This window comes from Centruroides vittatus, unplaced genomic scaffold (assembly GCF_030686945.1).
Source record: "Centruroides vittatus isolate TY-2023 unplaced genomic scaffold, ASM3068694v2 scaffold_490, whole genome shotgun sequence".
Lineage (NCBI taxonomy): Eukaryota > Metazoa > Arthropoda > Arachnida > Scorpiones > Buthidae > Centruroides > Centruroides vittatus.
In genome coordinates, this window is record NW_027122711.1 from 1,085,721 (window position 1) to 1,351,006 (window position 265,286).

General features: G+C 24.3%; 1 protein-coding gene across 1 annotated transcript; it reads right to left on the bottom strand.

Annotated features, from left to right (window-relative positions):
* Positions 1–4,518: 4,518 nt before the first annotated feature.
* On the bottom strand, positions 4,519–133,182 carry LOC136989350 (peroxidasin homolog). The gene is made up of 5 exons (XM_067287471.1): positions 132,757–133,182; positions 34,643–34,863; positions 10,263–10,473; positions 9,277–9,573; positions 4,519–5,985 (listed from the first exon to the last, which is right to left on the bottom strand). The coding sequence occupies exons 1-5, from the start codon at positions 132,851–132,853 to the stop codon at positions 5,873–5,875; spliced, it is 939 nt and encodes a 312-aa protein (XP_067143572.1). The 5' UTR covers positions 132,854–133,182; the 3' UTR covers positions 4,519–5,872.
* Between the last annotated feature and the right edge of the window lie 132,104 nt (positions 133,183–265,286).

The window sequence follows — 265,286 nt, forward strand, 5'->3', positions numbered from 1 at the left end:
TACGTAACTCTAAAAGTTCAATATATTGTTACGCAACCTAAAATTTTCAATTTATTGTTACGTCAGTTCGACATGTTTTAATGCATGTTTACGTCATAATTTGAATTTTTTAATTCATTTTTACGTCAATTCGAAATTTTTAAATGTATTGCTACGTAATGATAATTTTTAATTCATTATTAAGTAAATTTGAAAATTTTTAATGCATTGTTACGTCATAATTTTTAACTGTAAAATCGATTATTCAAGATATTGTGTATTTTAGTAACGATTTCTATATTTATTTTATAAAATTCTTTACTTCAATTATCTAAACTATTGTTAAAAATTTCTAAATTATTGTTACGTCGTAATTACTGAGTAAAATTCATTATTTTGAAAGATATTCTTAAGAATTTTAGTTTCAGATTTCTAATTAAAAGAATTAAATCTGTTTACTCGATTCAAATTATCTTTATCCCTGTATAAAATGTTATTAATCTTATAATCATAACAAGGAAAAAAAAAAAATTTGAGTTTGGAATTAATTCTTCTAATTTTCCTCCATGTTGTTGTTATTATTTCTTAAATATTCTTCTAATATTTTAAAAATATTTTTAATAATAATAGCGTGCTTATTAAATTTCATCGTTATTAAAAAATTATTTTTGGTATTTATTAGCAATTTTAGCTGATTAAAGGCGTGGCATAATAATCAAGTAAATTACCATAAAATTACTTATCATGATTTAAGTATATGAGAAATTATTTTGAAAATTTTCTATTATTTTAAAACATTTTTCTTTAATTTTATCTTAAATTTATTTATTTTTTCCTCTTGTATCTGACTTTGTTTTATTTATTTAAAAAAAATGAAAGGGTATCTGGAATATGTTACATTTTTTAAATAAGATCTAACAAGATATTTCAAGTAGATATGTACAGTACATACATATAAACGTTTTTTTTTATTATTAAATTTTACTGAAATTATAAAACACTTAATTTTATTATAATTTAAAAGTTCTTAAATGTCTGCTATCAAAAGGAAGGAAAATATATATATATTTTCCTTATATATATATATATATATATATCAGAAGAAAAGACTCCATTATAATTATCCTTGTCACAATTTAATGGAAATATTAACATTTTTAATATAAAAAAAACCTCTTCTTATAATATATTTATTAAATTAGAACTTATTATTATGACTTTTTTTAAATATAATTTTTAAAATAAAAAATTATTATTATTATTATTTTTTTAATCTTAAGTGATTACTTTCTTTTCATTGTAAAAAGTTTCTTGTAAAATGTCAGTTTAAAGAAAGGAAGAAAAGAAAAAAAATACAATGACACTTAGAAAATGATAGTTTCTTTCTTCTACATCAAATTTAATTTTTACGAAACAATCCATTTATGGTTCAATTTCTAAAAATGTTCTAAAATTATCTACTAAACGTAATGAAATTTATTTACACGTGATGTCAATTCTTATTTATTCATATGTTTAGATCTTTAATTTTGAAGTTACAGCTGATTAAAACATATAATTTTCAAATTAACATAATTAAACATTTTGTTTAATTATCATTAACATCATTATCGTAGCATGTATAATGTACACACAATAATCGAATTTATCCACCTCTATATTTTTATCGATCACTTTACTGTTTCAAATATAATATAAACCTTCCTCGCCAGATGGCAACACATTTCTAATAATATAATTATATAATATATATATATATATATATATATATATATATATATATATATAATTATTTAATTTTTAAGGAATATTTTAAAACAAGCGATCCGATTGAATGTATAAAAGAAGACTTTTAAGAGAAACAATCATTAAAATTTTTTTAAATGCCATTTATCAATGGAAACAACAACGAATTTTTCAATTCTAATTATAAATGTCTTCTTTAAGTAAAATTGTTTTTTTTTTCGTATTAGTTTTCAGTTAAAAAATAAAAAAAAATTAAGTATCTTTCTGCCAAATTTGTTACACTTCGTTTGCAAACGATTCACCAAATTGACTTCATTCATTAGCAATAGCACAGAAAGTTTCAAACCCGCTTTACATACATTAACTTAATTTTATTTTATTTTTTTCCTTAATTTTTTTTCTATCTTTTCAGGTAATTCTACTGAAAATTTTTTCTTTTCATTTGTACTCGAGAAGATAAACTTCTTTAATTTGACTTCTTATTCCAACAAGAATGATTAAGGTATACAATCACTAAGAAAACATTACTTAGATGGCATATCACTTCACTGTACAAACTTTAACTCGTTAAACTCAAAAACCAAAGTTAAATAAATGTTTTCTTTTCGGATATAAATGTAATTTTTCTTCTTTTCCCCCCTTGCAAATTATTATTCTATTAAGATATTTTTTTCATTTGAAAAAAAATATATATAGTCATTTAGATAGGTTCATTATTATTATTTATTATTATATTAAAGGTGTAATCATCTTTATCAATAACAAATTGCTTAAATATTTAGACATCTAATAAAGGGCTATGTGTAATAAGTTAACAGTAGATAGAATAATTTACTTATGATCATTGCATGGATCACGCTGTCTTAATGATAAATAGGCAATACTAAATAGCAGTAGATAAGGATACACTTACAGATAACCTTACTAAATTGCTGGTTTATTGGATAGGCAAATTAAATGGTAGATTTAATAGCAACAATAAATCTTTATGCACCTTGAAAAGAATTCTCCATTAATGTATTGTATAATTTCCGATAACTAAAGTGATTCTTTCTATATATATATATATATATATATATATATATATATATATATATATATTCATATATTTAAATTATTTTTTAAATAATTTTCCACGAATTTATTAAATATTTACGTTAAAATTCAATTTTACAGTCGAGTAGATTTTTTAAATTAATTTAATAATATTAAAGAATTGTTTTTAAAGTTATCAGAATTATTTCCTAAAATTTTATATAAGTTTATATTTAAATTAAAGTTTTATTTTTAAAAATTGATAATTATTTTACAATTTTTAAATGTAATAAAAACATTGAAAAATATTTAAAGAGGAAACATATAACTCACATACACATACGTATATATATATATATATATATATATATACACATACACGTATATACAGGATGGAAATAGCAGATACTCTGATGAGTAGGATGATGGATGATTGTTCAGGAAAAAGTTTGTATCATCCATCAAACTGAAGTGAAGTTTGTTTTGAAATATATTACGTTATATGACAACATTTTGGATTTCATAAAACACTCATAAATTTGTTTCAATACATATATATATATATACTTTATTTATTTATTTATTATAAAAAAATTATTGTGTAATATAGTAAACGCTCTGAAAACATTTTACGATGCATTATATAAGAATGTAAAGAGATACTTTGTGCAATTTAGATCATCTAAAATGCATTTTCATGTTGTGCCATCTGTGGAGGGAAAGGGAGAGAGAGAAGCGAGGTGTAATAAATATATATCTACTGCTTCTTTACTGTTACAATGCATTATGCACAGTTTCTTATAAACAAATTCCTTAGATACTGATTCTTTAAACATAAACATTTTCTGCTCTACTTCACTGAATTGGATTAAGAAATATATAATTCAAACTGATGCATTTTAATTAGTATTTTATTTTTTAATTTTTTTTTTAAATTTTGGTAAGTAAAATTATAATTAAAATTTTTATTTTTATTTAAAATCGTATAAACTACACGAGGAATTTTTTTTTAACTTTAAATTTAATTAGGCATTTAATAATTATTATTTTTAATTTCCGCTTCTTAGTTTTACGTTTTTTTTTAAATTAAATTCGAAATGTAAAATTTAATTTTACATAACAATGAAATTATTACGATTCATGTATAAGAATTGTTTTCGTTTCTTTATTGTCTAAGAATGAATTATTATTGCAGTGAAACCTGTTTAGAACGGATGTCAAGATACCAACCAGAATATTATGTTTTGGCAGGTTTTCATTTTATAGAGGGTATTATTTAATTAATGATCTCCTTTATCAAATTGGAGAGAAACGGTAATGTTATACCTGTCACAGATACTTTCTAGATAATGAAAGTACAATCCTAAAAAAAAAACAATAAAATGAGAGACTAACTTGTCACTCAGAAGTTAACCACGATCCAAGCCTCAAAGTCAGCAACAATTATTTACGATTTAAAATTTAGTTCGCTTTACCCAGGTTATTTTGGTTCCCAAAAACTCATTTCCGCGTTAGACAGGTTTCTGGTTTATAACAGTATATTATACAGAAAATTGTCCGTTCATAGATTTTCCATTTAAGCATGTTTTTATCTTGTAGCAGGGCAGTCTTAGACAGATTTTACTGCAATAATAAATACATTTTTCTGCGAGTTTAGCTGTTTTTACTACTTTACTACTTAATTGATTGTAATTCGACAAATATACAGAATTAAGGTGTAAAAATTAGAAAAATATATTTAAAAAGAACAACAAGGCATGTTTCTTATGTTTTTATTTATTTTCAACAGCATATCTTTAACAGTGAATATCACCACGATGTTAATATCTCCAGTACATAAATCCTTCAGTTCTGATGCTAATCTAATGCTTATGCTAATACCCTTTACTAAATTTGCATCATTCTCCTTTCGCTTTGATATTAACTTATTGTCTCCGTTTTTTTTTCTTTAAATCCGATTAATTATCACCGAATTTTTTTTTTTTTTTTAATATTCTACTTACTCTTCATGCACATTTCCTCATTTTATGGCTATATACAAAGCTACATATAAGTAGAAACTTTCTCCATCAGTAATATTTTTTTTTCTTGTAAATTTTTTTTTCATAAAGAATTATTTACTTTTCAAAGGCCACAATGAGAGCACTTACCATGAGTCCAAATTCTTCAAAATATATATGTATATATGTATATATATTATTATTATTATTATTACTATAATATTATAATAAATTAAAAATAAAATATAAATCACTCAACAAAAATAATAATAATAATAAGTAAAAATTAATATAAACGTATTTCTTTTGTTTATAACAAGAAGTACTTTTTCTCATTTAATCTTCTGAAAAATCACAAAACTTCATTTTTTTTTCTTTTGATAGTTCTTGTGTTTACACTTATGCAGAACTGACGGAATTCTGGCTGGATCTAATTCTTCATTTACTCACATCTGATATATATATATATATTTTTTATGTGTTGTATATATAATATATATATATATATATATATATTAACATCTATAGAGTTTTGTGAATGTTTTTCCTTTGTAGGCTTTTACGGTACTCATGCAGAAATGACAAACCCACAGAGGCTTACATAGAAAAAAATCGTTTTAAGGAAATGTGTTTTAACATCGAAGCATCACTACACGATATAAATTCATAAAAATGACTGCAGTCAGCATCACATTCACGCACATACATGCATACACACATATACACACGCACGTACTAAAGGATGGAAATCTTCGAAGACGTGGTTTATAGTACAACAGGTTTTTTTTTTTTGGTTATTTTTTCTTAAATGTTTGTCGTAGTTCGGTCGAATTTCACTTTTATACTTTTTCTTAACGTAGACATTTGGATTCTTGTCCGGTTTTTACCCGCTTCCACAGCGACGTTGTCAAAAGAGGAAGCACCATAGAGAACAATCATAAGGACAACATATGCCAAGAACCATCTGGGCAGTGTTTGTCGTAATGTTTGACTCGAAGTTATATTGTTTTATTGTTGTTGTTGTTGTTGTTGTTGTTATTTTATTATTATTATATTATTATTTTTCCCCTCTTCTTCCATCAGTGTTGACGGAATTCCGATATTGTTTCACGTCACCTGTAGAATAAGGCTAGAAGCAAGAATGTTGCAGGTGACAACGTCACTCGAGCTGGTGATGTTGATTTGGAAGCATTGGCATCGTGTTGCATGGCTGCAGGTTGTTCACCTGTAAAGTAAACTAAACTTTAGTACCGAAATCTTAACAAGTATCTAATCAATTTTGACAATTAAATTTAATTAAAATACTCGACATTTTTTAATTGAGAATTAAACAACGATACATACAAAAATGAAGAATGAAGATTTTCGTGTAATATTCGTGTAAATATTTTAACGGAGATAAAATAAGTTTTTAGTTGTATATAATTATATAAATCATGTGATTTTTTGATTAAACTGATTTTTTTAAACAATGTAAATAACATAAAATGCCATTTCCCGCAGGATAATGAAATAATTATTCTGCTTAAGACATTATTCTTGTAAACTTGCGAGTATTTGTACAAACAAAATGCACGTTTTGTAAATGAGATGTATCGATACCTCATGGGAAATTTACTCCTAATTGCTTGACGGAAGTACTGCTGTTTTCTTACAATTACCATTGCTACCGCAACAAGAAAAATTACAATTTTGTAATTTTCTTACTGCTGTAGCAATGGTAACAGTCTAAATAATTTTGTTGCTACGGTAAAAATATATAGAATTTTATATTTTTATAAAAAATATATAAAACTAAAAATTATTATTAGCAATCGAATATTTAAAATTATCCATTGTGCATATAAATTTTTAATTGTTTTTTTTAATATATACATATTTTAAATCGATTTTATTATTTTGTAAAAATATTTTTAATATATTTCTTTAAAACTGTGAAAATTTTAAAGTAATAAATGATGTTAAAAATTGATTTTACTATATATATTATATATACACACAGGCAACACATACAGTCTCACATAGGCAAGACACACAGGCAACAAACAAACGCACACAGGCACAAAGACACAATAACATTATGGTTTTATACACTATAAATTTAATAAATTCGGCATTTAATATATATGTATTATATATTTGAAGCCAATAAATTAAAATATTAACAAATGAAATAAAATTTTCTTTAAAAAGATTGATATATATTTCATCGATGGTGACATTTTCGATAAAAGACTTATTAATTTCTTTGCCACTTTTGGTTTGAAGAAAAGTGAAGTCATTTTAACAAATGCCTTACTCATAATAAATGACTTCATTATTTACTAAATCCATTTCAGACTTATTAAACTTTGCGAAAAATTGATTAAAGTTATCCATTGAAGAATAGAAAGGAAAAAAAAGAGGAAGAAGAAGAGGAGGAGGAGGAGGAGCAGGAGGATGCATTGATAACTCTTCAAATAAATTGCAAATTTCTTTAAGTATTTATCAATATTTTTAATTATGAAAATTTGAAAATCTTATGTATTATACACATAAAAATAACAATAAAATCATATTTACATCAATATAAAAAGTGATTTAATATATTATAAGAGTATTAATACGCAGGGTGGCCAAAAGTCAGTTAATCACTTTCAATTCTGTCTTTTAATTGTATTTTTATTAATTTTATTGTAAATTCAGTTTACGATTCGTATTTGTGAATGTGTTGAAGGTACAAAAAGCACGGTTAATTTATTTTTTGGGCCACCCTGTACAGTTATTTCATATAAAACAGTTTCATTTAAAAAAATAATGATAGTAATCAAATGTAGATATAAAGCATTAAAAATTGATTAGAAATTAAACATTTAAAAATAAGTAAAGTTTCATAATTATATAGAATATATAATTCTATTTACTGATAGTTTATAATAGACTCTCGATATAGTAAACTCTCAAAAGAACTGATCTAAATCATTCATTATATGGAGGTTCACTACATACATAAAATATATCAAGGATCAAATGTGCTTACTGTATCGAAAATTCACTATATTGGGTGGTTGCTTTATTAACACAGAAGTTTTTGTTTTGTATTAATACAACTGCATTCAAACCTCAATGTAGAGTCACCATTTGTTCCCTTCTAAAATTATACTTACGTGTGTGACGCTAAATCGAAGAATCTTAATGAGAATTATATAGAATAATGAGGCCTACACACACGTTTAAATTTGATACTGATTTGGTAATAACACTGTTTCATAATGCGATATTGATCCATTTAGTGTTGATGATTTACGAGGGTTGCACATTTATCATATTGAGATTCGACTGTATAATACAGTCCACACTCCTTATAACGATCCACATCGATACTGGACTAGAATAATTCGAAAGTCACCACTATACTACACCATTTTAAGAATTCAAGCAATTCTGCAGTATTTTTACGGTAAGAACAGTAAATATTTTGTCGTTTATTTATTATTTTTCTGTTTTAATTTAGGGATTTATCTCATATACTAACATGCACTTCGATATAACGGATATTCGCCACTAATAGATGGCACTTCACCCATAAATAGAACGTTATATCGAGGATTGACTGTATATATATACAGTCGAGCCCCAATATAACGGCATACAAGAAATTAATACGATACTTCATCCTTTTTTCTGATGCTAAAAGTAGAATTTAATCGTTTTACATTTATTAATGGCTCTTATGCAAAATTTACTGTAAAAATTATACGTTATACACGTTAATTTTTTTATTTTTATTACTTTTTTCTTTTACAAAAATATATTTAAAAATCTGCGATAAAAATAAAAGTCGTTTAGGAATTAGAATTAATGTAAAATGCTGTTCATCCGTAAAAAATGAATGATGCAAAAATAGACATTTATCAAGATAAAGAAGAATTATGATTTTCTGTAATGACTAAACGAGAAAAAAATATATTATCAAGAAAAAAATAGATAATTTCAATATTAAAAAAATTAAAAAATTTACTGTAGAAATTTTATATATTAAAAATAAATACATTAATTAACATTACAGTTTTAAGGGGGTGTGTTTCTAGCCTTCACTTTTGTGGTGACATTGGTGAAAGTTCGATTTAAAAAAAAATATATTACAGCATTTAAAATGAATAAAAAATACATGTTAAATCTCTAAATAATTAGAATATTCTAAGATTAAGATGTAAAATTAATTATTATAAAAATTTTAACGTAAAAAACTCAATAATTGTCGTTCAAAATCTAGAGTACAATGACCCATAAAATGTCATTAAACCTTTGATTTTTTTAAAAAAAATTATTATTATTAAACAGAACCGAATTACATTATAATTTTAATTATCATAAAATAAAATAAAATAATAATAAAAGTAAAATAAAACAAGGAATCGATAATATTAATATTCTTTTCTTAGTGATTTAGATAATAGAAAATTCATATTTTTGGTATTGATTCACTTACAGAATAACCGAAATCGAATGAATGATTTGAATTTCATCAACTTACCATTAAGTATATATACTGAGATACTTATAGAATCAGCATTTGAAGGACCGCAGGTGTAATTTCCGGAGTAGTCTGCTTGTGCATCCTTTATATATAATTTACTGACAACTGTATCGTTTCCAGCTTTTTGTAATGATATTTCTCCTCTCGAAGAATCGTAATTGATCATTCTTTCGTTATGAAACCAAAAAACGAAAACTGGAGGTACTGGACTTTGAGTTATGACACAAGTCAAGTTAATAGAACTTCCTGTTTTGATATAAAGTGGATGAGGTCCTAGTATCGATGCTTTTGCCTCTGAAATATGAGGAAGAATATTAATGTTCCTGATAAATTATGTATCGGTGTATCATTTTTTAACGTTTAATTTAACTTATTTTTGATTTTTAATTTTTTAAATGCTTTATTGCGTGTCAGACTGGTCTATTTTTAGCTAAATGGTATAAGGAGAAAGGGTATAAAAAATGTGACGTGTGGAAAAGAACTGTGAATGAAGATGGAAGGAAAGAAAACCGCTACAATACTTTGTAAGAAATAAAAAAAAAAGTACATAGAAAAGAACGAGCAATCGTCACAATGCCAGGCTGCAATTTCTAGTCATATTTTTAATTTATTTAATTTAAAATATATGCTCTCTATCTCAAATTAATACTGTCTTGCTCCCGCCCCTGTACATCATACTTTTCCTGATAACAACAGAGTCATGCCGGTCATCTATATAAGTCTGTATGGGGGAATTTTTGAATTGAAATTACGTGATTTCCGGTATAGACCGGAAGTTAGTATATAGTTAATCGGGGCCCTTTAGTCCTAAGGTTTCCATATCTGTTCTTGAGATTAAGGAAGGACAGACAGTGGGAATTTACAAGTCTACAATTTTTTTTTTTCAAATTGAAGCCCAGCAATTATATTTAAGAAGATGAATTTGGGAAAAATGAGCTTTCAGAAATGAGCTGTAAACACATGTAAAAACATATTAAACTTACCTACAACGTTGAGATTGACAAAAAAGCTAATTTTTGGATCCGAACCAACTTGGCATTCGTATAAACCAGCATCATTTAATTGAGGATATCTTATTTGTAAAGACCAATCATTCGTTCTTTCCATATGAATAGCTTGAAACCTAGCATCTGTCGTATAAGTCTCTAATCCAACAGTTAGAACATGAAAATCCTTTCTTCTTATCCACGATACCTGAAATATAATAAAAGTTAATAAGAGTGAGTACGGAGAAAGGAATAATAATAATAATAATATTCGTTTAACGATGATATAAAAGATAAATCTAAAATTATGTAGGTGATAACTGGTAAAAGTTACGCTTACACGAGTTAAGTGTAACTAACATAAGGTAGGCGACAAGCAATGGTGACGAAGTACCTAAAGACACATAACTACATAGGCACTTGACGTTATCACAGCGGGACAACGATGTTTAAAGAGGCCATTTCATAAACACAGGCAAGAAGACTTGCTTAGAAGAATGAAATGACACCGAAACAACGACAACAATTTGCTAGATTTATGAACCAATCGTTATAAGTAATGTTTCCGGAATGGTGTCGTCTATCACTCTGTAACTTGCCACAAGAACTAGTGTAAGTTCTTGCATGGTTTTTATAACACGTAAGACGGAAGAAGGAAGGAAAAAAAATGTAATCAAAGGATGAAGTAAGTCTTTGATGTGATGTATGTTATGTTAAAATCGCTTTAAAAATTTTGTTATGGTCGATATTGACCATCTGCTAGGGTTATGGAGAAATTTTTATGTTAGTCGGGTGATTTTTATCAATCATCTAAGCTTTATGGTGTTGTTTTTTCCCCTTTTTCCTTTCATTTACCGTGTTGTAAACTTTGTACTTTTGATAATCATCACTTACTTCACCTAAATAAACAAGAATTTTATACATTTTTAGTTTTTATATCATAACAAACAAAGTTTAAATTTGATTTTTTTAAAAAAACGACACAAATAAATCAATTATTTATTAAATATTTAACTTATAAACAAGCGTTTAAACTAGGTGAAAAAAATGTCTTGTAAATCGGACAGACAAACAGACAATCACACAGAAGAATGCTCACGTAATTTACATAAATGAAGAAAGGAAAAAAAGAAAAAAAAAACAAGTAATTTACAATAAACGTTACACAGAAAATCGTTTATTTACAAAGTTTGAACTCATTAATTTAAATTAGTACAGCTACACGTGACTGAAATTGATTAATAAACTTGTTTAATTTATAATAATCAAAATAACTATAACAAAATTAGTTAAGTTGTTGCTAAATAAACAGATTTAACGAGTACAATAGCAGATTTATCTGTGCATTTCTATATACAATATTTACTTTTGAACAGCTACCTGACCCTAGAAGATAGTAGTGACAATCGATAACACTAAAACTCTATCGCATGCTGCCATCTATTGTTAAAAGAAAGAACTATTTAATTAGCATTATCATCTAATTTAATCCCCCCCCAAAATACAATAAAATTATAATTTTTTTAAATAAAATATTTAATTAAAATTTTTAAATCTAATTTCATACCTTCGCTTAAATTTATGTAAATACAATTATTACTACTTTTAATATAAAATTTAACAAACACTCTCAGAAAAAAAAAAACTGTCATTTATTCAATAAACACATTGCAAATTAATTATATAAATTTAAATAAAATTATTATTATTATTATTATTGTTTTTTTAAAGGAAATGAAAATTTTGACTGGCAGATTTTCAATAATTATGTAAATCTTTCAGTAATGTAATAAATTTTCCACTTGAATAAACTTTTCCACTTAATGGAAAGATACAAATTTCAACAAATATGCAAATAATCATAATTTGAAACCTTATATATATATATATATATATATATATTTCATTATAACAAATTTAATAAAGTTATAATATATTTTGTAATATTTGCTACAGTAAATACTTCTCACGGATGCTGGAGTGCTGCTCTGATATTAAACCATGTACTAATTCGTGTTTGTGTAGCAATTTAATGCATACAATTCGAATTTAATGTATGAAAACATGATAAATTATCGATTTTTACCTCTTAATTTTCGATTAATATACAAATTTAACTGGTATTTTGCTTCATTTTTAAGAAATTTAAGTCACTTTCTACGTCTCTTGCTTCGTTTACAGCTGTTTAATATATACTAAAATAAAAAAAATTCTCTTTTTTAAACCTGTAATTTGTATTTTAGATGTAAATTTAATTGATATTTTGCTTCATTTCAACGAAATTTAATCGAGTTTCTAGGCATTTAGCTTCTTAAATTTCTAGCCAAACATTAATCTAATAATTATCTGTAACTCAGATCTACAATAATTACCGAAAATAATTTATTTACTACAAATTCGAGAAGTAATAATTTAACAATTTGTAAAGTCTAGCGAAAAGAATCTAACGATTTAGACGTTAATTATTGCTTTTTAATTAATTGAAAAAAAAATATTTTCTAAAAGTTATTAAAAATACATTTAGTAAGAACTAGGAGCGACGTAAAAATTAATAAATAATAATTTTTAAAAAAAAATATATATATATATATATATATATATTACATGAAAAATTCCAGAGACAAAAATCAACTGACGTCTTCATCACTTTCGAATTTGCAAAATGTAACAATAAATAAAAATCAAATATCCATTTGGCATTTGTTTCTACGCGAAATGAAAATTTTTCCAAGGAGTAAAATAAAGAAAAATAAATAAATAAATAAAAGTAAAAAAAAATTATCACATACTCTTCTTATGTTGAATGAATTTTTCATTTTGAATATTCCCACAGGAGTGTGTTCTTTCATCCGTTTCTAACATCCTTTTCTTGAAGAAGGATGCAGATCCTTCATCAAGCATAAAGATTGGATTGAGTCAAAGAACTTTGTCCGCTCTTTGATAACGTATTTAAGCTGACGAGGTGAATGACCTTTGCAACTATTCACTCTTGCTGACGATAGTTGAAGATGGCATTTCAACTGTTCACTTATATCCTTCAATCGTCCCTCTCTTAAACTTAACTACATCGTTCGTCTCTTTACATTTAACTATTTTTCATTGATTTGTAATAATGTTCTAAAGTCTACAAAATTGATAAATATCCTCTTCAAAAATTTAATCATCAAATTTACTTATAATAGGGGGGAAGAATACAATTAATCTTCAATTACGAATGAAATTCATTATGTTTTAACTAGTTATTATTTTATTTTCGCGTGTAAAAATAATTAAATTTTTAAGCGTAATATTTAAAAAAATTTATTTTATAATTGCTTAATAATTAATAATTTTCTTTAAGATTTAAAAATTGAATTAAATCTAATTATCATAAAAATGATAATTAGATTTAATTGAGTTTTGTGATACTAGATGACGCCACCGTTAGTGATATGTACCGAGAAAATTCAATCAATAGTTCAGCAAATGCGACATTTTGCAGATACAACAGATGGTGTGAGACCAATAATAGAATTCCCTTTTATAAATTAATTATTGGAAGTTGAATTATTTTATTTTAAAGCGTTTGCATGTTTTCGTATATAACGGTAAATTATTTTTTTGTTTCGCTGTTTTAATTACGTGTAATGCATATGCCCCTGTTAGAAGATAAACTTGAAATAACATAAATAAAAGATAAAAATATAATAAGAAAAATTATGTTTTGATTCCTTGTGAAGTAAACGTGATTTATCGTGGCTTTTAAACACTAGAAATTACATAATGTTGTCGATTTTAAGCACGTGATAAATGACAGACCAGATAACTTTCCAACATAACAAACACGCGACGAGTATTGTCTAATTTTCAACACTATAAACACGTATAAAAGATTTTTTTCTTAAATAAAAGCGGGTAGATAAATATTTTATAATAGAAGCACGTGGTATATTAATTTAGAACAATGTATATATTGATTTTTTTAACTCTTAAAATCGCGAAAAATATGTAAAAATTAGCTTAAAATAAGAAAAATTTCACGAGAAACACAAGATTAAACACTTAAATACGTGCTTAGAATCACATAATTGTTTAAATATCATGTATTGAGGAATTATTGCAATTACTACACCTTAAAATGTATTACTAGAAGAATAAAATTGAAATAATAAAAGAGAATATATTAATTTAAAACACTTATACGTTGATTTTAATACTTAAAATCACAGAAATGTGTAAAAATTGACGTAAAATAAGACAAAAAAATATTGTACTGTACATAGATACAATAGAAACAGAACATTAAACACTTGAAATATGAGTTTAACACAGCTCAAGATACTAAAACCCTATAGAGACAGATTATAATAGTTTAAACACAGAACTTAAGGATTTTATTGCTAAAAAAAAACCGGAATTATCTCAACCATTACACCTTAAAACTATTATTAATAGTTTCTGAAACAATAAAATCGAATGATATATTAATAAAAGGTAAAAAAACAACTTTTTCACCTTTAAAATTCGTGTTACTGACTCGATATTTCTTATTAAAACGAAATAATTTAAGGTTATAAAAAAAAGGCAAATTTCACAGAAAAACAATTATTTAAGGATTAAAACAGGATATTAACTAAAAATTTATTAAAATATTCTGAAAATAATCATTTAAAAAAAGAATTTCTATTATCAATTGAAACAATAATAATTCCTAATTGAAATATGGAGGCAATAAAAGAAATAATAGAAATTTAGGAAATAAAATGAAATTAATTTAAGGATAAATCAAGAAAAATTTACGATTATTTCCGCGTTAAGAGAATAATTACAATTATTTTTCTAGACGAAATCGACAAGAAATTCACTAAAATGGTTCTAAAACAAATAAAATAAAGTAATTTAAAATACAGGAAATAATACTTAAAGCAATTAGTAATAAATTTTAAAGTTAATTTTAATAAAAATGTAAAAAGTTTTATAACAAAAAAAATAGTAAAACTTGTTGAACATAATTCACATTTTTTTCTGTAAAAAATTTATAATCTTCACAAAGAATAAAGGGGAAAAAATTAATATGCACAACTTGTTACTTCACTAATATGACTATTAAAATTTCAATTTAAAAATTAAAAAAGGAAAAAAAAGGAAAGAGCAACTTTAACAATAAATTGAGTTATAATAATACATAAAAAAGTAACAGCTTTATTGTTTATATAGATTGAAAAACTTTCAGAATTGTTATAAAAGCGTGACGATGTAGGAGACTCAATTAAGACACTTCAATGTTGATATTGGCTCCATTGGCAGTATATTGCTGCGTGAAGACGTGAGATGGCATCCTTATGTCTAATCTGACAGCAGAGTAAAACATACGCTGCTTATTCGACAAACCGTTCTATAATTCAGGTCACGTAGTGAACTGACATCACATATATCAGAAAGGATCACTGAGTTGATATACCTAACTAACTGTTTATTAATTTATTAATTTTGAATATTTTGCATTTATATTCATTAATTATAATAATTTAATTTCCTTTCCAATTTTTATTCGTTAATTCACTTTCGCTTTTTTTTTTATTTTTCTAAATTTTATTATGAATTATCTATTTCATCCATTTTCCTTCCTCCTTCATCGTCGTTATCACTGTGGGATTCCCTTGATTAGAAAATTCAAAAATTAAGTAGAAAATTGAAAAATTAAGTTGAAATGCAAAAAGTAAGTAGAAAATTCAAAATAAAACAAGTGGTTGGATGATTTTTATTAAGAATTTATTCATTTCATCCATTTTTCCTCTTCATCTCCCTTATCATTGAGAGATGCTTTGATTAGAAAATACAAAAATTAAATAGAATATCCATAAATAAAAGTAGAAAATTCGAAAACAAAGCAACTGGTTTAAAGATTTTCATATTTTTTTTAAGTAAAAAATTTTATTTAAAAAAATAATAATAAATATAGTTTATGTTTTGAAGACCTGTAGACGTAAATTGTTTCCAACAGTTAAAATAAAAATTTACTGTGTTAAATTTATGTTATTTTAAACTTATAACACTAAAAAAAATTTCGAAATTTTTGAAAAAAAATAAAAGAATTTTTTTTATATAAAATCAAATAAAATTTCTAAAATTTTTTTCCTCTGTAAAGATACCTATCGACGTTTCTGTTACTGGAAACAAAAAAGTGATACAGAAAACTTCAATTTGGAACAGAAAGGAAACCATAACCTTCCGATACAGGAAAATAATTTTTTTCTTTTTTATTTCCTATATTTTATTGCATGAAATTTTAAAACTTTTTTTAAAAAGTCTTTTTTAAGGTATAAAGAATAGAAAAAAAATATGGTTGGGTGAATGATAGATATATCGTATGATTATAAATTAATATAGTGTCTTGTTATCTAACAGTTAGTTCGTTGGAAAAATTGATTTTTTTCTGATGCCATCTGTACCAAGACATTTCCTTTAATGATATTTCTGTGTTATTGACAGCTATCCAGTGATAACATTATTGGTAGAAAAAGCATCTAGGTCGCCAAAAAATTATATCATCAATGTAGGAAATGAATCATTTCCGAAGAATCTAACTAGAAATTAAAACTAAATAGGAGAATTTTCTCCTAAAATTTAAACTTTGTTATATAAATTAACGTGGTTAAATCATATAATAACTTATAAATATTAATATTATGTCCGTTGATATATTTTATCCATTAAATTATTCACTTTTTCTCTTTATCTTCGTTATCACTGTGGGATGCTCTGATTCGAAAATACAAAAATCAAGTAGAAAATCTATATTTTCCTAGCACGAAACCCTAAACTGTAACGTGTAATAGGTTCTTCTTTCACAACTAAAATAATAAATTTAAAAGCGTAGGCCCTAATCTTTCTAGCATAAGGCCCTAAACTGTAACTCGTTTAGTCTATGTGTAAATCTGTCCTTGCTTAGATTTGACATTCTAAAACATAAATTAACATTATTAACTCATATTTTATAGATTAATTATTGTTGTCAGAGGTAGAGCCTACCTATGTATGTAAGCTGAAGAGAGGAAGCGAATGAGGGGATGAGGAAGAGGATAATAAAATGGAGAAAAGATCCAAGTAGAGGGAATCAGAAGGTATGCAAATAAATACGAAATTTGTTTATAATGTTTATATAATAATTGTAATTACATAAAACAATAGCTTCAATATAAGGATGCATTGGAAGAGTATAGTAAGGTACTGTACGTATCGTAATTTTGTTTTCCTTTTCTATTCATATATATATATATTTCTCTGAACTATTCTCATCCATAAAGTTTATATTTTATATATTCAAAACTTCAAAAATTTAGATTTATTTCTACTGTCTAAAACAATGCAAATTTATAACTTGCATGTATATATTTTTTGTTTTCCTTTATTTTATATTCTGCATTATTTGTTCCGATGCAATAAATCAGTAAAAATAAATAAATAATTAACTTAACAGTTAATATTTATAATTATATATATATATATATATATTTATTTATTTATTTTAAAAAAAAATAAAATAATGACGTTATTGAGTAATAAAGTATGGGAGATTACAGTAAGTAGATAGAGTAATTACAAATATTCTAAAAATAAAAATAATGAATAGTTATTTGTCATATATTATTTCGTTGTGTTCAAATCCCAAGATTATAATCATTAATTTAAAGATTACAATTTTTTAGCATTAGTAAGGCTATATCTCACGACTCGATATCTACTTCAAACTACACGCGAGAATATTTGTAAAAATCTGTTCACGCAAAACATTCATTTTCTTAAGTATTTTTTTTTATAATTGTGATGAAATTTGAAAAAAAAATGTAGACCTACAAATTCCCACTATCTGTGGTTAAATGTCATTAAACTCCAGAACGGTGGCAGATAGATAAAAGTCGAGACCAAATATGGAAACCTTAGGGGCAGGAGGCTACGATTAACTATATACGAACTTCCAGTATAAATCAGAAGTCACGTGATTTCAATTCAAATATCTCCCCAGAACACTGTTATATAGATGACCGGCATGACTCTTCTGTTATCAGGAAAAGTATGATGTACAGGGGCAAGAGATTAATTTGAGATCGAGAGCATATATTTTAAATCAAATAAATAATTTGTGACAAATAAATTATTGGGACACCTTCACAATAAATAATTGCTCGTTTTTTTATTTTTTTAAATTAGTTTTTTTTTGTTAGAATAGTTCGAAGAGGAGAATTCGAACTCGTCGTTTCGGATGACGATTCTTTGAGAAGAAGATTGTTGTTGAACTGTTGACAAGAACTCCCATGGGGCAAAATTCCCTCCCTTATGGCTCAGTAAGCCGTCAGTACAATCGCTTCACTTCATCCTTATCCCATCCTTGGGGTGTTAGGAAGAAGCTGAAGCATTCAGTCCATCTACAGACTAGTCTAATGGATGTCAGTTCTCATTTTATATCCTTTCTAAAAAGTTATGTACGGTAGCAAACCCGTATCTTTGATTGGTTTCCTTCCTTACTACCCTTTTAAAATATGTAGGATGTCATATAAATGATCATCTGGATGAAATTAGCTTTACCTTTCTTTTTTCTCCCCCTCGATATAACGTTATTATCGGTTTTGTTTCGGTAATAGCGTAAAATAATTTATCGCTTCTCTAATGTAAGCAGAGGTGTTTCGAACGAAATGATAAATCTGATGTGTGCCCTCTTGGAAAATTGCATTCGCTCTACGTTCTACTGTTGAAAATCTTTAATCTTTGAGGCAAATATGCAATGCTCCGCTATAAAATTAGATATATGTGTTTGTTTTCTACAGGGCTGACGTGATATGTTACGTCCAATATCACTGATTTAGAAAATATGTCATAGTGCAATACGATCGTAAATTTTTACCCTTAAATTACGTTTTTTAAAACCCGTTTTCAACGTTGTATATTATAAATTATGTAATATTTACAGTATAGTGTATAATTATCTAACCTTAAAAAATTTTATACGATTTTTTTTATAACTTGTACAAGCAAACTTTTATCGGCGCGACGTACAACTCCTTTGAGAATATAGGCTGCTATAGAATGACCATTGTCATTTTTTCCCTATTTTTTTCTATTTTTTTAAGAAGAAAAAATATAGCAATTTTTCTTTACTCTCCCTCAAGTGTATTTCTTGTTTGCTCACAAAGATTTAAAGAAATTAATCATAGAAAATGGTAAAAAAATTAAATAAGTTAAATGTTTATTTTGAAAGTAGAAGTATGACTCTTCTAACAAAGTGTGTATAATCAATTATTTTTGTTATATAAACGTAGCGATATATATATTTATTTTAAAAATTTAATATTTCTTTTAAAATTAATGTTTAGTAATAAAATAAAAAATAACTCATTTTATACGTTTTTTTTCGTATTAATTTTAAATTTTTGTTTATGAAATAATAGTAAAAAATTCGGTTAAGTGTTTTAACGTACAAATTTACAATTTTATACATAAAAAAACGTAAAATTATTTTATAAATAGGGCCTGCAATAGGTGAAATGGAGCTCGGAACGTCGTAAATATAGGGACTCATTTTTCTTCGAAAACCATAAAACATATGATAAATAAAACAAATTTAACTTGTTTATTAAAAAGATTAATTTATATCTCTTTCGAATTATTATTATTTTTTACATAAATAGTAAATTTTAAGGCCCTTCTGTATGCTGTGCATGTACTGTACAGAGAAATGATCTCGCTGGCTTCCTAGATGTGGGGCGTTTTTATTTGGATACATTTTTTATAAGCGATAAAATATATTTTAAAACATTAAAAAATAGCTGTTCTAATTTAATGTTAACTGCTATGATAAATAACAGTAATGAATTCACTTATATAGGAAAAATATGTTTAAAAAACATAAAACTGTACACATAATTAATTTGAAAAAATTGTAGACATAAATTTCCGCTGTTGTGCACCTGTCGGTTTGTCCTTCCTTAATCTCGAGAATAGTGTCAGATAAATGAAAGTAGGGACCAGATTCGGAAATCTTAGGGGCAAGAGGTCCAGAGTAACCATATAAGAACTTCACGTCATTTCAATTCAAAAATTTTCCCCTGAAGGGAGTTAGGTAGATGACGCCCACGACTCTATTGCTAGCAGGAAAGTATGATATACAGGGGCAAGCCAGTACTTATTTGAGGTGGAGAGCATATATTTTAAATTAAATAAATTAAAAATATGATTAGAAATTGTAGCCTGACGTCACAATAAATAATTTCTCGTTATATATATTATATTGTTTTAATATATAATACATAAGCATTGGTAGAAAGCTCTCAATCACACTTCATTCTCATTAGTAAAGGTTATTATCTAATATTAATTAAATATTTATTTGACTATTATTACTAATACGGTATTTTCTAAGATTATATATTTATTTATTTATAGAAAAATTCAATTAAATTTTTAGGAATTATTTTGATAAAATTGGTAGTACAACTACGATTCATTTTTAAGTACAGTACATCCATAGACAATACATCACATTGCTCTGTGAAAACGAACAAAATTTAAGAAATCAATAAGCAAAATAAATTAAAATTGTGAAGAAAAAAGAATAAAAAAACCTTATTTTCAATTTTTTTTACAATTGCTACCATTACTTCTTTTATATATTTCAATTCAGGATAAAAATAAAACTTTTTTTTCCTCTAGGTTTCTTATTATCAAAGTACTCTAGAAAAGGGATGCTAGTCTGGAAGAGGAGTTCTTTATCTAGTCACTAATCGTTGGAGGAAGAATATGGCCTTAAATTTCTTTCTATTATAGGAGAATAAGATAAAAATTCGTTTCACTCTACCAATACCGATATTGATCAAGTCGTACCGCTTCTGGATTCAATCGAGAACAACGAAGTAAGCAAATATCTAGAAGATTTGAAAGTGCTCCTTTTCTATACTTTTTGAATATTGTGATTTATTCCAAGAGGAAAATGTGCATTTAGAGTTATAATATCAACCTATAAAATACTTATTATTATCGTAAATTTTTCGATTCCTCTACTCTTTAGTGTGATAAAAATCATTGATTTCTGAAGTAGCTTGTTCACCTCTTATTTCAATAAAATATGCAGAAGAAGGAAGAATAAGGAAATCGCCATATACTGTTTATGTATGAATACATATACACTAAAATCTAACAAAATTAAATAGAAAATAAATTTATATTAAGAAGTATTAGAATTGGAAGGAAAAATAATCAAAGGTTTATTACTCGAGAGATTGACTTTAGATAAGTTTTTAATTAAAATATATTATAGGGGATACAAAACCTTATTAACAAGCTTTAATAAACTCTTTATAAATGTTAAGTTAACTAATTGTAAACAATCGGAGAAAAGCTTTTAGAAATCTTTTAAATTCTTAATTACTATTTTCATTCTCTAAATAAATCATTAACTAGAGTATTACAATTGTGTCATTTAAAGTAATTTTAAAAGTTTTAAGATATTTAAAAGTTCGAATTTCTCAAATTAGTTTCGAATTTAAACGTTTTTCTACTCCTTATATATATATATTTACTTTCCTACTTTCCCCCTTTTCCTAAATCTTGATCGAGTTGTAAGACGAGAATCTCAGAATTACTCAGTGAAATATTGTAAGAATTTCTTCCCTATTTTTTCCCTATTTTTACCCCTAAGCTTATCGTATTTCTACTATATGTATTAGTCTGATGATTACTGAAGATTGGGCGGAGTTCACAGGATTTATAAGTAAATTGAGCCAAAATATAAACCGTTACTTCTACCGTCTTTTTAACAATATAGATTATTTTTAAAACTGTCGTAACTTGTTTCACCTGCCAGAATATAAAGTCATACACCAATTTCTATCATTATCATGTTGATTAGCTAAAGATAATTTCGTGTGGAGTTAATAGAATAATCACATAATAACCATGAGAAATGAAAAATGGTTACTAATGATAGGGTAAAGTTTCAAAGAGAATTCGATATCTTTAATTTTTCTTCGGATGATTTATTGTTTTCCATAACTGTATGAATCTTATATAAAGCATTTTAAAAAAATCTAGAATCGTATCTAGTTATGTAGGGAATAATTACATTTTCTTATTTTGTGTACGGGAATATTGTTAAATGGTTCTAAAAAATAGCGAATTTATGATAAATAATCCATAATTCAGAGTTTATAGCATGGATATATATGTATATTTGCTTGTAAAGAATGTAATAAAACCTATAAAAATATTTCTGCTAATGGAATACAGCTGGAAAGAGCAATTTTCACAAGCCATTTAGTACAATGAACCTTACTGTATGTTTTGTAATAACTGGGATAAAAATAATTTATAAATAGATCTCTAAATGCGCTTTCATTATGCAATTTTTATACATTTATTGATTTACCAATAAAATGAGAAAAATTTTTAAAGTATACAGTTAAAAAATAGTTTTATAAATATATATATACATACATATATTTTTTATGTAGAGAAGAAACAAATCTTGAAGGAGAAAAAAAATCGATTGTACGCTCCACTGTATCCTTTGTAAGTAGTCTTTTTAAGTAAAAAAATCAAGTAAATTTAAGAGAGAAATATATAAAAAAGCAAATAAATAAAATGTATTAAATGGGATTGATCAAAAGCTTTTTGATCAAGTTATAATCAACAAAATCTCGATCAGAAAGAAATAAAATGGATACGTGTGAAAGCAATATAAAATGTACTAGAAAATACCATTTATATTGGTTTTTTTTTAAGGTTGTAAAGGAATTATCTAGCATAAAACAACGTTCGAAAATAGCAGGAAAATATTACACATTAGTTAAAAAAAATAAATTTTGTACTTTATATAACAAGGAGCAAAAAATAGTAACAAGTTCATCATTATTTTCTTGCAGACTCTTTAATTTTTAAAAATTTAATTTATTTTATTATAATTTTTATAAAATTTTTTAAAAAATTGCTACTTAAATATTAAAAAGTAATTAATTTTGAGAGGAAGAAATTGGGAATTTTTTTATTTTTATAAGCATAAAATATATCTATATATAAAGTATAAATACTAAGTGTATGAGATACATTTTTTTTATTGGAAAACAGTTTAGAAACGTTACGACAGATGGAAGCAATCTATCATGAAATAGTCAATATATTTTTATATAGGCGACTTTATAATACTTATAAAAATTTAAATCGTACTATTTACTTGTATAAGATATACATATTTTCTTTCAGAAATATTCAGTGAAATCACCGATTATTAGGAAAGAAAATAAAGTATTATAAATATGAAATTATTAAAGTATGCTATAAGAATAAATAAAATATTTTTTAAAAAAATGAGGAGGAGGAAGAGGAGGAGGAAAAAGTATTAGAAGGAAGAATGGCATTTAAGATTTGAAGATCCGTATGTTTTTATTCTCTAAGGCATTTTTATGGGTTTTCTTGTAAGTTTCGTACTTGGGTATATAAAGATCTATCCATTCATCGATTTTTGTCAAAGACGATATTCTTTTGTTGTTCGTGATTTTTTTTTTTTTTTTTTGTTGTTGTTTTATTCCTTGGCATTGATTAGTTTTTATTTGGATTGTCTATAGTTTCGATCCTGATTTACATTGAAATAATGTTCCTTTTTTTCTACTTTATACTATAGAAAAGTTGGCTTTAGATAGGGGGTACAGTAAGAATTAATATTTAAAGTGTAGGAAGAGACATCGTAAAACTTGGCAATAAAATTACTCTACCGAATACTGCAATAGTTACTTTATAACTAGAACACAGTAATTGCCAGAGTGAATTCTTTCAAGCAAACTTTGAATGTTTGCAATTATAATGTCGATAGGGAAATTTCTTATTGTGTTTTCTTAGAATACATCACCTCTATTGTATAACGTCCTTTGATGATATATACTCAGCTTCGTCTTTGATTTTTTTAAAACATATTGTTGAAAACTTTCAATGAAAACTGTATCAACAATCATAAACGTTAAGTTAGAATGTTATTAAATTTTTTATTTATTATCTTCAGTAAAATTTTATTTTATTCTGGATATAGAATCACAAATTAAATAGAAGTTTCTTTAATATATATATATATATATATATATATATATATATATATATATTAGTTTAAAAGATAACTTGTGTTTGAGTTAGGGGAAATTTAAAAATCTAAAAGTAAAATAAGACACTGGTAAATTAATCAAATTGATTAATCATACGATAATAATTACTGAAACAACTTAAATTTCTAGAAACAATGACTTTTATTCAATTAACAATTCATTATTTACTCCTGTAACGAAGATAGCATAACAATGGTTAAATATTGCATTAGTCATTAACAGACCCTCTTTGGTAGATAACAAACGAAACTATTATATTTGCAACTGATACAATTGTCAATGTAGTTTGCTTCCTGATCTAGTCTCGAATCGCATACTATCTACTAAAGAAAATGTTCTGCAGTTAATTAATTAATGGTAAGTACCGTTGCACTTATAAATTATCTCAATCAACAATTCTGCTGTAGTATAATAATAATGTTTCTATTCATTATAATTAATTATTAAGAAATTCATTATAGCACTTGGATTCATTGAAAGTGATAGTCTCTTATAACACTAGACTAAGTACTCTTACAGGAGAATATCTTTTTGATTTATAAAGAATTTTATTAATTTAAAGCAATTAAATTCGTTTCTAATTTAAGAAATCAATTTAAAAAATTCTAAACTTATTTATAAATAAGTTTAATTATTTTATTTGAATTTAAACTTTATGTGTTTAATTATATAAGTTTCTAAATATACTTCATGATGACAAATGTATTAAATTCGATTTAATAATGACATGTATCGAATTTTTATACGTGAATATTTCGTGCAATAAGACACGAAAAGGAGAATATTATAAAAATATATATATAGATTTTTTATAAACATTACTTATATAACTTTTAAAAATAAAACTTGAAATAATTTTTAATCTACTATTGTTTTGATCAGAAACACTGAAATATTTGCTTCATTGCTAAAACTCGTGGAGCAGAATAAAATCGACATAAGGGAAAAAAAACTACTTTTAAATCGATTATTATTGTTTTATTTACATAAACTTTAAGGTCGATATGTAACAATCTTATTTATATAAAATGGTAAATCATTCTTAAGTTTTTAACAATATGATTTGGTTCCACATTCAACCAAGCAAAGCATCATTACTGTTTAGTTTCGTGAATATATCCTAGTGAGTAAAGGTTTCCCCCCTTCTTCCTCCTCTTTTTTTTATTTCTTTCTTCCTTTTTTTAAAAAGAAGGATAAAATAACACAGTTCTGTCAGATGAAATAATGTGTATTTTTCTTCTCGAAGTATGAGCATAGATCAAGTTTTTCTTATTTTGGATGGGTAAAGAATCTTAAGACGATGTGTCAAATATGGTGACATTTCTATCCACTTATGTTGGACACAATGATACTAGAACAGAATTTTGTTATATTTTTTCTTATATTCAACCTAATTTTTATATAGATAAGACAATGGTAGATGAGAATTCGAATTTTTTCCTTTCTTTCTTTAGTTACCAGACGGAAAAATATTTATCCGTAATGCCAAATTTTAACTTTTGCAATGGCAATGTGTCCCTTTCTCTCTAACTTTATAGCCATGGAATTCTCTTTACGATGTTATAACAGACAAGTTTATATTCTGTCCACTCCTCGTGGACTATATGGAGAAAGTAGTTTCATCTCTTTTTTTACGAACGACAGGTTGTAATATGATGATTTCAAACAAACTCAAAGATGAACAAAGCAACAACTAACAAAAGAAACAGTGACATAAACTAAGATTTTTTTTCCCTTTCTCATACTAGAATATAACATACCTTTTATTTGTTGGAAAATTCGACAATGTATTAAGGAAAGGACAATAACTGTTGTTAAAATAAAAATGAGATTTTTTGTGTGAATACAACTAAAAGAATTCTTCAAATAAAAACTGATTTAGTATCATAATAAAAACGATTACAAATATTATATTTTTCGACACAAACTCCAAATATATAAATATTAATTTAATATATTTATTCTTTTAAAATATATTAAAAAAATTACCAAAAAAAATTTTTTTTCAACTAGAAAAGTTATAAATATTATTCTTCCCAGTAACTTAATCACTTTAAAAACAGATGGTCGCATTCTAAAAATAAATAAATAAGTTTTTTTGAAGTGTTTTCTTAGTTTTTAACTGTAAAAAAACATATTTACTATTGAGATAATGCATTTTTATCAAGGAAGAAGAAAGAAAATGGTGATCATGAGAAGCGATGTAAAATGCGAGGAATAGAAAATGGTTAACAATAAAAATAAAATTTTCCAAGTTGCTTGAATTGTAAAAATTCAGAAACAAGATACATCGAAATCTCGATAATGGAGAACTTATGACAGGTTGGAGTGTTTGACTTTTTATTTATATCCTATATAAGGCAATGCCTTTAAGGGGAAAATATATATATATGAAAAATAAGTTGAATGGGTGTTACTGTTCCTATCTTCTACCGGATTTATCGGATTCACGATAGTTAATGTACTTTTTTAACCTAACTAAATGGCACAGGGAAAGCAATTTGCTATATGTTTTCGTCTTCGATATCATTATTTCCTTCGCGAATATCTAAAAATAAAAAAAAAGGTGAAATAAATCCGTACGAATCCCTCGTTTACCGGATGAGAATATTTAATTTGTAAAATATAATCAAGTTGAGTTGAGAATTAAGGAATTATTAATCATATGTAAATTATTAGTGTATATGCATATATTTATAAGGTTTAATTTGATACAGAAACACGCAAAGGGAAACTAAAAATAATGATTTAGAATAAGGGTGGATTAATTTTTCACATAAGTCAACATGTAAAATGTTTCTTTACTACTAACTTTCACACCACGCCAAGTAATGAAAACATAATTCAGTTATTTCCTCATTGAATAAATAATATTACTGTTAAGAGTTGTAATGTTAAGAATTTTAATTAAAAAATAATAAAATATTTAATTTTTTTCTTATTTTATTAATTGTTTAAATACTAAAATGCGTTGTTAACAGCAGTTTTATTATCCTGTAATAATATTTTTAAGCTGTTAAAAATGCATTAAAATTAAGTGTTTCAATTGAAATTTGAAGTTTATTCGTTTAAAGTAAGCTTTAAATTATGGGAAATTTTTACATACAACACTTTAATGCAATTTTATAAAAGGATATAAATCTCAATAATAAAAAAGTGATATTTTGGCAGTATACCTTTTGGCATTCTTTCATACGAACAGTTTTATTTGCGAAATATTTTCTGGCATATCTGTAAGCCTCTAATAGAAAACTTGAGGCGTAGAAAGAACGATAAGACCACAACACATCACTCCAGCGACATTAAACCTCACGAAGCGAAGCAAATATTTGTTTGTTGTGAGAATCCATCAATCTCAATGGCAAGCAGGCATTAGGCAAAAAGCTATGCGATACTATCCACCCCAACACCATGTTGGATGAAGGTGGATCTAAGAAAACCCTGTTTTCGAATCCCAACCGTTTTTTCATTCGGCCACAGATGAAGAAAAACTGTTCTGACAACCGATTTGTCAGTCTGTGAGGTTGGGTGGAGTGCACAAGTCTATAGTTTTAGCTTGGTTACATTAACTAAAAAATCCAACGGCGTAAAGTCTTGCTTATGTTTGGTGGTAAGTCGAAAAATCATTGAAAAAAATGGTGCAAAAAAAATAATAAAAAAGATTCTGTTGATCAAACTGGATGACTTTTTCGTTTAAATATATATTTATAAAACAGTTTTTACCATTCACATAAAATATATATATTTTTTCATCAGATTTAAAGTAAAATAAATATATTTTTTACAATTACAACCAGACTCAGCAAATGAGAAATAGTTAGCAAAGTTTTTAATCATCTTATGCTTGCTGAGGAATGTTTATTTAAAATTTCACAAACATTTTTAACTTAATTTTTATAAGCCACCATTTAGGCTTTACATTATTCGAATTTTTATTAATGGAACGTTTTCTGATATGTTCGAACACAAATAATTTAACGCATATAAATTTAAAATAAACAGTACAAAAATGTACAATAAAATAAAAGCATAAAAATAGTAACTATAATAAATAAATAATACTAATATAAATTAATATAACGTAAATAAATCAACGAGTAATTATTTATTTTGACATCGTCACATTTTCAGGCTGCAATTTTTAAGTATATTTTCAATTTATTTAATTTAAAATATATGCTCTCCATCTCAAATTAGCAGTGGCTTGCCCCTGTTAATCATACTTTTCCTGCTAACAATACAGTCGTGTCGTTCATCTAACTTTTTTCATGAGAAAGTTTTTGAATTGCATCCGTTGAAAACTGAAATTTCTTGTATAGTTAATCGGGTCCTCCTACTCTTAAGCCTTCCATACCTTGTTTCATCCTTTCTACTCCTAACACTGTTCTCGAGATTAATGGAGGACAGATAGGCAGACCGACAACAGTGGGAATTTATAGATCTATAATTTTTTTCAAATTGCAGCCCAATAAACGATATCTATTGTATATAGAAGAAGGTATTCGAACTAGGAGTTTCTATATTGCAAATCCTTTTTTTTATCAAAAACTTTGTCAACTATATTTTTTCCTTTCATTTGCTGTTAATAACTTAATTTTTCTATATTTTTGCTTGTGAAATTTCAATAAACTAAGGCACCATCTCTTTAATCAATATATACATATATATCATATATAGTAATTATATATCCAAATTAATAATTTCTGTTATTGATAGTGATTATGTGATGTAAACTCGTATTAATTTACATTATATACACTACAAGTATATATATATATATATATTTATTAATTTTCCTTTCTGGTAAGACAATACAATTGCAAACAATCGATTAACATTTCCATATTGAAACACGATCAAGTTAGATTTATTAATTTTATAAAATTAAGACATAAAAATGTTAAATGTTTCGACAGCAGAATCGTTTCAGTTTGTTGACATCATTTACTAAAAATTTAATATGATCTAACATTAAACATTAGTTTAAATTCCTTGTTTAAAAAAAAAGGAAACTAAGTTAATAAGTGTCAAGTACATTTGGTTACCATTTCATAAATTATTATTATTTTAATTTTTTATTATTTTTTTAAGTAAAATAATTTCCTTGTTGCCAATAAAACTAACTGAAACATAATAATAATTTAAAATATTTTCTCTTAGTTAGCAGAAAGTTTTGGAAATTTCCAAGCAAAATTTAATATATTTTCTTAAAATTGATTGACATCACTCTTAACTTCATTTCATAATCCTGCTCTGGGCAATTAAACAAAATAAAGTTTATGTCAATTTTAAAAGTAATTTATTTTGTATATCTAAGAATAGTTAATATACTAAGATAAATATAATTAACCTGATGATAATTTTTATATTTTTCTGTTTATATACATGATACTTTACATATATTTTATATAATTTTCTATTTAAATAATAAATAATTTCATAATTTTAACAATTGTTCTTCCTGTTTGTCTGTCAGTTTTATTAGTTTAATAACGTTTTAATTTTTTTTTTATAATTTAAATATGTTTTGGCGATTTAAAAATGGATTAAAAATTAAAATTTATCGAAATTATTTTAATGTTTTTACGTTAATTAAAATTAAAGTAAAAAATTTGATTTTTTAATCCTAAAATTATAGTTTAAAATAATAATTTCGAGCTACTGTTTACGTTTAAAAATATTAAAACTATATTTAGATACAAGTTTCTAAATATAGTATTTTTTTAAAATAAATTCTCTTCTCTTCACTACAAAATAATCATTAAATTTATATATATATACATATATATAATAAGTTATTATATTTAAAAAATAAGTATGCACTCACCTTGCAATATATACCTCATAAATATAATTTAAAGAAGGAAGAAGAAGGGGAAAAACATCATTGTATAAATAATTTAGATAGCGGTTCTTTATTCCTTAACGAGCAATTATCTAGCTTTTTGGACGATCATAGAAAAAAGTAAAATTGTTCTGTTAACAAATGCGAAGAAAATCCAATTTAGAAAACCAGATTATCTTATTGATCTTAAATGATAAATGAATTAGAATGTGGATATCTAATAAATGTGTTTCTTCTCCCTTTTTTCTGTAAACTAAAATAAACAAGAAGAAGAAGAGGAGGAGGAGGGAAAAAACCTGTCTCCCTTGAAAGGTTTGTTGGTTTGTAATTTCCGTTTCTAAGAAATGTTGTTTGCTCGAAGAGAAAAGGTCTGAGATAAAGACAGGCAACATTATATGTTGTACAAATAACAATCCTAATCAATATTTATCGATCAGTACATAAAGCCTTAGAAAATAATGTTATGAGTAAATAGCCTAATTATTATTTAAATATAAAATGAATTATTGAAGAATACATTAGATTTTTCTCCTGTTGGTGTTTTTTTTTCTTGCACATTCTAAAGTGTTTTAAAAATTAATGATCTTGTTAAGTAACTTGGCTTAAAAATATACATATTTTTTCTTATAGAATATCTTTTATCCTTACTTTATTACTAGTTGTGTACTTTAGTTACGTCTATCTTACTCTTCCATTAATGGTAATGCTGTACGTGATGTTGCATTCAGAGAGTTTATAATTAGATTCATTTTGGTTATTCTTTTGTGTTACTTTCGTACCAAGACTCGATGAAAAATTAATAATAATAAAAAGAATATATTACTCGTTAGAAAAAAAAAGATATTAAGATTTTAAATTAATCTTTTAAAATATTATTTAAGATTAATTAGCGATCATTTTATAATGAAAGTTCTATCTGCAAATTGTATATTAAGCGATTTTAACTATCGAATTTTAAATATTCTGCATAAAATTTAATGTTATTTAAGTGTAAAACTGAAAATATAATAAATTTAGATTCAAATATTACATTTATATGCAAAATAATACGTTAATAAATACTTTGTATGCAGATTATCTCGTAAGTTTGATGATTTTAGAATTTGGCTTAAAAAGCGAATTCTATAAAATCTTCACAAGACACAATTCGAAAAGCTATTTTTTTTAAAAAAGAAAAAAAGTAACGACGATTTCTAATGGTTGAAAAGTCAAACGGCAAGTAAAACCGCCACCAATCACCGATTAGTAAAGATAAGTAAGCATAAATAATATATATCTAATCCAGATTTGTCTAGAAAGGCGTCAAACCTTATCTCCGTAACGGAAGTTGTACAACATGTGCTGGAGGGCGAATCAGAAAAACGACAGCTATCCGACCTCGATACGGTCACCTCCCATTATGGCTGTCTCCAGCAGTGACAAAAGACAAGGACTTGCAAGAGAATTCTAGTGGTTGAGTAGACTCGTGCGATACCACAAAAGAGGTTACAACATTTATCGTAATGGTCCAAGAAGTGGCTCGTGCTTTTCTTTATATTCTTCCACTACAATTTTACCAGTTGTTGAATGAGTACTTCTCGATTAGATAAACTTTGACACGGTTGATGATTACTAAGAAAGATTTACTAGTATCTAACATTGATGATGAATAAAACATTTTCATCTTCTTCGCCCTAGTTTCTCAGGAAATAAATTAATGACTCGGTTTATATATATGAAAATCACGAATGTTTTGTCATATATAGCTGAAAAATGAGCTTTAATAAATAAATAAATAAATAAACCACAGTTTTTTTCGATAAATAAAGGAGATTTGTAAACGTTGATAGTAAAGAAAATTGATGAAAATGAGGAAACGTATTATAAACATTAAAAATGATAAACACACACATACACACACACAAAATAAAAATAAATAAATTATTCACGTAAAATTTAATCGAATTTATAATATATTATCATTAAATTTAGTGTATAATATATTTAAATTTATAAAAATTGTCAAAAAAGTGGTAAAGAGTTTTGCAGATTTTACATAAATCCTAAGAAAATAAAAATATTGAATTTTCAGAAATTCTTGCATTATAGACGATCAATTGTTTTCATAATCTAATATTATATTCAAAACTTACGTATTTCACAGTATTTCTAATACAATATTCATGATATTCATGATTATTCTTCGTCAGTAGTAGCACTATAAGTTTGTGAATTCTTAAGGGAATTTATATATATATATATATATATATCAATGGTGGTGTCATCTTGAAAGGAAATGCTAATATAGACATTAAACAAACTATTTAAAATGTGAAAAATCAGTAGAATTAAATTTAGATAAGTCATTACTATCACGTAACTGAATGAAATTCTTTATAACTCAATAAATGAGACGAACTGATTGATTCATGAACACTTTTACTCACTTACATAATTGAATTTGATACATATTTTCAAGTTTAAATTAGTTGCTTGCTTGTAAGAGAAGAGAACCACTTACATCTGAAAGTCTTAACTGTCAACTGAATTGATAAATATGTAGAAAGTTAAACATATTAAAACAGTAAATTTGAATATGAAACGAATTAATAATTAATTTTTGAAAAATTTTCTAACGTAAAGTTTAAAGAATTTAAAAGGTATATAAATTTTATTTAACTGCTGGATAGATATAAATTTATTAAAGAAATAAAATAAATTTTAAGTGAAAATTTCAAAATAAATAAATAAATAAATAAAAGACCATTTATCCTTTAAAAAATCTTTCTATTTAGTTTTGAACTTGATAAAATATTTAAACAAAATATCTATAATTCATATTTAGGATATCATATCATATAAAATATACATTCAGAAAAACATAAAATGAAATATTCTAAGAATTGAAAAATCAATATACCTTGCTTATATATATATACACCATAACTTTTATATTGATTTATATAAGATTATATATCATTTTTATATTTTACTTTTACACACTTTTCTGCTTACTAATATTTAGAATGGAAGTAAAAGTTTATCTTATTGAAAGAACATTTTGTGAACATTTTTATGCAGATGACTAGTGAATTTCGAAAAGAAACTGAAGTAAACTCTTGTAGTTTCGATGCAGATAACATTCTTCTTATGGGAATTTTTAGAAAACAGTAAGACAGAACGATAGTAAAACCTAAAGGTGGTCATGGCTGGTAAGGGAGGCATTGACAAAGAAACTACCTCACGTATATCCAACTATACCCACTTTTACAACTGCAGAATGTTTTCTACATATCATTTTCTTCTGACTATTGCAGAATTCTATGCTTTTAAATTACAATTTTTTCCCTCCCTTGTTCCTACTTTAATCTATTACCGAAAATTATTTACATTTTATTGTATTAAAGTAAACAACATATAAAACTTTTAACGCAGATAAAAAAAAAAGAACGATTTATGATTTAATAAAATTAAAACATATTTTTATAAGATTTACGATACGTTTATTAATTTATCTCTTTAAAATTTATATCAATTTTTGCTTTTTTTTAAACGCTAAAATACATAAATTAGTCCTGTAAATAAATTAAATTTCTATAGTAATTGCGTTATGTTTTAATTGAAAATAATTAATTAATAAATTACATCAACCTCGTTAAAATATTTTTTAAATGAATAATGTATGTGACTAATGGCTCAATTTAAAGTATCAAAGGACGTATCAAAACTGCGACTACATCTATATCCCATTATTATATTGACACATTTCAGCTATTTTGTAATTGGTGAGCCACAATTCTAATATAGTTAATTCTGCTTCGTGATAATTACATCTACAACAATTCAGATTAGTTACAGCAGAATAGTTGTTTAAACGCATATAACAGTTACAAATTTACGTATGGACCGTTTCATTTTACGTGTTAATTTACCATTTTTTAATTTAAATTTAATAAAATAAAAATTTACGCTATTTATTGTATATTTTTTGCATTAAAAATTTATTTTAAACATTTAAAAATAATTTAATTAAGATAGAATGTAGACGGACAAACCTGTAAACAACGGCCATTGAAGGAAGCATTAAAAATGTCCGTTGTTCGGAGGTTGTCGTATTTTTTTAAAAAAAATTATAATTATATAATCCGAGTTAATTAGGTTATTACTTACTTAATTTTAAATAAATTAATTTTAATATTTAATCTTTATTAAAGAATTATTAATTAATATAACATTTTAAAATAGCTTAAAGTATATATTTTTTTTGTTATTTATTTTACATTGAACAAGATTTTTAAATATTTATCTAAAGTGAAATTTAATTAGTGACAATTTTTATAAAATTATATTATTATATTTCTTATCTAAAAATGATTATTATTATTTTTTTCTTCTTTTGTTATAATAAAATAAGAAAATTAAATATTTCTTACCGTTTTATCTCCGAGGTTGTGTACAATACAATGAAGATAAACAGTTTGTCCTATCTGTGTAGTGACGTTTCTTGAAGAACTATTATCAAAAGATGGAGTTACACGTCCTAAAAAACTCCAATAATCGCTGATGCGAGAATTTTGGCCAAACCTTTTAATTCTTCCATTCCAGTTAAAGCCCTTTCTATGAGCTACGTAGTCCCATATATACATTCGAGAGCCTGTAAAATTATGTTTAATTATTATTAATTTCAATGTTAAATTTTATAATTTAGCATTTATTTTTTTAGAGTATTTATTGAATAGAATGTCTGTCTATCTGTTCTCTATATACTCCCAAACTCTAGCTGTTATGGACCAAGTTTTTTAGAGTTACTCGCTAGGTCTATGTGGAAAGTATAGTCTACCATGAAACCTAGACACCCCATAACTCCCTTTGAGACTTCGTGATAAACGTAACAATAGTAGGTTATATTTTCATTTTAATGCTTGTCCTTATTACTTTTTAGCCCTGATAGCATCTGGCATATTTGCAAGTTTTATGTATTTTTAATATATTATTTTTTCTAATTTTTATCTATACTTAGTGTATATTAATAATGTGAATTTTCGTGAATTTATTTACATTTTTTCCTGTATAGAATACTAAATAATTGAAAATTAAAACAGAATTTAAACTGAAAAAAATGAGTAATTCATAAGAAAGATTTAATAAGGTAAATTAAACGTTAACTTTTTCCCTGTATTATTCCCTACATTATTTAACTTTTTCCCTGTATTATTCCCTACATTATTTATCCTTTTCCCTATATTATTCCCTACATTATTTATCTTTTCCCTATATTATTCCCTACATTATTTAACTTTTTCCTTATGTTATTCCCTACATTATTTAACTTTTTCCCTGTATTATTCCCTACATTATTTATCCTTTTCCCTATATTATTCCCTACATTATTTATCTTTTCCCTATATTATTCCCTACATTATTTAACTTTTCCCCTATGTTATTCCCTACATTATTTAACTTTTTCCCTATATTATTCCCTACATGATTTAACTTTTTCCCTATATTATTACATAATTAAATCATTTAAATGTACAACAGAAAATTTTTAAAAATTCAATTTAACATTTTAAAAATGAATAAAATTCAGGAAAAGATTATATTATCGTAATATCTAAATTATATATATTTTTTTCTTCTTACTGTAAAAGAGAAATTTTATAATTGAACATTATTTTAAGTAATAAGATTCTACTGAATGTATTTATAAATAAAAAAAAACAACAAATATATGTATGCATTTTATTTTAAATTATTTTTTTTAATATATATATATTTTATTTTCGATTTGAGAATGCATAAAGTCTAATTGATGTATAAATTTTTAAACAATTACCAAGAACCATTTTGGCAAAAATTTCGCCACTTAATATACTTTTAGAGAAAAGATTTATTGAATGTGATGTTGCATAATATGCAAAGGAAGTAAAGTTGATTGTCTAATGAACAAAACAGAAACATGAAATGAGAAAAAACTGAAAGGAGAAGGAAAAAAAAAATTTAAATAGAAAGAAGTTTTATGACATTCATGAGAAAATTGCATTTTGTTAATTAAATTTCCTTAAAAAATCACAAATCAGAAGTTACTCAAAAAGTAAAAAAAAAAAAAAAGTACATATATAAATTTTAATTCGCATTATTTTCGAGTTGTATAAGTTTACATTAAACAGTAATAATAATAATGAATAGTTAGTTATGTTTATTTTAATAAATATTTAATTAATATTTACGAAATTGCGTATAAAAAATTATTCTAGAAGAAGACAAAAGAATGATTTTTTATGTTGTTTATTTTAAAATTTATTTATAATTTTTTATACTTATATAAATATCAATTAAAGTCATATTTTTTTAAATAGAAATATCTAAAAATTTTTATTAACTTTAAAGTAATAAATGATAAATTGCTTTTTATAAGCTATTTATGAAGATAAACTTTACGTTTTTCTCCACCCTTTCGTATAGACTAATCTTCTTTTATTAGTGGATTCGATGGTTTTTTTTAAAAGAAAAATAAAAAGAGGAATAAAAAGAATAAAACCACTTGATTAAAATCTCTCCAAAGCAATATATAAATATTCAGCATGTGCATTATCCTAAAATTTTTTTAAAGAGAGTATCAATTGAGAAAATATGGAAATGAGTAGGATAATGAATAAGATATGTAAATTTTATTTTAATATGATCAAATCTGTATAAATCTTCTTATGAATATTTAAATCAGGTTTATGTATTATCTAATAATAATTAAGTATATATGAAAAATTTTGAAATTTTGTAAAAATTCTGATGACGTGTTAAATATAAACAAAATTAAAATTTTATGAAAATTGCTTAGAAACATCCCACCTAAAAAGTAAAAAAATAAAAACTGAATTTAATTTTATAATTTTTTAAACAAAATATATGACGTTAAATTGATAAAACTTTTTATTATTATTTAATACATTTTTATTAAGAAAATTAAATATATTTTTTTCTTTTAATTACTATATTAAAAAATATTTTTATCACGTGAAAAAAGAATATCAAATTTAAAATATTTAGCGATTAAATATCTTTTTTTTTTCTAATTTTTTAAATGTTTATAAATATATATACGAGTATATAAATTGCAATATAAATAAGGATATCATTATGTAAAATGATCTTTTTTTTGCAACAAAAATATTATTTTTAGAAAATTTATAATGAATTTTAATTAAATAATAATTTTTAATGATATTTTAAGTTATAAAAATAAAATATTTTATCAAATTTTGCAATTGTAAACTACATATTCGAGACTGAAAGACAGAAAAAATTCTACGTAATAACTTTATAAAACAAATGGATTAAACGATTTTTTTTAATAATTTCGAGATAGAAATAACATATATAAGAATTTTTTCACGATTTAGGTTAAAGAAATGACATATATTTAATGAACTAATAAATAATATGTCACAAGAAACACCGTTCAATGCAGCAAACTTTCTATAAGTACCATGAAACGTCGAAATTTCTTACATCGAATCGAAGAAATTCCTTTTTATGTCTGTTCTAGCATTGTACTTTTTTCTATCCAACGAAATACTTCTGTGTCAAAGTATAAGGTGCAGCAAAACGTTCTTTTTTCTCCTCTTCAATCAAAGGACGTTATATGGTGCGCTTGCGCCAACGATTACTTGAAGTGGAGAAGAAGAAGAAGAAGAAGAGGAAGAAGAAGAGAAAAAATATATAAAGAAAAAAAAGAGGAAAAAATATTAAGCAAATGGACATGCGTCACTGATAGGAAACGATTGGAAAAAGGAAGTAGAATATTGATTTTTATACTTGCCCGTTATATATATCTTTCTATTAAGTTACCATGTCATGTACAGTAATTGAAACTTAAATCTATCTACCATTTTTTTTTTCTGTTGGCAAAGAAGAGATTTAAATAATTTCTGTAGTTGGAATTAATTAATAAATCATTTTTAATGAGCTTTTTACATTCTTTTTCTCTGTCGAAAATAATCTTCCTTAAATCCTAATAAAATTAATATGCTTTCTCTTAGTGATCCTATGCCAATTTTTCAATACCTAGTTATTCTTTTACGAAAGGGTCATTCGAAGTGTGGCATTTCACGAAAGAATTATAATGTCATATATTTTGATTAAAATTTAATTGAGTATTTTATAAACGGCTCTAAAACATAATTAAATTAGTCTTTTTTTTTCTTTCACTGTACATTTATTATATTCTTGCTTCTTTTTTTTATTGAATGTATTCGTTTTAGAATTACTTGTTGAAAGGTTTGATGTATTAATATATTGTTCATTCTTCTGTTGAATATATATGTAAAAAAAAAATTTTAATTTTTCGAATTTTTTTTTTTTAAGTTACCGTTTCTATGTTAATAAAACATTTTTAAAGAGCGAAACTTTTATTCTATGGAAAAATTCTAAAGAGAATTCTTCTCTTGAATCATTCATATGTGAATTCTTAAAAGAGAAATAAAAAAAGAATTAGTTTTCAAGACATTTTGCTTCTATTTCTGTAAATACATTTTTAAAAATACTTTCATTTTCGCTTAGATAATGCTTCATAATTTACATGAAAAATTTTTTCCTTTTCTGCTTGTTCTTCCCTTTTTACTATTTCTAATTTATCTTAAGGGATATTCAATACGGAAATTACACATTAATGAAATCGGTAATGCGAATATAGTTGCTGAAGTAACCGAGCTGTTCTTGTTGACATTCAGCTCTATGGAGTCCTGTAATTAACGAAAATAATGGAGTCTTCAGGGGGTAGATCTGCTTCTGGGAACTAACGACTAGAAATCTCCTCTCTTTAATCTTTTCTCTGGTAATGACTTTTATGTGTTTCGTTCTAGAGATTTCCGTTCTTATATGTAACATAAACTACACGAGATTGGTGAAGCAGTGAATGCTTTCCTATGAACTGCTGGATGAACAATCGGTTAGTTTTTTTTATATATTTTTTTTAAGAGGAATGTGTATCGTTTTACACTTTTCAATTTTGATTAACAGCACCGATCCTCTTACACTACTCGAAATCAAGGTTTCAAAATACACGCAACAATCTGAAATTCCACATGATGTGAGTGAAGATAATAAATAGCAAATACAATTCTAAACATTTCATATTTATAGAAATTCTATAGAATAATGTCAAAAAGTTAAAAATAAATGATGATAAATATCTATAGAATCTAAATGAGTTTTATCGTTATGTAATTTTGCAATTTTATTTTTATTTATATGAGAGATTCAAAAATGATATTTAAAATTAATTTGTATAATTATTTAGTATAAGAAATTAGATTATTTTTCGCATTATGTAAGCTGTAAACATGAATATTTTACATAAAAATTTATTTAGAATTATAGATGTTGTTACTAATTTTTATCTTTGTAGTCATTGTTATTAAATAAATAATTTAAACTTATAAATTAGTTTCCCGTAGAAGGGAGGGTTACATTGAATGGATTCAATCTTATGAAAATTCTTAATATATTACCTTTAACGAAGAGAAAATACAATTATGTTACGTTACTTATGTGTAGCAATAAGTCTACAAGCTTAAGAAGTGACCTGTATATTTAATGAATCATATATATATATTTAAAAATACATTTTTCAATTTTATATATTTGTATCCACTTTTATCGCTCGTCAGTTAACATTTCTAACTCATAAAAATTGTAAGTAAATAAATATTTAATCAAAATTTTTATAACCATTGAGTATTTACAAGTTATTTTCTTTCCAAATTACTTTTTTAAATAGAATTTCATTAAAAATTTATTTTTATTTTGATTATTCTATAATCAATTCATTTACCCACGAGGATGGTTGGATGACAAGTAAAGAAAGAAAAAAAAACCGTAAAATTTCTCTGAAAAATATGTTTAACTTGAATATTTTAGGGAAAAAAATATAATTGTTTGCTTAATCTTTAATTAAATAATTATTTTAAAGGTTTTTGTCGTACTTTTTGAAAGGGAATAAGTCGAGGGGAAAAAAAGAAGCGAGTAGTAAAGTAGAGAGGAGAACATAAAGCAAAAATGTTAATAAAAACGTCACAATCTTCTCTGGTATAAATTTTATTATCTTTAATAACATTTTTCTCACACTTTGAAATTTCAGAACTCTATTAGATTTTTCAGTCTCTAGTGTTTTATTTTGAAATCTCCTGTACACAACAAAGATTGCCGATATGTCAAATGAATGATCCCAGCAGCCATTTTTCTATCATTTTCTGTAAGTCGTGTCGTTTCTTTCTACAAAAACTAAATTGACTGGAAATATCACAATTTCCGCTGGGTATGCACATCGATTTTTAATCCCACAGATATTACCAATCTGGAAAGTATTTTCCTATCTAAGATGATCCTCTTCTCATCCTGTTAAATTCTCTTGTCTTACTGAGTCATTAATTACACTAAGAGCTGAGGGAATTAAGGTTTCCTATTACGTTAATTGTGATGATTATGGAGGAGAATGACACATAAAATGTCATTCTTGTTCACTGAAATATACTTGGTTACGTGTCTGCTTATTTTCGTTTAAGTTGTAAATTTTCATGCTTTATGTTGTGTAATTTCTGCGCTATAGAATTCTCTATCGAGGAAAGCATTGATTTATGTTAAAAGTTGCTTAACTAAGCTTAAATCTTCTAAAGATTATGTATATTAAGAATGGTATTATTTTAAACGTGCTGAATTATTATTTAATAAATATTTATAAAGGTAATTATTAAACTACAAGTATTTTGTTTTACAAATGTTTACTGAATTTCAAATGTTAAGTAATTCATTCATGTAATAGTACAAAATTTATTTTTAAAAGTATACTTTACTAAACTTATAATTCTTTGTGAAAACTAATTATTATTCAGAAAATGCCTTTACAAGAAAATAGCAAAACATTTTAGTATTCATAAAATGTATTCTTTCTTAATTTTAATTCATTTAATTTTAAGAATAAAGAGGTTAGAAAAATAAATGAATAAATAAATTTAATCAAAAAATTTGATAAATTTGCATATTTAATTTATTTATTTTACCTTATCAACTTTTTTAAGTATAAAATTAGTAATGAAAACAAATGAGATCTACATTATAATATAATATAAATTTTATACAAAATTAGTTTATAAAATTTTATTTTAAATTAAATTTGTAGAAAAGAATGATTAATCTTATTTATTTATTTATTCATTTATTTATTTTTTGTTTATAACGTTTAAAGTAGATTTTGTTTCCATGTTTATTAAATGCAATTTATCTCTTAAAAGAATAATTCTTCTTTTGTTAAATGTGTATAATATAATAAAATATTTAATAATGAATATTTGTTAAATTTAATCATATTATAAGATATATGTACAATTAATTTAAAGCAAAAAAAAATAATAATAATTAATGAAAATACAAGAGAGGAGGGAACTGATGGGTTGTAGCACATTGCAACATTGAGTTTTACAATATTTCACTCAATCCAATTACTGTAGAATGTTTAAGTTAAAAAAAAAAGACAGAAAAACTGGAACAGTAGAATAGAACATCTTTAAAGTATCATGTGAAGAAAGAATTTTTAAAGAAATCATTTGTTAGATAACAAGAGGAAGGAGGGACTGATGATAAAATGTACCAATGATATATAGCAAAATGTGTTTTTTATAAGTAACCCTCTATATCTCTTCCACTTACTTTTCTAACGATTCAGCTGTATATATTGAAACAATTGGAGCTAAGAAATACATTTTGTTTCTTGACACCATATAATTCATCTTGATAAATTCAATTTTCTATATTCAGCATCAAAAAGGGCACTTTTGTTTAAAAAAAAAAATAGAAAAAAATTGAATTTACGTATGTATCATCTGTAAATCTAATTAATTAACTAGAGTGGTCTTCTTTATATAATTAATAATAATATTTTATATTGAACGTTAAGATAAGAAAGACAAGGATGATTAAATTAAGACAATATCTAGTCATTAACAAAAATAGTTTCACAACTTCCATCAAAAATCTATGGCTACTTAAGCGTACTTTTTATGATAACTACTGCTCGTCATTTTATTTTCTGGTGGTTTTATGCGTTTAAAATTAAATTTTTTTAAAAGTTAAAAAAATGAATGAATATTTTAATTTTACAACAAAATAATATTGCTATCAGACTATAGAACATCATCAATCTAACAATAATGATATGAAATTTGCATTCTGATACTATAAGCAGCATAAGTATTGTTAAAAAGTTTGATTTAATTAATTGTTAATTAATAACAAAAATTCTTGTATATTAAATATTAATAACTCAAATATCCTTACTTATAAATCTATTTTCTATTAAAAAAAAATAATAATAATAAAATTTTAAGAAATTAAAACGAATAATTTTCCACTTTTATTAACTAAAATAATTAAATTTAAGTGGACACGTAATTATGAAATAATTAAAAAAAAATTGTAATTAATATTTATTAAATACATTTGCCATTTAAAATAAATGCTTATGCATCTCGAATTTTGTGTATCCTTCAGTGATTTGTAATTCTTTAAATATCTTCAAAATTTCTTTGCTTTTTCCAAATATATTTATGTATATATATATTCAACGATGCTTTATTATGTCCAGTTAAATTCACTACTTAATTAAACTTAGTGTTTGGCAGAATAATATTTATTTAATCTTGTCAAAAATCCGTAATTAATTCCTTTAAAAGAAACATTTGTTTTCATATCAGAAATATTGATTTTATCTTTACTCCTGATGTTTTGAAAACAAACAAAAAAGCTATTTTGATTATTATCGTATATAAATAAAAAATATTTAATTTAAAATTCTATTATTTTTTAATTCTTAAGTAGCATCCAATTCTAATTATTTTAAAGTGAAGTATATACATGTATAAATAATTTCTTTTCGTATTTTTAATATAAATATAAGATTTAAAATAAATTTAAAAATATTAAAAAATTTAAGAAATCTTATAAACACTAAATTTTAAAAATGAATTTTTTTTACTGCAATTTATAACGATATTCTGCATTAACTAGTATATAATTCTCTTTAAGCATTTATATATATTTTAGTATACATTTCAATGCGATTTACTTATGTATTAATATTCATAAACATATATTCTACATGATTTTACAGTCAATAAATATTAAAATGTAATTTTATGTAATTTAAACATAGTTCTTTCTATGATAAAATACCACAGCAGATAAGGAATGAAGCTACATAATAAAACATAAAAACAAGTTTAAAATGTGTACATAATTGTTCACAGAGTATATTGTCCTTATATCAATATCGAAACGTAGTAAAATTTATCATATATGCTGTTTATAATTGCTGGATATAATTACAAATCATCATTGATTTATCACAACATAATTTTATAATTACAACTCAGAGAAATGGGATGAATGCTGTACATAGGGATATGTAGTAATTAGCGAACATAAACATTGGATAAGTCATCTTGTTAGGTGATAGAGTAAATTTCATTTCTAAGTTCGACTTTACAGGTGTAATAAACGAAGTTTAGGCATGTGTTCAACCAAGATAGTATAAAGCTTTCAGAAACGTTAAAATTTTCGGTGTTTTGGTCAAACTTATCGTTGGACTAAAATCCAAGGTTTAACAACTTCAAACTAAACTTGGTAAAATCATGATTTATTACAGTCGTCATAGCTGTTATAGTTACAGTCAATGGAATGTTTAAAATTCATATAAGGTCATTTCAAGTAGTAGTTTCTACATTAATAGCAACTAACATGCCATGAAGACGTGAAACGATGCTATATAAGTAACGCACCTGGATATAAGCAGAATATTAGTGCTTAATATGGTTATATAATATGATTTTATTCCTAAAAGATTTTAAAATTAGATTATAGTAAAAGTATAAATTGTTAAAAGTTTAAACATAATATATTAAATGTTAATTTAATTAGTAATATTAACAAGTAATTCGACACATAAGTTGAATGATTTAGTAGTGAATTTGTTTAAAAAATTTAAAAAAAAATATGTTGATTCTTCTTCCAGCAATTGTGTTTTTGTCTGTTAATGAGAGATTAAGACGTATACCTTGTAAAAGAATTAATCACCCTGTCAAAGAAGTGGCAAAAAAGAGTACAAAGAAGCATCTTAGCAAGTGACTTGAAAATGACTAATGATCGAATTACGATTGATTGATTGCAATAAACGTCAAACACAGAACAGAGTTTTGTAATTTGTTAAGAATGCTTTAATCTATTAAAGCGGTTTACCCCTAAAGCTGAAAAATTGTATTTTTTTATTTTTTTATTTTCCCCCCTCTTTCCTCTCAGGTTCTTAATGATTAGGTTAATCATCTTTCACGCAAACATGATCATGATTGAATTTAACAAAATACTTTTTCGCCATCTCAAAACCTGTTAAATATTAAAATATTTTGTTTTAATTGATAATAACTTTAAATATTTATAATTACAATTATTGTAGAAAATTAATATTTATATCTAGATTAAGTTAATCGTTGAGGTTACGCATTAAAAAAAAAATGGTTTGAAATGAAGGATCAATTTTGGAAAATTTAAAATGCAAAAATGAAACGTTAATCTGTGTGTGTGTTTTTTATTTATTCATAAATAAAATTTTATTTTATTTTTAGTTTTAATAATAAACTAGTTTAATTTAGTGGAATTTTGATACTTTTTTACGCGATTTCAACTTTAATTTATTGTCATAACATACTGACATAGGAATAATTTAGGATACTTTTATCTAATTTTTCATATTTTTTTTGACAGTTATTTACCTGAAATATTAACTTAATTGAATTTTTCTATCACTAAATTTATATTTAAGTTTAAATATAAGCGAAATCTATAAATTTATTTTTGAATATTTACTTCACAAGTACACACACACATAATGTTACTAATATATACTACGAATAGAACAGAAAACTAGTTATTTTACAAAATAATTTTAAAAATTCAATTATTTCATCTTATATAAAATGTTTTCTATTTAATTTTATCTTTTATAAATATATAATAATGTACGAAATTGAAGAAATATAAAATGTAAACTTAACTGAAATATTTATATACATATTTTACTATGTTTATTTAATCAATGTAAAATGTTTTAACCCAGCTAGGAGAATTTATGCTGATTGAATTCACACTATTGGAAGAAAAGAATAAGTGAAAAAAAATAGAAGAGTTTCTTTGTCCTAAATCAAAGGTTCAAGCAAAACGATACGTTATCGAAAGTGATGAACAGAAAGTTAAGTGTTTCTAATTCTGGATGTAAGAACTCTGACCAAGCTTTAACTCTACTATCTCTGTCGGTGTCCGGTGATCTTTCACTTCACTTTGGCAGATAGGTTAGGTAGAATTGTGTGACCACTCAAACTACAACGGTGTTCTTTATCAGCACATCCTTGCTGTCTTTCTTTGTCTTGTCCTCTAGCATCATTTATCTAGAATAGCTTTCTGTTCTCAATCATTTCGATAAAAAATAAATTATATCATACATCAAACTTTACAACATTACATACCTTAAAAATTTATCTATACTTTAATAAATAAATATATATATATAATGATTTATTAATATTATTAATTCACTTAAAAAATTCTCCAATTACGTCTTCATATTTAATACGACTTAATATTTTATAAGTAGGAAGAAGAGGAGGAGGAGGAGGAGGGGGAGGAGGGGGAAAAAATCAACACGACATAAAGAAGATAAAGTAATATACTGAATAAACTTGTAGAAAAATTAATGATGTTTTTAGAAAAGTAAATATTTACTAAGATTTTAAGGTATCTTATATATTGAAACTTATATAAAATATCAAATCATTTGTTTACATTATATCCATTATTTTTATATCCCTAAAGTATACTTCGCAATATTGTTAAGTTAATCTGTGTTCTAGAAGTATAAACTCCTCCTTGTGACATGTTTTATATCTCGGTTAGTATAAGAAGTAATTTTACATATTTATACATAAGAGTAAAGTTTGCTTTAAAAGTTACATATAAAAATTATATATTTAACATTCTTTCATTTGTATTATTTTTAATTCTATAAATAATTCGGAAAAAATAAATTTAATTTAATTTTTTATTTTAAAAACATTGATTTTTATTTTTAAAATTGAATTAATCACTAATTAAATTCGGAAAATTTTAAAATACATTCGTTAAAATATGAATTTTTTTTTGTGTGTAAGGTAAAAATTTATTCCTATGATAAAAATTGACGATCATTAGTTAAAAATGTAATATTATGGTTACAAATTACATCTCTAAGTGATTAGTTTAAATATTTTATTTCAAATTTTATCTATTTTTTTCCATTATTATTATTATTATAAAAAAAAGTATACGTGACAAAAATCGATTAGCTTACATCTAAGATTATCTAGATTCATTATCGTTAAAAATAGGAATTTTGAAGTAATTTTCAAAAAATATTTATATAAAAAGAAATTTAATTATTATAAATTAATCGAGTCAACGAACTCTAAAATAATAATAATAAGAATAAAAAACATTTAATCTTTTCACGTTATTAACACATTAATTTATAATTATCAATCGATTTTTTTTAATGATAATCGATAGAAAAATTATCGTTATTATTATTACATTGGTAACGTAATTAATCAAAGGTAAATATAATTAACTGTACACATTTAAATAAGAAATCATCAATTAGGAAATCGAGCACGAAGATCAAACGTAATCGTTTTGTAATAAGGAGAAAGTATAGGAAATTTGAAAGCTGAAGCACGTACCAATTCAATGTTTTGCAGCGATATACCTTTAGAATATAAAGGATATATATTTTTCCAAAAAGTTACCTTATGTCTTGTACTTGACATCTTGTAAATGTAATTAACTCGTGATAAAAATAAGTAATTTATTAAATTTATACTTTACCAGAAAGAAGAAGAAGAAGAAGAAGAAGGGGGAATCATGACATTTTAACCTTTTAAACTATGAAAATGTTAAAGGAAATTTCAAAAATAGTTAATCCAATCTAAGTCAAAAAACAAGATAAAATTCATTTATTAGTTAAACCATTAGTTATCTGAATCTTTTAAAAAAATTATATACTATTTTCTGACTTTTTTCTGAAGAAATAAAGAAGAAAAATAGGTCATAATCTAGGAAGATAAAATGTCACTTTTATTGATTATTCTCCACTCAAATTTACATTTAATGAACCTCAATTTTAATACTGAATCTCGAATCTTTTTCTTTCTAGTGCATAGAATTTTTATATATTTAAAAAAAACCCCTACAATATAAATTTATGTTATAAAAGCAATATAAATTATTCTTTAAATGATTATTAAATATTCATTTTTTAATTTAAACGAATTAATTATTTTAATGTATATATTTATAGATTAATAATTTTGTTTTAAATAATCAGATTATATATATATTATATATATTTATATATATTTACATTTAACTGCTTTATTAAAATTGTAATAAATTGTATATTATTGGATTTATAAATTACTTAAAAGATTACCTTTAAATTTAATAATAATATTAATTGCTAATTTAATTTTTGTTTTAGTTTAATTAAATTCATTTAGGATAAACCATAATTTATTCAGATAACATTAAATTGTATTGACAATATAAAACACAATTTTAATTAACATTAAACCACATTAAATGTGGTTTAATGTTGATTAAACCGCGTTAAACTTTAAAAAACTCAAACTTAATGTTGTTTTATTTTAAACATGTTTTTCAATATAAAATTTTTAACCGCATTATTTTTTTTTTAAATTTTTAATATATACTTGAATTAAATTTAAATTTTTAAATGAATAATTTAATTTTTAACCACGTTAAATTTGTTTATAAAATATTATTTAATATTTAAATTTTTATTCAATTTACTAAATATAATTACTCTTTTAAAGTACTTATTATCAATAGATTATAAAAATAAATATATTTTCTTCATTTATTGATTCATTCGTAAAATATATTTATATATTTAAAAGAAAACAAATCAAAGAGAAAAATAGTCTAGAAAAAAAATAATAAAATGGAATAAAGCAGAAATAATAGTAAAAAAATAAAATAAAATACTAAAAGTGTAAACATTAAAAGATAAAAGATCTGTTGCTCAAATAATAAAAATAAATAATAAAAAATTGATATAATTTTTTTTAATTTAAAATTAAAAAAATGAAAGTGTTGATGACGTATCTGAATTTATTTTTTTTCTAAATTAAAACAGAAAATTAGAAAAAAAATACAGAAAAGTCATTAACACTTTTCAATTAATATACACCAGTACTTAAATACAAACATGGAGAAGTTAAATGCTAGCAGAGAGAAAGAATTTAAAATAATGGTAGAGTTTTAAAATACTAAAAATAACTTTTCTACGTTGTTTAACAAGTTGAAGTAAACAGACATTTATAGAGAAAATCTCAAAATTATGTATCGTCCAATTCCATTACAAACTGGTTATAAAAGTGATAAATAATAAAGTAACGTGACTTGTTTAAAGTTACCTTTTGCGCTTTATAAAATGTTAAAAATTAGTAAAATTAAATAACCTTTTTACAGTTATATTAATTTTATAATTTAAATTCGATGCTACCAACGTTATTTTTTATTTTATTTGTTTTCGTTCGTCGATTCCCTTTTGAGAATTAAATTGAATTCGTCCAACCCCTTCTTATTCTGTTGTAAAATAAGAATAAATTTCAATTGGGATGTAATTAAATAAATTAAATTAAATTAACGATACAGGAATTCTCGACTTTCGGAGGTAATTGGTTCCTAAAAATGCATACGAAAGCCGAACAATAGAGTTGCATGTTATAATGGGTGTTACCTCATAGAAAGTAAAAAAAAAAAAAAAAATTACGAAAATTATTATTAAGGTAGTAAAGTTTTAGGTTTTTAGTAAAGTTTTTAGGTAAAGAGAATATGTTATAATGCATAAAAATATTATTTAAAGCGTTAAAACTGTATATCAAAAAGATAAGAAGTAGGGAAATAACCCGAAATTTTTGTCTGTCGACTGAGAAATGTACGAAAATTCATTTAAAAGGTATCAAAAGTATTGCGAATTTGTCCTAAAGTCAAGGAATGTCTTCATTTTTTAATTAAACATAAATCAAAATTCAAAATTTGCGTGTTTTATTTTAATAAAATATTTATTATTATTATTTTTTTATTTAAAAAGCTGGTCAAACCTGTGAAAAACGGACACTGACGGAAAAAATGGCTGCCGTTTGGAGGTTATTTTCTATACATTTCTGAAACAATGGCTACTGTTTAGAGGTTCCGCTGTATTTTAATACTTTAAGAGATGTTTTATCTTTTTGCATAATAATTAACATTTTTTTAAAATTGTATGCTGATCGTTTTTTATACTTAAGAAACTAAGTACATAAAAGAAAACGTTTTTCTACGTGTATAAAAGAGGAAAAATTAATAATTGAAAGCTTCTTAAACAGTAAGTTCTATACAAATTATTAAATGGAATCAGATTCTGTACTTAACAATAAAGACATGACAGAGCCTGATGGATTGGTAAACAGAATTTTAATATAAATTACTGCATATATTTATATGCACACAATAATATGTTTACAAAAAACTTCACTTTATCAAATTTTTTAACGTTAACTTTAACATTCTAATAAATTCTTATTAACGCTAAAGTAACGTTTTAATTAATTTTATTAAATTATATTAGTGTACGGTCTCCATTTATTTTTTAAGTAATTTTTTTCATATCCTTCTATTGATTAAAGAATAATAACTGTAATATTAAAATGACATTTTTTGACAAAAATTAAAAATTTAAATCCATTAATTCACTTAATATATAATAATATTTAAAAGGAAGAATGTCAATTTTTTTTTAATATTTAAAAGTAGATAAATAAAGGAAAATTTTGGAAAGTTTTTACTAATTTTAAGTAATTTAAATTAAGGGGAAAAAATTAGATAGATGTTGTTTACATTAAAAGAATTTTTCAGAAATTAAAACTTCATTATAAACAAGAAAACATTAATTTTAAGGCATTTTTTAATTTCTTTATACAAATTACTTTAAATTTTTTGTAATATTTAAATTAATTTTATAACACGAAATTTTTCATTTTTAAAAAATAAAATTTAATAAATTAAAGTAATATAATAAGACATTTTACTTTTATAAACGTGTAATGTTTTTAAGGCATTTAAATCTTAAATTTCAACAAAATACATGAGATTTGTTGTTTTAATTATAATATTTTCTATAAAATTTTAATTATTTTTAATTAATTTTTAGTAAATTTGTAAGAAGTAACATTAACATATTATACAGTAAAAACTGTCCAAAACGGAACCTGCCTAAGAGGAAAAAATTCTTCAGAACGTAGTCATTTTCTAAAACCTTTTCAAAACGGAAATTTGCAAACCGGAAAATAAATTGGGTACAGTGCAATTCCGGTTTACACAGGTTTCACCGTATATTTTTACAGTTTTGTAGCTTTTTATAATATATTCAACTCAACAAGTGCCATTTTATGCAAGAGAATACTCGATATATTTTACGTGAAATTATTATATATTTATACTATAAATTCTCGAATTAATTCGAAATTTGTAAGTAAAAATTTACATTTCATTATTTTAAATGTAAGCGAAGACAGATTTTGTTAAATAGGGAAAAATGGTGTCTGACTTTGTGATGTATTGTAGTGTTTTTCTGTGTGGATGTAAGAAGCTGAGGTCAGTTTCATAAAATTAGCTCAATGACTGTACGCGCTTATTCACTGTAGGAGTCTGACAAGATGCATGATTACTCAGAAAATCCCTGCGGAGTCTGAGTTGGCAGTACAATTCCTACAGTGACGCTCTTGTCAAGCCTATGAACATTTAGAATGGATGAAATAAAATTAGACATTATAGTGGCCAGCTGAGCCCAACATAAACCACATCATTTAGGTTTCCCAAATAGGAACCATCGTCATACTATTATCGAAAGTTTTAAGAAGGAATAAAACATAGAATTATCTGAATGATTTAATGCAAAGAAATATTTAGCATTTATAATCTTATATGAATGTACAGTACAACGTAAATATTAACACATGAATTCAAGATTATATAGTAAAACCTGTCTAAAACGGACTGTGCCATTCCGGTTTATACAGGTTTTAATTGTTTCTAAAGTTATTCAGATAAAAATATTCCAGTTCTTTTGTCATTTTGTTTACGTAATTGGATAGAAATCCTTAATCAGATTTAATAAAAAAATAATGTAAAGTTTTATGTCGAGATTTTCAGTAAATTTATTAAATAATATAAAATGTAAATTGTTTATTTTAGTGAATGTACTTTTTCGGGTTATATTTAACATTAATAAATTGAAACACATATAAAATTCGGCACGTTTGTTTGTCAGTATCAAATGCGACAAGGGAATAGCTTCACTATAATTTGATTTTTAAACGTTTTATTTAATTTATTATAAATTTCGTGTAAATTTAAGAATTTTTTTGATACTTTAACGATTAATAATTTTAACAAAATATTTTTATTTGATTAATTGAAGCGTTTATAAGCGTGATATAAATTTATGAAATGAGTAAAGAAAATAATATATTTAATTAAAATTAAATTGCTTTTCTTCAGATTAAGAGTAAATAAAAATTAAATTAATACAGATTTTTTAGTTTATTATTATTATTTAGAATTATTTTAAATTATTTCTAGACTTCTCTTGGGAATTTTAAAATATTTAAAGAAAGAAAATGACTTTATTATAATAAAATTCGTGTTATAATCTCAATTAATTCTGTAAATAATTCAGGATTAAATTAGATATACAAACAGAAATTTTTCATGCAATAAGCATTGTTAAACACGAAAACATGTTATAACTTTCCTCGTATTAAAATTATTATATTAAATATTTAATTTATGGAATTTTACAACACTCAATTCCACTGTTTAAATATGAGCATATATTATAATTTTATATGTCTGTTTATTAAAAAAAAAGTCTTTTAAAACTTGATATTTATCTTTACAATATACAGTATATTGTACTGTACATTAATATGATATACATCAAAGCAAATGCGTACCCATTTTAATTTTTTTCATAATGCTGACAGCTTTTATAATGTTAATAAGATTTATTCCATTGTCAGGCATTAAAGATAGGATTCATGACTACAGAAATATAGAATATATATATATATATATATATATATATATATATATATATATATATATATTATGGCGAATATTTTGTATCGATGCAAAGAATATTCTTTTATACAAAATTTTCAAAGAAATATTTGCAAATATATAAGTTATATTTGCAAATGTATTTTCAATAAATTCATGGATAGAAGTTATATATATACAATGGGGGTTACGACATGTTACATTTAAATAGTCAATATTTTATGACAAATATTTGTAGAATCAGTTTGTAGTCCATGTATAAGGGTTTAGAATATAAAATAATTGCAACCGATCGTACTAATTAGTGTAATTTTATTATATATATCTTTAAATTTATCTAATTAATTTTTTGTAATCATTTTTTTGTTCATTAATTAATAGTTTATAAAATTACAAGCATCAGTTCATGAACAAGTGTTAATTATGCTTCTTTTAAGGAAAAATTCTAATTTCTTAATAAATATTTGTGTATGCCTTCTCTAAAAATAAAGGTACTGAATCTGCTATTTTTATTCTACTAATGATAATTCAGCTTTATCTCACAAAAAAACATAGGAAAGTTTACGCTGCATTCGTCGATATAAAAAAGGCCTTCGACTCAGTCTATACTCCATTACTAATAAATAACTTAAAAGCTTGTGGTGCTAGCACTAAATTTACATCTGCCATAAATAAGCTTTACTCAAATTACTCTGTTAAAATTAAACAAGGCAATATGATTTTTCCTCCATTAATTCTTTCTCGTGGAGTGCTCCAGGGTGACCCCCTGTCACCGTACCTATTTAATTTTTATTTATTGGGCATCGACCATCTTTTTAACAATTCTTCCGAAGGCATTGATATAAATAATCGATTATTTTATTATATCCTCTTCGCCGACGATCTAGTCATATTAGCCCCAAATAAAATATCACTTCAACGCAAGATTAATCAACTCAACCGTTATCTTAATTCAATCTACTTGGAAATAAACCCAACTAAAACTAATATAGTAATTTTTCGTAAGAACAATAAACTATCTAATAAAGACACACAAATTTATCATGAAAATACTCCACTGCAAATAGTCAACGATGTTACTTACCTAGGAGTTGTATTTAACTGGAACTTGACTTTCAAAACCCAAATTTCAAAATTAAGCATCAAAGCTAAACATGCAATTGATAATCTATTATTTCTATGTGCAACAATGAAAACATCAAATTTGAATATTCATTTTAAACTCTACAACACCATTGTAAATCCTATCATTTATTACGCAAGCCCAATATGGGGACTGGATTATCTATACAACCTTGAAACTCTACATATCTACTTCCTTCGAAAGTTATTTCATCTTGAAAACACAATACCTGGATATGCCATCCGACATGAGACTAGTCGTACTTGGGTTTTTCCCCATATATTAAAACGCATTATAAAATTTTACTACAGACTTAAATACAAAAGTGATGATAACACCGAGTTTTTATATCAAGAAATGGTAAAGCAGTGCAATAATGAGAAAAACAACCACCTTTGGCATTATAAATTTCGAAGAATCTTAAATACATTTGGAATATCAGAATTACTGTTCACCGACACGATTCAAGACTGGAAATTCGCTTATACTCTCCTACTAAATTCGGCTATATCCCAATCAATTAATAAAGACCAGCTCTCTTTAAACCAAAGCAACTACCATCCTTGGTACATTAACATACTCAATATTCCCTTTTTTCAACCCTATACGTGGCAACCAATCGACCTAAACGTAAAACGTCTAATAATTCAGCTACGTCTCAACAAATACTCTCTCTTTGTTAATAGAACATATATAAATTTTTCGACCAATTACTGCCAATTATGCCAATCTGATGGCTTTTCTATGATCCACCTACTCCAAAACTGTAAAGCACTAACTAAATTGCGTGAACAATATGACATAATAAGAATATGCAACGTTGGATCACTTCTCGACCTTCAAATTAACTTAAATTTCATCAGTAGAAATGACGCCTATAAAATGTATAACTACTTTGTTAAAATCACTGAAAAAATTCTTGGTAATAACTAATTATTTGTTGTTGTTTATTTAGGCAAATTCTTTATAACAATACAACCTAAAGGTATTAACAGTGCCTCGTAATAAATTATGTTAATTAATAATTGTTACAAAAGTATGTTTTATGTATTTTTATCATGTAAACTAATTCTTTGTGTAATACTTGTATTTGTACTACCCCCTTAGAGGGAAATTTTCCCTTTGCAAATAAATGATGATGATAAATATTTGTGTATGTACGAAAATGCATATATATAACTATAAATTTGGTTATAAAGTCAGATCCAGTTATTTAAATGTATTGTTTATGTTTAAAATAGAAAGTCTGTCTGTCTGTTCTCTATACACTTCTAAATCCTTTAACAGGTCTCACTAGATTTTTCATAGTTAATCTCTAGGACCATGCGGAAAATATAGGATATGTCCAGATGGTAGGAAGCTGAGTAAGCAAACCAATGACATAGTTCCTTTCATTTAAAACAGACTCTGTCATTGGCTTGTTTATTTAGCTGCTTGCCCTAGGCTACTATAAAAGTTCAACCCCCATTCTTTCCCCTGATTTTATCCCCTTATTAACTTCTAAACTGGACTGAACTGGACAAAATTTTTAATAGTTAAATTTAGTCCAGGTGGTCAAATAGTTTAGAAGTTGATAAAGGTATAAAATCAGGGGGGAAAGAGTGTCGAACTTTTATAGTAGTAATCTACGGATGCAGCGAAAAACATAGACTAACTCCCACTCGTCCCCAGATTTCATTCTCTTGAAACTTCATGATAAACGTAACAATGATAGGTTAAAATAACCAGTTTTAATATGTACACTAGATGTTATGATAAATATATTTATAGTAGAAGATATTTATCATAATATCCGTACAAAGTTTTAAATATTAAAAATCGAACACTTGACTTCTTTACTTAGAAATGATACGTATAAAATAATTAAAGTAACATTTCTGAAAATTAATTGCATGATACATTTGATTCAAAATTCTAATTGAAATGAATTTTTTTTCCTGGAATAGAGTTGGTAAAATTTTTGAATATTTCATTTATATTTAAGAAGAGGGAGGAAAAAAAATTGAGAAGAACTGAATGAAATGAAATCTGTATAACTTAAGTGTACTTCAGAATCTGGATATTGAAATTCTTTGACAATTCTTATGAATAGTTAAAATTTATTTTCCTTCGCATGAAGTATAAATAAATTGCAGCTACTATTTAGAAAACCAAAGGTTGCTTGAATTTTTTCTTTATTTTTTAATAAATATATACTACAAATTTGTTTAGCTAGAAGGTTCTTAACCTAGATAACTTTAGTCAAATTTTTATCAAACTTTGAATTTCTCTACTTTATTTACACTCGAAGAAGCATGAAAATTATCAATTGAAACTGCAACAGAATAAAATACGTTTAGTTTTGTAACGTTAATTTATTTTTTGCATATTTGTTTAATAAAAATACAATTTTTTATTTCCATTTAAAAATGAATTTTTAATCTCCAAATTATACTTTTAAACAGAAATTAAATTTTATTTGATTACTTTTCTTTATACAGAATATTATTTATTTATTCTTTATATTTGTAAATAATCTGAATTTAAATCAATATAAGTTATTTAAATCATTATTTTCTATCTTTCTTATACATATTCTATATTCTAGTGCATAACATTTACTTTTGATAACATTTATTGATTCAATAGCCTATAACTTTACGGTGAAAACTCTTTGTCTTCTACCAAACATTACAAATAGATTTAAATTTTATATAAAAATAATATTCTCATGATTTATTAAATAATAAAGTAATGTTAAGAACTTAGAAAAATTAATATTCTGTATGTAAATTACGCTCGTGAAATATTTTTTTTAAATAAAAAACTTATATATATATGTTTATAATAAGAAAAACAGAATATTTTTATTAAAATTTAATGCTCTTGTAGATATTAAATAATATGGAAAAATCTTATTTAAATGCTTGAAAAATTCATAATAAAAATTTTACAAGGAACTTTTTTTATTAAATTAAAATACATATATATATATATATAAACATAATAATAATAAAAATATCTAGAAAACACAAAAATTCAAGCACGTTAATTATAAAATATTCATAATATTTTATTATTATCATTATTATTAAATTATTCATGAGAGAAAAATCAGTACAAGAAAGCAATTAAGTAATATAAATATTTATTTGTGTTAATTTTCCGAATGTAAATTAAAAACAAACAAATTTTTCTAGAATTGTTTGTACTTTTGTATCGAATGTGAATTTGTTTTCTCAATTTTTTTTTCTTTTATAATTTTGTATTTTTTTTATTTTTATTTTTATTTTTTATTATTATTTTTTTTTAGTAATTTACTTTATTTTTTCCCTTCTTTCGGGAAACGTTTTTATATACTGGAGATTGATAGCTCGAACTATTCTTAAACAAACATGTTACAAAAGGGAAAAAAATATATCTAGCATTATTAAAATTGAAGCAACTCACAACATGCATCCTTCTATAAATTTAATGCTACAGGAAAATCCCTAGCCTTGAGGGATTTGCAATGGTATTGTTTCAGTTAAAGTTGGTTTACTCGTTTGTCTTTCTTAAATGGTAAAAACTTTCCTTTTAAATAATTATCTAAGATTAAAGAGTTTTAATATTTTATTTTAGATTACTTTTTCTTTCAAACTTTACTTGCAAAATTTTAAAAGATTAATATTCTACGAGCAGTGGTGTTGTTTTTTTTTAAATTATTATTTTCCTTCTGATTATTATTCGATAAATTAAACCGATTATTTAGGAATTATTGTTATTATTATTATCATTATTATTGTTATTTTACCCTCTAACTACTTATAACTTTACGTCGTTGTGACTTTAATAATTAGTTTTATGGTATTAAATAAATTTAGATGGAAAGTAACTTTTTAATTTTTAAATTGAATTTTGATTAGTTAGAAGATTTATTAAATCCTACTTTTTCAAATTCGAAATTAAAATTGTTTTTTTTTTTTTAATTTTATTTTTTCTTTCTTCTTTACTTTCTTGATTTATTAGCTGTTAAGATGGAATTTTTAAAATTATTTTTAAATACCTTTTTCTTACTGTCGATCGCATTAAATGATTTATTAAAATACTTTATAAATATTTATATCTTTTGTTTTTTTCTCCCTGTATTAAATGGATTTTAATAAGAGAGATTCTTACCAAGAATATAAGGTTCTTGAATCGTTACGTTAAATTATTTTGTTAAGCAGGGAAAAAAATATAATAATAAATTAATTTTTTCGTTTTTAATAATTTAAAAAAAACTATCGAAATTGTTTATATTACGGAGAAAAATGATTATAAAAAAATACTTGAAAATTTTCGCCTCATTTCTCGTATAAACTGATCATGATATTTAAATTTTTTATTAAAAATTTATTTATGTTAACGTTACTTAAGCTGTAGACCGCGATCCATTAGAGTTATGACGCTCAAACTAACATGGTCCATACTAACGTGTCTGACACACCACCTATAAATGATATAAATAGGCCTACTTTTTATATATTAGGAACGTACGAAATATTTGTGGTCCACCTATCTATGACTTGCGAGCAATTTGGCCCGCCAATCGAAAAAGTTTAGGCATTATTGCATTAGAGGATCAAGAATATATATAATTAGGAAGCACGATCATTTATAACATTTATAATTTTTGATGCGAGAAATCTTTCACATAAATATTCTTAAATATATAAAATAATTAGCCACCATGTAGATATTCCCTCAAGAAAATTGTCTATACGATGAAAGCATCGAAATGAATTTTCTGATAGATCTACTACAATTTCTTATTCTTTGCTTATGAATTTACACACTATTTCCCTTTTTAGTATATCGAAAAACTATGAAATTATTCAGGAATATAGTTCACGACCGACCAGTTGAGATCTAGCTTACTGTAATTCTTGTAACATTTATCCTAGAATGAATTATTATACAATTTTATTCGAAGTATGATTTAGAAGAATTATTAGAAATGATCTACATTTATTTTACAATATTTCAAATAACAAATATAGATAAATATATCAAATTTTTTTTTATTCGTATATCCTATTTCATCCAATGTATTTCCTATCACATCGTGTATCTTTTATCAGCATTAGAAAAATTTATAACATAAACACAAAAACACATGGCTTATTCTTTTATATAATATTACATTTTAGAAATGGCTAAATATTTTTTACATAAACAATTTTCATCGGATCTATAAGTAATATATATATATAAACAAACACACACCATAACGAAAATTGTAATTTATAAAAATAAAAAGTAAATTTTAAAAGTTATATTTCTTTTAAAAGTAAAGTAGAGACAAAAATAATATTAAATTTTTAACAAAATTCTACTTTAATATTCGTATTATTTGTTGAAAAATTAATGAAGTTATTTTTAATGTAAAAAGTGCTTTAAAAGGTAGTACAAGAATGGAGTCTTTGAAGATAGTATTATGTTTAATTTATTAAAAAGAAAACTAAAGAATTCTTTATAGATTTTTTTCTCTATAAAAATAAAACTTTAAATATTTTAATAAATCGGCAGTTAAGTCAATATACTTATCCTTGACTTTCATTTCGATACATCTGTTTTCATTAATAATCCATTACTCAATCGTTTAATACATCCAACATGTTGAACACAATCTTGTCAATGCTGTCAATTATATATTGCTGGCCACCAATTTCTAATAAATCATCATCCTTCATGTACTAAAATCCGTTCTTATCTGAAACTCTCTTATGATAAGGTATCAATACAACATATACATTATATATATCTTATCTTCGGCGGTCTTTCCATTCGTCTAGAGTTGTAAAATATATCTACTGCATATTATTAACTATAAAGCATATTTATCAATGAGTTACTCTTAATATTCTACTAGATATATTAAGTTTATGATAGAGCTTAGTATCTTAATGGGAATTGAAATAAATTTGATCATGTGATGCGTGAATTTAATTTTACTTTTCGGTTAGTTTATCTTTAAATTATCGATTTAATTATCTATTTTAAAATTTATTTTATAGAGAAATAAGCGATAAAAGTGGGTAAAAATGTCTTTAAATGTTAAATAAAATTGTAATTTTTATTAATTAATTTCTCTCGTTTCGTAAGTGTAATGTAGACTAAACTCTATTCTTAACTTAAACATATTTAATTGAAAGGATATAATTAATTATGTTTATACTTATTAATCACAATTTATCTCTCCGAATGCAAACAGGCATCAAGAATCTAGAGCGAACAATGATAATTTAATTTAAACAAGCAATTTGATTATTTAACAAAGTAAAGAGAATGTTCATTGAACGTTATTCAGTAAAATTAGGCCTAAAAGTTTTGTGTTATTAATTTCGTTTGCTGTGTATTTAAATAATATTTTCAATTATAATGTACAGGAAGTAATTATTTTAATTTATTAATTAAATATTCTTCACTGTAATTTTTTTTCTTTCTTAATAAATGTATTTATATTTAAGGAGTTAATTTATTAATAATTTTCTGAATAAAATACTCGATGTAGAATGAAAAATTAACATTTATATGGATTAAAATTGATCAGAAATGATAAATTATCGTTAGATATGGATATTTTTCTACACTTTAACACATAAATAACACGAATAAAATAAAATATAAGCTGAATTTACTCTTGTTGTGTGTTATAATATAATAAATGTGCTTTATTCTTAAATAACACATCAAAAAGTATTAAAAAATAAACTAGTTATGTAGAATTTTTATTTAATATTGATTGTGAACGATATTTGGCAGATATACCTTACTACAGCTTAATAATTTATCGTCTTATTCGGGATTTATCAACTTCCAAGCAATATCAAATGAAATAATTTCGATTGCTCTTAGTAAAACATAATTTTTAATATATTCCCTACTCAATAATGTTTTTTAAAAGTATATTTAATATTATTTATATCAGTAGCATACAATTTCTCAATTGATAGTGTTTTATTCTATTAGAAAGCAGTGACATTATCCAGACTTATCATTAGTGACAGATTGAGAATGGCAATTCACGTAACATGTTTGTGATAAAAAAAAGCAATTTTATCATATAAAATTATGTTTAAAATAAAGAAAACTTTATATTTTATGTATTGTAAACATAATTTATGATATTAGCGATTGAAAGTTTCCTTTAAAACGTGCTACGAGCTATTCATTTGTAAAGATTAAGTGTTATAGCACTGTGATAGTTAATTATAACTGTAATTATCTTGATTATCTTATCATTAAATCGCAATATATTATATATTTTTAAATATTTTCTCACGCAAGATCATTAATTCTGTCAATATTGTATTAACTAAATCAAAGTATAAATAGTGTAACCAGAAAGATAAAAAAAATCGATCCTTGTAGTATAAAATTATAAAATATTATCTTAATTTTTACATTTATTAAATATTAATAATGCATTCTCTATATAAACAGATATAACATAAAGAAATCCATGTTCATGGTAAGATATTTTACTTATTTAAACAAATATCAACACGTATTTACATAATAAAATAATGTAAATAAAATAAAATATTTTAATCTTATTTTTGTTATTAATATATAAATTTTTAAAGAGAATTGTGTACTTAATAAATTATTAAGTTTATTTTTCTATTGTAAACAAATATTCTAATTTGAAAATTGACAAATGATACTGCATCTTCTCACAACAGAATGATGCTGATACATGTTTATTTTATTGTTATTTTCATTAATTTTATAAGGTTATTAAGGTAATTTTGTTTATATCAAATATAAAGCATAGTTGAATTTATCTACTAAACAACAGCCTCCTCATACTACAAAGAGCCTTATCATCCATCCTCAGAAAGCTTTATATACATATAACTTTATTGTTAAATGTGAAGGAAAGGCTTCATACATAACACTTTAAGGCTATAATATCCCTTGTATGAAGTGTTAAATTTCAATAAAAATCATGAATATTTTTATTAATAATATATAACTTTCTAGAATATTATTTACGTTATATAACGATAAGTAATAAGTAAAAAAATAAATGTATTTTTTTCTATTTGTTATTGCAAAAATTTAAATTCTAAGCACTAAATAACTAATTATTTATATGTAAGTTTATAATGGTTTTTAAATTCCATTTATTTGTTAATTTGCATATTTGTTAGATTTAATGCTTGCACATGGATCGTTTAATTATTGTATTTTGTAATGAAAATGAGAAACGTATTTAATTACAAAAGCAACTAGTTAAAGGAAGTTTCGACGTTCATGTGGGAATATCGCAAAGTAGAAACTAGTTGCACCAATGTTTTGGTCTGGGAGAATATAGACTATTAAAATAATAGAAAGTAAATTTAAAATTAAATATAGAATCCATTTTCAATTGCTAAATTAAAATCCTTATCTCTAATCAATGCACGAATTAGTTTTAAAGTATCAGTTCAAATAGTCAGATGTACTGTACGTGATTTAATGCTGCTGTAAATCAATAAAAAAAATAATTTATATCACTATTTTCTCAGTATTCTACAGATTTTTTATGAGATAAAGGTAAAAGAATTGCCAATTTTTCTTAAATATAATTAGTAAAAGTAAGAACTTCGCTTTGGTAATGACGAAGGGAGTTCATTTATTAAAATTAGAGTAATTTTAATTTATCTGACACGAAATATTAACCAATATAAATCAAATTTATACTCTCATTTAAGGCGATAAATGTCTATTATCTAGAAGAATTTTTTTTCCAAGATATGATCTGTACATCTTCCAACACCATTATTCCTTTTGTCAGATCGGAGAAGAGCAGATGGACAAGCTTAATGACATCTATGGGTGGTACTAAAGGTCAAGTACTAGGCCGTTTGAAGCTTATGTTCAATTCCTTATGACTTGACCACCCATTTTTCGTTGGCCCTGTGAAAAATGATTCAACATCATTGCCAGCATATATGGTTGGTCCAATCCCAGACTATTTACTTTCTATTTTAGGACATCACAGCCATTTCCTGTGACCTCATACCTTATCATGTTGGATATCATTTACTCGAGTCGTTTGTTTTTTTTTCTTTTTTGCTTTTTTCTTTCACTGTTCGTAGATATTCTTGACCTACTTCTCTAAAACAAATGGCTTACTTGCATCTTACAATTGGTAATTTATCATATAAATAGTAAAAGTTATGCTAATTAGACTTTTTTCTTTACTTTTGAATCATAAAAATACGATAATGTTTGTATCATCAATAATTCTTAAAGGAGATTGCAAAAGTTAAATGTTACAACTGAAGAATATTTGTTTTATTCATGAATATTTATTCAGTTCAAAGAAGAAATTGGAATGATATTTAATTCCGAGAATAATCAAGTTTACGAAAAAAAAGAGGAGAGAAGGCTTTTTATTTAACAATTAATGCATTTTTTATAGCGAAATAAAGCGGAAATTCAATTTAATAAATAAAATTTAAAAATAGCAAGATTTGGAATTTATAAAAATTAAAATAATTTTAAAAATTCTAGAAATTAATTCATAATTCTTTTAATTTTATTAATTTAACTTCATTCATCACCTTTTTTTTTCCGGTAATAAATATTATTAATGTCTACAGTTTATTAATAAACTTAATTGTTCTACCTTTAAAACAGCATTAAATAATAATAATTTAAAAAAAAAACAAAAATGATTATTCATTTTATTACTTTATATTATTAAAAATATTTAAGATAAGTTAATTAAAACTGTAATGAGGAAATTTTTCCAAACTTTCAATAGCTCTTTATTTTTATTCATAAAGAAAAATCATAAGAATTAAATATAAAGGGGACAAAAAAAAATACTTTCCCGGTCACTTAATTTATAGATAGCTGACCTTTTTTTTCATGAGGTATATTAAAAGATCATTTCCTATCCTTTTTTCCCCCATCCTCCTCTTCTTATATATGAATTAAATACTATTTTTTCCGTTTTATTGTGGCTTATATATATGGCATAAATAATTAAATACTTCCTAAAGATTCTTGCAACCAAAGCGAATTTTTCCCCCTCCTCCTTTCCTTCATATAAAGTGCTAACATCATCATAGTTTCCGTCTGTATGCTTAAGAACTTTGAATATACTTTTCGTATTGAATTAAATTATGTTTGCATGCTATGGATATTTTTGAATATTTGTGTGTATATATATATATTTTTATTCTTAAAAATGGGAATATTTTCTACCTCGAAGCTACTTTAGATACTTTTATTCAGGTAGCTGCTTTTGACTATTTTATGTGAAAGCTTTGAAGAGTACTTTCCCAAATGTATCAGAGTTTATATACCTTTAAGAGATGTGATGCAAATTTGAATTTCTAAGGTACTCATTTTAACGATTTATAAAGGAAAAAATTACTTAATAAATAAAAATATTTACAAGTTTCGATTATTTTTTTTACTTAAAAAATTAAATTTTATTCCCTTTCACAATATAAAATAATATATTAAAGTTTTAATAATTAAAATTTACATATTTTTATTATTTGATGAATTTATTTACGTTTTAGAAAGAAATATTCGGTTTTAAAATTTGAATGATTTGTCGAAAAGTAATTTAAAAATATGGCAATAATTTAGGAAAAGAAATAATAATAATAAGAAGAAAAAATTCCAAATGTGCATTTGTACTTCTTTAAAAGTAATAAATTCTAAATTCATATCTTGAGGAATTTTTTGAAAGAATTCAAATAACTTTTTTTCAGTACAATAATCTGAATCAGGTTTTGAATAGGCAAAATAAAATAATAATAATAATAATAATAATATAACAAAATTATTAAAATATACACGAATAATTTTTCAGGAAGAAAAATATTCAAAATATACATTTTTAAAATTCTTTATAACGATAAAAAAAGTATTTTTTATTCTATTTTATTTTAATTTTTTTATATATTTTTTGCCTGTTTTGTGACTCTTCAGTGATTCTTTTATATTTTCTCATTTCTTTTGTTTATAAAATAAAATTTTCTGTATTGTGAATTTTATAAAAATAATAATAATAAAAGAATTACCTTTGCTAGTCTTTTATTTCGATTTTTTAAGAAGTAAAAAAAATGCAATTTTTAATGGTTTAATAAATAAATATATACGTTGTTTAAGTAACATACAGATAGCAATTAAAGTAGAAATATATATAAAAGTAATATGCAAGAAAATATTTTTATTTGTTGGTAATAAAAGAAAATACATTAAGAAAGTTTTTTTTAAAAAATTTACATAAGAAGAAAGTAAATTGTAAAAAGTATATAATCGATAATTCTTCTTATGAGGAATAGTTCGTTATATAAAACCGATTAAGGCTTTCGTTTTATTGACATATATTTAAAAAGGAAAGGAAAATGAGAGAGAGAGAGAGAGGAGGGAGAGTAAGAAGAAAAGCCAACTACTTTAGAAAGATTTCAACGACGTACAATCCACTTTCTTTAAAGAAGAGCAAGAAGAAAATTGCAAATTGATTAGTTATCGTATAGAATCTAGATCAACTAACACATCCCGGATATTGTATGTAATTCCGAGCACATCACCAATGATCGATCGCTCCCTAGAGCTGGCATGTTACACGCTTGCTGAAAACGAAAGTAGGAGGTCTTGTTGACGACGTCTTGAATAATGGAAGTCATGAATAACACGGTGAGTTTAACAGGTAGGTGTCCCCTAAACATGCGTGAAGTTGAAGAATAATGAAAACTACTATGTCATTTCTAGTAACACACCGCCCATATGTATCTATATAATTACTATACTTTTCTACGTTTACTTTATCAAAAAGTATTTTTTCCCCTCCTCCTTCTCCTCCCTGCTTCTGTTTCTAGAAAAATATAAAACATCTTGAAGTTGTTTACTTTTAAAATGTTTATGAATCACATCAATACAGTGTGTCACTTTACTTTCTTCTGTTTATTTTATTTTATTTTTTCTTTCTTTATCGAACAATACCGATTTGTCTTCAAAGATTGCTCTGTTTCTGGAATGTTTTATTTTAAAAATTTAAGTATTTTCTGTGCTTATATATATATTTATATATAAATTACTTAAATTATATAGAAATTAAATGTTTAATTTATTCCAAAAGTAGCTTTAAAGTCTAGTTATTTCTAAAGAGTTTATGTGGTAGCCATAGTTACGAAAATTTATTACTGTAATATTTTTTAGAATACTCATATATGTCATACAATACATTTTTTAAACATTAACAAATTATTTTGAAAGGTAGGAAAGTAATTTTTGTCGACAAGCGAACACAACAACAGTAACTGAATTACTGTATGAGAAGAGGAGCCATTTTGGCTATGGGAAGCTAGAAGAGTAATCCCAAAGGGATGTTCTCTTGCGGGAAGAAATTCCCTGAACTGTACACTAATCATCCATCTCTATAATTGCCTGTAATTACTGCGAAACTAGAACGATGCGTTTGAGTCGAGACAGTATCAACGTTAGAGTATTAGGAAATATAATTAATTTCCCACTTTCAAACGTAATTTGCAATACGTTGGTGATAAACAGCATTCTCAGGGTACCTGAGCGAATTAAATATGCCTTTACCTGTGAAACCCTACAATAGTTAGTCCAATTTAGATTATACAAACAATAGACGTGTAGGAAGCTTAAGTAAGGATAGAGGATAATGCTTATATAACTGGACGATAAGTCACTTTAGCTTTGCCTTAAAGAATTAACTGCAGTAATGAAATGATACTAAAGATTTATAAAACGATTAATGGTAATACCTTCGTTTAGGTGTCGTAATGAATATCATTAAGTTTATGTCCAATTCGGAAATTCGTCTATATTGTTTCGTGGATAATACTGATTTTATGGCACAATCAATTGCAGGGTCCTCTTGTGTTCTTAACTAACATCTCTACCAATACTTGGATTTGTTACTATTTAAAATTTTAGCTTTTGTTTTATTGCTGTTTGGGATAAAGATTCTTCTTGATTCATATACGAAAACCGTAATCCATCTTGAAGTTATCTTGGATAGTTTTGTTTTATACAATGATTTACGAACTTGATAAATGTGAGAGGATTTAGTAAAACTTCTTTTCTTTTTTAAGAAAGTTTAGAGAAAAGATTCGAGGGAAAATGGAGGTTAGAGATAAATTTAACAAAAAATAATATCAAATGTTACAAGCATCCGAAGAAAGAAACTCAATTAAATATTTATAATTAAGTTAGAATTGTATTAATCAACATTATTCTTCTACACTTCACAATCTTTTTTTATATATATGGAAACTTTCGTGTGTTTGATATTAATGCTTAGTTTTGTGAAATGTTGTTTTAATTACATTATCAAAAAACTCATTAATCAATTAATTAACTGTTTGTTAAAGTAAGTATGAGATAAAAAGAAATTTTCCAGCTAAAATAATGTTTAAAATTAAATCAATATCACGAATAATCGAGGCAATACACTATGTAATTTATTCAAAATAATATATCAAAAATTTGACATAATCTATTGAATTTTTATAAAAGTAAAGCTTGGAAACTCACTGAAAATTCTCGTATCGTAGTGATTTGCGATAAACATAAGCCTGTTTTTTTAAAATGACTGTTGAAAAATAAGGTTATAATTCTTTATTGGTAAAATATATCAACATGTGAGAAAGTTAGATAACAAACAAAACCCTTATTTTATTACATAGCTAGATGTATCCAATATAGAGTTGCCTTTTGACCTTCTAAGATCAATTGACAGTAGAAATCCCCTACTTGGCTTACCGTCCTAGCAATAAAGAGGCGTTAAGGCTAAGGTGGATTCACTCGTTGACTGAGCCTCAAGGTATCACCTCCTAAAACTTCTTGGTGACAATTTATGTGGGCAATTTCGCCATGACCGTAGTGTGAAAATATATCCCGAAAACGGTCGACACTTCATTTATGTCAAACTATACCGGTAGAATTGTGTGTTTTAGAAGCATGGACCCTTCATTCTTGGTTAAAGATCTATGTCCTCAGGCAAAAGATGCCCACCTGAAGGGTTTAATGGTTCTCCATTTTTATAGTTTTGGCTCTGGGCTTACGACAAGTACTTTAAGTTTATTTTTACCCCCCTCTCTTTTGATATAACGGTGACATTGTTTACTATCTTTAAGGCGAAACATTTCGTTTATATTGTTCTCTTTTTTCTTAGAAAATTGTTTTTGTGGAAAACTGATTAGGGATTTCATTTTTCAACATTATAAAACTGTCTAATAAGTTAAACGATACTAGAAAGATAACAATATAGTAAGAGCTATTGCAACTTTCATTTTAAAGCAGAACAATATATTCTAAGAAAATTGAAACAAGTATTTTTATACACACACACACACAAAAAAAATCTAATGGCATCGATTATTAAAAAAGCAGAAAGAAACATTCATCTACTTCAAATATATTTAATAAAGTAAACAATAATAGTGCAAATTCTCCATTAAATTGCTATATTCATATTTTATAAGGGCATAAAATAATCATTATATATTGAAATAATTAGAAGATAAATTCTTTAAAATATTTCAATTTACTTCAATTGATCTTACAGTATAACACAATCTGTATAATTTATAATATTAATTACTCATTTATATATTGTTACGCTTGCATATATAAATATTTGAATAATTGCCTGCTACTCATTTAATTTAATACATTTCTATATAAGTTGAAGGAATCGTATACTAAATAAATATTGAATTATTTGTAGAAAGATTTATGATTTATTATCTTATTAATTTTAAAATTGTAAATTTAAAATATTTTCAATTTTTATTGTTATTTATTATATATTAGGCAGAGCAATTTTTGAAGTAACGAGCACAAAAATGTATATATTTTATAAACAAAAATAATAAGAAACAAGTTTAATTTAATAATATAAGAAGAAAAACTTTTTTAAAAAAATTCCTTAACTTATAACAAGTGTCATATAATTCGAAAAATATTAAATATAAATCTATAATAAAGAATAAAAAAAATAATAAATTATATATTATTTTCTATTTAAATTTCTTTAAAATAAATTGAACAAATGGATAAAATTTCAAAAAATAATGATGTTCTTATACACGAACAATCATATTTTACATTATAAAATTGCTAATTAACGCAAGTACTGTACATTTTGTTATATTATAAAGAAAAATATTTTTTAAAAAAAGTTTAAAATTATATTTGTTATTTATTTATTTATTAAATATAATTTATACTTTTATTATATTTTATTAGAAAATTTATTTTTTTCTGATCTATTTTTCGCTATTGATTTTAGAGCTCTTTCTCATTCTATCCATTTGGAGATTACTCAGCTTCATAAAGTAAATGGAGGCATATTTAATGGATTATTTCTAAAGATAATGCAATTTATTCAGTAATGCTGGCTGGATATCTGATTTTTCGAACATATATGTTTAAAATATTCTACATGGTTGTATGCTCATTAAAAATTGAATAGGGTTATTAAGAATCAAACCAAAAATCCATCTAATATGTTTATTAGATACATCTATCTCAAATGCAGTGGAAAATATCTAATCTTTTACAGATTATCTTATATACTTATCGAGAAAAATTCATATTTGATGTATATTTAATCATTAGTTAGCGTTATAATGTGCTACAGCTGATCATTTTAAGTTTAAGCATCTCACGTTTTTCTGCATACATTATATATATTTTGTACAGATTCTCTGTACTATAATGTATACGTACAGTTATATTTACATATCCTATATGTTGTAGTATATTTAAATTATTCATATATTTTCTGAATCACTCTGTAAACTATGCATTTTTTATCTCTGCCTTCACGTAAGTATGAATTGTCAGTATTTATATAGATATCTCTTATATATAATTATGTGGATATACAATATTTGTCTTATTTACATATAAATTATTTATATTTATACATTTTATATCGTCTAAATAATGTATATTTATTTAAATTTATATATTTCTTAGCTTCTTTAACGTATGTATTATTTATAATGCTGTTTGTAATCTCTTAAAATTATTATGTAGATATATGGAGACGTATTTCTTGTATATTTTAAGGGAAAAATATAAATTATTTATTCTTAATTACTTCTGATTTTAAAAAAAAATAAATAAATTTCTGCATTACTTAATGAGTAAATATTATCCTGTTAATGTATTGTTATATTTAGCGAACTCATCAGAAAAATTATTTATAATCTTCTTTACTAAAAGAAATGTATTTTAGTAAAATAATTTATTGATTTAATGTATTTAATATTCTAGAATATTTTAAGTATAAAAATATTCTTTAACTTTACTGAATAAATTTTTTTTATCAGTTTCATTCAGATTATTTTTTTAGTATAATGAAAAATATAGAATTTTTAAGGAGAAAAACAGATTAAGAATATATAAAGTTAGTATTTTTATATAACAAATTAAATTTTTATTTTCATTACAGTAATGGTTTTTATTTGATAAATGTATCTATATTTAATGTCTTCACTTTTTATAAAGAAAAAAAAAATATATATATATATATATAGAGTGGATTGGATCGGCATTTTTTCAATAGTAGAAAAGAAAATCCTCTATGCATCTTACCAAATGTTATTTTACCTACAAAAGAGTCAGCTTATAGAATTATAAACCACATTTTTCCGGAGGCAAAAGCATGATATCCCTATTTAACAGCGACTGATCTTCACCTATAGGAATATTGTAGCGTGACGATCTCCATACGCCCTGACAGATTTCTAAGATGACATTGGATGTTCATGTGCAAGTGCTTTCTGTCAAGCAGCTGCATTCGACTGTGTACCATGTTCTCCGGAGAGTCAGTCGATAATCGACACGGATGGGGGCCATATTGAACGACAGTATTATTTGTTCCGGTCCATGTGTTCTGGAAATCTGGAATATGCAAATGTAACAACACAGTCCCGAGTGACAATGTTTTACAATGACTTTCTTTCTCCCACATTTTCTCTTTGTCTGCTTTTCAGATCTGGGGGATTTATGTTCGATTTTTTGATACGTACACCAGATCCCGACATTATCTCTTATATTATTCTGCTTTTATTACTTAATATTTGATAAGAATAGTGCAATTTAATTCCTGATAATTATCAAATTAATTTTTGATCGTTTTTAAAGATAAAACAAAGCTTCTAACTTTAATTCCATATATATATATAAACTTTAATTGAGTTTATGAAGTCTACATTATATATTTTTTCTGACATACATATTTTTTTCCCCTTCTCTTCTTGTGATATTCATCCTGTATTAATCACATAAATCTTTTATATTATTGGATTCGGTAGAATTTCTTTTACTAGATACAACCTTATATTTAATATTTATACAACATTTATCATGATATTTTTTCCTTTGAAAATATAAAATCACTAATTAATATTTACAAAGTTGCTCTTTTATAATTTATATGCCCTACTTACAAATTACATGTTTAATGGATGTTTATTATCCTGCTGCATATTAAAATCAAGTTTTGATATTTGTAAAATTAACATCTTTAATATTATTAGCCATCTTTCTAGTACATAGGAATTTTATCGCGTGTTTAGTCTCATAAACCGCATATATGTGTACTCTCATTTATAGAAATATTGCGTGTTTCCTTCAATTCTTTCATCCAAATGACCTAAATATTATAAAACTCTATAATCATATATATACGTCAACCTATATTTTAAATACAAAACTGTACAAAAAAATAATAATAATATATTATTAAACATAATAATTTTCTTTCGTTCCACAATTTAAAATTATTAAAAAGTATTTTTTTTGGTTAATTATTTTGTGTTTAATCAATTGTAAAAACATTTTTAAGTTGCTCGTCTTATACTAGCATTAATTAATCATAGAATTTTATATGTTATATTTTAATTTATTTTATAGTAATTTTACTTACGACGGTTCTAATCTTTTCTAAATAATCACTGTCTACAATAATCAATGGTTGTTGGTTAATACCAGAGACGACATTTGATCCTTAACAAAGTACATTTTTACGTAATTGGTCGTTAGTCTATAATGATTAACGAGTTTTTTATGAAACTGTTACATAAACAAGGGTGGTCCTTCAGAAGAGTAATTAAGACTTAAATTTCGATCTTGATTATTTTTTTTAAACTTTCAGTTTCCTTTTTTTTATATGTACACAAGCGTACAGTACACAGATATACTTTTTCTTTCTTTGTTCAACGAGTTGCTATTTTCATACTAAAGTTAATGAGTTTTTGCTTATGTTTCATGTCCTATTTTGAATTTTTACTTATTTTTTCTCCCCCTGCCAGAGTTATATGAATAGCTACAATACACACGCTTATACTACATAAACACACAATGTATAACGTGTAAAATATATAAAATTTAATACAAACTATGTAAAAATAATATACAGTGCGTAAAATCAAACTCATTCCTATGTATACAGTATATATGACTGAACTCATGTGTGTATGTGTTGCGTTTTAATTTGTATTCATATCTTATATTTTGTGTATTCTGCATTGTATATTCACATATTTATGTCGTACACTATGTTCTGTTTATATTATATTCTTCATTATTATGTTCTTTCTTTTTTTAATTATTGTAAATATTATATTATGTATCATACAATATTTAAAAAGAGGAAGCGCAGAATCTACATAATTTATTAAAAAACATATATGTATATATATATATTTTTTTCTATTATATTTTTAATAATTTTTAAAGAAAATTTTTTGTAGTAAACATATTTATTATTCAAAGAAATTTTTCATTATTAAATAAACCTTCCTAACTATATTTTGAAGTTAGTTATATTTTTATACATAAAACTTATATAGAAAATCGATGAATAGTATATAATAATAATAATCAAGTTAATATTAACAAAAATCATTATAATCTAGAGTAAAAGCAACCATATTTTTATATTTAATTTGACATTATATTGCTTTTAGTAAAATTAAATGAAAGTAAATGTCATTTTATCATTATTTTTTTAATGCATATATTTATATTTACTTTCAGAGGAATAAAATCGAATATACAAAATAATTTGTTGTACAGTACAGTTGACTTAAGTTAGGTTTAGAAGGTAATAACCTAAGTAAAAATAGTGTAGATATAAAACGAGAAGAAAATTATTAAATCATTAACATTACTTAAAACTTTAATTAAATTAAAATTTATAAACTTAGTTAATTAAAGGAATTTAACAAACTTTCTTTTTTTATTTTTGGCTATAAGTTTAATTATCGCGTATTTTTACAGTTTTAACTTATACAAATTTATATTATAAGAGAAAGGTGCAGTACAGTACATAAATATATTTAGTTTTTACGCATAGATGTGTATTTCTGCCTATTTAAATGATATAAGAAAAGGAATAGGAGTAAAATAAAGTATAAAAAGGATAAAAAAAACACTTTACAATTCTCCATATTTTACCAGTCTCAACAGCATTCTTCTTGAATTACAATCACGAGAATTGTGAAGATGCGGCTGTGGGAAAGCATCTATATTTGATTTACTTCAGAAAAACAACGACATTATTTGAAATATTCGATTCTGTTTGTACCGCAACCTTTATTAATGACGGGACATAAAATCTGTCTAAGGAAGCACATTTCCGCATGATGAAAGATGCACTTCATCACACCAACAGCATCTCGCATGCCTGAGAGAAGCGGAGGAGTAAAAGATCATATTATCATATTTCTGTTTGTGACTGTCAAGAATGCTATAGCTTCTGCTTACCAAACAATGAAACGTTGAGAATAATGATGGTGTTAATGAGGTGCAGCTTGTCTTAATAATAAATGATTGCTAAGAACTATAACGTATCTTCAAACTAACTTATTTTAAATTTTCCATTTAAAAAAATAAATAATAATAATGGCCATTCGTGTTTTTGATTTTAAAATATTTAATTTGCATATTTACTTATTTTATTTCCAATTTAAAAACGATATTTTAATTATTTTTTGAAATATTCTTTAAATTTTATTTTTATTTTTTAAATTGAAATAAAATTTTTAAAAATTTTTATTTAATTTTTCCTTCAAAATCTAACGAATTTTTGTGTTAAAAATAAACAAATAAATTGATATATATTAACATTATATAACATGTAAATGAATTTTTTCTTCTTTTTACAATTGATATATTTATTTTTAGTGAAAAAAAAATAATAATAATAATTTGTGACGAGTCAAAATTAAAATTATGTAAGAAAAATATTCTTAATAATTATATAAAAGTTGTTTTATTAGAAAAGAACTAAAGTTTATGCACTCTTTCAAGAGTTAATGATGAGGATGCAAGCTGTTACATGGTTCTTATTGTACATGATCAACAAAAGAGAATCGTTCAAGCGAAAAACGAAGATCCTGTTTAAGTAAAGATAGGAAGTTGTTCAATGACGTACAAATGACAAACACTGATTAACTGCAACAAGTTATTATAAACGCCTTATTTGATTAAAGATGAAGGAAAATTAAAATTATCTTTTATTACAGTATTATTTTCTAATTATTTCGTTACTCCACTTCTTTATCTTGAATAATTAAAATCTTCCTCATTTCGTTAAGCTTCACTTTTCATTTTTTAAACATTTAAAACATTTTAAAATTCTCTTTTAATGTCCAAAATTCTAAAGCATTATCATTTTATATACTCGATAAAGCGTTTTCCTTTATCCTTTTGTGAGAAGTTTTAATAATTAAAGAGGAAGAAGAACACGTTAGAAGATGGGTAGAATGTTATGATTATCGTTATAGAAAACGGTGTTAAAATAAATTTAATTATCACCGAAAACGTGATATAGAAACGAAGGAAATATTCTCGAGATTAATGGTAAGAATATTTGAAAAAAATGGAGAGGAAAATCTGACACAGATAGCAATAAAATGCATCTTTTAAGAGTAACCTCTCACGCTTGAGTGAAGTTGGCAAATACAGACAAATGACGCGAGTAAAAATGAGACAGCTAAATGGTAGTGGTAAATGCATGGAACAGATCTGTAGACCACGGTAAGTGCTCAAGAGTGCTATATATCCTAACGTGTAACTAGTCTGATACCAATTCTGTAAGAGGAAAGCTGCCTCCGAGACTTCCTGATTAAAATGTCATTCGATCACATTCGATAACATTAATTTTCACAATAAAAATCGATCACTTGTAAGGAATTTTCGTGTAATTTCGTGACTAAACATTCTATAAATCATGTAAAAATCTAATTTTCCTAATTAGCAATTACAAAAGTTACTATAAATATTAAAGAAAAGTAACCACTCGATCAGTGAGAAGTGAAAAAAAAAATTTATATTCTTAATTGGTATTTTAAAGGTTATTTTAAATTTAAAAATTATTAAATATGTATTTTAAAAAGTTATTTATACACAAATAAAAATTTTATTTATTAGAAAAATTATATTAAATATAAAAAATAAAGAAATTATATTCCTCAATAATATGCATTTTTTCATATTGGTGTCATATAAATTATTTATTATAATAAATAATTAATATTTAAATACATTTTTTATAATATTTTAAATAATTATTTTATTAAAATTTCTCTTATTTCCGTATAAAATTGGTGATAGATAAATATTTTATTAAATGTTTAAAAAATAATTAAAAGAATATTTAATTTTCGTAAACAAAATAAGCATTTAATTTAATATTTAAGTAAATATTTAATTAAACGTTTTAATAGATATTTAATTTTAAAAAGGTATTAATAAAAATAATAAATATGCTTTAATTTTTATCTAAAAAAATAAAACGAATTTATTATTTATTTATAACTTAACATCTACTTTTTTTATAAAATAAACTTAATGTTAAAGAATTTTCTGCACGCTTTTAAAAATATTAATCAAGACAAATTACTTATAAATCAATTTATATCCAAGAAAATATATTTTTTATTATTATTAAAATATTAAATATTTATAAATTATTGATTTAATCATATAATCTTTAAAAATTTATTTTTTATTTTTTATATATAAAGTGATACTCGATAGAATTATTCATCAACTCATCAATAACGTGTACGTAAGGGGGAAAATATATATATTTAATCTATAAATAAATACTTTATAAAGTTTATTTTCGTGTTATTCACATTTTACTTTAAGAAAATGAAGCTTAAAAGAAAAGCATTAGCATGAAAGGTAATTAAATTTTGCAAGACTCTTCTATGATGGATGTAGCTTCATATCACAGACAAAGTCATTTTGTTCGTTGTTAACGATGTCCATGAAAAATTCAGATCCTGCGACTAGGGCAGATAGCAATTCAAATATTTAGTGACATCCTTCATACACGAGCTGTCAAACAAGATCATGTTGTCCTTTCGAAAAAGGGAATCATGAGATATCAAGATATTTCAGATATGTGACAGTGTAAGAGAGTGCAAAATGAAAAACAAAAATAAATAAAATATATATATATATATATATTTTTATATTTAAGTATTATCAGCATTTAAAAAATATATATATATATATATATTTTTTAAAGTTATAAATTTATTCTTTTTCTCTCACTCTCTTGTTTTTAAAGTTCTTTAAAGATTCTCAATTTTCTGAAGATCACTTTAACAGTTTTAAAAAGAAATGTTACAAAAGTGCAAATCGTAAAAGGATAGTTTTTAAATGTTTCAAACAAAGTTTTTGAATATAAAAATATTTCGTTTACCTGCCAAAATTTGTTACTAAAATTAGAATCTTAAATAAATATAAAAATATATCATTAAATTTAAATTTTTAACTCTTGTAAGAGGGTAATGAAGCTGTTAAATTTCTATTTTATAATGAAAGATACGGTAAAACTTTGTCCTGCAACCTGAATATATAGGAAACTTGCCTAAAGGAAGCGATTTTCTATGTTAAAAAAAAAAAACCTGTTCAAAACGGAAACTCGGTACTCAAGTGATGCCTGTTTACACAGGTTTTACTGTATATTAGCTGATTTTGTTAAGGAAATTGATAATATTTAAGGAGTATTTGTAGAAATTAAAATAGAATTGACGTAGAGGATATCCTTTACGTTAATTCTACTCAAATTCCTATATGTTTAATTTAATATTTTTGTTACGTAGTTTTTAATATTATAACGAGTAAACCCACAAATTTTGAGGAAAAATTCCTAAAATTTTTGATGATAAACTAAGATGCATTTTGTTTAGAAATTATAAGAAGTAAATTGTGATACAAACCTAAATTTTTTTGTTTTTTTTTAAGATAAAATTTTTTAAATTTTAAATTATATAAAACCCAAAAATAAAGAAGTGACAGTGCTTTAGTGATTAAATTATAATATCGAGTCATAATGAGAAAAATTTGTAAGGAAAATGTCATTATTCCTCAAGACATTTAATATCGACAATCCTAATTCGTCATTGGAATTAAATGTACGCTACTTATTATAATTTATCTCATTTCTAAAGGTGAATAAAGAGCTTGAATTGGATCGATCATTATTGGATAACAAGCGATAGAGAAAATTTAACAAGTGTTTAATTTTCTGAATGTAAGGTTTGCAACTGAGCATTTCTGTTGATGTATTATAGAAAAGAATTGTTAAATTAATTTAATTTATGCATAAAAATAAATTATATAAGAAAAATTCCGAGCATAGAAAGTAAAATTTCTAAAATTCTTATTATTTTTTTAAAAATATATTAAACGTGTAATTTTTTTTTCGTCCTACTTCAGTAAAATATTCAAATATTCATCTACATTACCCTAATTAATTTTTATTTAAATATTAAAAAGGAGAAAAATAATAATAAAAAATTTTACACTAATTAATTTAAATAACATTATACATATATATATATTTCCTTCACTTAACTGTGATTTTATTTAAATATTTTAAGAGAAAATATTCATTTCTTTATTATATTTAGAAAATATATGGAATAATAATAAATTAATAAAGAAATGGTCTAATATTAATGATTAAGTGTAAAGAATTGTCACAAAGATGACAGAAATGACAAAATAATTGTGACCAATAACATTCTTGGATGGTGTGCATTACTTGGTAAGAGTAGCAAAGACGGGAAAATTACTTCTTGTCAAACATAGATTAAGAATGATTAATGACTTTAGATATTCTCCTAAGCCAACATCTAATACACAGAACACAGATTTCTATAATTGAATTGATATTCAAAAACGATTATTGTCTTTTCTTATGTATTTTTCGTTGTATGTAAATTGATAAAAATGATTCGATTTTTATTAAATTACAGGAAAAAGAATGAAATTTTATAAACATAATCCAAAGAAATGCATGAAAGTAATCATTTAAAAGATAAAAATGAATATATAAATTGTTTTTATTTAATTATTAAAAAGAAATATTAATTTAAACTGTATTTTTTATTTACTAAAACTTCCCAATTAATAAATATAAAAAGTAATTCGAAATTTTTATTTAATTACACTAAAAAAATAACGAGATTTTACGAATTAATTTAATAAAAATTAAAAGAAATAACATTTTATTTAAGTAAAAAAAAGGATTAATTATTAATATTTTTATCAAAGGTTAAAGCATTAATCCTGTTTCATCTTCTTCCTTGAAGAATCCGAAATAAAATATTTAAAACGATTTTAAAAATGTTTTTACTGACATTTTTATGTATTTTTTTCTTCATTCTAGCAATTTTAAAGCCGCTTTATCATGTTATATAACTTTAATTTGTATGTTTTCACGTGTTAAATGGATTTTTAAGTAAATAAATACATCTATTTATGTAATTATTAATGTTGATTTATTTTTATTTTCTTTATTTAATTTCTAATAAAAAATGACCTTTCGATAAAATTTAATAAGAATGTAATGCGTGATTAAAGTATACTTAAGAAAGGAAAACGAAAAAAGTTAAAGGAAAAAGAGGAAAAAAAAAGTCATTAGGAAACAAATTACTTAATTGAGTAGTTTATCCTGAAAGAGAAAAACAATTATCTAATTTACTTGACTCAATAATTATTAGTGTTACGTCTTTTTGTAATTGGATAAAAATTACAGTTTTATTTAGTGTTAAAAAAATCTAATTTAACAATTAAAAAATTAAAAAATAATTATTTTTCTAACGATTTTTAGATATAGTTAATACACGCTTATCGTTCATTAACATCAAATGATATTTGAAGAGTCGAAAAACTGTACTTTAAATGACTTAAAAGTATACAAAAATGAAAAAAATATACTCTTTAATAAGTGATTTTCACTTCGTTGTCGCACTTTTTTCATTATAAAAATATCATTTTACTACAGGAGCGATAATGGCTTACACTTCAGAAGTTGTGAAAACTCTTCTATAAGTTAATTTAATTAATTAAAATTTTATTTACGAAATTATAAGATTATACATTCTTTTTTTTGTAATATACAAATTAATATTTGATAGCGTTAATTTTCTGATATAATTTACATCAAGGCAACCTCTCTCTTGGATGAATGAGATGAGCGATGTTATGTTATAATTTACTATATTAAACAGTATATTTCATCAAGCACACCGATCCAGAATACCTATACTTCATTTGTAGTGAAAGGGCAGGTGTATTTCAGGAAATTAGCATCAGTTTTCCCGGAACGTACTTCAGGAAAACTGAATGTGTCATAACTACTTAAATCAATCAATGAGTCATACAGGTTCTCTTAAATAATTTGCATATAATTTAATATTCTAATTTACACGAAAGCCTAGTTTTGTAGGTTAAACCATCCTGTTACATTGAACAATTAGATAATAAGGCCATTTATAATGTTTTAATTTATCTTAGAGCATTTAGATTTCTCTCACTTGAACAGCCAATTGGCACACGAAGAAGCGTAAATTGGCACACGAAAATATGTTTATTAATAGTAAATAAAATATATAAAAATATAGATTATTATTATTATTTATTTTCTTTTTCTTTTTTTCTGTACGAGACGTATGTCGTGCAAGTTTCCGCTCGACTTATTATCTACATACAAAATTGCCATGAAAGTACTTGATAGGCGTTTACCTTTTTCCTAGCATTATTTCATTACACTTAATATCCTCCATGCGATAAAACTTATTCCCTATAGACTTATACATATATATATACATATAACTACTGAATGGATAAAGTAGGAGGATAAGAGAGGGGGAGAAAAGCCACAATAACTTAACAAAAGTTACTTTTAAGTATCAGGATTGAATAATATATGGACTATAATTACGCTTACGACGAAGAAAAGATAAAAGTATAACATAAAAAAAGGAGAATATAGTTAAAAAACAATGAAATTTGTCAAACAATAATAGATAATATTAATCAACTTTTATTACTCTTTGTAACGGATGGTTTGGAAAGTTCACTAGACCTAAACTACAGTCATTGCTATAAATCATATAGGTAATTCAACAGAATGGTCAATACCTCAAACTATTTATTGATTACTAAGTTACATTTTCTCATTTTTATCATAAAAAAACAAATTGTTTTTCAATATATACCTGTTGAAAAATTATTGTGGATGTGTTTTATCTATTAATCTTAAGTATTAAGTGAAATATATGTCAGTGTGCAGTATATCAATAAAATTGATTTTACTTATTTTATTTTTATTTTATTTCAATAAAAACTATTTTTTACAGCAATAAAATTCCTCTTAAATAATAAAGAAAATATTTTTTTATCCAGTTAAAAAATAAATATGTTTAAATCATATTTTAATTATGTATTATTAAGTATAATTTCATACAGCAATTTCTTTTTGCTGTATGATAACATTACCCGTTACTATTTACGTTTAATGAAGATTACTTTCTCGTTCGTGACATATTTAGATTAATTTTAATAACATTTTTATATTAAAATAGTTATTAATAGTATATAAAACATCATTAAATGCTTGTTTTTCTCTTTCGAGAGATTAAAAATATTTAATTAATCCTTTAATAATTATTATTATATTAACTCGCTTCTACATCATTCGTATAGAGACTATCACTTTAAAAAATTGTAGGAGAGAATAATATAAACTACGAAATAAACAAACCTAAAAAACCCAGGCCTACACTCATCAAGAGTATTGCAGAGAATTATTAATGATCCATAAATGGAAGAATCGTGCTGTGGCTTTAGTCGAACGTCCATAGACACTTTATATAAGTTTCTATCAACCGTTGACATGACGTTAAGTGACAGCTTTTAGTTCTCTAATTGTTTCTTTTTTTTCCTTTTATCTGGTAGCATGATGTACTTTAACACACATCGTATTTTCTTATAGAAAAAAATCACACACAAGCTTAATTTACGTCAAATAGTTTTCGATTTTTGAATTAATTTTGATATAAACACAGAAAAAGTTTTACAATTTTTAATTTACTATATCAATAAATAATACAGATAAAATATTATGCTAATATATTTATCATATTGATATAAATTAATAAGTACTTACAGCATCTAATTACTATGCTGTAAATTTATATTAATTTATTATCATATGTAAACAGTTACATGATAAAGATTTTAAACTGAATATTTTTTAAATATATCTACTTAAAATTCGTAATTTATAAACTATATTTAAAATATTATTCTCATTTTTTGTACGATTACTTTCAACTTCTCCTCGCAACTTATTGATCATTTTTCTTCTATTTTCTACTACAAAATTATTATTATTATAATTGTATAATGTAGTTCTATATCTTACTCAATATAACATGTAGAACACATGTTCAGTTCTATGTTTATTTACTATATACTATGTGTATGTTCACAGTATATGTATATATAATTCACTGCATTAAACTAATCGACAGATGGTGTACAATTGACTACGTCGCTCACTCTTCATGTATTGAATAATTGAAAAGACGTCCAGATTATCGATTTATTTCTTGTTCGACGGCTTAACAAATAATATATTTTCTGGGAAATTTATGGATGAAATTCTAAACTTAGATTTCAGTTTACAATCCAAATGAATATAACCTACGATATATTTTTAAACTTTATGGAATTTATGCAGTTGTTTGCATAATTCTGGTAAGTTATTTTTTTAAAATTCGTACTTTATATGTGTAAAATATTTAAATATTTATGTAAAATACAATTTGTTATTATAATAATAAATTTTATAGCAATCTTTCCGCTTCTGTACGAAATGTCAGCTTTCTGCTTAACAAGTAAATACTGCAGTGAAGTATCATTTACAGGAAACTGTACTGGATATAATTTAGCGAAAAGTTCAACAATAAATTCCTTTTTTGTTATTGTACAAATTTCTTATTTTTGGAAACATGCTTGGATAATGGTACTAATTATCGGTACATGTCTCATGCATGATCTCTCACAGTTACACATCATTACTCATGCGACTTGACGTAGTTTTAGTTTTCTTCAGTCCAGACCTGGTCGATGATATCACGTGATGTAAGCCGAATAACATGGATAGAACATCCAGACCGAGCGACATGAATGAAATAGGTGTCTTAAGTACCAGCAATATTTCATCGTCTCCATTATAAGAGGAAAAACTTCTCATGTGCAATAAGCTAGCAATTAGTCATAGAAGATTGGCAAAGTTTTTAAGATTTTTCTATCTTTAAAATGGCAGTGATTCAGCCTTTGATAGCGCCATACAAACGATAAGAATAAAGTTTATCATTATAATAGCATTTCCTCTATTAGTTTCATTGTTTTTGTGTGCAAATATGTAAAAGAATTATGACCGTAATTTCGACTAACGTGTATTTTTCTAGATTACAGTTTTGTTAACGCTTTTCTAGTTTGAAAGTTCATTGTAATTTTTATTAAAACTTGCGTGTTAAATGCGATAATACTTAATGATATTACATTCTAAAAAGGTTAAGTGAAAATTAGTTTCTTCCGTGAAATCTTTCCAAAGGAAAACATAAAATTTTAATGGTTATTAAAACTGATGAATAATAATATTGTATAGCCTATCGAGTTAAGTATAGCTTTAAAAGTTTTACATTATATAATTTTTCCTCATAGATGTTGGCCTAAATTTACTAAAAAATGCACTTCGTTTCTACTGTTATCCCCATTCATTACAATAAGAATTTTCTCGAAACTTTCTAACCCCATCCTTTTCCTATTTTTATAATGAAAGAATTTTTTAAACTGTAATTTTTACAGGCAATTTAATTTAAATTGAATATTTCAAATATTTAAATTATTTTTTAGTATATATTTTATTTACCAAAAATAATAATAAATTGTGCACCAATTCTTAAAAAAGAATAATTTCGGTAACAAGAATATAACAAAACTTTTAGTATTTATCTAAAATAAAAAATAAATATTCTTCTAATCTTTTTACAAAAATGGTTGAAAGGAGTTCATCCCAATGGACTCCTTTCAAAAGACAGGAAAAAGTAGAAAAAAATAAAAAAAAGAAGAGAAAAAAAATATTTTATTGATTTTAGATAAATAGACAGATATAACAAATTCTAAAGCGCTTTTCAAATTTTCGAAAAGCTTCCTTTTATCTCGAATTAACAATAAACAGGAAAGCATAACAAATTAGCAGATAATTACTTTACTGCAGTTTATTCCATTTTTGGCTTTATTATAAATGTAAACAATGGCTTAAAATTAATTTCCATCGACACTTTATTAATAGTATCACATGAAAAATGTTTAGAAAAAAATTAAAATTTAATATCTTCGAATGTTTTGTTTGTTATATATAAATTAGTTATTCGATATTAATCACCTGTTTTCGTTGTGTAATTAAAAGATAAATTCATCTTCGTGTGATTTTAAAAGTAAGATAACTTCTCTAATATTTAATTTTTACATTAGAAAATTCTTTTGTGAATATGAAATTCGAAGTAAGTCGTACTTAACTTATACTTACATATATATATATATATATGAAATGAGAAAAAAGATAGAGTAGATTGTAACAGTTTAGATTGAAGGATTTTCGAGAATATAGCCAATTAATGGAAAAAGTTGGGAAAAAACATAGATGATCATTTAAAGAAACCGGCCGACCAATCTAAGGCGGAAGTGAGGATAAAGGAAAAAGATAAAAAAGAATGGAAGTTAAATTTTTAAAGACCATTCAGACTAGAGTAAAGTCGTACTTCTGCTAGATACGAAATTGCTAGACCATCTTTCTCAGATGGCCAATCTTTTCGGAATATTGGATAGATCTACTTCATCATGATCTTGTAAGATACTGCTATCTTCTTTTCTTTTATTATCGAAAAAATAATTTTAAGCAAAAAACAAATATACTACAAAATATTTGATAACGTGGATAGGAAAACTGGTTTTTTGAGTAATTCTTTTGGTTTGTTTAACAAGACATTGATTTCGAATAAACAATATAAAATTATATTTGAAGTATTAAAAAATTCTTTTGTTCCTTGTAAATGATTTTTATTGTTGATTTTTATTAAAAATCAAGATCAGTTTTATGTTTTACTCCTTGAAATTACTTAAGAAATTTAATATTTTGGGATATGCTTTTTAAGCTTACTCTAGAATATTTTCTTTTCTTAGCATCAAAGAAACTGTAAGTAACTTATATAGAAAACATTTTGAATAATACTATTCATAGAACAGACTTTTTTATTGGAATGACTATCTTATAGGTTTGTAGAAATATTGACTACGAAGACAGAAAAATCCTTTTTTTTCCTCATCTAAAGTAGTTGATGGTGGATCGAACTTACCAAGAAAGAAATCATAGAAAACACCGAAATAATTCAAATTTCAGAAAACTAGAATGATTTTCCATTGTATTTTAAATATATTTTCCAATTTAATTTCGTTAATATTAACTTTGCTAACCTTTCCAAGAAAAAGTTGTGAGAATTATAATTTTGAATTGTCTAGACTCGCTTAACTTCCACTTGGTTTCAAATTCCTTTAGTGATATCAATCGATATGATTTTACACTTTTTACAATCATCAAAAATTCCCTTTCTATCTGTCGACCTATATATTTATGTCCTTTTTTACGTGGAGACAGAAAGTGAATATCTTTATCGCGCAACATAAAATACCAGACATCATATTACAAAGTAACTATCTTTAAGGAAGTATTGAGGAAATATCGGTTAAATAGGCAGTTAGAATGACACCGAGATCAAAACTCATAACTAAGTCGATCATCATCAACAACATTTCCGAAAGTGACTCAAGAAGAATAAGATCATGTCACTTTGCATCTATTCAGATAAAAGTGTAAATTGGGAAAATTACTCTCTCTTTTTTTTAATACTATTCTTAAATGATCTTCCTGGTTTGAAACGTAAGTAGAATGTACAAAATTCGAGTTTCTCTTGTATTGAATTAATAATTTGAATAATATGCATAGGAATTTTTAAATACAATAATAATAAGATAAATGCCACTATATATTTATCATTCGTCATCTACTTAATTCACGTTTTAATACAGGTCAGCAGACGTTGAACTAACAATATAAAGATGGGTTAAGTAAAAGTTTTACATTTATACGTCGATAAATTCTAAAACATTAAAGAAAACGACATTAAAATATAGAAATAAAACTTTTAAAATTGTCTTTAATTGTACGTAATTAAATTATCTGACATAAATATAAATTAGAAGCATGTGATTAATTTTGATTGATGCATAGTTGAGAGATCTTTTGGAAACTTTCTTGGAGTCTCGTTTAACTATTCATGTCATTGTTTTAATGAAGTCGGACGAAGAGAGGTATCGAGAAACTTTTGTGTATTCAACAGTTTCTACAGTTAATTAACTTCTTGTTTTCGCTAGGAGATCGTATTAAGCAGCAACTGAATTTATTTATGAATAATGTTATAATATCATCAGTTCGTGTCTAATTATTTTATAACATCAGCTCCTATACATATCTGATAATGTAGAAACATTATCCAGATTCTTTCTCTATAATTAGATTATCTATGAGAGTTTCTAGCTCACTGCTTTCTTAAGATAAACCATTATTCATTCTTTCTTCTACAACACTTTATTATTTTATTATATAAATAATAGATGATTTATAAGAGTAATTAAGATATTAATTTATCCTCATATTTATCATTCACTTCTCAGTTAATTTATTCATTTTCAGTAGATAAGAGTCATAAAACATTATATATTTAAAAAAATAATAATAATAATTTATATGTTTAATCTTAATAAAAAATATTATTAAAATTCTATATTAAATTATATTTATTTTTATTATTTCGAATTATTTAAAGCTTTAAAATTAAAAATAATGTTTTAAATGTGTACTACTAGGTTTCAGTCACGTTCAAAAGATATTACTTGGAATATTTAAACTGAAAAATACTTTATATATGATGTGTAAAGTTATGTAACACGTACAAGAGCTACAAATTACCTCGGGATGTTTTCTATTCGAAATATTTTATTCTTCAAGAAAAGCACCTTAGTACCTACATTGTGGTATTTCCTGTTTCTTATAGTCACATACCAGAAATGGTTTAGCGTGAGTCAAGTGGTCCATGTGTCTAGCTATTTGCAGCAATACAGTCACCTCAGAGATTAATACTCGAGGACCACATCTAGCAGCTACTGCCTTCTTTATTTCACCAAAGTCATTCAATGTAGCGAAAGTAGGTAACCACACTGTTAGGTATGTCTGCAAAAGATTTCGAGGGGCCTGGCTATCACAAAAGCGTGTGATATGTCCTTTTATCATCGGATGAATGAAGTCTGATAATCCAAAATGTGTTCAGAAACAATAAAAAACGAAGAGGAATTAATATTTTGTCAACACGTTTAGATCATTATAACCCACGAAAATCTAATTAGTTCGAACCAAAATAATTTATTTAATTATTAAAAAGTCATTTCGAACGTTTACATATCATTATAATAGCGCCTGTAAATGATACTTTCCAGCGTTACTTGGCGATACCGAGACGAAGTTTACATTAATTAAATTAACTTTAATGATATTTCTTCGTGGAATGAAACGTTACTTTAAAAAATATTCTTAAAATCTGTTCAATTTTACCATAAAAACATTAAATAATTCTTAATTTTTCTATATTTTTAGATATACGAATATCAAATAGAAATATAAAACGGTAAGTTATCAGAGAACGAAAAAATTACTTTATTCCTTTCGTGATAAAAACCGACTTTGATAAAATAATAATAATAATAATAATAATATATATATATATATCAAAACTATTCAGCATTGATTATTCAGACCGGCACCAACTAAACTAGTTCTGTTAAAAGTAACGTCAAGAACCAAGCGGAATGACGCAGTTTCGAGACGACAAATCAACACAGTGACAGGCGATGCTACAAACGAGGGGAGATATGCAGACATTTGGCTAGGAAGCGAGAAAATTGAATCAGGCAGTTACAAAGCCATTGGAAGTCAAAGCACACGTGCAACGAAAATCAATCGTCCAAGAGAAAGAGAGAGAGAGAAAAAGTAAAATAGAGGTAAGAATAAAGTAGACAGAAAAAGCATGAGAATAGAATGCATACCACGCTACCTATTGCGTGAGGAAGGAGGATGGGCAGATGTTTTCGAAACGTGCTCAGTCAGAATTAAATATATCTCAATAGAATCGAACTAAGTTGGTGAAGAACATTTACTCGGGGTTGACAGAATAAAAGTAAAAAAAAATATATATATATAGACTATATAGAGGGTAAGGTTTGTAATCTATAAATATATGTACGATAGAAAAAAAACCCTGTAAGAAAGTTTATTTGGACGACCAAGAAAACTGTTAATGAGTTTTGCACCGGACACTGTGCTGTTTGAAGGTAACAGCTGCGTATAAAATGCCATCCAGTCGTACTCAGTTCTACGCAACTTGCATGGAAGCAGATTTTGCTGCGGTCTTTATACGGGTTCTGGCTTACTTTACGACTTTACTGTAAATTCCGCCGACAGCTGTCGGTCGGAAAATAAAGCATCTCTAACTTCTTCTTAGTATTATAAGTAGATTCTAGAATTTAAAAAGAAAAAAAATTCAAACTTGAATAGAAAAGTGAGTTATTTATCGTTCTATATTTTTATCAGTTTTGCTTGAAAAGGTCGGAAATGTTTCATAAAAACATTTGCAATAAAATTTATGTATATATTTTTTTAAAATAAATAAATATATATATATTTATGTACACGTATACATTGCTTAGTCTTGATAATATTCTAAAGTATTTTTTTATAAATTACAGAGAATTGGATTATGTAATATCTCTAGAAGAGTCATCTTAACAATTTTCCCAGAGGCTATAATCATTACGTAAATCTCGGGTCTCAGCAGTTCTCAAATTTTCTTTTAATCGTTGTAACAATGATAAAATTATTTTTCGAAAAACTAACAAGGAGATTTTTAATAACTAACCGTTCATAAAAAGAAACTATATTATTTTAATTCATTCAGAAACGAGTGCAATTTATCTCAAAGGTACACAGATAATTTTAAATGCAACACAAACATTTTTACATAACTTTTTTACGCTAAATAAGCTTAATCACTAGAGAGAAAAAAAAGACATTTTATTTAATTTTCAAGTAAGAAAAACTTTACAATTTCATTATAATTTAATTAATTAGCCATAATTACCAATTGATAAATGAATAAATAACCATTTACATATTTTTCAGTTTACTGTTTAATTTGTTTTTCTTAATAAAGTAACACGTGTTTGTCCTTAAAATATTTATAGGTAACTACAGAAGATAATAAAATTCACTGTGAGAAAGCTAATATTTTATAAATACCTTCCATTAGACTGCTATTGCTAACATTAAATCTAAAGAATAGATCCATGTAGACTATCGAACGTAAACACAGGTGTTAAGGTTAAGATGTCTAGCGTTAAATTAGTTAAATGTTTGGCAGTGCATGCTAACTCTCAGGGGAAGAAAGAAGAAAGATTGAAACTGTGATTTAAGTACCAGGCACTAACAGATATTTTCATAATACCACTACCTAAACGATGTATCCTCAGTATTAAACTCTATAAGCTTTCAAAGTCTGAAAGTGGAAGAGAAGGAAGGAAAAAAAATCGATTTTCTATTAGAGAATGAACCGATCATAACAGGTTCTCTAATGTCCATTAAGAAAATCGGTTAATATAATTGGATAAAGTTTTATTTGTCATACTGGGTCAATAGTTGGCAGAGGAGCAAGTCTAACGCCTGGAGTTAAGATGGGTTGCGCTAAAGAGAAGTTGATGTTTGTCTTGCCTAACTAAAATGGAATTAAATCCTTCTTCTATCGATTTTTCTCCTGTAAACGAAACAATGTAAACATTATCAGTTATTTTGCTAACTTACTCTCCTCTAATTTCATAATTCATGACTTTAAAATAATGTGCTTTAACTCTTGTAAATGGTGATAACCTTGCTTAAGGCTTTCGATACGTTCACCCATACTAATTATACAGATGGTAATGGAAAAGAATAAATTCTCTAGAGATTTTTATTGTCTTTTCGACTATTTGCTTTGATTTTCTACTTAAGAGAAAGTCTCATTTGGAGATTAAACGATTTAAATAAATAACGGGATAAATTTAAAACGCCTTTTCATTGGTATATTTTTCATTTAGATGCTTTATTAATTTTGTCAAATCTTTTAATTAAATTCCTTAAATTCAATTAGATTAAAATTACTTTTTAATTAAAAACTTTCAACAAAAATTTATAAAAACAATATGTATATATATATATATATATATATATACACACATATACACTGATATAAAATTCAAATAATAATGGCAAGTTCAAAATTAGAATAATAAATTGAATTTAGTTATGAATTTTAATCTGTTTCCTCTTAGGAAAATGGCTTATGACATCTCTCTTTCGGTCCCCTGTTGTTTGTTGAAACTAGTTTAATAATAATAATATTAATAAATTTTAGTACGATTTAATTAAATATGACAAGAAGATAATGGCCCCTATTCTCTTTAGTTATTTACTTGTCTTAAAATTGCCCAAAAATACAAAAATGCAAAAAAATATCTTATGTTAATTATCAAATTTGAACTTAAAAGACACAGTATATTTTTTCTAATTTTTTATTTTATGATAAGCTAATTATTTATTTCGAGTTAAATAGGATTGTCTGCCTCTGACAGCTTTAACCATATTCTGTAGCCAAAAACACTTTTGGGTAGGGAATGTACAGACAGCTGCTATCTTCTAAATGATGATGACTGAAGATTGTCTACAACATTACTAGATTCAACATCGTATAAAAAGAATCAAATGTTTTTTATATGTTCTGGAAATGAATTTCTAGATTTTTTAGATACTCAAATATCTGCAGAATTTTTTTTTAAAGTAATGGAGAATATTTTATTGACATTTAATATATTTATAAATTCTTTTTAAGAATGTAAAATTGTTTAAATCGAAAAAGTTATGCGCTTATTTTTTTCAGATTTATGTAAATTTTTAAGTCGTTTTTTGTAAACAATTTCTAACATTTTAAGCGTATAAATACTTGAATTCTTATTTAATAAACAGTTTTATTTTTTAACTTTTTAATATGTAAATACTCGATAAAGTATACACTTTCATACAAAGGAAAATCGTATTAAAAATAATAAAATCATCTATAAAAAGAAATAAACTTTTGTCGAAACGTAGCTTATATATTATTTAATAACTTTAAAAAAAAGATATTTTGTATATAAAAGATTAAATTTATTTTTTTAACTATAATGTTTGACGGATTCACTTAATTATTCTACACACGTATCAGTCGTAGAGATTTTTATTTAAGTATAAAATTTTAAAACATTACGAATTACTGTCTTAAAATTTATATATACATAAATAAAAATAAAAATAGAAAAAAATAGGAGGCAAATATTCTTAACTTTGTTGAGGAGGCAACAAAATTGCAATTCTTCATTGCATCCAAGAAGGAAAAAAAGGGGGCAAATAAAATTCCACAAGAAACTCTTCGGAAAAAAATGAGTTTCTCTTAAGATAAATGGGATTCTGTATGTTGACTTTGATGAAATTTCTTCCCTTTGGATAACTGTGAAATTTTTCAGATAGGAAAACACAGTTAAACCGATTATTTCTAGCCATCATTCTTTAAACTTCAGGATATTTCAATAGATTTGATCGATTAGAAAACAATTTCTGAATATGAAACTATCCTTGTTATTTTTGAACTGAAGAATTTTCAGATTGAATAGTTCATGAAATTCATAGCTAAAGTTTTATTGTTTGATGCTAAAAAAGAAGTGAAAGATTAAGAATACTTTTCTCTTCTCAATAATGGTCCCTTTATTACTTCAGGAATTGAATAGACGTAATGCTAGAAAGTTTTCCATTCTATGAGTTTATAAAAAAGATATTTTATGGTAGAATTATCTATTTTTTTAAATATTTGATTATATTTTCGATTGAAGAATTTCATTTTAATAATTCCTACTCCGTTAAACATTTATATATATATTATATATATATTGTTTACAGAATAAATTCTTGTTTAATTACAGTTTACAATAAAATATATATTATTACTATTAAATTATTCTAATTAATTAAATAAGAAATTTACATTTGCCTAAGCATCTACCTGAATGAAACATGTATAATAAATATGAATGCAGATTAATTTAATTAACTAAATTTATCTTATCATCTGTTAAATTCTATTATAACTGGCTATTCTATTATATTCTATTTATGAGTACTAATAAAGAGGAAGATAATTCTAATATACCGTATAAAATATCTATTATCAAAGAATAACTTCGAAATTTTCAATTTACATCCTATATCCTTATAATTTCTATCTTCACATTGATACTTTTTGGATAAGAAGATGAACAATTATACATGAATTATATCTTCTCATGTTATAACTCAATGTATGAAAGGTTTATGCTATAACTCAATCTATGTGATGATGATGATGATAGGGAAGATGATTATCTACTTTTATAATAAATTCATTTTTATCTTAAAATATTATCCTTAAAACATTTCAAAAATTTAGACGAAAATTTCATTATATTTTTCTAAATTATATAACAATTTGTATATAAAAGATTTAGTGAGAAAATAATTAATAATTCCCTTTTATCATTTATAATTTGAAGCTGTTTATTTATTATTAAAAGATTATATTATAACAAAATTAAACATTTTTTAAATTAAAGAATGGAATAATAATATTTGAATTATCTCTAAAATAATTAGTTAATTTTATTTAACTAATTTTTACTTTATCTTCCGAATGATTAATAAAAATAAGATACTTTTAAGTGTATTCTGTAACTCAACATTAGTATATTCACTAGATAAATAATTTCTAATTATCTATTCTTAAAATTAAAAAAAAAATTATAACGAATTTTATTATATAATTTTAATATATATTAATGAAGAATTGTTAATTAATTTTTATTTTTATATAATTATAATTTTTTCTTAATATAAAGAAAATTTTATTAAGTTTATAATGAAGAAATTCGTAGAATTATTGAAAAAAGTACTTCAAGTGGCAAATTAAAATTCTGTAAGCTTTAGTATTATATATTTTATAATCTAAAGACAAAGTTAAGAATAAATTTTAATATATAAATTTATAATTAGCCCTCCATAATGCAAAAGTCAACTGTCCTTAGATAAACACGTGTTTAAAAAACTGAAAAAAAATTGTCGATTTCAGACACGTGTTTAACATTTAAAAACATCTTGAAATCTCGAAATCTACCAATTCCAATAAGACTTAAACAAAATAAAATTGAAATTAGAAACAAAAATTCCATTATAGTAAACAAGAAACAAAACTAATTTTTGAAAATAGAGCAATATAAAAAGAAAATACTTTTCATTTTATATATTATTAAAATAGTCTTTTTAATAATTTAGATTTTTAATCTAAACTTATTTGAAACCAAATTTTTACAATACTTATATATATATATATAAACATATAAAATAAAGTTTTATCAGATATAAAGTTAAATCTACTTATTTCGTGTATAGCATAGTTTATAAATCAATAATCAGATTTTTGTGGATCAAAAAAATAGAGTATTAAAGAAAAACAAAAAGTAAATAAATGGGGGGAAGGGGAAGAAGGGAAAAAAGAGATTTTCAACACTAAAATAGAGGAAAGACCACTATTACTTTAGAAATGATCCGGGCTTACTCGACGATACATTAAACAATTTTGTTTTTGTCACCATCTTAACTTCTCAAACTTGGTCTATATATTTCTTCATCGATCATTTTTGTCTAAAGAAAGTGCCGATTGAACGGTTAAGAGAAATGAAATTGTTCATTGTGTGGTTAACATAAAAGCATCGATGTCTAAGTAAAAAAAATATATATATAAAAATAAAAATAAAAAAAAATATATATATATATATATTTTATTACAATGTTTCAAGTGAAGCCATCTACTAGAGTGTATCAAAAATAGATTTACTCAACTTAAAACTTAAAAGTCTAAATTGACAGATCAGATTATTGAATTATTGACATGTACCCGACTTACAATTGCTTTATTCACTTCGTAAAATGCAATATATTGTTGCATTTACTTGAATTTTATCGATATAAACATCCATTTTTGAAAGTAACTTTGAGAATTTCAATCACTTTTATTGCTTTAATTTACCTTTTTCTTTTTTTTTCTTTTGCTATTTCGTTGTTTACTTCCATTTGAATTATCTTTTTTTTTCGTGAAGTTAAATTTTTGGTGTTTAATTAAACACTTTATAATACTAACTGTTTAATTATCAATTTAAATTATATCATTTAAAAAAACTAAAACAATAAAATTACATTTTGTTTATTTTTAATACCTTCTCTCATGTAATTTCTTTAATTTAGTATTTTTAAATTAATTTTGATGTCGTCTAAACTTATAGTTTGATCGCCTTAACGATTAAATATATAAATATAAAGTTTAATTATTATTTATTTCTAAAGGTTAAATTAGAACTTTATTTACTTTTTTGTTAGTTGTCCGATTTATTTTTTTTCCTAGTTATATTCTATCAACGCCGATTTAAACTTTTTCAATTTAAGCTTCTCTTTTATCTCTCTAGTTTATCCTTTTGATTTTCTATCCAATTTACAATTTTCTTAGGCTTTATTTTTCCTCCTTTACTTCCTTTCACCTCCTGCATCCTCTTATATAAACTGTTTATTTCTAATACAGAAATTTACTTTTACTATTATATATATATATATATATATATATATATATATATATTAATTAAATATTATCTATATATATTTTGATTTTAATTTAAAGTACACTTTTCCCTGTAGAATTTAACACGCTTATATTTTAAATTCGAATATTTTCATTAAAATTTTAAATATTTATATAAATATATGTATTTCTCTATAAGTCAATCATATGATTTATTTTAAAATAAATTATAATATAATTTATATATTTTATATTTTTATTCATAGAAAAATTTATTAAATTTTATATTTAAAGATTATAAAATTATCATTTTGTTTTTTAATTTTGAATTATGGTTTCTATCTCTTAGAAATTTTATTAAAAATCGAAAATAAAAAAAAGATATAATATAATTTAAACTTACGTAAAATATAATTTATACGTTATATAATGTAAAAAATGCATTTTTACACGATAATAATTAATAAATTATTTTAAAATTTACAGTTTTCTCTTCAGAGTATCGGATTTCGATATTGTAGAAAGCAGCTGTGCATCATCTGCATGGTTAGTAAATGTCGGTTATTACAAGAAAAATAAAAGAATACAATTGAGAAATTTTAATAATTCAATTGAAAGTGGTTTATATTCCTTTCATTTATAAAAATTAAAAACACACATATATATAAAGAAAACCATTTGAAATGTACCATTTTCAAAATTCAAAATAGGAATTAAAAAAAATGAAGAAGAAGAAGAAGAGGAAAAGGAGGAGGAGGAGGAGAAGGAAGAGGAAAGTAACGATATATCAGAGTAGAATTGAATCAATGATATTAATATCTTATATTAAAAATAAAATTTTCTTATATTTTAAAGTCGAATCTTTTAAAGAATTGCGAAATTCTATCAAAAGTCGGATAGAAATGATTAATGAGAGAAATGTCAAAATATATCCTCTTTAAAAATTGGAACATAAAAATAAAAATCAATTTTGTTCAGTTGAAGATGATTATGGAGTAAGTTCAATCTGTTTTTCTACAAAAAAATATATATATATATTTATTTATTTATTTTATACTTTATTGTTTTTAATGAATAACTTTGATTTTTTTATATAAACGAAGCATAGTACAATGCATATACATGTATAAGAGTATAAAGTAATATTCATTATAATCCGCAAAAAATTAAAAATAGAAAAAAAACGCAATATTTTATAACGTTATATAGAATATATTATTATTATTTATTTGTATAAGAATCTAATATTTCAAAAGTTAGAGTGGTATAAACGTATTTGCTTCGGTTGTTATTGCATAAAGAAATTTAATTTATAAGATTGATACCGAGATTAGTATTTATGGAAGCGAATGTAAATTACAGAATTTTTTTTTTACTTTAAATTTTTACTGAAATTACGCAAGAAGTGTTAAATTATTCAAGGAATTTTTTCTCTTTATATATTTATCCTTTGAATTCTGAGAAATGCGTGTAAAAATTTTTTCAACTCTAAGAAATGTGAAAAATGAAGATAACAACACTACACGTGTTCTTATCCTCGTTTTTGCCAATATGAAATATTACACTTATACAATTTGCTAACTACTATTTTTTTTCGTGTATGAATGCAATCTACTTAAATATATCATTGTTTATAACACCATTTTTCAATCTTTATTATTGTTTTTTTAAATTAAGGTGCGCTGTTCTTGCATGTGTAAGTAATTGTATTACTAAAGTATAAAAAAAAACTTTGCTATTTTATAACAAATTCCGATGTTTTAGAAGAAAATTGAGATAAATAGCATTGAATAATCTAAGATATTTGATATTTTAAATCGATATTTTATGATATACTACTTGGTTTTTGTAGAGAAGAAAAGAAATCATAAATTTACTTTTAAAATATAAAATATAGGTCTATAAACGAATCAATAAAAGATTTTATAATAATATTATATTTATTAAACCCGTCTAAGATGGATACTATCGGTTACACCCTTGTGTCAAGTTTACAGAGGTGTAGGATGGAGGGAAAAAGCAACTCTTCCGTAGACGATTCTAATTACTTATTAATGATAAATATGCTTAAAATAATTTACTGAAAGCGTAAATAAACGTGTAAAATGTAAATATTCATGGTAATTTTTTTTTAAATTATATTTCTTTGTAGATTTTAAAAGCCGATTTAAAGGAGATATCTTGGTAAGGGAGTGTGACCAACTCGAGATATTTTATTCTATAAAATATTAAAAATAATTCTTAACTTTAATCACAATTAACCTAAGAAAAAAATAAATAAATATTTACATTTTTAAGTTTATTGTATTACGCATAATGTAAGACTTCTTGAATAATTTAATAATTTAAAAACGATGATGATTGACTACTAAAGTGATACAAGGAACTCTAATCAATCTTTTAATAATGAAAAATAAGAATAAACAGAATAATAATAATACGATAACTGTTAATTGAAAGATAAAGAAAAATATGTTGATGAAGTTGAAAGAATTTAAAGAAAATAAATAACTTAAAGTAATAACTGAATTTATGAATATTGAATACTTTCTTAACATTTATTCAAGAAGAGAATTGGTTATATATTTTATTATTATACATTAAAATCTTCCCTTTCATAAAGTAAACTTGATAAAATTTCTAATGTAATGTTTACATAACTAAGAATAACAAATTTACTACAATAAACTTTTCTACTCAAACTATAAATTATATTGATCCATAATTCGTATTCCTCTATAGAAGCTTTTGTAAAATTTATCATGTAGTTAAATGGATTACATATATAACAGAATTACCCACAAAATTTATCATTTGCATACATTATAATATTATACCGTAATAATTTTACGTAAATTATGAATCAATGATGTTTGACACTGAGTCATATACACGAAAAGTTGGAAGAGGGAAAAAAATCATTCACACATGTTCCTGTTAGTAATATTCATAACTCAAACGTTATCATATTTTTAGCCACGTGAGAGGATGATTTCGTGACTTTGTCACGCTGCATCAAACTAAAATACTCTATGGCGACACGTCATTGCAATTTGGGTGTGGTCCATGACGTATCGCTGATTGAAGTTTCTTCATAGCATTTTCAGTAAAATTATGATAACATTTCATGATTACTATTCACTCCTGATACTTTATTTTTTATCATATAATTTAATAATGTATAAAAAAATAATTCAATAAAATTTTCTAATAATTTTTAAAAATTTTAACGGTAAAAATATATTTTTAATTATAAAAAAGCGAAATTAAAGTAAGAAAAAAAAACACATTTCGTTCTCCTCCTTCTTCTCCTCTTCATCATCCTCCTCCTAATCTACGTAGTTTTTTGGTTCTGTATCCCACTCCTAGTTTTATTTAGCAAAAAATAATGCCAATTAAGAAGTTAATTAAGTAATTTAATTGAGAAATACTTAATAAATTTCCCTCTTTCAAAGATTCTAAAACATTATTTCTACTCCAACAACACACATTTACTGAATCGTATTCCATTAACGCAATCATTAATTTCTATTAAAGATTAACAGTATTTAACCGAATCTAACATTCCGAACAATATCTAATTATTTCCAACATTGTTCAAAATGCTTAAAAGATTTATTTAATCAGTATCAAACTCATTATGCGAATCTTTTATGTACGTGTATAACATCTTATAATTATAAATCATGACAAGTTTGAATTGATTTAACACATTGATATCCTTTAATAAACTCCATTGACACGTGCTATAGGGCTTTCTCATCGTATATTGATCGTATTTTTTTACTTTAATGGCTTATATATAATGTTATCAGAAATATAAAAGAAAACAAAGCAGGTAAATCGGTACTCAGATGTGTTTAGAAAAGTAAAGAACTTATATTTCCAAGAAAATACTTCAATTTAAAGTCGATGCCGTTTTCTTTTGCAATCATACTATTGTTGAGAATAATATATATATAGCTGGCTAGATATATATATATAAAGTTATAGAAACTATCAGTGGATCTGTTTTACATTGGATTCATGTCTAGAAGGAAGAAGCTAAGTTTGTGTGATCGAATCGTCTAGCAAACCACCTGCGCGTCGAATAGTACTTCCAAGAAAAAACCACCCTTTTACCAGATGGTATATTGTACTGTACAACTGCACGCATTTACAAAGTTTTCTGACGTCATTTACGTGTAAAACATCTATTGCTGCGTTAAATATAAGAATGTAGGGTCAGGAATTGGGATGGTTCATTCACGCCCTTCACGTGTGAGAAAAAAAACGTTGCACGCAGATAATAATATTTTTCCCTTCCTTTTTTTATTTCCCTAATTTTTAGGGAAAAAAGGAAAATATATATATATATATATATATATATTTTCTTCTTCTTCTTCTTCTTTGGCAATATTCCCAAGGATATTTTAATGCAGTAATTTAAGCAAATACATTTTCTTCTTCTCCTTCTTAGTTTATTTTTTTTATTTTAAATGGTTTTTTATTAGTTAAAAATTCAAAATGGCACACAGAGATTTTGTTTCATTCTAGTTTTTTACACGAAAAATATTCAGTAAAAGTAGGAGAAATAAGGGATAAAAAATTGTATATATTTTTAAAAGTTATTTCGTGATAAAATAAATAACATAAAATGTTCTACTACATCGACTCTATTCCTGTCAAGTGCAGGATTAAGTTTGAAAGATAGATATTAATATTAATGAACATTAATTTGTGCAAAATTATCGCATTCATAACGTTTAAATAATTAATACACATAACAATTGTGCCATAATTATTGTTATTAAGAATGTTTTGATGTTTTATCATTCGTTTATAAATTACTTTATTAGCGAAATCTCATGAAAATTTTATAAAATAAATACATATTTCTATATATAAACTGTTACTTCAAGACATATCAATATTAATTCGTTCGTAAATAAATATAAACATTAATAAATATAACAAAATATCTTTATATAATAATAAAAAATCACACTTTAAAATAAATTTTTAAACATTTTATTTATATAGTAATTATTTTATATTTAAATAAGTAGGAAAAAAATAACTATAAAAAAAACTTTCTGAATCTGCAATTACCATTAAGAAAATCATAATCCCGTGCATCGGGGATGAGGAATGATAATTATAATTATAATCCTAATACTTAAAATATTAAAATTTTTCATCAATAAAAAAGCCATAAAACACCAGTTAATTCCATTCTGCACCATTGTTCCTGTAATAGCACTTAGCTTGGAAATTTAATGTCTTCTTTTCTTAAATCGATTGTGTATGTTCTTAAATATTCAATTAAAAGATTGCCTCTTCTTCCTCTTCTTCTTCTTCTTGTTTATTTTTAAACAAATGATATGATTTTAATATGAATCATTTTTATTAATAAATAAATTTAATGGTTGATAAAATTTGAGAAAATGAATCCTTTACAAATTGAAATCCTCTCGTTATACGTCAGAATAGGTAAGAAGTTAATAAAGATTAAAGGAAAATAAAGAAAATGATGCAATGAAGTTAGATAGATAGGAAGAATTAGAGAAAATATCCGATTTTCTGTATTTTGCTGATTCAAGTACATGCTGAATAGAGAAAATAATATATATATATATGCCAACGTAAGCTCTCTACCATTATTTCTCTTCTTACTTCTACATTTTAGCAATAATTTTACTTTTAAACTGATTATTTAATTAATATCAAGTTTTATAACGTGTTAAATTACGTTACTAACGAGATAATTTTGATTTAATTTGTTTAAAATCGAACTACAGTCTAGAAATGTATAAATTTCAAATTTAATAATTTAAGTAGTGAAAGTTTTAAATGTAAATATATGTATATGTATATTCATTTATAAATTGGAGAATAAATAAATTTTAAGAGATAAACCATAATTTAGAATCTACGTGAAGTAGTTAATAATAAAATAGATGATAAGTACAGGTAAACATGTATATTTTTGCTTTATTTTAATTTAAATTTTGCATGGTGTTTCTCGTTAAGTGTACCAGGAAATAGAAAATTATAGATTTGAAGTTACCATGCTGAAATGTGTCATTAATGTGGGTATCTCTTATGCACATATATTATAAAACAGTAGAAGGAAAATTGATGAGGGTGAGGAATATTCCAAGCCTTAATTTTATCCTCTTCTTTAAATAAATGAAAAGAATTAAGCTAATTTATCCAATGATTATTTCTCAGTGGATTAGCGTGATCATCATATGGCACCTCAACTGAGCCAATTTAGCCACATCAAAACGTAGATCGTACATCATCGTAATGATGACCGGACTACTAATCACTTAGTCTAGTAGTTTATCGTGCACCCAAGCGGGTAATTTAGGTCCAGGTGCTTTCCTGTCACATATAGCTATAGGAATAGACTTGATATAACATGCATAAACCATTGCACCACAGTATCATTTCGTAATAAATTATAAGATTAATGTAATTTCCGAATTATAGTTATGTCATTAGATAATTTCGCTTTCGTATGTGTGAAAGAACATACAGTAATAACCGATTTATCAGTTTAGTAGTGAAAATAAAGCTGAAGATGTAGAAAAATACATATTACAAACGGTTATTCTTCTTCTGAAATACTCTTGTTTTATATGGTACATAGCTGTTTTAATAGGTTTATAATTGCTCTTAGACGATTAATATGTGTAATAAAAGCATTTTAATTATTAACAAATATATTAAAATACGAAAAATATCCATCTAAGAAATGTATTTTTAACGTAAATATACATTAATCACGTGTTGCTGAAATTGATATATTATAAATAAATTGATAAATTTCACGTAATTACAATTAATTTTTATCAGTTAATTCGTTAAAAACATTTTAATTGTAATTAAATTTGAAAATGAGCATTTATTCTGCAATAAAAAAATGATACATTTCATTATGAATCAAATGAAATGTATCAATTTTTTTATTGCAGAATAAATGCTCATTTTCAAGTTTAATTACAATTAAAATGTTTTAGCGAATTAACTAATAAAAATTAATTGTAATTACGTGAAATATATCATCCGATTCATATGAAATGTATTAATTTTATTTAAAAATGTGATTAATTTTTATAAATTAACTCTCTAATTAAGTTGCATAATATAATATTAAATAAATAAAAAAAATATAGAAAAAAGAGATAAATTTCACAATAAAAAATTTCTTTGAAACTAAATCTACTTTCGAGCGATTTAAACGAAATGGATCAATTTTAATTGCAACGTGATTAATTTTTACAGATTAACACTTTAATTAAAACGCATTTAAATGATATAAAAGAATTAAAAATGCTTTAGTTGACAATAAAATATATTTCATTTGAATAATAAGTAAATTTAAGAATCGATAAAAATTAATCACGCTTAAATTATAATTGATTCATTTCGAGTTAAAGTGTATCAATTTTAATTTAAGCCTGATTAATTTTTACCAATTAAAATCTTTTAATGGGGACAAACATTTCAATTGTCATTAAATAAAATTCTAGCAGAAATATCGTACACTTAAAAATATAATTAAAGTTTAAAATAGTTCAATCAATAACATTTTTATTTTATTTAAAAAAAAGTAAATAAATATATATATATATATATAAAAGTTAAATAATACGTTCCATTGTCTTTCATTATTGAGAAATTCAAATTTTATATTTCTCCTGGTAACTTTATTTGAATAATCGATTTTTGTATCATTTCTAGTTTTCTTTCTTAGACAAACAACGTAATATTGTCGATCTGACATTTTAAATATAAATTGTCTTATATTTATTTACATCAAATTTGCATTCAATGTTTATTTTACTTAACAGTTTTATACATGTTGTATTGTAATTTATGTTTTTTTTTCTTCTGTCTTTGGTTAGTTTTATAGATATTTGTTTACAAATATTTAGACTTTACAAAGATTGGTGTATGATGTAGTTTGTTAAATTTAACTTTTTCTTGGGTATTCTTAAGCGTACACGTGTTAAGTTATAGAAGAAAAGCTAAATAACTGACAAGAAATTCTTGGTATTCAGTTGTCAATTTTATATCTAGACGTGATTTCTTGAATTCTTTTTTTGTTTGTTATTTTGTTTAGAAAGCGACTGATTAGATTCTTTTCTATCGTCAACAGTCGCTAGAATAATAGTCAAAAGGTTTTTTTTTTCCTCTTCTCCCCTTTCCCTCTTACTAATGTTTGTTCAGCTTAACAATGTTTCCAACAGTACTATGCATCTTATCAATGCAAAAAAATACTGAAAAAATATAAATTTTTTTCAAATATTTTTAAAAAAAACAACTACTTGTGTATATTTTCTAAAGTTACAATCAATAAAACAGAAATAAACGTGTATAAATACGAAAGAAAATCCTAATTTTTATACACCAGAAAAGAGCATCACTTATAACCACCGATTAAATATATTCAATCTAACGAATAAACTAGAGAATATTTTATTAATAAAGTAAGATAATAGGAGGAATATATTTGGGATAGAAGTAAATCGTTTTCTTCTATGGGGAATACAATCACAGCTCAAGAGATACTGCAAAGTTGTTTTCCAAGAGATTTCCAGTTTCACCAACCACAGCCTTGTATAACATTGTTGCGTGCTGTGGAGAATCTGAAAGAAAGAGAAAAATCTTCGACCGGAAAAGGATCAGGCAGACTAGTTGATTCAGTTACGAGTGTGAAGGAGGCAGGTGTGTTCGCCTACTTTATTGCACATCCATATTATAGCACTAGCTAGACAAGTTAGTGAATTGTGAGGCAGTTGTGCAAGATTTTCATATTATATGAAACTCGAAGTTTTTGTACAAAATCTTATCCTTTTTCATCTTCTTTTTATCTATATTTTTAACTAACTCAGCGGAATACCATTTGTAAATTTTTCTAAGTTTAAAAAATGTTTTTCCCTCCGTTTTAACTTTTATAAACTTAAATAAAGTTCATAAAAAAAGGATAAAATATCATTTTATTTACACAAAAATTAATTAATTTGTTGAAGATTTTATTAATTTTTTTAGTATTTATTTTACTAACTTGTAAATTGATTTTCCTGTTTGTTTTTGATATTTATTAATTTATATTTAAATATTAATTTTTTATATTAATTTAATTAAATATATATATTCCTTATAAATCTTTAAATATTATGTTTATTATACGTAAACGATATGATTAAAAGGTGAAGTTTATAGGCTAAAAATAATTTTTTTTTTTAATTATACAAATATTTTCACAGCTCTAAGCATTGATTTTACAGAATTAAATAATTTTTACATTTAATTTGTTTAGCAAATATTTGAAAAATTTGGTTATTGTCTTCATTATTAATGAATGTAATTCTTCTTCTTTCAAATATCTCAGCTGAAATATGAAGAGAAATTTATATTTTAAGATATCTGAAGGAAAATTTCTGAACTTTTACATCAGATTTTTTAAGTAAAAAGCTTTTTGACTAAAAAATAATATTTTTTTATGCTGAAGAACCCGCCTGTTTGATTGTTAACATCGAAGAGTAGATAATGTTTTTTTTTTTCCTTCTCCTTCTCGTATAGTTACTTCCTCCAAAATGAGATTGAATAAAATTTTACATATACTATTCATTCCACATATTATAATATTAAAATACAGACTATTTTCTAATATAAACACATTCTTTCTTCCTATATTTTCTCTACAGTAAACAAGGAAGAAAATACATATAAACTTTACACATGTAAGAATAATAAAATTCATTTTAAGTATATTTTAGTTCACTTCCTAGAATTTTGATTGAACTTTCTATTGAATGAAAGTTTAAACTTTTGAATAAACCCAATAAATTGGATCAAAAATATTCTAAATTTAATTTAAATAAATTTTTTATCAAAGTTAAAAGAATCAAAAGTTGAACAATTTTCTAAACCCCCATATGAGATGAATAGAGAATTGATCCATATTATCTTTAAAGGAAAAAAAAGAAAGGAAATATATATATGTTTATAAGAAAATAATGAAGTTAATCTTTGAATTATTTATAAATTAATCAAATAAAATCTTTCTGTGCATTGTTTAGTACATAAAATAAAGAAAGAAATGGCAGATAGGAACATATTTTTCTTTATTTTCTTGTAATAAGCTTTGCGTGTGGATTTTATATTGTGTTGTGACAGACGAAATGTTAAACTAACTCTGAATTTGCACGCATTTTACTCAATAAAACTTGTTAAATAAGAACGACAAAAACGATAAATAAAGAAAACTGTATATGTAAGAGCTTTGTAAAGAAAACTTTGTAAAGAAAATTCGAGATTTACATTTTTTTAAAAAAAAGCATTCGAGCCATATAAATTTAATTAGTTAACAACTTAAAATTCTCTTAATTACCGAAAAGAAAGGAGTAAGAGAAGATTAAGTTACATTAAGTGGTCAATTATATGAATTTAAATCGTTGAAACATTCAACTCATTGAATTAAAAGGTGCGTATATATATATATATATATATATAAAGAAAGAAGAAACCTCAAAATCAATGTCCTGAAACTGTTTCCAATTTCCACACCACGTATTGGAAAACTCCCCTGGGAGAAGATAAAATTCCCTGGGTTCTGACTTGATAAAGTAGTCTTTAGTACTACTGAAGTTGGATATAGGCAATCCAGCAGGTGCCAAAAGATAGGAAGTTGTGTAAGTTGATCTGAGGTCGTTTCTAATCAAGTGGTCTACAGTAAGGTCAAAAAACGGTGTTAAAGAAGTTAAGCTTTTATGTCGCTGAACGTTAAAGAAGTTAAATTTGTAAGATGGTCGTTGTATACAAAGTTATTCTCTTGAGATCCATTTATATTGATTTGTTTCAAGGGCTGCACACCATCTGTCTGATACAATTACGAGTCCCTTTAGAGTGAAACCGTGACAATGCACGTCCGGAAATTACACCAACCACTACAGGTTTTTCACTTCTGTAAACCTTAAAAAAATTTTCTACGACCATTTGATATGTAAAATAAAATTTCAAAACAAATTATGTATAAATTTTGCAATGGATTCAATTTTCCCTATTTAAATTTTAATTATATATATATATATATTTTACTTTATACGTTATTACATCAGCATTTATACATAATATTTTGCATCGGTTAGCATGTATGAATATTTTCAAGATTAAAGAAAAGAGAGTATACAAGATAAGAATAATATGCATTATAAATAGTTTGTAAAAGTGTTGAGAGAAAGGTGGCTTTTGATGCAACTCGTGTTAGTTTTATCGTTGAAATTCCTCAGTTTGTTGAAAATTTCTCAACATAACAGTAAGAGAAATTCCTTCACTTTACCCATATCAAGAAATGTACTATGTAGCCAGCGAGAGTCATATCGGAATTTCAAGCACTTTACAAAAAAGCAACAGGCAATTGCAGAAACTATTTCAAACACATATCAACTTAGAAATATCCAATTCCTCTCAGGATGAAGGGGATAATATTTCTAACACTATTTGTTTCATTTTAGGGAAAGTATTTCTCTTTGTGTACAGAAAATGATGAGTTGTACAGTTTTTGGCTATTTGGTAAATGTAAGAAAATGTATTACTTGTGTTGAAAACTTGTTTACGGATACTTTTCATCATCAAAGATAGAAAGAACAAAGGGAATGAGTAAGTAAAATATAAATGTATAATGAAATATCATTCTATCTCTTTTTTTGTATCTGTTTCCATTGTAAGTTTTCTTTCCGCAAGCAGAATCTTTTGAAAGGTATTAGATATATATATATACATACACATGTTACGTAACACCTTTTATAGTGTGACTACACGTTCTAAGAAAAAGTACAGTATGTACTAACATATACACTGTACGTTCTCTTATAACATACAGTGTAATTTCTCAATTATTATAGCTTCTACAGGTTGTGTATCTTATACTACACAACCGATGGATGCTATAATAGCAGATACAACACACACATACATACAGAATACGTGTTTGTGTATGTTATGTGTGTGTATGTATGGGGTAAAAGAATATTTATGTATGAAATTCTTTTACCATATATATTTGTGTGTATAAAAGAATTGCTTATTGTTAAAATGCCAAGATGCAAAAAGGAAAAAAATAATACAAAAATATTATCTTTTGATCGTGACACGTTCTATTTACTGTTAATTTACAGAAAGTGAATAATTGTGTTATTTAATTAGATTTAAAATTTTACGTGTAACAATTAAACGTCTAATGAAACAATTATCTTTTTTTTCCTTTTTCTTTTTCTGATTATAAAGGAAATTATCAGCAGGTGAAAGAATCCCTTGCTGTGCCTCTTTCCATTAAGAAACTCATCATATGAAAATCATTTAAAAGACACACTCAAATACACAACCGACGTTTGAATTCCTTAACTAGAATTTTCCCTTTTTATAGTAAATTTTTCAACATTCAAAGTAAAAAAAAAAACAGGAGGAAAGAATTCGGAATACTCATTACGAAGAATGGGGCCAATAGTAAAATGCTAGTGTTCAATTGTAAGCCATTTGGAACAAAAGAAATAGGAAGAAGTCAGACCTAATGTTCCACGTTTCTCGAGACCATTACTGAGTTCTGGTTCCTTCTTGAACGATTTCTCGACTCAGTTTATCGACTTTGCTCGAGTGACAAGAATTTGCTTCCAATCGATGCCAAACATGACAGTTAGTTCTAAGTAAATCGGACTATCTAGTTTTGTTAAGGCTACTAAGCTAAAATTCTATTTGTTCCTATACTTAACGTTTCGTAAATCCTATACTTCTCAATTATTAAATTTTAAATTCGATTTTTCTACTGCATTATACTTACAATCTGATCCTATTTTTCATCATTTTAAAACTTACAAAACATGACACTTTCTATTGTAGAGATTTCAAAGAGAAAATTGTGATTTTTCTCAATTTTTTCCGTATCCAAGAGGATTAAAAGATTAAATGTTTTCTTTCTTTTTTTAACCTTTTGTTTAGAAAATTTTCAACATTTTTTCAAATTTATATTTGACAATTCTTCATTATTTTTAATACTCAAAAGTATGGTAATTTAAGTATAAAATTTAGAAAATAAGAATTAAAAATTAACTTAGAAAAGACACAACATTAATTGAATGAGATGCTGTGTATAACCTACAAATTTTAGCAATAAAATATGTTGATTGCGAATAAAATATTGATTAAATGGATGAATAAAACATAATGACTAGATTATATAGTGAATAAAGACAAAATATTTGATTAGTAAGAAAGCACTAGTTGCCTGATGAATGATTTATGATTAGGAAGGAACAAACAAAAAATCATTCTTTGACAACATCCACTTTGTTTATTTGCTTAGAAAATAAATTAAAAAATTCAGAAAACATAATTTACTTAGTTCCTCATTTAACTTTAAAATTAACATTAAGAAAAATACTTTACTAATATTGTATAACGATCCGGAAAGCTTGACTATAATTACTACTGTCAACTATAATTTTTGTCTGTCAATGTTTGAAGGACTATTGAATTAAAATTGTATAATTTTAGCTACATTTTAACAATATTAAAAGCAAACATTTTTCTGAAAAGTTAATTTATATTCAACTGATGTATGAGAGTTTTATGTATAAAGAAAATTCTCTTTTCTTTAAAGTATATCGATTAAGTTCTGTAACAAGCAAATTTTATATATATATAAAAGAGTTCAATGTTCGTTAATTTTAATAAGAACAATTGAATGCTGAAACAATTGAATGTAACATCACGCTATAAATTGTATAAAGGAAATTAGATAGGCTGCTGCAGTTCCATTCCTGTCAGTGACTAGCTTAACATACTTTGTATGTAATCAGAAGAAATAGGATTTTTGTCGTAGTCTGATCGTTATTCCATCCACATTAGTCGGTTACCAAGGTGATAGTGTCATTTTATCGTACCCAAGATGAAAACAAAGCCACCAAGAGGGAATCCTATTAACGCCTTTAAACGAGAACATTTGACATCTTGAGGTTTATAAACTACCACTTATTATTATCTTATGTGTAAATCATGAGGTATAAAATTGTTTATAATGTTAATTTTACTTTCAATACTACTATATACGACTATAGTTAATTCTAAAGTAATTTTACTTGGGCGAGATGTTAAGTGTTATCATTAAAGAATGATAGTAAGACACGTTTAGTGAATAAAATAGAGGACTTTTTACAACTTTCTAAACAATTAATTTCCTATTTTTTCCATATAAAACTAATTTAGAAGAAGTGTTGTAAAGTGCAACGACTTCAATGACATTTATGACAAATGTGAGACTGATTTTTTAGTGGAGAAAACTCAGAAGAATAAAATAATATAAAGGATGTAGCATCACATATCTTCATTTTCCATTGTAAAATGGCAAAACGAAACACATTTTCATTTTTTAAATTCCTAAGAGGTGATATAAAAATGTATATAAAAATAAATTTTTCAAATTGGGGAAGAGATTCTTACACACAATTTTTCATATTTTCTGATTAAAGGAAAAAGTTAATGAATAAATTATAATTGCATGTGAAGTAAAAATACAATAAGTAGAGATGCATTTTTGTTGGAAATTGTTTAACCTTAAAAAGAAATTGCGGATGGTTGTAAGAACACCGATCGCTCAATAGCTTCTTCTAATGGAATGGCAATGCTACCTCGTTTCTTTATGATGCTCTTGAGCATAGAAAACAATGTTTAGTAAAGTCTTGCCAGCTATAAAGGAAACTTAAGCTGCAATCTTCTTCACCATTGTAATACGGTGCTTGTATCACATTTATCTTGGAAAATCTTCAATAAAATACACTGAGTGTACGGCTTAGAATGCAAATGACATTGCACGTTGCTTCCAACATTAAACACAAAAGAATAAATGAGGAAATGGTATCCAGCAAACACCTTCCATATTCCAATAATTTAACACATACTAGATATTTAATATGTTAAAAAAGAAAAAAAAAGATTAGCAACTGGAAACAAGAGAATTACATTATGCAATTTAAAAATTAATAATACAACATTTGCATTGTTACGTAGTAATTGAAAGCACGAATTTAATATTATTACGTATAATTTACATATTTGTATTGTTACGTAATACATAAAAAGCTACGTTTTGTATAATTACGCGACGCATTTGCGTAATAATTAAAAAAAAATTCTTTATTACTACGTCAAAAGTTTAACTACGTAATAAACAAATATACGTATTTATGACGTATGAGTTAGAACTTTTCTTTTTTTACTCAAATAGCAACAATTAGACGAGGTGTTTAATTACTTATCATCATTAAAAATTTCGATATTAAATGGTTATTTACGTAGGCACTTCTAACTAATTATCTCCGTTCTAATTACGTTAAATTTATTTATTATAAAGCCAATAAAATCGGTAAATAATTAATAAGTTTGAAGGAGAAGGAAAATAAGTTTAATAATTAGAAAATGATGAGATTTCAACGTATTCGTCAAAAGAAGAATTTTTCAAACAGCAATCGAAGTGGTAGTACTGCAGGCTACATTTCTAATGAGAAACAATGATAGTTCTTTACATCTGTCGTTAAGTTGCAAAGCCACTAGCAATCTTTCTTTCTTTCGTGTTTTTCTTCTCTTAATGAATTTCGATACAGCAAGACCCTTCCAACAATAATGAATATAATGATGCATGTAGTCGCTACAAGTCAAAACAAATTCGTGGATATTTAGTACTTTGTATGAGTGGGCTTACATATTTTACATGCAAGCTTTTATAGTTAAAAGTGTAGTCATTTCCTAGAGATATTATGATAGACGATGGATAATATTTTACAACTTTTGTCATAAACATTAATCATATCCTGGCACCTGTTTCCATTCAGCATTATTACTTTCATTGTCGTCGTAAAAATTATTATTTGTTGTATTAAAAACCATTATTAAACAACGAGTTGCCTGTAATTTTATGGATACGATTCCTATTTTATAAATTGCCCTATCTTCAATACTTAAAACAGTATATAGTTTTTTTCTTTTTCCAAAATTTAATGATGTGTACCACACGTTTATTTATTAACAAGTAATATAAATATATAGCTTCATTATATAAGTAGCATACCGCATATTTAAAATTTAATACTTTTTTTTTAAAGTTTACAAAGTTATCATAATTTTAAGATCATTTCAGCCGAAGATAAAACTATCTTTATATTAAATTTTAATAAAGAAAGTCATTAAAAAATTTGCTTATTCTTTAATTTGGTAATGGATAATGATTTAATGAAGCTTATGAAAATAGTTTAGTATTGATAAAAGCTTATTATTTTCTTATTTATTATCTAATTATCTGTGCTATAAACTGTTTTCAACGTTAAAGGATTGAGAATAATTATTTTTACAACGTTAAATACATATTACTTTGTAGTACAGTTGAACCTGTAAATGACGGCCACCGAGGGAAAACATCAAAAATGGCCGTTTTTTGAGGTAAGCCGTTGTTTCAAGGTTACACACTTTTGCTAAAAAAATGGCCGCTATTGGAGGTTCGACTGTATTTACAAAAATACACCTAATATAAATCAGTATTGTAATTAATGTACACAATTAATCACGTAATAAATTTATTGTTACATAATTCTATATTATTATTATTATTATTGTTATAAACAGATATATCTTACACACATTATACTATTACACGTGAATATAAATATATATACATACATATACATTACAACCGAAATTACTAGACATCATTAAACTACAGCGTAATAAAGGAAAAGCTGATTATAGTTTCGAACAGCTTTACGACTTCCGTTGTGATCAGTATTACATTGATTTTGCTTAACGAATTTACAAGAGGACTTTTCCATGTTTTATAAAATTAATCAATATTTAACATTTAAATATATTTATATAAAAATATATTCCGAAAAGTATCATTTTATCTCGTTACTCGCCCTCATTTCTTTTAAAAAATTACACTTTCATTCTTAATGTGATGTCTTTCTTTCTTACAAAAGAGTCGACATCAAAGAAACAGGATGTCCACTGTGAATCGTCATTTGTCACATTAAATACAACTCCCATCTTCCACACTCTGTTACATAAAGGAAAGAAACAATGTATAGTGTTCTTTTTTTCTTTTTATCTTTTCTACATAAAATATTTATTTGTAGGGGGTGTTTTTTATAATACGATGTCATTTACTTAAACATTTTATTGAGAACAAGATACAACATCTCTATCGTTTCTTAATATTTTAACAACTCGATGATGATTTTAAAAAATTTGTTTTAAAACCCATTAAAACACTTCCTTATTGTGTCATCCATTGTTTATAATGGATAAGGGTTTTCTTTCGGTATGACAAGATTGTCTAGGAAGAACAACGACAGCAAATTAGCTGCAATTTCATAAGGTATCCAGTTAGAACAGCTGACACCAGATAGCATTGCAACATGAACCCTAGGAGCTGGTTAAATCCTCGATGCCTTGATGATACTGACAAACCCATCATTAACAAGAAATAACGGCTTCCGTCGGACATGGAAGCAGCCCGACACCATGCCATCTATCATAGCTGTCCACAGGCCGATAGCCAATAGTTGACCGATGGTGGCTAAAGAATCATTAGTCGCAAGTGAGTTGGGGTCGTCGCTCTTATAGAAACGTGGCTTATCGATAAGTTAAAAGTACATCCGATGCTCGTTTCGCCATCGTATGATATATAACAATTACATGTGATGCTTACTTCGACACCCCATTAAACAAACTCCCTTCTGTTACGTAAATGTTTCCGTATTAGACAACTTTTCTTTTATATTACGGAGATCAGATTCAATACTTTACATCCAAGATGATAAATTCTTCAAGTATCTTCTCGGTTTAACTGAAATTTCTAACGCGACTGGTGATTTATAATATACGTAATGCGAATTTTTGAAACAATATACTGGCAATTTCGTTATATATATATATTAAAAAAGATATAATAAAGTAAATAATATAAATCTAATTATATTTTATCACTAAATTACAAAGTATGAAGAATATATAAAATTGCATTTGCATAAATGCAGGTGGAAAACAGCAATAATTTTTACGAAAAATGCCACTAAAATAATTTAACAAAACAGTTAAAACTCATAAAAGATAATTATATAAATATTTAATTATTTTAAAATTCGAAATAGTTTACTAAAATTGTCATAGAAACGTGTAATAAATATATTTATGTATGTTAAATACTTGTAATAATAATAATAATAATAATAAATAAAATAAAATTTAATGTACCGTAAAATATATTGCATTCAAGAAAAATACAATTTAATTATTATCAAAAATTTCCTAATAAAAACGAATGAGTAATATTCTAAAGTGACTCAAATGCATCCATAGAATAAAAATGTTATTGAATAATATATATGCGACATAGTATACTACATTTTCTAACCAATCAGGAAGAAGAAATGTTCGATCCTGTTTTCATGTCTTAACTCCTTGAGGATGCAGAAAATTCGAGAAGCTAGGCAAACCAAACATCATGTTTATCTGTTCTTATCGTCCCCAGATTGTATAGCTGGGGGTATTGGTTGCGATCGTCCCCTTATCACTTTACAACTCGTCTGATAATCCACTGACATTCAGACTAAATGTTTGTTTGTGTAGATCAGACTGGATTCCCTTAGGATATTGAGTAAACAAGTGGAGCACCACAGTTTTGAATTTCTGCATAATCTGTAATGTTGTATATGCAATTCACATAGTAGTTCTTTTATGTTTTATTATGTTTTGAGTTTTTACTACTACTCTCTCTCCCCTTTTATATATATATACATGTATGCGTGTGTTATTTTAGGATATTTTTATACATATTTAATTATTAAAAAAATAGTAATAAAATAAAGCGAAGTAGGACATTTCTATTTTATTTTGATTGATTTTGATTTTTAAAATTACATTATTAATAAATAATTTAAAACTATTTAAATTTATTTTTTAAAAATGGATTAAACTTAAACAAATTTTAATAAATTAAATTACAATTTAATGTATTTTCTTCATTTAGATAGACGAAGAGAGGGAGAGAGAGAGAGAGAATTTTTTTTATAAATTAAAAATTCGTTTTTTAAAAGAAAATATTATTTAAATAAGCAGAAAAATAGACAAAGTTTTCCTTTTTTAAGTTTGTTTAGTTTAATTCTCAGTGAGTAAAGTAGAAATATATGTAGAAATGTATATCATATGTAAATCCTTACTTTCCTTTATAAACAAAAATACAACTATGCTTGATGAAACTTCAAAAAAAAGTAAAGAAAAAAAGTAGAAAAAAATAGAGTTACTATAAAAACTCCTGTTTAATAAATTTTTATGCGGTTTGAATAAGAATTATTCATCTCTTGTGGAGTTGCATAGGACCTCAGGTAGTATTTTAAATTGAATCTCTCTACTCTTTTGAAAAATTCATTTGTGTATGTGTATCAAAATATACATTTTAAAATAGTTGTAGAACCAACATTTATATATATTAGTTTTCTTTTTGTTTAAATTTTTTCCTAAACGTTTATATTTTTAATTTCTTAATATAAAATTTATATTTTAATAATTTTAAAGATTTCATCTAAGCTCAGATAATGAAAGCATTTAATATCGCATATTAAATATATTTATTTATTTATATACGAATAATAAATGATTGAAAAAACAAAATTTATATTATAATATATTAATATTTTTCTTAAATTGTATACTCTTATGACAAGATAACATTAATGCTTAATAATGTAATGCTAGATTAAATTTATAATAAAATACCAACTGTTTAAAAGTCTTCTAGTGTTCATGAATAAAGAAAAAATGTTAATTTAAATCGAAGAAACGTTATATTTACATGATTTAAATAATATTAATTCACTATTCAAATGAATTTAAAGTATTAAGTTTAATTAAGTAAATATACTAAAAATTATATTTATTAATCATCATTTAAAATTCGATCAAAGAAAAATATATTTTATAACTTTTAAATTCATTCATGCATCTTAATTACATGTTTTAAAAGTTTTATTTGCTAAAATGCTTACATTAGGAGGAGAAAGACAAGTTGCTATGTATTTTGCTTCGGGCATGAAGATGAGATGTCCTTTATATCGATTTATGGACATCTAAACTTACACAAGTTCTATATCTTTTAGTATAAAGCGAGGTAATTATCCTCCTTTTGAACATTTACAACAGTGTGTTCATTATATAAAGAGTTAAAATAGAAATACTTGATTTGATTCAAACTTTTATTTATTACTTGTACTCTTAAACACAATTTAAACGAAAATATTCTACTCCTTACGATTTAATGATTTTTCTAAATAATTGCTTTCGGTTTTTAATGGTTTATCTATAACACAAATGTTAATTTAAATAATATTAAACGTACCAAAAAAATCTATAAAAAATGTATTTTTTTTAAATTTTTTCCGTAAATTCTTCTTATCAATAAATTCTGAAGGCATTCATCGGAATAATTACATTAATTACTTATTTTGTAAAATAATTTACTAAACTTTAAACTAATATTGATCTTTATATAATCCCAATAATAAACATAAGCCTGTGATAAGAGGACTTTAGTTTATATCTACACTTAGGTTAGAAATTATAATAGAACAAAGTTGTAGTTGAGTTTTGGTGACATTTCAGCCTAGACATTGACAGTATCAGTAGGATGCACCTTGCCCACACTAACAATAGTTCTATGTGCTAAACGCCCCATTAAATGAAGAGAAGCTAATCATCTATTAGTCTTCCAGAGTGGACTGTACTCGAGCAACAGTTCTAGTGTTAATAGTTCAACAATAATATACGAAAGCAAGATAATTTCAACGTTATTCTGTTGAGAAAGAGATGAACTTAATTATTCCGAATGTGTACAATACTATTTTTCATTACTTCCGTTGAAACGTAAATTAGAAAATATAATTTTTCTGTCATTTTTGATGGTCTATTTACCATATCGATTATTCTTTCTGTATAAATTATGTTAATTTTTTACGTTTTGTATAACGAAATATATATAATGTTTATTTATTTATTTTTTATTTTTACGTGTATTATTATTATTATTACTATTATTATTATACTTTAAAATTTAAATATTTCTTTAATTTATTTCTCTTAATTAATATATTTAAATTTAATTTTTTAAGTTAAAATAATTGTATATAAATTACTAAGTATATATGTAGATATTTTTATAATTAAATTTTATAAATGTTTACAACGATTTGATAATTTTTGTTAATAAAAATAGAGGGTTTTAGATATTTAATCTCTTTCCCATTTTCATTTAAAATTAAATATTTAATTTGTACTGTTTGATTAAACAAAATAACCCGTCTAGACGAGGCCAACGTATGTATTTTATTTATTATTCCTAAAAGGTGTTGTAGCAGTTAGAGGGTTTTATAGCTTTCCGGAACAGTTATATTGGAAGTATTCAACATAATTTTTACTGTCTTTTGTCTCTTATGAAATTTACTATGACCCTTTTTAGAAAAAAAGAAAGATGAGCCAGTAAACGTTCATCAAATTGAGAACAGATGATACAAACTAGGTTGTCGACAGCTCACTGCCCAGTGTGGTATCGATGTATACATACAAAGGGCATGGCTGTAATTACGGATAATGGCCTGGAAAAGCACTCGCATTATGAATTCAGTAGGCCTATAGGATAATGGGTGGAGACCAATGATGGAGAAGATATTTGATCAATGAAACGTATACTGAAGAGTTTCAGAAGACGGAAATACTCTAGAGAACTGAAAAAGAAACGGAAGGTGGTTCTTAGATGGGTGGGAAAAAAAAAGAACTGTAATTATTTAACTTGGTTGCTCACTTGTTTCTAACAGTACCGCCTTGATAATTTAATTTACTATTATAATTATCATCATTTACGTGATTTAAAAAAAGAATTGTTTCTTGCGAGATGTTTGACTTACAAACTTTATTTCAGATAGTTTTTTAAATAAAATTTTAAGTACAAGTCGATGTATTTCTTGGGAAAAAAAAGCATATAAAAGTCTTGCAAAACGTCTTAAATCGAATCAAACGTCTATTTAATGAAGTTAAGTATATTCCTTTTGGTTAAAGTATTTTAAAAAACGAATATTTCTATTAACAGTGAAGCGTAATCAAATATTACGTAAAGAATGACCCTGTTCAATTTTATTTTTTTGATCGGTGATGCAGAGAAATTCTATATTTTTGTATTAACTTAAAAGTACAGTAAGACGTTAATGAAAAATTAAAAAAAATAAAATAAAAATATATCTACATGTACTTTAACAATTGAAAGAAATGGTGATTTTCGATTTTTTCTTTTGACTCCAAACACTATCTCTATCCCTGACCCTTTTCAAACACAGAAGACATCGATCAAGAGAGAGAAAGAGGAAGTGGTATAAACCAGTTTGGAACTACTCGTTATCTGTATTGTACGGCTAGTTGCCACACACCCCAAGCGACTGAGGTTTGCTGCATCAACGACAAGCCTTGACGAAACAAGCAGGTCAGAATTGTGACACGGAGATATATCTTCTTTCCAACTTAGAGAAGAAAAGTAAATCCGCATCAAGAAAACTACTGAAAGCGAACGAAGTGGAAGCTAAAGTCGATCGATTTCTATATTTCTTTGGTCAGATCGTCTTTAAAGTGTAAATACCTTTTTTCCTATAGTTCACGTTATTGAGTACTTCGTTCACCTATCCACACCCTCGGACAGGTCGGCAACTGGGCGACTTTGTAGGGAGGAGACGGCGTCTATAGATTGGCATCATGCCAGAGTGTTGGCCATGTATCTCCGTCTTGTAAGCCACCCACAGTAATTTCCCTTCGGTATTAGTCCGTGTTTTCCATCCCGAATGCAAGGTGTCCATCTACTTCGTTTAACTACCCTAAGGCCACATTGGGAGGAGGGAAAGATTAATTAGCAAAGGGCGCTCATTGCGTCTTCTAACTCATCCTAATCATCTCTTCACCGTTCTGTCAACATAATCCTAATACAAAATGAAAGAAGGGAAAAGAAAAAAAAATTTTTCTATTGTGTCAACACGGGCACTTTTCCGCTTGGTCGACTTATATAATATCGTATTTTAATTTTTAGATTTAAAATGAAACGAAGGCCTGTATATATACTACTGTACTCGACTTTATTTTTTAAATGATTCATTTTCAAGATGAGTCACAAGTACGGATAAGAGAATATTTAATTTGAGTTTATTACATCAAGATAGATTGCATCTAATTACTCCGTTTTAGTTATTCCTTTAGTAAAAGTAATTTATTTTTGTACAAATATTAGCAAATCAAACATGGTCTATTCATGAAACATCAATTCAATGCATCATTTTCCAAATAAATATTATTCTCTAGAGTGATATATTACTTTCATAAATTTTTAAAAGTTCTTATATTATCTCTTTATAAATTTTAAAATCATACACGAAACATTTAATTAATATTGATAAAAATGTAATTTTTAAATAAATTTTAACAAAATAATAATTTATATTTTATTAGCCATAAATATATTATTTTTCTGCAAATAATTAAATAAATATTAATTCAAATATATCGTAATTTAATAAAATTTCGTTAAATAAAGAAATTTCTATATTTTCTATTCATTAGTAAATAGGTGGGCGGAGCTTATTAATTATTGGTCAAACCAAACACTTGAAAATGGAAGCCAATGAAATGTATTTATTATTGTTTTTAATATTTTCAATATATAAAATTTATATTTATTAATAAAGTAATAATAAAATTAATTATATAAATAAATAATAATTAAGATTAAATATTATTTTTGATATATAATTCATATAAATTTCTTGTAAATTATTATTATTTTTTTCCAAACGTTTGAATAGACGGAAATATTAATTTTTCTTTGACAAAATACATTGAATAACGAATTTAGCTCAAAATTTAATTTATTATAATTTATTTATGTTTTAATAAAATTTAAATATCATGTTAAAACTTTATTGCAATTTTTAAACATTTTAAAACTTTATTAAAGGATTTATTCTGAAGAAAAATAAACCTCTTTATGCGATTTAAATATTAATTTACACTTAATAGCCAAACAAACTAATAACACTTTCGAATTAGTTAAATTGTTCAAAGGAATTTCATTAATGATATCAATATAATTATGCTGCATTCCTTGAGTATAAGAATTATTATTTCCTTCCCAGGATATACTATAGACCTAATTAAATATTACAAACTATCGAGGTAAAGAATTATAGGATCGGTAATAGAATATGACATCAAATTAACGTTAGACATTATATTCTCTTGCTTTAAAACAGCAAAATAACATTAAGAATGTTATATGTATGTGCAATTAGAATGTATGTTTATATAAACAAAATAAGAAATAAATTTAATTTAAGTTTATTCAGGAGATTCTTATTAAATTTAATAGTATTACGTCTATATTTATTATTGTTAGGCTTGCTTATATGAATTAATACAAAATATATTAATTTATTTTAACTTTGAAAATTTAATAATGTAAATTAAAGTCATTTGTTTGTTATGAAAAATGTCACATTGATCGATTTAAGCTTATAAATATATTTATGAAATTATTTTTCTAGTGTTAAATACTTTTGAATGAGTGTCGTGTGAGTGTCAAAACATTAAATTTTTATAAATTTTAGTTAATAGAAACATTATTATTTATTTATTCGTTCATATTTTATGTTATGTTTAAAATTTTATTGTATATTTTTTAAATATAAATTAATTGTAAAAAGTAAACTCAGAAAAAGTCATTCAAGGAAGTAACTACTCAACTTTTTATCAATAACAATAAAAATCGACGTAAATTCTAACTTTAACTACATTTTCCAAACTTGATTTTTAATAGGTTTAGAGCGTAGTTTTATCTTTTAAAAAAAATAAAGAAATAATTTCTTTTTCTAACTAATGTTTTCAACTTTAAAATAGTTAAAGTAAAAACGTTAAAACTTATTTCTTTCTTTTTTTAAACATTTGAAAAAAGAGGGGAAAAAAGTCGATTCCCTGCTTTTATAGATACAATCTCGTAAGATATATGGAAATCCAAGTCTTGAAAACTTCCTTTAACAAGATTAATACTGGATTAATATCAAATTTTTTGCATGATTGAAAGTATTTTGCATAATAAGTAAGGCTTCAAGTTTTATGTAGGGATGATGTTCAGTCTTTTTCTCTCTTATAAAAGAATTTTCGATCAATATTTTAAAGTCTAGCTAGCTTGTACTTAAGAACCAAATTCTTAAATATTTTAATCAAGATGATAATTTATAATCTTACTTGTTCTTTTAACATATAAAGCATTAAAAATAAATTTGATAGCTTTGTTCATGATTTAAATATTAGCATTTGAAAAACCAGAAATATATATATATTTTAAGTAGTAGAAATATATTTTAATATTATTCAGACGAAAGTTATAATTAATTCTATTTAATAAAATAATCAATACACTCTTTTTTTTGATAAAGTTCACATAATTTAAAATGAATTTGTAGAATTCATCAGTTTAAAAGTACTTTATGGAAACAATTTACATGAAGTTATTCCTGTATGATGTAAGTTATGTTAATCAACGTGTTAGAAGTGTATTTCTATCTATTTAAATGCAAAAATATTCTTATTACATTATATTTCCAGTTAAAAAACTCTTTCATTTCATTTCATTTTTTTCTAATTTTCCATATTTGTTTAATGCCATTCATTTTTTTTCTCTCTCTCTCTCTCTCTCTTTCAATAAAAATCTTTTACTTATTTAACAGTTTTAATAACTTTAATTCTCTTCGATTCAAGAAAGGAAAAAAATTATCTAGAAATAATTAAAAAGTATTTTAATCCACAGTTAAATTATGAAAACTGCGATTTTACATTAATTCCATTCTCCATTTGTTTAGTTGATCTGCTTTGAATTCTTCATCGAAGTTAAACGATTATGCCAAATTATGCTCTCTTCAATCCCTAACTACATCTATCATGTTACTATAATCTATCATTTTATCGATTATCCAAGAGGAAATTTAATGTTTTGATTTGATAAAAATCTTAATTTAAGTTCAGATAATCAAAAAACTATTTAAACTATAATAAACTTTATTTAGTTTTGTAATAAAATTTTCTTGGAAAAATATTTTTACCATTATACTTTATTATCCAATTCTCTTAATAGTTTAAAATGGAATCATTTAAAAAAGTATAACCTTGCTCTTTATTTTCCTCTGTTTTTTTTTCATTTTATTTATTTCAATAAAGGTAGTTGATTACGTTATCTTCAATCTATAAAAACTATTTCTAGTGTTGATATTCAGTAAGACACTTGTGCTACTCTTTTTCGTGATCCTTTGCTCCGATAATTCTATAATAGCTGTATTGATCAGAGAATCTTCAATGTTACAAAGTTACCTACTCATAATTCTATAGAAAAATCGAGGAGGATTTCTATTCCCTTTTTTATTATTATTTTTCTTGATAATTTTTATTTTTGTAGCTGTCATAGTACGCTTTATAAATAGCATTTAGGCTTATTAAAATGAATGTATTCTAAGTACTAAACAAAGACAGTAAATAGCATCAACACAAAAATGATTTTGTAGCAAAATTTTGTGTAAATATACTTTTTTCTTTAAAAAAAATACATTAAAAATATCAAAAATATTCGATAGATTTTTCATAAAAATTCGAAATGTGTTTGGGTGTAAAACTTTACAAGAATCGAAATGTCCTTTGAGAGTATGAAGAAAACCTGGTGAATACATACATCCTTCTAGAGGGAAACCATTATAATAATTCAGAATTACCTTTAAGGGAAGAAAAAAAAATAAAATAAAATAAAAAATAAACTGAAAAACATCCTTCCATCAGCAAAATTCACTTTTATAATCTTTTTCTATAAAAAGAAAGAAAATTAAAACGAGCATCAACTTTTATCAACTTTGTTTTCAAACACTGATGACTTCAGAATATAGAATTATGCGGGTAGTGAATAAAGAAGTGTAGAAAAAAAACTATTTTGACTTTCAATGGAAGAATACTTCCTTTCGCCGGATGTTGCTCATTTTCTGCTTTCCTGTCTACAAAACAGACGTAGAAATATGTACATACTAAATCGTTGGAGTTTTCGCATTGGTTTTGTTGGTTTTCCTGCATCTGTGTAGATAGCGCTGTATGACATAAAGCACTACGTTTGTCATAGATGTAAAACAGAGATGGTGTATGTAGCAATCTGATGAAGCTGTCTACTAAAGGGACAGGACGAGGACATCGTTCCTCTACCTCCTTAGGGCATCGGATGTTGGAGTGTTAAGAGATATAATGCGTGTTGTATGAACTGTCAGACAGAAAAGGAATGAGTCTAGTCTGTTGTTCTTTATCAAAGGTACAGTTATACCGTGATACCAACTGTTCGAAAGATAATATCGCTTTCAGAATTCTATAAACTCAGAAAAATAGTCATGAATCTAAGATAAATCCTGATCCTAAAGATGAATGATTCTTGGATAAATCTTGAACTAAAAGAAAGTTAAATCTAAGATAAATATTTATTTAAAAATGTTTAAAATATATATATTTATTTTTTCTTTATTAATACAAAATACTGTAATTTTTTTATAACAAAATAAAACAGAAAATATTAAATAAATAACAAAACTCATTTTAAAACTAAACGTGAGATTTACACTTCGATGGATTGAAATAAAAAAAAATTAACTTTATATTTAATAAATATTCTAAAAATAATTACTGATTGACTCATTAAATTGTCTAGAAAATAATCGTATAAACCTTTCAAAAATTAATCATAATAATTAATAAAAATTACAGAAAACTCGATTAAAAATAACATTAACCGATTTTTCTTTTTTCTTTTTCTAATTTATAATTATTTTTACTGAAAGATTAAAATCTATATCTCTAGATAATGATTTTAATCTTTAATTTTCTACTGACAAAAATTTAATGAATAATAAATCAGTTTTTCAAATCGTTACTAAACAAACTAATCAACAAAATGAAATAATATACCGTAATCTATAATAATAATAATAATATATATATAAATAATTTTTATATAAGTTACTTTGATTTTCAAATTGAAAATTTTTGAAAGAAATAACAGAAATTGTTTTCTTTTTAATTAAATTTTATAATATAAACATTTTATTTTAATATTTAATAAATCTTTTTAAGTAAAAAATTAAAATATTCTCGAATTTTTACAGGTATGCAACTAATTGTAAACGTTCTAAACATCTATAAATTTATATAATATATATTTATTAATTTTAACACATCAAATAAAAACTTTCAGAATTAATTTATATATATTAATATATAATAATAAAAATTACAATTTATTTATTTATTTATAATAATAAATTGCTTTCTCTGATGTGGTTTTTATCAGATAGTAAACTGTTAAAAATAACGATACAATAATAAATATTATATAAAACTTGATATAAAATTCACTTAAATTTTTAACTTTTGATAGATATAAGTTTACTTTAAAAAATAATATAAATACTTAATTATAATTATGTTAAAAGAGTATACGTAAACTCTTTTAAATGTTATTTTAATAATAATTATCATTACATAAATGAATCTTTATGATCTAAATAATAATTAAAATGTTGTGCCAACTTATAAATTTTAAATTTAAATTATAATTAAAGGACATAATAAAGGACATTGCATATAATTTTCAAGAAAATTTGCTGATTTTATTGTTATATTATTTAAATAACTTCCTTTAAAAAAACTGTATAATAGCGAGTAATCTTAGCCTTAATAAATAATTAATTATAGATTAAAATATATATATTTTATTTAAAAATATAAACTTTTTTTTTTATAAATTTTGAAGGTTTAAAAGATATCAGCTTAGGATATTAAGGGTATGTAACATCACAAATATTGCTCAGGAAAATTCTATTAATTATCTGTATATAGTATGGATGTGTAATTACAAGCTTAATTTCGTTATATTAATAATTTTGAATTAGATTAAACGTGTTTACTATAACTTATACATTAATAATAGAGTGATAGTTTACAAAAAAATAACGTGTAAGAAGTTTAGAAGATAAGAGTAATGAATTCTGAGAAGAGAAAGGTGTACGATAATTATATACGATCAGAGATGCATCAGATATCCTCGTCAAGTAGCTTATTGGGTTATAATAAATTTACAAATCAATTAAATTAGAGACATATCAGCGACGGGCTCATTAAAAATTTGGCTCTTTACATGAAACTTTATCCTAGATACAAAAAAGTTATTAGTTGATAGGAGTGCTTTCGACTTACTCAACTGGCCTTACACAATTTTTAATAGAAAAATTAACTCTTAAGATCGTAGCAAAGAGAGAAAAAAACGAGTAGCAAAAAGTATCGAAGTGTTAAAAAATCTATAAGATCATAAATATCATCTTTGAATTCTGATATTTATCTAGAGAATTGAAAGTTTAATTAAGAACACAAATGCTCACCATAGCATCCTCCCCATTGTTTTCATTCACTTAAGATAATGGTTATGGCTAGACAAGGAAGCGACGAGGAAAGATGGATATCTATTCATGGAATATCTCTAAGCATTGTGGCTGTGGTTGTGAAGCAATTAGGAAATCGCTGCCGTGAATTCTAAACTTAATCATTTCAGATGCTAATTTGTCAACTTGTTTTGAAACAGGAACACATCAATAACGAAAACTAAGTCGTTTTAGAAAATCTTAACATTGCTTAAGGCAAGAAAGCAAACAATATTATAATTCATAATTTGATTCCATTAAGATAATTAAGTATGGATATTGCTTTTATAATTATTTTTACATTAAAGTTCCTGATTTTGTATTAAATTGCTAAATATTTTTTTCTTTCGTAATATCAAGCATTATAATAAAGAAGTATGCGAAAAAAATTATGTTTATTATAAAAATATCGAGAAATCATTTAGCCTATTACACGTGTGGCATATATTTTTGACTATAGTTTGCTCTATTTTTGTAACGTATTTGGTTAAAAATGAGAGCACTTATCAAAAGTGTATGTTATTAATAAAATATTAAACCGATTTCTACAGCTAAAATTATAATTCTAGAATGTAAATTAAAATTTCATATACTAAAACAAAAAATTTTATGTTAAAAATTATTATAAAAACAATTTAACACATTATTATAAACATTTGTTTATTAAAGTAATTATTACTAATAATTTTAAATGAATTTTTAAAATAATTTTAATTTTTATCACAAATTTAGAAGCAAATCGTTAAAACATTAATAGTTTAATTTAAAATAAAAACGGATAAAATATTATATTAATTATATATATATATATATATATATATATATATATATATATATATACAGCAGTATATTCATAGTATAATATAGTAAAACTTAGAATTTTTGTAAAATTTATGGCACGATATACGCACAGAAATTAAATGTATATCATCCAATATGCTATTTTTGCTTTGTTCCATTCGATTATATATAATTTTCTTATCGAAATGTTACAGACATACAAATGACATCTATGCATAATAGAAAATTGCCATTATAAGTGATATACTTTCTACTATTTTCAACCCCGATGATGGTTGCCGTCGAAAGATCATTTTTCTTATAAAATGTCATTGTAACAGGCTCCAGTATCAACTTTAACATCGTATATGATGATATCGTATGTGACATTTTACAAAATCTATTTTAATATATATAAAATTTAGGAAAAAAGGAACAGAAATGAATCTAGTCCTTTGCAATATTGCCGTTTTTAGAAGGATATAAAGCAGTTTTATTAATTAGTGAACAGATCAGCTTATTGTATATTGATAAGTAAAACTGATGAATAAATTAATTTACTGATTATTGTAAATCGATCAATTTAAAAAGTGATTTTAAAATTCGATCAGTGATTCGTAAAATTGAGTTTAAAAAAATAATCAGTTTCTAACTATCAGCTGGATTTAAAAAAAAATTTAGATATTGAAATAAACATCATTCGATAAGCTAATTTCATGAAAGTAATTTAAATAATACACGCGTAAAAAACCCAAAATAACCAAAATAAACATTAGCTTAACGTATCTAATTGATCAATCAATGAAATTATTGAGCTACTGTATTAGAATTTCTTATTCAAACGTCTGTTGTTTAGATTATCAATTAGTTTACACGCAGGCAATTCCTCTCTTCCTTCCTACCGAAAATTCTTTTTTAAAAAGGATTCCTTTACTTAAATATAATCAAAATTTAACTCGCTTAACAAACGATTTTCAGTATTAATTATTTATCGATTTAATTGACAATTAGACCGAATTAAATAGAAATATATATATATATATATATATATATATATCAACAGGAATTGTTTAGTAGTAATAGGCATTTTCCTGTAAAATCGAGTAGATCTTGTTCATTAGATATAACTAACTGCCTTTTGGCATATGAATCTGGCGAAATGCCAGCACAAACACAGTGATTGACATAGTTGTACTTTTACAAACCTCCCTCATGACATTTTAAGTTCTATTCTCCAATCTTTCACTAACGTACTAAACATTAATGTAATTGTAACTCGTGACTGATTTCTCTTATTAACATAGTTTACAGAAAATGTTTGCTTTTAAAACTGAATAGTTTTATTTTATTCGATAAAATTCCTATTTATTTATTCATTATTCCCTGATGACGAAAAGTTTAGCTTGCTTTCGTTATTCATTATGCTACCAACTGTTTAAAATTTAATGCTGCTTCTATTAGAGATTGCATTAATATTTCATTGATATTATAAGTCTATATATTTAACCAATATGAGTTATGTGTTTTGTGTAAACTGTATTAATGGAAATTACGAAGTATCAGTTATTGAATTATCGAGTATCATAATCGTCCGTTAATCAATAAAATTATTATTTTATATTCTAAATGTATAGAATAAAAAAAGTTTATCTTTTAAATTAATTTAAATTTATAAATCCGTTTAAGTATTATCGAATTAAATAAACTTAATTAAAAAAATATATATATATATATTTAAAATAGAACAAAAAACAGGGAAAGATAAATATAAATTCTAAAATATTTATCAAATTTTAATATTTTAACATGCTTTTAAATATTCCTGTAGTAAAACTATTTTATATTTGCATACGTTTAGTTATAAATGTTTAATAATTTCTTTTACAATTTTAAAATTTATATTTTTAAAATATATTTTTTGATACATCAAACAAGTAAATTTATTCATGAGATTTATAGTAAAGTTTTTACATGTTTTCTAACAGGAACTATTTATAAAAATATATATAAAAATCACTAATCTTAACTTCTAAAAATACTGATGCAAATGCTAATGTTATTTTTATTCCGACTTATCCTGTTCAACTAAAATAGAAAAAAATACAGAAAGAAAGTACAAGCTATGTACTATGCTCTGTTGTTTCTTTTTCCAGTTCTTCCCAACTGTGGGATTTTGTAACAGTAACGTTTAGCTACTGAAGTACTACCATTTATACAGTTTTTAAAATGGTAATCTAGCTTTAAAAATACAAGAAAAAAAAAAAAAAAAAAAAATATATATATATATTATATATATACTAGTCTACTTCTTTCTAAATTTATCTTTATTTTTTCTCGAGTAGAAATTCCTTTATTAAAGGATTATCTTACGAATAACTTCTTAGTAAAATATACAATGTATATATACGTAAACAGATAAAATATTAACATTTAATTATTTATAATTAAATTCTATTTTAAGAAACCTTGCGTTATTAGCAGCATTTTTTAAAATAATTAGTTTTAAATCAATACTTCTTGTTTATTCAATCGATAAGGATGTAGCTGTGTATAAATATATATATAATTTATTAGCTTAGTTTTAACTTCTTATACTTTAATTTCTGTTAATATCATATAAATTTACAGAATTTAGTAATTATTTTTAATATTTTTCTCGAATCATTTGTTTTATTTTATAATAGTAACAACAACAATAGAAAATATCGAAATCACCAACCGCTTACTGAAATTACAATTGATATCATGCAGAATATTCTGTACTCAGGTAATGATAATGTTGTTAAGCTACCAGTTGAATTACCAGATTCTGCAGCATTATCTAATTACGTTTACATATCCTTTTCTCTGTTTTGTTATCTTCGGATGAAAATTGTTTCATATAAAGGAAGACGAAGAGCAAAATAATTTTAATCGAATTTTATAAAAGATTTTTCCACAAAGTTGTTAAATATTTTAATGTATTTTACTCTTAAAATAGAAATATTTTAATGAAATGATGATATAAATTATTTATTTGCATGATTCTCTAATCTATTTAGACTTTCCACCTCCTTAACTTCGGAAATATCAATCAGAATTTAGTCACCCATACACAACTCAGTTTTATAATTATAATTAATTAACTATCAGATTAATCTTTTCAATTAATTATTTATTATTTTAAATTGAAAATTTTAATATTTAACTAAATATTTATACGTATCTTACAATTATTTTCTTTTCTAAAATTGATATTAAAATTATAATCCAGATAAGACGGATGCTGTTGATTACATTAATATTCTTTTGATCAATATATTGAAATATTCTATCAATAAATTTATCAAAATAATTAGAATGTGTTTACTTATTTTAAAATTTCGAAACTTTTAAAAGTTAAAATTTAATAAAATGACTAAAAATTTTATTCTTAAATTCTTCTGTAGCGTGTTTACTCCTTATATATTTATTTGCATAAAAATATTAAGTCATTCATTCAACTTTAATCGCCGATTTAAATTTTATTTTTAATTTTTTAGGGATGTAAACAATGATAATCCTTCTAAGTGGTAATTAGATATTTAAAAAAAATTTATTACATAATTTGAAAGTTGTTGAATTATATAAAATGTTAAATTTTTATAGTTAAGTGGATTAGTTCGTTACTTTTTCATACGTTACACGAATGACGATTTTTTTTTTTAAATTATTTACGATATTTCCCGTTAACTTTGCTGAATTTGTAATTTTAAAATGTATAACGTTTATTTTAAACAATATAAATAGTAAAAACGTTTTAATGGTGTTTTTAATTAGCGTACTTTTGCATTAATCAAGATAAACTTCTGGGTATAAGTTCGTCTACTTTATCTCTTTAAATCTTTTAAATATTATCAATTATAATTATAATTTTATTAGAAATAAAAATTGCATTGTTTTATTAATATAATTACAAAGAATTAATGAGTATTTTCCTATTTTTATATACAGAAAATATGAAGTTGTGTGTTTAGGCCTACTTTTTTTTATGCCCATAACGAGTAATAATAAACATGGTTGCCAATCGCTTCAGTTCAGCAATTTTGAAACTCGACGACAGCTATGGGAGACAACAACTGAATTTTGTCACGCATATTCTATGACATGAAATATGGTGATAGTGACACGGATCTACTATGAAGTGTTATGTTATTCGTTCATGCTACAATTTTAATAAGTAGCAAATATTTTTATTAATTGCTAATGATATACCAGAACAATAACGTGTGTGTGCTTTTACAATAAACCGTACAGAATATGTTAATAAAGCTTCTTTTACAGGCCTCGTGTAAACACATTAAAAGATATCAAAGACTATGCGGGTATATTTGATGGGAATGTTAATGGATTTAAATATTTAAATACACTACGTGATAGTTAAATTAATTGATAATTAGGCCGAAAGAATTCTTTTTTTCTCTTTTTAATTTCTAGTTCCTTTTAAATTTATATTTTATAGACATGCTAAATTAAGTATAAAAACGTTACTGTGTTGCTTTATCAATCACTATGCTTTAAAATTTTTCTTGTATCTATCCACCTGTGCTGTTGTTGTAACGATAAATCATCAGTAACGTTAAGAAACAGAATATCACTATTTATATTAATTTTCCTTACCGAAAATCATTAAATTTTATATTTTAATACATTAAAAAATAACCTTTCCAGAAGCAAAATTTCTACGTTTTCGATTCGGGCAGTTCGTTTTGGTTTCTTAATTAAATCATTTTTAAAACGATTTTCTAATTATAACAATGTTAATTCTTACTAAATACACGTAATCGCGTTTATAATAATCGAAATTATTCAAGGATCAATTGAAAATTTACTTGTAATAATATAATCTATCGAAATATTAATATGTCTCAATTCACAATACCTTTAATCAGATTAATAGTAATAAATGTATACACGATATCTCAATCATCTACAATTTTATGATGTCATTAACGATGGAAGAAGAAATCCAACCTCCCTTCTAAAGTATGGATAAGATTTTCATTCTCATTAGCCAAAGCTTAGTTGTAATGTTCTATCAAAAAGAGAAAGTCATCGCACGTAACCTAGACATAGCTTTTACAAGGCACGCAGTTGCAGGCTGTGGTAAAGTGGCGCCGGTCGTAAGGATTAGGACATGTACGTGACATTCCGACTAGAAGTGTGGAGATGAAAGAGGAAGTAGCAAACTGATCCATTTTTATCCTTTCCATGTTAAGTAGATCATTCCAAACAAGTTAATACATCAACTGTTATATGCACTTAGCGAAGGTAATTGTTATTATCAGAATTTTGGAAAGTAATTATTGGAAAATATCCAATTTTTGTTACAATTTTTTACCTCTTCCCTCTACGGTTAAACTATAAAAGTGTAGTTGTATAATGGAAATTTGTTTTATACAACTTTTAATGTACATAATTTATATACTATTAATTTGTTTCTGTGTAAAAATAAAAGGTATTTCTCGGGTTTTTTTCTGTTAAACTTTATCGTGGAATCAATCTAATGATATTGATATTTATGTGAATGTGTTGATGTAATTGGCCTGCTAAATAAATATATGAGTCTGCTGATAATTATATATTAACATTGTATAGCAGATCTTTTATGCAATATATATATATATATAATGTCACATCTTTAATATATCATTCTGGTGCAGGTGTATTTTATAAATTTATTACAAATTTTGCTTGTATAAAGATTTATTTACACACGACTACACTAGAGGAAAACACATATACGAGATAGACATTTGCATAATACAGTTTCGTAAATTATAATATATAAATTTTATATTAAACAAGCATTTTGCTATGGTATAACTGTGTTATTTTTGAAGGAAATGTACAATACTTACGAGTGATATTATGTTCAATGCAATTGCAATTCTAAACATGCTATAAGCTACACAAATAGCTGTCATGTACGGTATTAAGTATAGTTTGTGTTTAGATATATGTAAGTAATCTATTGCATATGAAAGTGCATCATTAGACATGCAAATGAATATAAAATTTGCGTTTGATATATTATGATTCATAAGCACTTTACATTAAGTCTCAACTTATTAATGTAAAGAGGTTATATATCTGTGAATATATTATTATATGATGCCAGTGCATACTTATACACCTTTATATAATTTTATAACAATAATTACGGTCTTATATAAGTATATACTAAGTACTGTACATAAGTACTTTACACAATATACAATAGAATATATTAAAGTAATTTGTCACAATTACAGCATTAAATTAGTTACGAAAAAACTTATTTTTATACTTATAACATTATTCTATTTACAAAATCTATGAAAAAAAAATGTTAAAAATCAAGATCATGATAAAGTTTTAATGCAATTTTCATTCAAGTTCTCTAGCATTAACAATAATACGTGTGTTAGATTAATATCACTGTTGACGTGAGATATTATTACATGTAAAGTATCACCGCAAAAGCAATTATATTGTCGACATCAATTAGATTTATTGTTAAAGAGATCGAATAAAGCAGAAATCATAACTTAGAGAAAATAAGTACAAATTATGCGCTATTTACATTTGAATTTATATGCGTTAAATAAATGAAATTTTTTTATTAAAACAATCAATTATATTCCTACTCAAATATCACAGTTACTGTCAATAAAGTTCTTTTCTTTAAACTACTTTAGTCAAGTCAAGTATACTTATGTCAAGTATCCTAAATCAGATTAATGTTCGGCATTCCCTCTCTGGGTATTTTTTTTTCCTTCTTATATTCATTCTTTCCACAAGAAACTGTGATTATCTTTTGGCAAAATTACATAGTACCCCGAAGATATATTATATTCGATAAATGGATTTCTGTCGGATTTACAGACATTATAAACTACTGTATCATCGATTAGATAGCTACTGATACTTAAAAAAAAGAGTGTACGATCTGTATGACCATTCCCCCATTTTTTGAGTAACCCATCTGTTCATTTTACCACTCCCACTGCTCGTAGGTGCTTTTGTATTACTATCTGAATTGCTGACTCACTCCTTCCCTCACAGCATCACCGGGACCCTTCTGTCGTATTCGGGATTTTGTACACATTCACAAGTTTCTTAATATTTATCTAGAAGTGTATGTTATAAGAGGTATACGGGTACAGTACACTGTCATTTGATATTACATGTTACTAACAAAGACGTTAACTTGAATAATCTGGACGTCTATAAAAACATTAACGTTAATCCTGTTGATATTAGCTTTAGGAAATATCGAAAAATGAGATTGGTCGAGTTAATCCTATCAAAGCTGCGAAGTGGGAAAGTTAATATAGTTATCTCAATGAATTTATCTAGTTTTATGTTTACTTTTCATTTACATTGATTCTGACTATAGTTTTCCCAAATTAAGTTTTAGCATCTACATTCCTTTAAAGGGGGGGGTAAAAAAGTTTAAAAATAAATTCCGTTTAATAAATTATGGATTTTACTTTAGAAAACTACTGTACTGATCATCGATTCCTCAGTCATACATGTAATCCATTGGAGAAGATGTGGCAGACTTAGATCAATTATCTTAAAGACACGCAACGTTTGCGTGTTAGTTAGATTTGGCGAATTAACGTATCCAAGGAGAAATTCATCTTAGACTTTTACATATTTGACAAAGTGAAAAAAAAAGAAGAAAGTTTAACTGAAGCCGAAGCGGTAAGCAATGCTTTAATTTTACTATAATGAATTCTGCTTCAGGTTCTTTGTGTAAAGGAAGTGAAGAGGCCCGCATCTATGTAACCCACAATGAATAGTACAATATTTATTGTTCTCCGTTCCGTATAGTTCTAAAATAAAAGTCCATTTCAATGTTTTTGTCCGGTTGAATAAATATAGATATATATATAAGTTATATAGGATTTTCTGTATAGGGTAGAAGATTATAAGAATTCCTTAGTTTAGTTCCTGTAAAATATTAAAGGTTCTATCGAATAGGATCGTATCTTATAGTACATCTAAATAAGATTATGTTCTAAAATCTCTAGCGATAAGTAAACAAAACTACAGTTTTATCACTTTAAAATAGTGGAAAAAAGGGAAAAAATGCATTCAGAGGTGGAACCATCTCTAAGTGCATTTCTATTATACCATTTTTTTATATTTTGTATTTTAAGAAAGGTGGCAAAATGTGCTGCAGATTTTTCTTTAGTGTCTCCTCCTTATCTTTTGCGGCCAGTGTTGTGTCGATTCCACGTTTCTGTTTTTTTTCCTTTTTTTCCCTCCACCCCTCCCATCCTCCATTCCTCCTTTGATCGGTTTACAAGAAACACGGCAAAAGTTTTACCAGAAAGTCGATATAAAGATAATATTAAAGCCCCACTAATAACAAATACTTCTAACCAAAGAGTCAGCAAAAAAAAATTTTTTTTAAAGTCTACAAGTCGAAAATAATTGGCAATGATAATCGACTTAGGAACGAAGTACAGTAATACACGGGATGACATATAAGATACTTATTATTATTTTTTGAGGACACGTGACGTATCGAAAATTACTTAATCACTTACCAAGAGTTGTACAGCTGATAATGTGTAGAGTGAACAGTATTAAGCCGAGTATAACAGAAACCTTGCTTCTATTCCACACTTGTCGCGTTTCCGTCATGTCTCTTCTTATATACTATTATACAGCGTACATGATCAGGGGTATCAGTTTAGTATAATCGGTGTCGAACAAGGCAGTTAACCAGCATACCTCTGAGAGACTGTGTTGTTGAGCGCACAACAGCTTCACTGTTAGCACGCATCCACCAGACACACACACTACGCTCACTCTCTCTCTCTCTCTGGTTGTTGTGGCGTCTGACTCAACGTCACCAACTGAAAGCCTGCTCCGCCGGTCACGTGATCTCCCGAGTTAGCTGCCTTTAGGATGATTTATAAGTTCAGTGAATGGAAATCGCGAAACGTTCAAAGTTGTCTTCACTCCGGATAGAAGGAGGGGAAAGGGGGGAGTTCAATGAGTGATGACGTGTGCGATGTCTCGTTTTAATCACTGTAAAGATCCGACTTAACTTTAATATGAACAACCGGATATTGGGATTGAGTTTCTAACAGCCATATATTGATCAGAGGGTTTATCCCTACGTAATAGAGAATTAAACTATGTTTGCGCTTCATTGGTTCTGTTTAATGTTTGCTATATGAAATTCGTTTATTAACTAAGGTTATGAGAAAATTTTCGACTTGATTACACCCGATTCTAAGCTGGTTAAATAATATATATATATATATATTTTTTTTAAATAAAATTTTAACGTAAAACACTTCAAAACATTTATACTTTAAAGTTCAGTATTTTTTTAAACACAAAAGTTTAAAGAAACTCTACGTTCGAAGCTTGAAGCGTAATGCATCTGAATACAGAAAGCATCTCTCTTGAAGATTACACAGGAGCAAATGTAAGAAATTAAATTATTTATTTATATAATATGAGTAGGGGAGAAGAAAACATTAAAACTATCGAAAATAAAAGTCGTATAATAATAATAATAATAATATCTGTTGACGTAATTATAGAAATAACATGTCAAGGGATGCCTCTCACTTATAGATTTAAATATATCACGTGTACAAAATTTTTTAATTGTATGTAAATAAATAATACATAGAACAAAAGACTATTCATTACACAATAGAGAAATCTAACACAAAACACTTTGCGTTAATTTATTAATATAATAAGTCTCAAATTACAAAAGTTTCAATAGAATTTTTTACAAAAAGTACAAAAAACATTTTTTTAAGACTCAAAAATAGTAAAAATATTGCGAAATATAATCGTTAACTCTCTACCAATCAAATGGTATGATACTTCAAGTTCAAGTACCATTCGACAGTTAAGAAATTCTAAGTTTTTTATAATATTTTAAAGGTTAGAAAATTTATTAAAACAAAAAAAGAAATATATATATATAGCTATAAAATTCCAAGTATTTTCTCTATATAAGAATACCACGAATATTCTGTTGTGTGAATATATTCGATATATTAAAAAAATAAAATAGAAATTGTTTGTAACATGAAAAAATAATGAAAGAATTTCTTATTTGAGTTTTAAATTACAAATCTTCTTCTTGTTCCCTCGTTTATAAAATATATATATATTTAAGAACGTATTAATTAAGAAATGTAAAAGTGTTATTTGATAAAGAATCGACTAAAAAAATGTAAAATTTTATTTTACATTATTAAATAATTTTTACATTAAATTTACTTTGCCTTCATGATTTGTAGTAAATATCAAGGAATTTGAACGTTTAAATTAATTTTATTTCTAAGAATTTACACATTATTTGATTAAAGAAAGCGATAATAAAATTTATTACAAAGTTTTCCATTTTTTTTTTTTTTTTTTTAAATAAGAAAATTTTGAAAATTAAGGTTGTTTTTCTAATAAAACAATCTTAATTTGAATTTTAAAATGTTATTGCAAATATTATTTATTTTATTTAAATAATAATATTTTATTACGAAATAAATTCATAAATATTCTTAATTAATTACAACTTGCCCAAAGATATTTTTATATAAAAATAAAGTATATTGTTATATTTAAACGTATATTTATATTATCTAAAGAATAATAATTACATTTATAAAAATATTTTTCTTAATTATACTTATCTTAATTATCCTAACTAAGAATAATTTAGATAAAAATCATATATATGTATTGGTTAACATGTATACGAATGCATGACGAGACTAATAATTACTGAGACATTACTAATTAACAAATATTCATTTAAATGTTTTGTAAAGAATTATAATTAGTATTTTATCAAGTGTATATTTTAATTTTTATATAAATTAACATTAAAAATTGTATAACGTTATGAGAATATATATATATTTTTAATTAATACTGTTGCTATAAAAAAATATAGAAACGTAAATGTATAAAAAAATTAAATATATTTAATTTTTTATATAATTTATTTTTTTAAAAGTTAATATTTATTGATTTTTTTGCTTAATTTTTTATCAGTTATTTTGATTTTTATATTCGGATTTCTTAACGGCGTTGGTAAAAGGTAGGATCTAATTGAATTTAAAACTTAAGGATTTATATAATTTCAGTAAATATATTATTAAACTTTTAAATAAAATACGAATTAAAGGTTAACCTTCATAAATATAACAAGGAATTGATACAGAAGCCAAGTTCAAGAAACTTCTGCCCTCAATTGATGATGTATCGAGTGCCTCTTAATTCTTCCAATTACCAATATTGTAAGATAAATTTCTCAAGTAATTTTTTTTCTATATATTTAATTATTTAATTCACTAAAATTCAAATTTTTAAATATATTTTTCTAAATTTTACTTATTAAATTATAATACTTACACCGTTCTAAAGTAGAAACGATAATTCATATAGAAATAATTATTTCATAAATTATACATTTTCAATAAAATAATAAAGTTAAATAATATTTTAATATTAAAATTGATAGATTTAACTTATTTTCAACTGCACTTTTTTTTTGTTTTAATACAATTAAAGTATCAAATGGTTGCCATAGAATTAAAAGATTAAGTAATTCAATTGCTTCGAGTAGGAGCTGTTTATTAATTTTAAAAATTATTGTTGTAAAATACTAACTTTTTAGAAATTTTTTTTTATAGAAAATTCCAAAGGAATTAAATATGTTCGAAAATAAAGGAATAGAGAAAACGAAAGAAGTTTTCCAGCATCCTTCTCCCTCTTTCAAAATCTTCAAATCAGAAGTCTTCAATACAAACAAAGTTCTCGACGTATAAGAAGCAAACCAAGAAAAAAAAATTGTTTTTTTGGTTCTTAAAATTTGTTTTTCCCAAAAAATTTTTCTCGTTAATTGTGCATAAAGTTCTACATTTTTTTCTTTCAAATATTATAAAAATAAAATCATTATTTTAAATAAAAGGGAAATAAATTTTGATAATTTATTGATATCAGCAAATCTTTCGTAAATATATAATATTAAAAATTTTAATTTTATTTATTGCATATATAAAATGAAATGTCATAAGACAATTGATATGCTCCCCCGAAAATAACGCCTGCAACAAAAGATAAAAATACAAATAAAAAAGGATTTTTAAAAAAAAAATTATTCTGCATTTTTTAAAAACGTAATTTTAAAATGATGATTATTTTTTTATATTTACAATTTTTTATCGTTATAAAAATGTAAAAAAAGTAAGAAAAAATGATAGCAGAAATATTATACAGTTGTAGTTTTAAAGTAACTATATATTAAATTATGATGTTTTGTAATTTTTTTTTTTTACATATTCTTTTCTTATTCTTTACACATATTTTCTAAAGCTTAAGTGCAAATATTGTAAAGTAAATTTACTAAAATAAATTTATATTATATTACAAAATAAAAATTTATAAGAAAGGAAGAAAAAAAAATTGTATTTTTAATGATTTAATTTTTTTATTGTATTTTATTTCAGATTTAGAAAACAATTTAGCAAAAATACAATTATCGAAATTGAAAATTTGTCATAATATCATATTATTAAAAAGTGTCATAAAATGTGATTAAATTTTCTGTTGGTACAAAAATCAAAATAATCCCTTTACCTTGTGTAAAAGCTAAAACCTAATTAATTTTTCACCTTCTTGTATTTACTCACAAGAGAGGTCCTGTCAGAAAATAAAAGGACATTTACTTTAAGAGATTCATTTTGAAAATAATAATAAAAAAAATAATATATATAATTTTTTTTTTCATTTTTATCTTTTGCCCTTTTGCTTCTTCATGTGAGAAAACTGTTTCCAGTTAGAAGATGGCATTAATTAGAAAGAACCAGATCACTTTTATATTTTCTACAATGAGAGATTATTTCTCCAAATACTCGAACAAAAGAAAATCAATTTATGTCAAACAATTTTCTTCTTCTTCTTCTTCTTTTTTAATTTTTATTTGTAAGAAATTCTTACAAGAAGCATTAATTGTGATGAAGTGATAAGGAAGAGAAAGAGAGAAAAAATAATTAAAAATAGAAAATTTTAAATGATATTTAAAATGTAATACTTACTCTTTAATTTATTATGAATTTAAAATGTTCGAAAGTATGTACGTTCGTTATTAAATTAATTTAATAACTTTTAAACTTAAAAAAAAACAGTAAAATATCAGTGTAAAGGTGAAGCTTTTACTTTAAATTTTCGTAACTAATCTATGATATTTTAAAGAAAAAAGTTTTTTTTTTATATAAAATTGTTTATTTAATAACTTTTACAATTTTCTATTTTAGTTTATTTTCTATACATATATTATTTTAATATAAATTTAAATTATGATTTTTCTAGAAATTGCAAAAATTGAATATCTTATTCAGTAAAAAAGAAAATACAATTTTATCGATTTTAAATTCATATCGAGCTATTTTATATTATTCATTTCTATTTTCTTATACACTTTTTTTAAAAAAAACTGAAGATCTGGAAACAATTTTCGGTAGGTTTATTGATAAATTTGTGCAATTTATCATCATATTTTAGTTGGAAATATTCAAGCCAACATGTTTAATGAAACTTTATTGTCTTCAATTGGTGCCATTCTTTCCATTATTTTAAAGAAATTTTTTTTATTGACAGTCCTTTTATTATTATTTTTTATATTATATTCATTTTATTGTTAAAACTTTTATTATATTTTAAAATGTTTTCTAAAAATTAGAAGTTTAATAAAATTTTCATTTAAAAAATATTTATTATAAGAGGTATTCTGAATTATTAAAAAAAATTTTTAATATAACTTAACGCAGTTTTAATATGTAAAATAGCTACTATATAAATTTTTATAGTTTAAATTTACATTTGCTTTAACATACATATATAAGATTTTTCCTTGTGTATACAAACTTTACGTGACGTTGCCATTGTAGAAATTATGTTAGCCCTTTAAAATATTATTAAATATTCTTTTAACCTTACAAAATATTAATTACACATTTATAATTTAAAAAAAATATTTATTTATTATCTTTCATTTAATATATTATAGTATATTTATGAGAAAGTAAACTCTTAGATATAATATCAATGCAGGGGAATATAGTATCGTTATTATTTTATGTATTTAAAATTTAATAATATATATATATATCATTATACTAAATATATTTCAGATAATTAGGAAAATAATACTATAAAAAACAATTTGAAAACAAGGAGTATATTTTTTACATTCTTTTGAAAGTGACATTAAAAGGAAAATCTCCTTCAAAATGCTCTTAAAATGAAAAATTAAGGAAAATATTTTTATTCAGATACTCTAAAAAAATAGAATTTAAGATCATTTGATGAATCAGTATGGCTTTTAAAATATTAAATTAAATTTAGAAAAGAAATATATATTTTTTAAGATATCAATAAAAAGAAAATTTAAGAGTGATGCGTGTTTCAAATACATTTTAACATTTCAATTATTAATATATAAGAAAAATATTTTACTAAATAAACATATTTTAATGGATACATTTTTTTTTAAATTTCTTTATGTTTATAAAATTTTTATGTAATTTTAATGCGAAGTATCAAAGTCATATATTCCCCGATATTATCGAGACAATGAAGAAAAAAAACACAAACAAAATATCTTTCAATTACATTTCTATGAAAGAAAAATTATCAGATAAAAAGAAATTTGTATAAAATAATTTTCTAGAGACACAGTTTAGAAAATTTTTGCCCGCATACTTACTAAACTGTTTCCATTTAAGGAAAAACTACTGTAAAAGGACAAAATTTCATTTTCTTTATTGTAAATGATATTATTTGTATGCACGTATACAATTCTCATTTGCAGAACAGTTTTCTTTTATTTTTTTTTCCTTTTAAACAAGTAAATCTTTACTTCTTTTTACCCTTTAATGTAGAAAAAACAACAAATTTTTTCTTCAATTTTCCTTATCTACAACTTAACAAGTTTAAGAATCGTTGCAACAATTTAGAAAAGAGATAGAAAAATTTAATTTTACTTTAAAGTTTCGTATTACTAGTTAGTTACAAATTTGCGCTCCTTTTTTATTTATTTATTCTTCGTTTTGTTTTTTTTTTTAGATTATACGTAGAACTTAATTATAATAAATGAAAATAAGAAATAGTAAATATTTTAAATATTAAATGATATAAATAATCTACACTTGCATATAAATAATATATTTTAAACAATTTTTATTATTCATGATTTTTTTTATGGAAACGGAAAAACTTTTGATTTTGAAGCAATTATTTACATGATTTATATTATTAAATAATGTAATGTTAAGTAAATTATGTACACATCAGTAACAAACTGACGACAAACAAATCAGTATATATATATATATAGTGATGTATGTGTATATATATATATATATATATATATATACATATATACACATACATCAGTGACAAGTTGACATGATAGGGAGTATGAAGATACGTTACTAATGTATCCTCAGGCCTTTTATGAGAGAGTAGCCGAGACATTTGGCCTCAGATTTACGGGTCCTCAACACTATTTGTTAAAATTATTCATTCCATCATATGAAGAAAACACTATTTTTTAAACAAATTTTATTATTTAAAAAATATAATTTAATTTTTAAAGCTTTATTTTAGTATACTGAAGCCTCAAAAGGTACTTAGTTTAGGGCTCAACTTCTGGGAAGCCCTGCATATACTTAACTTGATATACAGCTGGTTATTATTATTATTATATAAATACTGTATATCGATAATTAACCGTACAAGAGATTATGCAGATATTTAAATTAAGCAAAATAAACAAATTGAAATAATATACTGTATTTAACTTCTATATGATTTATTACATTCTAAATATCTTTTCTCAGAAAGTAAAATTGGAATGCAATTCGATATATTCGTAAATAACGTATCAAATTTTTCGAATTTTAAGCTTAACTCTAATCAGCTAAGCTATAAAAAATATTATATATTAAAAAAATCTACACAAAATTTTTAAATATTTCTCTGATTTTTTTCCACATCCGTCAATTAAAATGATAAAATTTCAAGCACTGAATGTGAATTATGTTAATATGTAAATCCTACCAATCACTGTTATCTTATATACATAAATCCTCTTTTTGAAAAGTATTGAAGTTTAGTGAATCATGTAAAAAAATGTAAAAATAACATTTAATATGTCTTGGAAAGCTTTATCTAATTAAACAGTGTTGTATTATATTAACGATCGCAGCATGTGTTTTGGTTCGTTAGTTCCTTGCTAAGATTCCTTTTAATTCTAACTCACACATGATTAACTTTATTGTATTCTACTTGAAATCTCACTATTCTTTTATTTAATGTTAAAAGAATTTTTCATAAATTTTCAACTATAGTTTGCGTGATTTAAATGTAACTTATACAAATATAAAGCTTTCATCTAGCTTAGCGTGTGCACTATTTTTTTGTTTTTATTATTTTTTAAAAATTTTATTCTGCAATTTTTATACTGTGTTTACATTGTTTTAGCTAATTTACTTTATTTTTTCGATTTATTTTTATTTTTATTAGATTAAATCTTTTGTTTAATTTTATAAGAAAGAATTTTTCTTATCATTTCTGTATTAATTTTTATTTATATCTGAAAATTTTACAGATAAAAAGAAATACATACAAGTTTTTAAAAATAAAATAAAATAAATTTCTGTGTGTTAACTATGACAGCACTTTCACGATGAAAGAGATCTAAGTCTGTTGACTGTATCCACTGGTGAAGTATTCTTGGAAAAAAAGTCTTTGTCAGATAGAATTATTAGCACTGTAACCGCTTTGTCCATCTGTTATTGTTCCTTTATTTCTACAGTTAAGTCTGTTTGTCTGCAATTTAGGCACCAAACGTGTTATACAAGTTGTTTATAATAAGAATGTCTACGTAATATATTGGATAGCATAGTTCACTTTGTCAAACAGTACAATATCCGGCGGTTATGATATATTGGTTTATTTGCAATATTGCTCTATCTCTATTCAATTTGTTTCTGTATCGATATACAGTAGTATTGTATATTCTTTTTAGAATTTTCTCTTAGATTTAACAAGTAATTTCATTCTCTATCTGTTTACAAGTATATATTACTATTTTATAGATATTTTCCTAAATATTTTGACTATTCAGCAATATTTACTACTATTATATTAACAATGAAACTGTTCAATATACAATACATAATAATGATTTATTCGAATATTCTTCGTAAATAATTATTTATATATCTATAACTAAATTTATATCAAAAATGTAATCCTTTAATTGGATCTTAATATAATGAATCTAGAAAGATATTTATCTCTCGGGTTTTTTAAATAAGAAAAAAATTTGTTTGAAAGTTCTTTTGTTTTAAATTTAGATTTACTCAGTATTTAAAGCTTCGAAAATGCAATTATTCAATTCCTTTAATGTAATTATTTATTTGTATTTTGTCTTTAAAATATAAAGTATTAGATTAATGAAATGCAATACTTTAGCGAAATAAATGGATTAATTTATTTTGTAATCATTCAATTTAGAATATAATACAGTATTGTATATCTATTACAGATTTGTTTCCTAGGATCAATCTATTACTTTGTTTAGAGTTAAGAATATATTCGATGTAACAAACTATGTAAACAACTATAATACATAATAATTATTTTATCTACATAAAATTATTTTAATTTGTCTAGTAGATAAACTAGCAGATTCAAGAGCAAGTCTCAGACATCTTTTTTAATTCGTGTTATGAATAAACAATACATAAAGCTTTGTTACTTGTATACTTACTTAAAAATATAACAAAATTAAAAATTTATAAATAAATTATTTTAAAGAAAAAATGAAATTTGTGTTAGCAATAAAAAAAATCTGAGATGATCAACCGCTCTCTCCTCCTCTAAATCTTATCCTTTACAGCGATAGATATAATTTCCACTTTTAAATAGTAGCCTATACAATACAGTATAAGTAAAATAAAAATTTGGAATATTTTATAATAAACAGATGTACATTTTTCAGCTCGTAAGCATCTCACCTTTTAACAAGATGAGAAAATTTGAAATTACTTTCATTAAATGTGATCTAACGAAATTTATTATACTAATTACCATTCTTAATTAAAACTACTGCTTAAAATTTGCCTTAATTGTTATTATTTCAATTTCTTCTATGTGTCATTCAGCGATATATTAATCACATATCTTACTATTTATTATATTTAAAATTATACTTTAAAAAAAAAATTAAAATTCTCATTAAGTTAAGTTTAAGTAATTGACGTTATCAAACTTTTATAAATTAAAATTATTATTCTTTAAAGATTTAATGACACGTTATTAAAATTTTGAATAAATTAATTTGATATATTTATCCTAGAATTTTTTAAAATAATAATTATATCAGTAGATTTAAGTGAAATATCAATTTGAATAAAGCTTACTATCACCCATTGTATAAGCTTTATTTTCAGTACTAATGACAGGTTTCATCAGCATTAGTAATGCTATCCACTAACGAAGTCTACACGAGTCGTACACGTAAACAAGTTTATATTAAGTTACGACATCAATCAATTTTTTTTTGTTTATACTATTTATTTATTTATAATCTTTTGATGAAGTAAATTTATTACGTTTAATTTCTGTCGAGAATTGAAGGAAATTTATTTGTGAATATAATTTATTATTTTATGTTATATTTATGTAGTCAGATTAATTTAAATTATGCATGAGATTTATATTTATACATAATGAAATTATTAGAAAATATATTAATGTGTTATTTCTATGTGACAAATTTTGCTGTTTCTCGTCCCCTATTAGTGTGATAATTTATATTCCACTGCTTAGATATGTTATTTCTTATCAATGTTTATAATTATCTGTGTTTATTAATGTAGAAATCAGAGAAGACATCGAAAGATGAGAAGTAGAATATAGAAGAAATTGGGTGTATCTTCTTAGAAATTTGTTATCTAATTTCAAAATCCAGGGTCGAAACTAAGAAAAATATTTTTAAAAATTAAAAGAAAAAAAATGGGTATTAAATAACAATAAAAAAATAATTATATAAATATTTTAAACTTCATAAAAATTTTAATTTTTATTGTAAAATTATATAATGAATAATTTAATTATTTAAAATTGCAATCATTTCTGATCGAAAGATAATTACTTCTACCGAAAAAAAAATATTAAAACAAATTATATATTATAATGATTTTTCTAATAAGTTAATTTAATAATTATAAAAATTTACATTAAATATATATTTTTTAAAATATTCGAATAATATTGTTTATAATTTAATATATTTTATTTTATTATAATTATTATTATTTAAATAATTCTAAATTAAGTTTTACCTGCATTACAATTTTCTTTTCTTTTTTTTTCTGTAATTTCCTTATTTCTAGCTAATTTATAAATATGCAAACAAATGAATGTACAAATTTAATAATAAACAAAACAATCTACAAGTAAATGAAATGAACTTCATTGACTGATTGAAAGTTTGAAAAATAAATAAGTAAATAAATAAAGGCATACTTGATTCATTAAACTAATTAAGCTTGATAAAGTTGACAGAATGAAAAGTTTTACTATATAAAAAATTGTTTTTAAAAATTAAGCAAAACTTTTTTTACAAATATTCTTCCTCTTCTCATCCTTCTCTTTCCTTCTCCTCCTCCTCCTCCTCCTCCTCTTCTTCTCTTCTTTTTTTTATTTTGTAATAAAATATATATTCTTAACTTTAATTTACAAATTAAAGTATACAAACAAAGTAAAAAAATTACTGAGGTTTAAAATTTATTTATTAAACTAAATTTCGAATATAAAATTAAAGTTAAGTAGAAAATAAAAATTTTTATTTTGTCATAAATAATTATAATAAAACTTTCTTTATATTTAACATATTTTACTCGTAAAATTCTTAAATAAATTTATAAGGTGAGACGTTTTAAGATTAATTTTTGCATAAAGCAATCATTATAATTATACATTAATTATTAATTTTTAATCATTTTTATTTATATTGAAGGAAAATTTATAACATTTTTGGAAAGAAAAAATATGGAAAAAATACTTATAAAAAATATCTTCTTTCGATTATAAGATGATATTTTTATTATTCAATGTATTTTTTTTTTCTTCCTGTTTATACACTTATATATCATCCCAAAACATACATTTGATAGATGTATCATTTCGAAATTAGGAAAAGAGGGGAAAAAATTTAATGCACAACATCTGTATTATAGTAAAACTTCAACAATTTATCTCAGAGGTGGAAACATTCCTATAAACAGATTTTTTTACATTATAGTCATATGGTGATTTCTCACGAAAAAAACGACGTTTCTATAAAGATATCTGAATGAGGTTATCAGGTTATAAAATTTTTTAGGTCTTCAAAACAGATATTAACATCGTCTCGTCCTCATATACTTCTCTATATTGATATGTCATTAGAATAAATCTCTATATAAACAGTTTTGTTTCGTTTTTTTTCTTTTCTTTTCCTTTTGATTATTATTTTGTTATATTTGCAAAATATCATTAAAATTCGTTGAAAAAAATAAAGTATAATAAAATAAATTTGTTCAATTGACGTGTAAAATCGATTAAAATAATCGATACAAAAATTCTTAAGCCTCTATTTTTATTTTATTTTTAATTAAATAGAATTCAGTCGTTTAATTTTAAAAAAATATACTAATTTTTTATTTTTTATAAAAATTTTAAATATTATAATTATATATAATTTTTTTATAAAAATTATTAATTAATTTTATAGAATTATTTTTGAATTTATATATTTATATCATTTTATACAAATTATCACCAATGAAATAATAGATTTAACTGAAAATTTATATAAAAATAAAGCTTGCCGAAACAATTATTTCAAATATTTCCTAAAGATTTTTTCTGAAAAACTAAAACAATTCTAAAGTTTTTTTTTTCGTCGGCCATTAATGTTTCTTCGAAACGTTCTTTACGCGAATTTTATGTTATTTATTTATTTTAGATTTTTACAAGGTAACAATCAATCATAGAGTTTTTAAAAGAAACTTTGCATATTTCGTGACTGAATTTTATGTTTGTGGAATTATTTTTACTAAGTCGTTTTTGTTTATAAATAAATTTTATCATTAAAATAACATCAAGTTTTTTATGTTTACATATTGTATAGAATAGGAGCTAATGAACTGTTTCCTGTACAAATTCATACAGTTTTGACTGTTTATTGACACTTTAAAACACTATTTTGGGGAATTTTACGTTTATAAGCGATTATTATTTATTTATAAAAAAAATGGCAATGCCAATTGGAATGGAAGACATTCCCCTAGAGTTTAAATTCATTTTTCAATGTATTATCAATGTAATTTTTACATATTATTAATTATTGTTTATATTTTATCATAATACTAGCAAATATGCTCGACATTGCCCTGAAAAACATTAAAATTAAAACCATATTTAATGTTCGCGTATTTTAGACTAATTAACAGCATTACTTCGGGAAAGCTTCCAAATCAAGAAGACCCTATACTATGAAATCATCACTAAGTATAGGATTCATGGGCCTTTTGGCTCCTTCATTAATTATTATGCAATGCGTACTCATAAATAATGTATTAAACTTACATTATCACAAAGTGTCAACTGAATGAAACTAAGAAGAGAGATGGGTTATCGAATTTTAAGGTAGTTTATAATTTTCGTGGGTCCTAGAGAGTAACTATGAAAATTTTGGTACTAATCAGTTACAGGGTTCAGAAGTGTACAGAGAACAGACAGAGAGACATTCAATTATGTATACATCAATGGTTTACTGCCAATTTGTATCATGTATATTGCTTTTTGTTGTTATTTTTCCCGTACAAACATGCTTACCTTGTACTGATAAATAAATAAATATATTTATATATTAAATTATTTTTTATAAAAGTTTTAAGACAGCTTTACAGAATAAACAGAAGTATAAAAATGTTTTTTCATTAATTAATTTAATTTTCTTTTAATTAGTAATTAAAGTTTTATTTAATTTAATATTCTTTATACAAAAAATACATGCGATATTTAATTAGCAAAATAATCCACATCTCACATTAATAATAAAAAATACCCAATTAAAATTGATATAATTTATATTATTCAACATATTTACACTATAATACTGTAATAACTTTCTTTATTGATAAATTAATAAGGTAATTCTCTGTAGAAGATAAGTTATATTAAATGCAGACAAATATACGTACAAGTTCAATACAGATTATAATTAAAGAAATACAAATATATATATAGAATACTACACATAAAATTGTATATAATTTTAAATATAACACACGACATAACACTGTATATACCAAACAGTATAGTTTATTAAATTTAATATTAAATTATAAAATATAAAAATGCATGAATTATAAAATATAAAATTTAATAATAATGTATACATAATTTTACAGTTTATATATAAATTAGTATATTATAATTTACAAAATATATACTATGCAATATACTAAGCTATACTAATATCATTATCATAACTTTTTAATATAATAATACGAATATTTATATGATTTAAAGTAGTTTAAAATTAGTAAATATAATTCATATTTACTAATTAAGTATTATTGTGTTTTTTTAAGTATTAGTATTTATTGATTTAACGAATTAATAATTATTAAATTTTGATTAATAGATTTTAACATAATATAAGGTAATCCTGTGTATTAATAATATTTTAAAAAATCAGCAATATCTGAATGTAAAGATCAGATATATAAATTTAAATTGTATAGTTTATCTTTTCAAACGTAGGAAATATAGATGGAAAATTTTGAAAATTTTCATCCTCTTAAGAAGATCGATATAGGACATCATCATTTATTTTAGAGAACATTTCGTCTTTTCATTCACATTATACTCATATGATAAAGTGCCCTGTAACATATTTTGTATGAGATTTAGGCTAAAATACTTTACAGATATTACTGATAAAAATCAGTGAAAAAATATTATAGATTTTTCAAACAAAACAAGAATAAATCATTTAATAATACCTTTACTAAATTAATAAATAATCATTTAATAAATAGTAGATGTATTTTATATAGGAAAATTTTTCAAAAATCTCGTATAGCTTATAGATATACTTGGCTGGAAAGATTCTAGAAAAGGTGATTTCTATAGGGCTTTTGGATGATTTACTCACCTGAAATATATTATAACCTATCACATAGTGATTTATATTCCCTTTCGAACCTATCCACTTGACAAATGTAGTTAGTCGGTTGAATGATTTTCTTATTCCCAAATGAGTATTCAACAGATGAGGAACATTACACCAAAAAAAACCTACTCCTATATTCCCATTTTACCAATTTCTACTTACAAGTTAGTTTAATAATCTAAAAATAACAAGGGATATTAATATCTAAGATTTTAATTATAATTCAATATAAAAAAATTTAGATTCATTTTATTTTATTTTTGGCTTGTATAAAATATTAAATTTATTATAAATATTGTATAAATTTATAGAAGACTCTCATTTATCAATACAAATTTAAGGAGATAGATCCATAAATAATTAATTTGTATGGAATTAAAGATTATAAAGATGCAAATTTTAAAAAGTTTTCTGAATAAAAGTATCATTTTTAATTTATTTTTATTTATTTTTTAAAAAATTTTCTGAGTTACTTATAGCTATAAAATGCCCAAACTTTCTTGACTAATTAAAGTTTAGAAAAATACGATTTTAAAACACATAAACAAAGCTTTAATTTACCTTTACACTATAAGAAAAAAACTCTTTACTCATTTATTCTTTCCTGGCTATCTCGTTAATTTATGCAAATTAATCTCTTTTTATATACTTAGTCTTATAATATTAGTACTTAAAGGATTATACCCTCGTGTTAATTACTATTAAGAAAAAGGATATTAAAGTTAGTTTTAATTCCTAGTTTAACAAATATATGATTTGTAATCATATACATAAAAAAACAATCTTAAAATTAGAAAATAAAGTTTTATATCTCGTTATTATTATATGTTAAATATTAAAACTTTTTTATAGTTTTAAATTATAATTAATATATTTACCATGGAAACAATATAATCAAGTTTAATCTCTTTAACTCACTTTTTTTTATAACTGATATAATTAATTTTATAAAATTTTCTAATTAATTATTATTATATTTTTAATTTCTTAACGAAAAAATAGATTTTTGTAATTTTTAAAATTTTAAATTATACAAAAATTATGTTACATTTACCAGTTTTAATTTGCAAATGTTATGAAATATCATTGTATACTTCTATGAGTCACAGGATCATAAATAATTGTATTACTATCCATTTAATTAATACGATAATGCTAATCCGATTATCCAAAAAGTATGTATAATCCTGAATTCGATTTTGAATTATATTATCATGTAAGAGTTTTTGATTTGTTTTAATACTTTTCATAATTCTATAACCGAATTAATGATATTAAATGTAAGCTTATACGAATTTTATTTCGATGTTTACGGACGAAATCTTCTATATAAAAAGATAAGTTAAAAATATAAATATATATATAAATTTTATTTACTCTATATACATAATATTACAGTAAAAATGCTATATGTTAGTAGGTTTTATGATATATTCAATGATAGAAAGTTTATATAGCTACCGGTAGATCAGTGATATGATTTTTATGTGATCTGAAATCTTATTTTATCAGAAACTATTGGATCATAGTAGAATATGCGATAAATATTACAGATGAAATATGGTGAGTGGGTTATGTTTGTATTTATGACTTTTGCTAACAGAATATTAAATGAAACAATCTATTAAGTAAAGTAAACAGCATTTACTAATACAAACAGTATAGGCATACGTATGGAAATGCTATTGAATTTTCACACGAATATAACCAAAAAGACTTAATAAAAAATTGAAGAATTTTTTCATTTTTTATTATTAACTAAAAGAAATCATTTGAATTAATTATGAGTATTTAAATTGAATCTTTTCTTCTTTAGTAAATTTAATTTGAGAGATTTTTAAATTCGTTTAAATTTTTTCTCTATTTTATGACATTGTAAATAAAAGAATCGTTTATAAAAAGTTTATTGACAGTAGTGATAACGTCGGTAGGTATTTTGAAAAATTAATTTTGCAGTTTGTTCACGTAAAAATCTCAAGTCTAACAAACCACATAACAAAACTCTAGACGGGCGCCATTCCCTTTAGTCTGTCTTCAAAGAAACCAGGTTAATGCTAATTTAATGAAGTTTGAAGAAAGTAACTGACTACAAAACAAGTAAAAAAAAAAGAAAAAAAAAAAAGAGAAAACTAAAGAAAAAAAAATTAAGGAGAAATTGTACGTGTACTTTGATTTCGAGAAACTTTATAGAAATAACATCTTCAACAAGAAAATTCTGTTAAGAAATCTCTATCAAATTAATGAGCAAATTCGGTTCTTAATTATAAATTTACTTGAATTATCATTAAAAGAAAACGAGTTCAAAGAAATATAAAAAAGAGAGAATAATAATAATAATAATAATTAGAATAATTTTTATTTGAAATAATATAATTAAGAAAATAAAAATGAAAAAGATATAAATGTAACTTAATTATCAAAACGTGAATTGAATTTGTAATATACTTCTTTTTTTTAAAGTGTATATGTAAAAGTTCTTGTTTTCTTAAATAAAATATTAATATTAAATTTGTTATTCATAAGAAAAATCAGTCCTTACCATTTATAATTCCCAAACTCATATTAAATTCTGAAGGGGGGGAATAATTTTACTGACCTTAAGTCCCTTTGGATAGTTGAACATTATATCTGAACTACTTTCCAAAAAAATAAAAAATAAAAAAAATCTTACACTGATTACTTCCTTCCGGACAATTTCCTTTTACATTTCTGAAATCTAGAAACGAATTGAAAGTCTAAACTATATAAGAAATTTCTTAAACGAAATGCGCTCTTACTTCCATAAGGTAACAAAAATTTTAAATTTAAAATATTTTTTAAATGTATTCATCAATTTATTATTTAGAATTCTTATCTTTTTTAAAAATATATATTTTCAAATATATCGTAACTACTACAAAATTTTTAAATTGTAATTTTATTTTCAAACAAGGAAAATGAAATTCTACAAAATACTGTATAAATGTCAAACTTGTTCGTCTTGTTAAATTAGTCTAAAAGAATTAGTTTCTATAAATAAAATCTGTTTTTTCTATAAAAAATTAATATAATTTTAAATTAATTATTTAAAATATAATAAATCTTCTTCGGAATTTAAATTAAAATTATTTGCTAAAGAATTTGTTGCGATATGCTGTATAACACGATTTCTAATTTATTTTTAAGTAATCGTACCATTAATGCATTAATAAATATAATTTATAAGCAGAAAATCTTGAAAATAAACTTAAGAAATTTGTAAAAAAAATTAATCTTTAAAAAATAAATATGTAGAACGTAAATAAACGTAACGTAAATTCAAATATTGGACACTAATTGCAATCAATCGAAAACAAATAAATTCTTGATAAAATTTAATTGTAATTAAAAGGAGAAAATTTGACAGATGTTAAGCTTTAGAATAAGTACAAAATCAATATTATATTTATCTTATACTTCTGTTAGCAAATAATATGTACTTTAATGACATTTTTTGCAATAGTTCTATCACAGAGTGGATTTGAGATGATCAGTGATGTGTTGTAAAGGTTGAAATAATTTACAATGCCATTTCTTTTCTTGCATCATTTCTTATAATTTATAATAGCAATTTCTGTATAGAAAGTTTTCTACTTATTTATAATGAAATTTCTTTTATTACAAGTTCTCTATAATTTACAATAGTTTTATAGTTTTTACATGTATATTTGTAATGAAATATTTATAATTTACAGTAATAAATTTCATATTTTAACGTTTATAGCCAGTTTTCAATAACATTTTTGTACGGTAATATTTTTCATTATATGTTAAATATAACTTATAATTACATTTTATTACATTGATAACAATTTTACATGCTAGTTTCCTCAATATTTCCATATTAAAATGACTATTTAATAATAAAAATTATAAAAACGTAACAAAATAGCCTTTATCAAAATTATTTTGTTGCTGTAACAGCAAGATAGAGCGTAGGTCCAGTTTAATACGTGTTTACAATGAAGTGAACCTATCTTAACGATGATTAAAGTAAATATTATAGGTGAAGTTTTTATATATTGTGTAATTTTAAAGGATTTAAAGTTATATAAAACTAAAATATATATAAAAATTATGATAGACAAGATGAAAGAAGAATTGAGGGTTTTATATAGGGTACTTATACTACATAAGCTATATTATCATATAAAGCATCTCATGTAATTCAGCAATCCTTTTGGTAGCCAACAACTCCTTCAATTTAGGATATAATGTGGCGAGAGTCAAATATTTAAAGGGAGGAGCTAATAGGAGTCGTTGTAATCAATCTTCTGGAGTCAGCCTCGCCCTCTTGTAGCTAATAAATTGTACCTGACGTCACACAATATGAGGTTTTTCTTTCTTGCCTCTTCTAAATAAGAATTTCCTCTTTTATTGCATCTCCTGTAGCAGCAGGTTTTCTTCGTTTAATTTGACAGCTTTGATTGTAATGTCGAACGTCGTTTCTGGTTATAATTTTCAATACATCTTTTTTATGTTTGACTTTTATACGGCTTCTTAAATTAATTGTAGTTTTATGACTAATAAATATTTATTGGTCATCTTTTCTAAAGGTTATATACAAGAAAATAAATATTCCAAAAGTTTCATTTAATAAATTGTTTTTTATCTTAATAAAATTTATGAATTTTAAATTACTAATTAAACAATTTAAATTTATTTATTATTATTAAATACACAAGGTAGACGTTACTTAATTTGATTAAAAAAACTATCTAATAAAATAAATTATAACTATCTTCTCGTAATTCTCTTTCAATGTTTTCCTCGAATTTCTCCAAGCATTGTATTCAAATTAGATTTCTTTTTTATTTCTTTTCTTCTATCCAATATTAAACCAATTGAAATGAATTTCAGCAAAGTAACCTAACATAAAAGCTTAAAATCGAATTAAACACTATATTTTCTTAATGGAAATTAAATTATAGACGACTCCTATTGTAAGTAGCATAACAAACAGATTCCATTAGAAAATAAAGGTTGTTTTCACAATTTAACAGCCTTCAAATTGGCGATAATATCTACCTTTGTTTCCTATACCGCTGTCTAAAAGTACTATTGATACTGCACATTCGTTAATGGAATTGTTCAACTTGACGTGTATCAGTATAATGACTTTACCCATTAAAGTGCTGCGTATTATCTGATGCTACCAATTATTTTTCACGAATGTCTTTTCTCACAGAAAGTGACCGATTGTCGTGTTATTACTATTTTTGTCTTTTCATAACATTTTCTTCCTTATCCTATACGTTTTTTTCCTTTTCTTTGCTCTTTCCTCCCCCTCTAAAGATAAAAAATAATTAAGAAAGAATCAGAACTATACTCAGTCTTGCACAATTTGTTGGATTGTGTAGAGAAAAATTTCTAATATTTCCTATTAAGGAAAAAAAATAAGAAAAACTTTTTTACCACCTTGTTATAAATTATATTTTCTTCAATAACTTTTATTAATTATATAAGTTTATTAGAAGATAAGAATAAAAATAATTTTTTATAATTAAATCTTTTGTTGTTTTATTTTTTTTTTGTCATTCTTTTTATTAAAGCTTTTAGATATTAAATTTTAATAAATTTAATAAGTACATATAATTAAAAATCGTGTTTATAAAGTAACTAAAATCAGTAACTCAAAAACTAAAGGTTTTAAATTACCTCAAAAATAGTAAATCATTCTAAGCAAAATTTTAACCTTTATATATATATATATATATATTAATAAATATAATAGTGTTGAGACTGATAGATGTGAAATAAACAATCCATACATACATAAGCAATCGAGACTATGCATAAGAAATCAATTGAAATGTATTTAAATGACGATTGGTTAAAAATATGATTTTCTTAACAATAATTGGTTTAAAAAGTAGAAATAGACATCTATTTCAAACTGTTTCTACTTCTTTAACCAATCATTGTTAACGCTTACTTCTCTAACCAATCAGTTAATGCTCACTTTCTCTTTTATTATGTCTTACCGTTTATAGCCTATGAAAGCTAACTCTATTTCAGTTCTCATTTAATTATATTATTGTATAAATAATATATAAGAAAGGTTGTTTAACTGTAAACAAAAAAGTTATATATATATAACTTATTTGTTTATTATTTAATGAAAGATATTAGTCTTTCTGTGATTAGTCTTTATTACTATTGAGTTACTCGTACTATATATTAAATTAATGTGTTAAATTATTCCTAGAAACTCTTGTTTTAATTTTTATACACGATAATGGAATATTATTCACAAATTTACTATTCTTATTTATTAATTATATAAACGATGAGAGAGAAAATATTTTAGATTATATACTTAAAAATCATAAAGTTGATAAACTATCTTAAACTACACTCAATTGGATTTTACTTTATAAACATTTCTTATATATAAATAAATTAAACTAATATTTTTGTTTTACTTCCTATTATAAATTATATTTTAAAAATCTTTATAATTACACCATCAGAATATTTTTCAGCAAAATAAATAGGTCCACTGAATATATATCATTAAATATAATTTTAATGAAAGATACAGTTTAAAATTCGTATTAAAGATCTGTGTTCGTCACATTTTTATATAAAAAATTACTTTATAATAAATAAATTTATAAGGCATTTTCCCTCATAACCTGGGAAAATATTGGAGTTGGTCAAGATAATAATTCAAACTTGATGGGGTAAGTTTGGATTATTATTATTATTATTTCAGTTATTGTAAACTTTTTATATTTAATATATAAATAACATAGGAATATATAACATAATTTATTAATTATAACAATTAATACAACATGACAATACACTTTAATCTATAATTATTAAACATTTTTAAGTTTGATATTAACCAGATAAAATTTAACTTGTTTACATTTGTAAAATTAAAGTAATTTTGATTCTCGTTAATATTTAGAACAGTTAAAGTAATTTAATTCATACTTTATAATAATGTTTTGAAGATCTTGTTAAAATAATAAACATTCTTGGAAACATTCCTACAAAATTAGATTTTAAAATAAGTAGTAATAATATCGAGAGAAACACAATAAAAAGTTATAGAAATCAAGATATAGATCTACCCACACTATTTTTTATAATAATTAAATACGAGCATTATGAAATATACGAAATCTCAATTACATTTATTATATAATCGAATTAATATTTATGGAGTTAAACATAATTTACAAAAGTTATTTTTCTTAATTACATCGACTAGAGAATTCTTCTTCCAGATAAAATCTTTAGGTGTACTGTACTTTCTTCAAACAACTTTTGAATTATGATTTTTAATGTTATTCTTTTCGAAATTGCCTCTCATTGTTTTCCATTTTGTATTTGTATAATAATCATCACATAAAGATTATTGAGTAAAGATGGGAAAGAATTCTTCTTCTTCATCTCCTAGCATTCAAAATTTAATAATCATGATAACGATGTGTTAATAATATACTTATTTTTTTTCAAAAAATATTGTATCATTAGCGATTTTTCTAAAGCTTTTCTTTCCTTTTTATGAGGTTAAAAAGCTATTTACTGTTCTAACTTCGTTTTCTTTCTATCAAATGCTCTTATAGATTTTTATTTACGAATCAATTAAATGCTCTAGCTTCAAATTTTTATAATATATTTCGATTTTTCAACTTAATGAATAAAGAAATCTTCATGTAATTTTTAACTCTTTTTCTTCCCCTTATACATATGAATTTGAAAATAATTAGCAGATTTAATAAATTTAATTCAACTCGAACGAACTTAAATACAACAATTTTAATAAATTTAAATAAAGTTTTTGTTATTTACATACTTCTTTAAGTTAAGTTATAAATTCATTAGTGGCATTAAAATAGATTTTTTAATTTATTTTATTGATATAAATTCTAGAATTTTGTAACAATTTAATTCAATAAAAATTTTAAAAGAATAATTGTAGTTGCATTCGTTTTATAAATTTACGTGTCATAATCTATAATTAATCCCTTTTACTTTACTAAAAAAAAGAAAAAATAATAACTAAGTGGAATTAAACACAATTAAAATTTTTAAAATTTCTAAAAATTAATTCTAATTAAGCTTCTTAAAATACTATTAATTTTTACAGTTTAAATTTTTATAATTAATTTTACAGGCAATTAACAATTAAAAAATTGTTTATTGAAATGTTTTAAGACAGTGACAAAATATATATAAAGAAAATACAGTAAATAAACAATAATAAAACAAAATTTCCATTACAGCAATCCCTCTTCTACATTAATTAGTCATAAGATGTATTATTGAGATTAATATTGATTCCATATTTATCCTTACAAATGAGAAAATGAAACTCGTATTTATTTTAAATTTTAATATATATTGTGTAACTATTAAACATTATAGGAATTAAACTTGTATCGTGTTTAATATTAAAACTTTTAATTCAAGAATTTAATCGTTAGCTTCATTTTAATTGTAAAATAAAACTTAAAAATTGTATTTAATGCTTAAAATTCGTAATTTTTGTTTATTGTAACAATATTTTATATAAAATATTCATTGGTAAATTGTTCATTATAGCCTTATATTATCTCTTATTGTTTAATTAGAATATATCATTTAAATTTTTAAAATAATATTCTTAAATAAGTAAATGTATAATTATATATATTTGTATATAGTGTGGTGCAAGGATGTCGAGAGGGCTGGGGATTTTTCCCCGAGCATGGAGATTTCCGATAATAGTTCCTATCCCTATAAATTAATAATATAAAAATGAAAAAGGGGGCCACTCTATTCAGAGCTTCATACAAACCTTGTGTACGTGTGTGTATATATATAAAGAATGACCCAAAATTCCGTTAATCATTTGAAAAAATTGTGACTATACATTCCCACTGTCGTCTGTTTGTCTGTCTGTGTCTATCATTCTTTAATCTCGAGAACGGTGTTAGATAGATAAAAGTCGAAAGCAGATATGGAAAGATTAGGAGACAGGAGGCCGCGATTAACTGTATACGAACTTCCGGTATAGACAGGAAGTCACGTGGTTTCAATTCAAAAAGTTTTTTCACAACAGAGCTAAATAGATGACCGGCATGACTCTGTTATTATCAGGAAAAGTATAATACACAGGGGCAAGATACTATTAATTTGAGATAGAGAGCATATATTTTTAAATTAAATTAATTAAAAATATAATTAAAAATTGCAGTCCAGCATTGTGACGATGTCACTAATCTTCGCTCGTTACTACAACAGATTAAAAGTCATTGGGGCAGAAAAACCCTCCCCCAAAATATATATATTTAAACTACATTTTATAACTTATTATAATATTTTAACTAGAGAATATATTTCATTTATAACTCTACTATTGATTAATTTATTTATAATTATTGAAATATACATTAATTATTAACTTGTAGACATATAATATAAATAAAACTACAACCTTTTTTAAATTAAAAATTGACTTTATTTAAATAATAATACAACTAATAAATTTATTTATTTATTTATTTTTAATAAAACCACAAGTTTCTATTTATTTTTATTCTTTTTCATATTTTATTTTTGATTTTTTATTTATTTGTGATATATTTCTTATTGGTTATCGAAGGTTGTTTGCTGTCAAAGGAAAATAAAAAAGTAAAAGTAAAAAATAAAAAGTAAAAGCATTCTACAGAAAGTGGTTGATAAAAGTAGAAGATAAGTTGAGAAGAAAGTTTTATATATATATATATATATATATATATATATTATTTATAAAATCATAGAAATATTTACAAATTTTATAAATGTAAAACGTTTTATAACATTAATTTTTGATTATTTTAAAATAGAAATGCAATAATAGAATTTATTTTAAAAACTTCTTTTGTTTAAATTATTTACTCTGATATAATAAATAAATTTGAGTAAAACAATTAAATATTCTACACGTTTAAAAAGCATAAAAAATTAATGAAATTAAAGAATATGTTTCTTCTAAAAAGAATAAATATAAAATTTTAAAAATATTTTACTTTAAATGTACCTAGTCAAATTCGTTAAATAATTACAGCTTAGATTAGAAAATAAGTAAAATAAAAAATGTACCGAGATTAACGATGCTATTGCATTAGAAGAAAGTAGGACCTTATTCGATTTCCCAAGTTTTCAAGTCTATAATAAAGTTGGTTAAGAGAGTATTAAATCGTTACATTTACCCTTTAAGTGTTGGATTCTGGATGATGAAGATCAGAGATTATTGAGAAGAACCATTTATCAGCATCCTTGTTTTTATGATTGATATATATATAGAAGATAAATCAGCACTTTATATTGCAATGATTGATTTCTTGAGTGATATGAAGAGAGAGTAACTATATCAAACTCCTTCAGATAATAAGGAATGAAGTTTAAACGGATTATAAGACTATATATATATTAGTTTTCGATGATACAAATATGTATTCTTATTAAACAATATGAAGAGAAATTCGAAACTTAAAACTTAATTATTTTTATTGAAATTAGGATCTTTTTTAATACAAGTAAAACTGGAACAAGCTATTGTTAAGAAATAGAAGTAGCAAGGATTGGATTGAATTGATGATGTAAGGCAACACAACAATTCGGCGATCTGCCAAGGGGATGACCTCCCGGGAAGGCTTTTTATGGGAAACTGGACTGTTCCTTATATAGGTGTTAGGCACGTGAAAAAAGCACGGAAAACTCCACGCGGCTAGAGCGTTGGCGAGGCGCGAACCTGTGACTTGTGTTCAGTGATTTTATCCACTTGTCCGCTACTGAGCCTAGAAATAGCAAGCAATAATACTTTCTTTCCAGTTTATTACGATGGATTTTATAAAACAAACGTAGGTGTTTATCAAAAGATCAAGTGTTGTCAAGAAAAAAAATTGGAGAAAATATATTTTTAATACATGTACGAGTGTTTATTATTTAATTTCAAACAATTGAAGATACAAATTTTCTTTTATTAAACAGAAATTTTTGTGGATAGCTTAATAAAAATACTATATTTTAGCAATTAAATAAATTATTACGATAAAACACACTACGAAATCATTTATAAAAGCTTCAAAAGCTAGAAAAATATATTTACTTGTCTTCGTAAAGATAACAGTTCTGATTACAACTGAAGATTAATTTCCTAAAACAAAAAATAACATAAAATGTACTGTATTTTAAAGAAAATTACACATGTTGGTGGCAAGTGCAGACAATGTCTGTGACTTTAAAACAATATATCATATCAGTTTATAAATTCTTTGTTCAAAGACTTTGACAAAGACTTGAGTAAAGAGAAAAGGAATCATTTATCTTAAAGTGGCTATGTAAATTCAATTATCAATAGAAAAATAGTTTGTACAGTTTGAAAACACGCTATTTCATATAGATCAATTCACTTATTATAGGCTACATCTTCAAGCTAATCTAAAAAAAAATTAAAGTTTATGTACTTTATACTGTAGACATGGCTTACCCGAATACAGATTGTGTGAAATACAATTATTACAAATTTAGTTTTAGTAATTGGACTGCAATTTTTAAATTGCATATCTATACATTTCCACTATCGTCCGTTATCTGTCTGTCCTCCGTTAATCTCAAGAATGGAGTAAACTAGGTGAAAATCGAGAAAATATGTGGATCCTTGGGGAGCGGAGGCCCCAACTAACTACATATGACCTTCCAGGCTAGACACAAAGTCACATGACTTTAGTCAAAATTTTCTCGAGTACTGAGTTAGATAGACGACTGGCATGACTCGATTGTTATCAGGAGAAGTATGATGTACAGGGGCACGACACCGGCAAAATTCAGATCATATATGAAAACGCTTAGGGGACTTCCGGTCCAGACATGTGATTCTTTTGAATTAAAAAATGATTAAAAACTGCAACCCGACATTGCTAACGATGTCACAATAAATAATTATAAATGATTTTTCATAAAAAATCAAAGATAAAAACAACAAGATTATATAACAAATCGCCTTTTTTGCATTTATACTTACGACCATCATGCAAAAAGATGTATATATTGATCGAATTTATCTTGATATATGAAGTTAATATATTGGATGTATACATGATTTAAAAAATATTTTGAAAATAAGCTGACAGCGATTTTGAAAGCCGTAGAGGAATCGAGTATATAGACGTCATTACAAAAAAGTAGAATGAATCTTTGCAGTATTTCGATTCTTATCTGGTAACAGAACACTCAGATTCTTTTGGAATTAGATCAGATATTACGATTCCTCCACAAATTTTTGCGTAATAATAAGTTATTGTAGTAAACGTTATATAAAAATAAGTGAATAAACATATCTAACATATACTGACGTTCCTCTAAATACGAGTACCAACTTATTTTTAGATATTCAGTTATCCAACGGATGCAAAGGATTTGCAGGATGCCCATGAGATATTTTTCTATTTCCTTCCATCTTTTTCAACACTAACCAACTATTATTTATATATTCATATCGTTATCAATCTTCACTTTTTCACACTAGTCCGCACTATAAAAAATGTAAAAATACACTCTGAAAATACCTGTACGTTAAGGTTATATTTCTCCTTTCTACATATATATACATATATACAGAATAAGACGAATAATTATTTATTGTGGCATCATCACAATGCCTGGATGCAATTTTTAATCGTCTTTTAATTTAAAAAAATCACGTGACATCTGGTCCACACTGGAAGTTCGTATTTAGTCAATTAGGGCCTCCGATCTCTAAGTTTCCATATCTTTTCTCGATTTTCAGCTCGAGATTAACGAAGGACAGACAGACAGACAGCCAACAAATAGACAAGATGGACGAGAGTGATAATGTGTAAAACAGTGGACAATTTAATTAGATTCAAATGAATTTATTTTAAACAGAAATAATTTATTAGTAAAAATGTCCGAGGAGAATCTTCATGTTAATAAAGGATTTCTATTTCTTGTTTGAATAATAATTACTAGCCTAAAATACAATGCTTCGGATCATTAATTTATATTTTCAAAATTTTTAAGATCTTATTACATAATTTCCAAAGCCTGTTGACGTAAAAATACTTGAGAATATTTACATACAAACATAGTTTTTATACATAAGAAAGCGTAAATAATTAGGTTTTTTTGTGTATAATAATCACAAGAAAATATTGTTAATATTTAATCGACTTAAAGTTCTGGTTCAAAGAATTAACATTTTGAAGCAATTTTTGAAATACATACAATTCTCTTTTGGTCCTATTAGCCCCAAAAGTATAAAAATTATTAGGTAGAACAGTAATTTTGGAAGTGGAAAAAATAATTCTATATTTTATTCATAGATACATTCAGTAGAAAATAAGAATACTTCACTATTCTTATTTTCATATTATAGGCGAATCGGACCATTAAGAGGTATAGATAAGTTAGTAAGACATTAACTTTATTGTATTTTTTTTTATTCAAATGTTAATTTTGAACTGACTTCTATTGAATTTTAAAATGGGGAACCATCGTCATAAAAAGACACCAAAAAGGAAACTTTTTTGTTATTCATGCCAACCGGATATATATCTCAAGTTCTCTTTCTTATATGTGACAATGAAATTTCACACATTCAATGAAATGTTCATTGAATTTTTTTTTTTTTTTTTTTTTTGAAAAATATTGTATTTTTTCTTCTGGATTTTAAAATTAATAAGATATTTTAAAGTCTAAACTTCGATAAATTTTAGATATTTTCGTATAATATAATTGAAATTATACCACGAATTATTTCATTAGTTTATCCTACGATATTTAAAATTTCTAAAATTATAAGAAAGAATTTAACTGTAATTTTACAAACTGTGTTGTGTTTTAACGTGCTATTGTTGTACCACTAAGTAGCTTTTCTGAAGCTGCTTTACTCTAATACAAATATTTAAATATCAAATAATATTTTTACTCGATTTATTATGACTTCGTCACTATTCCGTGCTGCAATTTTTAACATATTTTTAATTTATTTTATTTAAAATATATGCTCTCCATCTCAAATTAGTAGTGGCTTGTTCCTGTACATAATACGTTTTCTTTAACAATAGAGCTGTGTCAGTTATCTATCTAACACCTTTCATGGGAAAATTTTGAATTGAAATAGTTAATCGTGATCTCCGTCCAATAATCTTTCCATATCTGCTCTCGATTATTATCTGTCCAACTCCCTTCTCGATATTAACGAAGGACGGATAGACAAACTGACAGACAGACGACAATGGAAATATATAGGTCTGCGATTTGAAGACTGCGGCCAAATTAATTAATTTAAACAATAATTTTAAAAGTTAAATGTCATACAAGTTCAAGAAATACGAGATCAATACATAATTAATGAATCCATATTCGAAATTGTTTACATTGATGATAAATATAATTCTAAGATTCTTTTGTTAAGTTAAAAATAGTTAAAATTCTTGAATTGAAGAAAGAAAGTTTATTTATTTCTTCGTTTAATTTAGCTTAAACTGGAGGAATAAAAACAAAATTTCTATTAATTGCTGTATAAATTTTTAATTTTTTTTTATATGTCTGACTTCAAAATGCCTCAAAATTTGAGTTGTTTGGATCACATAAAAGAATCGTGTTAATATATAATATGTATGCATATCTTATAAAAAGTATATTGATTCAATCCTTACATTATCTCGAACAGGACCTGAGAGAAGCGAGATGAAGCTCAAGTTATTCAATTATAGGCTTCATTTATCTCCAAAAACTATTAAAAAAATATATAAATAATGTCAATAAACCGAATAAAAATGGATATTTTTATCACTTATAAAAAATATTTAATTTATATTTCTTTCATATAATATTTTTTACATTATTTTTTAAATGTAAAATTAAATTTTGGAAGCTGTTTTGTATTCGATATGCAGACCAAATGATCTGGACTCGATTTCTTCGGATATGTTTTTCAACTATTTTATAAAATATTTGGAGTTATTTATCAGAAAATAGAGAGAAACTGGCCGAAGAAAGTGTGTATAAGAAATATAAGAAATAAAATACATAGTTTTTACTAAAAATAAGAGTAAAAAACTGGGGAAGATTGAAGTTTTTGATAAGCTGTAAATTCAATGTTTCATATTGCAGATATTTACAGTTGAATTATTAAAAAAGATATAATTTAAGCCATAATAATAATTGTGACATCGTCATAATGCAGGGCTACAATTTTTAATCATTTTTTAATTTAAAAAAATCACGTGACTTCCGGTCTAGATCGGAAGTTCGTATATAGTTAATCGTGGTCTCTAGCTTAACATATCTGGTCTTCATTTTAGTAATGTGTTGCCCCTGTACATCGCGCTTCTCCTGATAACAACTGAGTTATGCCGGTTATCTAACTAACTCCTTACTCGAGAAAATTGAATTGAATTAAATTTAAATCATTTAATATATACACGGACTTCCGATCTAGAACGAAAGTCTGTATATACTAAATCAGGACCTCTTGCTCTTAAGCTTTTCATATCTAGTCTCGATTTTCATCTATTTACTACGTTCTCGAGATTAACGAAGATTAGACAGACAGACGACAGTGAAAATGTATGTCTCCAGCAATTTCCCAATTATTTTTCAGCAGTATATTACATGCTGTACAAGAATAAATTTTATTTTTAAAAAATTGAAAATAATTTTGAATAATTATAAATAATAAAAATTTATAAATTAATTAATCTAATCACATTTGATTTAATTGAAAAATATTAAAATTTCAACTGTATTAGAAATTAGTTCACTTCAGTAACACTTTCATCTTGTTGTAAAAACATTCATTCGAAAATAATGAAGAATTTATGAAGTGAAATATGTTATTTCACCTTAACTAACTCATTATTCTAGTAAATTAATATCTGAGATGAATGTAATAGAATTTGTTGCATAATATCATTAGAAGTAGCATCGGAGTTTACTGATTGAGTACATTTTATTTAAGTAAATATTTCAATATTAAATTATTATCCAGATAAAATTGATTTAATATTCTACTTAAAATATAAAATATTATACTGTTTTAAGATATTTTATAATAAATTGAATGATTTTCTAAGAGTTACTTCCACTTCATTCAATACTCTTATAGCCATTCAAAAAATATGCAGACTCTTCTAGGAATTTATTGATACTGGGATAAAATGTAGCTTAATTATTTTTTTAAATTTAAAAATAACTAAATACAGCTTATATTCTAAGAGTAATTTATTATTTAATTTATTTTTGCAACAATTAAAATACTTTTTAATGATCAAAAGTTTAGTTTAGTCTTTCTGTGTCGTCTCATCTCACTTCTTTAAAATATTGAAAAGAAATCTTTCCAAATTTGTTTTAAATATTAAAAATTCTATAGGATGATATTCAAGAATCATTATAAATATGTTGAATTTCTAAATTTCAATTTTTATTAATCTAATAAACAAATTGTTAATTTTAATAACATCAAGTTTAATCGTTTCTAACGTTATTTCAAGATACATTTACAGTTTTTGATTTTGAATCTTTAAAATCACTAATGATTCACTTTTGTCTTCACTTTTGAATCAAGAATCTTCAAGAATTTTGATTTTATGACACTTAAATATATTAAAATTTTATTCTAATTGACAGTATTAAAAGCTACGAGATATGAAAGTAAAACAGGAAATTATTAATTGTGACATCGTCACAATGTCAGGCTGCAATTTTAATCATATTTTTAATTAATTTAATTTTAAAATATATGCTCTCCACCTCAAATTAGTACTGTAGTAGAATTCCCCTGTACATCATACTTTTCCTTTAACAATAGAGTCGTGCCAGTCATCTATATAACACCTTTCAAAGAAAAAGTTTTGAATTGAAATAACGTGACTTTCGATTTGCATCAAAAGTTCATATATAGTTAATCGAGACCAGATATAGAAAGCTTAGGGGCCTTCTGCCCCTAAGCTTTCTATATCTGGTTATGCGTGGTTTTAAATCTATATTTGGTAGCATTAATTTCATAATTATGTAACTTGAATTACAACCTTAAATTTTTATTGTCAACATAATCTAACTGGCATGTTTTTCATAAAATATAGTTATATTACAACAAGCTGAGGGACTTAAGGTCTGAAATGCATAATTTTTGGAAAAATAAAGTGATTTTCTAAAGCTGGTCTTGTGTTCAGTGACGGTGTAATAAGTCTAGAGTAATGTTCAAAATAACCACTCAGTCGGTTTAACGTAACACAAGATTTATATTTACAGCAAAAATGTACAAAATAATACAAATTACAGTCACAATTAAATATGCACAAACACTAATCCAACGACAACCGACTATTCCCGTACAAATTCGTCGAAAGAACTCCTTACGAACAAACAGACCGGTAATTACCACCACCTCCGGGTCAGGAACAAGTCCGTACTAAACCACGTAACGTCCAACGAGAGAGTTAGTTAGCACTTCGATAACGACGATCCTAATCCGATCCGATCTTCCCGATCCGAACTCAGCCGATCCCGATACGAACTTACGATACGAGCTTACGATACGAACTTACGATACGAACTCCCGTTCCCGCCGAAACTAAGGCTTAAATAGTCCCAACGTTCAAATCGTCCGCCAATCAAATTTGAATTCTGCCACAACGGCCACCAACGGTCATTTCCCGCCGGCCAATCGTCCGTCTGTCGTCGATTTGAAACACAACGGATCTTCTAACGGTCGTTGCTAACGGCCGATCCCAACGGCCTTTCCGTTAAGAAAGTTCGTTATAATAAAACAGGGCGGAAATCGCTCGCCTAGCGATTCCAAACCCTACATCTAGCAATAAAAAAAGGCCAACATAGTGCTCACAAGTATATCTGGTCTTGATATTCATGTATCTAACTCCGTTCTCACAGACTGACGGACAGACTACAGTGGGAATCTATAGGTCTACAATTTTTCAAATTGCAGCCCAAAAAATCATTTAGCTTAATCCTGTGGACACGGATTTTTAGAAGGGGGATTTTAAAAACACATTATTTATCATAATGTAGTTTATTAATTTTTTAAACATGTGTATAGAGTAACATGATACAATAAACTAAAACGGATCTGTTGACTTGATGGAACGAGGCAACGTAACATAAGGGTGATCTGCCAAGGATGATGCCTCTCGGAGGACTTCCTATGGGAAACTGACTCTTATTTATATGTTAGACACGAAGAAAACACGGAAAATTCCACGTGGACAGCCTGTTGATGAGGTGCGAACCCTCAACCAACTACCAAAGTTCAACAAAGTTTATGTATTTTTATCCATTCGTCTACTGAACAAGAAGGAAACAGTTAGGTACTGTACAAAATATAAGCTATATGTAAAATATACTATTTAATTTTTTTAATTCTTCTCAAATGAGGGAGTTTAAACCCACTTCACCAACTCCACTTGATTCAGTTTCATAATACAGTGTATAATAGAAATTTACATTTATCAAGAGTAAAATTTAATAAAAATTATATTTATTATGAGAATTTTACCTATAAATTCGTTTACGAGCTATCATTCATAAACTCATAAATTTCATTATAATGGTTTGTAATGAAATTAATATTTACAGATTTATATCTATTAATACATTATCAATATTCATGCATATCCAAATATTGTTTATAGTATATTATATATTTAAACAGGTTACATCCTTAAATAAATATAGCAATGTTGAATGATAATACATAATTCATAATAATGAATTAATAAGTTATTTAGCAAAATTTTATTCAAATATTAAGTAAGATTATTATGTTTTTTTTTTTTTTTACAAATCTTAGGAGTTAAATAGGTGTTTTCACCCTCTCAGGCCCTCGATTTAACGGAAGAATTGGGGAAGGAATGTTCGCTATTGCTGAAAATCCATTAAATCGAGGGTTTACTGTTCTTTAATTGTCGTTAAGACAAATTAAATGTACGTCGAACGTAGAAAATACCAAAAGAATATTCATTTATCTTATTAATTTATAAATTTGGTTTCTAGGATGTGCTTATTATTTAACTATTTAATAAAATAACAAATGTTTATAAAGCACTTATTTAAATAATGCATAAAATATAATATTTAATTATACACTGTCGCATTTAATCATTCAAACTTAGAGATGTAATTTGATTCACCTACACTCGATCACTAAAATAGAATTTATACTATTAATTCGTTAACTTAATACAGGTTCTGAATTTGTCAGTTAACAAAATATAGACAAGAAAATAATATTTTATTTATAATATTTTGATAATGTGTGTATAGAAGACGCATTCTAGGTTATAAACCGTAAATGAAGGTGCTACCTAAAGGTAGGTTAATTACTTTTTATTTTCTACCTTGTAAATTATTTAACATTATTATTTTGCTTACCTAAAAGTATTATAGTAAAGTAAAACCTGCGTAAACCGGAATTACACGGTATAAAATTGTTACTTGTTTTGTTAGGTTCCGTTTTAGATAGGTTTTAATGTAGTTGATACACTGTAATATCGAACACAGTAAAACCTATCTAAATATTGTAATATTACTATGTCCTGTCTAGTACTCTATCTATTTAAATATTGATAATATTTTCAAATTTAATATAATTTTAAATAGAAAATAATGTTTTACATTATCTTTAGACGAACCTTTCTATTTTCTATAATGTATTTAGCATTTACTCGAAAAAATCTCATTAATTTTTCTCTTATTTTATGTAAATAAACAGGGAAAAAAATCGAATAAACCATCTGGTTTTGAGTTACTTCATCATACTTAACCGTTCTATAGTCTATGTCTATCTTCGTTAGCATAAAAGTTAAAAGTTCACGTTGTGGAAATGACTTTTGACCTTTCCTTGATGTTTCGAACTACTTAAACTTTAATAATAAAATATTGACAATGATATTCTAATCAGTTTGAAGATATTGTAATTTGACTATGTTTCTTCCTGTATAAAATTACCTTTATGCTTGCCAAAGATGATTTACAATTAATTTAATGCGTCTCTCCTTAATTAGAAAATGTTTAGTATAAATGGGAGCATCAGATAAGATATTATTTTGAATATTCATATAATAAATTAAGTTAATTTTGCATAGAAATGAAGGAATTTTTTAAATTTTTCACGCATTAATAATGCATTTAATTCATAAATAATATATAATAAATTTTAATTTCTTTCAATATTTTATTTTAAATTTAATAAATTTTGACTTAAAAGATACTCCCTTTTTAAATAATTTTTTAAGTTATAAATTTATATTTAGTTTAGAGGAGCCATATCTAAAATTATCCACTTTCTCATTCCCTCACTCTCTACCTCCTTTTTTGACTCCCTTGAGTAGGATCTACCTCTAATGATAATAAAAATAATAATCTAAAATATCTCTTCTGCAGGGGATTAGAAAATCAAATTAATAACGATAATGTCAGTAATAAATTTCATTTAAAAAATAATAATAATAAAAGTTTTAGAATTTTGAAAATTCTAATTCGATATCAATTAAAGAATATATCTAGAATTTTAATGCTTTCTGATAAGATTTTTCCCTTTCTTAATATTTAAATAGAAGTTATCAGATATCAAATTTCTCGTAATTGTTCACGAAAGCATAATTTGTTAGGGATATTTTTCAATTTTGATATCACAATCTGATAATTTTATGATTTTTTTTCCCCATTTGGAAATGAAAGCTGAAACGATTCTTCTTTTATTAAAATAGAGGAAAATGTTTTTAAGAAGATAATTTAATTAGAATTATGTGAACAAACGTATATTTTCTCAAATTTGTAAAAGAAAATTTTATATATCTTTTGTTTAATATTTAAATCTGATAAGGAATTTTCATACAAATGACTCACGTGTGTATATATATATATATTTTTTTATGATAATCTCTTCATAATTGCATGAATCAAATTTAGTAAATTATAGAGTATTGATGATTAATTTCTCTTTATTTGATAAGTTTTCTAATTTAATATCATTATATAATAGCTTAAATTAGAAAAATTTAGCAATGTAAATTAGAAATTTTAATTTTATCCATGGTGTATATACACGTATATATAATGGTATACGAATGCGATTACATTATAAGAAATTTTAATACTTTTAAAGATTTTCAAGAGAAATCTTCATCATAATCAGCTTATTGAAACTTAAAAGTACAGCATTTTATGTTTCATTCATAATTTGAATCTAAATCTTAGGAATGAGGTTAGATTACTTGATACCACGTTAAAGAAAGCGAATAATATTTGACGAAGAATTCATAGCTATTTTTGGTAACATAAATGTGTTTTATCATTGCAGTAAATTTTCTCATAATAGTAAACAGAAGGAACATTTACTGAAAGCTTTTTTCATAAGATGGAAAATATCTTTATCCACTCGGCCACTAGTGGCAGAGTGGATAAAACGTTGTCAGGTTCTGTGGTCGCACCTGATTAACGGGCTGGCCGCGTGGTTTTTGGGTTTACTTCACATGACTAACACCTTAATGTGGGCAAGTCTCCTGTAAAAAGTTTTCCCACAGTACTCTCCTTTGGCAGATCGCCCGTGTGTACCATCGACTTATTCCATTAATCCATTAATTTTTCTTTTATAAGATTTTCAGATAAATCACAATATTGCTCCTCTAAAATAATATGTTTTCATGCTAATTTTTAATTTTGAGACATTCTGTTCGTTTACATATTTCGGCTGCAATTTGAAAAAATTGGAGACTCCCGCTGTCGTCCAATTGTCTGTCCTTCCTTAATCTCGAGAACAGAGTGAGATTGATGAATGTCGAGAAAACAAACAAAAAGATTAAAAGCAGCAAACCCTGATATACGAACTTTAACTGCAAAATCAAAAGTCATGTTATTTCAATTCGAAATTTTTCCTTGAAAGGTGTTAGATGACCAGCATGACTATGTTGTTATTAAGAAAAGTATGATGTGCAGGAGCAAGATACTATTAATTTGAGATCGAGAGCATATATTTTAAGTTAAATAAATTAAAAATATGGTCAAAAATTGCAGCCCGGCGTTGTGACGATGTCACAATAAATATTTACTCGTTAAATACATGTTACATTTGTGTTAAAGAGTAAATTTGAAGCTGATATTTGAATCGAAAGTATAGTCGAATCAAAATAATTTTTTACGATTTACAAGCTGATTTTACACATATTTCTGTTAAAAATTTAATGAGACACATTTAGCATCAGCAAGATTTACGAAAGAACTTACAAATTAATCCAACATAATATAAATTCTTGAAGTAAGATTATAGATGAACTTGAATATTGCTATAAATTATTTGCTAGTCATCAGCAATGTTATGCAGTAGAAATTTTTAATAAAAACACATTTTAAGGTCATGTTTTACCCTATATAGCATTGTCTTTGATGGGTCTATGGTTTTGTGTGTATGAGAAGCGATGGTGTCATAGAAGCTCCTGCAAAAGGCAACGTATTATATCTTCCTAGAGAACTGGACATTAGGGACTGGACACATTGTTTATTGTAGTTCGGTTGTTTATTACGTAAGGGAGTGGAGTAGGACGAGTTCATCTCGAAATTTGAAACTGTCAACATCATCGAGTGTCTTACTATCTTTTGGAGAATTGCGGTCTGACATTGCGTTGCTATACTCTCGCTATAACACAAACTAAGCTTTTTCAATTAACAGAAAATAAATTATCTCATAAACATTATATCGAGTAAACGTATTGTTTGAATTACATTTAATATCTAGATATAAAATATTAGAAACTGGAGAAGGGTATATTATGAACTTCGAATCGTTTGTTGATTAGTAATAACTATAAGTGTCAAGAATCCGTAGTCTAATGTAACAGCATTATCTGTAATCTTGATAACACGTATGATAAACGGCATATTAGACTTAGTTTCATTAAATGATCAGCCAGATATTGACTAGTCAGCACTATCGTCAAGGAAATGCCTAATTAAATTCTATATATTCATACAAATATATTTCATTAGCAGCATTTTTGCATGCTTTCTGCACATCGAAATATGATAATTATAAATTATATTTTGCATATTAATTGTAATTACTTTTCTGCAACGTATTTCAATATGTAATGCCAGCTCATGTGTAAATCATCATTAATTGAGCATGCCCTAATAATTCAATTAATAATTATAGTATAAATTAATAAGGATGAATTTAAGCATATTTTGGTATGACTTTAACATATAAAGAATTGACAAAACTATAACAAGAAGCTGTATATCATAATAAACTCTGTAAACACAAGATAAATAAATAAAAATGCCATCATTATTGTATGATTATCATGTTCCAATACAAGAAATTTGGCACAAAATATGAATGAAAGTGGCAAATGATATAATGAGAGGTAAAATACAACAGAACACACATAACTTTATTGGCTATTTAAACATTAAACGACTGCAAGAAGAAAATATAAGTTATATAATGTTAAACACATTGTATAACAGCTATCTTTCAACTTATTCGAATGAAATTATTATGGAAATTGTAAAATATCTGGAGATTTAAGCGATGAATCTAGGTGCCTATTTTATATTTTCAAAGAAATATGCTAATAGTTTCCAGTGATGGCTGACAATAATAATTGCCTTATAAAATCACCATTTTAGATAAATGTCGGAGAGAAAAGGAGTTAAAAGAATTTGCAATAAACACCTTGACTATTGCAATTCATATTATTTAATAGATGAGAAATATCCGATGGCAGGTTACAAGGGTATCTTTGTTAAAGATGAATTTATCGAGAGCAGTGTCATCGTCACTAATCGAAATTTTAATAAATAAGTTGTGTAAAGCAGACAAATCGTACGTTTCTATGATAGATTCAATACTTATATTGAAGTGATTGAACGGTTTATGTATCGAAGAATAGTGATTTACAAATATTATTTTGTGAGTCAAATTCTTCAGATAATCTAGGTTTTATAATAAAATTCTATGATGTTGAATATTAATATGAAATCAGTGGTATTTGAATACGTCCCAGGAACAGTTTGATGACGTTTATAGTAGTGGTATAGGTATGATAATATTGGTATTTACGGTTTTTAAATGTAAAGCGTAAACAGATATAGGTAGACTGAATTTAATAATTGAAGAATAAAAATGTATTGGTGAAGTTTAAAGGATATATTAAGAGTCAAGCTTTTAACTCCTATGAACTAGTTCATTGGAAGAGTTAAAAGCTTAACTCCTACTTAAATCTTAATAATAATATTTATATAATTTTCAAGCTTGACTCCTATTGGACTCCTAACAATAATATTTATATGATTTTTAATTTGAATGATAAGGAAAGTAATTCCAAATTATAAATACAAAGTATTAAAACCTGTTTTCTTATATATTAATGTTTGAAGAGCAAGTAAGAGTAAATAAAATTTGAAAGAACAGAAATATTCCTAAGAAAATTCCAAAATAAAAATAATTTCGACACATTTTAAATTTAATTCTAATGAATCATATTTAAATAATCTATCCTCTTTATTTAAAATAATAATTTTTACTATATCATTATTTATTTAAAGAGATTGTTTTCCGTTACAACACATTGTAAAAATAAAACAATTCTAAATATAAAATCCATTATAAATAACTACAAAGTTGACAATCTATAGTTTACAGAGCTTTAAAATTTAGTAAGGAAATATAATTTACAAAAATAATAATAATAAATATAGGTTAATAAAAAAAAATATAATTTAATAAATAATCATTTTTATAAAGAAAAAAAAACAATAATTTAATTTTATTTTAGCTATTATTTTATCATTTTCTATTACAAAAAAATAGAAAGTAAAATATAAAATCCTACATAAACGAAAATTAATTTTTTTATCTTTGGTATTTAAATATTTTATATTTTTTTTACAAGTTTTATCGCCATTTTTATAAAAGTAACGTTTGTATACACAAAAGGAATTGTATAAAAAAATATTTTTCAACATTACAAATATTTTTCCTTGAAAGTTGCATAATTTTAATATGACCTTACGTCTGACAGAATATATGTGAATTTGCTTTAGAAGAACTGCATTTCTTTTCACTTAAATATATTTAAAATTTTTTTTATTTTATATATTTTATTTTTTAGAAAGAAAAGTATATTGCTGTCAAGTCATACAATACTTTAAAAAATTTTTTTCTATACAAAGGTTATATTTATTATAAAGAATGTCACTTTTGATCTTTTCACTTTCAGGAATATCCATTATATTTAACTGCAAATATAACATTTAGGGATTTCTAGAAAAATTATTGCGTTTTATGAATATACGTTCTGATAAGTAGCTCTTGAAAGTACAATTTATTTTAAAATAAGAATAAAAATAGGTCAGGTCTGAAAGGTATTTTGAAAAATGGCCATTTTAAAGGTGAAATTTCGTGAAATTTTCCTTGTTTTCATTTTATAAACTTTAAATACAAAATAATTATATTTATTTTTAAGTTAAATTAAACAAAAAATTCTTAATTTTATAATAAAATTTTTTAAAAAATTAACTGTTATTTTAAAAATAAAATTTAAATTACTTTCCTTTAAAAAAAACCTTTATCCATTGTGAAAAAATTCTATTAAAATGTACTTTATTTATATTTAAAAATTTATAAATATTTAAAAACAAAATAAAAATATTAATAAAAGATTTATTCTAAAGTAATTTAATTTTTTAAATAAAAGTTTATAAGATTTTTATTATTTCTTCCTTAATTTTGTTAAGTTTAAATTTTAAAATTTTACTTTATTTTTGTAATTTAAAAATTAAAAAAAACGTTATTTTTTTTTCTTTTCTTATTATTTAAATATCATTTTTAAAAGATTATATTTTTATTATCTAAAGGAAAAATTAACAAAAATGATTAATTAAAAAATATCTCGTTTAAACATTAATTATCTCATATCAACGACTACGATATCATAAATTACCTTAATTAAGTAATAAAAAATTAATTTAAAAAAAAATCTGATTAAAGTATGTAAAGTTATTACTTTATATTAACTCGCGTTAAAAATATATAATTTCAAAATAAAATTTTTTATAAAATTTATTAATTTTTAATTCTTTTAAAATTATTATTATTTTATTTTTCTTCTTTGAAATATAATATATAAATTTATTATTATTATTTTTTTTAAAAAAATGTTTTTTTTTGTATACTTATGTTTTCGAGCGAGCTTGTATATAAAGAATGATATATTTTTTTATGGAAAAAATTTTATTTTGTATAGGTAAAATAGTGAAACTTCATCTTTTATTTACTATGAAATTTTCAGTTTGGAACAGATTAGTTTTAAAGTGAAAAATTGCACTTTTAAGCTACTCCTTTTTCAACAGAATTAAATTAGAAAATGCGATCGAATTTCGTATTTGTGTAAAAAGGAAGTAATATCAGGATCAATAAATAAATTTTCAATGAGAAAAGAAAATAAATTTTCGAAAAAAATATCATATCTCTTTTCTAGAAGAGTATATTACTACTACTTTTAGTAATAATGATAAGAAGTTACTTATTGTTATTTATTTACTAAATTTTTGTATAAGAATAAAATTCTAGATTTTTCTCTTCTCTTCCTCTTCTTCCTCCTCCTCTTCCTCCTCCTCCTCCTCTTCTTTTCTTTTTTAATAAATAAATACATATACATATCGTATTCTCTGTTTATTATTATAAATTGATCACAATGTTGGCAATAAGAGAAAATTAGAAGTTTTAGCATATCTCTATTATATTTTGTGGGATTTTTTTTCGAAATTAGAATAAGTAATCACGTGGATTTTTATTGATTTTTTTTATAGATTAAATTATTCAAAAAATTTAATTTAAAATAAATACTTTATAAAACGGATTTAATTAGGCTATAAAATTTCTTATATATATTATTTTAGCGAAATTTTATATAATTTATATCGTAAAAAATTTGATAAATATAATGATTTTCCCGTATATATTTGTGTGTTAAAATGTTTAAAAAATTTAAAATAAATTGTATTATTATAAAATATCTTGTTTTAAAAAAATTATATAAATTATTAATTAATATTTATGTAAGTTTTATATATTTTTTTCTAATTCGTCGCGTCGCTTGGACGTCGATGTTTACGACGCGACGAGTAAATTAATCATGCGATAACTAGCGATCAATCGGTTATTTCATTATAATTAAATCACCATTCAATAAAAACTGTATCGAGATAAACTTATTTTATAAAAAAAAATAATTATTCTTATTAACTATACAGTGTATAACATGTTTAAAACTATCGAAAATCGTTTTCGTCAACTTTAAAACAAAGATTTAATCAATTTTTTATGCGAGTGAAACTAATTTATATATCAAAAACTATTAAGGTTTACTTTACGATTTAAAAAGAAAAAAAAATTAAAAAAAGAGAAAAGTTATCCCTTCGCTTCAACGTCGTAATATTGATTTAAATTTTATCTTATCTCTCTGGACGAAAAAGATTGTGGGAGCATCTGAATGCATTACGACTCTCTAAAGACTAGAAGAGCATAATATTTTAAACAATTAATAAATTTTACTTTTACGAAGAATTCTTAAGTATTTTTATTGGAGAAAGTGCCCCAATAATGTACTTAAAGTCGGCGTGTGGTGAAAGTGAAAGGAAGTGCAAGTCTCCTGCCTCTACTAAGAGAGAGACAAGCTAATTCCCTGAGGGAGAATCAACAATGCGAATTGCCTCAGACAACAGTGTTAGTCTCTGATTGACTTAGCGAAGCGAGCTTAACGCAACATCCCAACGGAGGAGACTGAAAATTTCATTGACTGGTAATAAAATCACAGCATCTTTGGTACTAAGTTATTCGCTACTCGCTCCTTAAATCTAGCTGACGTTTTAATTGAAAGATTTCTTAAGAAAACTTTAGTTGATTCTTTCTCCTGATTAATTTTTATTACTCATAAGATTATATTCAATGCTGTAGACTGCTCTAGATTATCCATTATAGTAAATGTTAGTTTCATAGGAGGATAAACTAGACGAAATGAAGTCGATAGAGAATTTGTAAAAATAGAAAATTTTCGACAATTTCTTTAAGTATATTTATGATTTAACGGATTATTTTTAGTGTTATTTATATTGTAAGAAAATTCGACTTTCGTACGATGGTATCTTCAAGGTTTCAATTCATGGTTGAAAGACCGCGTGTTGCAAAAATGTAATATCTTCAGATAATTTAAATATCTTTTGATAATAAGTGAATAATCTGTTCTTTAAAAGGGGAAAAATCGATTTATGAATAGATTTCGAAGAATATTTATGAAGTTATTTTGTAGATGATGAAGTTCGAGATTTATCTTCCATCAATTATTGCCAATATGAGATTTTCTTCCTTTTAACATACTAAAATAAAAAATTTTCTTTTAAATATTTAATTAAAAATTTACATTTAATCATTTAAGAATTTAATATTTAAAAAAAAATAATATTTCTTTACAATAATAAAAATATAAGTTAATTTATCTCAAATTAATGAAACAATTTCAATTTATTAAAACATTTTAAAATTAAAAAAAAAAATAGCTAATGCACTTATATTAATTTTACGTGAAAGAATACAAGTGAATATCAATGAACTCTCTTTATAAATCAAGTTAAATTTTTAAAAATTTAACGTGGATAAATTAACTTGTCTTTTAATTTTTCTAAGCATAAATGAATAAATAAATAAACAAAAAAGACGAATAACGATTTATTTCAAGATACTTTAATTAAGTTTAACATCTAATTTACATTACGTAAGTAAGTAAAAATCGAAATATGTTTTGGATAGAATCGATTTTAATAAATTTATTTATAATAGAACCTAATCTATCTCGTGTAATAATACATTTTACTGTGCATGTTGTTCTCGATTCTGTAACCTTTTTTTTATTTTTTATTTTTTTTTTGAGGAATCCGTCACAAAAATCGATACAACGAAAAGCCTAGACTAAAATTACAGTAGAGAGGTTCCCTTGCGAGAAAAGAAAGTTTTAGTACTAAGATGTGTAGATTTGTTTCGATAACCAAAGTTGTATTTTTTTATTTTTTATTTTTTTATTTTTATTTTTTGTTAACTTTCGAGGTTATTCCTCTCATTTTTTTTTATTTTGTACTTTTTTTTTAAGTGATAAACTGGGTTATCTTCGAACAAGTGGATGTGTCTATGAAGTGCTAACGACAACGCCAAGGGGGAAAATTCAAGTCATATTTTGTGGTTCAAATCTCTCTTGGCTCATGATAAAGTTTGTGATAGAAATATGTTTATTTTGTAAGTCTCGGAAAGTGTTAATGCACCGGTTTTATCCGTTCGAGTTTATGTAAGCTAATATATCTTCTCGAAGAATAGTGAAGACATTGAAGGATTGAGGAAACTTTTCGATATATTGAAGTAAAATTTATTATTATTATTTTTGTATGTCACAAAGTTCGACTGATATACATATTTTTAGATATTATTAATATTTAATATTAATATTCGATACCAGCTTACATTCTTGATTACTTAAGCATGTTTCTACATCACTTAACAGTATAATTAATACATGAATATACAACGCTTAAGTTCAATCAAATGCTCTTATGTTCAATTTTTAATTAGAGTTAATTTGCAATCGGTAATCGAATTTATATCAGCAGATAGTTATTTTACACGAGTGTTCAATTTATAATTTACGTTCATTTGATTTTCTACAAGTTTAATGTTATTATACTGTTTGTTCTGTACTGTTTTTCCTTTATGTTTAATTGATATTAAATTAATATTACTATAATTAGCTACATTTTTACATGAAATACTTATGTATAGAATTTGATAATCTATATTAATTATAGTTCTGTTTAGAAGATTTATGAGTGTTTAATTTAAAGAAATGTTTAATTTGATACGCTTTGATATAATATTGATCCACGACTACTTAATTGTGTTTAACTGATAATTAACAGTACAGTTGATACTATATATTCAATCAATCTTTCTATGACATTACGTTGAATATTTTTATGTTTTTATCTTTAAACTTATCACGAGATTCAATATTGAAATATCACATTCCAGATCAATATATGATACAGTAATCTAAATAGCACACGAAGAAAAGTAGTACAAAGATAATATAATAGGTTAAAATTTATCGTATCATGTTTATCTACAGAAAAATCTGTATTTTTCTTTTATAAAGCCAAGAAAGACAGCACGCAACTTGACTTAAAATATCCAATTAAATTAAGAGAAAAGAGAAAAAATAATAATAAAGCAATGTTTTTTAAAACTACATTTTCCATATATTTATTTAAATGAAAAAAAATCTTTTTATTTAATCCATTTGAAGAGAGAGAGAGAGAGGGAAAAAAATCCATATCTATATAAATCTAAATTCAATATTTTAAAGTTCAATAATTTATATTTGATATACTTAAATCGGATTTTTGAAAGAAATATCATAAAAAAGTATCATAACATTAATAATTAAAATAAAAATTGAGGACGGGGAGTATGTTGAAAGACGAACCTATTAATATTTTATATAATTTCTTTTATTTTTTTATTTTTTGATTTAAAAAACAAAGATGCGGAAAGTAGTAAAAGGCATTCTTTATTGATACAAAATTTCTGTATCGTGTTCTCTATAGCAGGAGGATGTTCAAGAATAATAATGAAGACGTTTTTTGTTTGTGAATAGAACATCTTACGTTCAACTCACGAAGTTTCGAAGAGAAAAGAAGTATTAAGTAATGATAGATATAAGAATTTTATTTATTTATTTATTGTACAGTGCTTTATATATGTATATATCTTCAGAGTTAACTCTGAGTTAAAGTTTATAAATCTGAAGTTATATACATTTTTAAATATACTAAATCTTGATTTACAAACTTCTTTTAATTTAATTAAATAAAGTCTTAAATTTCTCGTTAAAAACAAAACATATTTTCTTAATATGTAATAAAATATTTTTATATATGTATAATTGTATAATAAATATATAACGTAATAAAAAGTGTGAGAGAATTAATTTATTATTGCTTAAAACAATATTCTTATGAACAATTATAGTGCTGAAAATAAAACTTTATTACAATTATGGCTTAAAGTTTTTAAAGAGGAATAGATTTTAAAATAATTTTTAAATCGGTAAGTAAATTATTTTTATATTCTTGTATAAAATCTGCCAGTTGTAAGTAATTATCATTATTTTTACATCTTTCTTGCCAATCGTTTTGGATAGATTTTAGATTGGCCATTTCATGCAACTGTTACAACTGTAAGGAAGGTATATCATTTTTCTTTTTTACCCCTCGATTATCATTAATTTAACTCTGTTTTTTCTATCGATTTTATTTATAATGAGTATTCTCACGTCTTCTTTTGATGTTAATACAGATAACTTTTCTGCTATATTGCAATTAGACAACTTTTATAATTCTTCAATAAACTTCTTTCTATTGGCTATTGGAAACGTTTATTCGTGTTTCCTTTTAGGAATAACAGCTGGTTGCTGCTAAATTCGGTATTGAGAGCATTAAGTAGATCTTTATATCCGATACTGTTTTCCTGTAACATGTTTATCATATATTATTCTGATAGCAGGTTCTCACTTTAATCACTTATTATTGATTCTATTTGTGTCGTTTATGTAAATTTATAATTATACCTTATAAATGATTCAAGATTCTTGTTATATTTAACAATTTTAACAAAATTTCTTGTGAAATAAGCTTTTTTCTCGCTTTATATTCTGTAATGTTCCATTTTCATTCACCGTTTTAGTATGGCCTGCGAAGGATGGACAAAGGATCACTTCTTCTTGTAAATCCTTTGTCATTCTTCCGTTACATTATGAACAACATATAGTAAGTGTTGATCCTTGATAAAGACCTATTTTTAATGGGAATTCTTTTGTTTTTCTTATTATATGCACCACATCTTCTTCCTTTGAAATCCTATTATATACCTTCTCAAATCAATGAAGATCATGTGAATGCCTCGTTTCGTTCTATCCTGTACTTTTCCATCAGTGATGTCAAAGGAAAAGCCGTATCCAAAGCAGATCTTCCTGGCATGAATCCAAATTGGTTTCAGCTTTCTGTTTCTTCTCTTAATCTTTTGTCAATCACCTTCTCAAACAGCTTTATACTATGACTCATTAACTTTATAGTTCTATAATTGGCACAGTGAGTTGTATAATCTTAGTTCTTGAAAACTGTGATGACATAAATGTCTGTTAGCTTTTAGTTTTTGTACCATTACTAGGTAATTTTATCGTAAATCCTTTTATATATTATCTAATCTGTAATTTTATATTCTTATAATACGTAATTTATATTCATCTCAGTTTCTTCAACTATCTCAATTCTTCTTTATAAACGTATAATTCGGTAGCATTTTCATTATTTTTATTAAGTTTTTTTCCCCTGCAGATACCATTAAAATATCAAACATTTTGACATTAGTAACCATTAATCGAAACTACCTTTTTTTTTTTAATAAACAAAAAGTAGTAAATAAATCTATAGAAAAATATCAAGAATATTTCCCTTTAAAGAAGGTGCGGTCAGAAAAGTAATAATCTGAGCTCACGTTTAAAAATAAAATTTGTTTGTCTTGTTATACGATATGGAACACGCAAGACCGGAAAGTAATGGAATAAGTAACCATTAAAGTAGAGGTAAACTAAAGTTTGATCAAAGTATTTTCGTCTTGTTGCTGTCGAGGGAATTCTGAAAATGATAAGAAAAATTGTTAATCTTGAAGTTTTCGAAGGTTATCTAATTTATATATTAACTTCAAACTATATTAAAATCTGATTCTGGTAGATATGAGTAAAACTCAGAGTTCCATTATGTAACTTTCTTCTTCGAATTGCATGCTGCTCTGAAATGTTATATACGACCAATTTTATTCCATTGCCCTCCAGATAATGTATAGAAAATTTAGAAAAAAAAAAATTCATTATTTTGATTATACATTTCTTTCCAAAAATACATAAAATTTATTTTATGTAGATTATATCAATCACTTCTAATACATTCGTAGATTTTCAATTACTTATATTTTTGTTATTTGAATTAATTTTATAATAAAATTAATTAATTCCACTGCACGTTTTATATTTATTTCGATTTGTTTTTGTATATGTTTTGATTTAATTGAAATTTTAAATTTTTATGTACTGTACATTGCGTGATTACTGATTAAATTATTCGATATAATGTGTTATTCTACTTATATGCCTGCAACAGGCACTAATGATGTTAATCGTTCTTCTCACGTAGTGTATTACATAGGAATTAAGCATTCACGAATATATTTCATGTTAGGAAATTTTTACAAGCTTTATAATCTTTGTTTAAGTTGTAAAATTAGATATTTTGCAAGAAAAATTTAGAGATTACTTTCAGAAATTTAAAAAAAAATAATAATAATAAAAGATAATATTATTTTGTTTGTTTAATTTTATTTTAAGGGAAATATTAGAAATTAAAGTTTAAAAAATATATCAATAATATTACAGTAGCTTATTTACATGAAATTATTTCGAAAATTTATATTTTTTAACGCAGAATCGTTATTATTTCTACTAATACATACGTAATATTAGAAAATATATAGCTTAATTTTACACGAAACGAAGACGAAATGAATAAGTGACATAGAGATTAATTATACTTATTTTATAATTTTTTATATTAACTATTCGAAGAAAAAAAAATCCATTTTTTACATTATCTTATTTTAAGTACAAATGAGATATTTAAAAAAAATTCAAGATAGAAAAACTACATTAAGAAAAATTTTTGAATTTTTTAAAATATTAGTTACTTAAATTTCCCTAGACTCTTCAACCAATTTTAACGAAAATTAATATTAACATTCTATAATATAAACAAAAATTAAATTTTTTTTATATATTTATATACATATCGGTATTATGTGCAATGTACAGTACAGTTATTTTAATACATTTTTTCCTTTTTAATTTTAAAATATTAATGTGAATTTTCTGAATTAAAAATATATGAATAATATTGAAAGTATAAAATTCCAACTCTTGTAGGAGGTCCTTACGTATGAAACTAACCTACTTTCTTCTTAGTTAAAATGTCAGAATTTTAGTTTAGTTGTTTTAATGAAAATTTTCTTTCTAATTAAGAAAATATTAATTATATTCGTAAATTATCTGAATTAAGAAGTAGATGTCTTCTTACTCTTCTGTTGCTCTTTTATATCTCAACTATCAGAAGGTCAGCATCTCTGATTTCTGATTTCTGATTTCTGATTGCATCTCTCTATAGTTTTCTTTGTAATTACTCATGTCTGCTGCAACACTGCTTACTTGGCCAGAATTTTGCTCTTTTTTTCTACATTTCAATTCTTTTTATACTATTTGACATGAAATTCTTTCAGCTTCTCGGTTATGTTTAAAGAGTGAGAATCGTTTCACTTTTTTGAATATTCCACGTGTCTAAGGCAGCATCTCCATCTCTTCTACGTGTAATTTCGATTCTTACAGCCTTAAAAATATATCTACGATACCGAAACTATAAAATTTAAATTCTTGAAGGATTAGATTTAGAACAAGCTAAGTTCATTAAGAGTAGGAATATTATAGTTTCAGTATTATTATTAAAACGGAATAGGAACTAAACTCACATTTTTCAAGCTTGACATAAATTCCAACAATGTAAATTTTACATTGGTTTTCTTTGAAGAAAGTTTTATAAGTCGAACTTTAAACTTAGATATTTTCATATATTTTAAATTATCATTAAAGCTAGGATTTTTACTGTAAAGAATATTTTTTCTAATTTTACAAGTTATTTTGTAAATATTTCAATTGTTTAACGTATTTTCTAACTTTTTGCTCTCTTAATACCCATATTTCCTTATTAATTTTTTTTTATTAAGCTCGTTTTATTTGTATAAAGAGTATTGTGCCATCTATTGTCAGAAAACACTATACTGAATCTACTCAATATCATTCTGGACTGTGTAAAGTAAGATTTTTCTTCTTAATTTTTCTGTTACAATGGTTGAATTTCTAAAGTAAATGTTTTTACAACGGTCTTTACGATAGTTAAAACGAAAATTGTTAAATTGATACGAGAAAATACATTACTTTTAGAAACATGTATGAGTAAAGCCTTATAAATCACCGTACTTCACCGATGAAAAGTTAGTTTATCTATCGAAATAAATCTAAGTTTTTTTTAGCGTATAAACAGTTAAAGTTGAATATTGTAATAATAACAGCTTCCTTATTTATTTTAATAAAATAAACATTCATTCCATCGTAAAGCTAAGGTTTCAAGTGCTTCGCCATTTCTATACACAAACATAGTAACAGAAGCGATCAGAGGATACAACTCGAATAACATGTTCATTTGATAGCTCTTCAGTGCTCTGACATCAATAAGACGTCACCTTTAGAAACTAATGCAAATGCCTATTGCTACAGCAATTCTACAGGAATGACAAAATAGGATTTGGTAGGCAAACAATTGGTGTACATCGACCTTAAGAATTCAGCAAAAAGTTGATAAATGTAGGTGGAAAAATGCAATAATCAAATTCCATAATCTTTTTTAATAGAGTAACTCTGGGGTTTTAGTTTCTACTGTAAGTTGGTTTACTTGTTTCAGGAAAATTAAACATTGGGAAAACCGAAAGAAACAAATCTTTGCTTAAGAGAATACATAAATTATTTTGAAGGGGACGAGGACTTAAAACTGTTTTGCCATGTGTGCTGCAAGACGACATCCTTTCACAGAAATGTGATGTACTGTACAACAGAATCACAAACAAGCAAACATCAACTTACATTAGAAACCGAATTGCAGCAGATGATTTCCAGTGTATTGAAGATAACTTCAGATGAAGGTAATGCTTGACGAAATATTTTCTGGTAAGAAATGTCTTTTCGATTGAAGATATTTCTTTCTATAAATTGGAAAACAAGCAGCTGAAAGACTTTCTTGAAACGTATACTACAAAAAGTCTGCTTTTAGAATCCGCCTTAAGGAAGATATACTTACAGGAAGAATACGAGGAAATTTTGAATGAAATCAAGAAAAAAATTCAGCAGAAATCATTTCTATCTTCTTGAATACCAGGATAAACGTGGAAGATCAATCTCTGCTATTTTAGTTGGTTTAATGGGAGGAACTGTAGATATGCCTTAGTTGTTGGATGTAGTAGAACTTGCTTACTACTGTTTTTAACAGTTTGTGAAGGCTGTAAAAAAAGCGTTACAACTTTTTTGAGAAAATAAGAACCAGATTTTTTTTATGACAATCTGCTTCTAGTAGTTACTGGTGCTGTGGCATTTAAAACTTTAAAAGGTATGTGCAACAAATTTATCTAAATATATTGCATATTATATCCAAAGTCTGACAGAGATAGTACGTTACAAATTCGCTGCAGTTGATATGCAAATTGCAGAAACAAAAAAGTTTTTGTGAAAGCATCAACAAGAAAGAAATTGTTCATTAAGAAAATAAGTTTATCTTTACCACCAGGATCAATTTTGATTTAGTGGGCTACATAGCTGTGAGCTTCATTTTATTATTGTGAAAACTATGTGACTATTAAATCATTCATGGACGGACTTGATTCACATTCAGCTGCAATTAATAGGGTCAAGGAAGTTTTGGATACCATCACAGCTTGTTTACATCATGGTGGCTTTTACTTGCTTGGTTAGTTCCATAGAAAAACTGAAATATAGAATGATTACGCCCGCCTGTCACTCAGTTTATCCCAATAGTTGAGGAATTAGAAGGAAAACTTTGTGGAGAACAAAAACAGAAACTTGATGCTGTTTTACGGGAAAATCCTGACTAGAAAGCAGTGATTAATTTGCAAAAATCCTACGTGGCACTGATGGAAAACAGCAGGAAGATACTGACTCCAACAACCAGCAAATTTCTTGCAGCCTCAATTGTTTCTATTGACATAAAGTAATTTCAATGTGTAACGTCCTTCTAAGGAGCGACCTAGAAAGCTTTTTATTACACAATGTAAAAGAGCACCTGATTGTGTCATAATGCGTGAACAAATTTTGTTTGTAAATCAATTCTTTGTACTGATGCAATAAAGTGTTTAAAGTAAGTTTGAAAATAAATGTTTTGTAAATGTCAATCATTGCCGGAAATTGGCATTTTTTCACAGGTGTTTGGTCTTAGAAGAAAATTACTTCTGAATTTAAATAAATAAATATATATATTAAAAATTAATTATTTGTAAAGAAAGGAAACCGGAGTTGTGAAAGACAGCGGATTCTCCAGTGTCTTCCATTAATACTTTATTGTGGTTCTAAAAAATAAAATATAGAAAAAAGCCAAGCCTTAATTATCATTGTGGAAAAGTAAACTGTGTGTTAAATATTAACTATTTTTAATATATTTTTTCCTAAAATCAATGTGAAATTATTTAGAATTTTATAAATTTATAAACTATTAATTTTTGAATGTTATATCTTTTAATAAAAGAAAATACCTGTATTCGAATGTATTATGTAACTTTACACCTGCAAGAACACTATAACAAAATATATATAGAGGCATATATGGTCTATAAAATATTTATATTTCCGAATTACTTTTTTTTTAGACAGAACAAAACCTTGGAATTATTTTTTGGGGAATCTTTAAACAAAGAGGCGAATTCAATACCTGAAGTCTTTTTCTCTACCAATTTAAAAACAACGTCTTAAATTTATATATTCATAGGTATGCGATTGCTTTCAAATCTTTTCTTCAATCTTTTATTTATGAGTATTCAGTTTTAAACATCAAAAACGTATTTGCTTTTGATGAAGCTTAAAAAATTCCATTCATTTTTTTTCATACAGTTTTTTTAGTACAGAAAAAAACCACTACATCTTCCTTGACGTCAACATTTTGTTATTCTAAAAGAATGCAAGACTATTTTGTTTCCGTTAAAATATATTTTCTGTTATAAAGTGAGATATTTGAGAAAGTATCTTACATGTACTAAAAGATATGACATGTACTTTACTTATGAAAAGAGATAAAACTAAATTTTTTCCCTATAAAATATAACTTTTACTATTTCATTATGTAGATTTTCTTAGTATTATTATATGTAAAGTTTATGATTCGTGTTTATTATATGTACTATACCGTACTGTACATTTTATAGTTATAGTCTATAATAATTATTATTATTTGTGCATTTTATAAGCATATAATTATGATAAGCACATTATTATTATTATTGTTAAATGTGTATAATACTAGTTTATAATTGTAATTACGTATACATTGCGCTATCTAAATACGTAATAATACTTCTTGTATGTACATTAACCTTGTATTTTTCTGTATAATATTTTTATATACAAAATTACCCTTCGTAAAATACCAAAATTGGACTTTTATAACTATAACTATTGCTGAATAGAGTTGTTAACACGTTATAAATTAATTCTTTTGCATACTTTTAACATTTAAACACTCGTGAAACGTATTTAACACGAAAGATTAATAAACTTTCAAGATTATTATAATATTCCAAACATATTTTAAATAAGATCTGTAAGACATTAGATTAATTATTCTCCTCTTTGAATAACATCATTAAATTTAACAATATCAATATAAGTTTCTATCAATATAATTAGTAATAACTATGTGTAACAAGTAGTAATGGTAACAGTTGGAACATTGCAGATAAATTCGTAAAATTAGTTACGACACAATTGATACCATTGCATTTTCGGTATATATTACACGAGAGAAATAGTTATATGAGAATTTCAAAGACAAATACCTATTAGTACAGTGTAATAATATGCGTAGACACGAAATAGAGAATGAGTCATTGTCCCAAGTGTCCATCTGGATTTACTTCCCATTATCTAGATCAGAAAACAACATCCGTATCCTCTGAGGAGTTTTTATACTTGCATAGATATCACTGCTACTATTTTATCTAGTTGTGAACAGAAGTTTTTTGGATGGAGTATAATCGATGACTGGTGAATTTATCGATTTTCAATTTTTATTTTATATGAAAAGCTGTGAAATTCCCATTGTTATTGAATGTTTTAAAGTGTTTTTCCACCACGCATCTCACGAGAATTAATTTTAAATTTCGACACTTTTTTCCAAACCGATTTTAAACCTTGTAATAAAATAAATATGTAAACTAATGTTTTAAAATTGTTTAATGTTGTAATATATATATATATTTTTTTAAAAAATTAGTAGATAAATATATAAAAAAATGCGATTAAGAGTGTAAAAATAGATAAGGAAAGTCATAACTATAATTTACATGAGAAGTTAGAGGTAGTGAGGAGTATCATTTTTATTAAATGACTATAGTCTAATATTTTGAAACTTTTATCGAAAATCGAAGTAATATCAGTATATTCTGAGTTAGCAGTCTGTCTAACACGTCAGATGTAGCACTGAAGGAAGGAAGAAGCTCACTCTTGAACGGTCAGTACACGATGACTTGGCTCGCTCCATCGAATCCTTCCTTGTCCACGATGAATGATACGAAATCAATGACGACATTGAGAATCGATAAGTCAAAGTTGAATGTACAGTTGAGAAGAGATGGCGAATCTGATATACGATCCTCTCTTTCTGAGTATGCATCAGGATCACAGCTATGTCAACTGATATAGTGTTTAGGATTATTTCCAAAATTCGAAAGAAATATATATATATATATACATAAAAATCTATAAATAACATTAATAATTTAATTTACAAAATACAAAATTTGTATATTTAATTAACATCTACAAAAATATACAAATATGTTTCATTATTTATGTCAACACAATACGTATTATTACGTATGGCAACAGATGGCAGCATATTATTTTTATTCATTTTAGGCACTTTTTTAAGGAGAGAATAATTTAAAAAAAATAAATTTTAAAATTGTATAAATTAAATTAAATATAAATTAAAATGATAACAAAAGTTTATTTTAAGTTGTTTCAATAATAAAAAAAAAGATAGAAAGAAATGGATCAATGCATTTCTTTTATACTAAAAATAAAAATAAAAAAATTCTCTACTCTGACAACGTTTACCTTGTTTTGTTTTATAGATGTTTTTAGTGTTTCAGACAGTTTTTTTTTTTAAAGAAATGTCTGAAGTTTATTTATTATAAAATATATAAATTTATTCAAGCTGTAATCAGATAAACTGTAAAAATTTATCTGATTAAATTTTAACAATTAAATTTTATCTTTACTTTTAAAAAATAAAATTAACTCGTGGCTTTTTCTATTAAAATAAATTACTAAATTAATTTAATTTCTGTAAGTTTTCTAGAAGAATATAATTAAAAATTAATATAAATGTCTTTTGTAATATTAGTTAACACAGAGTAAAATTATATTTTTAAAAAAATAGAATTTTTATATATTTTTTAAACATTCATAAAAATAAAAATGTATATAGAAAGATTAAGGGTGTATTACTTTTATTATTATTTATTCAGGCTTTATTATAGAGTAAGAGGGGCCATTCAGTTAGGGACTCTTCAAGGCTTGAAACACAATTTAATATAAATTATTTTTATATATTAAGGGGAAACTTTTATTTTTGTTAAATATTTAAAATAGATTAATTTAATTTTTAACTATATTTGGTTATTTTTAATCAGTGGCACGTATCCTGTGTTTTATGGGGCACAGGAAAATTTGAATTAGGGGCTCTATGAAGCTATAACGTACAATGTTGACTTCAGACATTTCTCTTCGGGGAATTTTTTGAGAAAATACTTTTTTTTTATAAAAGATTACTTTGAAGCCCCCTGTTTCCGGAGGTCTTAGGCAATTGCCCTTTTGTCTATAAAATAATGCACCATTGTTTTTAATGTACTGAGGCCCAGAGAAAGTCAAAATATTCTGGGTCTTTCTCGACTTCCAGGAGTCCCTATATTTATTATTATCATTAATTTATTCATTATGGACAAATTAGATATTTTTTCTATTATTTTAAATAATATTATACTGTTTAGTATGGCTTATCGAGATAAATCATCAGTATCATTAGCATCTTCCCTAAGTTCTCTTTATTTCAAGAAAAAATATTATAATTATTTAAAAATTTATAAACACAAACAACATATAATTACTTTTATTAACAGTATTTTAATTATTTTTGTATTAATATTACAGTGGCTGTATAAAATTTAAATGTTTACTATATAACATCAGTACATTTGCAAATTTACTGTAGCAAAATAACAAATATATTTTAAGTTTGAACGTATTTTAAATCATTTTTAATATGTAAAATAAATAAAACTTATTAAAAATTTAAATATTTAAAATAATTATTAAACTTAAATCTAAATATTAATACTTAATTTTGTTTCCGGTGCTTTATAAAAGTTTATGTATATTTTCATATGAATTATAATTATATGAAATTATTTATAAAATAATTACTATAAGCATTCAATTTTAATTAATTTTTATTAAAATTGTTATATTTAAATTTATTATTATTATTTTTGCAAAGTTTTAATGACAATTTATGTTTTATTTTATTTTAAAATATTTACAATAATTTTTCTTAAATTATTACTAATGTTAGAATTAATAATTCAAAGATTTTATAAACATTTATTAAAAACTTTTTATCGATAATACGAACATTTTATTTAACAAATTTTAATAAACTGTAGAAATTTGAACATAAAGTCAAATTTCTACTATTTAAAAATTAATAGATACTTCGAGTGAATTAATCATACTATTTTTATATACATAAATTTATTATAGTTTTCATTATTTAAAATTACAGTCAAACCTCTGAATAACGGCATCTGATGGAAATATAAAAATAGCCGTTGTTTTGAGGTTGCCGTTATTACGAGGGTATTTTGAATGCATTTTTATTTAAAAGTAAGAGGAGGAGGAGGAGGAGGAAGAAGAAGAAGAAGAAGAAGAGGAGAAAAAAGAAAAAAAGGAGGGGGAAAAGAAGAAGAGAGGTAGGAGGAAGGGAAGAAGAGGAGTAGGAGGAGGAGGAGGAGGAGGGGAAGAAGAGGAGGAGGAGGAGGAGGAAGAAAGGGGAGGAAGAAGAGGAATGGGAGAAAAAAGAAAAAAAAATTCCTGAGAAAATGGCTACTGTTTGGAGGTAGACGTTGTTGGGAGGTTGCCATTATTGGAGTTTCGACAGTATTATATAAATTTTGATTTTTATTGGAAATGGTTTCATTTTCCTGAAAACTTAAGCTGTAAGGGGAGAAAAAATGAATAGTAATAATAAATTGCAAAACACAGCATTTCTAAAATTGACTTAAGATTCTTCTATTTTTAATATCTTAATCTAACTTCACATTAAGTACTTATTTTCAGCTGAGAATGCAAAAATTGAGAAAAAGTAAAATAAAATAATAAAGAAATCGATAAACTTTCACGTTATATAGATGCTATCTTACAAAATCAGATTAAATTAATAATAAATTTCCAAGAACTCGTTAATTATTTATAAAAGAAAAATATATAAATACACTTTATTTTTCAATCTATCATTATTATCTTTTTAAAATTTATTTTTGATATTAATTTATATAATAAAATTTTTTAAAAACACTTCTTTCAACTAATATATGTTAATTATTATTTTAATTTAATGTTTTTACAAAGTAATGATTTGTTATTTTATTTATGTTAAAGTAAAAATATATCTTCCAATCGAAAAAGTTTTTATATTATTTGAAAACTTTTCCAATAATCTGTTGTAATATAAAAGAACGGATAAAGGGGGGAAAAAGGATAGAAGCGCAGTTTACTAATGCTTTTTCATTTAAAATAACGTAAAGGAATCTGCATTGCCATAAAGGACATTTCTTAGAGAATAAATAGTATTCCTTCACCTCCTTGATTACAGTTAATTTCCGACCGAGGAGAAATAAAATCACTAAGAAGTCTCAACATGAAGAAAATTGAAAGAATTTTTCTGATTCAATCGCCTAGAACATTATTGTACTTTCAGCAAAACAGAGCCCTTTTGCATCTTTCTAAAATAGATGAAAAAGAAAAAAAAAGAACAGAGGGTATGAGTGCAATCAAACGAGTTGCAGAATTCCATAAATGATTCTCTATGTTCGTTTCAGCTACTCATAGTAACAATGAAAATAGTTTTTACTCCGTCGACAGATGTTCTTTTTTTGTCTCCTTCTCCTCTTCCTCCTCCTCTCCTTTCCAATGATTGCACCTTATTTTGTATTTTGCTTACTTGTAAAATGTCAGATCAATGTATCCATTATATATCTTGTGCATTTTTGTAACGATTGATTAATAGAAAAGAAGAAAAGAAATAGAAATATATATATATTACATTAAATAAAGAAGAATTAAGTTTAGAAATAATAAATCTTTGTTGGTAGTAGATAGTAGACAATTGTCTGATAAGAAATGGTACAGTTTAACTCTTGGACATTTACAAAACAGGCGATATTTAATTGGGAACAAGACGCTGTTTTTTATCACTAATATATATCAGTTTGATAGAGGAAAGAATAAAATAAAATAAAATAAAAAGATCATCTTGTAAGAAGAAGATTGGTATAACGATAAATTACCTTACAAAATATGTGGCACAAATTTTCTAGACTGAGATGAGCGCAGTAAACTGTTCCGTGTAGCAATTTGTTATCAGTCAGTAATTTCATCACATCCGGTTTTTTGACAGAAGATACGTTATAATCTACGTTGAACATTTTGAAATAACTATTATTTCCTCTGAAATTTTTCTTAGTATTAACAAAGAAGAAGCCTCAAGACATTTAGATATAAATAACACACACACACACACATACAAAAAAAAATAATCAAAAACAATTCGACAAATTTAAATCAACAATCAATCTTGCTATGAAATTTATTAAGAAAATGTTTTATAAATATATTAAATAATTTTATTCTTTTAAAATATTTTATAGGTCATATTTTTTTAAAAAAGTACAATAAAATTTTTCTGTTTTTACTTTAAAAATATTAATTTTTGATAAGATTTTCGTCGAAAGAAGTTTTATTTTCTCTTTAATCTAAGGAAAAAAAATCAAATAATAATAAATTTCCATTACATTATTTATACGATTTTTATTTTAACCCCATAAATTTATTAAAAATTCTTCTATTATTTTATAAAATCAAAAATTATGAATATTTATTTAATACGCCTTCGCACAAAATAACTTAGCATCAATAAATTTATTAATCTTGATTTAGCTCGTAGATAATTTTCGTAAAGTTAGATTGATGAGTTTTATTTATTTTATTTAAATTATGTTATTAGTAAACGTCAACTTTAATATTAAGAATGTATTATCGATCCATAGAAAGATGAGTAAATTCACAAATTTATTGTACTGTATAATCTTAAAATATTACTTTAAAAATGGTGTTAAAATATATTAGATATAGGTTTATTTTGTGTTTCAATTTATTAAATATAGTTAAATTTAATTAATATTTTAAATAAATATGTTATATAAAACTACATCGTGTGTAGAAATTATGAGAATATTCACATGTGGGTACACACTCGAGGGTGGATCACAATTATGCCATTAAGATGTCGTTTCTGGCATATTGTTCTTTATATCATTTAATGTATGTTGATGTATTGAATTCTTAGCTTTTCTGTAATGATTAATCATTTATAACATGTACGGAATTGCTTATTATCATTCAGAAATCTATATAAGCCTAGTCTATTATTGGAAAAATGAATACGGATCACTTAGAAATCATGAAATTTTGTGATAATCGACTTGAAAGTATAGTTTCGTGTCACGATATCTACAAATGTATATAAAACGATGACTATATTAAATGTATTATTAAATATAAACGATGTAAGATTATACAGTTTCGAAAATTCAAACTGAATTCATTATAAATATATAACAATTACAGAAAAATAATTTTTCTTTTTATTTTGCATTTTCCCAGCATTATTATTCATTCTTGTTTAATTTGCAAATGGCGTACGAATTTTACATTTTAATTGCAAATGGCGTACGAATTTTACATTTTAATCTACATACATAAAACAAAATGTCTGACTCTTAATCTTCTATATACTTCTAAACCTTTTGACTGATCTGCACCAAATTTTTCATACGTATTCTATAGGACCCTGCGTAATATATTCGTTACCATCCTCTTATATATAACTTCCCATATAACTTCGATCTTCTAGCCCCTCTTCTGATTTCACCCCTAATAACTCACATACACCTTGGCCGATCTGCACCAAATTTTTCATACTCATTTTTTAGGATCCTGCGGAAAATATAGTTCACCATGAAACCTCGACACCCCACTCCATCCCCTGATTTTATTCCCTTGACACTTCGTAATAAACATAACAATGTCTAGCTAAAATAACCAAACTTTTAATATGACTTTCATTTTAATGTTTCTCCTTATTACTTTTCGCTCAGGCAGCTCTGAGAATATCTGCTAGTAAACTATAAAATTAAATGTATTTTATGTAAAACGTAAAATGTTTAAAATTTTAATAAAATAAAATTATTTTAAAATTGAAATTTCTATTGATTCAACATTTATGGTTTAAGATATAGAGAATCAGTAATTGAATTTTATTTTAATTGATATAAAATAAATAATATCATTAAAAATTAATTAATTGAATTTTTAGAAATTAATAATGAATATACCAATTAAATTCTTAAGTAAACGAGAAAAAATTATTGTGACATCGTTATAATGCCGAGTTGTAAGTTTTAATCATATTTTAATTTATTTAATTTAAAATATATGCTCTCGATCTCAAATTAGTGTCTTGTCCCTGTACATCATACTTTACCTGAAGACAACAGAGTCATGCCAGTGAGCTATTCTAGAGAAAATTTTTGAATTGAAATCATGTGACTTCTGTCCTAGACCGGAAGTTTGTGTATAGTTAACCGGGGTATCCTACCCTAAGTTTTCCATATCTGGTCTCGACATTCATCTATCTAACACCATTCTAGAGATTAAGGAAGAAATACAGACAACAGACAACAGTAGGAATCTACAGGTCAACAGTATTTTAAATTAAAGTCTAATAAATTTATTTTTCCTACTAAATTGCTAAAATATGTTTATGTCTACATGCATAGAAAAGAGAAGCGACATTACATACTGTATATATACTACTTCTTCAATGTATGATGCTATATATCTTGCAAAAAATGGGCTCTATGAAAGGAGGAAAAAGTAATTTTTAATGTTAAATATATATATATATATATATATTGATTGATATATTATTTACAATAAAAATTTTTCTGAACGTTGATTGATATATTAAGAATCATTTAATATAAATCCTTCTATCTGTATAGAATAGAATGATAAAATATTTAAATATAGTACAAAATTTGGTGAATAAAAATGATGTTCTGAGAGAAGAGAATCAATAAATTATGAATGATATGATTTCAGGTATGGAAGACAGAAAATTTTTTTTCTATTTTATTTTATTCTTTTTAAGAAAGTAGAATAAGAAACTGTTTCAAAAATCAGAAGAATATTAAATAAATGTATCGACCGAGATTTATGTCAAAGGCATTATCAATAAATAATTCTATTATCAATACATACATTCAGTCTCTATATACATGTATATATTTTTGTCTAGTTTAAAAAATAAATCATGTTATTGGAAGATGAGAAGAAAAAGTTGACTTCTGTTTATATGTATATAAAAGAAAACAAATTTATATACATATATAACATATTTGAATACTTATTTTGATAATAAAATATATTTAAAAAGAAGAAGAAAAGTATTTCCTCATATCAACTGACAAGTTGATGTTGCAATTGCTTCTCATTCATAACTTTTAAAGATAGCGAATGCATTAAAATTCAAGTTAGAAAATATTCTGTTTCTACTTCTGAAAATAAGTAAAGGAAAGTCATTCATCAACGTCATTCCTATTTGATTAATATTTGACCAAGATTTAATAGACAAAGTAGAATCAATGGAAATGAGAAATACTGATGTGGTTCACAAATGAAATTTTGTACAATATTACATTTCCTGGAAAAATACACTCCAGTTAATAACTTAAAAGTAAGCTTAAGTAATATTTAAAACCGGCACTATATATATATATATATATATATATATATATATATATATATATACATACATACATACATACATACATACATACATACATATACATTTATCAGAGAGATAGACAGCCAGGTGATGTCAAGTTGAACAGTGCTTTGTCTTTGTTCCGGCTCTAATTTTATAATTAATATATTTCTTCCATTTCTTTAAAACATTTGGTTGTCTTATTTTTGCTTTTTAGCCTTTGGTGAATGTGAGTATTAAAAATTTGTATTATTTTGTTGCTAGTCAACCTTGCACTCGTGCACGTGACTTAGTGTGATAGCTAAGCCAAATCTGCAGCACGATGCCGGGGCGCAAATCTAAAGCTACCCCAGAAAACGTCTCTTCAGCCTTTGAAGAAATATCGAAACTAGGATTTACAGAAACCATCAACCAACTTGAAAGTATTTATCAGCCCATAGTGAATAAACGCCCAGTCAACCAACAAGAAAGCTACACATTGGATCAACTAATACAAAGAATAACTGACATCCATTTATGTTTAGATAAATACAATGTGGTACAAGAAGAAATAGTTTAACTGCAAGATGATAAAATACATTATCAATCGCAACTGAAATCATATGTAAATGCTGTTAAAGCTTCAAGAGTCAAAGTCTATAACTAGCCTGGTCAGGCACAAAAAAGGAGATATTACTGTTAACTCCAGGAATTAAAAACTCGCAAGTGGACAAAAATACAGTCAGAAGTCATTTAGAATCTGTTCTAAGACCAGCTGCCAATGGTATCAGGATTGACTCCTCTGGTGCAAAAAAATGGGATAAAGTTGGATTAATTTAACTATTCCTGGCTAAAAAGATCACAGGTTGAACAGGAGATGCTATCTGATCACAGAGCATCTCCTTTTGCTTTGAACAGCGACACAGGCTTTGCCTTACAAAAAGTAACTCCTTCAACCTAAAAAAGGTAAACTAGCCAAATGTTTTATGATCTAATTCAAGAACTGAATAATTTAAGTACACTAACCTATCTTAACATTGAACAGGAAATTGATAAATGGGTGTCAAAGCTAAATAACATTTTGAAAAGTGCAGCAGAAAAAACCATTTCCAGGAAAGCTTCTTTAAATAAGGCCGTGCCGTAGTGGACCCCAACATATACATCTCTGAGAAATCAGGTCGATTCTCTTAGGCGCAAATTTCAAAGGCAGAAAAATCTCCAATTGAGAGTCAATCAAGAAATATATCAGAGAAATGGAGTCAGAAAAGCTGAAATCCTGGCAAAACTATTGCAATACAAAGGGAAATCTTGATCCATGAAAAACGTTTATACGATTTTAAACAGGAACAACACGGATCTTACACTTCTGGCACCCATAGATAACACCCATCAAAGTTATGATATCAAATCTGCTTTATCAGCCCTGGCTGCACAACTTTTTCCTGGAGATAATACCACAGATAAATTCTCTGAACATAAATCTATCAGAAAAAACTGTCAAAGTATATTTCAGCTCCAACTGAAATAGATTATTATTTCTCCACTTTCGAACTCAAGAAAGCAATTTTCTCCATGGGACCTCAAGGCTCCAGGAGGTGATGAAATCTATGCCAAAATGTTACTGGTGTGTACCTTTTGGAGCCATTTCTACTCAGGCTGTACAACTCCTGACTAAGACTCTCTCACTTTCCTGATCAGTGGAAAATTTCCAATGTCATCCTTATCAAAAAACTAAAGACTGAAAATACCAACCCCTCCAAACAGTATAGACCAATTACCTATTACTGGAAGAAAGTTAAAGTTTTTGAAAAAATAATTTTGGGCCGACTCGATGCTAATACGCATCACCCAAACCAGTATGGCTTCAGAAAAAGCAGAAGTGCTGAAGATGCCATCTATGCCTTGACAGACATTATAGAAGAAGGCCTGAATAACAAAGTTTATACCGCAGCTATATTTTTGGATATTAAAGGAGCCTTTGGCAACTGCTGGCACCTAAGCATTTCCAACGAGCTCTCCCAACTAGATTGTCCCATCTATCTTGTCAAGTTGGTCTCCTCTTTTTTAACTAACAGGAAAATAAATCTATCTTACTATGATCACTCTGTTAAAAAAACTCCTAAATCTTGCCCTCAAAGTGGTGTCCTATCTTCTTTCTTATGGAACTTGACGGTAAACTTCTTTCTGAAAACCAAACGTGACAAGGCAATAAGTGTACAAGCCTATGCCGACGACCTAGTCATTGTGTGTCAGCATAGGGACAATGCTTTTTTGGAAAGTAAGCTAAACGAAACGTTGAGTATAGCTTCCAAATGGGCCTATCTTAATAAACTCCAATTCTGTACTTATAAGACTAAAGCCGTGCTTTTCACCAACAAATACAAATTTTCATATCCCAAGGTTTTATTAAATAGTGACTCAATCGAATGGGTAGATCTGCATAAATACCTGGGAGTAATCCTTGATACTAAACTCACATACAGTTATCATATTGATTATATCTTGGCTAAAGCCAAAAAAATAAACTACATGCTATTAAAATGGGCTAGATGCACCTGGGACTAAATCATAAAGCTTGTAAAACTCTACATAATGGGGCAATACAACCAAAGCTACTTTACGTGACCTCTAGCTGGGATCATATAACTAGTAAAAATTCAATAGCAAGTAAATTATTCTCTGTTCAAAGACGGTTTGCCATCAGAATTTCAAAGTGCTGCAGAACTGTTTCTAAAAATGCCTCTCTGATACTAGCAGAGCTCCTTCCTTTGCCACTATGTATTGAAGAAAAAGTTCTAAACTACTACACCAGAACCACAAACATCAAGGTTCAACAACGGTCTCTACTCTTATCTATGACTGTTCATATGCTTCCACACTGCAATTACACTACTAATTGTGATCATCACCCTATAAGTAGGTTATCCCTAGCGTGCATCTAGTGTCATCTGCTTTCTCCTTGGATAACCATGCTGACATTAATATCTACTCAGATGGGTCTAAAGGCCCCCTTCATGTTGGCTCAAGTGTCTGTATGTTCCTGCAAACTGACATATTTTGCCCAAAATATGTTAAAAGGTACCGATACCCCCACATACCTCCATCTATCAAGCTAAAGATGATGCTGTCTACCAAGCTGTTCGGTGGGCCACTTCACTACCTAACAAAACTCTTTCTATCAACATTTACAGTGACTCTCAGTCTGTCCTAAAAGCCCTATTAAATCCCAATTGCCATAGCAACAAAATCACATATATCCAGCACCATATTAAAAATCATGTTAATAAGATAACTTTGATTTTTGTTCCTGGCCTACTAGGAAATACGGCATACTAAGAAATGAAAAAGCCGACTTTGAGGCTAAGTCAGCTGCAAAGGGCACTGACTTGGACTATACTCTCATCCCTCTCTCACGTAGCAGCCTTAAAAATTATATTCATGTCAACGCTATGCAGAAGTGGAACCAGCAATGGTTGAGCAATTCAATTCAATTCAAGCAATGGTTGAGCAGTAAAACTGGTAGAATAACAATACTTTATTTTCCTAGTGTTGATTGCTGATTTTCGTCACCATTTAGAGATTTAACGTTTGCTACTGCTCAACTACTTACTGAGCATGGTGATTTTCGAAGCTACTTGGCGATGTATAACCGGGCAGAAACTGCCTGTTGCTTTTGTTCTACAGTAAACCTTGACACCGTCGACCATATGATCTATCATTGTCCAATTTACGATCAAGATAGACTTATTCTGAAATTAGAAATCTTCACGCGTGGTTTCAGTTGGCCATGTCCACTGGATAAGCTTGTTCAGAAGCCACTGTTTGAAGCTTTTTACAATTATGTTCAAAAAATATGGAAGAAAAGACTATTTATAATTTATAATTTCTAGTTTTTTACATTTTAGTTTTCACTAAAAGCCGAATACTAATTTTATGTTTACTTTGTATAATTTATTTTGGTTTATGTATCCTTAGTATCCTTTATACTCCCATAGGAGTGGTGCGCTTATTTCTAATAAAAAAAATTTATCAGAGAAATGAGAATTTAGAGTATTATTTTTTGATACGAATAAGAGCAAAGTAAATCCACTACGTTAATATTATGAAATTTTTATAAAGTATAAAACTTTTGTATAACAGAAAAAATAAGAATAAAATTTGTAACATTTTTCCAAATACAAAATTTATTTTAATTAGTTTTTTATATATAAAATTAAACAAAAATAATCAACAGAAATTAGTGACACCTTCTCTCCTCTTCCTTATCTTTTTTCTCTAATCCTCTTCCTCATCCCCTCATCTCCTACTTTTTTCAGTCTAGACCTTTCAGTAAGCTTAACCCCTAATAAATTAATAATAATAATAATAATAATAATACAGGTCACCTCTAAATAGCAGCCATTTTTGAAAAACTTTATTATTTTTAACCAAAATATACACAAGATAATCTCCAAATAACAGCCATTTTAAATGCTACCTTCATTTGGTTTGGCCATATTTATATTTTTCAACTTATTTTATTTACATTATAAAAAATTTTATGAAATAAAAAACTTTATAAAAAAAATAAAGTTTTTCAAAACAAAAAAAAAATTATTTTAATAACATCAAACACAACAATAAATACATATTTATAATCTTCATTTATCCACATTATAAGATTTTTATAAATTATAAAACTTGTCTATAATATAAAAATAAAATAAAAGTTATAAAATAATTTCAAACAGAAAATTAATTTTAATTATTTATAAATAAAATAAACAACATTTATAAATATAATTACAATCTTCTCTTCGCTTAGTGTAATTTATACTTATTAATAAATATTTTTTAAAAATATAAATAAATCTTTTAAAATTTATTATTCTACATTATTTTATTTTATTTAAAAATTTTTCTTCGTTTATAAATGACTTTATTATTATTATTATTATTATTATTAATTTTAATAAAAAATAATTTCCTTAAAAATTTTTATTTTAAAAAATAAATATAAACATTAATTTTCTTTAAAAAACAACTTAATTAAAAATTTAATTTTTTATTAGTTTATATATTAATTTACATTATTTTTAATTTTAAATATTTATAAAGTTTAAAAAATTAAAAAGAAATTAATATATATATATATATATATTCTTTTTAGAATAAATTTATATTTTATATAAATTTTTTAAAAAATATTTTAATATTTTATTACATTATGAAAGAAATTTCAGATTATTTAATAAAATAAATATTATTAAATGTAATTTGAGTATAAAATCATTTTAAGGGAATTATATTAAACACGTTGCCATAATATAATTTATATAACTAAACAAAAAAACTACTACTTACTTGTTCGAAATTATTTTAAATTGTTAACGTTATATAATATTTAATGAATTTGACTTTAAAATTGATATAACAAAATTTATAACAGGTTACATTATTTAAATTAAAATGGTAAAATATTTAGTAAAATACATACAAAGTAGTAAGTTGTCGCTTTAAGGGATATTTATTACTTAAGCTCAGCTACACTAATAGCACATATCCGGCAATACATTAACACATTAATAGCATACTACTCACATTTTAGTAAACACACAGACACACACACGCACGCACACTAACACACTAACATATAATGATCAAAAGAAATAAGGTTGAACTAGAATATTGATTTCGTCATTAAATATTTATGATAAAATACAAGAAAGTAAAACTTAATTTAATAATAAATATTTTCAATATACTAGACCCGAAAGTTTTCTAAATTGTTTTAGAAAATTTATAATTAATTATTATTTATCTTTAGAATACAAATATATCGATTAAATAATGTATAATGTTAGTATATAGAGAGTAAAGAGAGGAGGAGGAGGAGTAAGAGAAGAGGAGGAGGTGGAAGAGGCGGTAAGATTAGAAAAATATAAATATGCCGATAGAAAATAATTTAATAATGATGTATTATTGATATGTTAATTATATCACTGTAGAGAATTTAAGATGAAAATAACATAAGTGTCTGTATGTATGTGTGTGAGAGATAAATCGAAGTATCAATCGTTATATTAATTTTAAAACATTTTAAAAACTATAATGAACTTAAAATAGAAAGAAGACGACTTATATTTTATTTTCTGTAAAAGTATATAAATTCTAATTTTAATTATCATTATTTATAATTTTTTTTAAATGAATGGGGTACTGAATGATAAATAAATAACTATAACTCTGCTTTATCTTTGTAGATAAATAAATCAAATTAAATAACAAATTGATTTTTTCCATCCTGTGATCAAATTTATCTGAGTTTTTAACGTTGGGCAAAGATGAACCAATGACTCTCATTTCGTCTCCGAAAAGTCATTTTGTTCTTCATGGTCCATTTAATAAGAGTAAATAGAGATTACTGTAGAAGTTACTGGTTGGTTACGATTCTGTTGTAAGAGCATTTTCTAGTTAAAACTTATAAATTTCACTTAAAAAAATAAATAAACAAAATGCTTTTAAAACGTTTATATTATAGACAAACATAAAATGTTTAAATATTTATATAAAACTTAAAGAACTGAATTTTTTACATTAATTTTAACTCATTTTATTTCATTTTTTTTGTATTTTAATAAGAGAAAACTTATTATTATATGTATTTAAAATACGAATAAAATAAATAATGTAATAAATGATATGGATGCTGTAAGTGTTGTTTCGATAATAAAACTATTTTCAACAAATTAAAATAATAAATATTTATTATATAAGTATTATAAACAAAAATTGAAAAATAATCTATCAATTTTAATTGTGTGTGATAAAGATTTTCCTCTAATGATAATATCTTAAGAAAGAATAAATTTTGATTACCATCATCTTCATTTAGTTGCTTATAATGTTTATTTTCTCGAAGCTAAATTTCCTTTACTTCATTTTATCTTTCAAACAATGATTTCTGGTTTAAGATAATTTGTAACCTAAAGCATTTTCACAAAATACTGTCTATGATCTTAGTTGCTTTCTATTCCAATAATGATAAGAGTACACGAAGGTTGCAAATGATTAACATGTTCAATTAAAACAAACCTTACCTTATAGAGAAATGCTTAATTTTAATGAGAGACAGTGAAACAAGGACATTGTTTACTTGAGAAACAAAATTCTATTGATACGCCAGAAACTAATTTTAAAACATTTTTATTATTCTTTTTTTCTATTTTAATTAAATTATTCAATAGGCTTTTACTGTATTCAATTATTATTTTTTGAAATTTGATTAAATAAAATTATATTTTTAATAAATATTCAGACGATTGATTGGATACATTTGTCTCCAATTGTGTTAAATAAGATGAATAAATAAATCTGTTATATTTATATGTGGATACATAAAAATATTTCATAAGTTTAACGATTTTCTTCACATGTAATTATGCTAATTTACATAAAATTAACTTAATTAATGTACACTTAACATCATAATTATTTCAGTGTGTGTGTTTGTATGTGCGTGCTTTAAACATACACACATATCTATACACATATACATTAAATTGTACATTATTACAGTATACAAATACATTAAATTAATAAAGTAGTTAAAAATATACATTTATAACTTTAATATTAATTAAATATCTCGTGTGTAATTAAACTTAATTTGCGTGTAATTAATACAGTAAATTGCTCCAGTTAAATTGTTAATAAATAAATTTCACAGTATTTTATTATATATTATTTTATATAATATGAAAAAATATATATCATCAAGTAAAAGATATTAACCTTATTAATATTTCATTTTTATGACTGTATAATGTTTTCCAATAATCATAAAAATAAAATAAAATAAGTAATGTCGACATTACTGATGTCTTCGTTTACTCTAATGGATTTCTTACAAAAATCCTATTAATAAAATATTTATATTTTATTTTATTTTATTTTTTTCATTAAAAAAAATGTTTACTGCATTATATTTAAATATTATTAATATATTTTTAATCTTTTTATGTAATTTAAATACAGAAAATTAATTTAAAATTTTATTATTATTTATTTTTTAAATTTATGATTAGAAAATTAATAAATTAAATTTCTAGTTAAATTTCGAATAACTTTATTTAATAATATGCCGATTTATAATTAAAATATTAAACAATTCAATTTCCTAGTTTTATAACAAACAGGTTGAATTAGTAATTAAGTTATAGCTATGAATAAATAATTAAATAATAATTAACAATGCAATTTTAATCATATTAATTAAAAGTAATTAATTATTTTCTTTAAAAAAAGAGCTTGTTTCATAATTAAGTTTACGGATTTTTGATGAAATTGTTTAAAAAATAAATTTTACACAATTAACATGTTAAAAACGGGAACAAAAATCACAAATTCTGAATTAAATATTATAAGTAAATTAACTAGAATAATTTTATATCAAGTTGCATTCAGTTTTCTATACAATTGTCACAAAATTTAATTTACTGCGTGAGATTTATTACACGAAATTTATTTGTATGTATTAAAATCTTAATATACATGTCTAATAATAATAATAAGCAAAAGAAACTGTTTCAATAACTTAAAAGAGAATGAGATAATTCAATATACAACGAACAGACATACATACAGCTTGTGTATTGTATAAAACAAAATGTGCATGTTTACAGTAAATCTACTAATTTTATGCATATTATTACAAAGTTTAATTATCATTTAATTTATTTTTAAACATATAAATAACTAATATTTTATAGTGTATCTAAACAAAATTTAATGTGTATTTTTAAAGCAAAAGAAAAAAAAAAAAAAATACATAAGCTCGTATATAACCCGCATAAAAATATTTATCCATTTTCTCAAGTACATCATCATGGAAAATCTTATATTTTGAGCCATTTTAACTCATTGAAAATGGCGGGAAAATGCCTAAAAACGTAACCTTTATCCCGAGGGTTGGATTGTGAGTGAATGTTGCAACACAGGAAATAGGTGTTTACACTACTTCTGTCGACCCTTGCATTTATTTCCTGAACAGAAACGACAATAAAGAGAGGCGTGAATGTCATTTCGTTTCGACAGCCTCGAGGCTTTTTGGTGTTCCACCCAGAGAAAGAAAACGAGAGTAAAGGAGGTAATCATAGTTAAGTGAAGGCTGGTTGCTTTCTCTCCGGCATGACACAGTACAGCTTATTGAATGGGATGGTGGTGAAGATTGTGCCTTCTTCTGATAGATGTGTCAACACTGAGCCTATTATTAAATACTTCATCTTTTCCCCCTTTTGTTAAAGGTATAGAACAAGTGCGAAGTATTTTCTTCTGTAACTCAGCTTTCATTTCTACTGAAATGACAGAAGTGTTTTTTTCTCTCTCCATTTTTCTGTCTGTATGCTTTCACTTTGACCTTTTAGCTAATTCTTTCAGACACTTTAGCAAAGTTTTGATTTATATATATATATATATATATATATATATATTGCAGTTGTTTAGTTTCAACTTAGAAGAAAAATATTAAATAATAATTTAAAATATCAATATTGAAGATAAATATAAAAAGAATTAAATAGATAGGATTAAACGGGACGAAAACAATATATTATAAGTATTATTAGTATAATTTATTATTAAAAATTATACACAATTTATATTGAGTATGTTTTAATTACGTAGTCATCCCAACGAGCACGAATTAAGTATTATTTCACCTGAAAGATTCAAAGAATCGATCCATTAATGGCAGTTGGAAACAATTGCTGTTAGAGAAGTATTGTCCCCTGGAGTAAGCAATTACCAACAACATAATGTCTTGTTTATAAATTCTAGATGCTCTTTTCAAACCAATTATTTTAAGTAAATAATCTACTCTTTTGTTCTAACTGGTTATAAGATTATAGGAAAGTTTAAAACTTTCAAACATGAAATTATGTAACTCATAGAAAGTGATTTAAAATTAGTGAGCAAGTCAATTGTAAATTACATAATTTTTTATGAAAGGATTATATTATCATACATAAAACATATTTTTATTTTTTTCCAGTTACTTAAACAATATATAAGTGATTATATTTTGAAGCTTTTTGCTCTAGAAATTTTTACATAATTTTCTTTTTATATTTATTTAAATAAAAATATTCTATTTTTACTTTGTGAATATAGAAAATAGTTTATAGGAATCTTAGAAAAGTGACTTGAACTCGAACAGATCGGTTGCAAAGTTATTTGTTTTACTATTAAATGGAATTTCCTTTCTTTCCTACATAACAATATCCACTTTCAGTAAGAAAATTGAAACATGTTCTATAAAGAAATTTTTTATATTTAAAATGCGATAGAAAATTGAAAATTTACGATTATCTACAAGATATTTTTAGAAAGAAAAACTTTAATATATACAATACTTTAACATATACTTCCTTTTATTTTAGTTATGTATACAATTATTAAATTTGTAGTCACGTGTAAAAGGGAATAAGTGCGTGTCGTTTTATTATATTTATGTTTCTATCTTCAAGATTTTTCTCTTGTTTCGATTGATTTTATTTTACTGCTTAATATTCTTAAAAATAAAATAATACTTTCAGTTTTATAACTATAATTTGAAGCTAATAACAATAAATTGACTCTCCTAAAGATAAATTAACCCCAAAAATAAGGATAAATTTATTCATGTTCCTCCTTAAATGTTATATATATTAATACCTAATGTTTATTCGTCAAAAGTACCCTAAATTCTCCCTAAATAATAAGCAAGAGAAGAATTTTTAAGGTAAGAAAACAGAAAAAATTTTCTTTTTTTTTTACCTTATACCTTATATTTAGGGAATAATATAAATAATATGGAAACATTAATATTTTTTATAACTTAAAAAAATTAATTTTAATTAAAATATAAATTTTTTTCCATGTTAATTATATAAATTAAATAAATTTGTTAAAGCTCACAGACACGCAGACGTACGCACTTATACAAGTAATTGGTATTTAAGTAAAGTAAATATTTAACTTTTTAAAAATTGTTTTAATGTTAATTGTTGTAATTTCAACGTATTATGATTCGAGTTAGTTAAATAAAACCACATTAAAGCAAAACTTTTCGGATATTAAAGAAAATATTTCGTTTTAAATAACTCTAATGAAAACATTAAATTAAAAATTTTAAATCTCCGCAAATAATATATAAAACCTTAAGAAAATATCAACAATGTATAAAGTTATATTTTCTTTAATGTTTAAACATCAAGTTTTATTTTATAATTTTTGTGTAATTAAAACTTTTTAATGTTAAAGTTACATAAAATGCGAAAAAATTAAACAATTTGAAAGTCATATGAAAATTATGGAAAAAAATGTAGAAATTTGCATAAAATTACGTAAAATATTGCTTAAAACTTGCACAAAAATTTTGCAAAAATTATATAAAAATTGCATAAAATTTCATTAAAAAAGTATTTAAAATTGCATAAAATATTGTATAGAAATTGTATTAAAATTACGTAAAAATTGCATAAAATTCCACTAAAAAAGCATATAAAATTGTATACAAATTGCGTAGAAAATGCACAAAATTCCATTTAATAAAGTATATAAAATTGCATAAAATATTGCATAGAAATTGTATCAAAATTACGTAAAAATTGCCTAAAATATTGCATAGAAATTGTATCAAAATTACGTAAAAATTGCATAAAATTACTTTTAAAAAGTATACAAAATTGTATAAAATACAGCGCAAAAATTGTCAAAAAAATTGTTTAAAACTTGCATAAAATTTGTTTAAAATTTCATTAAATATCAATAAATCAAAAGAAGTTAAAAATTTTATAAAGCGATTTTTAAAAAAAATTAAAATAAAAAAAATGTTATAATAAAAAAATTAATTGTTTTAATTAATAAAATTTAATACATAAAAAAAATATTTTATTTCTAATACAAAAGCATATAAATATATTTATATTTATGTTAGGTTGAATGTAACCTACTTATATATATAAATAGATTATTTATGTGATATAAATATATAAACAGTTCTATATGTTATATATATTTTATCTATTTAAATACATAAGGTTATTTATTAATTACACATAATTAAATTAAATTTACGTAATTAATTATTGTTAGCCTATAATTTTAGTATAAGAATTTTTATATGTAAATTATATTAATTTTTTTTTTTAAATACATTATTTAAATATACATAATATTATTAATTAAATTAAAACTTTTATAACAATAATAAATAACAATTATTTAAGTCATTACAGTTGCATGTAAAAATCCAATTAAAGAAAATATATTCACTTAAATATAAAAATTAACGAAAAATATAGATTTAAAAAGCACGTAAAAGTATTTTTATTTATTATTATTATTTTTTTTATTTTATTTTATTTTCAGTTGTGAAAATTTCAAGTCGCATCACGTCGTCTCTTTCAAAATTGATAGAGTGAATGCTTTGTACCTTTCATGTACCATTCTTTGTCATGCAAATTACTTTATTTCACCATCCGATATTAGATCTATTCTTATCTTTAATGAAAATACATGCGAAAAAGCTATTTTATAAAAGCATACTCGTTTGAATGCAGAAACATGCAATTATCTTTTATATAGGATTTTGATGAAGTTCGAATGTACTCTGTGTTTATTTTATTATTTAAAAATAAAGAAGGACTGTCTAGATATATCAGTTTTATATAAGTTATTGATTATATATATATATAAAGAATAAACTAAATAAATTTACGAACGTTTTGTTTCGCTGTCAAAAATGTTTAGAGAAAATTGTCAAATCTTGAAACACAAAAACTTAAGATATCAAATTTGAAACTGTAAAGAAATAACTTTTGATATATTTGAGAGAAGAAAAATTATTAAAAAAATAAAAATAAAAAATAAATAAATAAAATTTTATTAAAGTTTGGCAAATAATATTAACAAAAAATAAATAAATAAATAAAAAATTCAATAAAGTTCGCAAAAATTTTCCCCTCCTTCAATACATAATTAAAATATTTAATAAAGAAAAAAAAGTAGTAAAAAATAATAATAAAGTGAAAGTAAATAACAGTCTTTTTTTTACTTTTATTTTTAGTTTTTAATTTAAAAATTAGTTTTTATTTATTGTTTTCCCTTCCCCCCTCCTTATTTCTTAATTGCAAGAAAATTATTCAAAACGGAATGAAATGTCATCTTCTGAAATGAAATAAATTATCTTTATGTATATTTTTTTGTAATTGTTTGCATGCTTAATTTAATTTTATATAAAGTTTAAAATATAATAAATATTTCATATGTTTTTGTAATTAAAACAAAGAAAAAAAAAATAGGAAAAATTTATTTAAAATTTATTTTTCTTTTACGATTCCCCTTTTTATGCTTTATATTTTAATATATAATAATATATATATAATTAAATATTTAATTTTTCCGAATTGCATGTTTAACAAAGCAAGAGGTAAATTGCAAATTCCTGTTAATCAAGTGTTGAGCTTTGTACTAATGTTAGTAATAACGCATTGGAACGTTGCACAGGATAATATGTTGGGTTATTATCTCTCGATTCCTAATTATTTCTCTGAGAATAATTATGTAAGTTGTAATATTTGCATAAATGTAACAGTTGTTCTATAATCCTTTATTGTAGAGAAAATCTGCAAATATGATACATTCTGTTATTAATTTTGATCTTTTAATAACTTTATACAATAGAATTATACATAAAATTCTTTAAAATTTATCTTTCAAAGCTTAATTTTCTGAAATTTTTGATGCTAAATTTACATATAAGCAACAATTTTAGAATCATACCTCATTAAATTAGTAATTAAAGTAGTCTAAGCTCAATAACCACTTAACCGTTATTTAATATTATTAATATTTAGAACGGTTAATTTTAAAAACTGGACCACCCTTTATAAAATCGACATACGTAATTAAATGTATATTATATTAAAAATTAATCTCTTAATGAATTAGCTAATTATATTATTGGTAAATTAATTTTTATTTTTTAATGAAATTTAATATAGCATAATAAAATTTAATGTTTTAAAATTATTTATTGTTTTTTTTTTTTACGAGGGAAAAAATTTATTGTTATTATTATTATTAATAAAAGAACGCCTCTAGAGTTTATTCATTATATTATTGTAGAAAGATACAATTTTCTTAATTTTTCTTCAAGAAGTTTGACAGAATACAGTCATAAACAACAATTATTTTCCACAAGAGACCAACTAATTCTAATGATTCTGTATAATCGATGCTCAATCAAGAAGAGATCCTTACAACATGCTAACTTTTGAATCACCAGACCAGAAGTCAACGTTACTTCATATAATTGATGTTAATAATAGCTTACAACCCCTCTACAGCGCTGTAAAATCTTGTTTTCTTTATCGATTTTCAGTTGTTACAAGCAAAAATATTTATTTAAAAAAAATTATTCCTGATATATTCCTCTGGCATATGATAATTACGTTATCAATTGATTCATTGCTAATTCTCCATCTTAGTTTTGATTTATATATATATATATATATATATTTTTTTTTTAAATTATTATATTTATTTTTTTTTCCATGTTTTTTCCCCGTGTGCTGCATTAATGAACATTTAATACCCCGAAGAAATTGCTTTTCAGTATCGATAAGTCAAGCTCTTTTATTATTATTACTTTATGAAGTTAATGGATGATTGTTATTGCCATCTAGTGTTAACAAATCGAAATAAATTGTTGATTGTGTTTAATTATTTAATTGCGTTTGAAGTAAATACAATTAAATTTTATTGCGTTTCGATTAAATTCTTTATATATATTTAATTATCTTTTGGATAATTATCTTTTAATTTTTTTTATACTTTAAATATACAGGAAAAATTAATAAAAATAAATTCATCTGTAGTATTTTTATTTTTTAAATATTATAGATATTTTATTATATATATAATATTTATTTTCAGTCATATACTGAACGAATAATTAGTAAATTTCTTTATTATATCAATAAAATCACCAGATATTGATGTACTGTAAGGATACAGATCGTTGTACAGTAAATTTATTTGCCTCTAGAGTAATAATTTATGGCCATTTAAGAGCAGGAATTATTAAATATTTAATTTTTGTTTTAAATTTAATTAAAGAAGAAAGTATTAAATTTCTCCGTAGTAGAAATGCAAATCATCAATTGATGCTCTTTTATATAAACACTAATACAGTAAACTATTCTAAACCCCCCGCAGCCATAATATATGGTTATTATATAATAACGACAATTAAATATTTAAATAGAACATTTAATTTTTATGTTTTAAACCTTATTAATAAGAAAACACGATTAAATTCCTTTATTATATCAATACAATCAACAGATATTATTGGGTGCTGTTTTATGTGTGTGTGTGTGTATGTATATATATATATATATATATATATATATATATACCGTATATATATATATATATATATAGGGAATTGTACAGTAAACTGATTTGCCTCTAGAGTAATAATGTATGGTTGTTTGAAGGCAAGATTCGTCATTCCTATCATATCTCTGGTTTAGTATGCCTCTAGAGCATCAACCCTACCAATACACTACACGATACATATTATTAGTAACGTAGACAAAAGCCTAATTACCATAACGATACATCAACCTCCTCATTAAATAGCTATAAACAACTGAAGTAAAAAAAAATATATTTATATATATATTAAAAATTCCAAATGAAATTCTTTAATATTACATATAAATATATTTTTTATTATATTAAATTATTATATCATCATAAGATATAAAAATATATAGAACATCTGTAACATAAGTTGATATATTTTATTTAAAGGTACTTAGATGGACGTCATTTCTCATCCTGAGCAGTTTTGGAGTTAAATAATCGATGCTGGTTGAATTTTTAGGTAGGAAAATGATATTCCAACAAACTTTATCCATAGAAAAAGTTTGGAAATTTTTGTAATATAATTTTTCTTCTACTGATTCACGATAAGTGATACCAACTTTTTTTTTTCTATTTTTTAAAATATGTCTTAAGTTTGATCTTTATATATAATATATACATAAAATAATAATAAATTAATATATTTAATAATATATTTTTGTAAATAAGTTTCCATTTTAACTAATTTTTAAAGAATAATTTAAGTTTAATTTGTGTAATTTTAACAGTAAACCTATTGTTTAATTGTGTAGAGTGAGAGTTTAAAAAGTCTATTATTATATTATTAAAATAATTTAAATGTAATATCAACCTTAAATTGTAAATTTTTATCAACAATTTAAGGTTAAATTATAGAATTTTAACAATGAAATTATTATTTAATTGTATAGAGTGATAACAAAAAATATTAGTTTTATTATTATAAATAATAACTTTATTTTTTTATTGTCATTTATAATTTATTTCATATAAAAAAATTGTCTTTTTTTACCTTCCTTTTAGATAAATAACTTTATTGTTTCATTTTTTTATATATAAAAATAATAAAATTGACAACAAAGGGACAAATTTCTTTATATTGTTATTGTTAATTTAACGTTCAGGATATTGATTTGTTTATATTTCTATTGTTATATATTGAACATATATTATTACTTTTAACAATAAAACAGTAAGAAAATTAAAAAACAAATAAAATAATTAATTTATTTTATCGACAATTAAACAGATAAATTAAGATTTAAAAAATGTAATTAATTAGATTTTTTTTCTATTAAAACTTTCATTTATTTATTTGTGTTTCGGACGTGTGTTTTCACAAGAAAGTATACGATAATTCTTAACAATAAAATGACAAAATGTATTTAAAGTTTATCAATAATACACGAGAAGTTTTGGAAAAGTTCTTTTGTAGATAAGCTCCCATAGAGGCTTAAAGATTGAAAATCATAAATATTCAATGTTTCCTCTACATGATTTCACTGGTTGATTCATACTTTACTTCTCTATGCGATGGGAGGATAATCTCTGAATACACAAGCGAAAAGACTAAGATCCGACTGTTTACTTGTCCTTGTAAAAGCAATAATGTGGCAGGATTATCTTTACTTTGTCAGATTTGATGACATAATCTTAGAGGAAGGATGGTAAAGTGTATTTATAAAAATTTTATAATTTATAACTGCATGATTAAAGAAGTTGAAGAGTAAACATTGTTACTAAACCCCCAAGCCATGTCATCTTTGTTTTTCTTTTTTTTTTTATTCAGCAATAAAAAAATAATAAGCATTATAATTTCATATGTAATCCATTATAAATTACATTTATAAAAATAACTTTTACACGAAAAAAATTTTATTACAACGTTCTGAATAATTCATTAGTTTAATACGTGGCGCCATCTGATATACAAGAATTGAACTATTCTGTATCGATTATTCACATATACGTATATATAAAATGAGATTAAATAATTTAAAAATTAATTTACCATTAAAATTTAATAAAAATATATGTTACGCTGATAATAAATAAATAAAATTTATTTACTAATATTCGATACATTATTAAATATAAACTAAATTAAGTGTCGATTTAACAGAAAAAATTAAAAAATCAATTATAAACTTTAAAAAAAAAATTGATTATTTTTAAAATTGTGTTAAAGAAATGAATTATTAGCGTTTAAATTTTTTTCCCTTTTATTTTTAATTTATTAAACATTAATGTGGCATGTGTGTGGATAGGCTTTTACCATTAAGAGTGTTGTGTATAAGGGAACATCTGTTTATTCTCATCGATAGAGAATTTCATATTTCAAGAAAAATAATGGTCGTAAAGCTACTGGTGCTAATTTTTCCATCTTTTCACAGGGTGAAAATTGTACAAACATCTGTTCCATTCACACAATTGAAATGTTTGTTACTTGAATTATTTTTAGAACGATATACCTTCTTGTTTTATTATATATATTATCTTTATCTGGTAAATATAAATGTATATATATAAATATAGAGTTAAATTTTCGTGTTTATCTCGTTCCTTTTGTTACCAACCCTATATATATATATATATATATATATATATTAAAATGGTTAAGAAAGGTTCTATTCTATTCTATTTAAATTAATTAATATTATAAAATTATTCATTATTCTATATATTTATCTCTCGGAAAATTGTTAAGGAATATTTATAAATTTGCTCGCAGATAAAAATTATTAAAAGTCGGATTTTTTAGCCTACAATTGTTATTTTTATTGTGAAATGTCAAAGGGATGAAATTGGGGAGGAGTGGGGTGTTCAGATATAATGGTAGCTTATACTGGGTCCTAGAGAGTAAGCGTGACAAATTTGGTGTAGATCGGTCGAAGTGTATGAGAGTTAATAGGGGTGAAATCAGAGAAGGGGTTGGAGTATGGAGGTTTCATGGTAGCCTATACTTTCTATTGGGTCCTAGAGAATAAGCATGAAATATTTAGTGCAGATCGGTCAAAGGGTTAGAAGTATAGGGAACAAATAGAACAGACAACAGGCATTTTATTATATATATATATTAAACCTAACTTTTGTGTCTAATTATCTTTCCTACTAAATTCAATATTATTAGAGTAAAATATTTATAAAGATCTTATATAAATAAGGAAAATTGGGATTCAAAAATAAGCTAAAGATAGGTTAAAGGTTAAATTTAATTTTAAGAAAATTTTCTATAAATTAATGGTAAATAAATATTTTAAAATTAAATAATTATATGTTAGAAAATTATCCCTCAATAAATTTCTGATATTTATTAAAGAGTAATTATAACAAATTACATTCGTATCTGGTAAATTTATTATAGTACATTATCATAAAGGATACGTGTTCTAAATTAAATTATAATGGTTGCTGCGTAATGATAAATTTATCGAATCGTAAAATTTTATATGTAAATATTTATATAATATTTTAATGTAATAAAATTCGTATTAAAAACATTAAAATAGTTTATTTTAAAAAAACCGGAGGATTTATTTAAATATGTTAATAGGCTTTTTGTTTCGAAAATGGGACGATAGATGGCGACTCCTTACGTACAATCGATTAGAGTAATTTTATATTTTAATTAATTATTTTATTTAATAAGGAAATTAATTTTACTTTAATTAAATAATTTATAATTTTAATTACTTATAATGTATTTATTTACATTAAATATTTTAAAATTAAATTTTAATTACATTATTTATAGATTATAAACTTTATGTTTTTAATACATAAAAGCCTTAAAAAAACAGCTTAAAATTATAAAATTACTTAAATATTTTTAAAATTTTATCTATTAAGAATTATATTATACATGGAAGCTTTTAAATTAAATTATCTTAAAATTAAACACAAGAAAATATTTTTAAAAAGTTTATAAATTAGTTATAAAGTGTTTTAAAATAATAATAAAATTAATCTTATAACTATATATTAATTTAAAATTAAATTATATCACTTTTACCCTATTAAACAACATTAAAATTAATTTTAAAAATTAGAAACTTAAACAGAATAAATAAATAAAGTATTTACTGTATAGAAGCTTTAAATAATTTAAATTAATAAAATAATTTTTTAAACAAATTAATTACATTAAAATTAAAGAGTACATAATGATTAAATTTATATATAAACAACATTATATTTAATACTCTCCTTTCACTCTTTCAATATATATAAGTTACATACATACATACATATAAGCTTATATTATTAAATTATAAATAATATAAAGTAAAAAAGTATAAAAGAATTAAATTAAATATCGATTTATAATGTAAATTAATGAATTTTATAAGAATTATTTTTATAAATTAAAAAAATAAATGATATGCACTGGTTCATCACCAATTTTAAGATGTAAGGAAATCTCAACATTTCCCACTTGAATTCTGATAAATCAAAAGTAAACTTAAGTGAATACCATCGAAATTTTGTAAATACTTAAGTTAATGAATCGTAAAATAGATTCTAGCAAATATGGAGGGGGAATATTTGTTGTAAATATTCCTCTTTCTCTTCAAAGTAAAGCATGTCTCTTGTGGTACGAATTATTCTCACTCGCTGCTTTGCTTGATGCGATCTATCCACATTATTTTATATAAAATTAACATAATTAAAAAGTTATATTAATTTTATTATATATACTAATTAATTATAATTAAGAATTATGCTAATTTTATTTGTCTAAAAATAAGTTTTATTATAAAACTTCTAATGATTTTCACCCTCCCACTTGTTATGAATAATTCTAGATTTTTTTTATAATGTTAATTAATAAACATTAGCTAATTAATTAATTAATTAACATTAATTTTAGAGTATAACACTTAATATAATTAAAAGACACAATTTTAATTATTTAATAAGGAAATAACGGATTTTTTTTGTTATAAAAGTGTTATAAATTTATTAAATTGTTATTAATAATTCATTGCTTATAAATTATTTAAAAATTATATAAAATGTCTTTCGTAAGAATCCTTCGGATCTATTTAATTCATCCTTACTATGTCAATTTACATTTTTAATAATTGAAAATTCTTCAGGCTGATTTAATAATTTAATTATTATTTTTTGTCGATTTATATAAATTAAGCAAGAATATTTTATGTATAATTTATTTAATCGGTTAATGTTACCTATGGTTCCAAAATGGCGGCTCGTCTCTGATCCAGCAAGTAGAAGAAAGGAAACAGTGGAGACACACGTTCTAACCTAACCTAACCTATTCTAATAATTTTGTTGGTAATAATTATGGTAATTTATTAGAATAGGTTAGGTTAGGTTCGAACGTGTGTCTCCACTGTTTCCTTTCTTCTACTTGCTGGAATCAGAGACGAGCCGCCATTTTGGAACCATAGGTAACATTAACCATTTAGATATAATTTTTACATTTTTAATATTATTATTTTGACTTTGTCACTATGCCTTCATTTGTAAATTGATAAATCTATAATATTGCTTATAATATACGATAATTAATTTATTAGCTAATGTTTTTAACGCTTCTTTATTTAGATATATTTAGAAAAATTAATTTTTTGAATAATACTCAATAAGTGCTTCTCTGAGTTATCATTTTCGAAACTATAGAGCAATTTACATCCTCTCACACACGTTACCGTGTGCCAAACTCTAGAACATTTCGCATCCAAATATATAAAAGGACGTGAAATTAAATTTCTTTATAATTTATTAGTATTTCAACATAGAATAAGTTTGAAATGATAGATTTAATAATTTTTATCTCATTTTATGAAGAATTCTTTTTGGGAAAATGCGTAATACAGTATATGTTTGTAGGAACAATAAACACTCATTGTCAAAAAACAATTACACATCCTGATATAATTTTCTGATTATTGAAAAACTGCATATTGCAATGTCTGAGACTGGTATGTAAATTATTATAATTGTGGTTTCACTGCACTGTACTTCAGATAATGCCACCAGAAGGCTTTCAAATTGCTATCCCAGCATCTTAGAAAGCTTACACGGATTCAGTGTTGAAAATTTTCAGTATACCTGTTGTTCCAGGTCTTCGAACGCCAGGCTCGCCTGTTTAACGCAGCCAAAGGTAATAAGCAACAAAGACATCGTGGGGAAAGGAAGATGGCCGTTCTAGGAAACAGCCTCCCAATTGCTTTCACTCTCGCCAATGTGAATAGATGTTGGGACAATGGATATGTTCACAGCATACGTACACAGTTGACAGGTTCCGATGCTCTACACTAATTACCAGGAAAGATTACCAGGGTGAGATAGGCACGAATCTCACGATGTTTGGAAACGGCATCTAGAGACAAGAGGCAGGAGATTAGCGAAAGTAAATTTGAAATCACGACGACGCCTGCTGCCATTAGAATCCTAACATTTGCAATGATACTGAGACAGTGGTGCATAAACTGCTACAAACTAGCATAGTATCTTTAGTGGCAAATCTCGGTTTTGCTTGGGGACTCTCGATCCCCGTGTATAGAGTTGGAAGACCACTAGTGGTCGCTTCAATTTCACCTTTAATCTCACCTTTACTGTTGAGCGACCCTCTGCTGGCTTGCTGATCTGGACAACTATTTGGTATGATAGTCAGCCACTTCTAGTAATGGTGAGAACATTGACAACACAGCCGTACGTTCAAGAAATCATGCTTCCTTCTGTGTTTTTCTCCATGGCAGGACTACAAGCAGCCATTTTCTAGTAAGATAATACTCGGTAGCAAATAGTTAGGAATGTCTCCCGTACGTTCCACACTTCCTTGGTCTGCCATGTCTCCAGATTTGTCACTCATCAAGCATTTGTGGCTTCAGATGGGATGCCAGCTTCGGCCATCTACAGCCGCTGTATTCAGACAAGAGGAAGTCCTTCAAGGTGTTAAAGGTTTTTTTAAATTAACCCACAGTTTTCGACAGTGCTGAGTTTGAATCTTCGATCTGATTGCGAAATCTGAGTGGTTGACTGATTTCCAATTGTAATTCACCCGATTGAAATCCAACACGGACAGCAACACTGGGACAAAAGATAAAATAGGCGCTTTTACAGATAATGAGTTCGAACCTGGAATAATTTAGTCTCTGCATTTTTTGGTTACTTAAAACCAATGATAATACATTCATGAACATACAGTATCTCTAATAATAGTTCCTATAAAAAGAGAGGATGTATCTAAAACAATAGTTTGAGCATTGTTTGGACATTTTGGCATTGTTTAGGAATATTGGGCATTACATTGAAATAAAAATTTGGTTCCTATTCGATAAAAAAACATTTCAGTTTATCTCTCTAAAAACAATAAAATTTATGTTTTATTTGCTTAATAAAATATTTGATACTTCATCAAATATTTAATCTTATATGTAGTGTAAATTTTGTCTTGTAATTTTTCACTAGAACAATCAAAAAATTTGTTATAAATCGGAGGCAAATGCCTCCAGCCATGTATAAATAAATCTTTTATATTATTAATGAACTAATCTCTCAGAGGAATCGTGTCTTATTCGATTTATTCCATTATTAAGAAACTTTTTTTTCTGCTTATAAAAACAAAAAGGTTTATAAACATTTTGAATAATGATATAATGATATAAAATATTAGTCTATAATTAATAAATAAATGTCTAAATTAAGCTTATTTACTAAATAGGGATGTTGTTATCTCTTTTGCTACTGGTTCACTCCCTCTTTCTACTTAACATAATGATATTTGCTTCTTGTTATCTCATTATAAATACAAATATAGAGCTTATTTTCAATTAGATTCTATGTATTTAGTCATAGAACAAAATGAATGTATTCATATTTTTATTCATTTGTTGCCAATAAAAACACGTGACTTTATACAAAAAAAAAATCGAAAATGATAAAAGGATTTCTATTAAAAATAGAATAAAATTTGAATTATCATCCTTCAATTTACAATTTTTTATAAAACCATCCCCACCCTCAAAATTAAGCTGTTTGCCATTTTATAACAGTTAAAAACAGTTTTTAAAAAGTAAAATATGATAACAGATGGCGCCACCAAATGTTGCCGGAAAAGTTAAGTAACTCATTGCTGGATATTTTTTAAATTAATATTATTTAAAAACTCTCTATACATTATCACCAGCATAAAATGTTAATATCAACAAGTACAGTACTTTCTTTATAGGTACTGTACAATTCAAACCATGTAATACTGTTAAGTCTTGATTTAATCAAGTTTCAACTAAGATCTTACATTTATAGGTTCAAGTTATGATTCAGATACTTGAGTACAAATCTTAATAATTTCTTATGCCACAGTCAAGTCTAAATGCTGGAATTACAAAAATTAATGCCTAATTATTGCTGTGTGTAAGTGGCTTATATCGTATTCAAGATTAGATTACTACTTTCCATTCAATTTTAGTAGTTCTTATGACTAATTTACGTTATAAAATTGACAATTTGAACGGTGTTACTGCACTTTTTAACTGTTCAAATTGCCTGTTTTCAAACTGTTCAGGTTCGAGTCCAGCCACATAAATTGTTGACACTCCTGATAAAATTTCTTTCTCTCTCTCTTAAGAAATAATAGAATTTCTGTTCAAAATTAGATGTGCCTGAAAACTCTTTCAGATAAATTTTACGTAGCAAAAATTACAAGATTACACGCTATCTAGAAAAGATCAGAAGTAATGCTAGAAAGTCGAGAACTATAATCAATAATGCTTGTTAAATGAGCATTATTGGTGAAGGCATCATTGTACATGTCAAAGAAAAATTACAGAGCATTATTGGTAAGGAAAATGAACGTGATATAATTCTTTGCAAGCTTGAGTTGATAGTAAATGAGGTACAGTTTCTATTTCAGTTATTAATTTCTCAATTTTCCTTTAACTTGTGTGAGATTTCAGATGCTTAACGTTAATTATAAAATGATGCTAAAGGATGTATCTTAGATGATGACAGTGTTATCATCTAAGACAGGGGTGGCGAACCTATGGCACGCGTGCCCAAAGTGGCACGTAAGAGAAATCATCTGGCACGTAATGTATCATATGATTTCTGTCCTTTTCAATCATCCTTTCTGTTTATCACCTGATCATCCTTTTTTCAATCAGATTTTTTTACATTTATTCGAATTAAAGCGTATTCGTTTAATTTCTTTAAATATCATTATTCGATGTCTAAGACTTTGGCACGCATTAACATCTTTAAAGCTATGTATGCTTACAATATGGCACGCGGACACAAAAAGGTTCGCCATCCCTGATCTAAGACATCCTTTAGGATCATTTAAATCACTTTCTAATTGCCTTACACAAATATGGAAATATTAACTTCAGAATCAAGAAACACTTCCCATCTTGGGCGTGTTTCTTGATTCTTGAAGTTATTACAGCCATGTTTATGTAATCCAATTGTTTTTATGGTTTTAGCTAGTTTAGGTTTCGATAATCTTAGCTTTATCCATCTAAACTTGAGGAACTTTCGTTAGACAACATAGCCTTATCAGCACATGTCATGCAAGCCAACAATAAGTTTAATTTGGTTTGATTACATCAATATTCATTAAAAAAAATTTAATTTAGTACTTATAACTAAGATTTTGTGTTTATATGTGTAGATTTGCGTGTTGTAAATTAAATGGCCACTCAAGAAATGTTAGAAACTTGTGGATAGGTTTATTATCTTCTTCTACGTGCAACTAGACCTACACAAGAGAACACAAGAGAACACAAGCCTTTAAAAATCATCTTGTAACTGAAATAATTTACTTTAATTTAATGTAGCTTTTCATTCATCTTATGAAATTAAGAAACGTCATAATATATGACTATATTGATTCATTGATATTTTCTTCTAGAACTTCCATTCATCTTACTTCTTTCATTATCTCATTATTCATTGATTTCATCTTTTCCTATCTGTCACCGTTTCCTGAAGTTATGTTTTGTGTTTTCTTTTCTTTTTTTATATTAAATTTTTATAGAAAATAATGCAATATGTTCGTTTGAAATATATGCCATTTAATGAATTATATATATATATGATGAATGGGGTAAACTAAAATTAATCAATGTGATTCAGTGTGAAAAATCAATTGCCTTGCCTGGTGCAAAAAACCGAAAATATATATCATGCTTTCGTCTAACATGATGGATAACACGCATAGAAAGCATGAAAGTATTTTCCACATGGAAAATAAAGTGAAAAATTCAAAAATTTCATACGAAATTCCATGCCAATTAAAGATTTTAACTCTTTTCTTCCATGTGAAATGCCTTTTTTTTACATGTTATTACATTTATATGTATGAAAATAATTAATTAATTTTAAAAATTTCGGATAAAAATTATTGATATACAATACAATAACTAGGTTATAAAATTTAAAAAAGCATAAATAATAAAAATACTAGAAAATTAATGCGTATTATACATCACTTTTGAGATTGTTTTTTCTAGAGGAATATATTATATCATATATAGAAGAATATATTATGAATATTCCTCTATACATAATATTCTAGAAAACTGTTATGTATTATAATCTATAGGAGTATACAGTATATAATTATAGAAAGAGTAAGAACAGGGAAGAGGAAGTATATGAATTTAAGATTAAATGCCAAAAAAAAAACATTGATTTTAGATAGTAAACAGGATATAAAAGAAAGTTAATGAAAACTTTACATAAATAGATAAATATAAGGTGGCCCAAAAATCCTTTAATTATATTTTATTTTGTATGTTACTAGTACCTGTACAGTACATAAACCGTAAACTGAGTTTAGTACATCACGTATAAAATGCGTAGAAGCGTAAGAAAAACACAATTAAATTAATTTGTCTTATTAATTAAAATTTAATCTTAATGGTTAAAACTAAACTTTGGGCCATTCTTATAATAAAGAATGAAGAAGTTTGTCAATTATTCCTATAAAAGTATTTATAAAATCAAAAAAAAGAGTATGTAAAAGATGAAAGATGAAGCAAAACTGATGCTGTTTTTAAAACTTCTCAAGAAAATTTGAAAGAAAGAACACGTCAAGTAATGAGTAAAGCATTTCGATAAATAAATAAAACGTTACAAATGATAAGAAAGATAAGAGAAAGAATAAATAATAGTGAAAAATGAATGGAGAAAACATTTTGATGTAGAGTCCAGCTCTCAGAGAAAGAAGATGCTGGAGAAAATAGTGATGCAGTCGAAAATGTTACTTATAGTAAAGTAGAAATGGCAGAAGAATTTGAGATAGGAGAGGTTGTGCCAGTAGATAAGATGATCAAAGAAATTGAAAAAAAGGAAATATCAATTACTTGATATCGAGTGAAAGAAGATTGAAAAGCATCAGTAACTCTGATTTATCAAAAGAGAATAAAATCGTGTCTGCAACAACAATACAAGAACTCTCTCGATAAAATTCACCCTACAATTCAACAACGAATAATAATAATTACAGAAAATAATATAAGAGGGCATTCAAACAGAAATATTTGCGTAGGCCGGAATTGCATCGTACCGAATATATATAATATATATAGGCCTATTGTTTAGACAGATTTTCGTTTTAGACAGGTTTCACTGTATCAAACAATTAATTAAATAAATAAACTAAACTCACAATTAATTATAATTTAATCCTTACAATAAGCCACACTATAGAACAGATTTTTACAAATTTATGGCTTAAATTAAAGTGATAAAAAATATAAAAATCTTAATAAAATAAAATTAATAAATTTGTTTATATGAAATATCTATTAATAAATTACTTCATTAATTTAAGATAAATTTAAAGAAGTTATAATTTATTAATAAATTACCTCTACTTTGTTAAAGCTGTTGCCAGATTACTTTAATTTTACAGATCAATTTATCTGTAAAATTATTTTAAGAAACGATATAATAAATAAATATTTTATAAAATTAAAAATAATAATATTATTAAATTAATTAAATCGTTAATTCTCAACATGCAATACAATTTTTTATTCACTTTAATATAATTAATTTTCTTATATATATATATATATATATATTATATTATTAATTTATATAAATGAATTTATTTATTTATTTATTTATTCTTTTATTTATACAATTAATTATTTGGAAATAAATATAGAAATAGTACAAAAATTCCCTTATAAAGTCAGCAGGATTGCCCAAAAAGGGATGCTTCTCTGAAGGTCTTTCTATGGAATATTGCCCATTGAACCAAACCTGTACCAAACCAAGCATTGCTGCCCAATTTCCTTCAGTTGCCACGATCTCCTTGAGATAAGGAAGGAAGCGGATAGTTGTACCATCCTTTCATTGTACACGAGCATAACGTCCAACGATGCCAATGTACTGTACAGTACAACTAACCATCGTGCAAGATATTTCAAACGTTAGAACAAATAGCCTAACTTTTATAAGTAACAAGTAAAAACATTTAATGTTTAAATCTTAATAGGAACTTTATAAAATATAAAAATTTATTTTAAAAAAGTAATTAATGTAGTCGAATCATTGTAATAAATCACGAGAATCCATTTGTAATGCTTAATTTTTATTGTTTTAATCTTTTCTGCTTCTGCTACGATTTAATAGATGAAGAAAATTGAATTGACATAAAAATCAGGATGAAAAAAAGACAAGATAATTGCTCTTTCTAATTAAAAACGTAATAAGTGAATGAAAGAAAATATAATCGAAAATTTCCTCAGGGAGAAAGATTTTTCTATCAAACTAAAAATAAAATATATAATAAAATAAATTAATAATTCATTTGGAAAGAATTTTTTTTATTATCATTCAAACATTTTAAAAAATTTTTAACAATAATTATTGTAGTAATTATAATTCCCTGCTTTAAAACATGAATTTTACATTATGGTGGAGTGGCACGACATATACACAGGACTATGACTACAGGACATGGGGAGTTTTGTACACGTGCTATTCGTGTATGTATCTGTGTTTAAGAATTTCCTGACAATGTAATACGTATTTAGTATGGCAGTTTTCTGTGTGTGTCGTTGCGAATTCCTAATGTTTCTATTCTTTAGTGTTGTGGTATGACGTTTATGAAAGAAAGGACTACAAGCACGATAAATACCGTATCCATTCTTCAAATATGTTTTTATTTCGTGGGCGATTTCTGAGTATTTGATAATTTTTTAGTGTGTGCATTTGTATGTTAATGGTGTTAGATACAGCTGTGCCTATAATGTATGTGAGTTTGTTCAGTTTGTTTATGGATATATCTAGTAATGGATCGTTTGTGATCGTGTGTGTGTTGTTTTCTATAACCGTCTGATGTGCCTATCTGTAATATGACTGCTGAGTGTGTAGTATTTTGTGTTTAAGCTTGTTTTTTTCCATAACAGACAGAAAATATAAGGAAAAAACCTGGAAAACAATACATTTTTTAAAAATTTATGTAAATTGTTATTTAAGTTCAGCGTGCGCTTATAAAATTAAAATATTTGCATAAAAATTAGAAATTTATATTTAAAAAAAAACGATTAAGATAATTATAAAATCAATAAACTTATGCGAAATATTAAAATTTAAAAAAAAAATATGTTTATTAAATTGCGATAGTTAATGGAATGAATATAAACATGAAAGACAAATTTTCTGCTCTTAAAACTGGATTCATTCCAAGAAGTGGATGGCAGAGAAATATTTTTAAACAATAATTTTTTAAAATCTCTGATTTGTTCTTTATAAAATTAATATCATTTTAAAAAAAAAATTAAAAGCAATTACAATAACTCAATAAATTATAACGAATTTACAGTTAATTTTTAAAATTTTAATATAAAACATATTTATTTTATTAATCAAAGATCTAAAGCTTAAAATTTTATATATAATATACTAATTTATTAATTATTTAATTAATTAATTAATTAATTATAATACACGATAAGCTTTGTACTATTTCATGTATAAAGTAATACTTTAATCGTATTTCCCTACAGTTTATATATATATATATAATATTTTATAAATTTTATCGTTAATATATTAAATTCTAACATAATATTAAATATTTAAGCTTATATTTTATTATAAATTATAAAAATTAAAGCTAGAGATTGCAAGTAAAAGACTGCTGTCAGACAATGTAAAATTGCTGTAATTACTCGTAAATATTAGCCGCTATGATACCATACTTAGAATTTGAAATGCGTGAAATTTAGCCACAGGATTTAAATATAATAATTAAATTTATGTAAGGATCCATCTAGAAAACTTTAATAATCAGATTGCCATTTTCAATCAGAACTTTCGGGAATTACTAAAGTTGTAATAAATGCATTCCTATGCAAACTATAAATATAAATAATTTGTAAATTAAATAATAAATTAATTGTCATTATTTTTTAAATTTTATTTACTGAATTTAAATATTAATTATGAATTAAATTAAGTATGACAATAGTATGACGACACGTAACTTGATTATCAAACTGTGTATGCAATAAACGTAAAAATAAAATTAATATTTAAGATAAATTATAGTAATTTTTTAGTTCTAAGCTTGAATATAATTATAAATTTTCTGCAATATTTGAAATATCAGATGGACGTCCTTGACATTTCATATCTTTTCAGTATTAAGTAGTATTTTTAGCATCTCAGAAGGTATAAAACTTCAACATTGGAGAAAGTAACTAATGCTTTGATATAGACGAATGAAAATAGAAATATTGCTAAGAAATTTTAGTAAAAATAAGCAAATTTTAATGGCAAATTTGGCAAGATTTGAGGGTTTAATAATCTTGCCCTGAAAACCCTCGTAATTGCACTCAAATTTATTGTAGAATCTGGAGATCTGGAGACAATTATGAGAGTTTCTTTCTATAATTCTTTTCTTACTCAACTACAGGGCTTCATGATTTATTTTTAAATATTTATTATGTTTTTGAATGATAATACTTGCGCTTTTAGGATTTATATCAGAAGTCCTTAAATCATAACCATAATATACACTTTTAAATTAAATGAGATACAGGAAATTATAAGACAAAATTAAGTTAGATCATTCCTATGAATATAATTCATTCTTTATAATATACATAATATAAAGGTTAATTGCAGATGTAATTAATTATAAATGTAAACTCGAACAATGATGTGTGTTTACATCTAAATATTATTCCTCGAGCAACAATGAACATAAATCCTTAAGATAATCAAATCCCTTATCAAATTTCATTAAAATATATCTTGCATTATACAGTTAAACCTGCCCAAAATGGAACCCGAATAAAGTGGAAAGTCCAGTTTAAAGTGGTTTTACTATATTAACACGAAGGATCTTCATAGATTCCTCTACATAATTCTTCAAAGATATCAAGAAAATAAATTTAATAATTAATATAAGCAGTAAAAATTGTTAATTTTTGTTTAAATTTATAATTTTCGGGACTAATAAAACAGTTTAATATAATTTAAAAAATAAATTAAATATATATATTTAACAAAATTATCATAGACTAAATAAAATTAAGAGATTTTTAAAGTTTGAAAATTATAGTGTAAATCTTTTATAATTTTTAATTAAACAATTATAAAGAATTAAAAAGTAACATTAATTAAAATTTATAAAGACTGAGCTTAATATAATTATGATATATATTTTTAGAGAATTCTTTAAATTTGTTTTGATTAGTTGTAGAGAAAGTTTCAATTAGTTGAAGAAGATTAAATTATTTTCAGTTTTATATCCAATTAGAGATCATATTCAGAGTTTATAAGTGGTAAAGAATTAAAGATTTTCTCTTATATTTATCAAAGGAAATAAGTTGACAAAAATAATTAAAGGGTTAGAAATTTAAGTAACAATAAATCTCGTTGAACATGATTGAATATTCTATGTTAGAATGGTAAAAGATAAAGGATAACTAATAGAATTAGTTCATTATTACATGTCTTGTTTCATCGGTTCATCTCCTTTCTCGTCTCATTTCCTTGTTATTTATTCAAATTAACTGCTACTTTTAATATTATATTAAGATTTTATTAGATTTTTAAATAAAGTTATTAAAATCTTTTAACGTTTTTCTCATAAAAAAATACAAGAAAATAATATCTATGTTTAAATCGAATAACAACATCTTTTAGATTTATAAAACAAAAAATAAAATATATAAAATTTTCCTTCTGATAAATAAATATTATATTTGTAAAATAATATATAAAATAAATAAAAATATATTTTTAAAAATGTTTTATGTAGACATTACATAATTGATAACTTGGCAGATTTGTTGATGACGATTCTTTTTATATTTTATTTATTTATAAAATTGTGTGAAAGTATATAAGAAAATTTAAATATTTATCTATTATATTTAATGTTAATAATAATAATAATAATAATAATAATTACGTAATTAATTTTTAAATTAAAGAATTTACTCTATTTTCTTACAAGTTATAAGAGACATAAACATATCTTTATCGTTTAATTTGACAAGAATTGTTTAAATTTTCGAGAAGATTTTATTATTATCTGTCTCATGTAACAAAGTGATTTTAATAGTTTATTGTAAATCTGGTACAAAATATGCCAAAATTAATAGTAATATATTTAATTAAAACTATTATTGACTCATTAAATCTCTTATTTTAATCACGAGAGGAATTTAGAATGTAAAGTTGATATGCAATAATATATATGGAATTTAGTTAATATTGCTTTACTTTAGTTAATTGATTTCACAATAAATCTAGTTGTTGTCCACCAAAAACATGAATTTGTTAATTACTTCTTAAAATTTTTATTTTTCTAAACATTTGCGACAATATGAGGATTTAATAAGTTTATTGATTTCACATATAAATTAATTTAATTTAACTTAATTAATGTTTTATTTTATACCAATTTATTGTTTTCTTAATTTTTTTCGAACAAAATAACTGAAATTAGTTTTAATTTTAGTTACCAGATGGCAGTAAATGTAATCTACTCCCTTTTTTTTTATATCTGTTTTAGCGTTATTATACTGTGAAATATTTTTAAAATCGAACATTTTATTAAAACCAAATAAAATATATTATTTTAAATGTTATTAAAAATTTTATTAAAATTAAATATTTAAAAAAAATACTTGATATACTAACAAATCGGTACGTAATTTACATCATTTACAATTACTGCCATTATCTTAGTCAGTGCCAAATTAACACACCTGGAGACTCTAAGCTCCAATTTCAGAGCTCCTTAAATGTTTCATTTAATATTTATAAATGTAATTTAATATACAATTATTTCTAATTCATTTGAAGTCTCTTAAACTCAAGGGTACCAAGCGAATGGTTAATTTATTTAAAATTTTAAAGGATAATGCACCATCGAGTCTATTTATTTTCTCTCCAGCTAAAACTCAAATTACCAATCGAAACGTATCTTACAATTTCAAATATATTTTAATTGAATATATTTACTTTAAATACGTGTAAAGTATCATATTTATATACATTTCCCTTATCTCGCTTCTCTACTACTTCCCAAATTCACTTTATTGACGTTGAATCCTGAAGGGTCTATACATTATGTATACAAGATATCAATGAATTCAATAATGTTGGGTTATGGCAGTGGATATAAAGTTATTGTATACATATATATACAGGAGATTTTCTCTATCAAATATAGAAATTAAACAAAATGTATATTTGTTTTTTTATTTATATTATTCTCGACTAAAATCATTAGGGTAACTTCTTTAGCTTAAACTCTATACTATTATTTATCTTATATATTTGATAGGGATCTTTTACGTATATGGAAACGTTTTACTCAATTTAGATTGTTCTATATTCTTCTAAACTTATTTATTTTATTAATTAGTTAAGTAGTACAAAGATGTAGTCTGTAATCAATATAAAAAAGACTTAGTCACAATATTTTCCGTATCTGGACTCAATTTTTATGTATCTAATTCCGTTCTCGAGAAACTTTTGAATCGAAATTATGTGACTTCCGGGCCAAGCCTGAAGTTCTTATATAGTTAATCGCTTAGTTTTAGTTAAGTTTCTCATATCTAATCTCTATTTTTGTGTAGTCGAGATTAACGATGGACGGACAGACCGACGATAGTGGGACAGATAGGTCTTCAATTTGAAAATTGCAGCCCGATAAAAGTAGCTTAAATAAGACTGAGAAACTTTATTAAAAGGCAATATTTATGTCGTAAAAGTATTTAAAATAATAATAATAATAATAATTTAATTCAGAAACATAGAGATGAAAAGTCGTAAACATCAGAAATATAGTGATATATCTGATATTATTATCGATAAATACATAACATAAATAAAACTATAAAGAAAAATAATTAATATATATCACAAGTACAATATAAACAGAAAATAAAACCTGCAGAAACAGCAGAGAAAATAAAACAAAAGTAGAAAACAAAAATAATATAAAGCGTCCTGTAGAGTAATTAATATAATAAAACAATAACAGTAGGATATAAAACAAAATAAAATCTATCTTAAATAATACTTAATATAACTTAAACAATAAGAAACTTTAAAATTAAATTAAATGCTTGAAATTTATTTCAGATAACAAACTAACTAACGAGTTTCATTTGTGTCTTTCGATACTGAAGAAAAGTCTGTAATGGCATAGAAAAGAAAAAAAAAAGGTAAAGGAGTAAAAAAAGACTCTAAAATGGGCAAATCTTGAAGATAGAAAGAAATCGATAAAACTCTTTAAAAGCTTAATTAGATTCAAAATACTTTAAAGATAATTCTTTTATAAATTAGTTAAACTATTTTAAATAAGTTAAGAATAATTAAGATGCGCATAGAAAGAATAGAACATTAACTATATTATTCATTTAGATTTAAAACTCGTTTAATATTATATAACTTGATTAAAAAATCATCTTTTACTAAATTTAATAAGATATTAAATTTTATTCGATATGCCAACACCTAAAAAAAAGAAAAAAAGAAAGTAAAGTATAATTAATTAATATGAATTTTTAATAAAAGTAGTAGATTAATAGAAGTATCTACTTAATTTTAATATATATCTTGATAAAATTTCATCTATTCTTTATTTAATTTTTTTTTTTAACTGGGACATTCTTTGATTTTGTTCCTTGAGAACCAAATTCAATAAATAAATAAACCATTTCTGTCTTGTATCACATAATCTAGTTTAGTAAAACATATTCTTCTTTATCTGAATAAATCGATGAAGTAGAATGTGAATCAAAAACTTTTTCACTTTTCCATTTTTTTCCTTTTCTTTTTCGTAATTTTAATTATATTTAACTGTAAAAAAATAAAAATTAATTAAGTTACTAAGTTTATTTTTACTATAAAAGTTACAATAATTTAATTAAAAGTTATATTAATGTATATTTATACTTTATATTACTTTAAGCGCAATTTTTTCGTTAATTTTTTAAGATTAAAAGGTGAATAATTGTTATAATTGCCTACGTTTCTAAGTAATTTTTCTTGAGGATATCGATTCTTTTCTTATTTTTTCCTCCCTCAAGTTGTGACTTATTCGTAATTCTTTCCTCGTTTTTTTCTTATAAAGAATCTTCTAACTTTCATATTATTAAACGTTTGTATTTTTCATTCCTTTATTTTATTTAATATATTCGGTTTTATTAAATTTCTTCATTATGTATTATACCTGCAACTAAAACTTGAATCTATATTTTTTATATTTTCGAGTCATTTTTTATATTATTTTTTGTAACTTCTTTTCCTAAATTCAATTGTATAAAAATGCAAAAAATAAAATAAAAAAATTTTATGTTAATAAAATTTTATTACTTTTTGTTTTATGAAAGTTTTTACTTAAATATAATATAAATATATATATATATATATATATATATTAAAACGTTTTATTATAAAATATATTGTGTGATATATTTAAGAAAATAATTACTAAATATACTTTAATTATTTACTTACAATATAGCAGATAGGTTGGATAATATAAAGATTTACTTGACTTGTCTGCTAAGAAACCTTATAAATACTTTATATAAGGTCAAATCGATGAACCTTTAACATGTTTAGGTATTTATATTATGCCTATCGCAACGGATATATTGTAAATAGCTAAATATATATATTAAAAATTACAATTTTAATATATAGATAAAGACTATGTTTATTGAAATTATTCTAAAAGTTAGCTTTAAAACATTAAATATTTTTTTATAGAATTAAATAAATTATACTTTTCACTACTTTATACTTTTCAACTTTATGCTGAAAAGTTTAAAAATATATCTCAAAGTTGAATAATAAAAGGTACAATTTATGATTTAACAAAATCAAAATTGAACGATTTCTTACGATCAAATTTATGTTTTTAAGAACGACTATAGCCCTTATGCCATATCGATATTGTAAAAGAATATGTTGTTATGGGAATAAAAAGTAAGTGAAAATGTACGAACAACCTAAACATAAACAAAATTTAAAGATGTTATTTATCGTTGTACCTTTCAGTTACAAGGAACTTTAAACGTTAAATATTATATAGGTAAAAAAGAGAAGAGGTGAAAAAAATATATAAGTGAATGGTATTGACCACAAGCTAATAATTTTATACGTTCTCTAGGGAGTAATAAACAACACGCGTCTCTCAACTAACGATAGGGTGCGGTTATATAAGAGTGAGTTTGATGGTCACACCTGAGCTTTGTTCCCCTGAGCTGCGTCACGTATGTAATAAAACACAGCCATTTTGCTTCTGACGCTAAAACGAAGCCGTCTTGTCTTATCACTAAGCGGTTTCAAATGCGAGTTTTGGATCAAATAGCATTTTATGTCGGATGTTCCGATTATAAAAAACCGTTATAATGGAATAACTTAACTGCATTTTCCTTCGAGAGATGGCGACTGCGTCGAATTTCGTATTAATATAATGAAATAAAATGATTTTAAAAGATTTCAAACTTTAACTAATTAATTAAGTAATTAAAATTGTTTAAAAAACGTACGAATTAATACTTAATTAAATTGAAAGCTGATTGGTTAATTTGTTGCAAAAAGTTTGTCGAAATAAAACAATAAACCAATAAGCTTCGAATGTAATCGATCTATTTCGGTTGCCGATCAAATTAAGAAGTTGATTGGTTATTGAACTTTCTTGGATAATTAAATAATATTATTTAATTGGTTTAATGCTTATGACGTAGAAAATAGATAATTTCTAATTTTAATCTGATTTTTAAAACACAGTTCAATTGTGTAATTAATTATATGCAGTAAAGAAAATTAGTTTGTTGTAAATTTATGTGATAGATGGACTTATTAGTCATTTGCTGTAATTTTAATAAAGTTTCTAAGATATTAAATTGCTAATGTAATTAACCATAATAAACATATCTCATCAGGGGATTGAAGGTAAAGATTTTAAAATAATCGCATTTAAATGAGAAAATACTGTTGTTAAAGCATAAATAAATTCAATATGTTAAGAGTAAACAAGAGCTTGTAGAATTTTTATGAAAATTATTCAGATTTGGCATGTAAAACATTGACTTTTGATTTTCTCGTGAATAACTCTGAAATAATTGCTTTGTTATTATAATTCTTATTATTCAAATGTACTTTCTATCCACATAAAAATTACTTTAATCATTCAAATCATTATAAAACATGAAATGAATTTGGAAAATTCAAAATAAAAAAAATTATATAGGCTATGTAAATATGAATTAATATATAATCGTATCCGAAGAAATAAAAGCTTTTCTTTATATTTTAAACTTATTTTTTAATTAATAAATACATTTTTAAACTAAGGGAAAAAATTTATTATTTTTTTCCTTAATTTAAGAAAAATTTTAATATCATCATTGATTGATGTTCCACTCTGAAAAGAACGTTAACTCCTGCAAAACTAATTATTATAAAAAAAATCAAAACAACAGAAGTTGGTGACAAAATGTCAAAATAAGAAAACATCTATAATTACTTTCTATAATAAATAGATAGGAAGCTAAATATTCTTCCTCCATCCAATGAAGTCTTTCATCCAAGTTGGACTATAATTATGCGGTTATTGATTGAGAAGTAGAGTTCCATTCCGCTTTGGTGACATTTCAATAACCCGTCTGTCACTGCAGTGGCATGTCTTTCCTCTATTCTTGTCACCTACATCGACCCGCTCTCTACTTCTTTCTCCTTTAATTCTTCTACAGTCATCAAAAATAATAATAGAAGGGGTCAGAAAATATATTAATCAACTAAAATAAATATTTTATTAGGTTGTCTATGTTAACCTGTAAAGACAGGAATTTCATTTTCAGATATAATAAATATATTGAAATTGTAATACCGACTTAACTACATGAAAAATTAGTTTTTCAATAATATAATTGGAAATTTGTCTTTTTTAAAATTTTTTTTACAATGTTGTAAAGCAGGTCAATGACCAATATCGGAATTTTTTTGTATAAGTGAAGAGAAGAAGAGCTGGTTGGATACGAGGTTACTGTAGCAGAAGTGCTTCATTGATTGGTCACCCTTACCTCCTATCAAATCTAACAAGGAGGTATTATCTGCTCGCTTTTCTTTCTTTTCCCACCCCCAAAAAAGTGTGATATTTGTGATGAAATGATGCTACAATTTTCTCCAGGTTGTCAAAGGATATAACTGTTACGATATATATATATTTTTTTCCATTTTTTTTTTAATTTTGATGTATCAACTAAAAATCGATATATCGAGTGTAAAGTTGAGATGGGATGGTTAAAATGAGACATTTCATGGTTACTTTAATACAAAAGGAAATCTTGCATAAATTCAATAAAACTACCAGTTTAATTGGATCGTCTCTTCCACATTCAGAGATACGTTAAGCGGTTTACTTTTTTTTTTTTTTTTTTTTCCTATCGATTATTTATATAAAAGAATTAATTTTGTTGAAATGATAGGGCGTTGCAATTGAACTTATTAGTTTGAATGCAAAATTACATAAAATTCTACACTTTTTCTTTAATCATAAATGATAATTTATGCAGAAAGGGGAAGGAGTTATAAAAGTTTATTTATCGCGTGAAATAAATTAGATATTTATTAACATAAAATATATTTACTTTTATTTCTAGAGAAGAAAACGAATAACTTAACGAAACGATTAAGTTACATTTAATTAATAGGAATATTTCACGGTATTTCACGTGATTGTAATCTATTAAATACATAATATGAGAAGCTATCAATGGTTTTGATGTTTTAAGAGGAAAGGAAAATTTCCTTTACCACAAAAATCTTTTTTCTTTTTTTTTTTCTTTCTTGATTTATGATCTTAAGGAAACCTTAGGCATTTTCATAATTTGAAAACATTTAAACTAGGTGTGTCTTTTATATTAAAGATGAAGAATTCTTGATTAGAAGTTAAGTTAACCGATATTGATAGTCGTGTGAATGAACTTTGCTATTATAATTTTACGCTACTTATATTATAATTAATAATAATGTAAAATAATACGAGTAGGTTAAATAACGTTAATTTTCTAAAATATCTTTCTCAATTAAAAAATAATAATAATAAACTAAAAATTATCTTAAATAGGATTATACTGTCTTATTCATTAATTATATATAAACGGAGCAATAATTAAATAAAATTGAAGGTAAAACTTTATATTTTATTTTGAATAAAGCAATTTTTTAAATGAGGTATTTAAATAATTTTAATCTTCCAATAATTTAAATTTATTTTAGCGTATGCTTATAAAATAATTTTTATATAATATATTTTATTATAGTTTGCGTATTAATTAATATATTATAACGAAATATAAATTAAATTAAATAATATTTTAATTTAAAGTTAATTAATATTTTCTACAAAAGATGGCGCCCCTACTAGTCTAACCCGTGTTATTTTTGCCAAATTTTAATGTAAATTAACATTACAATGATATAAAAAATATAATATTTTTTACAATATAATACATAAATAATAATTACAAAAATCATTTTAAAATTTTTAATAAATTAATTTTTAATTAAACTATAAATGTCATTAGAAAGATATATATACGTATATATAATCAATATGTACCGGTATAATTACATAATAAAATTTAATTGAAAGCTAAAAAAGTGTATTTTGCAATCATAAATAAATTATTTTTATAGATTTGCTCACTAAGAGACATCAATAACAAGATTTAGCTTATATTTTTATACAATAAATCCTCATAAATTGAAGCAACTCAGGTAATGTTAAGTTCTTAATCTTGTAAACTCCTTTAGAATCCAATGAATGATCATAACAATCAATAACTGGAAGATTATTATTTATTTATATTATTATTTTCGTTATTATTCGAAAATTTCGTTGTTTTTAAAATAAAGAAATAAATTTTCACAATTAAAAACTCTCATTAAAAGTTAGGAAATGTTTAAAGTAAAAATAATGAAATTACGAAAAAAAAAATTTCTATTAAAAGTTTCATAATAATAAGAAATTGAAAGTTTTATTTATATTATTAACAGCTTTTAATTAATTTTATCACTTTTTATAGAAAATTATCAAAGTAAAATGGGTATAGAATTTATTATTATTTTATTTTTTGTCTGTTTTGGAAGAAAGAACAACAAATTAACGAGGTAAAAATTTGTAAAGTTTATTAAATCTTATTAAAATATTTATTTTTATCTGGCAGCAAATTATTTTCTCTTTTATAAAACGATGAAAAGTAAAATATATTGTTTAAATTATTGATAAAATGTCTATAGTTATTTTTTTTTTTTAATATATATATATTATATTTATGTGGAAAAAAATTTCTCTCCGGATGATTTTTATTGAAATATTACAATAAGTTAAGATAAGGCTAATCTGTTTTCTTCTTAACAAATACCAAGAAGAATTTACTTTGCTGGAGGCATTTTCAATTTAATTTTTATTCTCCAATATCGTTCATCCTCCAATTTATTAAATTAGAATTTTCCTTTATTCAACGAAAACTAAATTATCATTCAAAGATTTTTGTAATATTTTAAAGCATTTCTTTTACGTTTAAATTGTTAAAAAATTAATTAATAAATTTAATATAAACTAAATTAATAAAAAGGGTAGAAACTTTTTATGGGCAAGCCTCTTTTTTTCCTTCTTCTCCTCCTCCTCCTCCTCTTCCTTCTCTTCCCTATTCTTATATTAGAGACTTTAGAAATTATCGCGAATAAGAAAGATATCGAGTGTAGAATTTATGACCATGGAAAGATTTAGTAATTAAGTTGACGTGTCTTAAAGCATAGATTCTAGCAATTTATTAATAATAATAAATCCTTTTAGAATATTTAAATAATCCTATTTCGTTAAGGTAAAAGGATAAAGGACGAAATTCTTCAGGCAAAAATCACTACTGCCTTCAGACTTTTCGGAAATGAGTCGAACGTAGATTGCATCATTAAAACACCATCCTTTACCAGTCGAGCCTTTACTGACAATAGGAGGGTGGCGATAACGCAAGGAAGCCCATTGAAAGGAAGCTTTAGTTCTTTGTTGAGAGTAAGGTAGTCGTTTTCGATGACTACATGCTGTGACGGTTAGTTCTTCCAAGACCACTAAATAGCCAAGATGGCTTACTGTTCATCACAGCCATTAAAAACTCATAAGAAGAAAATGAAAATTCGTATATCGAATAGAAAATAAACTTATAAAACAAAAAAAAGAAAAAATCTATGAAGGGAAATCATTAGATTGAAACTAGATAATGGATTCGATAATAAATATGTATATATAAATTTTATTTTATTTTTTCATATTAAAGCTTCGTTAGTTATTAACTATTTGATGTATGATTCGTAATTAAGAGTAAGTAATGGTCCTTACTAATTACGTATTGTTTCAATGAGAGGAGGGGGAAAAAATAAATAAAAATAAGAGTAATAAATGCTTTCATTTTTGTTACAGAATATAATTTTTGATAAGGTTGTATTATATTTTTCTATTATGTAAGGAATTCTTAATTAAAAATAACCAAATTAAGATGTAATCACCATTAGCACAGATTACACTCTCAAAAATGAAAATTCCCTTTTGACCTAAAAATCATTTGACTTATTTGTTTACGCTAGAGGCGAAGGAATATTTAATCATTGAATAAATAATCTTTTGCACTAAGTTCATCAAAAGTAATATGGCTCGTGAACTGGATTAATAATAAATTTCATATAAAATTTCTGATTAATTTTTAACTCTTCAAAAGAAAATACTAATAATAATTTAATGAATAATTCTAAATTTTTCGTGTAAATTTACGTTATGTGACACAGAAAATATTGAAATAATTAATTAAATATGTAATAAAAATAAATTCAACCGATTTTTTTACGTTTTAAAATCGTGGAAATCAATTTTTAATGCCATATTGGCACTTATTTTTTCAAGTAAACGTTAAAATAATTAACTTAAACTATTTTCTACGTAGATATATATTTTTATTTTAAAATTATATAAATTATACTTTTTTAATATTATTCTTTTCATGTATTCTGCAGATAAACATTATTAAAAATTCTAAAAATATATGAAACTTTATCATTTATGATTATTTTTATTAAGGGTAGGGTCTACTCAAGGGTCTAAGCTTATGAAAGAGAGAGAAGAGATCAGAAGGAAAAATTTTTATATATATAAAACATTAATATTTTTATTTATTTATAATTTATTATTGGAAACATAAAATATGTATTTAACTATTAATATTTTTAAATTTTTTATTAAGGTTCAATTCAAGTTTAATTCGTGTTGTATTTTATTATAAATAAATACATTTTATATAATAAAAAATAAAATCAAAATAAGAAATTATTTATTAAAACTATATATCTTATATATATGGCCCTAGACTTTTTAAATCAATAATATAAAGTATCAATTTATAAAATAATAATAATTTAAACTTTATAATTACTTAAAAATATTTTCTAAAGAATTATATATATAAAATTTAAAGAAAAATCTTAAAATATCACTTGTTTATTAACTTAAATTCATTTAATAATTATAAAATAAACAGATTCCTCTTCAGTAAATTTCAAAAGTTCATTTGAATGACATTCTTTTGATACTTTATGATTATGAAATCTTGTTAGCATTGAAAATTATATATATATATTATATATTTTCAATTAAAATTTTTGTCATATTTTATATTAAATAGCTTGTTTAGCGTTATTAATAGAATTTAGAGTTGTATGAATGCAGTTGCTATGCTGTAAAAAGGAGAGAAATTTACTGTATACAAGAGCTAAATTGGCTCTCTTACATGCATTTTATGGGAATTTTCTCATTATAGAGAGTACAGAGAGTAAATTCATGTACAGTGTATTGATATTTTCATGTAGTAATTGACGATCCATAAATCTATATAGAGATTAGAGAAGAATTTAATTATAGAGAGAAGTAAAATTCCTGTATATTCAATAAGTATGAATTTTTTTTATAAGATCTTTTTTCTATAAAAATTAATTTCCTGCTATCCACAAGAGTTTTTTTTTTTTATTTAGATAAATGTTAAAATTATTATGAATTATACTCACTAAAGCACTATTTAATAATATGCAATTCTCCATTCCAATAAGCAATATTTAACTTCCCTCCCTTTATTTTTTTATAATTTTCTTTCCTTTTAAATATTTTATTAATACATATAATTTATTTTACATTTTTATGATTAAAATATTATCTAACTACAAGATAAGTATATGATATTCCTCTCTTTCAACACCCAAATATCGGAATTTTTACATTGTTCATAAATATTAAGTAAAGTGTAATTTCAGTGTATACGATTCATTAATTTTAATTGAATTTTTAATGATTTTATGCTACAATACACTCTTGTAATTTGTACTGAGTTTAATTCGTTAAAGAAATTTACTCTTTTATATTTTTACTTCCATCCCTTTTACAGTTTAAATAAGTTTATATAAGAATTTTTTTCTAGAATAAAACAATAAATAAATTGTTTCAACAAACGTTACAAATGCAAATAAAAGTAAAGGATGAGGTGAAAATTACTTTTTAATACTTGAAAAAAAAGAGGAAACTTATGCAAATATCCTATTTAACCTTTACTATAAATACCTTGAGGCATTTTTTTATGTATGTAAAAGCAAAGATAAAACTTTATCTTATCGTAATACTGTGCATATCATCCTATTATGTTGCAATGAATTATAAATTATTCATTTAATATTATTATTATTATTGTTATTGTTGTTATTATTATGTTTCGTTATCAGTATAGATAAGTTTTCTTCCTCTTATGTACACTACATGATTATCATTTTTTAAGGCTATATATATATATATAATCTTCGACATTGCTACCACACAAAGTTGTTATTATGTATCGTAGACTAATAAATTCATTGTACTTTTTTTTAAATATTTAATACATGTCTGTGTTATGAGACAAATAATTATAAATTTTTATGTTTTATCACTAATTATCTCTACTTTTATCTTTTAGATTTATAATAAATTTATAGCATTTACTTTCCTGTATATTAAAACGTATTTATATCGTTTTCAACTAGTAGTTCGCGATCTCCAAAGAGTTGTGAACTCTTACTATGTTTAAGCTGACATTTTAAGGTTATTTACAATAATTGTATAGTATTTTTTATTATTTTTTATATGTTAAATATATTTACAGTTAACTTCTCAACTAGTAGATCGCAAGTTTCAGGAATTTGTGTAGTATATTTTACTATCATTAAGCTTGAATTAAACTCTATATTTAAGTTGATATCATTAATTAAAATAGATGTCAAATATTTAATTTTCTGTATATTTACATATATTTACAGTAAAATTTGCAACTAGTAATTCACGTTCTGCAGGAGACTATTAATTATACTTTATCAACATCGAAGGATAAATATTTAATTTTATTTATATAATTTCCTTATTATTTACAATAAGTTTATTTAACTGTAATATGCATAATTAAAGAAAATAAAACAAATAATCATTAGTAATATTATTTAAATCGTAATTACTCTCGTTACGCAAGAATAATTTATAAGTATATTTAATAATGAATAAGCTGCATAATGAATAAATTATGCATAATGGTTCTTAATTAATTCATAAATTATTATAATTTCCTGCATAAGCGCATATATTATTATAATAGAAAAGTTGTGTAACTGTCTTGAATATTATTTTTTTCTTATTTTATACTCTATGAAGTAACGCATCTTATCAAATTTAAATGACATCTTCTTCGCCAATATCTAAATCCTGGATCACGAATGTCTGGATTTGTATCCTTTCTATCGAATATTTTTATTTTCTCATCCATCTTTTAATTCATTTGGGACGTAAATTTAATATACCGTAACGTATATGTGAAGGAATTTTGATAAAATTTCACGAAAAAACTGAATATTTAATCATTTTTATATCCACTTTCCATATTTATCATAATTATTATTACTTTCTTTTTATTAAATTATTATATATATATATATATATATATATATATATATTACTAAATAAATTTAATAAAAAAATTATAAGGTTTATTTTATTTTAGTAAAAATAAAATTATTTTTTAAAACTTTTTACTCGTTATTAATTTAAAAGTTTATATTTAAATATTCAAATATATTTATATAGATTTTTTTATATCTTAATTATAATTATATTGAATTTTATTCAATTACATATTTACATAAAATATTTATAAATTATTTTAAAATTTATATGAAATATCAATAAACAAATTAGATTAAAAAATATTAAAATAACGTAGATAAGAATAAATTGATTAGTTAGGAAAAATAAATTAATAAATAATAATTTACTTTTTTTAAACGAGTATATATATATATATAAATTACATTTATTTTTAATTTATAACGAAAAAACTCAAAAATATTCATAACATTTTTAGAATTCCACACAAGCAACGTCTATAAAATAACATTTTTCTTATGCCAGTTTTCAACTGAGATGACAGACATTTGATTCTAAATGTCTTCCCTTTTTTTTATATATATATATTTCTTTTCTTAAAATATAGATTTCTAGTTGATATTTTTATATTATATATTCTCACCACGAATATTAATACCGAAGTTTGAAACCATGTCCATTATTATCTTTCAATTTATAAAAAGTTTCTTACTTTGAGAATAAACAATCAGCACAAACTTTAACATTAAAAGTATTAGTTTAAATTTTTAAAAAAGATTTCTACTTTATCTGAAAAACTTCACTTTTAGTAAATTACATAATCTTATATATATATTTTGTTTTTTTTTCCGAAAGGGATATATTGAAAAATTTAATTAATAAACTGTAAACATTCATTTTTTACACGGAAAGTTTGATAAGAATATATAAAAAATTAATATAAAAATATCATAAATTAAAATAAGTAGTGATTTTTCATAAACTCGAAAAACTAACTTCTTATTTTTATTATTTTTTTCAGATTTAAAAAAAAAAATTTTAAAGGAAGTTGACAATATGATTGTATTATTTTCTGTTTCATTTGTCTTCTTTTTCTATGACGTTTTATTTTCCTCTCACTCTACTTTCTTCTTCATTAATTTCTTTTCTTTGGGCGTTGTACAGCAAGCATTTCTTATCTACATTATCATGTTCAATTTTATCTACATAATACGTTATCTTCTATAAAAACTTCATAACTTATATATTTGATTCAAAGTGATGTGAATTTTTGAATTTTTTTTTCTAGTTTCTAATTTAAATAATATTTTTTCATATGCAAAAATCTTCAAAATCCATTTTTCATAATGGCCAAAATATAAAAGGAATAGCTACATTTTCTACTTAAATTTTGATAAAGTATACTACTGTATAGCAACAATATAATATAGCCCACAAGTGACCGAGAGGATAAACCCATGATTTTATCCTCTCGGTCACGTGTGCAATGGAGTTTTTCAGGTTATTTTCACGTTTGTAAAATCTGAACATGCCCCAGTTTCCTATAGAAAGTTCTCCTGGGAAGCACACCCCACATTAGTGTTGTTCACACACAAGCAAACGATATAATATATATATGTGTGTCTAAATTATATTTTTTCAACAGAATTCTTTGATTATTATTCTATTCAAAAAAGGAAAATAATGTTAAACGTATAACAACAGAGAATTCAAAAGTTGGACTTGAATGTTTGGAATGTAAATTTCTGAGTTAATGGAACTACGTTTAATAACCCATCGCTACATTCTTAAAAGTTATTCACTGAAAGGGAAACGAAGAAATGTTTTTATCTTTTAAATAAAAATATTTCTTTTGTATGTCTTATTTTACTTTTAAAAAATGTCCTATTTTTAATATTAATTAAATATTTATCTCATATATTAACTTACAGAAATACATTTAAATTTTACATAAAATAATTTAATTACAATTTTTATTTACTTATTTATTACATTTATCTACTTAAATAATTGAAAATAATATTATTCTATTTTTTAACCTGTACGCATTAATTATTAAAGGTGTTTTTCCTATTGTTAAAGGTAAATATTATTATTAAGTTATTTATTTTTATTAAAAATAGCTAAAGGACCAATTAGAACAATAGTATAATTTTATTAAAATTTAGATAATTAAACCATTAATGGTGAAACAATTTCGAGAATTTAATATACTTTCAAGTGGCCACTAGAGTAAGTAACACAACAACAATTGATATACTGTACTTCTTTTTTTTTATTTATTATTTTTTTAAATGTATTGTTTGAGCAAAAACAGAAAAGAAAACGATCTTCAACAATTCTCATGATGACTGTTTCAACAAAGTAAAGTACGTTGGTGTCACATGTCGTGAAACGTTACACAAAGAAATACAATAAAAGGTCACAGATTCACAAAGTAACTGGCATCTTTCATTGAATGAATACAGCACAGAAAAATCGAAAATAAGCTACACTGAGTCTTTAAAATCTCCATAGTATAACACTTATCCTCTTATATAAAATATAATGAGTATTAAAGCTACATCTATTATCAAGAAAGATGTTCTTTTCTTTTATTATAAGAGGAATTGAAGTGATAAAATGAAAGATTTTTTTTAAAAAAATTTTAAGTCTACTCCATTAAATATATATATTTAAAAAATGCATAATAAAAATAAATAAAGATTTATCGTAAGATTATTTTATTGAACGACATGTACACTAACTATATTATAATATTGAAAAAGTTTCAGATTTTCAATTCATGATATTGATTTTTTTCTTCGGTAGAAATGCATATAAAATGTTGAATTTATCAATATCTCAGAAACATTATTAAAAATTGACATGAAGATAAAAATAAATTATAAATTCAACTTAATCCTAGAATTTCTTGTTTAGAAAAATATACTTTTTTTTTTAAAACAAATTCTAAAACATTTAAAATTCTAATGAGCTTAAAATATTTAGTTTTTTTTAAAGCATCGTTCTGTCTGAATTTATTTTAATAAAAAAATAAATAAAACGGTAAAAAAATTATTACTTTTTTAAAAAATATTTATATTTATATTTATATCTTATTTATAAAAGACAAGAATAGTATCGACAGAAAGAATTTTTGTAATGTTTAAAAGAATGAAAAATTTTATTCAAGCATAAAAATAATTTGAATTTATATGTATATACCAAGCAAGAAATTATGCGATATTTCATATTTAAGAAACTATTAAAATTGGAAAAAATTTTTATATATAAAAAGAAAGAAAGTTAGTAAAATTAAATTATCAATGCGAAAGAAAGTAATATTTGAAAAATATAAAACTGCTAAAGGTTTATTGAGAAGAATGTTTTCCTTTTAGATACATTCCATCAGCTTACAGTAGATCCCAAGGCTACTTAACCATTGTAAATAAATTGAGACTTTTTTTTTTTTTGTTCAATGAATTCTTATAACTCGAAAAATAAGATGATATTCAACAAGTACGTCATAAAAACCGTATTATTTTTGTATTAAATTAGTAATTTTTTCCGGAAAATTGTTTCTTAGATAACTACTTGTAATGTATTGTTTCAATCTGAGTGTTGTTGAAATACAGATTACGAGAAGTGAAAAAAATAAAAATAACCTGTATACTATTTATAAATATATGATAAAAATTCAAAGGAATTATATAAATTCTATTGTAGAAAAAATATATACATAAGCATAAAAAATTTTTATTCTTCACGACTAAGTCAAGTAAATATGAAGGTTTTTAAATTCTGAATAATACTCGAGGGAATTAGATTTCTTTTTCTTATTATTAATATTTAAATATTGTAATATAATAAAATATATATATATGCATTTCTATTCTTATAAATATCATTAACGTAGAAGTAATTTATTAAACGTAATAATTAATATACGTGATTAACGATTAAAAATCCAATAAAAGCAATAAAAATTAACAATTTTTTTTTTAGTGAAAATAATTAATAAATGCTTTAACCAGGCATACACACGTTTTATATAATGTCTTTTAATATAGATTATAAATGCTTTATTTAGTAGGACATACAAAGTATTGACATTTTTACTAGAAATCAATGACCGGTCCAGACACATCTCGAGAGAAAAGATGTGGTAGAAAAAGTTCAGAAAAGTGAAAAAAAAAATATAAAAAAAATTGCCAGGATAGATGTTCCTGATAGCGATGCTAAATGGATTCCTGCAGAAAAGGTTTTTACAAGACCATTTAATTTTAAATCTATTTGTTTTACCATCATCTATCTCCATTCTACTTCAAATAGGTGTATTAGATAAATGGTTTATTTAGACTACTCATGAATAATTTATAAATTTTATAGGATGTTTCTTTCTATATTTATGATCTTAATACTTAGAGATAGAGAGAGGGGGAAGACGAAAAACTTTATGTATTTAACCATAAGCTAGTATATATATATATTTATATTCAGGAATTTATATTAGTTTCTTTACTATTATTTGGTATTCTCCTTGGTTTCTACGATTATTTTTATTATTGATTAATAATAAATACTGTATATTATAGACTAAAAATTTTATAATAAAAGATAAGAAGTTATAAATTTTAATACTGTAAAAATAAATATTATATAAATTCGATTAAAAGTAATATGAAATTTTAATTATAGTTAAATATTATTATAAACTTTCTTTATAAATTATTTTATATTTATAATAAATAATCAATAAATAATAAGTGTTTAAAACTTATATTATATTTTTCCTATTAATAATTAATAATTGATATAGTTTATAATTGTTATTAATATTAAAAATTAATTTAAAATGATCAAATTCGAGTAAAAAATTAATAATTTTTTATGAAATTATGAAAAAAATTGAAGATTTAGTTAAAGTTTATTTTATTTTTTTAAAAATGCAAACAATTTACAGATTAATTACCTCTTTTTAAAATCATTTTTTAGTAGAAAGTTAAATACAATTTGTTAAGAATGTTTAATTTTACTTCTGACATTAAATTTTTTATGAGAATTTATGAAGGAGAGAGAGAGAGAGAGAGATAGAAAAAAACAATTATTAAAAAATATTACAAATACCAGACTAAAATAATACACTAGATACAAAATAGCAACAATATAAACAAGTTTGACAAGACATGATTAGTTTCATATAGAAATATTTTGGACTTATTCCGTACATGATGCAGAAGATACGCAACAAATGCAATACAATGCAATCGATACTTGGAGAATCTGGTTAATAAAGTTGTGCAAAAATTCCATCTGGAATAAATATGCCGTGATTTTTTTTTTTAATATTTAATAAAAAGTATTCTGATTTCTATCATTGAACTGCAAACTTTTTTTATATGATCAATTCAATTAATGAATAATAAAAAAGAAAAAAATAATATTTGATACTCACGAAACTGAAGATGAATCGCTAACATTCCGTGTTGCAATGGCTAAAAATAGGAATAGCATAAAGGAAAAGTTGTAATGATTTTTCCATTGTTATCTTAAATTTATCACTCTGTCAGATGAAGTGGTAATGCAGAAATTATCTTTAATTCCTAGATGTATGTGTTAAAATATTTATGATAAAGATACCATTAATATCGGTTAGTTTCTGTTTGTTTTTCTGAGTTAGAAATGTAGAAATCCAAATTATGTTTTAAGAGCAGAATTCTTTATTAAATTATGTAAATATTATTTTTTTATTGGTTTGAAAACATAAAATCTTCAGCTTATTTTAAATATTCAATGCCTAATTTCATATTCATTAACATAGCAATAAGCTACATAAAATAAGTTTGTTATATGTTTGCACGGTAGTTACATTTTTGTTACATTATATTAAGCCAACTCCTCTTCCTGTTGATTTATTCATAGAATATCATTAAAATGATTGAAAGCAAACATTAATATTTCTTCACGGTTACATTTTTATTCTGAGCAACGTTCGTATCTCATCGATAATCTGCATTGGTAGGAAGAACCTTAAGAAATATGATCTCGCATCATTAATGAAGCACTAAATTTTTATTGTTTGGTATTAGCGTTACAATTCTTCTTTGATTTCTCTAACAAGCTTCGATCCATCATTAAAAGAATAAAAAAGAGAAAGAGAAGGGGAAAAAATGAAAGCACGATTCATCCTAAATGAAAACTTCCTGAAAATCATGTTCACTCGACTTCACATATCTACTTCATTGTAGCGTATAAAATGGCTTCTTCTTGGAAGAATGAGATCTTGGACTCATTTATACGAGTCTGTCTTCAACTGTGTGGCTATTGCTAGAAACATGTGTTGACATCTGTCACTCCTTCTATAATTAAGCTGACGTGGCACAGTTTTTTAAAGCACAATCATCAAAGCTCATTGCCATCCTTTCTGTACTCAATATCCTTTGCTTTCAGCTCGGAAAAGTTTTAACAGTAGACTGAACAAAACTAACAATAAAAAAAACATATTGTTTGTGGAACAATTTTTACGAGCGAAAAAATTATATTCTTCCATTTTAAGGACGTGTTAATTTGCCATTATACGTCCTACAAATTACATTGTAAAATAGTTCCTTTATGGTATACAGTGTTTAAATTTATTCGTTATTAATTAACATTATTATATATATATATAATTATTAAACCTAATTAACATTAATCATAAACTCTAACAAATATAATAATCAACCATAGAAACTAATAATTTCTTTTACAGGAAAATATACGAGCAATTGTCTATTGTGACGTCATCACAATGCTGGGCTGCAATTTTTAATCATATTTTTAGTTTATTTAATTTAAAATATATGCTCTCCACCTCAAATTAATAGTGTCTTGCCCCTGTATATCATACTTTTCCTGCTAGCGATAAAGTCGTGCCAATCATCTATCTAACTCCTTTCAGAGGAAAATTTTTGAATTGAAATAACATCACTTTTAGTATAAACCAGAAATTTGTTACAGTTAATCTGAGCCTCTTGCCCCTAAGCTTTTCATATCTGGTTTCTATTTTCCTCTATCTAATTTCTTTCTGGAGATTACGGAAGGAAAGACAGACGGACAAACGGACGTTAGTGGGAATTTATTTCTAAAATTTTTCAAATTGCAGCCTAATTAAATTACATCTTAATCAACTCGTTTCTGTTTTTATAACTTCTTGTAATGTATGTATATATTTATGGGTTTATATAAGTACAGAATATAACATGAATAAATACATGTCTGTCCTTATAAAAACTTTTACATATGTATGTAACCAGCTTTTGAATAAGTCAGAAATTAACTTAAGCAAATGTGCATGTGAAAAATTTGCAACTAAAAATTTTCTATAGATCTTAAAAAAGAATACCAGAAACAAGATATAAAACAAACTTACGTAGATATAAATATTGTAACATGTAAAAAAAGGACAAGAATATAAACTTTTTCACCCTTCTTCCTGGATTATAATATCGAAATTACATTCAGCTAAAACTGTAAATGCTTATTTCTCAAATTAATCTCCATCGTATATAAAAATAAATATTTTATTAACCACATTTCTTGTATTTAATAAGAAAGTCAACATGTTATTTTACCCCGTATACTCGTTGATATAATATAATTTGATTTCTTTTCTCACCACATACACATAGGCATTCATGTATATAAATGTAGCCTATATATATATATATATATATATATTTAACTCATTTTTTATTTTATATAAAAGTAGAAAACTTTAATCTAATTTCCATATGTTTAAAAAAGTTTCAATTTATTTATTTTATTTTTATTTTTTTCCCTTTTACGTTTTTACATCTGAATATTTAAATTTCGAAAACTGCTTCGATATTTTATGCATTCAGTTACTGTTGGGATTATATTTATTTTAAGAAGCGATCAAAATTGTTGATTTTTTTTCTTTGTTACTCTGTCCCCTTTTAACTTTTTTCTTTATTTTTAACCTTCCCTTCTATACTTTTACGAAAGGGAAAGCTAAGACCAGTGTAATTTAATACTAAAAGTCTTAGTTTTCTTATCTAAGATATTCTATTTCGACTTAGAAAACATCCCAGATGTACAAAAAGATATTGTTATTGGAAATTATTCTTCAATTATAAGCTGGGTTTAAGTGTTTTTTTTTATTATAAAGTTCTTTACATTATTGTTTCTTAGTTTTTGTTTCCTTTACTTAAAATTTGTTCTCTTCTCTGCTTTTTCTAATTGCCTTAATCTTGCATTTGAATATCACTTAAATAATGAAAATTCGTTTCTGCTATCAGAATTTTGGATAATTATTTAACTTTTGTAGTATTTAAATCGAATATAAGGGGGTGGAAAACATGAATATTTTTTCTATATTTTATTTTAAATATTTTTTCGTATAAATATATTTCTAAATTTTATTTGAAGTTTAATATACTTTTTTTTTTTAATTTTTAGAAAGGAATTTTTATAAAATTGCATTAAAAATTCATTTAATTTTCAGCGTAAAATTTTTGTTTTAATTTTAAAGTTTGTAGATATAGAAAAAGTTTTTCCTATAATAATAATAATATATAATATATAAATTTATTTATTTTTTTAAATTTTTAATCATTAAATTTTGTTGGATCTGTTTATAAAATCCAATATTTGTCTTTGTTTATATATATAAAATTTTACTTATATTAAAATTTACTACACTCGTTTTATATATTTTTCTTATATAATATTTTAAAAATTTATTTATATGATTTAAATTTATTTAATCTTTTCAAAGAAAAAGAAAAATCGTTTTAAAATTTAATTTTTATTATAAAATATAACTTAATTGATTTAATTTATCAATATTTAAAAATTATTACGAAGCTTTAAATATTAATTAATTAATGTTTTTCATTTATTTTAAAAAAATATTTTCTAATTTATATTATATTATAAAAAAATTTATAATTGAAATTTTAAATCATTATTTAAAAAAAACTTTTACTTTTGTTATATATTAAATTAATAAATTTTTAACATATTATTAATAAAAAATTTAAAATGCATTTTAAAATATTCAAAAGTAGAATAATTGTTTAGGTATTTGTTTTTAAAATAAATATTGATATAAAGTTTTTTCTTTAAATTTTTTATACTCGTGTAAGCTACTGAATTCTTATGAATTCTTTAAATAAAAAATGCCTATTTGGAACTTTATGCAATACAGAATTGAAGGAAAAAAAAAAAATTTACTTAAATTCACTCTACTGAAGAAGAAAGAAAGTAAAAGCTAATTTTACTTAAATACATTCATCTATTCTACTTTCAACTATCTGAAAATAAATTACGTTTAATGGATAAACAAACTGTACAAACGACTGGAATAAATAACATCTCCAGTAAATTCTTTTAAAAATAATAAAGTTTAATTTGCTTTAAAGAATTATAATGATAGAATACTAAATAGTTTTAGCGAGATATCTTCACGTTATTCTAGATTACGCTTATTAAAATAATTATTTTAGGTTATGTAAACAATATTCGAATATTATTCGCCGTTTACAGAAATAATACTGTATGTTACTATAGTTGTACATTCAGTTTTCCAGTCGGACATAGTCGTTCATTCAATGAAAACATGTGATCCATCATACAGTTGCTCTATATAAATAGGGACCAGCCCTGCTTTAGAGTCCTTAGACTAGAAGTAATGTGAGACAGCAGTAGCATGATGATAATAAATTGCCACGGAAACATCCTTATCTAGAAAGAAGAAACAAAAAAAAAGAAAAAAAAACAAATTGTTTTATGCTCCCATTCGAAGGGTACTTTCAATGTTAAGAATGGAAACACTCGAAAAATTCGTAGTTAAATATAAATAGATGCTTCGTATTTTAAATGCAATTTTTTTGTAAATAAAATACACAGAATTTTCTACGATTTAAGTATGCATTTATCGCATTGACCGTGCGAGAATTAAAATAATTTTCCTTACTACAGAATAAATTTCTGTAATTCTATCTTCAACATTCTTACAACAAATTTTTCTTTTGTAAAAGAAGTAGTGTACAGAATGTTTTCAATGCGATTTACTTTAAATATACGGAATATATTAGATGATAATGTTTTTTAAACGTCTTAAAGCACTTAGCAAGTTGGGTTTCAGATTGACTGTAGTCAGTCGAACGATTACAGAGTTTCGTAAATCTGCTTCTTAACATCTGACGTCAAAGGAGAGATGTTACTTTTGCTACAGCCAGTGGCCAATGAAGCGAGCATTAATATAGCTTTTCGCAGTCTCCTTTCGTTTCGCTTTTTAGCTATCCCCTGGGTGTCTTTCGTTGACTTCTTTCACACCCTCTAATCTACGACCTAATGCCTACTGGGCTTTGTAATAGATACCGGCCGTAAATCCGGAATCTTTCTGGAAGATTGGGTATTAGCGGTGTGAATGGTACTATTAGTAGTCTACGTGACAAGTCTTTGCTACCACAGAATCCTATTTTCTGTTTTACTCCTCTTTGAAGAGATTGAAATCCATCTTATTGATACAAATTCGAATGTTGTGAAAGTAATCTGATCTCAAGTATTTAATTATATTTGATTAATTAATTTATAAAAATTTGTGAAGTTTGCGATATGATTTTTATTTTTACTTTTTAAAATATGCTTTATATTTTTATATATATATAAATACTTACAACCCGCTTCGTTAAATACAGTCCATATTTTATTTATACTTTACTTTAAATGTTTAATTTTAGCTAAAGTGCCTTGATAAGAACTCGTGAGAATTTGATCACTAATTTAATCTAAATTTTCAAAAGTTTAAGTATGAAGTGTAGCTTTAAATCTTTTAAAATTCTGTTTTTAATTATTTAAGTTTTTTAAATTCGTTTACCTTAGATAACTCTATTTCCTTAAAGCATTCTATAAGCTTCATTTTTTAAAATATTAATTGACTTTCTTCGGTATTTCATTATATTAAAAATGTAATAAAATTATATTAAATTGCAGTTAATAAACTAGACAATCAATTAATCATAATTAAATTATCCAAAATTCGATTAATCGTAAATATTATTAACAAAAATATAAGAAAAATTTTATGCTTTCAATTATAATTAATTTAAATTTAAAAGAAGAAATAATATATATTTAAAATTTAATACGAGAATATAAATATTTTTTATAAAAGCTGAATATTAATTCCTTTTTTTTTCTTTTTACATATTTTAGTAATGATAAATGATATTGTTTAATAGCTGATAAAAGCATTACTGTGTAATTGATTACAGAAAATATCAGATACACAAATCTTCATTAAAAAGTATGTTTTAGTAAGAATTTGAGTATAACAATTTGTACAGTGACATTAATTGCGAATGTTTTGTATCAAACAATTACAGTACTGATAAGAATGACCTCACAAATATGTCACGAAAGACGAAACGGTTCCTTCGTTTATCGCTGATGATACAGAAAAACGTTGATAGATTCAGAAGTAGTTGCTTTCCAAAAGAAAAAGAAATTTATAAAAGACAAAAAAAATTATCTGTAATTTCCATCCTGATAAGAAATTTTACCGATTATCTAACAATTTTTCGCTATTTTAAGTAAGAAAAATAAGCTTACAAATTTATTTCAATAGCTCTAAATACCTTACAAAATATATTGAAATGTATTTTTTTTTATTTTACGTAATAATTATTATAAAAATTATCAATTATTGATATCGAATAATATAAAGATATAATTATAATAAAATTTTAAAAATTAAAATATTCAAACTTTCTTCGTAAAGTAATTAAATTTTTGTAAACTGTATCATAACATCATCATTAAATATTTTCTCTTTTTTTTGTATTTTTTTTTCTTCCTCTTTGACGAAACCATTTCAACATCGCATCAATTTTTCGATAATTTTGTGGTAAAGGATTTAAGAAATTACTAAATTATGTAATTAGATAGTAAATATAGAGTTAAGCGATTTAATATCTTATCCAGTAAAAAAAAATAATCTTCGGTTTTTTCTTGAGTTTTTAATTAGTATAATTTACCATTAATATACCTATCCATCAGTAATTATCAAATAAATTGATTTAAAAAAAGTTTTAATCGATAGAAGGTTATCAGAAATTTTTAAACTTTACTTTAATTAAACGTTGAATATTTTCGTAATGTGCTACTTTACTGGTTCTCACTGTATAGAGTAAATTCCATTCTTAATTAATTGATTTAGCAGCTATTAACTTAAATATTTGATAATTTTTCATTGTTTACATTTAATATTTAATGAATATAGATGAAAATTTCATACATTTAATGTTCATTATCGAATTTTTCTACTGTTAATTCCACAGTGACCTTAAAGTTAGTTAGCCTAACCCCATTTAACTCTAGTAACCCCCTCTGAAACTAACTTAAAAATAATCTAGGGATAGTTAGCCAAGTAAATTTACATAATATTATAGAATGGAGGGTAATTATGGTTTTATAAAGATTATTAATTTAACATTTGTAAAAGGTCACCTTCAATTATTTTGATCTCTTTTGATGTAAATTCTTCACAAAGCGTCATTCAGTATACATTGATTTTTGCATTTGGATTAATCCCTGACATGAAAGGAAGATTAATCGATGAAAGTGATTTTCACAATCTCCAACAAATTACTACTTCAGATCTGTTATTTTGTGACAAAAGTCTACGCTTTCCTCGATACAAAGGGACATTTTAATTAATTAGTTTAATTAAAGATTCTTTATCTTGGAGTAGTTTTATTAATATAAACTATCATTTTAGTTAAAGTTTAACATATTAATAATTGTTTTAAAATTTTAAAGGATACTTCAAACTCGTTTATTATAGGAAAATATCCGGATGTAAACGGAAATAACTGCAGCTTCAATTCATTGCACGCTTAATGCTTTATCTGTAATTTGTCATTTCAGAACATTATCTGTTATGATTCTTGAATATTTCCTTTAACTGATAGTTACACACATTTATATGTATATATATATATATATCCTGCATACTTACTGTGTTAAGTAAATAATTTAAAAGCTTATTTTTTTTTACTTAATTTCTAATAGAATTTGCCTTATAAAATTACCATAAAATTTAAAAATTTAAATTTAATTAATCACTCCATTTTTAAAATATATTCTTCGTTTCTGTGATAATAAAATAAATACATAAAATTTAATAATAATATATAAAATTAATTAACTTATCTCTTTTTCTTTTTTAATGTATTTTCTTATTTATTTTATAATAAAATTAAGTGCAGCAAGCAAATTCTTTGTAGAAGCTTTTAATTTACTATACAATGCACTATAAATCTTTAGTTCTTCAATAGTTTACGCGATGGCAAATAGAAGACAATTTAAAAATTTAAATATTCTTTATGAAATATAAATTTGTTCATCTATGTAAATTACAAATGGATTACAAAACTTGAAGCTGTTGTAACTTGAATGTGAAAGCCCAACTCCCAATAGATTCTTCGCATCTTATAGGATTAGATGATTCAAATTTTCAAGCAGTTCGTCCATCTGTTATTTATAATAATAAATAGACAAACGGATAAGAACTAGATAAAATAAAATATTAAAAATTAAAGAAAAATATATTAACATTACTAAACAAATAATAATAAAAAAAAAACATCAGAACTTTTCTCCAAAAATCTAAATCTTTTTAAGTAATTTAAAAAAAAAAATTAAATATTGTAAAAAGAAAACATTTTTACAATAGTAAAAGTACAGAAAAAATTGTAAAATACTATCTTTGTTTACAATTTTTATCTTTCTATATTTTTATTTTGTTTTAAAATCCATTAATCGATTCAAGTTACATATTCTTTGTTAACTTCTCACAAATAAAATAAAAAAAGAAGCACAACTCCATTTTTGAATGTAATTATTTTCGCTATAAATTTAAAATTTTACTTAAGAAATTAAATTATCATACCTTGTTTATTTAAACGATTAGATCTATTTAAAATGTAGAAAATTTAATATTTTACTTTGTAATTCATATTTTATATAGAAAAGAGCATGTGGGAATTACAGAACATATTTAAATTTAATTTTTTTTCTCTCTCTCCAAGGAAAAGAAAACTCCTCTACAAGAAAACATGGCAACATATAGAAGTACTGAAACCATTTCGATCGACATTTATTAGAGGGGATGTTTTTGCTCCGATGGACACTCACTTGGTACATACTGACAAAACAGGATCTTTTTTATCTTCACGCTTTTTTAGTTTTCTTTTTTTCTGTTTTTTTCTTTCTTATGTCGAAGGCAACTTGTTCATCGACATAGCCAAGCCACCTTTATTGATCTGCGATAATCAACTTCCTTACTGAAGTAAAAAGATATCCGACATTAAATCATCTTGGAAATAATAATTTCACCTTCCTATCATTCATCCTTTTTAATTAAATAATGTAAAATATAATTAAAAAAACATACGTATTGTTTGTTTTCTATAATAGTAATTGTACTATCTTCTCTATATTTTGTTTAAAAATAATTATTTATATGTCCCTTTATTTGATTTATATAGCATCAATTTTATTAAATGACAATGAATTAATAAATTATTTATCTGTGAATCTGATCACGCTCTTCTTATACTATTAACTCCATGTATTGTTTATGGGATTCGTGATGATAATTATTTATGCTGTATAAAATATCAGCATCACTTTGGAAAATGATGAGGAACAAAAGAAGGTGAAAATGAATTTTGTAACGGTATGGAGTACTGCAATTTGTAAAAATTTTGTCAAATAAAAGAGGGTGATTGCAAGTCATGCATTAATGATAATGGTGGAGTGTTCAGCCAAGTTTGTAAATTAAATAAGAAAACAACGTGATTCTAGTCTCCAACATTCGGTTCATAAATATATATTTCAATTTGTGTTTAATATTTAATTTAAAATCTATATAAAAATTTAACTAAATTGTCAGAATTCCGAATAATTAGTGTTTTTCCTCGTGTTTATTCGTTTTTCCCTTTTGAAACACTCTTTGAATCAAATAAATTACTGTAATTTTGATGTTTTATTGTAAATTTATATAAGAATAACAACTTTTATAATTATTAATCTTTAAAAATCTTTTCTTTTCAGTACAAAGAAGCGATAAATTTTAATAACTCATATCTACGACAAAGAATTATTAACATTAAACCTGCATTAATAAGTGCTATAATATTTAATATTCTTTTTTGGAAAGTATACAAGTAGATAATCGAATGAATAAGATTAGCGAATAACAAGAAACATGAATATTTTAATAAATTTATAATTATTACATTTAATATAATTTACATATAAATTTAGTTTTAATAAATTTTAAATATTCAAAATTATGAATTGCAATGCCTAGAATATTTAATAATTTAATACCTTATTTTGTTTCTATAAAATAAGTTTAATAGTTTATATTATTTTTAATCATTTTTAGGAAGAAAAAAGAATATTTATCCTATTAACAATACTGAATTTTTTATAAATTTATATTTATTCTCATATATAAAATTTTAATATTATATTAATTGTAAATAGTTAATAACTTTTCGAACTTTAAGGAATTAATTTTAAAAAATCAATTTATTATTTTTATTGTTTTTTAATTTATGCATTATCAAAACTTTAATTCGAGTTTATTAAATTATAACTAAGAAGGATTTAAAGAAAAATAAAATTCTTATTAAAAAAATAATAATACAAAATCTTATCTTCATTATTAATGTAATCATTTTTTTATTATTATATCATAAATGTATTTAATTTAATAATATTAAAACTCGATTCGAAATAAAAATAATTGAAATCACTTATTATATATAATATAATAAAAATTTATATCCTTTAAGTATCGTTATAATCTTACTTTATTAGGTTATTACAATACTTTAATAACATTTTTACACTCTAATTGACTTTATAATAAAAATAAAATTTGATAATTATTAAAGATTAAAAAATATTTAAAGTTATCGTTAAGTACAATGCGACGTTTATTAGAAAATGGAGGAGGAGAAAGAGCGAATATTGTTGTTATTATTTATAAAATTAAGCAGTTTTATACATATTTAATAACTCCATATCTTAAGTTTTAACATAGAAAATATTACGTCAAATATTAGCAATTTTTGTATACAAATATACATAAAAAATGGAATTTTTTATATTAAATTCCACGTGAGTGAATAAAAGTTTAAATGAAATTTTCTTACAGAATTCTACCATTAAATAGACTATTAAGCAGCATAATATTCAACATGAAAACATTAAATTTTTCATAGAGTCATAAATAAAAGTAAGCAGATTATTCATAATAAAATCAGGAAACGTTTTACTCTTATTCTGTTCATAATTGGAGTAGACTCTAATAAAAAAAAAAGAAAAAAAATGGAAACAGGAAAAAAGGGAGGAAAAAAAATTGTTTTTCTTCCTAACGATGCTATTAAAAATAAAGTATGAAGAAGACAATTTAAATTATTACAGAGGACTTGAAAATGGAATTGTTTCTTCGCCACTAGATATATAATAGCCCTCAATACGAAGACCTACTGCAAGGATGTCAAGTTATTACCAGCAGGAAACACTCCCTGTTTATGGCTAATTGAATTACTTCTCTTGTCGTTACAACTAAGGACATATAGTAATTCTAATGCTGAGGTCAAACCAAAACAGTGCAGCAGAATATTCCCTTTACGTCTTAAACCATATAAATATAAAGTACGTGTACTTTTTGCCATCTCTTCTTCTATCCACTCTTATTAGAAAGTCATCCAATAAAAATTCCTCATTTACTTGCAAACAGAAATAAAATGCATTGAAAATTCTATTGCTCCTGTTGCATTTTTTCAGTAAAATAAATATATAAAAAAATAATAATAATTCGTATTTTCCTTTATGAATATTTTCTGTTATTGTCTAAATTTAAATTATTTTCTTTTAAATTTATTTAAATTAATTTATTATTATCGATTTTTTCCTCTTATTATTGAATTATAGATAGACCACAAAATGTTAACTTAATTTTATTGACAATAAAATAGTACAAATAAAATAATTCAATTAATACACTTTAAGTTAGAATTTAAAAAATTTTAAATTTAAAAATTGTATTTTACTTTATTTATTTATTTACTTTTTTTTTATTTCTTTAAATAAATAAAAACAATACAATTCCCGAAATAATAAGATGTAAATTTTGTTTACAATTTAATAAATTTTCTTATTTAAAAAAGTAATAAAATTCAAGAATTCTGTCAATTAAAATTACAGCTTTTGTATATTTTAAATGTAAATTTTAATAATTTTATTATTGTATTAAAATTTCTTTTTAAAACATCCTATTTTAAGCATTAAAGAAAACATGTTTTAAACAAGAATTTTATTTAAAAATGTATTAAAAAATTAATAGTTTTTAAAGTTATTTTTATTTTCTATTTAAAAAAATATTTTTTTATTCTATTTATTTGTTTTTTATTAAGATAGAACACTACATACAGTACAGTGTAATACAGTACATAAATCAAAGTGTATAATGTGAAAAGTAAGACTCGTTTCGTTTAATAGACGTAATACATTTAATATGATAAGAAAAAAAGGAAGAAAAGTTTTTTTAAAATCTAATCTTCACTCAATTTTCTCAATATTATATTTCGAAAAGCTGAAAACAAGAAATTTTTTCCTCACTTTAATAATCTTTAAAATACTTCTCATTATTATCCACATAAACTTAAAAAATAATTTTTTATTATTTAAAATAAGATTTTAACTGAGTTTATATATATATATATATATATATATATATATATATATATATATATATATATTTAAATAATCCCACATGAAATTATTAATGCAGCATTAGATATTATACGTAGAATTTTATTTTATATAATAAATGATACGCAGGAAACCTTCAGGATTAATACTTTTAAAACGATTTTAATTTAATTTTTAAGGAGAATTTGTACGTTCTGTGCAGATTATAAGCTTATAACATTTTTTTAACCGTATAAAATTAACTGAATAATTTATTTATATTATTATTATTGTGGTTTTTTTTTATGTTTTAGTAAAAATCCCTTAGGGATTCTCAATTACAAAGATAAAAGTAGAGTATAACATCATTAGATATTAAAAATTTTAAATGAATAAACAAACTTTAATAAGCCTTAAATTTAAATCAGTTTAAAAATATTTTATACTTATTTTTATTTTATTTTTATTTTTTATTATTTTTTTCCCTAAATCTTATTTAATGAGATTGTTCTTTGTTCTTTTAACTTTACTTAAGGAAAAGTGCAAAGATCAGTTTCTTGACATTAATCTAAATGAATTCGCGATTAAGAATGTAATTGCTTCAACTTTTCTTCCATGATTTTGCTCACATTTTTTAATATTTTTTTTTATTTTTCTTTTTGTGTAATTCTTATTTGTAACTGAAAAATTTTTGTTTACATAAGACTGAAGTGTTTGCATATAAACTTAATAAAATATCATCTTAAAAAAATCGATAAGAGTCTGTTGATATAAAAACAACTTTTAACTTTGATTTAAAAAAAAAAATGTTATATCATTTACAAATAGTAACTAGTAAGCAATATAAAAATTTCTTTAAACTCTATGAACATTCAAATTAATTTATCGATTTAAAGAAATTTTCTTACTCGAAGCTAATTTTGTTGTGAAATAATTGTTATCAAGAAAATTTCTTGATGCTTATTAATTAAATGAGAAATTCTTCTTATCAAAAGTAGGATTAATTAAGATTAACTTCATGTTCGTGTCAGATAATTTTTGAAAAGAGATGATCTAGTTTATAAAATTTTAAAAATACATTAAATAACCTATACGTAAAGGGCATTACTGTCACAACAATAAAAAAATCAAGCTAAATATAATTGAATAAGCATGTTTATATGCAATTTAAATTGACAGAAACTGTTTAGAAGTTAAAATAAACTTTATCAGAAATTTCTTAATATATTTTTGTTTTATTTTTAATGTAATTTTTGTTCTTTTTTCCATCTCATCTTACATACAACTTGATTTGTTTCCATCTGTCTTTTTTTTCTGTTTAACTTGTTAAAACCTAAATATAAACAAGAATTTTATTTTTAAAGCAAAACCATTTAAATTTTTTTTCTATATTAATTAGCAATTTAAGCAATAGAGTGATATAAATTACCATTAAAAGTAATTTAACGTTAAAGATAATAATAGTTATAATACTAAAATTAATTATCTTCAATAACATTAAAGTATGATTATTGTTTGCTACTTAACATTTAATATATGAATATTTTCTTTTAATTTGATTTTTAATTTATATTAATTGCATTTAACAATTGTTATTTAAGTTATTCATTAATTCTTACAATTCCTGCTTCAATTTCCTACCAATGAAATGAGGTTAATGTAAAAAAAACTAAGAAAAAAATTTACTTTCACAGCAAGAAGAGTTGGATAGCTCCAAATTTTCATCTGTCTTTATTACTCCAAAAAAAGGCAATTACTTTATATATGGGCAATTTTCCTTTTCTGAAAGAATCCAAACTGCTGCTTTAAAACAATTCTTTCGTAAATGCATTCTTTTTGATCGTTATGGAGTAGAAGTAAAGCATTTATTCCTGTATTTCCAGAAGGAATTGTTAAAAGTTTCCAAGTCGAAAAACTCGTACAAGTATTTCATTAGTTAAAATTGCAATAATTAAATTATTACTATCACAATTTTAAATACTTAATGATGTTTAATTAAAGACATGATTAAAACAAAGTTATATATACATGTATTATATATTTATAAACGTGTTTTGATTTATTAGAAAATTTGTTTACATGTACTGTACGTTGATTTCTTTGTTAATCGAATAAAAATATATGACTTACCTCGTTTAGATACGATTATCTTTTGTTTTCTTATTTTATTTTTGAATTTCTTATTACAAAAATCCAATTTCTTATAGATAATAAATCAAAATCTATGTTCTTAAATCGATAAAATGTAATCCTTAGTAATACAAGAACTTTATATCTATAATCATACATTGCAGGATATTGAAAAGAAAACAAAATATTGACTTGATATTAACTCGAATTTTGTACTTTTTTCTTTAATTAAAAAGAATAGAAGAAATAAAATTTATTTTCTTGCTAAAATGAATCCTTTTTTTTATTAATTATAAATCACATTTAAAGAGGTCATCATATATTTGATGAAATTACATAAAATTGTAAATATTTCTTAATTTAATCATTAATATATTTTTTCAAATTTGTTTTTTAGTTTAGGTTGTTTATGAGAAACGTCATTTTATATTTTCCCTCCTGGGGCTAAAAACAATTTTACTCCGTTAGACATTTGATACTTACTTTGGGAAGACATGCGCTTACAGTTTATTAGATGTAGTTTGTAGTTAATAAAGTATCATAATTTATAAGTTTTTAGAATAAAAAAAAAATTAAATTAATACCATTTTAGAAAATTCCCTACCTTTTTTCTTTAACTTGCAAACTATTACGTATCGAGTTTCCATTTTAATATTATTATATATTTTTTCATTAAGTAGCATCTTCAACTAAACTTTCTTCAACTATGTGACAAAAATTTTAATAAGAAAAATAATAATTGTGACTCTTCTGTTGACAAAATCTTAAGGACTTCTGCATCTAAAATCATATCGTTTTTTTCTCTAATATTCTTAAATTGGTTCATACCTATTTACAGTTTCAATTTGTAACATATAGAGTTGTAACAACTAAACTAAGAAACTCTTTGTTTCAGTATATTACTTTTAATAAAGAAAAATTCCATTCTGTTAAAAAAATTCTAAAGATTTTATAACACTTTCTAAAATTAAAGTTCTTTATGTGACATTAATCAATTTAAAATTAAATTATTTACGAGCAATTATAATTTTTTTTTTAAATTTCCTGTTTTCTTCTAAGATTTTTGCATTTTGTTTTTCAAATTTAATTTAAAATTACAGCATATATTTCTCTATGTAATTATCTTCTGATAACTTTAATTTCACTTTTCATAATTATACCAGAAAATCATTCAACAATTAATTATTATACGTTATATTAAAGTAATCTGTACCATCATTATAATTTTCTCTTCACACTATGTAAGTATCACACCTCTCATTATCAATTTTCCTAGATATTCCCAAACTACTAATATTTATATATTTAATTTCATATTAATTAAAGTTTGCGTAACATATACATAACCTATATTCCATTTATTATCATAGATAGTATGTGAATATATTTATTATATTTCTTTATTAAAAATATTGATAATTGTATAGAGAATTCAATTTTTAAAAAATGGCAATTATTAATAATTAATTTAACATTTTTCTGTTGCTTTTCTCATTTTAAATTTAAACAAAGAATCAAAATATTTTGAATTATTCGTACTGGATAGATACGAATTACCCTTAAAAAAATAATCCTTAAAATTAAATATTTAATTTTGTTATTTTAAAAAAATTTAAAGATAATTTTATCTACTGCTTAAACAATGTAACATATTATGCCAAAAGTTAAACTACATAATTATTTTATGCAAATATAATCCTTAACTTGAGGGGGAGAAAATCAATTAAGAAAAAAAATAATTGTTTCAAAGTCATTTCATCAAATGGATTTTTTTTCAGTTAATCCGTCTTTACAAAATTATTAAATTATTGATTTATCAGATTCCTACTAACAATATTTTTTCCAGTAATTTTATTACTTTCATTTTTTTTAATTAACTTGTAGTTTTACAACATTAAAATCTTCATAAATCTATTTTTAAGCAAAAGGCTAAAGAGGTAAAACTGTAAGCGATAAAGTAGCAGAGATATTAAATTTTTAACTCAACTAAGATAAATATAATAAAAATAATATATAACCCTTAAAATATTTCTACTGCTGCTACACATAATTTAATTTTACTAATCGAAAATTCTACTTTATTAACGAGAAATCTTCCATCTTTTGATATTGATAGACGTAATGTATATCTTGAGAATTTATTTATCTCTATAAATTTAACTTGTAAGCTCTTACAATTTTTTTTTATAATTACTGAATACGATAAATGATAACGTTTATCATCGCCAGAAAAGAAAGAAAGGAAAAAAAAAACCACTGTTAAATTATCATTGTCAGATAATTATTAATTATGTCAGTAGCATTTTTCTTCCAATTAAAGATATTGTATTCTAGAAGAAAGATGGAAAAAATATAGCAGATTTATCTTATTAATATTTTGTCTTAATGTTTAAATGCATATATCATGTCCAATGTATATTTTGGATGAAATATATCGAGGTATCATCATTTTATTAATTCTGTCTAGATAATTGACAATCCCTGCTTGTAATTGCGAATTTATCCTTGCTATCTAGTCAGTGACTGAGTTAGGATTATGAAAGTTTTGTCAGTAAACAACATTCTGCACTGTGTTTGTACAGAATGTAAAGAATAAGAAAAGAAATATAAAAAAAATAAGGAAAAGGAAAAGCTCTGCTTTCAGTTAGATAGCTTCAGTAAACTCTTAGGATCTTATGCCAGTGGGATTCCTCTCTTTATAACTTGACTTTTCTGATTTAATACAAGAAAATAATAATATATTTTTCCGTAATATATATATATAACAAACAGAGATTTTTTTTCTTTATTTATCCTAATTTAGTTAATTATCCTAAAATGAATTAACAATTAACACAAATTAAATGCCTTCTTAATGATAATTGTCATTCATTGTTTTAAATCATTTGAAAATGTAATTTTCATCAAAATTATTGAAAAATTTTTATTGTTCGCTTGTTTCATGAAAGTTAAATGAGCTGTTTTGATATGAAATGGTTGAAGAAACATGTCTCATCTGAATAAGTAGAACAGAATTCTGATAAATTTCCATAACTCTTTGTCATTAAGCTAATGTTTCTTAATGTATTTGGGAAGAGTAGAATTTTGAGATTTTTATTTATATATTATTTTAATATTCTATCAATATAAAAATTTTAAATAAAATATTTATGAGATAAGATATATTCATATTTTTATGATAATTGATGCAAAACTAGATACAGTAGTACGTATGTATATATATTATTAATTACCATAAATATAAATATATTGAAAATTTGAATTTTATTGAATGAAAAGAAATGAAATTTTGATTTTTCGATGAATTAAATAATATTAAAAACCGCTTTTATATGTACATAATTAATTAAAATACATTTTTAAATCTGAATTTTTAAGATTATAAACGTTTTTTTAAAAAGCTTAATCAATAGATAATTTACATAATTAACCATTAAACAATTAATAAAAAAATTATTTTCGGTTATTAAAAAAATATTCTTCATAAATTCTCAAAATAATATTTAAAAAATTAATAATTTAACTTTCTAAAGTTAACAGTGTTAGTGACATTATGGTTCATAAGAAAATTCTTGGTTAGGATAAAGAAAGGAGGAAAAAACGACCAAGATTGTATTTTTATGCAAATATCTAACTTGTGAAATTTTTCACCAACCGATGACTGAACATTCTGTTGACATGTCACAAAAGCAATTTCTTCGGTTCTGCACGCTTTAAAGACTTTGCGGAGAAAATGTTTAATCTAGTAGAACGAGTGAGGCAATTTATCAGCCATGTTGTCAATAAGTACGCTCTTATAACCATTCATCGCAGTAGCAAATTTTGTTATAGTAAAAACATCACTTTTTACCTTCATATCAAGAAACATAATTTAAAATATGATTCCGTATCAAAAATGGCAAACATAAATTATTTTTGACAGATTAAATTTTTCCCCCTCCTAATCTTTGTTGTTAGCAAACTTATATTTATTTTAATCTGTTCATTAAACATGGTGGTAATAGTTAAATTTATTAATTTTTTAAAGGTAAAATTGTATCGTAAAGTAACCAATCTCATTTACACTTTTTTATTTTTTTTTTCTACATTTAGTTTAGTTTAATATTTCGTATCGAACCATTATATGTCGCATATATATATATGTGTGTGTGTATGTGTGAATTAAAACATGACATTTCTGCATATCTCATTATCAGTCGTTATTTGTTAATGATACATCATTAAAATATTTTTGCTTTTTGTAAGTAATTATAAATAAAAATATTCTTTAAGAGTTTCATCCAAATAAATGTATAGAAAATAACAGAAAACGTGAATATTTTCTTAACCATCAATTATACTTATGATGTAGATCAGTGTTTCCAAAGTTTTCACATACGTGTACCACTTAAATTTCGTAAGTACCGAGCACCTCTTGTCAAAAAACTTTTGCAAACTACCCAAATGAAGCACTTATTGCAACTTAAGTAGGAGATATGAATGCTCAAAAAAAAAATAATAATAATAATAATAATGAATTATTTTAATGTTAGTGGTACAGACGAAAATTGCCACGTATCCCCGGGGATAACACTTTAGGAAACAGTTATGTACCAACTTGATATCTTCATTTATACGAGAATTATGTGTTACATATCTCATTATTATTCGTCATTCATTAATGATAATGCAATTTTTACGCGGTATTTTTCTGAATTTCCAATTTAAAAAAACGTTTTTTTAAAAAGTTTCATAAAGAAAACTTTATAGAAGAAGAATTATGATTAATAAAATAACAGAAAAACTTTCGAATATTCTCTTAACCATCAATTATACTTTATAGTGTAGAGGTACAAACATTTTCACAGAGGCAAAGTAAACTTGATATATAGTTTCTATCATAAACTATACAATACGTTTCAGTAGCACAAATATGATCTGAACACAAAACCATATTTTTCGTACGAAGTAAAAATCGATTTGTTTACTCGAAATTATTTTTTAAGAGCTTAAACGTCTTTTTCGGCACATCAAAAACATTTTTCTACATATAAAATTCTATTAAGAAAATATTCTAATTATTTAAGATAATTTCATTTTAAAATGATTAATATCAGTAATTTTAACTTCAATAATACTATTTTAATTTGATAAATAAATTAATAAGAAGTAATTTCCTGTTTTGTTATCTTAGATATTATCAAGAATAATAAAGGAAGTTATTTAAGAAAAATTACAAAATATATTTTATCGTTATCATTTAATTAAGAAGATTATTTAATTAATAATTTTATAATAATTCATTCTTATAAAAGTTAATGACGATTAAAGTGTTTTTTGGACGATAAAAATAATCATTTTTATATATTTATGTAATGTAATAAAATGATTTTTAAGACGTTAATTGTCACATTTTAATTTTTTTAAATGTATTTATATGTATAACATTTAAATATTTTTAAATTAATTTTTTAAGGAATGTTAAAAAGTAATAATTTATCTACGTTTATTTAAAAAATAATTTATTCTCTTTTGTCATTTAAAACATTTTAAGATTGGGATAAATCTTCAAAGCAGAAATGATAATTTCATACTAATTAATAAAAAATTAAAGAAATTATTAATATTAAAATTTTTTTCTTGATGAAACAAAACAATAATATTTAAATATATTAAATTTTTTGGTCATCCTTGAATTTTAACTGTTATTTTTTTATTTTTACAATGTGTTATTTGTATAAAAAATGTATTTTTTTCTTTTATAAATGAATGAAAAAAATTATAAAAAAATCATTTTAAATTGTTTGAGATAAAATTCTATTTAGATAAATATTTTATAATAATTTTAAAACATTTTT

Bases quoted from the DNA above. Each gene is read 5' to 3' on its own strand.
- LOC136989350 (XM_067287471.1), bottom strand. From the start codon at position 132,853: ATGACGGAAACGCGACAAGTGTGGAATAGAAGCAAGGTTTCTGTTATA. The intron at 10,474-34,642 runs GTAAGAAATATT...ATTATATTTCAG, and splicing joins ACAACCTCGGAGATAAAACG to GTATCGTGGATAAGAAGAAA. The intron at 9,574-10,262 runs GTAAGTTTAATA...CTCATATTTCAG, and splicing joins TGTCAATCTCAACGTTGTAG to AGGCAAAAGCATCGATACTA.